This window comes from Lonchura striata, chromosome 9 (assembly GCF_050655825.1).
Source record: "Lonchura striata isolate lonStrDom1 chromosome 9, ASM5065582v1, whole genome shotgun sequence".
Classification (NCBI taxonomy): Eukaryota; Metazoa; Chordata; class Aves; order Passeriformes; family Estrildidae; genus Lonchura; species Lonchura striata.
Genome location: NC_140711.1, coordinates 9,520,504 through 9,780,000, shown reverse-complemented (window position 1 = coordinate 9,780,000; position 259,497 = coordinate 9,520,504). Strand labels below are relative to the sequence as shown.

At 42.4% G+C, this 259,497-nt stretch overlaps 1 protein-coding gene and 2 long non-coding RNA genes across 3 annotated transcripts; 2 read left to right on the top strand and 1 right to left on the bottom strand.

Moving 5' to 3' along the window:
* The first annotated feature begins 50,798 nt into the window (after window positions 1–50,798).
* Window positions 50,799–102,420, top strand: LOC146766631 (uncharacterized). The gene is made up of 2 exons (XR_014957305.1): window positions 50,799–63,447; window positions 76,465–102,420. It is a non-coding gene; the product is annotated as an uncharacterized LOC146766631 (long non-coding RNA).
* A 17,951-nt stretch (window positions 102,421–120,371) lies between these two features.
* Window positions 120,372–151,263, bottom strand: LOC116183976 (uncharacterized). Its single transcript, XR_014957302.1, has 3 exons — window positions 148,525–151,263; window positions 147,080–148,422; window positions 120,372–146,229 (listed from the first exon to the last, which is right to left on the bottom strand). It is a non-coding gene; the product is annotated as an uncharacterized LOC116183976 (long non-coding RNA).
* A 1,193-nt stretch (window positions 151,264–152,456) lies between these two features.
* On the top strand, window positions 152,457–257,000 carry EPHA4 (EPH receptor A4). The gene is made up of 18 exons (XM_021553675.3): window positions 152,457–152,616; window positions 153,515–153,582; window positions 157,922–158,585; window positions 193,527–193,682; window positions 208,629–208,967; window positions 228,984–229,108; window positions 230,271–230,430; window positions 231,482–231,593; window positions 236,690–236,748; window positions 237,504–237,617; window positions 237,796–237,981; window positions 241,841–241,902; window positions 243,029–243,238; window positions 245,703–245,852; window positions 248,200–248,393; window positions 251,208–251,363; window positions 251,646–252,520; window positions 254,717–257,000. The coding sequence occupies exons 1-17, from the start codon at window positions 152,526–152,528 to the stop codon at window positions 251,758–251,760; spliced, it is 2,961 nt and encodes a 986-aa protein (XP_021409350.2). The 5' UTR covers window positions 152,457–152,525; the 3' UTR covers window positions 251,761–252,520; window positions 254,717–257,000.
* The last annotated feature ends 2,497 nt before the right edge of the window (window positions 257,001–259,497 follow it).

Sequence of the window (259,497 nt, the reverse complement as noted above, 5' to 3'; positions counted from 1 at the left end):
TTTGCCTTGAGTCACTGAGGTGTCTCGGTGTGGGAGCAGAGTCAAACCTGCGTTGAGGTGGTGCTGTGGCTGCCCAGGCTCACTGTGAGGTGAAGACACTGGGTTTTACAGACAGTTCCAAATCTGATTTGGGAAGGACACTCTGTGAGGGGTTGTGTGCTCCTGATCTCCTAACACTGAGCTCCACAGTGACCTTGATGAACCAATGAGTTCCACAGGATTTTTTTTAGGGAAAAGGGAAAAAAATAAATCTGTTTGACATAATGCCAAGGCTATTTTTTTCCCCTCTAAATAAAATAGCTTTAAGTAAAGCTATATTAGTTTTATTTTCGGCAGAGCATTTTTACTGAAGAAGTCTTTGAAACTTTTTGATGCACAGAATCATTAGATAATCACATAAATAGCTTGGTCATGCAGTGTCATGTGGTTTTACTTATACAGAGAAGTTGTGTCGAAACCTCTTCAGTCTCTTCTTTCTCCTGTCTCTGTGGTATTTGCTGATTCACCCACACTGCTGTGTGCTGGGGAAGGAGTTCATTGCAGCGGGGTGGTTCTGTCAGAGCCTCACATGGCCCCTCTCAGGTTTGCTTAGGAGTGCTGATGCTGATGGACTGGGGGAGAGGGAGTGGAATCTGTCCTCAGCCTGGCAGGGCTCCTGCCTTCCACAGGAGCTCTCTAGGAAATGACAGGTCTTATTTTGTGGTCATTTGAAGAAAACTCCCCTGCTGAATGCTGAAATTTGGTTCCAGTCTTGGAGCTGTGAGCAAAATGGAAACTGCTTTGCCCCTAACTGTCCTCTCAAGTCACTTAAGTATTGAATTTTTTTAGCTCTTTTTAAATTTAATTTTTAGGAAAGGAGGGGAATAAGAAAAATGTGTTTTTCTAACTTTCAGCTGTATGCTTTGATCCTCTATCCTTCTGTGTGTACATTTGTTTCATTGCTGCAAGATCGGGATGTGGAGGATATTAGCCAGCTATTTTCTCCAGCTTCATATTGGTGTCAACTTGGATGCACGGCTCATCTGAAGAAAGTGAAAATAATTTAAATTTGGCACAGGGAGGTTACTCATAGCAACCAAGTTTAGGCCCTGAGCAGAGTGGGCTGGTGAGGGGCAAGGCTGCAGCTCTCACTTTTTTCTCTTTTGTAGTGGCTTTATAGGACAAACACACTAAATCCAAATTCTCATCTCTAGGTGGGTCCTAAACTTAAATATATCCCTCCTGGTAGACAGGTAGAGCTTTTCTTTCATAAATCTTTTTTTTTATAGCAGCATTTTAATCGTTATTTGTATTTAATATAATGCTTTAAAAATGATCTGTATCCTGCACCTGTGAAATGCTTTTAGCTGCTTTGTTATACACAGTTACTATACAGCCACATAGAAAGCTGTAAATCAATGAGTTTAATCAGAAAGGCAAACAAGCAATTCTGCATTAAAAGATTCTCAGGGAATACAGGTTTTTCAGCTGTTAATTCTTGAAATTGACTGCAGTGAAAATTAAATGGTCCCAATCTCAGAAGTGCTTATTTGAAGAACTGATGTGTTCATTGAAGTGTGTTTGGTGTTTTAAGCTTATTACAAAATGTAGCCAGAATGTTATGCCAGCTCTGAATTACAGCATTGTGCCATGCAGAAAACAGATTTCCTTTAGCTGAGGAGAACGAGCTGGACAGGATGAATGGGAGGCTTCACACAGGTATTACCCATGGTTTGTGTCTCACTGCCCAATTGCACTGGAACAAAGGATAAACATACCAGCACTTCTAATCATATTCTCAGACACTTTCAAGAGCAGTTTAAACAACAGATTTCTCTTCCAGTTGTGTGTTTGTCCTGATTTGTGATTAAAATTTATACACTCTGTAAAGGAGAGGTGTTTTGACTGGATGGGACTCTTGCCTCTTTGTGTGTGACCATGGGATTTCAGTTTTGTGCTTCCACAGTTCTACTGGTTAATTCTCTTTTCTCAGATTTGAGTTGCTTCAGGTCCTCTCCTGGAATGAAGAGATCTTGGCAAACACTGGTTATTTGTGCCAGAGGTTGTGTTGCTGTTTTGGCTTCCCTGTGCAGGTTTACATCTCTGTCCTCCATCCTGCTCAAGCCCTGAGCAGCCCTGGGAAAGCTCCACTGCCACCTCTTCTGTCAGCTGTGATGGTTGTCTTGATTATTCAGTTAATTAAGTGGATTTGATTATCCTGATTTCTTATTGTCACCTGATTACTTGCCAGACGTGCAAATCAAGAGACAATTGGGCCCATTTAGTTTGTTTTTTTTTTTTTTGTCTGATAAAACACTTTGATTTTTTGTCTCCTCTTTTGATTTAAACTTTGAAACTTTCTGTTGGAATGGACAATGTGCCCTCAGGAGAGATTCTCTGTCTTACTCTCTTATGCTGTATTTAGCAGAAATTTGGTCTTTTTTGGGTACATTTTTCTGAAATACTTGGTACTTTCCAGAGGGACAATAAACAGGATTATGTGTGCCAGACAGCATGAGGATTTGAAATCCAGAACACTTGTCATTTCAGTTAATGCAGTATGACTGAGGGAGGAATTTGATCTGTGAGTTTTAGTTTTGAATCTCTCAGTTCTGTTGCTGACCATTAAATTTGCATCAGCATAGACCAAAAATGCCATCCATTAGAAATACCTACTAGAGGAATAGTAAAAAAAAATTGAGTCCATGTCCATTACCATTTTAGTTGGGATCTCCCTCTTGCACACACTCACATCTATTGCAAATTAGTTTCCCTTTCCTGAAGTCAACATTGCATCCTCATTTCACACCATCTGAGGATCTGTTCATTGTTGTTTATTTTAAAAGACATTTCCTTCACTTCCATTGAGTTAATTATTTTGTACATGGAGTACTCTAAACTGTATGTGGCTTTTGTGAAAGGAAAGAAAAGGAAAATATTAGATATTGTTTATTTACTTCTGTTTTCCATAAATTCCAGCAAAAACAATTTATTTGCTTATTTAATTATTTTATTTTTAACCTGAATCTCAACTTTTCCTTCTTTCCTTCATCCCTAATTAATTTTTCAGTCAGAAAATAGGACACCTGTTAGCCAACTGTGAGCTGAATTTCTATAATTTACAGAAAGACTTGTCATAAAGTGTTTAAAGCTCTGGGTACTTGGGTACCACCCAGTGCAGAACAGATTAATTTCATGGTGTTTTTTCTGCATTTGCACAAATTAAAAATATGAGAATCTGTACTTTGTTTGTTTGAACTTCTTGAATTAAATTTCTTCAATTTGTTTTGAGCTTGGGTTTGTACAGTCAGCATTTTCAAAAGTCTCCAAATTCCAAGTTCAATGCCAGTTGGATGTACAGGCCTCTTTCTCTGCCTGTATCCCATTAGTTTCTGATGCAAAAGGATTAATTTCTGTAGCCATTGTTCCTCACCAGTTTTCTGCACTTGGATGTTGCCCTTGTTTGCATGTTTCAGACCTCGTGTTCCTATGTTACATGTTCTTGCTGGATGAAATGCTAATCTCTGGGACTTTACATTCATGTTCACTCCTAGCTCAAGCAGTGCTGGTGTTTCTTGTTGGAATTGGTGTTTGAAGAGACAGAGCTGTGGCTTCAGGGATCTCTCTTGGTTGTTTGGGGAAAACTGCTTTGATTACCAATTCCCAGTGATTCAGTCATGTAATGTAGTTCAACCATGCTTAAATTTAGCCAACCAGTCCAGATCTTTTGGGATTTTTCTTTTTACGTTCTTTTCTCCCCTTCCTTGGAAATGGATAGGGGTGTCCCTCCCCCTTGGCCCTTGTAGGATGTTGCCATTTAAAAAATACCTTTCAAACCTGCTGAAACATGGAAAACCCACAAATGGAAAAGTTTTGGGCCAGAAAGAATAGCTGTAACAATAGTTTGGTAACTCCAGAATTTACTGAATCACATCTCCCTCTAGGCTTTAGATGTTCCTGGATGGGGTCAGGCTCCCAATTGATGACTTTGCCTGTAGTGAATTTTGCCATTTATAAAATGTTTCCTTGCAGTTCCCAGGATCTTTTTACATGCAAGAAACTGTTCTGAGTTAAAGCATCTCTTCACTGCTGGCACTGCACAGGAGTTAACCTGATCATCATCTTGATGACTGAACTGCAGCTTTTGGGTTTTCCACAAAATTTTGCCATTGAGTGTGGTTTTGTTGATGGTGTGGGTTTTTTTCCTCCCTATTTGTTTTTTTTCCTACCTTGGTAAGTTTAGATGGGTCTTCTACTCTGCACTTAGCAGTTCAGTCAGAACTGCTCAGGTTAGGCTGAGGGTTAGTATTAACCCTCTTTGGTTAATGAAGTGAAATAGGAGCTTTCCTGAAGGCATTTATACTGAATTATATAAAAATTTATTTTAAGACTGGTGTATCAGCTTCTGGTGTATCTCTGCCCACTGACCAGGTAGGCTAACATTTATTTACTTCATTTTATCAAATTAATAGGAAGGAATTTTACATATGAAAGAGCAAGCAGTAGTATGTAACCCTTAGAAGAGCAGATTATTTTTGTCTGAGGTTTCTTCATGGTCATAATTTCTTTATATACTAAACTGAATAGGTCCAGCAATTAACTGGAGAATTAGCCTGGTTTTCTGTTCTGAGATGTGGATCATTGGTTTGCAGGCACTTAGTTCTTGATGGCTAACAGTGCACCTTTACTATAGGAGAACAGTTTACTAAATATCTAGTAGCTGTTACCTAGTTTCATGCCTCTTCATTCCACCATAATTTGACAAACTGCAGAATATTGTGAACTTATTACCTGTTTTGTTGAAATAGAACTGAGTCAATGGTGTGATCAAGGCCAAAAGAGGTAACAATCTGAACTGGCTGTTGTACCTGCTGGCATAAATCATGTGCATAGATCAGCCCTGGGGTGCCTAGACTAGAAAACAAGTTGGATATGATCTACATTTCATGAACAATTCTGTTCTGAAATTGGGAAGCAATTATTTTGTTCTTGCTGCCTGCTCTTTAAAAAAATCACTGTAATTACACTGCTGTCCTTGTATTAATAAAGAGTGCAAAGGTAGAGGCAAAGTAATACCTGGCTGGATTTTTCAGACACCAGAAATAGACAGTTTTCCTTTCCTGCATTTATTCCATAAAGGAGGGCTAAACTACAACAGTGTGGGTTTTTTTCCACAGACTGTGCCTAACTCACATGTACAACTTTTCCATTCTAGAACTAATTAGTTTTGGTTGAGTAACTCATCAACATTAAGTAACAATAAGAATCATATTTCCAGGAACACTTTCCTTGTTACAGAAAATTGGAATCAACTGTGGAAGTGTGGTTACTGAATCTACTTACTTTTTACAGAGTGTTTTTTTTTTAAAGACAGAGCTTCCTTCTGTAATACAAAGTCTTTAAAATACAGCTGATTGGGCAATTGGACTGTAGTTGTAAAATTTTAGTTGTAAAATTCTTTGAATGTAAAGTTTCATTGCTCTCTGATTTTAATAGAAAGATTTGCATAGTCTGAAAACCTCTCCTATATGAGGGACAGTTCTGCTAACAGAAAATTTTAAGAAAACTCTTCTCTGGAATATTTTAAGAAAATATAAGAGAAGTGTTTGCTCTGGGTGGAGCTCTGAAAATCCCTCCAGTTTCACACTTGCTGTGAGCCATGCAATCTGTTTAGTCCATTTGTGTTACACAGGACTGCAGCTGGTTTCAGTTACAAAAGTTTTGTTTACCCTGACTGGGCTTCAATCTTCAGTTTAGGGGCAGATTCTGCCACTGAAGAACCACTTATAGTGCCCCTCTCCCTGAAAATCAGCCTGGACTTTTTAATTCCCTAAGGTTCTGGCTAGTGTCTACCACCTGCTATTCCTTCTGTACCAGAGAGAAATTTCAGCCCTTCCCCTTTTGTGCCTATTTTCTCCTCACTCTTTGTGCCACAGGATGCATCTTCTGCTGGTTTTACCTCCCTGAAGGCTGCTTGCCTCAGTCTCCTCCTTGCCTCAGTTATTGCTGGCCTGTCTCTGAGCAGGATGCAAGGATGTATGCCTTGAGGTCTGATTTGGGCTGTTTTACTCTTGGGTAAATGATTTTTTCATATTCTCCCTTTTTGGTCTCTCTTGAGAATCTTCTGCTGCAGTTCTGCTTTGATTTCACACTCTGTCCATTTACAGTCAGGCAAGATTCCAGTAAAATAAATGGATTCTCCAATGCACTGTGGGACATGCTTCTTTTGAACGGTGTCATGTTCTTTGTGACTTGTTTTTTCATTACTCAGAATAGAGGGAGAAAGGTGAAGACCTTGGGCTTTTACATTTCTCAGTTGTCTCCTTGCTTTTCATTTTAACTTTCACTTCTTGTCCTTCATCATTATACCACCCAAATGTGCTTGGGTCAAAACTAAATGCTTCACCATTTCCCAGTTTTACATTCAGGCTTTGCAGCAGAATCCACAGTTCAGCACATCAACACCATGGCAAAGGAAAGCAGGTATTGAGGAACAAAAGAGCCTAATCACTTTTCCCCCCTTGCTTTGACTGTCTAATGTTGTTAGTTTACTTACCACTAGAATACACAAGTGAGAAGCTTATTGACCCACTGAGGCCTGCCCTTATTAACCCAGAAAAAATCTAATCAACCAATCCATCACCACTGTGAACTAACAAGTTCAATTGGTGGCTGCAGTTTCTGGTTTCTTTCACAAACATGGATCCAAGGCTCTTTGAACTGACCATTGGTGTTTACTTTCCTGGCTGAGTGTGCTCATTTGTTGCTGAACTCAGCTGTGTGATGGGTGGATAAATTTTTCTGATCCTTGCTACAGCCTCATGTTTAACTTTGTGCTGCCTTCTTTTTGGCACAACTTAATTCAAAGATTTGGGTGATACCAACTTGTCAACTTCCTCCAGTGCACGTGTACCACGTTGTTCACTGGGGCAGGGAAGCAGCACTCATTTCTGGAGCTGACTTTGGTACATGCAGCTATAAAACCTCTCTGGGGTTACCCTGACTTGACCAGACTCCTGAATCCACTTTCAGCGGGGCAATTGAGATCAGCTGCAGTGGTGGGCAGCACAGAAAAGGAGCACAGGGACTTTGTAGCAGCCCTTGTCTTGGGCTCTCTGTGCTAATCCAGCCAAATCAGGCTTGAACGTTGACATTTCTGCCTGAGCAGTCACCTGTGTTGTGCTCAACCCATCAGCCATAGTTCCAGGGAAGCTGCAGTTGAAAAAACCCTGTAATTTTTCCTGCTTTCCTCCTGTTCATTCCACAATGACCAACACCTTCCTTATTTACAGAGCCTGAAGGAATTGTGTTTACTGGGGGAGCTTGTGACACAATAGAGAGTGTTAAATCCCAAGGATGGTTTACAGTGGAGAGAAGGGTTGTGTAGCTTTAACTTTTACAGCTCTGCTTTCATGGGACTGTTTTTTTTCAGGAGAACAGGAATGTCATTAGCCTGAAGTTAATGTAATGCTAGCAGGTCCTGCTGCTCTGACTGGCTGCATGGATGCACTGTGGATCTCAGGCTGCATTGCAGCTGGAGTCGAGGGAATCTTGTTGGGCAGAGAGAAGAAATCATAATTAATCAAAAAGAAAAAAAAAAAGAAACAGGGCAAGAAAGAGCAAACGTAGCCAGCAGTTTTCCTGGGCACTGTAGGTTTCCAATACTGCCTAAGAACAGTCACACCTTATCTGTTCTCACATCTGGGCCAAACCTTTAGTTCACGTGGAAAGGGTACAGCTGCACAATGCCAAAGCAGCAAGTGAGGATCCAACTCCCCAGTTTTCCCTTTGCTGCTTACTGTGCATTGCACGTCATGTATTCCAGGCAATGTGTTTCCTATTTGCATAGCTGTTTATATTTTAAACAATCCTATCTCAGAACAACAATGTGTATTTGCTTTTTAAATATTTGTTTTGATATGTTTCCCAATTGCTGGTCCTGGCACATCAAACTCAATAGAATACACTCTGGTTTTGGGAAGACTAAATCAGCCAGTGATGTAATCTTTGTAACTGATGTCTCTCTTTGCTTCATGGCTTGACTAAGCTTGCTTTTTTTATTTTATCTCTCATAAATTCAACAACAAAGGATAGACAATAAAAGTTAGAGATTTCAGGCACTCCCTGTGTTTTAAACTTTTAAGAAAATCATCTAAGTGACTGAGCTGGGATATAAGTCAGTAAGAAACAGAGCTAAGACAACCACTAGGCTCAATGCCTGTCAGTCAGCAGAGATAAATGAATCTTTAATGTGGAAAGGGATTGTTGCTTTAAATTCACTGAGAATATTCTCCATGTTAGCAGGAATACCCCTTATCCTGGTGCTGCAAACCATGGCTGGCAGCCAGGGTACAGTGAGATGGGGAATGTGTCCTCAGTGCTGAATGACTGGTTTGAATTTGATGTTACTGTCCAGTGGCAGTCAAGCTTTGGTGCTGGCAGATCAGGGTGGTTATTCTGTATTGTTGCCACTGACTTTACAGCTGACACTTGCAAACCCTCTGGTGAGTCCTGACAGAAAAGCTGAAGGAGAATAGAAAGTCCCGTCCAAAGCAAAACCTTCAAGAAACTTCAAAGCTGTACTAGCAGGAAAATTATTATTTTTTTCTAATTACTTTTGTTAATTTGATCATTTTTGATAAATCAATTTAGGCAGCTCACTTTAATTAATTTTCAATCCCCTCCCACTGCTGGCACACTGTAGCATAGGGATCTTAGTATCAGTCAGGATCCATCTGAAGACAGCAAGATCTTCCTGACTATTGAACCATTTATTTAAGAACCACTTTACTATTGGAGATGTGGATTTAACCTTTTTCTTGTTTTAGAAAACACACCCAGATCAAGAGAGTGAAGGTAATAAAACATTTTCCTACTACAAATGTTATTTCCTTTGAAATACCACCTCATTCAATTTATTAATTTGTAATTGTTATGCCTATGCACACATGTGAGAAGCAGAACAGTCTTTTTTCCTGCAAGGAGAAAATACCATTTTTTTAGCAGCAAACAAATTCTCTGATGCTTTGAGTGGTATTTTGGCCTAGGATTTTATTGGAAAATGATGGAAAATAGCTAAAAATATTTAAGGAAAAACAACAGCAGACAAATAACACTCAACAATACAGCTTTTCTAATTATCTGGAATTGAAAAGAACAGATGTTAAAAAATAATTTTTTCCTTTATTCTTTCCCTTATAAACCCCCTAATTTCTAACTCTCTTCAAAAACCTAAGTGAAACAAAAGTAGTACTGAGGCCAGAAGTCAACCAAACCCATTCATTTAAATGTCCTAAGTTTAGTGGAAATGATGAGACACTGTGAAAGGAAACCTGAGTTGTGAGACACCATATTTGGGGTGGAGGAGCAGTAACTGGGTGCAGTGGCAGGGCAGGGGCTCTTTAGGGGTGTTTGAACACACTCTGAGTTGGTGTCATTGTCACACACCCAGCCTTCTGCTTTGTGCTGCTGGAAGCTCATTATGAAAAATGCAAGCCCTTTATGTTGCTTTGACCCCAGTAATGATCAAGGTAAACACTTTCAAAGTCATAGGTGAATGGCCACATGTGGCTTCTGTTGACTTTAGTGGAGCCTCTGCATGAGCTTCTGTGTTCAGTGTTTGGTTTGTCTGTGAGTATGGAATCTTGCCTGTTCTGCTTCATCATGGGCTCAGACCACAAAAAAATTTTGAAGTAGTGGCCTAAGAAAAAGCCACAGAAACGTATTACAGAGTTGCAACAATGTTCAAGGACAAGTACAGAGATGATATGACAGATGGAAATGAAAGCAGAAAAAGGAATGTGGTCTGGAGACCAAATATGTTTTGTAAATTTAGCCCACAATGGAAATTTTAAGTTCGAGCAATTGCACCAATCCCATCATCTGCAAAGTTGGTTAAAACTTTTGATATAATTCCAGTGGTATTTGTATCAAAAGGTTGATTTTAATCCTAGCAGCATTTTTCCATAATGAAGCAGAAAAAAAATACAGAAAATAAAATGAGCTTTATAGTTATGTTTGACATTTACAGAAAACCCCAGTGCAGATTTGCTGATCCTTGCCCTGGAAATCCATGGAGTCTGCGAGTTCTTGTTAAATAGGACCCACGACAGCTCACATTCTCTCCCCTGTGCCCCCCTTTTGTTGTTGCCAGCTTTGAAAACAAATTCCTGGGCTATGCGGTCAAAAATCTTTTGAGTAGCCCATATACCACAGGTGTAACTCAAGAATGACTTTAGTGTGCTTCCTAACCCTTCTCCATCTGCTCCTGGCACCTGATTTATTACAGCACACAGGTCAAACTTGTCTCTGCTGCTTGACTGGTCATAAACTCCTTTTTGTCTGAGGAAGAGGGGATAGGATTAGCACTCAATAAATCATAAAGTGAAAGAGGAGTAGGAGCACCAATATCACAGATTTCAGTCTGGCTTTGAAACCCCATGTTGGGCAGTAGGATCCACCAGCGTTTTGGCCAGAGGAATCTGAGGCCACCTTGGATCCTGAGCTTCCCTGAAGCTTGGTTAACCCCACTTGGGTGTGGATGCCCACCCCAGTGGTGCTCCCAGGACAGAGGGAGGAGAGGATGGTTGGAAGCTGCATCTCCCAAGGAGACCAGCTGCTGCTGCAGTGTGTTTAGATAGGGAGCTTGGCTTTGCCACAAATGGCCTGCAAGCTTCTGGTGACCCAAGCTGTCAACACTTCTCTGGGAATTCAGGATGGGATTTTGTGAAAAGCCCTGTAGGGGCCCAGCTCTGCTCCCCCGAAGATTGCTGGTGATACTTCTATTGATTTTTATTGGAAGTGCTGCTTCAGAGGCAGAAAAATCCTATTGTCTTTGTGGTTTTAGTGGACAAAATAGAGGTGTAAAATGCTGGTGTTTAGTCTCACATTTCCTTTTGCTTTGGTGTTCTGGTGAGTTGTTTATTTTCAACCTTTTCCTCACTGGAGGAGTAACTGGGAGTTTTTTCTCAAGCTGTCATGACACAAGCTGAATAAATAGAGCTGCAGAGAGCTTCATCCTGAGCCTGTTTTTTCACAGTGCTGAAGAAAACCGTAGACTTAGGATGAGATCCAAAGTGGAGGGAAGTAAATTAAAGCATTTTTGTTGTTTTCACTAAAATTTGGATTGGGATGGCTCTCATAAAAAGTGAAAAGCTTCCTATATAAAAGATTCCACCAAAATAATTAGTTTTGCTTAGTATCATACTTTCCTGTAGTGTAGTAAAAGCAGAAAATTATAGTCATATTTGAATGATGGAAAAGGGTCATGTCCAGCAATTAATTTTTCAGTCCATCCTCATTCCTAGTAAAGACTGGAAGAATTGCACTACACTTCAGTGTGAAGATTGAAAACTGAAGGGTGGGTAAGAGGACTGAGATGATGACACTTAGCAAGACTCTGAGATGTGACTGGATGCTATTGATTCTTCTTGTTGGACTGGATGGTTACATCAAGCTCCAATAGCTGAACTGACTGGCTGTATTCTTTAAAACAGACATAAACAACCCAAAACACAAGTTCTGATATGTGGCTGAAAAAGGATTTGATCTGTTTAATGCTCTTTTCTCTAAAGGTATTTAGTAGCATTTTCAGACAGATATTTTGTATCATGATAAATTGTACAGATGGGCAGGATTGCTCCTCAAGGCTGAAAAATGAGCTTGCAAATATCATCCTGTGGTTCTGTGTGCACTGAGGCTCTGCCCTGGGAGGCAGAAGAGCAAGCTCTCTTTCTGGTATTCTGGTAACCCTAGCAGAGCTTGAAACAGTTTGTTCCAAATCCTGGCTGTACTTGTGTCCAGTTTTTCTTCTGTTGATTTTGATGGTAAAACAGGAAACTGAATTTTGTCTTAATGGCTTATAGATGTGTTGAGTATTAACTGAAAGGGGGGAAGAAATTCACAAACAAATAATTATTTGTAATAGGCAATTCAGAGCTTTTCTGTTTTTAGGGGTTAAACCATTGAGGCTGATCTGCACCAGTGAGCTGCAGGGCATGAGAGTCTATGAAATAGCCCATGTTCTTCACTGATGCCTTGGAGTTGTGCTAAAGGCTTGCTCTCCTGTAAGCCTGGGTGCTTTGGGATTTTCTTGGTGTCTTACACACAGAACCAAGCCTGACGTAGACACTAACAAAATACCATCACCACTAAACCCTCTTGTAATGTCAGTTATGTTCTCTGTTTCCTCAAGTGGAACAGGCTCATTTTGTTCCACAACTGGAACGTAGACATTTTCTCCTCTGGCAAGAGAAATTGTGAAGGTACCAGAACTGAGTTGCTGTTAGATTGTAGTGTGAGCTTTCATCTAATGGAATTAGGATTCTTTGAAGCTGCTACAACACAATTGCAAGCTTTTGTATAAATTTAAATACAGGTGTAATTTAAATCAATATATGAGATCCCACTGGAAATGTGGTTTGGAAGTTCTGTTAAAATTCCCAAAGGAAGTGTCCCCATGGTCACTTTGCTACTTGCTGGAAATGATTAGCAGCTGCACCTCAAAAAAGTGGGGTGGGTACTCAAAGATCCTGTGGAAGGAAAGGCATAATGTATGAACCAATCAGGCTTTACAATTCACATGATGGAAAAATCTGTTTCACAGTAAATATCCATTTGGACAATATGGTCTAATTTTTCTAACACAGATACTGGTGAATTTTTTAAGTGATCAAAAATATGTATCATAAAAACTCCAAACCAACCAGAGTACTTGGATTAGTTCACTCTCCTGTTATACATAAAACTTCTGTGTACTTCCATGGCTGATGGGGAGTTAGCCCCTCAGAGAAGAGGAAAGGAAACTTTCAGAGGCATGGAGATGATGAATGTTTTAAATTTGAGTAGCTCTGCGAAAGGTATGCCAAGACAACTTTATAAACCATGTATTCAGGGGGATTGCAACATACTGTGAATTTAGATAATCTAGGGTAACCATGGATTACAATGCTAAATGTCTGGGAAAAGTGGAAAAAAGGCAGCAGGGGAAAAGAAAAAAAGCTGTGTTCTGACTAATCAGTCCATCAGCCGTTGCACTTGTGTGGTGTGCCATGCAGCCCTGCTCTTCCCAGGCAGACAGACTCTCACATGACATGAGATATGCCCAGGGTCATAAATCCTAGTAGTCACATTATACACCAAAACAAGAGATAAATGCATGTTTTATTTATCTTGCTGTAGCCTGGAGTTTACAGTTGTTCTGTCTTTTACTGCAGAGTGTCTCAATTCAGCCTTTCCCAGCCCCATCTCCCACATGACTGATTGGTACAGATTTAGAGCAGTAATGAATATCTTCTTAGGTAAATGATGAGATCTGTTCAGGCAGCCAGAGAAATTGTACACATACACCCATGGAATAAATGGGCTGGCATATAGATACCCTTGGCTATAAAGAAATATTAAATATATTTTTGCCCTCTTCCCTTTCACTGGGACACAAAAGCTCAGTGATATTTTTTTTTTTTTCTGAAGGATAGCAGTACTGTGGCTGAGTCAGGCCATGAACAATATCTGTGAAAGCTGCAGCCTTTTACTCACGCCAAAGGGAACTTGAAACAAGTCCACAGATACTATACAACTGTGTAATCACAGATGGTGCCCTGAAAAACCTTCTGTGCAGCTTCTCACTAAAGCCCTGTTGGAGTGACAAGAGCATGAGGTCTCAGTAGTTCTGCTTTTTGGTAGAATTATGAGGTACATTTATTCTCAGGCTGGAGTACAGCAAGTAACTTCTCTGTGCTGTGAAGCAGTAACACACGAGGTGCTTTTCTGCAGTAGCTGTGAGCAGCTTCATCAGCTTTCCCAATGGCTGTCCTGACTCCTTGTGGCCACTGAAGACACTTGTCATGCATAAATCAGTTTTTCAGACCACAGGGTTTTTTTCTGTTCTAAATGTTGTGTGGGTCAATGCTTGGTGTATTTAATTGAAATATGTCACTACTCATTCTTCAATTCTGTAGAAATTTCCCTCTGCCTGACTACAGGGCTCTGTGAGTTAGGGGGTGCCTCGTGGATCTTCATTAATTCTGAACTTCTGCTTGCTGTAAAAGCATTCAGGGTGAGGTAGAAAATGCTGTGAGTGTTCTTTACTGTTAGTCTTTCCTGTCCTGTGGTGAGGACACCTCCCACAGCTACAGTGGCTGCAGGTATAAAAGAATGAAGATGGAGAGAAACAGATTTTTTTTTCTGGAAAGCTCTGTGATAAAAGGATATAGTGAAAACCACTCAAGTTTTCCATCCTTGTCTCCATTTTGCGTTAGTTTTAATTTGTTGGCTTGTTTAGAAGGACTGAAACTTGACAGAAGGGAAATGATCTATGTAATGCTGACAAGAGTTTTCCCTTGCTTTATGGAATTAGTTTGTAGTGGTAAGTTGGGTTGTGGTTTTTTTTGGTTTTTTTTTTTTTTTTTTTTTTTTCTTTTGGTTCTTGTCTCTATAAAAATAAACAACAAAATATCCTGACTGATGCAGTTACCCAAATGTAGCGTCACTAGCAGGCACTGCTGAACAGTATTTGAAAAGTGTTAATGTAGCTACAGACAGACAATATCTGAGTACTTCCAGCATCTGAAAACTGCCCACACTTATTTGGATGTGCTTAGGACAACTTCTGGGAGGAGCTGGGAGCAAACAAAGGAGATCTTGCTGAGGTTCATTAAATTAAATCCTAGATGTAGCAATGTAGGAAGCTCAGCACTGTTTTGTTTCTACACTAGTGTGGGTGGCTTTTCCCTGATGCTGACTATTGTAACTGGTTCTGGATGAAATGTAACACTCAAAAACTGCTGAAGGTTGTAAGTGGCTTCTGTAGAGAATTTGCTCTTATCTTCACTCCCCAAGGTGCATTTACATAAAATGACAGTCTTTTAATATAAATTCACCTGTGACTTTCTCCTCCTTCCTCAGAAGCTGAATATAGCAATTCACAAAGTAGCAATATAGAATTCAACTAACATTTGACATTTTCCACTTTTCCTGGCTTTTACATGTGTGATTTGTAAACTAAATAGCAACCTCTGAGTTGTTATTTTTGTGCATGCTTTCTGAATGTGACATTTTAGTTGCCACAAGTGAATACTTTCCCACTTCTGCTGGATTCTGATGAGGTCCTGCTTCATAAGTATGAAAATATGAAAAATTATAATGAACACGGTGAAGTAAAAACTATCCCACTGGAAATTAATGCTTTAAATTTGCAGCTCAAAATTCAGCTTTTGCAAGAATCAAGTAAGTGCCTTGTACTTCTTTCTGTAACAAGGCAAAAGAAGTGCTGACTTTTACTCCCAAAGTGGTTTCTTTTTGTGATAGATCCTCTAAGTTATTGCTAGGAAAGTATAGGTGAGGGATCTATCATAAATACCTGTATTCTTTATGGAAGCACAAATTCTTCTTTTATTGTCATCTCTGTAGTCCTCTGGTGGACAAAGTTCTGGAAATAAATTGTTTACTGACTACAGAGTCCATAACTAGCCCCACTGAAGCACTTAGTAAAGAAGGTGTAGTATAGAATAGCCCAATATCCTCAATATGTCCTGGACACTTCAAATGTCTGTCTAGAATCAGATTAAAGTCTTGCTTAATAAGAAGTTTGCCCTTTTCTTTTGCTGGCTGCCATCCTGCCAGCTGCCAGCTCCCGTCAGCATGTTTTCACTCTGGCATCTCACATTGCAGGTGCTGGGGTGCCTCAGGCATGCTCTGTGTCCCAGGCAGTGCCCAGAGGGTGCTGAGCAAGGCAGGGGGTGCAGAATTGGCCCGTGGCTTCCCCAGCCCTGCAGCTGGCAGGGAGCCCCCAGGACACCCTGCACTGGCACTTGGCCTGCTTGAGGGGAGCACCAGCAATGCCCGTGCAGCTGTACTGCTCCTGGGTGAGATGGAGGACAGGGGGCTGGTGAGAACTCAAGGCCTTGATGCCCTAGGATTTAGCTGTTGTTTTTCAGATCCTTTAATGCTTTAGTGTGTGTGACTCTAAAGCTCCATAGCCTGTCAGCTACTGTTCTCCCACTTTATTCAGACAAAACTTTTCCTCTCTAGATAAGGGACTCAAGGACACCTCACTGTCTCAAGTCCTGAAAATTATAAATAAAGTGAGTTAGAGGGAAGCAAACTAGGGGTATATGACTTCATTGCCTGAAGCTGTAATGGGAGGATTAACCCCTCATATGTTAATATCTGTGTGAAAAACCTTTGACCATTGTCCATCTTGGGTATAGGCCCTTGGAGGCTTTGGAGTACCCAAGGTGAACCTAGTGAAGGCCTTTAATAAATACCTGCTTTTATTCTCTTAATCTTCTCTAGCTTCTGCTTCAGGTAGCCACTCCAAGGCATCAGCCTTCCTTATCCTATCTAAAGAAGGGGTGTAATTATCAGGAAATGAAAGGTTGGCAGCAATTCAAGTTTTACACTACATCTTCTATCTTCCCTATAAAAATCTAATGTCACAGAAACTTCTTTCAATGGCCTTTTGGGGAGAACTCAAAGACCCTTAATCAGGTATACAAGAAGTTACTTCTCACTAATTGTGTCTAAAAAATGGTGGAACTTTATTTTGTTTATACTGGCCAGTTTGAATAAGTCAGAATCTACCTTCTTCCATTAGACAGCAAAAACCTGAGGTGGGCAGGAATCACGGACAGGTAGAGGAACTCTCAGGAACTGCAGAAGGGCTAGGAAGAAAAAGAAGAATTGTACTAAGTGTGAATTTGTAGTATATGAATGTACCTTTGGGTTGCTTGCATTTGTCCATTTGGGTTTGAAAGAGTTTGAACCAAGGAGTTTCAGCCAACACCAGCAGATGCAGCTGGCAGAGGGACAGAGCTGCTCTTCCCTCCAGCCTGTGCCTCTTGTCCCTCTCTGCTCTCCTCCCCTGGCTCAGCCCTTCAGGCTCTGCAGGGGAAGGGGGAAGTGAGCTGGGTAAAAACCTTGTGGAGTTGCTGGTCCAGCTTCCCAAGCCTTTGTTTCCCAGGAACTGGGGGGTCGAGTTTGTGCCTGGTGGGGAGTAGGCAAGCCTTGTGTGACACACAAATCCTCAGGAGATCTGCCTGGCTCATTAAAGGGTGTGTGAAGGTGGCAATGAACAAAAGGAATATGTTAAAGCCTGCTCTGAAGAGTGGGAAGTAGAGTGGCAAATGGGATAAGCAATTGGCAGAGGAGTTTGAAGAAGGGGTTTGAAAAACAAGGAAGTTTGGGAGAAGCAAAAAGGAGTGGCACATACTTAGGGAAAAGAGGATTGTTCTTGCTGGAGCAGGTTTTGACGAAAGGAGGGAAGTCTGGCCAGGTCTGTGCCAGAAATCTGTGCCCTACAGAATACTCACCAAATCCTAGTAACTTCTCCATGGTGAGAAATGTCAATATAGGATTGTATATATTTTTTTAGACATAAATTAAAAAAACTAAGCTGTGTGCATGTGCTCAGGGGTTGAAATTTTGCAAGGCAGCAGGTAAATGAGGAATTTGCATGGAGAACCAAGGAAAGTGATGGAAACGGGATGTTTCAAATAAAAAAGCAGCCCATGTTTCTTTAGTTGTCCAAAGAGATGTCAGGTGCCATTTAATGTAACTATAGAATTGATTCAGGATGCCTGCAGTGCTAAATGTGTTGAACTGGTGAGGGGGACTTGAGTGGTCTCAGGCCTTGCTTCCTCATCCAGAGCCCTGGCTTAACTTTAAATTGGCCTTCCTTGTGTGGAAAGACATTTTCCTGACCTTCTTCACAGCTGCTGCTGTGAGTTGAAATGTGTGCCCCATCTCGGAGAGAATGTATTCCCTCTTACAAATAAGGCATGAGAAACTTGGGGGTGGAAATGTTGTTTAATAGAGACTAGATATGTTAAATGCTCAAGACCACAGTGCAGCACGTGTGGTGCCCTGGCTGGTGGTGCAGGAGCCACTCTCAGCTGCAGTTCTGAGCCTGCAGGGACACGGCTGGGGGGTCAAGCTGTACCACTACAGCAGCCACCCCGTCCTTCAGGAGAGTCACAATGGTCCCATTTTCTGCTATCAATCCTTTCCTTACACTGCTCTTCTTGCTGTTTCTGTTTATGCAATTAAGTGCCTTTTAAGACTGTGCTATAAGAAAATTTCTCCGAAACCAGATGTCCCATGTGAATGCAGGAATTAACACGCCTTGTTTCACATCACAAACTGAGACAAATAAGACAGTCCTTCCCCTCTGCTGGCAGGCCACTGTTCTTCCTTCCCAGAGGAGCTCTGATATCAGTGCTCTAAAGCTGGGCAGGTGTTGCTGTGTGCCCCTGGCAGTGCTGAGGCTGCCCAGGCTGTGGGGAGCCCTTTGGGGATCCCCCCTCAGCTGCTGTGCTTGGCACCTGCTTGAGACAGCCCTGGAAGAAGTGGGAATGTCACTGCCCCCAGCAGCAATGCTGCTCCTACTTTTCCTAGGCTTGGAGGACCTCTGCAAACCCTGAGAACAGCTTTTGCAAATGAGCCAGTCTCTAAATGCAGCTGGAAGGTGGTGGGGGAATGGGGTGGTCTTATTCTCTGAGTGTCTCCTTTGCACTGAAGGAAAGAAATGGGGTTGTATTCCTTGGTCTGACATTAATGATTCCCAGTGCCTTCACAGCTGAAAAGCTCTGAGTAGTGACAGAGATAAGGAAAATGGTGGTGAGGAAAATGAAAAATGTCCATTTTCTTGGGTAGGAAAATAAAACATGAAATATTTATTTGTGAAAAAATGCATTTTAAAAGGAAAAACATTGTTGTGTTTTGGAATAAGTTATATGCAAGTCTTGGTCTTTCTTTGCTTGTTACCTTGTGCAAGATGGTTGATTTGTTTATTTGACCATAGAAACTTTCTGTTGGGGATTTTTGTTTTCTGTGCTGACATGCAAAAATATCTTGCATCTAAATCTTCAACTGCTTTTGATGACTTGAGCTGCTGTTGTTCTTTGGAAGAACAGGTAGCATGAAATATGCAGGAGATGTTCAAATCATGCAGTTGGTCCTAAAGACTTTTGAGCATGCAAGTTGGATGTGCTACTGAATAACTGGATAACTACTGAAGTGTTAGCCTGTCTTTACACATAATTGTGTGCATTTGTGTCTTTAACTCACAGTAGTTTAATGTAAATATCCTAGACATAAAAGTGCCTTCAGTTTAAAAGACATTTCAGCTGCACTTTCTTTATTCTTTTGCAAATCTTTATCAGTCAAGGAGGAAAAATGCGTAGGAGACTGGCGTGCTCTGAGCTGTGCTGGACCCTGCAGACAGTGCAGAGTAGAGGGGCACAGACAGACAGGTCCATTAGGGTAACATAAGGGGTGAATCATTAAGGTCAGGGAACTAGTTATAAATAGCAGTGGCAGCAGAAGGTTATTTCTGTGAAGGACTTCAAAGTGAGGGCAAGAAATTTGAATGTGACGTTGAGCAAGTCAGTCAACAGCGAGTGACAGGAATGGAGCAGCGTGTCCTGCAGCCAAGAGATTGGAGCTGTATTTTTAACAACAGGAAGAGAAACTGTGGCACTTGATTATAAATTGTTAACTTGTTGAAAATGACATCATTAAAATCTGCTTAGGTTTGGGGTGTTCGTTTGTTGAGCAAGCAAGTAACTTCTCAGGTTTATAAAGTTTTAATTTTCTATAGGGCTCACGTACTCAGAGTTCTCCAAACGGATGGATGTTTAAAAAATGTTAAGATATTATTGTTAATTATGTTTGCTGGCCCTTTCTACGGCTTCAGTCCCACAAATGAATTCATTTGGGGAGGATTTGTCCCTCTTGTGACAAGTTCTATCATACACTAGATAATGACCTCCTGACAGGCAAATGGACCCCCCTCACTTTCTGAGACGGTAAGAAATGTTAAGAAATAGGCCTTCACATGAAGTCTGGAAAGCACTAAAGAAATATATCATTACAGAATAAATATTTAATAATTATTAAATATGGTGATGTAACAGATCCCTGTATGAAATTTCCCTAATACATATTGTAAAAGTGCATTAAGAACAGTATGATAATTGCAGCAATAATAAAATGTGAGGGGAGAAGACAGCATCAAACAGCACCATCTGCTGTTCCCACTTGGACTGCGAGGACTGCAGTAAGGTGGGGAATGTTTGTTCCCAAAGGGACATTCTCACAAAGTTGTTTTTATATGAAAACTTTCTTAGCAGTCCTGCTGACTTGCACAGAAATGTGGGAATGTCATAATTTTATTTTGGTAGTTTGTTAAAACTGTTTCTGTAAAGCCTGGAAAGCTTTGATTGTATCTGCTTATATGTGTCAGAAACTTGGTAATGGGAAGACCAGTATTTCCCTTCAGATAAATATACTGGAGTTAATATACATTCATTTGCATATTTTTAAAGCATACCTAAATTCATACTTGCTTTAGCCCACAAAACAAAGCATTAACACATACGATAAAATATACACAATGCATACAGTAATTAATACATACAATGAAAATTAGTTACAGTTTTCTTGTGGCAGTTTACACAGCCTGAAACAAATGTTCTGCACTGAGGCTTATTGTCTATAATTTTGGTAATATCCAGCATTTTAAACCATTGTAAATACATCCAATTAAATAGGACCTGGTTAATAAGAGATCAGTGGGAGAAGGGATTCCTTCAGCCCCCAGAATAGCAGCTTGTGCTATATAGAGGGAATATAAAGAAAAATGGGATATTAAATGGCACATAAGAATAGAAAAGTTTGCCACAAGAGCAGATAACTAAAAGTTGCATAAACTCCATTGCTACTCATGCTTGCATGAGTAGAGGATGAAGACGTGCAATGAAACAATAGCAATCTAGAAGTCAGGCTCCCAGCATTGAAGGAACAGACTCATTCCTGATCTCCTTGCTGGGATTCCAGCGAAGTTCCCAGAGCAGGGAGTAGGAGTGAGGCAGGGGTAGGGCCCACGGGCACCGGGCACCCTGCATGGGTGATGCACTTGGCTCAGAAACGGGCTGGAGCTGGGAGCCAAGGCTGGATTTGGGATGGGAGCTTTGCAAGCACAGGCTGTTTGCAGAGGAGTGCTGAGGCAGGGCTGGGGGCAGTGTGGAAACAGCACCCAAATGGCTCAGCCATGTGTGCACAATTCCTGGGGCAGGACCGGGCTGCCACGGCTCTTACCGTGCTCCCACTGAGCAGATGAGAGCTGCTGGAGGGCAAGGTGGTGCCACTGGCACCACATCCTGCTTGTGTCAGAAGAACAGTGTGGAAGCTGCCTGCAGCAAAGGCAAAGCTTGTTTGTATCTGTCTGCAGAAGACTCTGTGCACATCCCCTCAGTCTGGCTTACTAGAGAGAGAGAGGCTTGCGGGGAAGTGCAAAACTGGGTCAAAACTCCTCCAGACTGGTTAGACCATGGGATCTGGTTTTGATTGAGCTGCTATTCAAAAAGCACATTTACCCCAGATACTTATTTTATGGATGAGATGGTAGAGTATCTTGTTTTTAAAGACTGCACAAATGCATTTAATTGCTTTAAGATGTATTTACCACTACAGTGTGGTGATTTTCAGAGCAGACACATAACTTCAGGAAAATCCTCCAGTATATAATAATACTTAAATGAAACTAGAATGCCATTTAATAAGGCCATGCAGCTGTTCAAACAGCTCTGTTATCATCATCACTGTCTTGTGATGCTCTGGGTTCTCCTATGGCTTAATGAGGATGTAACATTATCAGAAGCACTGAACTGGCAGAGAGGATGAAGGGAAGTGGTAATTTGTGCCTTGTGCAGCTTGTTATTGGGGTGGTTATCACCTCAATTTGGTTCTAAACACCTTTGATTAGGGAGACCCATTGATTATGATTACTATTACTTGTTTTCAATACTGTGAAATTCAAAACAGAGCTTAAAGGTATGGCTTGGTGGCTTTATCACATTATTTATGTGATAAAGAGCTAATTCAGGATACTAGTGACAAATGACAGCTTTGTGATTTAGTGGTGAGAAAATACATAAAATACATTTTGTCCAGAATATATGGAATGGATTAATTGAAATATTTTAACTATTCTTTTTTCAATCAGACATGTGGGAGAAAACAAATTCTTTAATTCAATTTTTAGGGTCCTATTAATCTAGCTGGATGGCACATGAAATTTTGATTTTTGTTTCAAATGTAATACTTTGTTTGACCCTCAAAAATATTCTGCTAAGAGTGAGAAATGAGAGGGTTCATTTAAATGTAAAGATGGAACACTGGCAGTTTAGATTATCTTTAATTTTTCTGAAAATCTAATATTTGCACCACTCTAATGATGAGCTCTGACATAACCATGCCAGATTCTGTACATTGCTTTTCAAGGGGAATGAGTAGCTTCATTTAAGAGGACTATGTCCCTGTGAACAAGCTGGCCCTGAAACTTGAAGTTCACACATAATTTGCAGTAATGTGCTGTTAGAATAATTACGGAATCTCTTAAGTGTGTGCAAGAGGGGAAGAGCAGTAAACAAGTTCCTAGCATGTACTTTTACGAGCAGGTGGCTTAATCTTCCCTTAAATAGAGCAATAATTTCAGCATATTCTGGTGATTACAGATAATAGTTATTCAGGTAATATTAGCTTTTTCAGGTGTGGCATCTTGTTCTAGGTGTTGTAACCTGTCGTTTACTCCTTCAGCGTGTTCAAGTTTACTTAGTAATTGCTTTGCTGAAAAACAGATTATGTATTATTTAGCTGTCAGTTGTGTTGGAACAGTGCCAAATAACTCTGAAACAACTAAATATTAGCCAATAAACATCAGTGAGAACACTCATGCATGAAACAAGGATCTAACTTATTTTCTTGTTGGATGGTTATTATTGGAGAGAAGTTCTGAATCAGGTCTTTCTGCCTTTGCCTCATTGTCCAAGTAAGTCATCTGATGGGCTTGAAAATATTTAACTCTGAAACAGCAGACAGACATCCCTAGGCTGTCTCAAAAAGACCCTCAAGCAATTTGATGCAAGGGAAAACCCCAAAGAGCCCTCAGATCAGCAAGGTGCTATTAGGTTAAGTGCTCCTGCAATAGAATTTCACTGTAAGCTGTTACACTTCCATAAAACTGGTTGGAAAGAGCAAGTGGCCAGTGTTTGAATGAGTCTGACCAAACCCTGTTTAAGCTTCCCTTGGAGCAGTGGAACTGTCTGACCCCACCTTAACAACCAGCTGCTTGTATTACCTTATATTTTTGTATTAATGCAGCAAAGACAAACCCTTCTGGGGATAGTGGCCAGAACCAAGACTGCACATGTGCTCACACTTAGGAGAAAAGGTTCTCAGCCCAAATTTATTATGAGCTAATGAGGTTTAAATTTGGCTTAGCAGGAAATCTGGCATTTTATAGGTGTCAGTGTGTGTCTGTGACTAGCAAATCACCCAGGGTTTGGCATACCTCTGTTATTTATCAGCTCTTTGGGATGGGAGAATTCTGTCAATGCTGTGATATGTCTGGGCAACAAAGACAAGACCACAAAATAAATAAGTGGCAAGGTAAGAACTGGGAATAGGTGTCCAGTCTTAAAGCCTAATCCTGAGACTTCTGTAAACCTCAGAGGCTTTGGCTGTGTGCTTAGATTGAAGGCTCTCCTGCGAGGATAAGGCTATTTTGGGTGAAACAACTGAGCATCTGTCTTTGCAGGCTGTCTCTCTTCCTCTCCCCTGAAGTGTTCTTGCTCCCTGGAGGCCAGCTGGCAGCAGGGAGCCCAGGGCAGGACTCCTGTTTGCTCCAGCAGGTCCCTGCAGCCTCTTGTGAGCTTCACGTTGCAACAGCTTGAGGTCAGTGAGCTGAAAGCAGGAGTGGAAACTATTTGAAGAGTGTGCTTCCCACCCTTCCCTCCTGCTCTGCTCTGCCTGAAGCAAGTTGTTTGATTCCATATATATTATTTTCCCTGTTGGAAAATGACTCCCACTCAAAACAGGATTAGGGAGCTTGGCAAAGGGAGGGTGAATTTAATTATAGGACAAACCAACATTCCCTCCCCCAGGAGTCTTGGGCTTCACTTGTCACTTCTGGTGTTTATTCTCTATAAATGGTATCTCCTTGGCCTGTGTTCCTTTTCATCTGATAAGATGACATCTTTTTCACTGCTGCGTTGTTGCCCCGGTGTACAGATTTCAGATATTGCTGGATTAACATAGGCTGTCAGCAGAACAGTGACTGATGCTTTTAACTGTACTCAGATTACAGCATTAGGTTGAGATCCTGAGTTTAAACATTATGAAGCACTAAAGTATGGGGGAAGTCACTCCAGGCTTTTCCCATTTGATGAAGCAGGACAAAATCTCCATTCAGGCATAAGGAAGATTGAATAACTTTCTGCACATAAGCATTTTTCAAAGGAAAGAACCTACAGGAACAAAAGTCCTAAAGACTACTGAAACAAATCTGCATGTTATACAAAATACTTGACATTTTGGCCTTGCTCCTGTAACAGTTTTACATGCCCTTAGCATTGTGCACAGCAAAGTATACCAAAATCATCACAGAACAATGCATTATGTTACATTTGGTTATCTTAATAATCATATTAAGTCATGAAGAAAAAAGCACCAAGGATACAGGGCATCTTGTAGCTGACAGGGCTCCTCCTTGCTTTCAGGTAGCCTGGGCTAAAAGATACATTATCTTGGCTTTTTCTGATCTTAAATAGAAGACACCTGTGCAATACTTTTCATGCCATCTCTGCAAATAAGTTGTCTTCATGAAACAGATATGGTCTTGCCAGATTGCACAGCTTGATAGATCTTATCAGTACTGCCAGCCTTCAGTAAAGCTTTTCTTGATGTGTACCTACTACTGAAAAGTAGTCAAAGTTAACAGATGTCTGCCTGTATTACAAATTATTAAAAAAGGGAACACGGACAATGCATGACATATAAAGGGGTAAAAAAAGGCCTAGAAAAAAAATCAGAACAGGAATTTAAACATTTCCTGATGGACTTTGAATGGTTTTCCATGTCAGTGTACTGCCAGTGAGAGATCATGGTCTTAGCCATGCCCTGTAATAGTTTTGGTGCAAACCCCACCCGTTTAAGAAAGATCAGTCCCTGTGCCAATTGTAGAACTGAACTGGCCATGGAGCAGGAGAAGGGTGACCTGGGCATGAGCAGAGATCAGAGGGGATTCAGCTCTGGAGAAGAGCTTTGAGCCTGAGACACCTCCCGTGGTTCTCTTGTGTTGCTCTGGGCTGCCCAGGGCTGCCTGGAGTGATGCAGGACTCCTCATGAATACAGTGGAATTCAGCTAAGCTCTTGCTAACAGCTGACTGGGAACCAGAATTTCTGTCTACTGGTTTCATCCTGAATGAAAGCAAAAGGAATTATAACCAAAAGAAGTAATAGCTTTTCTAAAAATCCTTATCAGAATATTTGATAAGGTTTCTATGGTTAGTTCTTCTAACGCAAATTTTAAAAGTTACATGGTTCAATGTTGTAGGTGTGAAAAGACATTTCTTGTGGAATATTTTAATTTAATCAAATCTGCATTTTTTTCATTGGAGAAGCTATTGTGTATGATCTTTTTTGATCATTGTATACCGAGATATTTGAAAATGCTGTTGTAATTTAAGAAAATAAGACTTTGGATTAGTGGTGTTCTGGTTCAGAGTTTTTCCTAGCTAGCACCAAATATGCTGAGCAGGAAAAGAAAGAAAATGACAAAAGTAACTTTGTGGGTTCTTTTGTTTACATTAAAAAATCCAAACCAAACAATTCCACTCCAGAACACTTTAACAACAAGAAACTATTTTTTTCGCTATCTTCATTTGCCACAGGAGGACTTACAGTCCTTACAGGGTAATTTCCTATCAGCTGTGTTGGGTGCTTTGTGTTCTACAATTGTAGAATTAATTCAGAGTTTTATTTGAATTTGAAACTTGACTAATCTGCAAGTGTTTAACATTCCTGTTTCAATTAATGAGTACTTGAGACAACTTATTTTATTGAACCTAATTTTATTTCTTTCTTCCTTGTATCCCATTTTTATCTTCTGTTTGCATATTTCAAACCAAATAGCCATAGTTCTTCATATTTACACTGTAGTAAATGTTTTCTCACATAGTAATTACTGTAGAACTAAAATTATGCAAATTAGAAGGAAAGAAATATATTTCTTTGTGTGCTGGAGGATCAAAAATGTGGATGAGCTGAGCTTCATTAATTTTGTTACTAGAAAGGTATTGGAAACCCTGAATTAAAAAATGCTGCTCACTGGGACATGCAATGTACTTTTATGTATTTGAGAGGAGTTTGAATCTCATGTTATTGCTATTACTGGCTCATTGATACTGATCCTTCAAAGGCCATGTGGTACAAGCAGGGTTATAAGATGTCTTGAGGCTCCTGTGCTGGGCAATATAGATTGACTCATCAAAAATACACTGCCCTGGACAGAACACTGCCATTCAGAATAAAGGAAGAAATAGAAATAACAATGTGATGGGAGGGCAGAGGACCAAGGAATTACTGTTGCTCTCTAATGCCAAAGAGAGTCATCACCTTAAGTCCATATCTGATAAGTCTTTGATCAGAAGTGGCAGCCACTTATAGTTTGGCTATTGGAAAGATTTGCTTCTGACTTTGCTGCTGCCTGAATGTAGGTTATCCTATGGTCATGGTGATGAATTGTGAGCTCTGATCATGCCTCAAAAGCCAGTAAGTACTTTTATCAACACTGGGACTGTAAGTACCAAAGCATAAAACATTGTAAAAAGTACAATTTGAATACATATGTATAGCTGTAGTGTGCATTTTTATACCTTAGTTCAGGGATGTCATACAGGACATGTAAAAAATATCATTATCTGGGGAAAGAATATGTCTCTGCTATAAGTGTCTTTCCCTTCTGTGCCTTTTAAAGTGTCCTGAACTTTAAACTCGAATATTTGCTGAAGTTATTCTAAGTGCAATGAAGCTGCCATCAGATTTTAGCAGCAGAACTGGAGGTGTTTCACTCTGGTGACTCAGGGCTCCAGCAGATGAGTTGAAAGCCACGCTGCAGTGCTCAGGGGACAGGTTTTGTGTCACAGACTGCTGTCATGAGCAGCACTAATGGCTATCGTTTCTGGCCAGCCCTGCAGAAGTACAACACAACATTTTCCCTCCTGTCCCACAAAAGACCTTGTCAGAGATGTGTCCAAGCAGAGGGGTGGCTTTGGAGCAAACCTTGGGGATCTGCCAGTCCTGATGAATAGATAACCTGCAGGTAGGAAAGGAATTTGAGACTGCAGCGCTGCTAGTTCAGTGCAAAGCCTAAGCACTCCACAGGCATAAGTTTGGGCTTAGTGCAGACAGTCCTGAGAAGAGTTTCCACTGAAGACACTTTGGTCTAATTCCCAGTGTTGTTGTAAGTTCATTATAGTCTTTAACTCTTTTAAATTGAGGTTGTATGCTGTAAACAGACATGAACACTTCCTTACCAATTTCAAGTTCCCTCTGGAGCCATGTCTGGTTGTTTTGGACTTTTTTTTTTTTTTAGTACAGCAGTAATCCAAATAACCCAGATGAGAAAATAAAGTCTACAATAAAAACGTGTGAATCTCTGAAGGCTGGGTGCAAACTATCAACAGCTGGTATCCATAAAAAATACCATAATTATGCTATCTAGAAGATTTATGGTTCTGTCTGGTATGATCAGACAGCTGAATTTTTTTTCCTCTGTGGAGAGCACTGAATTCTTAGAATAAGGGTCAATTTTCTTCCAGAAAGCAGAGGTAGAAGCACTGTGCCTCTCTAAATATTCTGGAGAAAGGCTGCTCTCTAGTGTTCAGTGATGGGGGAACGCTGGAGCCAAGCACATTGCAGCAGGCAGGCAGAGCTCAGGTTTGACTTAGGCTGTTTGACTTGCAGAGGCAGCAACAATTTGATGAAGAACATTCAGGATATACTTCCTGAGAATCTGAGACGCTTTGCTATTTCTTGATTTTTTTTTTTTTTTTTGCCATGTGTGATGGTAATCCATCTCTGAATGATTAGCAAAACTCAAATCCTCCTGCCAGTCTCAACCAGTTGCTGGAATGTAATGGGTAGGTGTGGGCTATGCCAAGATTTTGATTTTCATTTTAAATAGGAGCAAGCAAAAAGAAAAACAAAAAAAATAATCACATCATTCCTGGAAGTGTTGACAGGGATTGTAAAGTCTGTGGGTGAGCAATTGTTTGCATCAAGGCACAGAGGCAGAGCTCCAGGGGAAGCAGAAGTTAAGCAATCCTAGCAGAAGGAAAGCTGTCACATTCAAAGACGTAAATACATTTTCACTTACTTTCTGCTTTGCCCTCTGCAGAACACGATTCTTCTTGGTCTAAGCATTTTACTGTTTTCTGCTATGTTGATGGCTATACATTGATATGAATAAACAAGTTAAGGATAAAAATGAGAAATATTTATTAAATAATAGCTTATAACTGGAACACAGGTTTGGGATCCCTATCCTCTTTCCCCTATCCTGCTGTGAGGCCAGGAGCATTTAGAGGCTCAAACAGAAATTAAGCTTAGTGGAGTGATAAATTGTGCACAAGGGTACATTTGCCTTGTGCTCAGTTCCAGTGCATGGTTCTGCTTCTGCCATGACTTCTCATTGCTAAGGAATTCCCATGCATGAACCAATCTGGTGGTGTCTCATAGCATACTCAGTGATGCTCCATGACACTACTGGATAAACTGAAGTAATTGCTGTGGCTTCTGCATCCTGGTACAGATACAGAATTGTAGAAAATGTGATTGGTAGCAGCAACTCATCCCTGTCTGATGTTGCCTGAACTGTAATGGAAAACCTCCAAGGACTGAAACTCCACAATCTCTTCTCTCTTGGTGATCTATTAATTATCCCCACCATTGAAAAGTTTTCCCTAATGGCTAACTGAAATCACCTTTGCTATACATTAAGCTTCCTACTGCCTGCACATGTAAAGATGGGTTTGTTCTCTCCCTTTTACCAGCAGTCTTTGCAGCAACCTATCTGGGAATATCTGAGACACTATCCCATGGGTGAGTGGGCTTTATCAAGCCAAACAGCCAGGATGAACAGTTCTGCTGATCAAGTCAGACAGTCAGGTTGATATGTCCCTCCCTAGAGTCCTGCTTGTGCAATTAGGGTAGTGTTTAAAACTTTCCTTATAGAGAAAATTGTGTGGTTTAATGGAAAAGACACACACTTTGTGACGGGCTGTGGTTTTTTCCCCTTTCCCCCCCTGTTTTTTCTTGGTTTTTTTTTTTTTTTTTTTTTTTTTTTTTTTTGTTTTAATCACATGTACCAAAATGGTAGAAGTGGCTAAAATGATCACTGGAACTCCTTACCTTGTGCCAAATTGAGCACTTGGAAAGCTGTGCTTATTGGAAGGGTGTTAGCTGAAAGAATAATGCTCTTCAGTCTGGGATGTTAGTGTGTAAGGTCAAGTAAATTACAGAGATTGGAGGTCTGAGGTGAAACTGTAAATGTGGGTGTGATTATGTCTGTAGAGGAGAATATAACAGTGGCATAATGTGGGTTCTCTGCTTGCTTTTTCTACCTCTGTTGAGGTCAGGATTGAAGGCACTTGAGATGGTGTTTTATGTTTGGACTTGGGTGTTTATTATTTCTTATCAGTGAAACAGCCTCACAGCTGTGAGTTCTGCAGTCTTCATTAACAAGGCACAAAATGTCCTACTATCTCTTGTTACAAGGTCTTTTAAAACTAAAGTACCCAATTAAGAAATGACACCTGGATTATTTTCCCTTTTAACCCAATAACTGATCCCTTGGGGCCTACAATGTGGACTTTTCTGTCCAATTCCAAAACATCACCCAAACCCATGAAGGTAAAGAACAACCCGCCTCTGCCCTAAAACCTCCATCTTGCATCATATTTATTTCTATATTCTAAAACCCCAAACTCTAAGTTTTCCACCCTGCGATATTGCACACTTTTAACCAACTCCACATCCGTAATCCCAGTGCTATTAATCAATTTTGGAAGTCTTCTCCACAGCCTCAGGTCAAATGCTCTCTTGAGTCTGTGCCTTTCAGCACAGAAAATTTAAAATTCTCAGCATCCAGGATTCCAATAGGATAACATTCAGGACAAGCCAAGGAAAGCTGCAAATTGATCTAGAAACAGATACGTTTGCTTTCAGCTCATTTGTTGTCTGGAACAGATTAAAACCAGCAAATCTCTTTTTGAGGAAACAGAACTGGTCAAACTGCAGCTTGGTTCAAGTGAAGCAAGGGATCCACGTGGAGCTAGTGGTGTATTCCTGGCTCCCAGCCACGCAGAGAGTTGAGGAATTGTTTTCTGATCATTTCAGTTGTTGCCCTGCAGGCTCTGATGGCATTAAGATGTGTGTAATTCAAAAATGCAAGTGTCTTGGAGAGAAGAATTCACAGGGAAAAGCTGTTTCCCACTGCTTCCCTCCCCGCTTAGAGTGGCGATGGATGTCGCTGGGAGTCAGCCAGGTGCAAAATCCCAGTCTGCAGAGCTGTGCAGGGACTGAATGCCTGCTGCTGCCTGACAGCTGGAAAAGCAGAAGGCAGCAAGGGCTGCTGAGGCTGGCTCTCCTACTGGAGGGAGCCTGAGGAGTTGGGACTTGTTGGGTAAGTAATGTAGGAGCAGAGCTCAGGGAGAGCACGCCAGAGCAGCTGCAGGGAGTATAGAGTATCTTTTCCAAAACAGAGCAAATCTTCTGCTGAAATGAGTTGACTAATAATTTCCCCCTGTCCTGGTTTCCCACACACACACAATCAGCTTTCTCTCGGAGTTTTCATGGCCTGGCTGATGTTGGTGCCATCCATCAGCAAGGCTGATTCTTCCTCTTTCTGCTCTTGGAGAATATAAATTTTCTGTTCACTTGCCTTCAGGAGGTGGAGGGTGAGTCTGATGCTCCTCAACCAGCCTAGTCCAGCTCAGACAGAGAAAAAAGAAGACCCTGACCCTGCTGGGATTGTGTGTGGCAGCTGGCAAAGCTGCTGTCATTGCTGACTTTGGAGGTAATTGGGTTTTCATACACAATTTCAATGATTCTTTAGAATCAGGGAAGCCACTGAGCAAAAATATGTCATATCAGAAGGAGCAAAAGACTGGCTTATCCTAAGTAGGTTATGTGATAATTTTCTTTTCCATTTCAAGGATGAAAGAGTTCGTGGAATTAGTGGATGGTGCCATTAGAATTTGCAGTTCTGTGTCTCAGTGAGTGTTTGGTGGGAATGTGCCAGGAGGAAAATGTTTACTTCTGCTGTAATTAGAAAAGCAATCTGCAAAAAGTCTGAAGATATCTGGCTTCAAATTAGTTCCAGACTCTTTTGCTGCCTCTTGAAACCATTATTTGTCCATGGAATAGAGTCCAAGCACTCTATTTGAGTCAACATGTGTCAGAAGTGTGGAAAAGAAGAAAACAATGCAGAAAGCATGGAAGGGGTGCATCAGGAATGTCTTGGCTTGCAGTCACTGGAACCTAGAAACTTTTGCAGCCCGTGGGGAAAAGTGTGGGCCAAAGGGGATTCACCACAGAATGAATATAGACTACAGGGAATTCTGTTTTCTTAGGTAAACTAGCAACCATATCTGCCAGATGCTGACTGGCCTTATTTTGTTACACTAGTGTGAAAAGGTAAATTCCACAGTAAGGATTTATGAAACGACTTGGAAGGATGTTCTAGGCAAGCTTATCAAGAGTCAGGGTATGGGTCTCTGCTGGGGAGCTGAGGTCAGTGGCTAGCACCACACCAGCATGGAATTTGAGAAGGAGTGTCTCTAAATACTGCTCTCTACATTGTGCAGGCTCTGCTGATACCTGATTGTGGTGAACTGTAAGAGAATTTTACCTAAATAAATCAAGACTGATCAACATGGTGATGTGTGTGTAACCCTATTTTTACCCTGTATTTAGATTGAGAAGTGGGGCACTTGCTCTCAGTTTGCTGTTATCTATACACAATAACCACATTTTCCCTCTATTTACGCAAAAAAATGTTCATCATTTAATCCAAAGGATAAAAATCTTGATTTATCTTGATCTAATTAAATCCTTCTGCAGATGTGGTCTGTGATAAATGGACTTGAGATAATACCTTAGTATCATCAGAGTAATTTGTGTTGTGAAGTAAAAACCACACTGAAATCCAGTTTAGCTTTAATTTGAAGGTACACACAGAATTTGAGCACTGTACAAGACTTGCATTCAGCCTGCCAATAAAGCATATATAATATTTTTGTCTGATCCTACTAAAGACTATTTGTTCATCTCCATAGCTAAACAAGGAACAAATGGCCATAATTAAAATTTAGTGTATAATTACTGAACAAATATGTATGAATAATGTTTCTTTCTGTTGCTTGTAGTTCTAAACATAATGCTTGTGATTACACAGGCCATCAGAGCTCTGCTTTGATATTTTTACTATATTTGATATTTTCTGTTTTAATCAAGCATAAAGGTCAATTGATTTAATTTCTGTTGACAGTGGAGCTATGGTTCAATTTGCTATTCAGTAAGATATTAAAACATGATAGCAATTAAAAGAGTACCTACATCAACAAAATTCCAGGTGAAGGACATAGTCTTGATTTTTTTCTTGTTCATTTTGATCATCTTACATAGTTAAATGCCAGTGCTTACATATTTAAATACACAGAAACGTTGCAATGGTTAATACTGCTGTGTTAATGAGAAGCAAGATGTAGATTAATTTCAGTTTTCTAAGCAATTGGAGTGAAAAAAACCTAAATTCTCCAGTGACTCAAATCTTGTAATTTGAAACATATTTATCTGGGAAATGTGTTATTGGCACATTTATATTAAATCTATGGTTATTTCAGACAGGCAAGTTCCTGGCTCAATTTATATTAGAAATTAAAGACCTATCAATGTTTACAATCTGGGGTATTTTTCTTCTATACTGGTTATTTTAAATTTCTTTTTAACCTGTATCATTATGGTGAGATCTTCTTTCTGTTTTTCCAAGTAAAATTTGGATTGCTTTAAATGGATTTAGAGTTAATATAATTTTTGAGAAGCAAAACCAATATGCACATTTTTAAGTTAGAAAAGATGTGAACACTGATGCAGCAAAGAGCTGCTCAAATATTTTTCTGCTGGATCAGGGTTTTTGGCTTAACTTCAGGAATCCTGATACATTTCTGCACTTCTGCAGCCTGAAAAATTGGAAAGGAAATTTATAGGAGTGAGCTCTGTGAACTAGCACTGTTGTGAAACAGACAATCTTGTTCTCCTGCCCTGGCTGGAATGATGGCTTCATACTTTTATTTCAGAAATTGGATTAAATAGAGGAAAGCAGAAGCACTATTGAGGGGTGCAGTACAAGAGAACGATCTTGTTAGGACACTCTGAAGACAACAAAAGTCTCTGCTGCATTGTTGTTTTGTCAGCTGTTAGATGGCAGGTCCAGGTGAGCACTTTATGCTGGAAAGATGTCTTTGCACAAATCAATATTTTCTCTGTTACTTGGAAGTACAATAAAAGGTATCTGGCTAGGGTTGTTTTCATAAAGGTTGTGGTAGTTTTTTAGTTCTTCTATTTAAGTTAATCTGATCCAATTCAAAAGGTTTTTTTGACTGTATCTACAATTAAGTTTTTACCTTATAGGCATTGCCTTCTGGAAATTGTAGTTTTTCAGTGCATGGAAGAAAATGGAGACTGATGACAAGAACTGCACTGATTTTTTTTAAGAGGAAAAGAGGAAGTTAACATTGGGAAACTAATGATTGGGAAGAAAATGTTTATTTATGGAACTTGAAGTTCAGGAGTCATGACAGTATAAGGTTAAGTCAGTTCATCAAAATGTCAACGAAATACATGGATTTAAGAAATGTCAATTGCTTGTTTTTCATGAAATATCAGAACACGACATTACTTCAAAATCAGGATATTCATGTTTTCTTGACAAGCAGGATTATACAACATGAAGAGAAAATGAACCTTTTGGTCTCCAATTTTGGCAACCCAGCAAGGTAGCAAAACCTTTAGCATGCCCATAGAATTGGAAATTCCAATTCATGACTGATTTTTGTAGCATTACGCAACAGTTGTCCACATGTATTTTACACATATGTAAAAGACTGCAGTGCAGCACAGAGCAAGCCACAATCCCAGGCCAACAGCTGCACAGAAAAGGTGGCTGGAAGTGCAGGAAGTCACAAGGAAGAGCCAGGTGTCATCAGTGGGGTTACTCCAGCAGGAGTTGCCCATGTGTCTGAATTTCCTGTTCAGAGGACATTTGCACCATCATCACTTCCATGAGTTTCTCTCACATGTAGCAGTGACCACGCCAGGACAAAACCATGTCTGAAGGACCAAGATCTCAGCATCTCTGCTGCAGCAACACTTTGAATTCCAGATGTTGTCCTTTTGGGTTCTGCTCTTCACAGCTGCTGCTGAGTCAGAAAGAGCAAGTAAAATGTACAATGCTTTCTGCACAGGGTTGGAGCAAGTCCTTGTCTAGGCAGGGCAGGTGAGACTTGTGCTCCAAGGATTGTTTAGTCTTATTAGTGTGGTTTTATGTAAGCTACATCAATATCCTTTGAGCAGAGTTATCTTGTTTCCATGTGGAGCGCTTAGGTGATTGTGTGCACTTGAGTTCTTTTTGCCTTTATCTGTTTGACAGGACAATATTGTCTCAAAGTTAGGGGATATCAATGAGGATTCTAACTATTTTTTCCTTTTTTCTTTCTTTTTCTCTCCTACCAATGACATTTAGCACTTAGCAGTCTCTCTCTGCCTTTGTCTCTCTATTGGTTAAGGGTATTTTAAAATTCTCCCCAAATAAGAGAATATTTAATATTTGTTAAATGCTTTGAGATCTTCAAAGAAGGATACGAGAAGAACTTGAAATTATAACATTTCAGTTTTAAAGGCAACCAGTGTTTTCTGTGCCCTACAAAGGGTTATTTGAAAAGCTGATGGCAGATGACTGCTGCTGCCTATGGGGAATGCACTCCACTAAGGTCTATAAATGGCTATTGAATGATAAAATGAATTTGCAGTGCAAGACTCCATGGGTACATATAGCAGATGCCTCCTGCCATGTTTCAGGTTGCCAGCCTAAGCTAGCTGGCACCTGCAGGAGATATTTGAACAGATACGAAAGAAAGGAAACTTTCAGAAGGCTTGTCTGCCTTTGCATCCATCTCTGTCAATGAAGATGCTGTATAGCAAAAATCTTGCAGTATCTGAGGAAAACTGGTAAGAAGTGATCCTTGCTCTTTAATTTTGGGAGAGGTTGGTAATGCCTGTCTTAGGAGGGTGGGTTCAGTGGAGGGCTCCCAATGGAGGGCTCAGTGTTTCACCCACCTGGAAGCCCTTGTAGGTGAAGCTGTGCCTGAAGGGCAGCACAGTCCCATCAGTCTGAGCTCACACCTCAGGCCCAGAATCTCTGGGTCACTCTTGTCTGCACAGCCAATGGGGAAGCTGCCAGAATGTAATTTTTGTGTTGCTTTCTTGCCTCTCGGAACGAGACCCGAGAGATGAAAGCATCGAAGAACATGTGCACTGAGGGCATTTAGTCCAGAGTGGTGATGTTGTGAGGGGAGCACCAGCCACTTTCACCTACTGATTCATTCCAAAATACTTGCTGATGTGGACTTGGCCTAGTGGTACTTAATCTGGACAAAATCTAGGACAGTTTGGGAAAGGGGATGTTGAGAAACTATTTTCTTGTAAGTGCTGTGTGAATGCAAAGGGTACCCAGGAAAGCATCCGAGGAGATGGTTATTTTTTCAGCCTTTCTCCTCTATGATGTCAGTTTTTCAGTAAACAAGATGCTGAGAAAATCACCTCTATTATTTATAGGGTGGTGGGTTTTCCACTGTGTGCTCTCACCAGCAATGGGTGATTTACAGATGGAGTGTATTCTGCTGTGGCTCTTCTCCTTTGTAAATGTCAAAGATAAAATGGCTTTTAAAATACTGGTTACTAAGTAGGTCACTATTTGTTTCAGGATTGTCATGTGTGGTACTTAAGACACTGATTTTCCTTTTGAAAATCTCCATTTTTCAGCATCGAAGACCTCAGCAATGCTGGTTTATATTGGGTCCTTTTTAAAAGCTGCATACTTCAGTGCTAAGGGGATTAGAGTTGAGCACACTTTAATGAACACCTGTGAAGAGAGTGAACCTGTTCAAAAGAATAGACATGTTGTGCTTCAAAGTAATCCACAGAGAAATATGGAGAGCCATTTAAAAAGAATACTGTGCATTTTAACTAACTAATCCAGTTAAAAGAATAAATTTTCAATGCACAGAAAGGCAAAATACAAGAGGGAGCAGAGGAGAAGGGCTGTGTTACACAGTTATATCTTTCCCTGCTACCTTTTTTGTTCATAATCCTAATAAAAGAATATTTTAAGCCACCTATCTGAAACAGATATTCAGGGTGCAATTTCTGTGGGGTTCCTCTGTGGCAATGGGATTATACACATTTAATGGGTGTCAGTTGTACCTTCTCTGTGCTTTTTAGCTAATAGTTGTTCTGATCCCTCAGGAAATGAGAAACTTTTGAGTGAGGATGTAATGATCACATTTGCTAAGGGAGAAGTAATAGAATTTTTGCTGACTGATAATTTTATCACCATTAATGCTTCCTTATGATGGGAATGAACATGTTGAAATATTCAACTGATGAAATGTTTTATGATAAAGACTGAGCCAGTCTTTTGCAGAACTGAATTTGTGACCTGGCAATGGCTTTAGAAGGTTCCCCAAGATGGCAACAGAGAAGTACTCAATGACTAGCAACAAATACTGAAGTGAAGGTCTTTAGCTACTTGTCAGAGTAGTATCTAGTGCTGAATGTCTTTTGTGTGAGTCACAAACAGAACCTCGTATGCTTGGGCAATGCTTCTGGAAAGGACCCATCTACTGTGGTAGGAAGACCAATAATAAGAGTTTGTTTTTCAAGATTTTTTGTTTTTAATTAGACGTCCTGTAACAGCTTTGTTCTTCAATCAGCCATTCATTTTTTCTGCTGATGCAGCAAAACTTTTCCTGGAGTGGGATTTCTTCCCAGATGTTTTGATTGAAATCATACATCATCTTGGCCTCCCCAAATAGATTTTTGTATGGAAGGTATTCTGTGTCCTCACGCATCACAAATATACACAGAGATCAAATCAATACAAGCATAAAAAAAAATTTTGCCCATTACAGCCCTTACTGTCTTAGCCTTGTGAAACACTTTGCAAACTTTAAGCCTTCTTTGAAGGGAGCACTGCTGCCTCTTTTTTAAATACAGGGAAAAGGAACTGAGACCTAAATAAATGAGATGGGCTGGAGTTGAATTTTGACCTTCCACTTCCACACAAGGCCAGGAGGACTGGAAATTCCTCTTTTGTATTTGAATGCACAGTAGCGGAGGGAACAATGTGCAGGAGCCTGACTGCCCAGCCACATCCCTGCCATTCCCTTTGTCCCTAGGGAAGGGCACAGAGCAAGAAGGCTCCTTGGGTTAGTGCTCCAGGGCTGTGAGTTTGCTCAAGTGCAGCTGTGAGCTTGAAAGAAGAGTTTTGAAGGTCTTTAGCCATTTTGCCTACAGGGTCTATTGCCTTTTAATGCTGCAGAGTGAAAACATTGATGCACCTCTTGAGTCTGGAGGCCTCGACGTGTCCTAGTATCCTTCTTAGAGGGGATTTCTGATGTGAGGACTAACTCATTAATAAGTGCATTTAGACCAATTTAAAGGTGGATTTTCTCTTATTGTCAGGTTTCTAAGCTGTTCTGATGAGACCCAGTTCACCAGACACAGAAACAAAAAAGAGTGTAATCAAAAAATGTGTAAAATAAAGGGAATAAAAGTTTCTTCTTAGATTGTGTGGAATCAGCTTAAAATAGGCCTAGAATAAGTAGGATTTAAGTGAAGTACAAAAGATCAAGCCTCAGAAAATTGTCTGGTAATTTTAAGAAATCTTCTTTGCTCCTTGTGCTGATAATGAGACTGTTCTGGAAACTCAGATCACTGCTGTTTTGGAACACACATTTCTTTATCTGTACAGCTGATCTTCCTCTCAGAAAATCACAGCTGAGCAACCTGCAGTGGTTTGTGACTACAAACCTGTAGTAGCTGGTGACTAAACATGTCCCCTGGAATAATAAAACTGATCTTAAAGGTAATGTGAGATTTCTTCTTGATAACTTCATTGATCCTTTGAAAAAAGGGGTAAAAACTCAGTTCTCCTACTAAATATGGGGGAAGAAATTGTTTTTCTGAGGTAAAGATTATCTTCTATTAGACACTGACTGGTTTTATTTAAAAAGACAAAAAAAAAAAAAGGAGTTATTTTTTAAAATTATGTAAATAACTTAGTCTTCCAAAAATGGGGAAGAGTGGACTTTGTAGTTACTGGGGAAGAAAATCACCAATAGGATTGAACTGCTTAAAGTCTTCTTTCCAGAAGAGGAAAAATTTTTTGCAGGATATTAGCAAGGGTTTGGTTTGTCCTGAACAATGCCAGGGCACAGGGATGGTCCTGCTTCATCTGCAGTTATCCCCTCATGTCCCCTGAGCTCAGTTGGTGTCCCGGGTGCCCTGGCCCTGCCCAGCTCTGGGGGTGCAGCCCATGGAAAGCACCCAGAGGCAGCACAGGAGGCCCTGGTGGGTCAGACAGCACAGCAGGGACGGGCATGCAGGGCCATCAGAAAATGAATTTGAATGTTGGTTGTGTGTTGCAGCAATTAATTGCTGCTGGTGAATGGCAGGGACAGGCTGATTAGCAGCTTCAGTAAGGGGGTTTAGCAAACTTCATCAGGATTGGGAGCTGTTTGTGCTTCGTTTGGAAGCAAAGAAGAGATTTGTGTACTCATTTATTCAAGAGTTTTTGTGCAAACTTGTGAGGTGGTGATGGCACTAGACTTCACGGACTGTGCACTTGGGGAGTGCAGCACATGAGGAGAGCAGCACGTGCTGCCTGTTGTGATCCTGTTGCAGAGAGGCTGCTCTGGAGAACACACAGGTAAAAATCCCAAAGGGTCCCTTGTTCCTCCTGCTGGAGGAGGTGTCATTCCTGTAAGGCTGCTTTGTGTTTCAGTCAGTGCTCTGACTACTAATTTTCCCAGTTAAAATAAAAATTTTCTTAATCAAAGTACTGTAAAATTCAATATATACTAATCAAATATTTTAAGACTTTAGCTAATGGGCATTACTTAATGGACAAATGGGGCCATTTGGCGTGGTTTCTGGGGCTGGTTTTGTTGCAGAAGGGTGCACAACAGCAATGGTGTTTTCTGGCTGCAGTTGGGAATATTTGGAATTGTTGCATGGTGGGGAGCGGGAGGTAAATGTCTTGAAAATTTTATTTACCCACATAATTTTGAACCGTGAAAACACGTACAGGGGAGAGAGGTGGGGAATAAGGAGAGGGGTTTTGAGCTGCTTTTCCTCTTCCTCCCGTGTTTAGGGGAAAAGCCTGAAACCCTCCGGGGGTAACGGAGGCGGGATGCCCGGAGAGAGGCCGGGAGGAGCCGGGGGACGCTCGGGGCTGCGCGGCCGCGGAGCGCGGGCAGGGGGCAGCGTCGGGCCGGGAACGGGGATCCGGGAACGGGGAGCCGGGCACGGGAATCCGGGCACGGGAATCCGGGCACGGGAATCCGGGCACGGGGAGCCGGGCACGGGGAGCCGGGCACGGGGAACCGGGCACGGGGAGCCGGGCACGGGGAGCCGGGCACGGGGAACCGGGCACGGGGAAACGGGAACGGGGTGCCGGGAACGGGAGCGACCCGCCAGAGCGCCGCTGCCTCTCCGCCCAACATCCTGCAAAAGGGGCACAATTAAATGCCTGCCAGCCGCTCCGGGGTTAGGGAGCACTGCTGGTGCTGGCAAATGCCCTGCTTCTGCGCCAGGAGCTTCCTCCTCAAGCACGGGTTCCTCTGTGCTCATTGCAATGTGGATTTGCTGAGGGCTGGGCTGCGGGTTTGGTGGGGTTTTTTTGGTCGGGGATGGCTGGAGGCTGTCGCCGGTCATGGCCCTGTGCTCTCAGCAGTGGGGATGTACCGGGATGTACCGGGATGTACCGGGATGTACCGGGATGTACCGGGATGTAGCGGGATGTACCGGGACGGGGCTCTCACACACCCTACAGGCGTGGTTCCGTCCCCTGCCGGGTGCCAGCCCGGGCTGGGTCCCTGCGCCCTTCCCGCAGCCGCGGGATGTGTCCCGGTTCAGCGCATCCCGCACGGCCGGGGCTGTGCTCTGCCGCTCCGTGCTCAGCGAGGCGCAGCTGCACCGTGGGAGCAAAAGGATTGCACCGCGACCCTTGCAGTGCTCCCGGGAGTGTTCTTGATATTGCAACTGGGCCTTATGCTGTTTGATTTTTTTTTTTTTTTTTTTTTTTTTTTTTTTTGGTAAGCTGGGCAACACTATCATGATACACTATCATGATTCAGTGTTGCTGTTCCAAATCAAGCATAAAAAAAAAAGGCAATGTAACTATTGTGGTTAACTTGTTAGAGTTGTAATTCTTACCAACCAGGAAATTTCAATAATCTACCTACATGTGTATCATGAAAAAAAGTCAACTAAAGCTCTGTTTGCTGTAGTTAAATTTTCTGACACTGCTATCCCCTTCTTATTTTTGCTGAGATAAGTGAAGCAAAGACACAATAGTGATTCTTGCCTTCACATATAACAGCATGGAGATTTTTTCAGTGCAAATTTCCAATACTTTTCAATTTACATAAGCATAATTATTTTTTAGGATTCTGCCACTGCTCAGTTTTGAGTTTCTTTATTTTTACTTTTAACTGTTATTAAAGAGTAAGGAGATTTTCCAGGCTGCTATAATTCTGTTAAAAATGTGAATTCTGTTAGAAATGAAGGCAGATTCTGCAGGAAGAAACTTTGATGTAATGCATATGTTGTGCCATACTTGGATTTAAAGGAGAGGACTTTGCTGTTTGTTAGTACAGCAAGTGTCTCACAGGTGACTGTTTTGCAAACATGATAAAGCTGATTTGTTATGTAAAACACAAAGTATTTTGCTGTTTGACTAGGCTGCTCAGAGTTTGTGAGACTTCATGCAGGTATTGAGGAGAATACATCCTGAAATATTGGTGTAAGGGGAATTATTTTACCTGTATGGGAAAATACAGACTCAAAGGAGGGAAGAGTGTGCTGTGTGAATCAGGCCGTACTCAGACAATAGGAGCTCCTACTGGGTAAAAGTAGAGAAAAAGCAATGTAGTCTTGCTGGTGTGGTGGCTTGGGCAGAAGCTCCCAGAGCATATTGTGCTGTTCCATCTCAGAAAGCTCAAATGAACTTTCAACTGGTTCTGTGGAATCACTGAGTATAGGAGTCCCACAGCAGAGTTTAGCCACAAGTCTTCAGCCTTAAACAGGTTTAGGTAAAAGTTTCCTTGCTCTTTCAATGTAAAGAGGAGCTCTGACCAAACCAGGATCTGGCTAAAACTGGTAGGGCAGGATCTGGGTCAATAATTATGTGTTTCAATTCAGCACCTAACTTGCAACCACTTCATAGTCTAGAAGAACTGGGAACTGACTTGGTGCAAATATGAGATCTTGGTATGCAGGGAATGGTGAAGAATGAAGGCTCCCCTCACTGATCATGTGTCTTGCAAAGCCCTGGTGTGCACCTAAGTACAGCAGCTGTGCCACCCTCAAATCTCAGACTTTATCCTGAGTTCTTTCAGGCTTAGGCATGGCAAAGTATTCGTGACCAGTGATGCTGCTTGATGAAAATGAAATTTTGTTTTTCTTTATCATTAGGTGCTGAATTTGTTCTTCTGGGCTTTATGGATGGCTTTATGGTGGCTTTAGCAGTAAAGTGTCCTCAGAAGTTGGAAAATTGCCTGTAATATTCAGGATTTTCTGTAGGATAAAGCAAAATTTCTGAAGTTACTTTGCAATCCAATGGCCTCAAAATGGTGTTAAGGAATTGGCTTGATGATAGTAATTGACTTTTTGTTTCATTAGATATCATTAATAACAGTGTTGTCAATAAATTCTGAAAAAAACACCTTGAGCAGAAGCAAAACAGATATTAGGAACAATTTGGTTGTAAATTGGATTTCCAGCTTTCATGGCTGAAGTTTAAGATATTCTATGCAATATATCTGGTTTCTAAGTTCCTGCCCACCTTTATTTTGCCCTGTCAATAAGATAAGCCTAAGCAAAATTATACTTGGAGCTCTCTGGGACAATGATTTTCCTGATACAGAATCATCAAGCCAGTTGCACAAAGACAGGAATACCTGGATTTTCTTTCTGCTAGTGAATCTAATCCCTAGATGCTCTGTTATCTGCATGAAGGAAAACAGCAAAAGTTTGTTGGTTTAACACCCAGGAGTCAGGTCTAACGGTGATGGGAGATGCAGTTTTACAGGTTAGATTTGCCTGTCATTTAGATTTGTTCAACTGACTTCAGTCCAGGTCTTTCCTCGTGATTTATCTCTGCTCACACCTAAACTTGGAAAAGGCTGAGCTGACCAGTGTGCACAAGCCAGTTAGGTGGAGAACCTTCATCTTCCCCAGGAGACCAGCACCACCACATCTGCTGCCTTCAGTGCTTGGCTCCCAGTGAGTGCTTCTTGTCAGCAGCAGAGCAGCTCTTTTGCTCTGTTAGTTAATGCTAATTTAGCTGACACATTTTTGATTTTTGGAAACTGAAAGTAAGCCTTTAGGTTGTTAATAGATGTTTTTGCAAACACAAGGAAAGACTGACATGCTTTTTAGCTAGAGGAATTGCACTGTAGTTTAAGAGGAGAATACTAGGGGAACATGATTCCACAAATGTATTGCACAACAATACACTAATTCTCTGTGTGTCTCCAGAGGCCTCAGCCCAAAGGTAGCTGAAATTCTATACCATAATTGCATTCTTTCAAAATTGCAGCTATAAGAGGCCATAGTTGTTTCCAGAGAAATGTTAAAAATGGGATGTGCATTCTTCTCTGCATACGTTGCATATGTTAGCATTCACTTATAGATTACTTCATTAACCTTTGCTCTTCAGAAGCCTTGGAAAGAAAAAATACTTGAAGGAAAAATAGATTGGGAGCGCAGGCTGAAGGGATTTCATCAAAGGTCAAAATCCAGTAAGTTAGCTCTCTCCCTGCCCCCCTCCATGGACTGCACAGCTTCTGCTCCTTCTGTCTCCACAAAGAAACAAATAAGTCCTGCAGGTGCTGTAGAAGCAGAGATTGTAGAAGCTTACTCCTTGTGTGTGGTTTTAACTATCTTATAATGCTCTTTCATGATTTGCTTATTCAGGGTTTTTCTTGTTCTTGAATGGAAGCTATAGTAACAACTGAAAAAGAAACAATACAAACCAAAAATCCAGATAAAAGGTACTTTTTATCCATTTTTTTGTTTTAAAGACAGCAGAATAATTACCTGACTGACTTGGGCCTGAGATGACTCTGGCATTGACATCTCTTCAATACACTTGGTTTTAGTTTAGCTGTAGCTGTTTTTCTTTTATTTATTTCTAATACCTATTTTTGGTGTCCACATGGTGACAATAATATACTGAATGTAGCTAAACTCACTCTATATTCTGGATTCAATTTTAAAAGTGACTTCTCATGGTCAAGTTATAAAGCTTTGAAATATGGGATCATAATAGAAATGCTGACAGTATCTTAACAGTGTCTGCAGTAGTGGGTGTTTCTCTAATATAAACAAATGGTGTTATTCGACTCTTTTTTCTCCCTCATGCTCCCTGCTTTCAATCAAAGGTGGTTTTATCACTCATTAGCTTCAAAACAATCATATTTTTCACATAACCCACAACAGGATTTGTTTGTTTTGTTTTCATCTTTGAATCTGGAGTGGAACAGGACAGACAGGAAAAATTTAGCTTATTATTTGTAGCTTATCCAGATGACTTCCCTGTTGTCTGCTGCTATTATGTACTTATGTTCAGTAAGTGTGTAAATAAACACTTTGAATCTAAGCCTTGAAGGAGACAATATTTAAGGAAAGTGTCATGACAGCATAATTATAAGGATGAACATTTTAAGATGTTGTGTTTCTAGTCTATTTTATTGATAGAAATTAAGCCTTTTTCCATAAAGGAAAAAGGAAAACCTCTGTAACTTGTTTAGCTGTTACCCAGGGAAAGGCTTACCCATGACATTAATTCAAAACCCTCTCTGTAAACCCATCTTTTGGGCTGCAGTTGCATGGAGAGATGAAGGCAGAGGGAGCATGTCCTCTTCTGTGTGGGTGACAAGGCTGGGGCTGCCCACAGGCTCCTGCAGGAAGATTGCTGGTACAAAGCAGTGCGAGGACAGAGGTGAGGCAGCAGCAGTGATGTACAGGCAGGCAAGGGAGGTGCCCGAGCTGCCTCCTTTGTGCCTTCTCCTGGCTGTGGAAATACCCCACGGGTGGAGGCTGCCCTGGTAACTGCAGGATGTTGTGCAGCTTCCTGTAAATACTGCGGTAATTGAAGCGTGTCTGCCTTCTCATCTGTGCTAGGTAGTATTTTCTCCTAGAAACCCTACCACACACTATTATTAACTGGCAGCAGTTGTGGGTTCCTTTTCTTCAGCTATTTCCTTTAGCTAAAAATGCAAAACTGTTCTGCCCTGAAGGGTTGTTTAGCAAGAGTTTTAATGAAATAATAGAAATGTTGCACTCTAGTGATTTCCCCCATGCAGGGAAATGTCACAGTCCGTTGGTCTTTCCCGGGGACTTTACATGAGATTACACCTATTTTCATTACTCTGCTCAAGTACAATATTGTTAAGTAAATATTTGCACAAAAATGTGGCCATCCTAAGGTGTGAGCAGTCCTGCAAGGTAAATAATTAAAGCATGTGCTCTCTCTGGTAGCAGAAACCAGTGCTTGATACAGGTTTGATCATTTCACATGTCCCTTTGCTAATCCATAACTGTCTTCTGCAATTATTTTCATCACGCAGCCAAGCAAAGATAAAAGGTAGAACGTGCCCCTCGCCTGCTCCCAGGGAAACTCCATTATCCTCCCAGGTTCACGTGGCTGCAGAAAAGCCAATCTGAGTGGGAAGAGGCAGCCCACAAGGACGAGCTCAGTGTGAGCAGAAAATGAAGTTGTTACCAGACAGCAAACTGCAGCCCTCGGTTCTTATGAATATTTGAATGAGTAACTAAAAACAGCTCGGTGGACCCTAAACAACTGTGACAGCTGAAACTGCCTGGGAAACCAGCAGTCTACAAGGACCACGATGAAAAGATCAGCAGTCACATTTCCATCTACACCACCAGTATATTGTAAAACATGAGCAGGTTCTTAATCCCCAAATATTGTTTAGAAAGAAAAATACCTTTTCCCCACTATGAATTTTCATAAGCAAGGTATATACTTAATCTGGCAAGAAATTTTTAATCCATTGAAGTCCAATGATTTCTAACAACCTACTCAAGGCAAGAGAATAGCCACATTTTTCAGACATTGAAATATTGATGCTGCTTATGCTTATAGAAAATTTGCCCTAGTGAATCTTTCATTAATATTTTTCAGCTAGTTCCATGTGGCAAGAAGGATGATGAGAACAGTTTCCCTGAAGCTAAAATGTTCTGAATAATCTGCACTAAAAAGAAAGGGTGAAAGAACCATAATAAGCCAACTAATGAAAGACTGGGGTTGTTTTGTAGCATTTGGAAATAAGTACAGGAGTTATTAAAAGAACAAAGCAGCTATATCTGTTTTCTTAAAAAAAAAAAAAAAGAAGAAAAGAGGGAAATGTCTATTACACTAAAGTGCAACTTGATGATGATTTTTTTGTTCCTTTTATTCTCATGTATTTTATAAAGCTGCTTGAAGATGTGTTTGGAATGACCTTGGTGGTACAGACCACAGTTAATGTCCTCTGCCATGCTCATTACATGAACATTCCTGACTCAGTTGTTTTTGCTGGGACTGCTTACACAGGAGGAGGCTCCAGAATTGGTTTGGTGTGTTGTCTAAGGTGGTGGCTTTACAGCAAAACTTTGAGGGTGACATCTTCCTCACATTTTTTATTGCTATTGCAAGTTTACACTGCAAATCTGACTTGAGAACCAGATGAATTGTTCAGATAAAATGTAACTGGCTTGCCGTAAATGAGTAACAAAGAAATAAGTCTGCTTTTAAAATAGTAAGATGAAGAGCCTTTTTAACAAAAACTGCACTTCCATCTGTCAATGGCACTTTGTCCTGGCACTTGTGCCATTTGGTAGCAATGACATTGGTTTCAGCACAGCATCTGCAGTGCTGGAACTCAGCCCTTTGAAAAATGGTGCAGTTCCCACCAAACCTGTTCTTATGCATTCACCAAGAATGATGGTGGAATAATTGGTCCTGTAGTGATAAAACACAGCTATTGACTGGCAGCTCTCTTGAACTCCTGCCCAGAACTCTGAGCTCAGGTTTTAGGGATCCACAGTTGAGCCATGTTTGTTAAAGGAGAGATGTCAGAGCAAGCTGGAAGGCTTAGGTCTGATTCTACCTATGTTAATATCTATCAAGTAGACTGAAGTTTCCCAGAATATGTGAAGTAAATAAAAATTCAGTGAGAATGAGTGAACTACAGAACTGAATTCCAAGTTCTCTGGACATTTCTGTTTCAAATTTTGCATTTGTTATGATTTTTTAATTTGATCCTTTTATTTTGATTACATCATGAAAACCTTACCTAGCTGTGATTAACTAGTGGGATTTAGTTTGCATTATGGCATAGTTACTTAATTTTATTCTATATTGCATATAGGTTCCTGTCTGTTCTTAGGCTTCTGACTCCATGGGGAATGTTGAAAAGAAATACAATTTTTCCTCAAGAGCTGAGGGGTTGGAAAGTTCTGGCTCAGTACAGAGGCAGCAAAGACCTGATGTGCCCAGTGAAGGATGGCAAAGCCAGAAGTGTGATGCCCCTGATGGTGTTCCCTGCCCTCTGCTTCCCACCACAGCGAGGAAGTCTGAGTCAACAGCCAGGGCTACTCTGGTTTGAGATACACGGATATAAGCTTTAAAAGATGACCAGGCATCACTGTTGCACCTTTTAAAGGTCCCATTAAAAGCAGCAGATTATTCAGTTAATCACCTCTGGATCACTTATTTTCTCAGTAGTTGTTCTGTCTCCATGGAGGACTGCACCTCCAAAGAGACTATTTTCTTGGTTCAGCCCCACTGTATCAGCTGTGATTCAAGTTAAAAAGTTCTTCAAAGGATTAGGGAAGATATATATTTATATATATATATATTCCTGGGTTTTATCTCCTCAACTATCTTTCAGCATCTCTTTTCCTTTAACCATATCAACCTGAGCAAAGCAGGTGGGGGCATGGTTGGCTTCCCATGCTTTGATGGATGAAGACTGAAGGGAACATCATCAAAGGCTCGTCCTATTTTCAGGTGCCCCAGTGAGATGAGGAGCTGTGGAATGAAAGTTTGTTGTGCTGTGCAGTGAAGAGGAGCTCTGTAGGGTGCTGTGTGGTTCTGAATGCTTTCTTGCCTCCTTGTTCAGGCACAGGAAAGGAGTCTTTCCTTCAGTGTTGCTCAGACCGGGTGTGAGACCTCACAAATCCAAAGCTTTCCTGAATTTCTTGTAAGGCAGCAGTGTGCTAAGCACACAAGTAAATGCTTGCAGCAAACAGGAAAGTATTTGAAGCAGTTTGCCTTGTTGTTTTGTTTTCCAGCATTTTGGACAGCAAAGGAAGTTCTTTAATCTTGATGTTCTCCCACTCTCACCTCTGCATTATTGGTACTCCATTTCCCACCAGGAGGTTGCAGGCAGGGCTGATCAGAGGCTGAGACTTCACAAGGTGTAGCAACAACAACAAATTGGTCCTTAAAAATAGTTTTTCTTTCTGTTTCATGTTTTTCTGGGAAAAGAACTCTTTATTTTTCATCCCTGCCCAGTAAATGGATACAGCAGAGTGAATCCAGTTGTTATGCACAGAGCTCTGAGCCTGCACCTAAGGAGAGTCTTGCTTCCCCCAGTGACTTTCATTTAGCCATGAAAGGGCAGCACCACTCCTCTCGGTGTCTCTGTGGCATTCTGCCGAATGAGAAGGGTCTGCTTGGGCTCACATTAGCGACCCCTTCACCCACAAAGGAAAAGTAAGGATTTGTATCCTGCTCTCCACTGGAGACATTTCAGCACTTATCACTGACTCTGGAAGTCATTTCCTCTGAGATTTTCTTGGCTTTGTACACACAAAGTAAGACCTGAGAATTGCTGTTCCCCCCCCAGGCCCCTCCACACAGTAGGAGACAATAGCCTATTTCCTTTGTTATTCTCTTAGTAGATTCTGGAAGGCTTTTTTGTCTGTTTTTATAGCCAACAGTTGGAAGCTTTTATTTTCTCTCCATGGTTCTTCACATGCAGTGGGGACTTCTGTTTTCATGATTCAATGATATGCTTGTCTATTTACTATGCTTGATTACATTTTGAGTGCATACTGATTTGGGGGGAGAGTTCTTAGGTTCGTGCTTTTAATTTCTATTTGAAGTAGCTATTTAAATAAGACAAAAATAAAATGGACTTTTTGAAATACTGGGGAAATGGAATTATGACATTCATAGAAGTCACTGAAGCAATGGGACTCTAATTGAATCAACTGATGGAATAAGATAAATCTAAACTATTTGCTTTTGACAGAATTTTAATTTTTAAAAATTATTTTCAAACAGAACAGCCAGAATTTTTTTTTAAAAATCATTTTATATCTATAAGGAATTTATTTTAAATAAAGACCATTTTCCACAGATATTCTTTGCATCTGCGGTTTTTGGGCATCTGTTCTGAATCCCCCGAGTCTTAATTGCAACAATCTTTGTAGACATTAAAAATAAGCTGTGCACAACATAAAAACCAAACTCATTCTGTGGAAAAGCCTGCTATGATTAACATTCTCAAGGAAATTTTGGATCCATACTGCCTTCTGAAGATTAAAGGGAATTGGATTTGTCCCTTTGAAAAGGAAATTGGGTCAGTGTCTTGAATGGCAGCTTTCTGGACTACTGAAAATATCATATTCTTTGTTATTTGGAATGCGAATTTAGGATACCTTTATTTTCTTCTCCATTGAAATTATTGCATGACAGTGCTACTGAAGACATTCAGGAGGGGAACTTATTCCATGAGAAGTTGTGTAGCAGTGGAAAGTGAATAACCTGAGGCAAAACAAGAAAGAAATCGGAACAAGCTCAGGTCAGGGATTGTTACTTTGGGGATTAATAGCTGAGAGCAGCGAGGCAGTAGTGAGGTAAAAGCAGGCTTAATACTTAAGAGCTGCAGTCAGAGCATACCAGAAGGACTTGTAGAAACATGGCAGTGCTGACATGTTCATCAGGTTTTTGCCAGGAATGATGGAAGTGTTTGTATAGGAATGGTGTGGAAATTTGTATTTGTATATAGACAAAGAAAAGCCCCAAACAACAAACTAGTTTCACAGTTGCCTTAAAAACGGATCCAGTTAAAATTATGTGGATCCTTAATGTCAGTGTGTTTAAATACCTTAGCTGGTTCTGGCAAACAAATCCAAGCCTGTTTCAATCACGTTTAGGTACATCTATGTTTACACAAGTTAACAACTTTGATTCCTAAGATTCTTAAATGGCTGGGCTAAGTGCATGCAATCCTGCTGCTAGAGCTGTGCTGTGTGAGAACTGCACATCTGTCTACTTCAGCTATAGAAATTACCCTTGATAACCTCAACTTCCTCTTCACCCGATACTCAAATGTGCCCCATCACACGCTAGGCTTCCTCAGGAATCTGATGTTGCAAAATGCTGTTTGTCTGCTTCTGCCCTGAGTGTGTTGAGAGCAGCTGCTTCCCTGGCTCTTGTCTGAGATCCATTTGGACCTGCCACAGCCTGGCGAGGCACCAGCAGGGCCAGCATGAGCTGCAGCCTTCTCCAGCCACAGAACTGCACCAGGGTCCTGTTTTTCTTGTCTTGCCTGCATGGTGTATTGAGCATGGTAAGAATGAAATGCTGTTCACAGAGTTTACAGAATGTCCTGATTTGGAAGGAACCCACAAGGATCAACAAGCCCAGCTCCTGGGTGGATGGCCCATACAGGGTTGAATCCATGACCTTGGCATTGTCAGTGCCATACTCTGATTTGTCTTCCCTTTAAGCATCTTCTAGTTGTAAGAAAAGTAGGTTTTTTCAGAAGCAGCAATTTAACTGGTGGCTTTATACAGAACCCTTGGATTGTCAGGGCTTGGGAGGTCTGGAGTGTAAGTTGTGAAGAATGTGGACTGGTAGCACTTCACACCAGGCATCGTGGCCCCAGCTGTGCAGTGTCCAGCACCCTGGAACATCCTGCTGGGAGCAGCAGCACAGCTACAGCAGATATTTATATCTGCCATGGAAGGGGCATGCCACAGTCAGGGAGCCAGAGAGAGAAATTCTGCCTGTCCAGTCTGTGCTCATCTGCAAGGACTGCCATTCTGGATCAAAGGGCTGAGTTTTCTCCCTTCAAAGACTTTTTCTTGTCATGGATAGTCAAACTTGATTTTATGTAAAAGGAGAAAACATATCAAAACAGGACATCTCAGCTCACAAATGTTAATAATGTCAATATTAGAAAAGAAACCTCTAAAATCAGGTTAGCCCCCTGACTGAAGAGTGATCCAGTACTCAGTATTGTGTATCCAGTGTTTGATTCTAATTTTCAATGTCTTCCTTTTAAGTGTGGATTTCTTATGTGGTGTGACTATGGAACTGCCATTTATCATACTTTTACTTCTTCAGCTCTAGTACCTTGCGAATATGAACTGCTGCTTTTGAAATTGTTCCCTTTTTATCATTGACTGTTCAGTGATTTATTTCTTACTAAGATTGCAGATCAGATGTTCTGTCTTTGAACATTAGCCTTCCATGGGAAGAAGGATGAAGGTGGGCAAATGACATCAGATTTAATTCTGCATATTCTCGCAGTGGCTGAGGCTTTCAGCAGCACTGCTGAGTACCTGCTGAAGCGGTGCTAAGCGCTGGATGTGTAATGGGAAGCCATCAAGCAGCTTGTTACAAGATGTTTGTTTGCATTCTACTCTAAGCAGCTGTAAATAAACACCTTGCAACAAGGCCATGGTTTTGACTGTAATTCAGGAAGGAAAAGAAGGAGGGGTTCAAGCTGCTTTCTTCAGGCTGCTTTTATGTTCCAGTCTGCCTAAGGTGGTGAATGCTGCATGTGCCTGTGAACAGACCAGAGCGTGCCTCTTGTTTCTTGTCCCTGCAGTTCCTTTCAGAAAGCCCAAGAGCCCCTCACTTTATTCTGAGGATGAGTAAGACACTTCACTCCTTTATTTTTTGAACCAAGGTTTCTTTTATGTGACCTGAACTGATATGAAAGAAGATTATTCTGAGGCCCTCCTGTTGCCAAGTCTTTGCCAAGCCTCATCTGTGTCTACTTGCAGGGCAGAGTTCTTGGCAACCAGCCCTATCAACTTGCTTCTTCCTCCTGCTGCTGGTGGAAAAGCCAAACACAATGGAATCAGATCACATTTTTCTTATCTTTTGATCACTTTGTAGCGCACGTTGGGTTTCTGCTTTGCCAGCATTGAAAATAATTAAGAGATGGTAATTCAGCCATGGTTAGTACTAGGTATAACTTATACCATAATGTTCATTCCCTTTTCTTTTCACTTAACTCCTATTCCCAGGGTAAGGAAAGTGACATTCATGAAAAAAGAAAAGTTAGGTCAAAACTACTCAATTTTCCAGCAGAGCAAAACTTGGCTGCACAAGTCCTGAAGGACAGGTGTCTACTTTCTAGAAAACAAATGATATATTGATTTCCCATTAAAAGAGAGCACTGACAGAAACTTTCCAAACAAAAGCCTTCTTTCAGCAGAGCATTTAAATACGGGAATGTTAAATTGTGCAGTGTTAAGAGGTCTGTTGGAAGAGCTCTTCAGTGCCTGCTTTGAATCCCTGTGCCAGCCTTGCCCTGGCCTCACCTGGGCTTTGCCCTGTGCTCGAGGTCATCTGCCACAGTGATAACATGGATTTGGTATCCCTGAGCAGACTGCTGAGATTCTGAATTTCTGAAGAGTGTCAGAGCCCACTGAGGGTTTGCTTTCCTTTCTCTCTTTATGTTTTTCTCCTTCTTCTGTCAGTCACGTACAGTGTGAACTTAAAGATTCATCTCAAGTTTTCCTTGATTTTGTGAGGACAGGGAAGAGGTTAAGTGAGGTACTTTCTTTTTTAAAGCCAATTTTATTTTACATTTTTTCTACTCTTGCATTGCAATTCTCATTTTCCCCAAATCCTGACTAAAAAATTCCTGGACAAGGGCAAAAATCAGTAGTTGCATTTTTAGATTCTCTAATTTGTCAGATGAGGAGCAGCAGCTTTTCTGATATGGATATTTTGATCTTGCTGTATGATTACTCTGCTTGTACCTTTGCATGCGTGCAGGCACCATTGTTACTACTGGTGCAAGTGGTGATAATTTAATTGTCCTGGAACACAAAACAGGGGGCTTCCTCCCCCCCCCCCCCCTTTTTTTTTTTTTTTTAATTTGCTATACTAGCAGTGTTTTCTCCCAGGATTTATTCAGCTCCCACTATCACTTCCCAAGTGACTATCCCCCTGTGTTCCACACAGGTGATCCCTGCTGTGGATGCCTTTCAGGATGAGAGGCTGGCTCTTGGCAGGAGCTGTTCCTGCTTGCCCCAGCATGGAAGAATGACAAGCTGAAATAGTGACTCATGGAGAAAATATCTTTCAAGTACAGGAAATGAGGAGACAAAATATCAATCTTTTCCAATCATATTTGTCAAGAGCTCTATGAAAGAGAGGGGAATGATAAACTTTCAGGTATTTCTAATTTGAAAAATACCTGTAGGACTTGCTCCAAGCAGATTGATTTTTTTTTTTTTTTGTTAAGATTCTCAGGAAGCTATAAAACACAGCAAAGTGATGGCAATAAGATCCCACCAGTTTCTTAAATAGATGAAAGGATGTTCAAAGTCTATTTGTTTAGCCAGTTTCTCTTTTCATCTTTGTTAATTGCTGAGAAGGATGAAGTAGCATTAGTATGCACAGCTTGTGAATTATAATCTTTAAAAGCAATCTTTTTTCTTTTTTCAAGCATAGATGTTAACCTTAATTCTGCTTTCCCACAGGTGCAGCATATGTATTTGCTGACATAAATTTAGGGCCATAATAATAAAAAAAAGACAAAGTAAATGAATAAGTGTGGAAATTGGTTTAACTGAAGGGTCCTGTTTTCAGATATTCATATTATATTTTGTTTTTTTGTTTAGGTCCCTTGTAATAATATATATAATAATGAAAATTGGGAGTGGTATTAGAGTTCATGTAATAGTTCATTCGGAAACAATCTTAGTATTAAGTTGTCCAATTCTTGTACTACTTTTTACTCTACTATGTGCAGTAATATATGAAAAACCTCTCTTTGATAATACAATTCAACTGTTGAGTTTTACATGGATATCTTAGAGTTCTTGTTTCTCATCTTCCAAGTTTATTCATGATAGCCCTAATATCTAAATCAAGACTGAGAGGAAAACTATTATATATATATATATATATATGTGTGTGTGTTTATGTTTAACATAATGGGCTATGTCTGCATCAGTGTGTTACCCAACAGCATGATATCCATTCTGTCCACATTGTTATAATGCTGTTTCCGGTGTCTGAATGAAAAATAATTGGTGAACTCAGGCTTGGTCATCTTCAGCAACTGGAATGCCATATGGCAGGTGACTGGTTTATCACTGCAATATTTTTGAACTCAATATCAGATAGCCAAGAAAAAAAAAAAGGTGTGAAATTTGCAGTTGGAAATGTGTCAGGCTTCTTAAAAGTAGTTTGACGTGTGTCTTTCCAATCCATAGAAGAATTTCTCTATGCTGGGTACAGCTCAGAAGGAGCTTGTTAGCAGCTGGTGTGTTTCAGTGTGTTCCCCCTCCAGTTTGGAAGCATCAGGGTGGCATTATCAAAACACAGATAATCCTAAAAAGAAGATAAAACAAGGAGGGGGAGAATGAACTCGGCTGTCATTACACACACAACTTTCTCAACCCCACTGAACCAAAAGCTGCCTGGAGCTGTAACGTTCTGCACGTGTCAAGGGCATATCAGTTTGGCTCTGGTACAAATAACACCTAAACCAGCAGAACAGTCGTGGGGGGAGGATTCTGCTCTCTGGCAAGCTGCTTTTTTGGCTTTGAGTGCCTTCCAATTTTTTTTTTTTTTAAGTGTCAATTAACCTTTGGTAGGTAGATTAGCAGGCATGTGGGATTCTTCTCCAACAAGGCTGAAGTAGTTTTTTTTTTTCCCCTCTCTGTACCTGAAGAGTCATATTATTTTGCACAGATCTTTTCCTTTCATCTTGTGGCCCCTCAAGAGCTGCTAAATATGCCTGTTTCCACCTTCCATTGGCAGTGTCTGCCTTCCCAGGTTTTCTGCTGCATACAGAAGAGCCAGTTTATAAAGATATAGAGCCCAGAGAGCATAAAGGAGCTGTGTCTGTCAGTTTGTCATGCTTTAAAGGATTGTGGGCACCCTGAAGGGAAGATTAGTGGAGGATTGTCCAAATTGTCAAGGTTCTGAATTCTTTTTTGGCAACCATTTTCTTGTGTCGGCTTAGAAAAGAAAAGGTCTGTTTATGGGGGGAAGGTACTGAACGAGCAGGAATGATGACATTCCCTCTGTTTAAGGGAATCTGATCACAGGCCAGTGCAGCCCACTTTCTCAATTCCAGATCTAAGTATCTGGCCTAGCCCATTGAGACCTAAAGAATTAACTCTGAGCATTTTGTGCTTGCCCAGAACCTGAAATCAAGGAACCTAAATATTCCATGTGTCTTCTTTCACTGGGCTGCCTGCTCCAGCTTTGATCAAAAAAATACTGAGTCTTTTTGTCTTCCATTAGAGACACCTTATTTTGTACTCCTGCTGTAAATTGCTCTATCTTGGTATTCTGAACTAATGTCTGTTCAGTTTCTGGTTCCCTCACTGTTCTTGTGTCCTCCCTGCAGCACAGTGATGCTGAGGTGTGCCAAGGTGCAAAATCCCTCTTGGTTGAGCAAAGCCACTGGTCAAATATGAAGGGATAGGGCCAGATCTCACTGCAACACACTACACATATGGTCAACACATGTACCATGAGTGCAGTGCTTTTGGGACATCTCATTTCAGCCTGTTCCCATGAACAATCTGTGCAGCACAGGCACAGAAAACCTGCTGCTCATGGACAGGCTCAGGTGCAGTGTGTGGGCTGTGTGCATGTCTGTACACTGCAGACATGGCTGAGCTCTCCAGCAGACCCTTATGTGTGCCAGATGCCCAAAAGTCCCACCCAAATGTCAGACTCAGGTTTTATTGGCTCAGAGTTTTCCCTTAGGAAAGCTGGCTCTGACAGGAAGGAGGTGGGGTGGTACTCATGGCTGTGCTGGACAGGGGTGATCTTTGGTGCACTTGTTTGCAAACCTGAAGCACAGATAAAGAGCAAAACTGCAAATTGTAGGAGCTTGACTGGAATGAGTAATTCTGAAAGAGTAGATCCTAGAAAAATAGTTTAGGGCTGAATTGCAGGACATTATTACAAGAAGTGGGTGTTTTGAAGGTCAGTACTGAAAAGTCACTGTCCCAGTAAGAGTTCTCTGAGCTGACAGCTTCTGAGCTTGTGCCCAACACAGCTACTACGTGTCCTATTCAAATTGCTGATTCATTTCAAGCATCATTTCTTGTTACACTGTAGGCAACAGGAGTGTAACCCAATTTACTGCTCACCATTGTTGTAACAGGGAAGTTAGTGATGCATAAACCTGGCTTTGGCCACCTGTGCAGGCAGGAATCTTTTTGTCTCCCTGGTCCCCTGATGGGATCAGCAGGGAGAGCTTGGCCTTCTCCCCATTGTACTTCCATGGTGGTCGTGTTTGCCCTAAATAAACTGGTGTGAGCCTATTCCCAGTCTGAGCTGGAAGAAGTTCAGGTAAAACATACAATATTGCTATGTGCAATGCCTGGAAGAAGTGGAAAAGCATTTGTTGAGGAAACTTGGGCCAACAAGATGAGCAGCCATGGGCTCTGCATTCAGGGCCAAGAATAAAGTTGATGAGCCTTTTATATACTTCCAGCAGCTTCAGTATTATCTCAGGTGCATTTAACAGTACAGCTGTAAATTACACTGAGAAGAAAATTCAGCCAAACAACCTGTTTTGTGGTTAATCTATTCAGGCTTTATTCTTCCAGGAAGTTATCTGTTGTTACTTTATGTACTTGCTGCCTGTGGGAGATGGTACCTCTGGGAATGTGTTTCTGGGTCACTGGATATTGCAAGGATGAACATGATTAGAGAGAGAACCAGCTACGTGTCTACAGTATCACTTGTTCCCCGTCTCAGCAGGTAATAAATAGTGTCACAAAGCACAGCAATAGTCAATATACCTACTAAACCATCTGTTCAGAGCTGCTCAAATGGACTTGGTTAAGCAATTATCCCCCAGGGGCTGTTTATATGTTAGAGTATCTGCATATCCTTTAGATCCTTAACCTTTAGACAGGTCCACATAGCGATGCCTTGATTTATTTTCTTTGTGTGCTCTTGACCTTCTCCTCGCAGATTTAACATTGCCCCACTCAAGAATGTAGGTCATGCTAGAAATGAATTTCTGTCCTTCCCAACTGCTGGTTTTATGTGTGAGTTTTTGTAATCTCTCCTATTAACCTATCAAACTCAGGCCTAATAATCCACTGAGGCTGGACAGGATTCATGCAATATAGGAACTGCACTTTTGGATAATACTATTCCAAATATGCTAGCTCTCCTGCCTTTTAATTTTCTATGCTCTTGCCTTTTTTTCTCTCAAGTCCTGAAAAGCCATAGAAATCATGTTTTTAGCAAATAAGCTTTCTCCTTAGGAGCTTTCACTCCCTGTATTTGAAACTGAGGGAAGAAATCTTATAGACTGGAATAAGACACTGCAAAAATAAAGTGGATTTTTGTATTGTCTCCTATTAAATAAATGCTGCAACTTTCAGTGGGTAAATTTAGCTGTGCTGGCAGTACCCAGATGCCCTACATCTCTAATGGAAATGCATCACACACTGCAGCTGCATTAGGTGGGCATAATGAGAAGTGGCCTGTGAGCTCCTGGCAGCCTCACATAGAGGATGCTGTGGCTTGGGAGAGGCATGAAGAATGGCTTCATCCACTGCTTTGGAAGTGCTGATCCCACAGTTCCCAGCTGAAGTGAATGCTGCCAGGCCCCTGTGGGAGCTGTGCCCCACTGCTGCCAGTGCTGTTTCTGTGTTTCTGTTCTTGGGGTAAAAGAACAGTGTTTTAGCCCCTCCACTGGGTGCTTCAACTTTTCACCCAGGGCAAAGGAAGATCATGCTGTCAGTAAGATGACCTGGCGTATCTCTGTGTGCTTTCAAATAACGTAAAACTGTTTGATGTACATTTTAAATGAGCCATGTGATTTATTTCTTAGGCTCTGAACTTGCTTTGTGGCTTCAACTTTTGAATCACAGTAGAGGCTTGATAGTCTTTAAAAACATATCTGTGGGCTGCTTAGAAAAACTGAATCTGTCGTGACATCCGTAAAGCAGTCAGGACTTTAATGGGCAGTCCCTGATGCAAAGCACTTTGTGCCTTTCAGCAGAGAGCTAAATGTGTTTTAAAAGGTATATAAAAAGAGAGGTTACAAAAAGCCTGACAGTGTGTCCTTCTGTGTTCATGAGGAAATTTCTAGTTCTGGGCCCGTGCTGCTGAAGGCAAATCTGAGGTCCTGGCCTACAGTGGATATGGATATGTCCCAGGGCTCTGTGCTCTGCTCTAGGGAGATGTTTCTAATATTTGCCCTGATTTTTGACTATGAAATGAAGGCTAATGATATTCTGGTCTCTACTCTTTTATCTGTACAATAAAAGGCACAACTCTTGTGTTACCTACTGAGGTCTGCCATGGCTGCAGAAGACAGCAGCCAGCTTCTGGAATTCTTAAAATGTAATGTTTTCTAACTAAATAGAGCTATGATTCATGAGCTGCTGTTCACTTCAGGCTTGTTCATGGAAAAGGAGATGGCTTAGTGCTGGCAGCTACCCCCATGGCTTGGTTCCTAGCTGATTTTTGTGATTTAACAAAGAATATCTCTATTCTAAGCAGGATGTTTTCTTCTCTGTTTTTCTTGCCTTTTTCTCAAGAACAAGTCTGTATGCTGGAGCAGAAAAAGATGGTATAACTCCAGCTTTGTTGCACAGAAACTTCACAGGATTACAGTCTAAGGAGAAAGTGTATTTATTATGGCATCTTTTTCATGAGTGGATGTCAGAGGAATGCACAAAGAAGGTCAACACCATTATCTGTTTTTCAGATGGAGAAACTGTCTCTGCACTTACTGCAAACAGGGAAGCTGTCTCGCCATACAGACGTTGCCTGGAACCTGCTCTGTAGCCCATAACTGAATTTAAACTTGCATGAGAATTTATTCTTTTCAATTGCACCTTTGGAGCCCATTTGACCTTTTTAAAGGATTATTTCTCCAACAGTAAATATGAAATATTATTGCGGAGATTTCTGCATCACTTTTATTAATTACTTTTGGTCTGTATTATTTGAAATGAAGGTCATTTAATTAAGCTGCTTAAATTTTTAAAATTGGCAGTATTTTCCTACCAGTGTCATAGTAGCCAGTGATCAGAAATAATACTGCAGTGAGGGCTATGCGTGTCCACTCTTTATGAATAATTTTTTCTCCTAGCACAGAAGTTTGCTTTGAAGAAAGGTAAGGATTAATTTTTCAGATTTATTTGAGCTCTAAATGTCCAGCAGCCTCAGTGGAGAAACCTTGTGGGGCAGACAAATGATGGGAAATTGCACACCAGGCTACCCCCTGCCCATGAAGTCATGCTGAAACATGAGGCTGATATGCTGCAAGCAGCTGGAGTGTTTCGGCTTTCAACCGGTGATTTTTACACATGACTTACTCAAAAACTGATGGCTTGTTTAGGGTTGGCTTAAGACAAAGCAGTTTAAATAGAGAGCTGGAGATGAGTAAGATTAAAAGTGTAATTTGATATAGGTATAGGTGTCGGGGTCAGCAATATTTAGCATTTAAAAGACAAGTTTTGGAAGGAAAATTAACTTTCCTGCTTCAAGATCCAGCCTATTCTTCGTTCCAAAGGTGGGACTCCCCTCAGTAGCTGCATGACCTTACTTTTGCCTGGCTTATACCTTCTCTTCTTGAAAATCTGCCTTTAACTTGGGAGAAAAAAAAAATTAGAAAACTGGAGAACCACTTGTGTGTCTTGTTTTTTCTGTGCTCGTTCAGGTGTGTGTGGAGGGAAGGAAAAGAAAAATGCATGTACATGTAAAATACACACAGTCAGTGTGTATTGGCCTTTGGAGCTTCATTGACCCTCTGAAAAAAGATCTTTATATTTTTTCCAGCTATAGTGAGCATACCAGTGTGTTAATACATCTCTTTCTGTACGTAGTTGTACAAGTGCCCCCTCTCTGGACTAGTAGCCAGAGTAAGGGAATCTCCAGGAGTAACTCCCCTCTCACTGAGGAGGAAACAGGAGCAGGGAATAAATCCAGCAACTGACACGGGGTTTCTGTGTTCTAGTAAGGGATTCAAACCATGAAAGATTTACAGTCATTAAGTTTGAATTTCAGTCCAAATCTCAGCAAATTTTATGCTGCATTTCTCTTCTGCCTGTTAAGGATAAACTATCAGTGTGTGCAACAGCAAGATCTCTGTCTGCTCCAAGCTGCTGAAGTAGTGACAGTGGCTCATCCTTGGCCAAACATCTCTGCTCCAGGCAGTGCTGTCTGCAGCTCGGGCTCCTGTTGCCTGCCTGTCTGCTGCCCCTTCGCCCCAGGAATGCCCTGGGAGCAGCTTTGGTTTCAAGAGTGGCTGCGAAGGAGCCTTCAGGAGGGCTGGGTCCCTTGGTGAGCAAAGTGCTGTGTCCTGCAGGAGACTCCTGCATCTGCTCCAAAGGCTGGCCAGCATCTCCCACTCGTGCTCCCCGGGAGTCTGCCAGATTAGATGTTTCTGTCCTGGCGTGTCTCTAAAATCATAATGACTTTTATTTAGCATTAATGTGGATGCCTTGAACGTTTCTATGGGACTTCCACTGTCAAGTCAGCATTAAAGTGCCATTAAAACAAAGTGTTACTGTAAGAAGCAGAACCTGCCAAACATTTCTCAGAAGAGCACAGTGCTTTACAAGATGAGTAAGCGCTCACTCCTCTCCATTTTCATGTGAAAGTCAGTGATAAGTCTTTTTATTGATTGGCCAAAACAATAGAGAAGGGACGTGTGAGAACTCTTGGCAAGACTTTTTATGACAAGTGGCAGATCAGTGGATGTTAATTTGCTCTTCATTGCACTGCAGTGTCCAAGATGAATTTTCACTGGTAATCAGGTGAACATGATGTGACACTGCACAGGAATACAGGGCACTTCCTATATTAAATTACCAAACAGTTCAGACTGAAATGGTGACTCCTGGTTATAAAATCACATTGCAAAACTCTTCTAACAATGTTTAAGCAAACTGTGTTTGATATTTCCATGTAGCATCTATATCTTTATTCTAAATTCCCTTTGAAAAGCAAAATTTACAGTGAGGCACAAGTTGCACTGAAAGCTCAGGGGTTAGACTCCTATGTCACTTAAGTGACTTCAGAAAGTTTTAGCTGAAAAGATCAAAATGACCAAAGAGTGCTCAGGTTTCCATAGGAATCTTCTGTATTCTGCATCACAGAACCTTATCCTGCAGAAGTGGTGTAATAAATCCTGAGATCACTTTACAGCCCTCCTCCACTCTGTGTAGACGATTTACAGCAGAAGTGGCCAAGTGCTAAAGACAGGAAAAAGTAAGGAATAACATCAGAGATCATGAAATTGACTGAATAAATAAATCCTGCTCTCATTGTTTGCAATCCTCATTTTGCAAGCTTTGAGTTTTAGTGAGGCAACACTTTCCAGCCTTCCTCTACATTGTTTTAAAATAAATATCCTACCCCATACCAGCTCTATGAAATATGTGACAGAAGCATGGGCTGACAACAAACAAGATGTGGAATTTTAATAAGAAGTGTTTCGGTGCAAAACATTGGGATTTGTCAGAATTATTTACTCTCAGTAAGAGACAGGAAATAATAAGATTTCTTAATTTGAAGCTGGAAATTTGAGAGGGGCTGGCTGCACAGAGACCTCTGAATGACCCAAGTGAGATGCTCTGGTAGAAGCTGGGACTGCTTTGCCCAGTTCAGGTTGGGAGTCTGAGCTCTGGATTTCCCTCATTCTGGCTTTTGGTTAATTTGGTTAATTGGTCTTTCTCTTTCCTGTTGGGGGAAAGGTTTGAAAGGACTCTGTTCTATCTGGTTGTGAGAAGGGAGTGTTTTGAAATCAGCTTTGTCAGACAGGAAATCCCTTTCCTCCCTACCTGTGTGCCTGATGCTCTTGCTCTCTGCTGAGGAGATACTTGGTAAGGGCTGGAGTGGGAATGTCAGACAAAAGAGCCTCTCATGATTTTGATGGCCCTGGAAACTTCATGTTTCCTATCCAAGGAAGAGTACTAAATGGGGTTCTTTTTTCATGCCACAACAGCATTCCCAAGAAAGATTCATGACTGGATTATGTTCTTAGGCATTATAAATCAGAGCTAATGGCAGAGAAAGGTTGATGGCTTGAAGTAAGTGGAAAAAATAAATTGGTCAATGCAAAGGCCTAGGGCTGAGAAGACATAAATATAAAATTTACACTTCCCTAGCCCTACCCTCAAAGTAAGTGTCAGACCTCCAATTCTTAAAACATCACTTAAACAAACAGGAAAAAGTCAGCTGTACATGATCTTTGCTCCACTGATGGGAAAGTTGAAATCTGGGACAATCCAAAACCTGTGTGAAGCTTTTGAAAAAGTATAATTTCTATGTTTCCTGAAAAACAGAGAGGTATGTAACGTGAAACATTAATTTTGAAACAGCATCAGGCTTCTTCAGGGGAGACATTAGAAGACATAAAAATCTTTGTCAATATCATATTAGAATGAAACATTAAAAAAAGAGAAAAGCTTATATTCAGTCTCATGGGGTTGGACTGTGAGAGATGAATGCCTCTATTTGGCCTTGATAATTGTTCTTTTATCCTTTGTGCAGTGTTGGTATGTTTTCACCCCCAGCCTGCTGCCTGTGTCCTTGTCTTCTCAACTGCCAGCTACCCTGGCTCAGTTCTCAGCTTTGTTCTCTTTATGACTCAATCACAGACTGTAAAATCTCTGCTGAGGCCATGATTCATCACCTGAATGCACTTTTTTAAAATAAAGTATCTTTTTGTGATATAAAAAAGATTAAAAAATGACTTTTCAAAGTAATTCCAGGGGCATTTCAGTCTAGATATCTTTCCTTTTTGTATGTTTTTTATTTCATTTAAAGCTATATAGCAGTATTTAAAAATATAGAGAATATGTAAACTGCTAATGATTATATAAGATGCAAAATAATATTCCCAGATGTAAATTTAAAAAAACAATAATTCCAAGTGGTGGTTGGCACCAGTCTGTGTTGCTGTTCAATGTCACGCTGCTTCTGATCCCATTTATATTGACAAGTGTTATAGCAACATCTCTGAAGGGAATTGAGCTATTCTGAGGTGCAATTGCCACAGGTGAGATGAGAGTTAGGATGGTGGTGCCGACAGGAATGTGTTTTATTTGCCTCATCTGTAATGGAAGTTGGGCTTGCTCTGTTCCTCTGCTCTTTTGGATGCCTTTAGAAGAATCTATTCTTTTGTTAGTGCCTGTGAATGAGAGGCTTGATTTTAGTGGGAGAAACATGATCTCCCTGCTAACAAATACAGATGGCAGAGGACAGATCCTCTGCTCCAGAGCAGCTTTCTTTTGGAGAATCTGATCTCTATGAATTAGAATGTGAATGTAAAAAAAAAAAAAAATTGATGATAGCCCTTCATTTGATGAACCCTGTTGTTTCTTTCCTGGTGGTACTCTTGGGGTGGTTTCCTTCCTGGCAACTGACAAAAACTATGGCTAGAATAAGAAGATTTTTAACATGTTTACTCACATGAGGTAACCTGTGGGCTTTGTACAGTCTTGCTTTTGACCAGTGAGAAGGTCTGTTAGTAATGACCCCATGAGCATTGTAAATCATCTGAGACACCCCATGAGAATGGACCTCCTGGAGCACAGGAGAGAGAAGCTGTGAGACAGCTCTAACCCGTTCAACGTGGACCAAAGCTGGGAGCCAGCCACCTGTGACTCTACTGTGGTACCTGCAGAGCAGTGCAGGAGCTGCTTACACAGGGATGCAGAGCAGGTCTGCTTTACTCCTGCCCCTTTGGACACTCATTTCCCCCACTTCCACTGTCTAAATGTATTGCATGGCTCAGCTCAAAAGCAATTCCTAAAATAATGCTTGTGGTAATGCTGGATTGAAAATACCTGTGTGTGTGGTGGGGGTGGTTGTACAAAGAGGAGCAGGGAGTACAGACACAGGTTTTTCTGATTCACAGGTTGCTTTTCTGACTATCCCACGGAGCTTCCCACGGGGGTGCTGCTCTTTGATTTCTTCAGCTGAGGAAGCTGCTTGGGAGTTCAATGAGGAAGGTGAGCTCAGTGTAGGAAGGTAAGAGAGAGAAAGAGATGAAATTCTGTTTGTGGAGCTTGAACCAGTGCATGCTTTCTCCTGCTCCAGTATGTTGCATATCTTTAGTAACTGGTAACTTTAGTAACTAGTATCTCTAGTAGCACTTTTTATTGCCCTAAGAATGCTTAGAGCTGCAGGTGCATGCCAGAGCTGCATTGGGTCCAGTGATCTGTGCACCCCTTTGAAAACTTGCAGCATTTTCACAATGGCCCTTTTGTCATTAATGGGACTTTTAGTGAGCTAAACTTACATAAATAGTCTTGCATTTTTTTTGTGGTCTTTCTGTTGATTTTCTTTTCTTATTTTTTTGGGAAAGTAATTTAAGGACAGTGACCTAAAGAGGCTGGAGTTTCTCTTGAAGCACTGAGTCTGTGGCACTAGTGTGGTAAATAATTAATGTAACATGAGGAGAATCCCCAGTTCTTCTAAACTATTCACACCCTGTGAAATCGGAATGCAGTACTGAAACTGTCAGCAATTGCTGGGTTCAGCACGTGTGCTTCACCTGCTGAGGTTGGTCCTTAAATGTTACCACTTCTGAATAGACTCTAAAAGAAAAGATACAGAATTGTGATAGCCTGACAGAGGCCTAGCAGTGTTCCGTGTGTGTATATATATATATGTATACAGGTATATTCATTCTGATTCTGAGTTCCATGGTTTGGAAAAGGGTTTGGAAAACCATTTTGCCACACTTGGGGAATGGTTTCTATTTCTGGCTCTTCTCCATTTCTATGTTGACCCTTGATAAGTCTGTTATACCTTTTGACTTGCCTATAAAAGGAGAAATTGTGGTTTTGCTTTTTATCAGGTACTCTGAGATCTAGGATTGAAAAGCCTTTGAGGAGTTTTCCTCCTGGGATTTTAAAATAAGCTTTTTCTTAAAAAAAAACTGCCTTCATGACGAACAAATGTTTCTTGTTTCTGCTGTTCTTTACTCTGACACCCCAGAATAGTATCACAAATATTTTGGTTCTTGAGTAATTCTGTTTGTGTGTTCTGTGTAACAATTTGTGTTCACAAAACTGTTGCTGGCAGGAGCAGGCTGGCCTGTCTTTGCAGGGATAGCGTGACAGCAAATTGTGCTCCCCTCTGCACGCCCTGACCCTGGCAGGCTGACATTTCAGAGAGGCATGTCCTGACACAGCATGCCCCAGTCAAGTGGAGCTGGGACTGTGAACTGACTGAGAAACTGTCTGAAAATCAAGGGGAACTGACACTTGTGCAAGCTTTTCATCTGCCGTGGAGCACCTGGAATCAATCTATCTTCCTTCCTCTCCTTCCTCTCCTTCCTCTCCTTCCTCTCCTTCCTCTCCTTCCTCTCCTTCCTCTCCTTCCTCTCCTTCCTCTCCTTCCTCTCCTTCCTCTCCTTCCTCTCCTTCCTCTCCTTCCTCTCCTTCCTCTCCTTCCTCTCCTTCCTCTCCTTCCTCTCCTTCCTCTCCTTCCTCTCCTTCCTCTCCTTCCTCTCCTTCCTCTCCTTCCTCTCCTTCCTCTCCTTCCTCTCCTTCCTCTCCTTCCTCTCCTTCCTCTCCTTCCTCTCCTTCCTCTCCTTCCTCTCCCTCCTTCACAGCCACAACATCACCAAGGCTCAGGGCAGGAGCAGCAGCAAGGCTGATGGGAGTCACAGGGCTTGGGACAGGGGCATGTTTGCTGTTTCCCTACTATTATTAATACTATCACAGTTGAAATTTTATTCTGCTCAGGGCTGATTTATTTATAGAATAAAACTAACTGTAAGCACTTGGCAGCTGTGATGGAGCCACTAAGCAGTCATCACTGTGGCACGAGCAGCCTGTTGTGATTGAGAGCATTTTCCTGGTGGCCCTAAAAAGTACTGAGCTGTTGTTATAATCCTCTGCTCTTTCCAGGTGCAGTCCTTTAAGAATTAATCTGCCAGGAATTACAGTAGCATTAGAGGGTGGGAATTAAATTACAATATTGATTATGCAGATGTATTTATACCCTGCACAAATCGAAAAGCAGCTGCAAGGCAACCTGGAGTGAACAGTTTGGCTGGCTGTTTACAAGGCTGCTGGGTGGTTGGAATGATTGATTGCCTTGCAGTAACCTTTCTGTGTTCCAGAGAGCATACACAGTGTACAGAGAAATCACTGTTCCCTTAGGGAGGACAGAGTTTGTAATGCAAATGTCAAATAATTTTTACATTGAAAACTAAGTAAAAGGCCACAACGATTTTTATTAGTAGCTTGTTTAATGAATTCACTGTCCTTTGAACCTAAACAATTCCAGTTTTAAACACAATCCCCCAAATTGGTATTTTATAATCTTTCTCTTCTAGATTTGGTGGTCTTAAAACTGTCGATTTTGATCCTGACTTGATCTCTATCAGACTAAAAAGTTTCCTGTGTAAGAAAAACAAACAAAAAGGATAATTAGATCTTTAAAATAAATTTGGTTTTTTTTGAGCTATTTACTGACCTAAAAACATACAATGGATTTACTATTTTACTGCTGGAAAACTGCCAAGGAGACAATGAACTACAAATGATATAGATTATATATCCCACTGTATAATTAGGACAGCAAACAGTCTACTGGAAAATATTTTACAGACTATATAATGGAAAGTTCACAACAGTCTAACAGAAACCAACTAATATGTCTTTTAATATAAATTCTACTAGATATTTAATTTAAGGTGGGAACACTGGTGCTTTACAGCCTATCAGTCTTTGTAACGGTTACACCTGCCTGCACAGCCTAATTTTGAAACTCTATTATTCAGAATTAACCTACTAGAAAAACTCAGCAGAGATATGTGGTTTTCTCTGTTTCCTTTGCTATGTGAGCAGGTCTTCTAGACACTGCCTTGGAACTTGTTCCGTCCTTCTTTTCTGTGACTTGTGATTACCAGTTTGTCATGAATTTTGATAATTATTTTTCTATTCTCTGATGAGGGAGCTGCCACAAGTTTTTGATTAAGATACTATTTAAGGAGGGCAGACAGAAATACACTCTTTAGATTTCCATGTGCATTCCTCTGTAGCATGTGTGGCACAGAATTTTTGTGGAAACATATCCCCAATGAAATAATTAGGAATGTTAATGCAGGCCAGGGTGGATGGAGCTCTGAGCAACCTGGTCTAGTGAAAGGTGTCTCTGCTATGGCAGGGACTTGGAACTGGGTGATCTTTAAAGTCCCTTCCAACCCAAACCATTCTGTGATTCTGCTGGTTTGACTGAGACAAGAAGCATGATCTTTGTGTGATATTTTATTTCAATGTTCCCATACAGTGTACCAGTTTTCACTTAAATGTGTGTTCCATTACTTACTCTGGAGTATCTGATTTTTGGTATCCTGAACTCTTATTTTTGTCTCAGGCCTTACCCCAAGGAATGTTGTTTGTTACAAGTTTCTACTCCCTGTTAGTTGTGGGTCTAGTTGCTCAATATTTTGTGAATAGTATTGATGGAATGAATTCTGCTTTCTCCTCTCTCTATGTGAGCTGGTGATACTGCAAATCCTTTTGAGTGTTAATGAGAACTTGACTTTGTGCAAAACTACAGCCCAGAAAGGGAACACACAGGAGATGTCATTTGTTTTCACTACTTTCTGTTTTATGGCCACATTTTGTGGCAGTACTCTGCTTGCTTTACTGGAAAAATGCAGCATGGAAAGAATGTGGGCTTTAATAAAAAGGGTTAAGGAAACCCTTATGGCCATGTTTCCTGATTCTTGGTAGTCACGAGACCTCTTTGCTTTCAATCCACATAGACACTCTAATGCATCTTGTATTTGTCATAACACGGAGATCGCTGGACTTGTTGGCTCCAAAGGTCTCATAAAAGTCTTTATATTAGCTTTAATTGTCAGGAGGGGGAAAAAGTGGCCTGAACAGACTGGAAAGTGGATTCTGGCTTGGTACAGCTGGCTCCAGCAAGAGGGCTCTGAATAGCCTCGGTGTTGCCTGGTGCCATTCCCTCCAGGCTGGTGGGACCAGGCTGCTGGGGCTGGCCAGGAGGAGCACCAGGGTACCAGGGTGCAGAGAGGCTGCTGCTCACCTGTGTCCTGAGCGGGGTACTGGGGGTTCTTACAGGGAAAAGATGGAAATTTCTGTGTGTCCTGAAGGGTGCTGCATCCATCACCCCAAGAGTCTCCTTCCTTCCCACTGAGCTTTCAAGCAATGTGTTAAAGATACAGCCTCTTTTCACACCGTCTGCATTGACCCAGCTGCAGGAAAAGTGTCTGCTGCAAAGTTTTGAAGCACTTTGTGACAGTCTGGGGAAAGCTGGCACCCATCCTGACCAGCCAGCCAGAGGGGTGGGTGGTGTTACTGCTTCTGACAGGGTCTTTCTAGTAAATGTTCTCTGGCCAGCCTGCTGATAGCATTGGAAAACTCTGAATAGGACACATAAAGTCAATTAAATGTAACATGTCTTTCAGGACTACTCAGAGATTAAATTTGCTTAAATAACACTGATGTTTTGGTTGTGTTACTTATAAAATCTAAAGAGAACTTGAAAAGACAAGGATTAAAAGGAATTATTTGTTTATTGGCAATTCCCAAAGCTACTTTGGCTTCACAAGATGGAAATGTATATACTCAGGAAAGCTTTAATACATATCTATACTGATAAAGTTATTTAAAAAAGCAGACTGTTAAATCTTACAGCTGCAGTGTATTGAAGTTTCTTGGATTTTCTTTCTTTTCAACCCCACTTGCAAGACTGCTTATACCATTGTCAAGGATCAAAAGGTAGGATGTTTCCTGGGCTTGTGGGACCCAGGAGAGCCCTGCTGTGTGCACCATCAGGTGGCTCCTCTGGCAGCTTCTTGCTCTGTTTTGTTGTCAGCTCCTAGGTGGAAGCAGGCAGCATTCCTGACAGGAGCAGCAGGCTCTCCTCTGGCCACGCAACATGGGGGATGAGTGTGGGGCCTTGGAAGTTGGGCTTGTGGTTGCTGTAAGAGGCTAAAAAAGAGAAAGTGAGACTTGGAAAGCACCACACACGTGGTTCTCTGCTACAGGCTGAAATTTCTAGCTGCTCCTTCCACATAATAAATGTGCAGCAGGGTGTGCTTAAACTGCATGGTGACTCAGGAAGGGACAGGATCTACTGAATTGATCTAAATGCTAGTTATTAGTTGTGTTTTACCCTGGTTAACTGTAAAAAAATCCTGAGAGAAGGGAAAAAGCATATTCTAGTGTAGAGAGAGAAAGAAAAAAGAAAAACATGGTTCATGAGTTGAATCAAAGTGAAGGAAGATGAATTGAAGATTGTAATTAGAAAGCAAAGGAGCAGGCAGGTTTTCCAACCTCAGTGGGAAAAGATGATTGACCTGAGCAGCAGGAGAAGAGAAGAGGAAATATTGCTGAAAGCTAAAATGCAGAAGCTATTACTTGAGACTGACCTCTGAAGGAGAGTGGGGGAGGAATTAAAAAAGTCCCAGACATGAAATGTGCAGTGCTCATGCTGGAGTCAGGTAAGCCAGAGAAACTACATTTGAAGGCTAGAGTACATGAAGCAAAAATTGCTAAGGTTATTACATACATGTTTCATGTTCTGTGCCAACATATATTTATAATGTTTGTATTTAATTTTTCATGTTTATCAGAGTTGTGAAAACACACTTTACAGTATTTTGTAAAGATGTTGAAGGTGCTACCTCCTCCTCCCATGCTTGCAGCTCCCATTCTTTGCTCAGTTAATCTGTGCAGGAGGAGCATTTGTTCAAGAAAAAACTTATTTTGGTCACCAGTTATTTCATTCCTCCAAAATACCTTTATAAGGTATATACACCAAATAAAGTTATGTTTTCTTGAAAGTATAGAATAAAGGGTCAGCTCTTGAGCCAGGGCAGCTGGGAATCATGCTATAAAATCACTTGGGACACATATGTCTTTCCTGAAAAGATGCCTGAAGTGCCCCTGGGAATCCTCAGAGCTCTCTGCAACCTGTGGTTTAGCAGAGTGAAATGGTGTGAGATTTCTGAAGAAGGAGGCTGAGTGGTTTAACCCACACCATCACAGCCCTGTACACGAGGCCAGAGGCTGAGTGCACACAGCTGCACAGGAGCTGGCTTCCAGTCCAGGGGAGACACAACTGCACCCTGGTCCTGGGCTGGGTGTTTGCCATGCACACAACCCTTGCCTTTCTCTCTATAGATTGTCCTTGTACCTAATCTTGACCATTTTTCAGCTTTTTTTTTTTTCTTCCCCTTTCTGATTATGAGATTCATTGACAGATTTCTATAATTTTACAAATATCAAAAGACTCTTCTGATTATTACTCATTTCTGGACTTTCTCTTGTTTCATATCACTTTTAGTCCTATTTCCTGTGCCCCTTCCTGTCCTAAACAAGATTTCTCTTACCTGAAAATACATCTCCTATAAACAGAACTGTGCATTTAGGTGTCTAATGAGGCACTTTCCAAAAATCCTAATTATGTGTAACAGTTTTGAGTATTGTTAATGACTGCCTTCTGCTGTGGAAAATTGGCCTCCTGAAAGACCATGTGAATATGTGAGTGTGTAAAATAATTACTTGTCATTCTGGGTTCTTTTTTTCAGATAGAAAATTAGGTTCTAGTAATTAGATCTTGATCACTGACATTGTAACAATGATGTCATTACCCCCACCCCCTCTTTTTTTTTTTTTTAAGTATGATCAAACAATTTAGTCCATGAAAATGTGGTGTATATTTATCCCAAGCATGTGTTCATCTAGGTAACAGTCGGACTGTGAAGCACATGGACGATTCAAGAGCATAATGGGCATACTTGCTTCCTCAGGCCATGGTATTTGGAGGCCTAATGATGCAAGAAATCCTACTAGCTCCTTATTAGGCACCAGTATACCTTTAAAAATCAAGCTGCTATTTAGTCCTTAAGGTTAGATTTTAGCCTGTCTCTTTCCCAAGATAACTCTGCCAGCTGCCTCTCTGCCAGCCCTGCTCTTGTACTGTGCCTTATGCCCCAGGACCTTCTGCTGCAGGACAGTTTTTCCTTTTGCAGATGGATGGCCTTGACCCCCATCCAGGATTAATTTTCATGTGGCAGATACATCATTACAAGTAAATAATTTTGGCTGCATTTAATGTGAGGAAAAAATAAAAGAGAGTTTAATAAGGAGCACGGGACCTCCAACCTCTGTGCAGGCCACCCTAGAACTGCTGGCCTAAAGGCTGCTGTGTGAGAACTGCACTGTTGTAATTCCAGCATAGGAAATTATCCTAAAACTAAGCAACAAAAATGTAACACCTGGAAATGACAATGGCTCCTTTTCCACACTATTTGTGGGTAGCAGGATGTGGTGCTTATACCCTCACAGCTCTCATCTGTCTGCAGAAAACATACAGCACAATCCCTGTGGCATTCCCCGTGGCTCCAGCTCAGCAAAGTAGCTCAGTGTGTCCTGAATTTAAAGTGTGGCTCCAGAAGGGCTGCTCATATGCTCAGTGTTATGCAAAGTATATGATTACCTTGTTAGGAGGAATAGAAAAATACTAATCTTGTAAGACTTCAGGCACAAATATATTTTTTTCACTTGCAACCTCTGTGTAACCAGCACTAGACCAAAGCCAGTTCAAACCCCTCCCATGGAGACCTTATCTTGTGCTGATTTGTTTGTTTTGCAAAGATGCAAGATGGTCTTTTTTAGTGTTAAATTTTTTTTTCCCCAGATAAAAATATTTGAGTCCTGAAGAGAAACTCCAAAGTAAGCAGCTATTATTTCCTCTTTGTCAAGGACCTGTTTTCTTCTATTTGTCGTTAACATTTGTCAGCTGGTAAATTATGCAGTTTTCTTTTGGCTCTGCTGTTTTTTAGCCAGCCATAATTATGCTAGCTGATTCCCGTGTAGACTTGTTTTCAGCTGCATTGCTTACATGCCTTTTTAATAGACTGTAATTTTTGTTAAGTAAGTTATGTCAGATTAACTACTTCCGATAAGATGCGGTATTATACTTGGGTTTTCTTTTTCTCCCAGCTGGATGCACAGAATATGTCGCTGCTGACTTGCTTTCTCCTGCCTCCCTCCAGCTAAATGGCAATATGCCACTGCAGCAAAACTTCTGTTTGAGGATTCATTGGCTTTTTTTGTTGGCTAGTAATGAGGCTTTGAGGTAGCTCGCTGCTCCTGATTAGCGACAGCGCGCACAAAGAAAGGAGTAGTGCAAACCAGTCATTAACTCATAGTGAAAGCCTCAGCATTTAACTTCATGAAGATGAGGAAAGACTCTGCTAAACCCTTTCCATTCAGATTGGGCTGGTTTGAGGGTGTTTGTGGGTGCCTGCCTTGGTTTTGGGTAAATAACCAGCTGAAGTGTCCATTATGCTCCTGTTCTTGCTCCGTGCTCTGGTCTCGCCCGTGAGTGGTGCCATGGTGAGGGCTGGGGCTGGCTGGAGGTGGGGATGGCCTTTGTCACTTGGCTTGTGGGTGCAGAGAGGGCAGGTCCCAGGGCAGCAGGGCTGGCTGAGATGCCCACACAAGCTCTGCCCCATCTCCTGCTGGCACAGGGTGTGCAGGGCCACCATGCCGGGCTCACATCTCCAGGGCTTGGGCTGTGCCCCCAGCTCGGTGCCCAGCTCTTGGCTGGGCTTTCCCTTCCCAAGCTGGCTGCAGCATCCTGGGGGGCTCTGGGTGTGCTGGCAGCTGTCGAAAGCAGCAAAGCTGTAGATCCAGGGGAGAAATCTCCTGCTATTCCCTTCTTTTGTTTTGCTGCTTGAAGAGAAAATGAAAGGTTGTGTGAATCTTCACAGGATGAAATAGAGAAATTTCAGAGAACTCTCTGCAAGAGCTTCAGCACAGTTTCTCAGCCTTGCTACAGAGCTACTTTATCTCACAGATTTCAGTTTCAGTCACGGTGTTAATAGCGTTACCAGGTTTTGTTGTTTTAATGCAGCACAGTGAATTATATTTCTGGGGTCTCATATGAAAGACGATTAGCTGCTGGAAGCTGTTTATTTGTCTTGCAGTTTCTTTAAAGAAGTAAATAAAATGTGAAAATAATGGTACAGCACATTGCAAATAATAGGCTATTTTCTGCCCTGGTTTCTTGATGGAATGGATGTCATTTAATCAAGTGTGAGGATGAGAGAAGGAATATTATAAGTTCTTTTAAATATGATTTGCCACCTGCCTGATTGTTCAGAAGTGTATGCATGCTTAATTAATCTAATTAGTCAATGCATATATAAGAAGCAAATTTACAGGCTTTCTGTCATCTTAAATAAAACATTTTTGTTTTCCTAGGATAAATAATTCATTATAGAGCTGAGTCTGTAATCCTGGAGAACTGGCTTCTTGTATAACAAAAAAAGCAGAATGATGATGTTTCTTCTTTTTTCTCTTTGGCTTGTCTTCAGTCAGGCACTGCATGGAAGGCAGGAGCAACATGCACACTGGAGGAACATAAATTTCCTTCCAAAAGATAAGCAGAGAGCCTACTAGCTTGGCCTCCATGAGCATTTTTGTGTGAGAGATAGTTCCTGCTCTGGCACAGAAGCACACTGCAATGTGTGCATAATTATCCCTGAAAGTGAAATAATTAACATGCTGAAAACCATGACAGAGTTCATAGAGCCTGGGTTTTTCTTCTTCGGAGGTTGGCCCACTAATTCCATGATCTGAGTGTGCTGTCAAGAAGCCAAGGGCCAGCAGCTGTATCCCTCTGGCAGGGACTGTGCTTCTCAAACACAGCACAGAGCAGAGAGGGGTAACATTTGGGTGCATGGACAACCTCAGACATCATCATCACCTGTGAGACAATATCCTCAAAGGAGGTCCTGAATGCCAAAGGCAGCAAAACCTCAAAGATTTTGTTTGTTGGTATGTCCCAGCCTGTGCACTTGTCTAAGTGCCCAAAACTTGGCAAAATGAGGGTGTCCATCACCATGAGATGCTGCCATCAGCAGATGTGCATCTTATTCTGTGAACTGGAGCTGTTTTCTTGTGGTGATTTCTTTCAGGGCCCATTATGGTACTAAAGAGACTTTCTGGGGATTTTCCTGATGTCTGCTGGGAGGAATGGGATAGGATTCGGTGTGAAGATTGAGAGCTGACCAGCTGATTATGTGTTTTAGAGTGGAATAAATTAAGTATTTTGGTTCAGGTTTTGAATTTTTTTTTTCTTAGTTGCTATGTAAGTAAAAATGCAAAGTTAGTTGACTACATGTTCTTTAATAATAACTGGTAAGGTTTGCCCTCTGAAAACACATACTGATGTTTTCTTCTGTGATTGTCAGGTGTAGTCCAGCTTCCCGGCCTCCAAATCCACAGGAAAGCCTTTGAACCTGATTATCTGTTGAAATACATGGCTTGATGTTGTCAGAGTTGGTGGAATTATTGGCTGTAATCACTGGCTGGAGCTGGAGGCCCGAGGCTGTGCCCTGGATGAATTTGCACTGCTGTAGTATTTACTGCTGGTTTCTACAGTATTTCTGACAACTCCTCAGCATGTTTGACCACTAGAGCAGAATCTGTGGTGGGAGAATATTTAAAGCCATTTATTTTTCTCCGTTTTCACATAGAGATTGGTGAAGAATTCCAGCAAAGCAAATTAGAATGAAACTGCATCACTGATGCATTAACACCATGAAGATTGGCGTAGCTCTAGCTAAAAGTGAAAAGCAGTGTTTTTCCAGGTGTCATGGCCCTGTCCTAGCAATCCTGTCTCATTCTTCTAAACAAACTCCTGAAAGGGAGATGATCAGAAAGGTGATTTGTTCCAGGGACTTGCCTGCTGTGCACTGGGCTCAGCCCCAGGGGCTGGCTAGTTTGTGCTGGTGTTGGAGGGTGGAAGGTGCTCCTGTGTGCTGTCTGTACAGTGGCACATCCCTTGCCTGCCTGGGGAAACCTGCCCTTCCCAGAACCACTGCAGCCTGTGTGAAAACAGCCCATTTGCCAGGCTTTCTGCAGGTTTGGGGCACAAGTCTTGCTGTCTTTCATGAGGATGTTTTGTTGGCTCCCCTTGGTGTCTGCAGAGGTCTCGTGAGTCCTGCCGTATCTGCAGGGGCAGATGGGCCCATGCAAAGGTGCTCAGGGCTGGCAGTGGGCACACTCCTGTTTTCTGCCTGGAAACTGAGGCAGAGGGGCTGGATTTCAGACCCATCAGTGTGGCAGCCACTGGCTGTGAGGCAGCTGGGGCTAGTGATGGGCTTGACAGGTCTGAGTCAGGTCCTGGGAGCAAGGGGCAGGGTCTGGGTGTTTCAGGATGGATTTCAGGGGGTCGCAGTGATTGCTAACCCCAAACAAGTACATGGAAGAGGACAGAGGGTGAATGGGGCTCTTGAGAGGCAGGACACACAGGTGCTTTTCTCAGTGCTGCCAGGAGGTGCCTCTCTCTACTTGGGATTTATGGCCCCTGAAGGAAATTGCCTTAGCCTTTTTTGCAGAAACTGCTCGGGCTCACTCCCTGTTTCTCTCCAAGAGTCATGTTGGTGCAATGGACCTTTTGCACAACAGCCCAGTGGCTAGAAAACTAGGAGGAGAGAGATGAATGTTTTTCTCTTGTCAGTAGGGAAAAGTCAGAACCTCATGTTTCAGAGGTTTGTGTGTTTTCCTGAGCCAGCCCAGGGCAACAGGGCTGTGCTTGGATTGCTATGTCCTGTGCCTCACAGGCGTCCTCTCACTCTCTGTGGGGATGCAATCCACCCCTTCCCATGCCCTGCTTTCCTCTGGAGAGAACCCAGGGTGCTGTGGAGCAGGGGTGAGTGCAGTGAGGGAGCTGAAGTGCATTTCAGCAGCTCTGGTGTGGGTCAGAGGAGCACACGAAGATCACCTCCAGTGCAGCCTTGGCTGAGTGCCCTGAACTCAAGAGTGCAGGAGACACTTAGTAAAGCACAGGCAAAAGGTGGCAATTGCTCTGTGCCCAGGGAATTTGGGATTTTCCTTTGGCAGGGGGCACACTGGTCCTTGTTTCATGGGGGCAGAAAACATCTTCTATATTTTCTTTAAAATTGCTTTATATAAGATGTGTTCAATGACTAGAACATCTTTGGCACCCTCTTCCTAGCTCTTCATCACTCCTCTACTGCTCAGCCAAGCCTTCAGGCCTAGAGAGGGGATTCCCAAGCTGCACATTCTATAATTTTCTAACTGCTCTAGTTGAGAGCAGCTTGAGTTTTATCATATGGAGTTTGTAGCAATGGTTGCTGAAGTTTTACAGGACAGCTGCATAGAGGCTGAAGACCAGTGTTTGTACCAGGCAGGTGTGGGTGGGAACTCCTTGAGCTGATATTGCTGGCTGGGCTGGCCTGTTGGGATCTAAGCTAGTGCTCTATTCACTTGTTTGCTTTTTGTTTTTCCATCCATATCTCTTGGTTCAACCCAGAGCTATGATAACTGCATTGCATTGCATTCCTTGGTTTATTGCTTTGTTTTCTGGTTTTGTTGTCTTTGGCATTTTATTTTAGGTCAAATTTTGGAGCCATTCTGTTTGGCAATGTCACATTCCATAAGGGTGATCTCTCTTTTACTGTTTCTGTATCCCCAGTGCTGAGTGCTTCCTGTGTGTCTGATCCCATTCACTGCATTTAACCTGATCAAAAATGCAAATAATGATAATTAGATGGTGAATAATGCTATTAAAGATGCAGTTCGGTGCATATTTCACTGATTGGGCCAAATCAGGAAGCTTTGCAATGTGTGCTGCCAGCTCTGCGAGTAAAACTGCTTATTACTTATCTCGGATTGTAATGCGCTATCAATTAATTACTCACAAATCTCTGGTGTCAGTTTGTGTGGGTTGCGAGGAGCGGTAAATCATTGACTTTCCGTGGCGCAGAGTTTGAGTTACGATGCCAGGCGGGCAAGGTTGGAAATTTGCAGTTTGCCCCGGTGGAAGGCAGGCCTTTGTCTGCAGCATCCCGCTGGCCAGGGCAGCGCTGTCCCTTGTCTGGCACAAGCTCTGGGCAGCCCTACCTGGAGGAGAAGGCCTGCCAGCCATGTGTCTGCTCGGCCCCTCTGAATAGCAGCAGATGCTGGAACTGAACAATGCCTCCCTCCCTCCCACAGGCCGCTCTGGGATCCGCGAACGCGGCGCGACTACAAAGCCCAAACCAAAAAAGCAGCCGTGACAATAAAGCGAGACGGAAGAGAAAACAGTGCCTGTGGTTTGGCAGGCAGCTGGAATGCAGAGCAGGATCGTGCTGCTCTGAGCATGGGCGCAAACCTAACTCTCAGGGCACTGATAAACTCTGATCTGCGTTTGTCCCCGGGAGACGCGACCATGGGGACAGAAACCATGCCTTAAACCACCAGCATTTTTAATTTTTGTATCTGATGTTAATTGTGTTGAGGCTCGTGGTAAGGCTTGATTTATGTTTTACAAGAATTGGAGGCACGAAGGGAATAACAATCTTCTCTTTCCCAGAGCTTAAAAGGAATTCTGTCACAGAACTGGACGGAAAAAACAGCAGGTCTCATGAGTATCAAGCTCTTACATTGATTCTTAAGTATTTTTATTAATCATTCAATGCTTTGAAAGCAAGCAATGGAAATTAAATAATTAACTTTCCTGTTCCAAGTATCAGTGTCATTTTTATGATGGGGACCTTGCTTGCTTTATGTAATTGTGGGATAACCAGTATGTGTCAGCAATCTTCCCACTGGAACTCAAGTGAAAACAAGGCTCTGTCATTTTAGCAAAAAGAGGAGGCTGCTGAAAAGACTCAATGGCATCATCTCACTGTTTTGCTTTGTCTCCACAGAAGCATCATGTTCTACTTGCCAGTTTTGAGTTAATCATCTCAGCTAAAAATGTTCTACGACTGTAGTAAAGGCTTTAATGTTCCTCTGCTGTGAGGAATGGCAGTAGATGGGTGAATCAAAGGGCGTTGTTGGGCCATTTGGGGTCTGATTTATCCAGCTGCCCCAGAGCTTGGGGCGCACTGAAGTTAGCAGCAGCCTCCTGGGCACGTGTGTGGTGACAGTGCTCAGCACCTCACTTGGCTGCCTGTGGCCTCAGGCTCCTGCCCTCACTGGAGTGCTGCAGTGCAAATCTCTCTCCCTCTTCAGCAATGATTACACTTTCTCTGTTCTCTAAACAGTGACCCTTGTGCTCCCACTGACTCTGCAGTGTCTGGCTTCTTTGCAAAGAGGGTCTGTCTACAGCTCTCTTTCCCTTTTCTACCTGCCTCTTCCAAGCAGGACTTATGAGCTCAGGTAGAGTTAGAGGGTGTCTGGTGTAACCCTTGTTTGACAGATCTCACGATGGTTACAGGGTCTGACAACAATTCTGCTCTGCCTTTAACAACATTCACACTAGGGAAAGGTCCAATGTCAACATGTGCCATTTCAGAATGTAAAAGATGTTCTGACTCCGAGTTCCCAAACCTAAAGTAATCTTTTTTTCTCAAAGTTCCATTCTAAGTAGAAAATTATATTCTTTCCCACAGGTCTGTCAGCTGGGCTCATGTGCAGCTGTGCTTTGTTGCATTTTAGCCATGCCCTTCCTAGGAATCAAAAAGAAGCTCCTCTAGTTTGCAAGGAAAAATCTTTAGAAACTACATCGGCATCAGCTGCAGAATGACTGTCTTTATCTGTTATTTGGAGCTCATCAAGCCTCATGTGTGCAGAGGACCCTGTAGCCTGACCTGCTGCTGGAGGCTCCAGTGTCTGCTGCTCTGTGTTTACCTTTGTAAGCATTTTTGGGCAATAATTTATTTTGCTGAGTTTTCCTGGCCAAACCATACATTTGTGCCCTGTGGCATTGGAGCACTGACATACAGACACTGTTGCAAATTACACACGAGGAGTTGAGGGCTTCAGAGCAGGAATGCTTTGACCTGAAGTAAATTTCTGTGGAGATGAAGTAAGAATATATAATAGCTGTGCATTTCTACTACAGAAATGTTTTGTTGATGTGGGCAGATGTGAATTGAGCCTCCTAATGAAATACTGTATTACAGTTTATTACCTTTGGAGAAGGACAAGCAGGGCTAAACCTTCAAATGTCTTTTCAGTTTATGTGCAGGTATTTTCAATGTTATCTGATCTATGAATAGAAAAAGAGAAAAAGGACTAATCAGGATAAAGACTGCTTAGCATATATGAAAGCTGATGTGCCTTTCAGATATGCCAGTCAAGAGGGAGTGCTTGCTAAAGAGCAGCAGTGATTATTACAAAATTTGTGTATGTAAGGGATTTTTTTGTCTATAACTACAAGGCAGTTGTTGCTACCTGCTAAGGGAATTTTCATCTGTTTCTGCCTTTCTCTGCAATCTCATCTCCTAGGACAATTATGTTTCATTGGGTAAATTCTCTGGGCAATCTGTGGCTGGTCCCACAGCCTTGGTACCATGTGCCACTGCCAGCAGCGAAGGATGGCCAGGTCCTACTCTCAGATGCAGCAGTGGTGCCAATTCCCAGCTCTGGCTGTGGGGCTCCTGCTCCAGGCTCTGCTGGGATGCAAGCCACGATGCAGTGCCCTGCCCATGGGGTGTAGTTCAGGCCCCACAGCTCGGGAAGCCCTCTGTGTGCTGCAGAAAATTTTGTCTTGTTCTCTTCAAGATTAGTATAGGGCAAAGCTGCTGCAGCCTCCTCAGATTAGAAACGGGAAATCAAACTGCTCTATCTGCACAAAAGAAAGGTGGGACTACTCACAGTGAGTCCAATACTGATTCAAATAATAGAGACTTTTATTAAAATGTAACTCTATCCACTCTGGTGCTATTAACTACAATAAAAATGTTTTATTTATTCTATCTGCAATATTTCCACTTTATGATACATCTGAGGAACTCTGATAGGTTCATTTATTTGTCATTTGAGCAGTGAAATATGAAGGAAGGGTTGGAATCTATAGTGTTATTATGTGGGAGTTATTTGTGCCTTGCGTTCAATATTGCAGATCATAATGACTCTTCTTTGGTTCCAGTCTTTCGTCTGGCATGAAGGTTGCTGAGCTTGGCAGTCATTTTCTGAATGAAAGAGGGGAAGGCAGGAGAGCTGCCATGTCATGCTTAATGTGGCCTTCATAATACCTGTGCTAAGCAGATGTTATGAAATAAATGTAAATGGGTAAGTTCAGGTGCACAGGAACCTTTATTTTAGTTTAATCTGTGCCATTCTGTAAGCTGGGCTCCTTGCTCAGGCACAGCTAGTTTAAACAGCTGACTCCTGGGGTCCAAACCAGTGTTAAGGCAGTGAGCAAAACTGTTACTGAATTCTCTCCCAGTAGGAAAAAAACCAAAACCCAGAACTAAATTTGCTAGATAAATTATTCAGTGTGAATCATTCCCTTAATTCTCATAATAAATGGTTTCCTACCCTTGGTTCTATTGACTAATTACTGTGTTTAATGTTTTTACTGGCTTTTGTTTTCTATGCAATTTAATTTTGCTGGGATGAGATAGTCTGGAAAAGTCCAAGTGAGGGAATGAAAGCTCTGTGTCTGTGCTGGTGCAGCTCCAGCTGAGAGCCAGGAATTCAGCCACAGATTTTGCTGCAGTTGTTCCCAGCTAGATCATTTGTAGCAATAGTAAGGCAGGAATTGGGTCCTGAGTAGTGTAGCCCCTCCTGGGGGTTCCTGTGTGGAGAAGACCATGCTCCTGTGCATCAGCTTGTACTGTTTTCTGCTCTTTGATTGTCCAGCTTCCCTGGGTTGCTGAAGCAGCTCAGAGCTGCAGCCCTGCTCCCTTTCTGCTTCTCTTTGAAGGCTCTGCCCCGCACACTGCATGTGTGCAGAGAACATTGTCCCTTGTGCTTCCAAGGGACCCCAGGCCCCTCTCTGCTGCTTCCAGTCACTGGCACACCTGTCCCAGGGACTACCCACATGGCTGGTCTGGAGCTGAAGAGGGAGATGGGGGAGTGTGGCCAGAGCAGCTTCTCACACGTTGCATAACCCCTGCTTCCCTGAACTCTTGTGAGAGTTTGAATTTGCTGGCTTTGGTGCTCACAGCAATACAGCGTTCTCAGCACAGGCAGGTTACCAGATTAAGGTAATTTAAAGTTATGGAAATACACTTCAGAATAGCAAGCAGTTTTGTGAAAATAACTTCAATTCTACTGACCTTTCATTATCAAAATTATCACCAGGATTGACACACCTAGGCAGCATTGAAATGCCCTAGTCAGGATGTTGGATATCTCCTCTGCTGTGCAGTCAGAGCAGAGCCCTGTCCCAGAGGCTGCAGCCAGGCATTTCTCTTGTGCAGTGTTAGAGGTCTTCAAGGAGAGATTGAGCACTGAACTGGGTGCCTATACTCAGGGTAACACTGGTGAATGAGCTAGAAAAGGAAACCTGAATTCCTTGAGTGTGAGCTCACCCTGACACTTGAACAGCTTAAGGTGATGCTACAGCACAGTTATTGCTGTTCCCCCAGGAAGCCATCAGGGTGATGGGTAGGAGAGGAGGTTGCTTCTTACAACTGCATTCAGTGTTGCTTTGGTGCCTATAGATACTGTACAAATGCATCTGTTAAAATGAGCACATGACATGACTGATAATTGTCCAATAATTAATATTAAAAAAGATTTCCTCCTTCTTTCTAAATGCTAATAATGCTGCATAACATCACAAGGAGCAGGGAAACTCTAACTGGTATTACTGAAAGAATACTGAATTTGAAGAATTTAAAGGAATGTGAAACTGGAAGTGCAGTTTAAATAAATCTTTTCAAGTGCTCTTCTCACAAAAGTACCTTTGACTTCTGCTGCACACAGATTATTTGCATGACCTGAGGAAAAGTCTGGAGATTATTTACTATCTAGGTTACAGAGTTCTGTTTGAGTTTCCAGCAACATGTGCCAAAATAAGGCAGATACAAAGTGAAATTGTGAGATTTTCTTTTTTCACTGAATAGAAGAAGCCTTTGTAGCTTGTTACAAGTCAACTCTAGCCCACCGCCTGGAATTTGATTAGCTTTTTTGATAATTTATCTTGTTTTGATTTTATGGAGTTTTGTCCTTTTATACAAACCTTCTGCAATTTGACGTTGTAATCCTCATTTCTCAACTGTGGTGTTTCCTTTCTCCCTCTCCTTCTCACTCTGTCTTTCAGTTTCTCTCTAAATAGTAACATGATAGAAGTTAATTTTTTTAATGCGTAAAACTTTATACATTTTTTTTGACATGTGGGCTGGCACTGAAGCTGCCCTTTTCCTACTGGAAGTGTTTGAGGATGGGTTCTGGAGGGCAAACAAACGCTTTTCCTGTGTGGTAAGGTCACTTTGAGTACCTGTGTCCAGTAGGGACTGGCCACCCTGAGCCCTGCTGCCATCTGAAGTGATGGCTCTGTCCTGGACAGAGCTGAGAGTCCCTGTCCTTGGTATTTTAGGCAGCAGGAGCTCTTTGGAAGACCTGAAGAGCTGTCCGTGCTCCCTGGGGTAAGAGTCTTGAATTCTCCATTGTTAGCAGGACTTCATTCCTGGCATAGTTTCCCATCCTCTGTGACCCAAAAAAGCTAAATCCCAGCAGCAGTGGTGATTTCAGGTCGGTTTGAATGGGCCTGTTTCCTGGGTGGATACTGCTTAACATCAGAATGGCAGCAGGGGTGAGCGCTTCCAGTGTCTGGTGTGCATGGGGGTAAAATGAACCCAATAATGGTTATTTAACACAAAAGGCATTGGAAGGCTCATCAGGTAGAGCACTTTTCAGCTGTTAGCAACAAGCTATTGGGATATATCCATGTAGTTAACTCCCAACATGTGAGAGCTGAGGCAAATTCTAACAGAATGGATTACTGGTTAATTATAATAATATGCAGAACAGTATTGCAAATAGTACACTAAATCAGAGCAGTTTTAAAAGCATGCTCTGGTATGTTTAAAAATCTTGAAAAGAGAGAAAAGCAGGGCAACCTCATGAGGATTTTCCTAACATCTTTTCACCGTCTTTCCCTTCTTGTCTCAGGCTTTATTTGCAGTGATTCATGAAAAAAGCCCTGAAGAGCTGACATTTGGGCTTTGGTCCTTGACACTTAAGTAAAACACTTTAAAGTGTAGCTTGGGATCTTTAGACTCCTTCCTTCCACTCGTTCTCTCAAACACTTTTGAAATAATAAAAAAAAGCTCCAGCGGATGTTGGTTTTCAGTTTTCCTTTCTTCCGACCTACTCTGTTCTCGGGGGTGCTTGTGGCGAGCGGATGGTTTCAAGGCTGCTGCCAGCCCGCTCGGAGCTCGCTCACCCGAGGGGCTCCGGGCTCTGGCAAACACTGCCACTCTGTTTGTTCAGCTTGACTACAAGGGCGGTGAGAACAGCTCTGGTACGGAGAGGGAAAAGCAGGAGCAAGGAGTTAATGTGGGGGAATGCACAGTGAAATTGCTGCGGCTTTTCCTCTGCCTATGAAACGAATAAAGATAGTGCTTCGTGCATACGCAGGGCTTTGTCCTCAAAGATCCCTACAAACATTGCCTAATCCCCTTCTGAAACAGCTGTGGAAGTGACTGAAAATAATTGAAAGCCACTGTGCTTCCTAGATGGGGAGGAAAAGCCTTGGAACCCATGAAGAGAGGCTGCTGTGCTGCTTCTGTGATGCAGCAGCTCCCAGGCTTTCCTTCAGCCCTTCTGTTTGTACCCGTGCTCAGTGGCAGATCCAAGGATGTGCACTGCACACAGCGTCAGGGCAAAGAGAAGGCTGTGCTTGATGATGTATGCACACACAGAAACCAAGATTATTGTAAATAATTAATAATAATAGACCATACCATGATCTTGGTTACTGTGATGTGACTCTATTACAACTCATTGGCTGCACTACATGCATTTCCCAATTAGCATATTTTTTGTTTCACCATTAAATAACATGATATGTTACAAGGGTCAATAATGTCTCATGCTGACAAAGTACTTTTCCAGCCCGTTTCATCTATAAGGTTGTGGGTAGTGAGTTTCAACATGTGCATACTTCAAAACCATTTGGGAGGCTGCATCTCAGCAGGAGCTCTGGGGAATAGCCCTTGATCCTAAGAGCATTAAACAAGAAATACACAAGGGGTAATTAGGTGGCAGCAGCTCAAGTTTGTATTAAACATCCTGCAGCTGTATCAACCAAATTCTCTTGTCTGTGTTGGCTACTGTAGATGTCCTAGCTCTTCACAACCCAGCTCTTTACTGGTCAGCTGTGGTTCTTGTGGAAATGGCAAGTGGTCCAGATGGCTCAGAGGTGTCCACCTCTGTCTTCTGCAGCCCAGCATGACTCAGGCTCCTCCAAGGGAGAAAGGATTTTTTTGCTTAGGATAACTCCTGAATTGCAACACCAAACAACTGTACCTGGAAAGAGAGAGGTGTCCTGTCTGCTATGGGAGTGAATGTTTTGTTAATTCCAAATCCACTTGGGCAGAACCCAGAACCCTATTCCCACTGATCTGTTTCTACTGAGAAAATAGCTTTTTGTTGTAGAGTCAAAGCATTAGTAAGTAAAAGTGAAGTCCCTGCAAAAGGCTGTGAAGCCATTCAGGGGTGAAATGACTAGTCCTATGTGAGGCAAAAAATGAAATATTCTTTGTCAACATTTCCAAAGCATTATTTCACATGAGATTGCTGAAAATAAGCATAAGAGAATTCAGCAATGTGAGGTCATCTGCTCATATGGTTGTCTGCAGTCATTACCTTTCCATCAAAGATGTGAGTCAAATGAACCTCAAAATAAAAACCAGAATAGACTATTCCAAATATTTTTAAACCAAATTCTGCTGTTTTCCCCTTTCTTTTTTTCTGGTGTGACTTTTCTTTTCCTACTCAGAAGTTTTGATCAGTTCATTTGATTGTTACAGATGAGACAAAGGTCTACATGGATTTTCCATTTGTAAATGAGCAGTACAAAGGAGAAGATATGACAGAAACTAACATCTCCATCTTACAATAAACAAAACAAGCCACTATACAATGGAGAGAATGACAGGAGCATGCTGTATGTGTCAAAATGAAATAGGACATCTGTGTAGTAAAAAGTGCTGCTAAGAAAGCCTTTCAAGTGTTTAATGAGGGAAAACAGATCGTTAAAGTATAGATTTGATTGTTGGAAAGAACAATGCCTACTGCTTTTGACAATGGCTCTTGGGCTGTTTATAATCAATACATTATCGCACAGCTCTTCCAGGCCCTTCTGCAGTTGTGTCAGTGCCTGAATCAGAAAGAAACTGAGCCTATTTATTGATTAACTGCTTTGTAGTGAAATCATCACCTATCAAACTCCAGCATCTAGAGGTCACCAGATAAATAACCTGCTTGGCTCTGCCTGGGCCTGTGTGCAGGAGTGAAACCAGGAAGGGGGGTCAGTGTTTGAGTTTCCAAAAACTGGGGAGGGCTCAGCCTCCTCAAGTTCACTGGCTGCAGTGCAGGTGCAGCAGCAGGGTGGTGTAGCTGGCAGTGAATGCAGGTAAGTCAAGTTTAGCCAGCTCCAATGTGGGCGGCAAAGTATTTACCAGCATCTTCAGGATCCCAGAGAACAAGGCTCTGTCTGAGCTGTGCATCCAGCTGAGTTCATGGGGGCCTTGCTGCCCAGCTCTGTGCCCAGCTGCCTCCAGCTGATTCTGCCTATGATGTGAGCATTTTTTCACTTTGAAGGAAATTCTTAATCCTTTTGAATGGGGCCTTTTGGCTAGTTTATTTTGTGGCATGGAATACATCTCTAGCTAATATCCCTCATTATGCTTCTCCTTAATTATTTGGTTTCCCAGTGGCTTAGTAATCTGACTCTAGAGACAAATCCTTGACTGAGATCACAGCTTAAATATCTAATGTTCTATGGGATCCAGAGATTAGCAGAACTGAATCCTAAATCCTCCAGGGTTGGAGAACGCCAGTGAAATTGGTGGGGAACTGCCAGTGTGTGGCTGAAACCACAGGGAACAGAAGTCAAATAATGGTGCATCCACTCCAGCCTCTCTCATCCCCAGGTCTTATTTGTTATCACAGGGTCACAGGGATTTGAAAATCAGAGCAAGGTTTGTTAGAACATCACCACAGGTCGCTTGCAGTGGCTGGAAAGGGTCTCCTGTTGTCATCAACAAAGCATTGGTACTGAGGAGGGGGAAGGAAGAGGCTCTTTCTTGCTCTGCTGTGTTGCTGTTCTCTCCTGTTTTCTGGCTGCTGGAACACCCTCATCTCAGGAGCTGTTACTGTTATTTGTCTGATGCAGAGTAGAGAATCACAACCAAATCGAAGGGAGGGTCCCAGGTTTTGATTGAATCCTAAACCAGACAGGTCCTATTATCCTTCTTTTTGTCTCTTATTCAAATGTGCCAGAATCATTATAGATTTTAATACAAGGGCACTGAAAATATGCAAATTTCTGTAGAATTTCAGGCTTCTGAGATTCCAATATTGCAAAACCAGCTAGTAGACTTCAACATCTTATCTTAGTACAATGCTACCTGCAAATGTGCTCACTGAAATATGCCTTTATTTTTACCCCCTAGAACAGTTTGAATTACAGTTTTATTATTCCAAATCTAGAATTTATTTTGTGTATACATATGGAGTCAATTTTTTTTCATCCTATCCTATTTGAGAGTCTGGGAAAAAAATTGTTTATAGATTTCAAGATTTTCATCACAGTAATTCTGAGAGTGGAACTCTGTCACCCTGCATTTATATGGAATACTTACAGACATGCACTCCACCTGCATACCTGCTAATCCAGTAAAGCCCTTGCTATGACTTTTGACATTTTAACTGTACCAAGTATTGCTGGGTTTAGTGGCCACTTGGGTCTCTCCAAATCCTGGTAGTACAGAGTTGTCCTTAGGTCAGTGCAGTGTGTGTGCAGCTTTGTCCCATATAAATGGCTTTGCATTGGAATTATTGTTACAGCATCACTATTGTTTTTGGGAGGGTAATGAGGTGCAAAAGAATGAAAAAAGACCCTCTCTTCCCCCTTTGTTATTAGTGTAAATTTTCACAGCTCGTTCTAGCAAATTTTGTTGCTGTCTTAAGATTTCCTCTTCAGCAAAAAGAGAATAAAGCATTAGGTACATCAAACAGTATTACCCTGAAGTGTTACCCTTTGCTCTTGTGATAAGGGCTTGCTGTTCCTACCTGTTTTAAGAAAATACCAGTGTTTGGTTCTTCAAACCTAATGAGTACCAGCTGGGACACATCTCTGCTTATGCAGAGTAAAGTAGCTTTAACCTTTGTACGGTGGTGATCACCCGAATTATTCAGCCTTGGTTATATTCTGCTGAGTGGCAGGATCTTGCCAAGCTGTGCATTGCTTATTTCTGCCCCATTTGTCGTTGCAGTGCAAGGATGTCTCAATAAACAACATCTGGAAAGTGACTTGAGAAGTTCCTTGTTAATCATTTATTGGTTATAGGCTGGAGAGCATTTGGTAAACAGGGACCGATGCCAATTACCTGAAAAGAATTTTGGTTTGTTCAGAAGATCTGAAGGGTGCTGTGATCATTAAATTCTTTCAGTCTCTGCTCTGGAAAAATATTAACCTTAGAGAGGCAGAGCTGTAAAGTGAGAAATTTTAACAATTGACAAATGTATGTGGCAGCCTCTTCACACACTTGTCTGCTGAATAAAATGTTTGCACTTTTTATCATTGGTATTGAAAGCCCAGTCTGTGGAGTTGTTTGCTCAGTCTCCAGAGAACAATCAGTTCAGATCAGTTATTTCCAATCCTGATATTGTACACTGCACACCACCTCAGAGACGTTACTGATGTCTAACAGGGGCATGGATAAGAATCAGAAATCTGGGCAACAGCCTGCAAAGGCTGTGATCAGTCTGTGTTAGGAGCATCCCTCTTTGGCTCCCCACAATAATGCAAATATTACATACTGTTTTTCATAGCAGTACGACATTGTTGTATGAATCTTAACTGTTTCTTAGAAAAAGCACCGATGCAAACACATTTCCACTGTGTCATAGCAGCTGCCTCTACGGCAGGGTGAACACCAGGTGAGCTGGAAAGCTCTTAAATAACTGTGGCAGAATGGCTTTGTTTTGGGGTCTGCTGTAGTCTGCTCACTGCTGGGAGCCTGTGTGTGCTGGAGCACAGACCTGCTGCAGCTTGCATGGCAACTGTCTCTATTTGCTTTCAAAACAGAGAAAATATTCAGAAAATATAAACAAAGTACACAACTCCTGCAGTTTTAATTTTCTGGAAGTGCAGACAGGATAGTCTGGGTGGTGGTGAATTCGTTTAAGCTCTCCAGATGAGCGGCTTTCCTAATGCGTGATTTTTATCACAAGGAATGCTCTGTCTCCCTTGGCCTTTCAGGACTACTGTAAAACAAATAGTCACTCAGAGTTAATTGATAACTTTCACCTTTTCTTAATCTTTGACCTTTACTCTTCTAATTTATACCTGTGTATAAATTAAAAATTTAGACCATCAATTCTGGTAGACTTGCTCTTGATTTATGCTAAGCTCAGACAGGTCACCATTGGTTCCTGAGAGCCTTCTTTCCTAAAACTGGTTGTGAGAAAAATATGATCAGCAGGGCCTGTTAGGGCATTGCTGGGCTTAACTGATTTACTGATTGCACAAAAACTGCATTAAATAAAATAAAATATTTAAAGATTATGGATATTTTGGTGATTTTAGTGTACTTATGAGGGCTCTGCAAGCCTTCACCATGGAACTATAACTGTACATTCAAAAATAGTACATTGATCTGTGTCTCTTAGAGATGTAATGAAGAAATGGGCTCAATAATTAATTTAAATGCCTTGTCAGTTCTTTCTCTTTTTAGAAATTATATTTAACATTTTGTGGATTCCCCACTGCTATAGCTGAGGTCTTCAAATTGCAGAAAAAGAAAAGAGGGAGGGTGGCTAAAATAGGGGTCTAAGATAGCCAATTTAGCATGGGGTTAGTCCAGCTTAATAACCAAGTAACACAATTAGGACTCTGTTATCCACACTTAGCTCTGCAGATCTCTCATTTTTCTACAATTAGAATGAAGTACAGAGCTATGTGGCTCTCTCACCTACATTATGCAAAGTCATTTTCCCCCTCTTCTATAATTATAGTGCACTGCTTAAGAGACTGCCAAGTGCTGAGAGCAGCTTCAGCTTACATGGTAGTGCTTCCCAGGAGGAGCACATGGACTTGGTTCCGAGTTGAAAGCAGGTTGTGGAGATGGGAAAGTGATTAGGTAATCAAGCATTATTTGAAAGTTTAGAAACTGAGAATTTTGAACACAGGACCTTTCTAGAAATAGCATGGGTTTTTCAAACAAGCTAAGGATTTTAAGTGAAACTGTAGAGATTCTATTGGTTTCTGAACTTAGCAGCAATTCAGGAGCTGATTTGGTAGTCAGACTTTCCTAATGTAGCACTATTCTAGCTGCTTTTATTTTTATAGTTTGCTTTAGTAATCTCCCAATAAATGATTTTGCAGTAAGTCTCCAGACAACAATTTAGCCAGATGTGCCAGATCTACTGTTCTAAGGAACAGAGTATGTTTTTAACAGTGGCAGTTAATCATCTGCCTTTCCCCTATGTTTCCACCAGCCTGGATATTCAAATGCTGCTTGTATGCACATTACTCTGTAGAGGAACTCGTGGCAGGTTTTGAGCCCAGTGCACACACTCACTTGGTGACTCTGCCTGGCAGGTGGCTGTAGTGAGGGGGACTTTGTCTCTTTGGCCTTCAGGTGCTCAGCATTTCTGGGACAGCTGTGAAGAACGGATGGAGAGCGCTGAAACATTCTTGTCAGAGAGCACTTATGGTCCTTCCTTTCAGGAGCAGCTTGTTTGCCTTTGGAAAGGCCCAAAAGGCACCAAAAGGCACTTATTTTCAAAGCATTCCTAGGAAAAGATATAACAATTCTGTGTTTTCTTCCTTACTCAAGTCAGAGTCTTCATCCCACAAAAACAAACAGATCGCCTGATGAGTTGCTTGCATTCAGCATTTGGCAAAGCTTGATCAGTTTGCCAAATGTTGGTGCCTCTTTTCATGCATGACCTAGCAAGGGAGATGGGTTTTTACTTATTTCAGGTGATTAGAACACATTATCCATTTTAGTTAATAAGCATTTGTAGTAAATCCCAAGATTTTCCATAGGAGATGTAGATCGTATTTTGATGTTTTTGACTAAAGTATTGGCTGCTTATAATAAAGTTTTGATCTACCTGCACTTCTCAGAGGGAGAGACCACCCTCAAAACGAGGGGAGTTTGTCTGCACAGTGAGTCCTTGGTGCCAGCCCTGGGAAAGGACACCTCTCTAAGGGACACCACTGCTCGCCAAGGGAAAGGGGTTCAGCTAATGGTGGGGTGGAAAGCTTTGGCTTTGGACCCTGCTTGATTCTTCCAGCTGAGGGGAAGATGTTCAGAAGGCAAATATTCTCTTCTGTGTCTCAGGGCAAATCCTGAGGAAGGCAGAGGTGAGGTGTGGGTGTGGGCTTTTTAATAAAATCTGGGAGAAGAGAGGCTGGACTGACAGACCCCACGGGGCATCACCTCCTTGGCAGGCCCTGCCTGGAGCAGGCAGGAGTTGCCTGTGTGCTGCAGTCAGGCTGTGTGTGAGCAAAAGCAGCTCAGTGATTCAGGAGAACCTTGCCCTGATGTGTGACACGGGAGGTGAGAACAGAGCAGGGTAAGGTTTGGCAGAGCTGTGTGCTCAGGGGTGCTCCTGTTTCTGGCTGCAGACAAAATAGATGATGGGGCTTCTTCTGTGTGCCTTTATTTGTGAGTCCTCACACAAGCAAGAAATGTGTTTATACAGAAAGCTTTCTCAAGTCTCTGAAAGTCACTTCTACAATGAAAAATCTTCAAGTGAGGTGCAGCTAAACAAGATGTGTGTGTCTGTGACAGTGACCGAGCTACCTCCCAGGCAGAGCGAGGCTGCTGATTGAGATTTCACAGGGCTGTGTGGCTTGCAACAGCTGCAGAACTGCTTTATGCAGGCAGTGGGTGCTCCCTGTAGGAATTCAAGCCCCTTTCCTACTGTATTACCTACTCCAGTGACCTGTACAGTTGAAGCACTAAGTGCTATATTGATAATCAAGACTAAAGATCATTATTGGCAGGCCGCAAACAGAACCCCCCATGTCCTGGGCATAGCACATCCTGTGAGCCTGCTCCAGCTGCACCAGCTTCCCGAGGAACAAAGATCAATCAAATACCTGCCTTGATTCTGTTCAAAGTATTCTAAGGCAGTTCCAGTGTTTTTCTGTTTCCTAACTCAGGCTCTCCATGCATGCTATCCTTCTGCCTCTACCAGAAAAAGGAAGAATTATATCCTCTGTAAATGTTCTATTTTTCCAGAGTCCAGGGGAACTGTAGTAAATTGGAACAACTAAGAGTATGTCCAAAACCTTAATGTGTAATCAAGTAGTGGTAGTAATTTAGTCATAGTCATCTCAGAGAGCATAAACCTTCCTGGCATCATCGTATTTGGGGTAACTTCAGTATCTACAAAATTTGGGATTCTGGAAATGGCTGAAGCCCTGCTGCATTAGGGAGATGGGGATATCAAAGTCTTTATCTCTTACTTTTGGGTAAAGCCTCACAAAACCAAATGTGTTTCTTCCCCTCTGGGTCTAAACTTACCAGTAGCTCTGAAGATTTCCAGTGTCTGATTCTGGTGCCACTGTCACAAGAGGTGGTGCTGATGAAGGAAGGGAGGTGAGGTCTCATTCTGTTCAGAGCTCTCCACAGGCTGTAGGCTGATGGGAAGCAGCCCACAGGCACAGCCCGTGCTTCAGAGAAACTGGTCTCAACCCATAGGAACTGCCCTGAGCTGAAGCCAAGAGTGTTGTGGCAAATTCACATGGGAAGAACTGAGAGCAGTCTTTTTCACAAGCAGGAATCTGAAGATAAATAAAGTTTACGTTTGCCCTTCTTCACTGCAACATGAGCCATCAAACAGAAAAGTGACAGTTTCTCCATTATTCCTGGGCAAATGTACTGGTCTGTCAGTGTTATCATGTTGGAAAATAATATCCAGTAGTGCTTTCTTATAAAGGAGTCAGTCATCAGAGTAAATGCAAGGAGTGCACCAGGCTCTGAGCACTGTGCTGAGTTTAACCAATGTAGGCAGGTACTGGAGGTGTGAAATTGAAAAAGTCACAAATGCTTCCTGCCTTATTCTTTCTAGACAGGTTTCTTGTACTTATTTAAAGGCCAGGAGTCCCAAATGACAGTGTTACCACCTTTATTACTTTCTCTCTAATGAGATTTTTCAGATTTGTGGCAAAGCCACATCCCATGACACAAATGAGATGGCAGCATTTGCTGCATTGCTCAGTGTGCCTGCCAGGGAAGGGGCAGCTGTAGCTCTTGCCAGTCTGTATTTCTCCATCTTTCTTTGATGCATTGTAAACTTTTCTAATGTAAATTTTGTCACAGGGATACTGTCCTTTCTGAAGGGGAAAAATTCAGCCTTGCAAAACTGTTATATCAGTCAGGCCTTGGGAAGAGGGAAGTTTGCTCAGAACTGTGTTTCCTAGCAGGCTGAGGAGTACACTGGGTGCTCTTTGCTTGCAAAAAAATATCCATTAAAAAAGTAAGGAAACCTACTCTCTTTGGTCAGTACTTATATCAGACTGCCCTTAAGGGCTTTATTTAATTTATGTATTACTAAACTTCACTTACAACTTAATAGAGTACAGTTGCATACACCTGCAGCCTTTGGTACCACTATTTCTACTTTAAAAAAAATTTAACCTGTGAGTCAAGTGAAGCCAACTTGAGCTTACTTCTATGAAGGACAATAAAGTTATGTGGGCGTGGTGACCATTTAATATTTTTGGAGGTATTTAGCACAGGATAGAATGGCAACTTGAAATAGTAGAGCCAGGAAAAACATAAATTTGATAGGCCAAATTTCTTTTTCCTGTCAGAGATGTGTATTTTAGCAATCAATAGTGACTTGTACAAAGCTGGACTGCGTAATTTATATATGAAATCTATTTTATATTTTTGCATTTTTACATGGCAGATTTTCCTGTGAAATATCCAGATGGATGGTGGTTTATTTTCCTTGTGACTCTGTGTATCTCAAGTGTGCATGTTTCTCACTCTAGGAAATGCTGCTGCATTAATAAACCCATAATGAGTTTTATCTCCTGACATTTTTCTAGGCAACAGGACTCAGTCTTGTTGTTTTCCAAGATACTTTTCACTACTGTCACCTGCACCACCCTTGTGATGAAAGTGTGAGAAATCACATTGCCTACGAGCTGAGTTACGGGGCTGTTGAAGGCAGCATGGTCCAAGTGAGCAGTGCAAAAGAAATGTGCCAGTCCAACAACCCTGAATAAACTTGGCCTGTAAAGCAGACAAACAATAAAAGTGGGAGGGGAGTAGAGTAAAATAATTTATAAGTGAAAATCCTGATGGCAGTATGATGAAAAATTTGTCTTTTTTTTTCTTGTGTGTGTAAGACACGAGGCGGACTGATACAGATTTTGGAGGGAACACTACCTCTGCTTTCTGGGCTCTTGTAGAGGTGATGTGGGGAAAGAAGAGTAGTGTTGCACCCCACAAGTTGGAAATGTGAGCAGAGCTGGTTTCCCTTCCCTTTCTCAGCTAGGAACAGGCCCCTCCAGAAGTGAATTGCTGCATCACACGTTCCTCCTGCTCTCCAGCTTCCCTCGCTGGCCCAAGGGTTGGTGCCTCCCACGCTGCTCCCTCTGGATGGGAACTCAAAATGTCCCTCAGACATTTTTGGATGTTCCGGGTCCAGGTCAGAAGCATTTGAGACCCTGGCAGGCAGCTGGAAACAGCTGTGATTTTGGGACTTACCAACCTTGCAGGAAGAACAAGAAGTCATAAAAGTTTAGATATTATAGTAGAAGTAGCTACAAAGTAGAGGGAAGAATTTTTTAGTGCTGTACAGGGGGGGTTTAACACCTGTACAGGGGGGTTTCTGGTGTGTACATGAGTTCAGAGGTTTTAAGATGGAGGAATGTAGGCTGGTCCTGTTCTTCCTCTTTCTTCTTCCTTACTTCCATATTCTTGATGATGCTGCCACTTATGGATTGGTTTAGAATGGAAAAGCACCATTTAATATAGGTAATAGGCATTGGGGAAAACTGTAATCATGTAACATGTAATGTACCATATAAAAGAGAGCAGCAGCCCTGAGCAGGGAGAGAAGAAGCAGTCGGGAGTCAGAGAGGGTGTCAGGGTGTGTGTGTGCCTCTGCCTGAGCTGTGAGCAAACCACAGCAGCCAGAGAAGAAAATCTTTTAGATAACTTGCAATAAACAACCATGAGACCATGCAACAAGAGACTGCTGAGACTTTCTTTGGAAGCTCGGGTTGGAGGAGAAGTTTTTCCACCACACTGAGCCACCCCTGACCTAGGGTGGTCTTTGACACCCCTGGGTGCATCCCTGGGGGCCCTGAGTGCTGCTGGGCTGTGCCTGAGCCCTGACCCAGCTTCCTCTGGACTTCTCAGGTCCTGCACTGCCTTGGAGCTGCTGCAGGAGGAAATTATCAGTGACTGCTTAATTGGTGCTGTAAAGGCATGAGTGAGTCTTTTAGTGTCCATGAAATCAAGTCAAGTGCCACGAGAGGAACATTTGTTTTTAACAGCCTCTTGGCTGGGGAGATGTCTTGCATTGATCTCGTGCTGTTGAACTGCCAGAGCTTTATTCCAGCACAGTTGTCAGTGATGAACTGGTGGTAAGGAGTGGTTGGAGGGCTGAAAGGCTGCAGCTCTCCAATGTTAATCTCACCACAGAGAGAAAGGATGACTCCAGCACACATAAATATAGGAAAAGTATGATCTGAAAACAAGGTCCTATTGCTTGAAAGGCTGCTCTCTGAGACTCACTCTAGCAAGGTCCTGGTAGAGGAATCTTGTAGGGTGCCACACTGTACTCCTCTAAGCTGAGCAGGGAATCTTTCACAAGAAAGATGAAAAGTTAAAAAAATAGATTCCATGACTGAAAGAAGAGCAGATAATTGCTATTTGTCTCTCTGAGCTTTTGTGGGCAGATATTGAATAGAAAATGGTTCATATAATTGTATTTTTGGGAGTCTAGTTGCAGCCAAAGATTTATAGGAGTTTTTTCCCTGCTCTTTTCTATTTTAAAAAAGGGACTATCACCAAGTGTCACCCTGAAGAATTGGACCCACTGCAGTATTTTGTTACATATCAGAAAACGACGTGCAAGGCTGGTACACTATTAAGCAACAACGGCGGAGATGCCACTCTCAACCTCATTATTCAAGCCTCTCTTTAGTTCAATTATACACCTCTACAGCTAAGGAAGATAGATGAAGGTCATTTGGGAGCTGTAAACCACAATGCATTGAATGCAGAACTATGTTCTTAAGCTGATTTACACCTTGTTCTCCAGTGTTGTACAGCATGGGGCTTCGATTGAAATGCAGAGGCAGTGATGGAAAAGCTTTTTTCCTCTTCTTAGCTCCAGATCCACTGCCTGTAATTATTGTCTTGATTAGATGGTGAGAGACAACAGCTTCTGCTTCCATACCTGGGTGGCAACAAACCCCAAAATCTTGGGACTTGGGCAAAGAACCACCAGGGATGCACAATGGTGTTTGCATCTGCAGTAAGTTAATTCTGGGTTGTGTGTATTGGTCCAACAAGGAAGAAAATCAGTAATTGAGGGAAGCAATTTGCTTTTCTAGGAGAGACAAAGAGCTGCCATCTTGTACTGATTTACCTCCCATATATCTCAGCAGGAGGAATGGCAGGTACATTGAAGAAAGTTAATTAAACACTGCAAATGCACACAAAAAAGAGAACTCTTCCATGCTAATGACAAAGCATTGTAGGCTTCACTCACAGGAAACTGAGATATTTTAAAAATAACATAGTCTGAGGTGTGCTGTACAAAATCTTTCTGGGACCAGATCCTGAAGCAGTGAATTTGTGGGTGCTGGTGCTGCCAAACTTCTGGGTCCTTAGTAAGGCCTCAGGGGGAGACCAGCTTGGCTTCTCTGGCACTGTGGTAAAAAAAACAAACTTTGGTAAAAAATGTGAATCAGTCTCACTGTCCCTAAACATTGTTGCAGACCTTGTGCAATGCAAACACCTTGCTTTGTAGGCTGAGGTTAAATTGCACATCAGTACTTTCACCCATCAGTGGATGCAGATGCAGCTCTGAGGATTAGATCTAACTAAATATCACCTGCAGTTCCAGGGCTGTCTTGAGAAATATTTTGTCAGTCTAAGCTAGCTGAAGAGGGGAAGATAGGCAATAAAACCAAAATGATTTGAATTCTTTTATCAAATGCAGTTTACTGAACATCCTGCATCTCTAGCAGCTCATATTTATATAGAAATAAATTCTGACAATACTCATGCTTTTGTCCATTTAATAGAGAGAACAGGAATCAGCACAGAGCCACAAGTAGTTTTGACAGAGAAATACAGATTATTTTAGCAATACTGTATTTCTACCCAGGGACCAGAGTTTGCTTTATTAGCATTTCCTCTCTTTTTATACAAGGTAGAAGATTAAGCACCATGAATGCATATTTGTTTACAATATTTCAGCTGGAGATACTATTTTTTATATTTTTATTTGCTGGAAATAACCACAGGAGACTTTTCAACATTAATATTTTATGAAAAGATTTTTGCTTTAAATATTTAAACTTTTAATCATATTTATAGATACATGTTTAATTTTTAGAATTAATCCTTTCAAGTTAAAATCATATTACGATTTCATGTTGCAGCTCTGTAAAAATCTAATTCTGTCCACAGATGCGTGCATGTGATGCCCATTCATGTCATAGTACCTTTACCTGAAGGCCAGCATTTCCTCTGTGTTGTTTGCCAGAGTTTTTATTATTTGCAGCACTTGGTATCCTTAAGAAGAGAGCCTCCTGTCTGTGTGCATGTCAGGTTTTCCCTGCTGAGTTTGGCCTGGGAACAAATATGCATCTCCCACTTCTAGAATGGCCCCATACATCATTAGCTCTAATTGTACATGAAGCCACTCCTGCCTCGTTAAAAATCAATGAGAGCACCAAAAGGGCCTGAGGTTGTTGAAAATTGGGAACTCTAAGAGTCCATCAGGGATAAATGTAATGATAATACATCCAAAGACAATAAAATGGCAATTATATATAAATTGCTTCTAACTTAATTATAGATATTCTACACAAAAATCTGGAATCCCCTTTTCTCACAGGAGAAATCCTGTATTAGTCAATAAGACTGTGGTGTAAAAACAAAGTGGGACTTGGCTGGGATGCACGTGACTGCAATTTGCAGACTTTATCTGAGATTCTGCATTGATTCTTTCCTGCACTGAAGATTTGTGCTGCACTGTTTATAATCCTTAATCTTCCATCAAGTATCTTTGTAAGGGGGAAAAGAAGTCTCTGAACTAGTCCCTGACCTCAAAATACTTTTGCCATGGAGACACTGGACATGCTGGATGTGCTTCCCAGCAATCATTACAAATGTAATTACCTGAATTGTTAAAATGAAAGTTCTTTAGTATGAATCCAAAGCTTTTGATACTAGCATTTAATAAAAACTTTGGGCAGAAATTCCCTCACATAAATTGAAGGTTGTTCCCTGATAGGTTTTCATTAAGACAAATAACAATTTAGTTGCTGACTTATTTTCCCCCCTTGGTTGTACTGATACAATTCTTTGCAGTGCTGCCTGGTAAATCAGATTAGGGAACGATCTGGATTAAAAATCACATCAAAAGGGCTCTAAAACCAGTGGTGGTATGGCAGCTGAGAGAATGTTTGGGAATGCCTGGGGAAGGATGAGCAGGAAAGCTCCTTATGCCAGGACAGATGCTGGCACCTTTTAACCTGGACCTGAATATCAGCTGACCCCATGCCAGAGCAGGCAGTGGCACTGCACTCTGATTGTGAGGGTGGGAGCTGCCCGCATGCTGCAGGCTGATAATGACTGATTTTCTTTCAGTCTTCTCCCCCCATGACTAATTAGTAATTGTACTCATGGGGCAAAATTAATAATTTTGAATAATCCTGGCTTTTTAATTATTTTCCTTCTTCTGGAAGGAAATTTTGAATCTAACATTCTGAAATGCTTTTCTGAGGCTGTGCTGGCATCCTGCACATTTCCTTGGAAAGGGCAAGGCATGGCTGTGCTCCAAAAACAGGGGAGCAGAGAGGAAGAGATGTAACCACTCTAGGATGCATGTTCTGTGCCCTGTGTGCAGAAATTGCCTGCAGAGAGCACTTCAGGGTCCATTTTATCTGCAGGAGTTGGCTCATAGTCCAGGTTCTTCCTTCAGGGGAACTTTGGACACCTGGAGGTGTTGCTCTCCCTCAGGTGATGCTGGATAAGATGACAAGCCATAATTTCAGGGGTTGAAAAGCAAGATATAATTGAAATTTCCAACTCTTCTTCAAACCAGGGATTGACTTAGCCTTTTCCATGTAATCTTCCATTTCCTCCCGTCTCCCCCTCCCTTTTTTTTAAACACCATGAAACCCAGCAATGTCAGCTCCAGAAATGATTGCCTTCCTGTAGAGAGGGCACTGAGTGCATTGTAGAACTGGCAAGCAATGATTTCTAGAAACCATGCTGGTTCCCACAGCAGCACATGTGCAGTGCTTGCACCTTCCTTCTGCATCTTTCTTACAAATACAGTGTGGACAGGACAAATTGTGTGTCTCGCCTTCAGCTCTTTTTCCTCCTACAAAAATCCTTGGGGTTTTCAGTTGAGAAGGGCCCAAGGACTGAAATCACCCTGCTGGTTTATTGGAACCCGTGGCAGACATGAGAACTCTCTCCACTTGTACATTTGGACCTTGGAAAGGCTGTGCTTGCCACGATGGGGGCACCCACCAGCTCTTAGCTGGAACCTTCTGAGCAGAGGATGTGGCAGGCTCAGCTCATTCCGAGAAGTATTGGAAATAACAATCTCCTGCATGTGTCCAAGTGCTTAAACAGAATACTTGGGGGTTTGTTTCAGTTTTTTTCAGGCAATAATCTTCTTCAGCAGCAACATCTGATAGCTTTACAAAAAATCAGAATGAAGTACTTGAGCAGATTACCCAGGCAAGCTCTCAATTAGCTGAGGCATCTTGACCTATGAATCTGAATAAAAGGTGCTGAGCTTATTGTTGTGACCTTTCTAACAAGCATGAAACTGCTGTGGGTAGAGGAGTCCCTGAAATAGCCATAATGTGGGGCAGTAATTCTGAAAGAAGATTACACCTACCCAGTTTTCTTTTTTACTCTCTGTATGCTGCAAGAGGGTTTATGAGCTTTGGTTAATGATCCCAGCTGTTCCCAAGGAACTCTGATGCAGATAGGCTGGGACTGAGAAATGTAACACAAACAAGGAGTAGCTCTGTGTATCTGTATCTTTTCTTAATCAAGCTGACTGTAAGGCATTGCATGGGTACACAGTGTGCACATCATTGAAATGCAGGGCTTTGTAGGCACTAACCAATCAGCAATGATATATCATATCAGAGAGATATATTATTAAGCAAAGATATCACTGCAAACTTTGTCTGTAATCAATAGTACGAGAAGTCAAGCTGAGGGACCTGCCTTTCTTAGTCTTCTTGGGTCTTATAATAGAAATTTAAATGCTCTACATAGTTTGGTACTCCATTTATTTTTTGGAAGGTGTTGAGCTGATCCTTCCAGAGCCACAGTATGCTCTCAAACAGCTACTCTGTCCTAGTAAGGGTCTGTTAATTTGAATGTGTAGACCTCCTTCCATGCCCCTCCATCCTAAACAGCCTACTTTATTCAGAATTCTTGCTGCTGCCTGACATATTTTAATGTGAGATGGATTTAGACTAATACATTCCTGGTTTTTGGATTCTTCCTGTCTTGGCCAGAGCCAGATTTCTTAGAAATGACAGACTACCATGACACAGATTTATTAATGTCCTTGTGTACAGCCAGAACCAGGGTTGTTTTTCCGCATGTCCTGGTCCTGGTTCCTGATTCCCCTTTGCACTAACCATGAGGTTTGAGCATCAAAAGGTGTGATTCTACCCCCAAGGGCCCTGATAGCAGGACCCTGCTCCATCCTGCATGTCTTCTAACACCAGGAGCTGCAGCATCTCCTCTGTGCAGTGCCACCGTCTGTGGGAGGGAATGAAGCTTTCTGAGCGTGTCAGGCTGGGCTTGCACTGCTCTCCCATGAGACACGAGCTCCTTGAGTCCTGCAGGTCCTCTGACAATGATACCACCTCTCCTCTGACCTTATGCTTATTTTAAAAAATAAAGGCACTACAGATACATTTTGCAAGGTTGTCATTCCTTAGATCTGCTCTGAACATGGCAAATGGAAGGGGCAGGCACTTTCCAAAGGACAGGCATGCTGTGTCTGCCTGCAGATCTTCATCCATGCTCAGGTTGGGTGACTTTTGAATAAATGCAGAAGTAAAATGCAGAGAGAGGTATCACTTGCAGGCATAAGGAAAAAATGTACTACATTTACCTGCTCCTGCGCTGAAGTGTTTGTTGAAATATTTAGAAGAAATGCAGGTGGAAGGGAGCTCTGGAACTCATCTAGTCTGGTCCCCTGCCCAAGGCAGGACTGTCAAAAGGTCCTGAGGGTAAGTGCATATAACCCACAGATCACAGAACAAGTTTCCACAGTCTTTGCTGGACCTTTTCCAACCCCAGCTGTCAGGGCCATCCTGTTACCTGTGCACAAACAAATGGGTGGAGTGGGGAATTCACAGCTCTGGAGGATAAGCTGTATATAACACAGGAAAGGAAAAGCCTTGACTGAGTTATGTGGGAACACACAATTGCAGTAGCATATAGTCTGGGTGCTTTTAATACAGTCATAGGTTTGAAGCCAGAGGGGACCATTAAAATTGCCTGTTCTGACCCTCTTCGTGATGATACAGGGGCATTGAATAGTCCTAATGCTGGAATAAGAGTCTGCTTAGCACTACGTTTCTATAACAATTTCTAACTATTATAACATTTTTCTGAGATATTCTCTAACCCCTAAATTACTCTTTTTCATATAAGTCTGTCTGTCAATCTGTTCTTTACTCCTCTGACAGCTCGTCCCCACCTTCCAGTGTCTTGGGTGCCTTTTTTTCTGCTGTCAAACTCAGGCTAATTCATTTTCAGTTCCCTTAAGAGACCTGTCTGAGCACTGAAAGATCTGGACGCTTGCTATTTCATTAGCCCTCATTATTTTTTTCAGTTAATGGTTAGCTGGCAGCATTGGTTTTGATTTTTTTTTTTTTTTTTGTAATAGGAATGAAGCAGGTTTGTGTTTTATAGTCCTTTCTCATCAGTCTCTGGGAGTAAAATATATCTGCCTACAGAGATATTACTCTTTCCCTGAACGCAAGCTTTATTGTTGTTTGCATCACTTTCAGTTATGCACAATTTTAGTGGGTAAAGTAGATGAAGTTGGAGTGCATGCAGCTGTGCAGGATGCTGGCAAATCCTGCCAGAGATGCTCCCACCCTTTCCCTTCCCTTCTTTGTGACAGGACCGTCATTTTCTCAAGGCACTGAAAGGGAACTTACTGGCAGAGACAGAGAAACGGCACTTGGTTTTCCCATAATGCCGAACGTTTGCTGAGACTGTAAAGATGCAACAGAGCTTTTAGGGGTAACATGATTAATTTTGCTGCTCTGGAAGAAGGCACAGAGAGTTATCGACTTCCAAGTGTCATTGTTCAAGCGGGCTCTGCAGCCAGCCGGCGCTGAGCCGCGCTTTTCCAGCAGGGACGTGGGAGTTGCATGCTTCCCTGATTACCCTCGGCTGATGTTATTAATTAATCAAGCACAAGCTCATTACAATGACTGAAGAATGACTCATAAACTGTCATATCAGCTTTTTAAATTTTTATTTTATTTTGTGGAGGAGAGATGAAAGAGATATAAAAAATATAACAGTAGCAGTTGACAATATTTTCCCAAAGACAGCAGGTTCACAGGGAAGGAAAGAAAATATGCGGGTCATTAGCCTGAAGTTTTCAAAATGAATAGGGGTGTTAGATTCCCACGTTTCCTCAGCAGCTTTGGCAATCTCGGCTCATGCAAAATCTATCAGGAAATCAGCTAAGTATAACTTAATTCAGAAGAGGCTTAATCATCCTGTTGAATTTACCTGCATAAAATTATGTATGCAGGGTGACTTGTAGTAGCTGATCCAGCAAGAAACAGAACTTTGGAGCCTGGGATTTGATGAGGACTAGTAATAGCCCTTGCCTTGAGTAGCAGTTGCATGTGAGCAGCCCCTCTCAGATTAAGTGTCACTTGTGATCACTTTAGCAATAATCTGTGTGGTTATCTGTAAAAAAAATGTATTTTATTTTTCCAACATGGCCAATCTCAGAATTGATATGAATTCCACGTTTTTCATTCCTTCTCTTATTATTTATTCTCTGCTGATCTACCGTGGACAAACCTCTTCCATAACTGAGTTTACATGGAATGTCAAACTTATGCAATTAATGTTATTTACAATTGGTCTCGGCACTGATGGGGGAAACGGCAAGGAATTTGTACTTAACAGAGAAAGGAGGAGATGGAGAAAGGATTATGAGTAGTAGTGTTTGGTAATGAGGTTAGTGTCATAAAAGAGTTATCCAGAATTAGCAGCAGGAGCAGCATTTGCTTTCCTGTTTTTCCCAGAAATGGTTCTGCTAATAAAACAAGCACAGATGTGAAATGGTTTTATAGCTCATCCTTAAGTATCCTCGTGCAGTGTCTGAAACCTAATCATTACAATGTTTTGCATGAAAGCCAGAAAGTGAGCAAGTCATTATGTTGCTACGTGTTGACATGGCTCCTCGGTATCTCCTCCTGAAATAAATACAGCCTCTCTGTAGATTTGCTATAATTGGATTCTACTGCACAGTAATATGTAAATTATAAACTTCAATTACCAGTGTATAAAAATAGAAAGTCATGTAAATGTCTTAGGGAAAAGTGTTTGAGCAACTACGAATATTTAGGATAACCAAAATGTGTGCTATTTTGTTACAATTGTCATTACCCTGAATCTTTAGGGTGTTTTTGTTTGGTTTTTACTTCTTATTTTGCAGTTCCTGTTTGGTTCAGCTGTGGCAGTGAGCTATATTTCACCTGTGTGGTCCCTTACAGCTGACTGAAGGTGTGTTGGCTTTTCAGTCTGTCTGTGGTACTTTGATAGCTTTAAAAAAAGAGGTAAAAAGATGTTTTAATTTGTGGTGTTTTCACTTGCTGTTAGAACACTGTTATAATCTGAGTGTTTAGCTTGCCTGTTACTGCTCCTGCATGGTCTGTGGCGAGTTCAGCAGCTGGTGAGTGTGGCTTTCAAAGGTATGAGAGCACGGAGGCTCTTGTGGCTGCTCCCGAAAGGGGTGCTGGTAAGTGAGGCAGATCACAGGACACTTATGCTGACTTTTCCCAGAGGGGACACTCCACAGGTGGGTGCCCCCAGCAGAGCAGACTTGTCACACGATAAGGATGGGGAATTAGGGGGCTGGTTCTCCTGGAGGTGACATTTCATAGGCAGAGTTTCACCGCAGGGCCGTGGCGATGGCGCTCGCTGCTCGTGCCAGTGACAGACCTTAGCAGGGAGCAGCTGGGAACAAAACCTGCAGCAGCTGGACTGGATCGAGTGATGGAGCCTCATGCACAAGGCATGAGATTGGACTTGCTGATGTCATTTGCCAAGTACAGTTGTTTAGAGGCAGCCAGCAGGAAAATGGGAAAGGGGTGAGTTCATCAGTGCCAGCTGCATTAATAGAACAAAAGAAGCAGTCTTTGCCCCTTCATTATTTTATTTTATTTTATCAGTGAAGCTCACTTGCCTTGATTCCTTAAATAAGCCTAAATTCCATTTTCATCTTTTGCATCAGCTCAGCTCTGTTTTCCTCAGACCTTTCTGTTCCAAACTTCTCTTCCTGAAACCAGCTATTGTAGGCACACAGTTTGTGGTGATTGGGATGGGGCTGTAGGATCCTCATCCCCAGTGGGCTCAGCTGTGAGCAGCAGGTGAGCAGCACTGACAGCAATGAGCCATGGAGTGCCCAGGGGCACTGAGCAACCACCAAAGGGAGCAGAGAGCACACAGGGGCACTGCATGTAAGATGAAGGGTATAAAAGAGGAGAACATGTAGCAATGAAGAAGAAAAGTCTTTGTGGCATTGCTCAGTGTGGTGTTTCTGTCTGTCTCGACTGCAACAAGCTACCTGTAGAAACAAGTTCCGTCTCCATTGCACTGATGCTGCATTAGCATGCAGGATTCAAACAGCTGGGCTGGGAGCTCATGGCTCAAGCTGAGCTTTACAACTGGTGTCTATCACCATTTTCTGGAGAGTTCATTCCATTATAATCAAATTACATTTACTTTGGTGATGTGGGTAACACCAAGCCTTCTGTGGTATAGGTTATTCTACATGGATATGTCTCAGAAAGTCAAATTTTATTTTCTTACCCATCTAGAGGATTTCGGTAACAAAGAGAACAAGAAGGAAATTTAAATATCTTCTACCTACTCCTTAATTCTTAATTGTTATTTTTGTCTTACTGCAGTTTAATGCTATGCCAAAGAAATCCAGCATTCTCTTTCTGTAGAAAATGTGTGAATTCAGCTGTTGTCCTTTGTTCCCCTCATATTCTGTGTATAGGTCCAAAGAAAGAAAGAAACATTAAAGAAACATTACGGCCTTGAAAGGTCGTAATTTTTATTGACTTCTACTGTAATATTGGTGTTTAGTTCTTGAAGATTCTATGTAGCCTATGAGCCTAAACAAACTTATGTTACCATAGGAGCAATGAAAGTTCAAGTAACTTTAACAAACTACTGTATTTCTCCACTGTTCATTAATGTTAGATGATAGTGAAATTTGCACTTTGGGATGATTGAGTACAATACCTAAAATCCCATGACGAGGCAGGCCTTGCATCATCCGTAAGGAAACAGACCAGGAAAGCTTGCTTAAAAGCATACTGATTTCAATATACGTTTCTACTAAAGTGAAAGAATGAAAAACCTGCTGTTCACTTCAGCAGGGCTTATAGGTATGGCTAAAGAGGAATGCTTTTATTGTTAAGAACTGCATTTCCAGTACTAAAAAAATAGAAAGAATTGGCTATGCAGTGCTGGAAAAATCCCTTCACTTCTCTCCAGCTAGACCTGAGCCTATAATGCAACAGGAGACTATCACGATCTTTTTCATTCACTGAGACCACTATATTTTTTCTTGACAGAGCAATTACTACTTAATCTCATTAGGATAGATGGTAATGGAGCCTAGTTGTAAAATATCCCTTTGTATTTTTTCTTCTATTTTGTTTTGAATATATTGCTTTGATTTTTATCACATTTATGTGCACATTAAGGCACAATAATTCATTGTTAAAGTCAATCTGCAATCAATGTCGTTTTCTGTATTTTGTTTACCCAGATTAGAGGTTTGATCCTGCTCGTTGACTTCAATAAGTGCTTGACTTACCCTCTCCCCCCTCTTTTTTGGTTCTCCATTCTACAAAGAAGTTTGTCCTTGGCCCTGGCTGGGTGCACAATGCACAGGGCCTGTGATACAGACTCTCATGTGCTCTGAGGGAAGACTGGTGATGTTTACTCGTGCTGGGCAGGGCACAGTGTCACCCTGTCAAGTCTCCCTGGCTTCCAGTAAAGGATAAATGGAGGGCAGGGCCTGGGAGAGCATGGAAGAAGTGTAGGGAGGAGGAGGACGACAGAAAATAGCTAGCTTTCTTAAAATGTTTAAGAAAACGTAAACATTTAAGAAAACTTAAAACTTTCTTAAAGTGTTTAAGAAAGAGACAAAGCCATGGCATCCCAGGGATAAGGCTTTTTCACACCAAGAGCTGGGACTGGGCTCTCCTGTGGGCATGGAAACCTGCAGGGCTTCTCTGAGCTCTCCTCTTTCACCCAAAGCTCTTGGGACAGGGGTTGCTAGATATGGGGAAATTCAGTCAATGAAGACAGCTGGAGGGAGGAAAAAGGAATGTTCTTAGTGCTTCAAGAGATAGTCTAGAAGGATGAAAGCAGTCCTTTCTGACCTTCAAATTTGTCACTTCTTTCCCAGTGGTGTCAGTATCGAGCAATTTTGTTTGCATTCATTGGAAACCTTCCTCCCCAGTGATGGGATATTTGTGCTCTCCACTCTTTCCTGTGATTTTGGCACTTGTCATGTATCCCCTTCCTTAAGTTACAAATAAGTAGTTTTTTCTCCTATTAACTGCATTCCTGTTCTGGTGAACAAGAAACTTAAGGTAATATTAAGCAAAGAAAGAAACTAATTTCCCTATCTCTCCAACTTGACTCAAGCTATCAGTTACCCTAGAGTAAAGTGGAGATTAATCTACCCCATGTGTACTTGCAGTATTTAACAATAACAGTCTGCTTGTCTTATCAGTCTCCCTGTGGAAGTTTTGATCACAGAGCTGAAGGAAGAATAAGCCTGTGTTTATTCTTGCTGAGGATCTTGACGTTTGGCAGAGTGTTTGCCTTGCTGGTTCTGTGCCAAAGCATTACAGGCTCCATTGGCTGTGCAAAGGTGGGGGAAGACAAGGAAGAGAAAGCCCCCATTAGGGAGTGCTGGGAGAAAAACCTGCAGAGGTCACAGAGCAGTTTTGCTGCCTAGATTTAGTTGAGGGAAGTGGCATAGGCAAAGTGGCATAGGCAAAGTAGGTCCCTGCCTGCCACAGGGACCATCCCAACTTAGCCAGGCTGTGATGTTTTCAGTAATTGAAATATGTTACTTTTGCTGTTCTTGTTTTTCTGTAACGCCAGACTGTTTTCTGATGCTCCAGGTGAGATCACATCCTCCCCCCATGTATTTCAGTGTGAGGAGTATCCAGTTAGCTTGATTCTTGCCAATCTGCCCATGCCAAAAAGAAATGTTCTCCCTTGGCTGATCTGAAAAGTCTAAATTGTCTCCATCATTTAATCCTGCCTTAAGAAATGTGCTGTACACAGGAGTTCAGCTGGACAACTCAGTAGATTAGTGGCACTTAGGAAAGAACATGCTTCATAGAGAGTTTTTGTTTAATAAATGATAGTGAAGAGTGTCCTGGAGTGTTGTAACTGCTAATGTTGCACTTCCTCTGCCACTGCCCTAATTTAATTTCCTAGAAAAGTACATTTTGAACATTTCAAGACACTAAAAGTGCCTGATGAATGCAGGTATGTGGAGTTTATAAATTCATCCTGGACCATGAAATATTATTTCACATAAAAACCAATTAATAACCTTTGGAGAACATTCTCAATTCAGGTGTATGACCAAAAGTCTGGTGCCAGCCTGTCAGTAGTTAGTGTGATTTTGCACCCATAAATTGAAACGAATCCCCCACTTCTCTTCTGTACCAGTTCTGTGGTGAAGACAATCTCCTCCCTGTGGCTCACCTGTGCAGCACCTTGTCCCCAGGCTGGGAAGTGAGGGGAGCAGTGCAGACCTGCAGCTCCTGGAGCTCATGGCACCCAAGTCATCTGATGAGAAGGGGAACAGGCTGAGCAGTAGAGATGCTGTCTCCTGCTTTGTCATTTCCAGGAAGGAACTCTTGTATGACAGCTCGAGGCACAGTATGCAAAGTTTAGTTTTTAGCAGGGAAGAATAAGGATAAAGAACACCTTCTAAAATTAAAATATTATTGTACATAGTTACTTGATTTCTGACAGTACATTTCTAGCCCTTTTTTTAATTAATCCTTATTCAACATTACAAATACATCACTTTCATTTCAAGCTATAGTTATTTTGCTAAGTTCTACTTTTCCCCTCTATTGATTTTATTCCTGTCTAAAACCTCTTTCTGTCATTCTGTAATAGAATAAAAATGGTCTAAATCAAGCGCTTTATCCAATCGATGACTCTTCATACTTGACCAAGAATCTCTGTGCCAGAAATAACATTCCACAGTCTGGAAGTGATAAGGATGAAAAGGTCCATTACAACATATTAATCATCGTTCCTCCATTTTTCTTTAGGCAGGACAAGTTCCTTTGCTGTTTATTCTGTGACTTGTGATGAGTATCTCTGGAGCTGGCTTTACAACAGCAATGACCTTAAGCTCTACATGATTTCTTTATTTTTTTAACTGTATAAATAAATAAAATAACTTTATTTTTTTATGCTGTGCCATAAGATATGCCCATTGGTTTGCATAATTCACATGTGCAGTTCCAGGACTGGACACAGCCCTGACTGCAGGGAGGGAGGTTGGTCATTTTCTATGCCTGGCCTAGAAGAGCAGGTGTGGTAAGTGGATGGTGAAATCAAATTCCAGCCATGTGTGGAAATGCTTGGCTGGGAGACATTGCCTGTGCAGTGAGAGAAGGCAGGAGGTGAGCTCTGGGGTGGAGCAGAGGCTGTTAAAATCCATCTTCCTCTGCTTGTTTCAGGAGAAGGGAAAAAGGCAGAAAGGGTTAGGGGTCTAGGGGTGGTGAGAGCTTATCAAAGGAACACAGTCCAGCTGCTTCTGTATCAGACAGGAGAAGCAAAACTTGTGCTTGATTTGGAGTAGGGTTGCTGATGCTATAAATGCCAGAGACACAGTAGAAGAAAGTCTTTTAATTTCAAGTTGGGTGTTCATATCCTGCCTTGCTGCTCTGAACCTTCTCTGTCACATCTGTGCTAACTAGGACCTGCAGCACCAAGTGCTTGTTTGCAGTGGCCAGGCTGATTGTCACAAACACTGCTGTAGCATTTCTCAGCTCAGGAATAGATCTAAGAAAATACTTCAGAGTGGCTGCACTGCCTTGGGCTTCCTGACAGTGCATGGGGAAAGCACAGGGAGGTTTCAGAGCGTCAAACAAGGCAAGATGTTGAGCCTGGTTGTATAAACAAGGCAGCAGGAAAATGGAAAAGAGACAGTAATTTTCAGTCATTTTCTTCAGCTGTAGAGAGATTCTGTGCAATGTATTATCTAGAGCTTGCAAATGTCTCCTGAAGGTAGGGACTCCTCAGATAGCCAAGCAGGGCTCTCCCCTTTCCACTCCTCACTTCTATAAAATCAATCAGAAGAAGAAAAGGAAGAGTGATGCTGCTCACTCTTCAGTGGTTTAACCATGATCAATTCTTTCTTCTGCCAGAATAAATTCATCCACACATCTTCTGGAAGGGTTCCCTGTAGACAGTTGTGGAGAAAGGTATGGTGTCATGAAGACAAGAAATTGATACCAGGAAATCAGGCTAGACAAGGAACTGCAGCTGTGATCTGGTGTGGATTATGCAGAGTGAGATCTCTGCTCTCTGGATTTTCTCAGTCACTCTGATGCAGTGAACTCCATTATTTTTCTCTTAGATTCAGTTTTACAGGGAACAAAGGATGAGCACTCCCATTTCCTATCTCAATCTTATGTGTTTGGGATACATTCAGAAGTATTACCCTGGCCCTGGAGGAAGAACATTTACACAGGATTAGGGATTTCCCTGCAGAGGAGAGATATATGTTGGAATTGCCTCAGTCAAAAGAAAATCTGCAGCTGAGACAAGGCTGTGGTAGAGGCACTTAGCCACATCTGTCCTCAATGTAACTACCATCAAGATTACATTTTATTCATTTGACCACAGACTTTCAGGACAGAAATTCTGGCACCACCTGAAATAGAATTTTGGTATTTGAGCTTTATTCAGGAACTGGCTCATGATCAGTGCAGAGATGATGTGTCTTGCAATCAAAACTGGATCTTTAGAAAGAGTGTTTTGCTGCATGTGCTGAGTGGAGGCTTTGACCCACAGTTATTTTTTAGCATGCAGAACCTGGCACCTAATTCAGATGTTCATGCTCTTGCTCTTTCTCCCTGAAATAGTTGGACAGCTTACACTACTTCCTTTTTACAGCAGTACTTACAAAGCAGGTAAAATTGAACATTATATGGAGTGTAACAGATCAATAATTAGAGCTACTTTACATAATCTCAGCCCATGAGCACAACTGTTGGGAATTTCTCATTAGAAGTTTGTGGAATGTTCTTAATTTCTTTTGCTTAATGTTACCTGTTTCTTGATGTTTCTGCACAGACTTGTTGAGATATATATATTTTTTTTTTGGTGTGTATTCTGCCAATGTGCATCCCCATTTCTTGTCCATTTAGTTAATCAGAAGTTTTGCAATGATTCATGCAGCCCTCAAAATCATAGTGAGAAATATTTTCTAGGGTTTGTAATCTTAAAATGAGACTTTTTTTTAAAAAAAAGCTATCATTCTTGATACTGAATCACATGTTGTGAAGTAGGGATACACAAAGTGGTGGCATGTCTATTATTCATGTCAGATCTATTTTGTAAGGAAGGTTATTGTGAGAAAATGCAAATCAAACTTCCATAAGAGGTTATAACAAAGATAGATCACAGGTGACATTGGTTTCTGTAGAAACTATAGGCAGATAAAACCAAACAAATTAGTAGGAATGTTTCTTTTCTGGTATTGTTGTCAGAAGGATCAGATAAGTTATTTACTCGTTGCCTTACCAAAAAAGGAACACGGAGAAAATGTCATCAGGAAATATTTTGGACCCTAGATCACGTCCAAGTGTTTCTGTAATCCTAGGAGGAAGGAAGCAGCAATATTGTCAGTTTAAAATCGTGACTTGCTAAAATCAAACATCGATGCTTGGATTCCTCAATGCTGCTTGTGCAGAGCGGGATCTTTTGGGAGCCCTCAACCAGAACCAAGGCTGTGCTGGAGGCCGGTGCTGGCCAAAGGCAGAATGGTGTCCCTGGGCAGGTGCTGCCATGCAGAGGCTGGCACCGTGCCGTGCCACCCTGGGCTGGCGCTGCAGCAGCCCTGCCCTGGCTCTTCTCCAGGGAGACACGCAAAGCACAGCCTGCCCAGGCCCAGGAGGGCAGCTGGGCTGCTGCTGGGAGAGCTGCTGTGCACATCAGCTGCCTGGCCTCCGAGCATCTCCCTCCAGCCCAGGGCTGCTCTGGGAGCGCCCTGCCCCAGGCTCCGGCGGCACCAGGGGCTGCCCGTGGCGCTTGATGCTGCCGACAATTTCTCCTCCACATCACTCTTGGTTATCAGTTCTCCTGTGACTGGAGGGTCCAGGTTTTGTGAAGGATGTTTCTTCGCACATAGTGTAACAGATATCAAATTGACCTAAGGGTTATTTCCTCTAAATTTCCTTTGGGTTCTGTTTTCGTCGGCTGGCTGAAACCAGGTTATTTCAAATGAAATTAGCCTGCCATAAATCTTCTTTTGCCTCCTTTTCTGCCACAGGCTCTTGCTTCAATGTCCATGGTCTTAGATGCTCTAAAATATATTTATTTTATGATAGATCTTAAGCTGATCATCACAAGAGTGCAAATTTCGATGTTTGATGCATTTCCTGGTATGAATAACACCAGAAGTTGCACCCTGCCCCCAAGGATGTTTGCCATCTTGCTTCTCTTTTGTTTTGAGCAGTAATTTTAGCATGTCTTTGTCACTATCCAATTTTGATATTCTTTCTGAAGTAATTCAGAAGTTTTAAAATACAATGGCTTTTAAATGAGCCAGCCACCCAAGAGTTAAATGAAGATATTACAGCTATTGCTGTATAGGTTGTAAGTGCTTGGTTTTCATCAAAGCCTTAAAGGTTAGCCTATTCAAGGGGTCACCTTTTATATTGGGTATCAATTATCAAGGATTAACACAAAATTACGTTTTAATTGTACAGTATGAAGGAAAGTTGGATTAGTTTAAAAGAGGTAATAAAAGGAAATTTATGTCCCAAACTGAGTACCAGAGCGGGATTGGATGACTAGAGAATGCTTAGTGTTTTCTCTAGGAAAAGTGAGGAGGTGAAGGCAGAGAGGGCAGACAGGCACTCTGCTGGCTGATAACCCTCCCAGCCAGTACAGCTGTGCTGGGGTATCGTGCTTGGGTGTTGGGAGATGACACTGCCATAAGATTTCACTTAAGGCAAGCCCCACAAAGATTAAAGCCACTTAGGGAAAGGCCAGCTAGGCAGCTTTGCTTCCATTTTCAGCTGGGAGCCAAGCTCACTCTTCACTTGCATTCCCAGCAATTTGGGGCTTGACTGAGATTGAGTTTGACAGTAAAAGAGATAAAACTTATCATTTGGTGTCATGATTCAGTACATAGCCCAGAAGATAAATGGCTCATTTCAGAGGTTGATAAAAATGTATTTGTTCGTTTGCCATTATATGATCCGTTATATTTGTGAGCAATCTTACAACTGAAGGAACATCCATTAGCTCAAAACAGCTGTGTGCTGTCTGTAGAGTTAAAAGGAATTAAAGCTCAGTTGTGTTTAGAAAACATCTGTATTTTCAGATTGTAGCCAGAGCTTGATGAAGCACCATTAGATACTTGGGTGGCCAGAAGAGCAGTCAGTGCTGACATGGACACCCAGGATAATGTCAAGTTAAATTCCTCCAGGAAATTACTCCGTGTGTGCCAGTGCCTGACCAGTGCCCAGCCCCACAGGCTGTGAGAGCAGCTAAAGGAGCCTTCAAGGAGCCCAGCTGTAATCCAGGGGGATCCCTGCTGGAGCAGGGCTCTGCCTGTGCATTTGGTACCCAGCCCTTTTGGGAAAAATGACAAAAAGCCCATGTGAATATGCAGAGATTATAGGAGGACTGATCTCTGTGAGTGAGAGTTCAGCAATCTTAATGGGGTTATGTTACAAATATCAAACCCTTGAAGCCTGATTTTAAACCAATGGGAGAATATTCCTTCCAGCAGCAGGGCTGGAGTAAATGATAACTCTTCTGCCAAGGAGCTCTGGGCCAATGTCTTCATCTTTTATGCATTCCCTTTCTTCTTTTGCAATTTCCTTTGTTGCCTTCCTTTGGCCAGTCTTGCCTTTACATGGGAGGGACTGACTCCTGTGCTGTTTTCCACAGCTGTCAGAATGGGGAACAAGCTGTTCTCTCCTGTTTTCTTAGCAGTGGACTCACTTTAGCATCCTTTGCACAGATTCTGTACCAGGACCCAGAATTGTTCTGCTAAATCTTGCTGTGAGCAGGGCTAAGCATGGCCTCGAGGTTTCTTTGGAGGAAGAGACATTGCACACTTATAGGAACCAGTTTAAACCATTGAGGGATTTATCACCAGCAAGGCATTGTCTTTAGGTCTGCAGGTGCAAAAGTGGTCTTAAAACCAAAATGAATCTTGGCATGCTTTACACAGGTCCCACAACAACATGCAATTCCTTCAACAAAAAGTTAAACTTCAGCTCCCAGTTCAGAAACACAATTAAGGCAGTGCTTCAGTTCTTTTCTGATTCATGTTTCACCTTACATTTTCTTCCCCTTTCCAATGTACTTGCCCTAATAACTTGATGGGAAGATGTTTCACAGGATATATTTTTGTACCTGAAAATAACTTTCCTGTAGCCTGTGAGATGAAATATGATTTATTACCCTTGTACGGAGAAGATTTTTCTAAATGTTCTTAATGAAATTATTATTACATATGTAAATCCTTGAAACAAAATGAGATGACAAATGAGTGGAGATTTTATTTGTTCCTCAGAAAATAAATAAAAAAAAAGTCAATGAGCACATTATTTATCAGTTCCAGATCTTTGTATTTATACAGGACTTCTCATCATGAGCTGCATTAATTATCCTTTCAAATACTGTCCTCTAAGTCAGGGAGTACTGTATTTTCTCTTAGAAGAAATCTGCTGAGAATTCACGTGGTTTCAGCCATTTCTTGAGACAATACATATTTTTGCTCATTTTAAATATCCCTTCCATAGCACAGAAGAATGTTTGATTTGTTTTCTTTGGTTTATTTGCAAGTCAGTACTGTTTTCTCTTTCTGATGATGCTTTCGTAATTAGATTTTTGTCTTCTTCCTCTCCCCCTGATTTTTTCATAACCAACTCCCAAACATGCAGAATTAATTATTAGCAACATTATCCTCCTTTTCCTTTCATTGTCAGCTTTCTGAGCTAAGAAGTAAATCTCTTGTCTTGTTAATAATATAAACTTTTTTACAGGCATGATAATAAATAGTTTAAATTTTCCTGTACATAAGCCTCAGAATGATGCAGTGTTGTTTTCCCATGATGAATTTGGACACTGGCAGCATGCAAAGGAGGGAACACAGGGAATGTGATGCCTGTGGTCTGCAGCACCCCTGGTGCAGCTGTGCCCAGCTCTGGTTGGGTGAGGACCCCTCCTTTCTGGGCTGTTCTTTGGCAAAAGCCCCCTCAGCACTCCCCCTTTTCCCTTAAAGCTTTCTGATGCCTTTTCTCCTTTCACACCTTATGCTACCTCTTTTTGATACAAAACAGGGGTGGCAGAACTGAGGAAAGATTGACCTTTTGTTCATCTGCACTTCTCCTGGATGATTTTCAACCTATTTTTGGATGAAGAAGAATTTTTTGCCTACTTGGAAATATCTCTGTTTCAAAACTGAAGAAAATATTTCTGACCCATCTCTGAATGTTCAAATTAATTTCCAGCAGTTCTTAACTTTTCTGTCTGTCCCAGATTTATCCAGGTAATTGTCTAGATCTGTAATAAGCTCCTTATTTAATGAAAAGGAGATTTTTTTGCTAGTGGGAGTGAGGCAGATCATCTGCTGCAAACTTATTTTTTTGTTTGGTTTTTGTTCTACTTACACCAGTCTGCTGATCCCTGGTGGTTATTCTGTAATATTTGGTACGCAATACATTTGTTCCTTTCTCACCTGTGGCTGTTGGGGAGGGATCTACCTTTCCCAGGCACTTGACGATGCAAAGAACAACGTTGTGAGGTTTTTTAGGGATCAGCCCCACCTAAATAATACCTAGCAGTGATCTGCCTGTTTTATTAGCTGTGAGCAGTGACTTTGTGTTACCTACCCTTTATGAAAGATGGACAAAAGACAGATAAAGATTTCATCAACAAAAAAAACCCCATTCTTCCTGTGAAATGTTTATCTGTTATATTGCTTTTGTATCCTGCCAGATAAGAGTTAAGTCCCTGCAACACTGTTCACCTCCAGTACCTTTCTAGAAAATCAGAACAAGACTTGTTTTGTGTACAGCATCAATTAACCCAGGCAAAAAGCTACTGTCATTGATTGAATCTTGCTTACTGAGTTAAGGTAAAGTACAGCTTTCCCTGAGAAAACACCTATAAAATACCCTGTGCTGTCAGATGGGGAAAAGGCAGATCAGGGTTCAGTCTGTCCATGTGCATCAGCTAATATCCCAGTGACTTTTTATAATAGTGGCAGGTAATTATTCAAAGCAAAAACAGGTTCAGGAACATTTTCCTCACAGAAGGTAAAAATCCTCAATAAAAATTAGTATAGAGTAAGGAATTTTTCAGTCATCCAGTCTGGACTCAGCTACTTATTTAATTTACAGCTGTGACTGATTGTCCTGGATTTTATTCGTACCTCCTTCTCCTCCTTTTTAAAATTAAAAGAAGAGTTTAATGACATTCATAATTGCTACTTATCATATTGTTATTTCCTCCAGAATACAGTAAATTTCGGAGATACGGTTCAGTCCCAGTCTGTTACTGTGGCTGATATAATTTCTGTCATTTGTTTCTACAGCTGTACAATGTGGATTTGTGACAAAAGGTTCAATCTATTTTGATAGTGTAGAGATTAAAAAAAAAAATGGTTATTGTGGTTTTATTTCTGAAAAGAAAGCAATAATGGTTTTCCCTGCCTCCAAAACAGAGAACATAGATTCCATGCTTCAATAAAAATATGCAAGACCCCTTTTCCTTAATTATTGTCTAGAAAAACAAAAATAAATGAAAAAGTATTTCACTCAGGAGCTCAGGGATATTTGCCACGGATCTGTTAACCACATCCTGCAGGGAGGTCACAGCCACCTGCCTGCTGCTGTGTGCACCTCACAATTTTGGCAGCAACTGAAAACAGGGAAACCCCCAGACAGGGTGATTTGCATTCTCCAAGCCTCTCCCATCCTTTCCTTACTCTGACCTCATTTCAGCAATTTGGTTTCCTCTGCAATACTATTGATTGTAGAGCCATTGATCAGAACTGATCGATAATTGGCAGCCTGGGTTTTAGTACATGCTGCAAGTTTTAGAGAAGCAAATTCTGAGGTTCTCAAATAGAAGAAAATTATTTCAGAAAAGTCCCACCTACCCTCAGGCAGACCTTGGTTTCCATACAATGTCCACCTCAGTGCCTCTGCTTGGCTGCCAGCCTCCAACTCCTGCAGAATTCCATGGAAACTGCAGATGGAACTTTCAGAAGCACATCCTTAAAAGAGACTTGGAGGGGAAAGTGCTTTCTCCTCTACCTCCCCTGTTCCTATCACTTGTAAATGGTGTACAAAAAGGTCTGAAAAGATGGAGCAGGAAAATCTTCAAACTTAAGCCTCCTGGGTCATCTTTTTATATCTTCAAATAAGGTCAGCAGCAGAGACATTGGAAGGCCTTTCTTTTTGTTATGCTGTTTTAATGGGAAGTGTATAAACTGGCACTGATCTCTTCACATTAGGGTTTATTGCCTTGTGATGCTGGAGATATTTTTAAGTGCTAAAGGTCTGCTCAAGCGCTCAGTAAATAAACGCAGTAATAGATTTGGCTTATGTCAAGAAGAGATGAACCAAACAGATTGGGCCATAATAGGCAACTTTTTCATGACAATATTGAGTATTGCAGGAACAATGGGGTTTGTCAATGTCCTTTGAACTCTATGAGAGTGAGTTGCATGTGGTCTTATTTTAAGGATGGGGAAAATTGGATCAGGTCTAAGAGTGGCTTTCTAAATTCTCCTCTTGGCTCTGCTGTCATCTGCAGTAGATGCTGCTAAGGCAGATCAATGTTTCTGTTGATGTAAAGTAATCTTGCCATTGGAAGAAGTCTAATTTAGATGCAGCCTAATTAAATTTGTTCTGTTTGGACATGCTGTTTAATCTGGTGTTGAAAACCAAATCTTAGAACAGCTTTTCTTGACTGTACCGACAATTACCCAAGTTAAGTGGTTGTACCTTTTGGGACAGCGTGTTCACATCCTTGTGGCAGGTTTATATTTGTTTTATTTAGGTGCTATGTCAAGTCAGGGCTTATGTGATAACCACTCAGGCAGACAAATTAGCTGTTTCTGTTCTAATTAATCTCAAGTAACTTTTATTGGACGCCTTCAGGAGTATTACTAATGAACATATTCAAGATAGATTACTTATAAACAAATACTTATGTCTTTATCCCTAAACCATCATTTAAGTCTGAAAATATTGTCACACGATTTCAGAAAGTTGTGTTCTATCCAGTGTAAATGTAATGATTACATTACCATCACATTCACAAGCTGTCAGCTGTCAGATTTTACTGGTAAATATATTGAAGTAAATAGAGAAGCAGCATTGCAATTTCTTATGTTAATAGGGTTCTGTAGCTATTAAAACAGTCTAAATACATAATAAATAAATAAAACTCAACTTTATGTAAAATGCTGACATGAGACATGATTTGTTTGCCTCTCCAGCAGTTTGTGGCACTAATGGAAGCATTAGCTTGGGACACTCCACCAGTGGGTCTGAGATTAATTCTCCCCTTTTGTGTTAACACTGGCAGGGCCTCTGCCAGCTCAGGGGAGTCTGCTGGCTCTCAGAACTTCAGAATATTTTGGGTGCAATTTGCCTTTGCTGACCTCTTGGAGGGGGTAGATTTCTCTCTTGCCAAGTTTCCTGGGGGAGATGGGAAAGCTTACATTGCAGAAACAAGCAGGGAAAATGCAGTTTTGTGTTTTTCTGGTGGAGTGGAGGGGAAAGTTGGGCTGGCAAGGTGCTGGGATGAGCATAACACTGGGTTCTTTTTCTCAGTGTGTAAGGAAAATGGCCCATCCTTCCCCCCCCAGGTGACTCTTTCCTTGCTACAGAGCTGGGAATAACACTGAAGTGAACAGTAAAATATCAAGTGCCCATCTTACAGTGTGTCATATCATTTTTCCCTGACATCCCATAACTTTTTTCTACATCTTTTTGTTCTGAGCCAAATGTCACAACTTAATGCATGAATAAGTGAGGATGGTTCTCACCACTTTCATGATATGTTGCAAAATATACACAGGTGGTGCTTTAAAGGCTGCCATTTGCCTCAATAACTAAATACCATTTGCATTTTACTGGCTTCTCTGTGTGTCAGATCCCACACCTGTTCCAGACTGAATTTAATAGGCATTATACCAGAGCCTATATTATATTTCTTTCCAGTGGTAAATAGGTCAGTATTTCAAGACAGAAATCTATTAGAGAGAAAGTGTTCTGTCTGAGAGGAAATACGGCATGTATGAAGTTAAATTAAAAATAAATTGGGCAATAATCAGTCAAAAATTATAGAAGTGCTGGAGAAATCAGTCCAAACAGGAGAAGTAAAAAAAATGCAAAGAAAGCCCAACTTCGAACTCTCATGTATCAAATTCCTGTTTCCATAAAACCTGTAAGTATGTGCTTAACTTAGATATATGACTTGCCCAGCTGTAATCAAAACACATATGCTTGAAGTTATAGGTGTTGTTATGTACCTTGCTGATCTGTAGCTGAAGGGGTCAAGCTTTGTAAGTATCTCTGGAAAACACAGCTCTGATTACATGCAAAACAATCCACTTATGTTCACAATATTTGTTCCAGTGAATATTCCTTAAAATACAGCGAGTTTGGCCATGATTAGAGACATTGTGACAGTAGATGTTGTGACTCTTAATGAACAATAGTGAGAATTGTTTAAGGGTTATTCTGAATGCATATGTGATCCAAAGGATAGTGGCTTTGGGGAGAGGTGATTTTTAATATTCCTGTCAACACCAGGTGCTGGTCTAAGAAAAACTCTCTTCTTTCAAGGCATTATAACCTATCTGGAAGGATTGCTGGTGGTTTTCAGCTTGCTGTACTCGAGTAAGGTGCTAGGAGTGGCTCCAGTGCAGATTTGAGCATTCCCTGCCTAAAGCCATCCGTCAGCATTCACAGGCATTTCGACTTGTGCCTCTGAACCCCATCTAAGGGCTCAGAATCAGTCTGAATGAGTGTTTGTGATGTTTACAGTTTACATTAAGCAGCTTTTAGAAAGGAAGAAAAGCTTTTACTTTACAAATTAATCGCTCTGTATATATTATTAGGATGTACTAATAGGGGCTAGTGTACACAACAAAAACAGAATAAAAACACATCAGCTCTCTTTGTCAGGCAAATCAGAATCTTTAAGAGTTGCATATACACAAATTAAATTAAGGAATTTATAATGCTATTAGGTGGCCTTTACAAGCTTTAAATTTATGGAGCAGGGTTTAGGCTTCCCCATTTCCAGTTGTCAGTGGTGTCTGTGCACACTGAGAGCTGTAATGAAGAGAATTAGAGACCAATTCAGCACACAACTAGAAAAATGAGCTACCAGGAGCTTGAAGGAAAAAGTGCTTGTGCTTGTGTATCCAGAATTTATTACAGACACCTGCCATTTAGGTGTTTAGATTTCCAGCTGTCCTGTTTGGGACAAGCAGTTGTTTGGCTCTGGTTCCAGTGGGAGATGGAGCATAGGCAGCAGCAGGAGGGCTTGTGCTGCAGCAGCCCTGAAGGGCTACAGAGAGCCCTCCAAACTTCTCTTCCTCCATAAGATGTTTGTCTGATTTGTCATGTTTTCATTTTCAAAGACTCACTTTCCCCCAGCTGTTTTGGAGAGAGAAAAGGTGCAGCCTGAGCTGGGTTCCTGCTCAGTACAGGCAGAGGGGTCAAGAGAGCTCACACCCTCCCCAGCAAAACCCTGGGGTGGAGTCAGGGGCTCTGTCCAAACTGTGCTGTCCTGAAGCAGCTTGTACAGCTTGTGCTGAGGGAATCTTATTTTGGCATGCCTGCTTTCCTGTCACAAGGCACAGGTTCCCCCAGAATGTGTGTTGGGTGGTGTGGATGTTTGTATGACCAGAGACCCTTTAAAAATCAGTGTCAGAATCCAATAGAAAGGGACTGGTCACAGGGTGACCATAGAAAAATACTGAAAACCTTTGAACAGAGGTGGAGTGCTCTGCACCGGCCCTTCAGTCCCACCAAAAGATTTATAACAGATGTCCAGAAGAGTTCTTGGGAACATCTGAGCCACAGCACTCCATCCTTCATAGCTTTCCTCAAGGCATAATAAGCCAGTATATTTGTTCAGATAGAAAAGTGGAAACAATGTGACTTTCACTCAGATGTCTGCTCTTTGTTCTTCAGCACTAAAAAAGTATATTTCAGAAATGTGCAGTATTTTCTGCAGGAAGTTGATTCTCGATTAAAATAACAGTATTTATAAAGAAAAGGTGATGAGAGTGCTCTCACAGTATAACATTTTGACTTTTCCTTCCTCAGCCATTAGGAGGAATACAAATATTCATCTGGGACCATTGAAAAATACCATTTCTAGAAATAAAATTACTCCATCTCAGTTGCCTGAACCAACATCTTAAGTGCTGAAGTGCATTTATGCCTACTACATGAGGAAGGGTGTTTTATAGCCTAGAAAAAAAAAACATTAAAAATTACCACTGTAGAGTTAAACTAAGCTTTTCCCCATTTTGCTGTAGTAGGAGGCAGCACACAACTGTGCTGCCCCAAAGCAGACCTAAGAGGTGCCTCGTGCTGGAGTAAAATCAGGGCTATGTGAAAATTGTGGCCATTTTCATCACCCAGGGGCAGTGATGTTTTAACAGATGGGTTCCTGCTACTGGATGCTGTTGATGGCAGGTGGAGTTTCCTTGTGCTCTGTGTCAGCCCCCTTGGACTCACTGAGTGACCCTTTGCTGCTGAGCTGTGGGGGGAGGTCCCAGCCCTCCCTTTCTTGCTGACATTGGTGCCATTGGCCACAGCACAACCCTCACCATCACCTTTCTGGCCATGATAAATTAAGGAAGAAAAGCACCTACACAAATAAAAACTATGTGGTGCTGAGCTGTTATTCCTGAGTAGATCATTTGCCAACCCAGCCCACATCTGGCCAGAGGTCTGAGGGTGCCTGGGCTCTGCTTTCCAGCGGGCTTGAGCAGTTTCCATTGCTTCTGGGGGCAGCTGCAGCACGGATGTGCCAGTCCCTGCTCCCAGGAGTTTCCCTCAGAAATATCCCAGTGAGGCACAAAGCACACAGAGTGCACATCAGTCCCAGCTGCACCCTGCCTGCTGCTGCTCCTTCCACAGCTGCTCTCTGCAGCCTCTCTCAGAAGGTTTCTGCTCTCACCTGGCTGCAGGGGAGTGCCAGCCTCTCGTACACCACCTGCAGCTCTTGGTAGTTGGTCTTCCTGAGGAGACATGTAGAGAGTTTTCAGAGAGTGGAAAGGAATTCTCTCCTTCCCAGAGTGTTTGGGGTTGGGAAAAGTGCTGCTCTGTGCACAGCAGCAATTCCAGCTACCTTTGCTGTCCACGGGCCATGTTGCTGTGGAAGGTGCAGTGCCAATTATGCCATTGAGAACCCACCCTCCCATGCGGCTCCTGCCTCTGTGGTGTCTCTGGGAGACACCTCTTGGCAAAGGCAGGATGTGCTGCGTTCCTGAGTCTGCCAGTGTGCCTCCCTGCGTGCACCCCTCAGGCCATCCCTGGGGAGTCAGTGTATGCAAGTCACTGCTCAGACACGGGCATTTTCCAATCCATATTTAAGCAGATTCAAAAACAGGCTTTTTGGCAAGTAGGCACACCTGTGACTTCTGTTGGCTTTGAAAGAATGAATTCATGATGTTCCTTAAAGTTGGATGAGTCTTTGATTCTTTTGGCAAGCATTTTAAGTCTAATATTTTAAAACATTTTTCATGTCATTATCATGGCCATATAATAGGAAAACTATGGGGTGAAAGCTGAATAATGGACTTCCAGCCATGTATTGCTTTATTCAGGAGTGTTACTGAGCCTGTGCATAGCTGTCCTGCCTTCCAAAAGAGCAAATTGTGTAAGTATGCTTAAAAAAGAAGCTAAAACTAATGTGTTTTCCTTTGCAATTTTGGATTTTGGTGACTTCCATTTTCCAAATGAAGTCCTTTCTGAATCTTCCACCTGCAGATTATGGTGTAAATTTTCCATGAGTGTAACAATTGTTTGGCCTGCTGCTTGTGTGTAGTGATCATTTGTTGTTGATGTCATCAAGTGTACCAAACATCTTCAGATACTTATCACCTGTTCTCACAAATGCTCTCAGAATTTGGAGATGTCAAAATCCTTTTGGGTGTTTACCTACTCTTATATTTATGAGGCTTTTCAAGAAACACCCAACATTTCTGATGTGTTTGTTTGCTTTTAACAGGTACCTATTTTCTAAACATTGGCTGTTGTACCATGAAGGATTGGCATGGTTCTCATAGCGATTAAGTCATATTTTTCCAACTGAGATGAATTGTCTACATTTCTGCATCAGAGTGGAAAGCAATATAAAGATAAGCCCTTTTAGATTGGCTGTTGTAGAGTCAGAATAGTGGAATGTGGAGGGGTGTTTACCCCAAGAGCTGAGGATTTTTGGAGAGCCTCAGTGGCACTCAGAGCCTGCCCAGCTCTGTGGGTTGTGCTCTAATGTGCTTCCCTGCCCCAGCCATGGATTTGGCCTTGGGATTTGTGTTTGAGTTGTGTGCTGAGGGAATGTGCAGGGATGTGGGCATTGTTCTGTTGGCATGGAAGTTACCTAGACTTATGTATATTTACTTTACTGAACCTATGGGATGAAGTATTTGAAACTGTTAATTTATAATGAGACATAAATTCGCTAACATGGTAAAGAACTTACTGAAAATGATGGACAACTTGTATTAGAATTCCCCTACTAATGCAGTGCAACACTCATTTATTATTATTATATGTCCAAAAGTGCTTTTGGCACAGTTTTGACACACTTTGCTAACAGACATCCAGTCCAAATTTATTGCCAAAGGTAGATCCCCATAGGAATGGCAAGCTATCCACACTGTTTCTGTACTGTCAGATACCACGCTCTGCCAGCTATCCAAACAACTGCAGGCAGGGGGCCAGGGAAAACATATTATAACATATTATAAAACTCTATTTTGACTTGCACCTTTGTTAAGAAAACAGAAGACTGAATTTTAAAGTAATAATAATAGAAGAAATGCTTTTGAATTGGAGACCTAGTAATCTGAAGGTAATTCAGTGACCCATCAGACTAATCACATATAAAATTCTGCAGTCAGTGCAGGGACGTGAAATGCAAACTCCTACACCTCACCATTAATTTATTCTTTCATTTATGATTTAATATTGAGAAATGATGAAATATGTCATCCATAATGGGAGAATTGGATGAAGTGATTTTCCAGTAATTAAAAAAATGTACGGAATCTGGGTCAGTTTTCCAACAAAATCGCCAACATAAATTGATTCAGAGAGAGACTAATCCATGAAACATATGATTCAAGTTCACTATCTGATTTCTGAAATGCTCTAGTACCTGAGGATCTTGTTTTCATTATCTAGGCAGGTGGAAAGTGATCCAAATTAATTTTAAAATGAGAGAGGCGCATTGCAGTCTCCCCAAGATGGAAAGCATGCTGGACATGATTGAAGAGAGTGTCAAATCTTCAGGAAGTTCAGTGTGTAGGGAAGGGAAAAGCATGTTAAATCTCTTCTCTGCCCCTTCCCTTGAAGGAATTTTGAGTTGCTGTGGTGTTCCCTGCCTCTCTCCAGTAGTGACAGGCCAACTGCTGCAGCCATGCAGTTGGTTTGCTTGAAGCCAACAGAAATATTTTTCTAAGTAACAAGAGTGGTCTCTAGCTGCACTAATTGCACTCATTTTTTTTCTCTATTCATCCAAAAGGCTGCCCACTGATTTCAGTGAGCATTAGATGTAGATTTTATAGCTTGTTTCTTTTTTTACTATGGTAAATCCTCCTGGTTTCTGAGATGCTTTTCTGGCAGAAGGTCTGCAAGATCATCCAGACTGTAAGCAACTCCCTAGTAGGATATTTAAAGTTTGGTGTTTCTTTGGTTTGGGTTTTGAGGTGGTTTTTTTTTTTTTTTTTTTTTTTTTGTCTTTTCTTTGTGGGAAAAAGAACTATAATGTTATTTGAAGCCAGACATTTCCCCTGTTCCACTGTCAGCAATTTTAGCAAAGTAGATTGTGAGACTTTGTTTTTTAAAATTAGCATCTCTGTATTCCTATTTCATTAGAAGAATTACAGATTTGTAATAAAGGATTTGAAATCACCCTAATTTAATGGAAGCTCTTTCTAATATGCATGATAGAACTACTACATGACTAATCAAATATATTAGTGCACAGAAGGGAGATTGCACAGCCTTATTTGTCTTTTTGTCCATGTTTTATATTGGCTATATTATACTATTTTTTCCATTTTCCCTTTACCTTTCTTCTGAACTTCAACTGAACAAATTCACTTAGGGTTCATTATAAGATGGTCCAGGAGTAGATTACATAGTGCTTAATGGATTGTATTTCTGCAAGACCATTTAAAATGCATTTATTAGTGGGCTTAGGTTTATAGAAAATTAATACAAATATAAAAAGATTTGTAACATTATATATGATTCTGTGTTCCATAATTTTATGTTTTGTGTGAAGGTCCACCATCTTTGTAGACCATGAAACTGATATGTAAGTGAAACAATTGCTGCTTTCTATAGAGCTTTCATGTTGTACTGTTTGCTCAAGATGTTTTAAAAATCAAGAAGTCTTATAAAAGTTAATTAGGTCTTTAAAAAAGTGAAGTGTAATCAAAGAGTTTTCATGGCTGGATTTCAGTGCTAGACTACTGCATGATTAAGAGTCACTCTTCTAATTTAGCTATTAGACAATCATTAGCCTGACTACTACGTATTGACTGCTGCACTTAGCTCTCCAATCATACTACAGGAGGGGAAAAAATATAACAGCAGAAAGGAATAATTTACTGATGACAGCTCTGCTTAACAGTTCTCAGAGCTGTTTTGGTTATTAAAACATTTTCCCTTTCACAGTAAATGCTCACCTTGGCATTTGGGGATGTAAAAGCCTGTGGGTTGTTAGAGCAGACTGTGACTGGGGCCGGGTTTCATGCTCTGGATGAGGCCAAATGCTCCCTTTGTATCTCGGGCTCTGAAGTGGCTCCAAAGTCAGGCTGTATTTTTATAGGAGGAGAAGGCAGAGTTTTATTCTGCTTCTGAGACCCAGAAAGCTTGAAAGCCATACTTTAGAAACATTTCCCAGCTCCTACTGAAATCCCTCTATGTAACAGCTTCCTACTTGGAAAGCAGGACTGATGTTAATTTGGTCTGTCTGGTCCTGTTAGGCTGCAAACCCTGGCACAGGGTGTCTGTAACCTTAAGGTTGAGCAGCCTGGCACAAGGGGGACCTGATTCCAGCTGGAGCCTCTGAGGACAACAGCAGTAATATGAAGTAAAATGTAATATGAAGGCAAAAAGGAATTTTTGACTTTTCCAAAAACCTGTTGCCTTCAGGTTTGCTTTCAGCCACAGTGGGGTGGCACAGCCAGCCTGCTCTCCCGAGCTCTGGATGCAGGGAGCAGTTTCCCTCATGCCCTTCCTTCCCAGGGACTCCTCTTCTGCCTGAGCCTTCCAAACATCTTCTCCCAGCTGGGGAAGGCCACCTGCACTGCACAGGAGCCTGCTGACAGGAAGGAGGCAGAAATCTCTCCCAAGCCTCCTCCTCCACGCTGCTCCGAGCTCATCAAAGCCCTCCCTTACCTGGGACTCCAAGGCACAGGCAGGGGCTGGCAGGGAAGCTGGGTTCTTCCTGGGGCTAGGGCAGAACTGGGCAGAGCTCTGCTGTCTTTGACTCTCTTATAACATTTGTGCAAATGAACCTTAACTGGGCCCAGTGATGGACAGCACAAACCCTGTCTCTTGTCAGTGCAAGAAATGGGTTCCAGTGAAATCTAATCAATGCCTTAATTTAATTTGGGGCAAGTTTCTCCCTTCTGAGTTTGTTTTGTCCTGATCAGGCTGTTTGAAGATGAAGCCCTTGGAACAGGGCTCTGTATCACCTGTCTCAGGGCTGATAGCTGCTGCTAACAGCCAATACTTCCATTCTTCCTCAGCCTGGCCCCGTGACCACCCTTTGTGCAGGCTGTTTGTGCTGAAATGGAGCTCATCATACCTAGGATGAGCACAGAAAGCTTTATCATCCACTGCTTCTGTGAGGCTTGTTCTGTGACTGCACTCAGCAGCACAGTGAATATCATCCATAGTAAGTAGCTAATTTAGCATCTCCTTTCTGAAAATGTGGTAGTGATGAATAATCAGCAAAGATTTAAGTGATCAAGAACTTAGATACTTTTTGAAAGGCTGAAAGATGAAGCTGAGATCTTCTTTTACAATATTCTGTGTGTACTATATAACGCTAAGTGCCTATACAGCAACTTATGATAAAAAGATAACATGAGCATTGTTGTAACTTAACCCCATGTAATGCATTTTTATTCTCTCTGCCACTAATCTTAAATTATTTTCCTTATCAGTATGATTGACTGATCCTGATTGATGAACCTTTTATCATTAGAGGATTCCTTTTTGTTTTATAATTTCCTAATTAGCTTTGAATCCTGCTACTCCTCTCTGTAAAGAACTGATGTCTGCCAGACGTAACTGCCCACAGAAATGCAGAGCCCTTTGAATCTTGCCTCACAAAACTTTCTTTTCCATATCAAGAGACATATGTGCCACAATAAAGCTAAATGGCTTCTGTTAGGAAAATGAAAAGCATAGAAATACTTGTCCAGATAAAACACCAACCTGCCAAAGCCTCCCTGGCATGTACAAGCCAGCCTGGGCTGCTGCTGCTGAATGTGTTCTGCTGGTTTGTGGGGATGAACTACAGCTGTAGGGACCCTGGTGAGCATCATCCCACCATGGTTTTCCTAGGAACTGAGTTCTGAGCCTCAGGTTGTGGGTGGGAGCTGCTGGCTGCTACTGGTGCCTATTTTTACTTCTCAATCCCAAAGTATCTCAGTTCTTTCCACTTCTACTTCCCTTCAGCTTCCTTCCTCACGCCAGGGGCTTTTCCCCTTTGGTGGGCAGTTTGCAGCTTCAGGAGGGCTGCAGAAAGCAGAAGTGGTGGCTGCTCAGAGGCTGTGCCATGGTTAGAGGTGGCTGGTGGACCAGAGCCCTGCCAGGGGCTGGGGACAGCTGAGCCAGCGCTGGGCTCCTCTGGCCATGCCACCAATTAGGGCTGCTCCTGGAACAGGGAGCTGACCTGCATGAGACTAGAAAATAGGACCAGTCGTGGTTTTCTGAGGCTTTCAGCTGTATAAAGGGTTTAGATCAGCTTTGGAAAGTTTGTGAGCTCAAGCTTTTGTGGGGCACGAATCTTTTTTCTACTCACGTCAATGTGTTTTGGATCAGGCCCCTGGTTGGGATAGGCTGACGTCTTTGATATATTAGCCTGTTGCTGATTAAATGTATATTTCACTTTTTAATTTTCACTTTTTGGGGTAGCCATCACTCTAATGGAGACCCATTTAGTCATTGCTATAGATCAAAACCCAAGCTTACTCTGTGCTGCTATGGATTTTCCATGGAGCTACCCATAAGAGCCTTGCAGTTATTAAATCCTTTGTTTTGCTGCCAATTAAAGATGGGTAAACATCAGTCAAGGAAGGGTGGGTTGGTTTTTTTTTGGCTTGTTAATTAATCAGTGAGCCCCTTCTCTCCTTCCTCTATGCTTTCCCTGTCCTTTCTGTGCTTTATTTTATATCTGTCCTGGTTTCTTTCTAATAGTAGCAGGCAGCTGTACAGCGTGGACTTCAGTGCTTTAGCAGCACAACTCTGTGCCTGATCAGTCACAGCCTGGGCAATTAGAACAATCCCTGGTACGCATGTCCAAACAGGAGAGTGAACAGTCCCTATTTCATTTTATTTTATTTTATTTTATTTTGCAGCGCTGCTTTGAACACAGCACACACAATGTCCTTTCACATTAAGAAGTGAGTTATGTTTCCTTGATGACTCACTTTCTTATTAGGTTACATTTGGTATAACTGTTTAGGGCTACTTCTAATTATTCATATAATATTGTCTTATGTATGGATGGCCCATTTTCCACTAATTTCTCAACCCTGTTTTTCTTTCTCTAATGGCATATGACCAGCTCCTAACGTAAAAAGAAAGAAAGGAGGGTGAATAAAAGGATAGGGGAAGAAAAAGAACTCTGCTGTACAACTGAAACGGGTAATTATGCTCCTCTAAGCACATCGCTAGAGCCCAGCTGGCACAATTAAAGAAATAGCTGATCAGTTCCAGTTATTGATTCTGCTAACATGTTTGTTCACGGTTGCTTCTTGTCTAATTAGTTTTTTCTGCTTTCTTAGTCTGAAAGCATACCTTTTCAGTCAAATCTGTTTTCAGGCATCAGATAGCAATGCTTTATTTAGACCACTTGCTAGCCATTTATTTTAATGCAACAGTACTTCTGTTCACTTTTTTTTAACCCTCTGTGGGGCTGGTTCTTTGGGACGGTGTTGAATTTCCCGGAGCATTTTGAGATAGTCTAAAATTTAAGATGAGACTTCATAATGGTGCAATGAACAGATCTGAAAGTAGGGGTTAAGGGATCTCTTGGGTGCATCTAAAAACATTTAGATACCTCTTGCAGGTTGCAAGAAGTTTCTAGCTGTACTTGGCAATTAGAGAAGAATAAATGCTAAGGCCCCATGCTTGCATTCTAACTGTGTGGATTGGCAATTTTAACTACCCAGAGACTCTTCTGTTTACCTGAATCTGGTCTTTTTTTGCTCTTTTGAAAAAACAGATCCTATGTAGAAAACAGTACTTTGACAAAATGGCCCTTCTTCACAAAATGGGGACTGGACAAAGCAAAGGGGAGTGGGAACTTGGTGAGAACCAGGTTTTGTCATTTCTGAAGTGCAAATATATAGCTATAAAATGCTTTTTATTTCAAATATGAATTTTACATAAAAGTGAAGAGAATTGATATATCAAACAAATAATTATTTCCCTCCTGTAGTATTGAATCAAGTAAAAACATTTAGAAATGTAGCTTTTTGCCCTCAGACCTGCAGCAACAACAAAAAAGAAGAAATCTTGGACTGTTTTACAGGACATCAAACCTATTTTTTAACCAGCTCTAGTTCTGATGTTCCATTGTGCTGCCGAGCAGCTCTCACACTGCACCTCAAACACAAATGCATTTTAGGGCTGGATAAAGCTTTATATATTTTAATGAACAGTAAATAGATCATTGTGGTCTGAATAACTTTTATATTTAAAACCACCAAACAGGAAAGAATATCCTGCAGTCTCCATGACACAGTGTATGTGTCTGCACACATGAATGAGCACAATAGTCTAAAATGGATAGCAGTAGTCTGACAGATTTAAAGGTGCAGAACATAGGAAAGATGTCATAATTCTCTAACTGAAAAGTGTTGTTCAGGCAGTGTTTCCTTCATAAGAGAGAATTGATTACTGCTTTAATTTGAAGAATTGCACTATCTGATCTGAGAGAATAAAAATTCCTTTTGTGTCTGTTTGAATCATGCTGTTCTTAAGATTTCTTTTTGGGTTATTAGAACTGTACAAATACAGATTGATTTTAACTGCTTTCAGCGCCCAGAGATATGTATATATCTTAGATATTGCAGTAGTCCTTGTCTTCGTGATTGACATAATTCTTTCCTGATTTCCTATTTTCCACTAAGAGGGGAAGACAAAAAGTATTTAAGCAGTTAAGAGGAAAAAACTGTACCTTACCTACCTGGTTATCATTCCAGGAGCACACACCACAAATATCCAAAAGTTTTTGACAAATCTTGGCTCCATCACTTCTTTCCTGGCTGAAATATTCTGTGCAGCTTAATCCCAGCTCTTGTCCCAGCCTCGCTCCCTCTGCTCCCTGGGACTTGTGCCTTCCCTGGTACCTAAAGCCACCTTGCAGGTCTCTTCCTGCAGCTCCATGGCTATCCCCAGGCAGAGGGCTGGGGAAGGGAGGGGGGAAGAGGTGTTAATGTAACCTGGCCAGGTGCTGGAAGAGCCTAGGGAGGTGCTGGTGAGGGACCTGGGGGATGGGGACTGGTGGTGTTTGGTCTGCCCAGGGTGCAGGTGACACACGGAGAGGCCAGGAACAGCCCCCCAGTTAAACAAGGGATTTGGGAAGCTGAGGTTCAGCTCCCAGCCTGTCCTAGGCTGCCTGGGGGACTTCGAGCAGGTAACCCTATTTCACTGTGCCTTGGTTTGCTGTCCTTAAAACACAGAAAGTAGAGCAAATGTGCTTTCCACTGCCCGAGGGGCTTTGTGGGGATGGAAGCTTTGGGGTGCAGGGATGTAGGGGCAGGATAGCTCGGGGAGCCAGGGAAGAGGGGCTGCCTTTGGCAGGGGGCTCTGGCAGTGCCGGGCTGTGGCTGTGCGTGGTGCTCAGCCAGACATGGGGCTGTCTGACCTGCCTTTATTGAGCCTGCAGCTCATTGTGGTGAAGCTTTCTCCTCTGCCTACCATAAAAAAGAGATGTAAATTGGAAGGGTACAGCACTTCTCATAAAAACTCTGTGCATTTATATTTAAACACTGAAGTCACACCACTCCCTATTGAAAAGCCCTCGGCTCCATTGTTGCACATGACTAGCCCAGAAAGAGGCCATTATATTCAGCAAAAATGTATTTTCCTTGCTCATTTTCCTGGAAACAAAACCTCCTGAGCTCTGGTGGCACAAGCCTCACCAAATGGTATTGATAAAGAGGGAGAAATTGCACATGGCACCGAGTCACCGGCTCCATCTGAGAGGGAAGGAAAAAAGCTCTGAAATATGGCAGCAGATGCCTGGGAGATTGCCTTTGTGGCAAAGCAGAACAGTTTACCAATAAAGCTCTCTCTGGCTGTTATAGTTGTGTTCAATAGCAATGACAGCTGTCAAGGAGCTCAGGGACTTGCTGGGATGCCTTCAACATTTTAATCACTCCAGCAAAGGCACGGAAAACCCGTTTGTGTTTGGAGCATTGTTATCGTCGTATGATGTTTAAAAAGAATTGGTAATTATTATTTACCTGAAAATGAGAAGGAGCTTTTAATTGTTGCAATACAGCTCTGTTTCTGTAAACAGAAAGGACAAGTCCTCTCTCATTTTAATTTTGAGCAGTTAATTGGTGAAATACATAGCCCTTTTTAGTATCACACTCTCAATCTTCAGATGATGAACTATTTTTCCCTGTGAAGCTCAAGTGACAGATTTTAATATTCCATTAACTTTACAGTTTTACTATAACATCGCATCTTGAGACACTGGGGCACTTTGATTCAAACTGCAGGAAATTAATTTTCTCTCTTTTATTATACCACCAGTAACTACCTTAAAAAAAGAAACTTTAAAACTCCTGGTGACATGAGTATAATATGTAAAAATGACAGGAAGAATTATGAATTTTATTTCCATAAGACAAGGAAAAGGGGGGTTGTAATTATAGTGCTGAACCATTGTATTCAATCTGAAATTAAGATACTTTTCTAAGGCATGAAATTCACATAGTCAAGAAATGATCATGATGGAAATCTTTGCAGTTGAAAGGTATTAACAGTTGTTAACCCCTTTCCTTGCAGCCAAAATGTTTTGACTGAATATCTCTGCAAAAGAGGGGAGAGAAATCACAAAATTTGGTGTTGGAAGCACTGAATTTTTGATCTTGTCTAAAATGACCACAACTCTTCCTGAGAAGGAAAAAAAATATAGCTGCTTGACTTGAATTGTAACTCCCATGTGAATGAGAGTTCAGTTTCTTGGTAATATTCTAGTATGGCAAATGTCTGAAAATATGTTGAAACACTTGGTAGGTATGGCTGTGTCTTAGCTTTTGTTTTATAGGTAAATATAGAATATATCTATATGAATGTAAAATATTGCTTCATCTATATTAAGCAGGAATATATATTTTAATGTAAGAGTATTTATATTCATTGAATACAGGCAAAAAATGGTTAAAATACTTTCAACTGGAATAGCACATTGTTCTTCACATATCAAAAAAGTAACAGTAAAAATTAAAATGTGTTTTATTCAATTTCCCCAGACAGCAGAAATGCTATGAAGTCAAGGGTCTTCCTGGCAGTTTTCCAGGCTGCTGGTCACTTATCCCTGCTGCCACACTCCAATCTCTGTCCCTGCCAAGCCACCCCCATCCCCTGTCCCCGTGCTGGGAATTCCAGCGGCGCGGCCCAGCATGGCTGCAGTGGGTGCTGCCCCACAGCTGGGCTCATTTTCTCACTGCGGGACTTGCTCTGACTGCCTTGTCCAATCCCCCCTCCAGCCTGCCTTGCTGGAGCTGCCAAAGGCAGATTAAAGAAGGATTTAGGCTCAGCCTAAAGCGGGGACCCTGCGCTGCTCATCCTGGGGTTAGGATGCTTTGGGCGGCCGCACCCCAAGCTGGCACCTGCCTGTGGTGCCTCTGGCTGCCCCAAAGCCCAGGGGCTGCAGAAAGGTGAGGGGAGCTGGTGTGCAGTGGGGGATGCTGTGGCCCAGCTGCTCAGGAGAGATGTGGGTCTGAGGCTGGGTGGAGAGCAGGGACCACACGGGATGAGCAGGGGTAGGACAGACCTGCACTGGGGTGGTGCAGAGCTGCCTGAGGAAAGGTCAGCAAATACCTGCTGGGAACAGCATCCTGCTTTGGGGCAGGGGTCTCTTGATTTATCCTATTCATCAGTGATGAAAATAGCACAAGATGTTTGGATTTAGGGAAACCAGTCTGGATGAGAAAAGGAAAAGTTTCTGAAATGCAGTCATGTAACCCACATTACTGGGATCGTGGAAGAACATGTATGGGAGGATTTAAAATGTCTTGGTTCTTTTTGCTTTTTAATTTCAGCTCAAACACAGATTTCCAGGCTCCCATGCCATAGAATTATTTTTAAAATGGGATTACACGCATCAAGGTTTCTTTCCATTTACCTTAAATTTACACAGAAAGGACTTTCCCATGGAACATTGTTGGGTTGCACAAGGTTGGGATGTCTGCACATCATCAAAGACAGCAAGTGCCATAACTGTTGCACAATTTGTGGCTCAAGTTGAGAAGGCACTTCAGTTGCTGTGGGAGGGATCTTGCTAGCAGAGAGGTTTTGGTTGCAAAGTATTTACTGGTTCTGCTTTAAAATGAGAGTAGCTTGGGGAAATGCTCATCCAGAATAACAAAATGAAATTTCTGATGTGTTTTTGGAAGGCAGGAGACAATATGAGCTTAGCTTCTGAGGAGATTCTAAAGAAACATTTGCTGTGTCTGCTGGAATTAAGGCAAATAAAGCCTAAATAATTTGAAGGTTCTCTCTTCCCTTTCTCAAAATAGTAATATCCTGATAATGTTGTGTCCTTTTAGGGTTATCCTAATGAAAAGTTTGTTCACCATCTTAATTGCTCATACGTTCTGTGACTGCTAATCCATTGGATTAGGGATGACCTGGGAGTTAAAGCTTCTGTCTGCTATTTTCACACAGCTTTTAGCAACAAATCCCTGCACCTTTATACCCATGGGTGAAGGATTAGTCATGTGGAGAGGAACCTGTGCAAAGTAAGCAATGTGACACTAATATTCCCTGCTGAGATAACAACTCCACTTTCACAACAGGATGAAGGGAGAGGTAATTGAGATCTCAGAGAAATTAGTTACACACACGTTGCAGGCAGTGACTCAGGCACTAGGAGCCCTATGCTGCCATAACATGGTAGCTGTAGTATACCTCCCATGTGTTTCACAGGGAGACAATCAGGGAGAAGCTCAGTGCTATATACTGGATGAACATACTGGCTGCTTGAGAATTCTCTGAGGTCTGGCAGATAAATGTAGGCATTTAGAAACACCTTGCCCTATGAAGCCTTCTGCCCCCAGTCTACATGCTTCCCATAGCTCGAGAAATTCTAGCATCGATGTCTTGATTAATTGATATAAATTCTCAGATAGAAACTGTCATTCACCCTTAACCAGCCTGCTAGCCTTCTGTGATGATTCTGTATGTATAACTGATATGAAATGTTGTCTGTGAGGTGATAAAGGAGAGCAGAGGATTCTTCCATGGCTGTGTCACAACATAGATCTGCTGTCAGGTCTCTGCTGTTTCAGCCAAGCCAGCACAGAGGAGGGGAATTATAAATGCAACTGTTTCAGAGTAAAGAGCTGGTTTTAAGTTTTGGCTGAATTTGGGGTTTGAGATGGTTGTTTTAAGTAGCTCTGACCTATCCATGCATATGCTTTCGTAACTGGCGATTCAGCTACTCTTTCAGCTTAATCCCCATGAAATGCTGTAGTCAATTCAGGTCATTTTACTATGGTAATTTGGAGCCCTGGAAATGTTACTCCTCTGTTCTGCTTTGATAACTAGTGAAGAACCAGCTTTAGTGCAACAGTATTGCATTTTTACTCTCAACCATAAGTCCAGATGCTGTTGACTTTAAGTGCCAGAGCTGTCGCATGCTTGTGCACCCACTGAGGAGCTCCTTGCTCAGCACCAGAGCCACCACTGTGCAGGATGCTAGCACAGCTATGCTTTCACTATTTAAGTATTAACAATACAAGCACCTGAAAAGATACAAGTATTTTTTGCTTCCTTTATTTGTAAATGCCTGTTATGGGTCAAGTCTGCTGCAAAGGTGCTTTGGAGACCGAAGCTTCCAGCACTGACACAGCTGCAGAGCCTGGCCAGGCAGTGAGGGCTGGGACAGCGTGTCCCTGCTCCACATGAGGATTCTGCCAGGCTGTCCCCTGCCACGCTGTCCCCTGTCACTTGCCTGTTGCCATGGAGAGCAGATTTGGCCCTGCACACTCATGACTCCCGTGTGGCTCTTCTCTGCCAGGGTAATCTGCTGTCACTGTGGTCATCACAATAACTAGCTTTTATTTTTTTTTTTTTTAATATACTCTTCTCTGTACCACATCTTGTTTTCAGCTGCCTAGATACACTCTTGGTGTCAGCAGCACGATGTGATGCTGCTCGTTTAAACTGGGAGACAAAACCCTGATGTGCTCTGCTCACAAAATTGCTCGGCGCTCCTGTATATTCTGCAAGGTTACTTAGGATACATACAGCACTGCTTCACCTTTTGTCTTTAAAGTGATGTAGGATGAATATCTTTCAAATGGAAAGGCAGGCAACTGGAAAAAAGGGGGAAAAACAAGTAACAAGATCAAAGACATAAATAGAACAAAATATGCACAAGAGATCTCATCTGAGATCAAAGATGTGAACGTAATTACCATGAATAAGACGTGCAGAGCTCACCAGAACAGAATGGTTTGTGTGCCTGGAGAATTCTGCAGAAATAAACCATTCTGTGGGAAATCAAGTACTCCACAGAGTGACAAAAGGACATTTATTCTGCACTGGAGGGGGAATAGCAGAAAACCCACCATTACAGCAGGGTTGCTCATTGCTGCCTGACCCTGTGCAGGGCTACAGCCATCGTAGTAGCTCAAAAGAAATCTCTGAACCTTTTATGTTAAAAGATTCTGATCTGGGGCAAAAAAAACCCCAAAGCCCAGCTCTTTAACCCTGGGAGGTGTGTTGTTCTTAGGCAGACATTTTCAAGGGCAAATGTAGTGATTGTGTTACGAGTGCAGTTGGAACAAGAACAATTGTTTCTGTTAAGCTTAACACATAGAGGAATTGTGCAGAGCATAAATCATTTTTTTCACTAACCCTGTTTGGTCAGGGATTGTGATTGCATTTTTGATTTTTATGGCTGTTATGTACACGTGTCCACGGGCCCTAACAGAAAATCCTTAGAAATGCAATAAATAAATAAGAGAAATCTAGAAGAGAGTGTAAGAAAAGTTACAGTGACTGAGCTGAAATTGCAAACTACTGATTCTTCTTTATGAGCTATATGCTGGTCATAGATAGATGAACATTGTTTGATTTTTAGTGGAGTTACTAAATAAATGCCACTAAAAATAGAAAAGAAAAAAATAAATCTTTCTTCTTTTACTGATAACACAGATCTGGCCACTGATCACTCCTTCCTGTGTTTCCAGGTAAGATGTGCCTTTGCCATGAATATCTCAGGCCTGATGAGAGCATGGAAACTCAGAAGGTGTTAGGAGTGAATTTTGGTTTGGTTTTATTTTTACCTCTCTCTTTCAGTTGACATGAAACAGAACTTCAGGCAGAGGTCTACATATCAGGCTTATATTCACTGGGGAGAGAAGTCAAAAAGCAAATCCTGTATTCTGAGCCTACTGTCAAGGCTTATTTTCACAGAAACTTTATTAGAACAGTGTTTAGAACATAGATGATTTCAACAGTAGCCTAGTCCATCTTTATACAGAAATACCTCCTGCAGGGAGCCTGGAAAGCATGTGCAGTGTCTAGAAATGAGTATTGCCACTCCATTCTTCTGACTGCTTTGTTTTTGGGAAGAGCCCACTGCTGTCCATGGGTTCTGCTGTCTGTGACTTTGAGTCAAACAGTGGAAGCAGAACCATTGTCTGTGTCAGATCTCATGTGGATCTGTGAGCTGTACAGCCTGGGATGGAGATCCTGCTTTTCCATGGCAATGGAATCTCTGTCTGCATTGCAAAATCCCCATCAGCACTTATGGTGTGGTACTGTGCCAGCTGATGCCTTCAAAGGATCATTTCTGTACAAGGCTCATTTCCTCCTCCCATGCAAAAAACAATAAATGTAAAACTCTATAGTTTTCATCAGGCAAAAAAATTTTGAAAAATGTACAGCTTCTCCTATTTTCTTTGGAAGAATAGACCCAATTCTTCCTTCAGTCATATCCCCAAGTTCTTTATGAAACAGAGGTGTAGAGATTGAGTTGAGAGAATGTTCTGTCCTTTTGCAGGGGATGTTACTTCACAAAAAGAACTGTCTCTGTCTTTAGGCCAAAATGATGTATGATGTATTATCTTAAGATCATCAGTTACTGTCAGATTGGAAACTGAGGAGAGTTTATTTTGTGCTGTTCATGATTGTTTCTGTTCTCCTGCAAGTCTTTGCTTTGACTTCAGTTCTCTCAGGAATCTGTAAACTTACTCATAATATGAATTTCTATGTTTTTGTTTGTTTGTTTTGTTTTGCTTGGAGGTGTTTCTAGCATTCATATGCTTTCAAAAGAACAAGTATGCCCATGGTTGTGGGGAGCCTGTGGTAGGTGATTCTGCTTGAGAAAGAGGTTGGATAAAATGACTTCCACAAATCCCTGCCAGTCTGTGGCTCTCTATTTGTAACTCCTCAGTCTCTTCATTTGGATTCAGGTGATAGAGCAGTAGAAACCTCTGTCCTGTTTTATTCTATAAACATTACCCATTTTACAAAACAGGCTCCCCACAGCAATGGTGCTCACAACATTTGTAAGTGTTTTAATCCAGTATATTCAGTTATTTCCTTTAGATAACACTATGGATTTTGGCTCAACTTAGTGCTTAAATGCCAAAGGCAGGCACATGAATAATCTCGAGGAAGTCAGGAGAGGTGCTTTTATACTCAATACTTAAGCTTAAGTGCTTGGCTGCGTTAAAGCCATCCTGATTTTCACGAAAACAGTACTGAGAAAAGCACATAGTTTGTGCAGCAGAGAGATGGGTGCATGTGAATCTGTACCTTTTACACAGCCTTTGAAAGTCTGATGCTTAGCTGATTGATGCAGAGTTATCTTTAAAAACATAATTTACTGCTTAGCAATGAAGTAAACTGGACAAAGACCGTCTTGCCCAATGACCAAATAGGGGTTTTTTTGCTTTTTTTTTTTTTTTTTTGACTGAGCTGTCTAACCTATTTTCTGGGCCGATATAGACAGAAGAGAAGCTCTCCTCACCATCACCTCACCCTGCTATGCAGGTATTCCATCAGTTCAAATAATTTTTTCTTACCTGAGAGCTGCTGTAGCTCATGGCAGCTGTGGGCAGCCATCAGGGGATCACAAAGCAGCTTAAAGGCAGTCTGGCAAAAGAAAGCCATAGATAAGCTCTCAACTCTCCAAATATATATACATTTTTTTATTATTCATTGCACCCAGATTATACTGAACATATCTAAATGCTAAGACTAAGATTACTGTGCCCCAAAGCAGTAAGTAAAAACATGTTATGGGACACTGTGAGTTTGTCCTGCTCCTGCAAAGGCAGCCAGGACAGGGATCACTCACCACTGTCAGAGCACATGGGCTCATCTGCCCTCTTTCAGAAACATATTCACCATCTTTCCTTGAGTCTAAAAAGTTCTACACATCCACAGCATTTGGGTAAACTAAACCAATGAGAGCTGGGTTTCAGTAAGGATCAATACTGGTCAGGCCCTTGTGGGTGGCTGTCTCTGCTGCACGGGACTTCCTGTTGGAACTGGCTGTGTCAAAATATTTTGATCAGCCCTCTCCCTAAAATTAAATCCTTCCTTGCATTCCAGCAATGAAAAGTGTTTTACAGCAGGTGTTAAGATAATGCAAACCTTAGTTTAAATGGGACTCAGACCTGGAGTGTGTGTATCGAAGACTATTTGAATTACATTTCAGCACTGTTTATGGGTTCTCAGGAGTTGCAGAGCCTGTTAAAAATGAAATAAAGCTTATGGAAAGGGGCTTATGTTTTCTGCTGTGCTGAAAAAGAACTAAAGAGGAAAACATATTTGTGCCTGTTCAAAGGCTGCCCAAGGACAGCTTTCATTCTTTGTGACCCAGTTACATTAAATGCTTTCACAGGAACTCCTTAGATACTTATTTAAAAAAAAAAAAAAGTAAAAAGGAAAACACAGATCAGTGCTTCTGATCTTCACTCTGAGGATACATCCAGGCTTGGAGCCATTGACAGCTATCTTGCATCCCTTGTTACCTGTACAAAAATTAAACAAAGCAAGAGATGAGCAGCACTGGGTGAAAAATTAACTGTGTCCATGGAACTATTAAATGCCACAGTTTAAGATCATTTTGTTTTAAGAAAAAGTGCAATTAGTCATAACTTTGGCCGGGACAAGCTGACCTATTGCTCTTACCCTCTTTCTCTGGTATTTTTCCCCAGCCTTTTAGCATGATGTGAGTCCTTTGAATATTTTGTCTGGTATGACCAGATCTCCCCAGTGCAGCTGAAAGTTTTCACTGGCTTTTGACAGAAGGTAGGAAATTCTGCATTGTACATACAGTGATGGTGTTGCTTGTCAGACAGGAGCCCAATTCCTTCTGAAACTGATGGGCTTCAGTGTACCCTGTGGCTTGAATCCTGACCATGAGGATACAGGAACTGATCCCTTTGCAGATATTGTTGATAAATGAAATGTGTTGTAGACTTTGTTACATCCTACCTAAACCCCAAATTAGTCTGTGCTTTGAGTGACAAAAAGCAAAGCTTTTTCTGCTACTTCTTGGTATTGCATCTGACTAATGGTGTTTGGTGCTATTTGAGGAACTTGAAGCTGGAAGGATTTCTTGGGAGTTGTGGTCTATCCCTTTCTATGTGCCAGGGCTTCTGGGAGTGAAAGAGAGTACACAGAGCTCCAGAGAGCACTGGGCAGCAGTACTGCATGTACACAGTGACAGAAAAAGCCTTCTGTGGAAGCGTGAAGTTCTTTTGGACATCTTCAGTCAGTGACTGAAGTAGTTGGAAATATCTTCTTTTTGGTGGTGTTGCTTTCTAATGAAGGAGAAAATACGAACTAATGAAGTCTGTTGTAGTTGCTTGCTGTGATTTAAAGAAGTTGAGACATTTACTATACACTATACCAATTCCCCTGACACTGTGCCCGATTAGATTTGCCAAAATCAAAAAGATTTTTAAAAAATCAATGTTTTCTTGATACACTGGATTCTTCTGTTTTTCCATCATATGAATATTGAGTCATTGATATTTTATGTGTCACACAGAGTGGTTGAGATATCAGAGAAAACGAATGATTTGCATAAGCATCCCAGGGGCATTTTTGGCTTCCCGGCATGCAGAAGCTTTAGCCTGTTGTCTTTACACAGAGTCTGCTGTAATGCTGCATGCCAGAGATGATAATTCACTTTGTGAAACATGATCAGAAGAACCTTTATGGAGGTGTGACAGATGCAGCTGTAGCCGTCACTTGAAGCTCTTTTCCATAACCTTAAAAATACGTCTCCTTCTGATTTTCGTTCTTGATGACTTTTTTAGGTATTGTTGAGTTGCAGCTGTCATGGGAAATGAAATTCCTAAGAGAGCAAGGAAATAAAAAGGTTAAAGTGCCCCCAGCCACAGTTTCAGGACTTAATTGGACACTAGCTGCTCGACTATGAGCATTCCCCCAAAGAATGGTGGAGTCATCGCAGGCTTCAAACAATGGAGATGCGTGGGTTGATGCCATCTGCAGCCTAGGGCTGGTGGAACAAAAAGATGTTTGAAGAAGAGGGAAATTCTCAGAGATATGGTAGAATGGGGCTGATCTGAGAGTAATCAATCATTAGGGTGACATAAATCACAGCACACAAGAGCCCGCAGCCAGGAGATGTCAAACACCGCCCGCAGCGCATCAGTCTCTCCGGCATCGTCACTTTTGTGTGTGGTGCCACTGCTCTTTTGCGGGCCATCAGTTCTGTGGGGCGATGAAACCCAGGAATGCCGGGCTGGCCCTTGCTGGCTAATGCAGCTTTATGATTGCGCACGCTAACGTGCGCTTGGGGCGCGTTCATGCCGTGACCCGAGCCCGCGGTCGATTGTGAGCTGGGTGCCAAACCTGCCAGATGTTGCCCGGTCTCATAATTACGTTAGCTCTGTTGCTCCAGTGCAGCAGCACCAAAACAATACCAGCCAATCTGGGGCACAAAGAGAGGCTGCAGCTCTCATGTGGTCATCTGGGCCACGCTTGACATTTTTGCCTAAAGCTCTCAGATGTTAAACTTAATTTCTCTTCCTTGATTATAAGCAAAATGATCTGTGCGCAATATTAAAAAAACATTTATCAGCTGGAAAGCAGCAAAAGGCATGGCATAAACTCATATAAATGTTAATGAAAGGCAGACAAAATTGAGCAATAGTATTGTATTCTTTAAGATTTTATACACTATTTTACTTGAGAGACTCTAAGAGAGGAGGTCAGGACAGGATTGAAGGATAAGCAAAAATAATATTGTTTGAAATTTACACCAACTCTTCTTATTGTTTAAAACATAAATTTTTAAGTTGTTTAAGTCCTGTTAAATAGGAAATCCTGTTAAATGGAACAAGCATAATCCTCCTTTAACTTATTCTGATATTGATAATCAGATCAATCTAAATCATAAATTCCATTATTTCAATAGAAAGGCTTCATCTTTCTACTGTTGCCCATAAAAAAACTCATGAGTTTTTGGCTTCCTATCTCCTTCCAAGAAACTGTAAAAAGTGGTAAAACAAAGACTGTGGTGGTTGTCTGATGAGGTCTATTCCTCTGAGTCAGGGCGATGCTATTTGGATGGTCTACAGGGTAGTCTGAACACAAGGCTCCAGGTCCCAATACAAAAATAATTGAATGCGTAGGACTCAAATTACCCTTCCCTTTGTCATATTGATATTTAATTTGCTAATGTGGAGCTGAAATACAGCAAGGGTGTTTTCATCCCATTTTTGTCAGCCCCCAGCTCACCAGTGGGCACGCTGCCCCTTTCCTTCATCTGCCTTCCAGCCTGCAGAGCTCCAAGAGCCGTGCTGGGGTTGTTCAGGACTGCTGCTGTACATGGGAGCAGTAGGGCTCTGCACAGCCCACTGTAATTTTTACAAATAAATATGGTGAGTACTCATCAGCAGCAACTCTTAAATTAAAATATTTTCCTTCCCTCTCAATTGTAAGCTACAACACATATCTCAGACTAGGCACAAGGAAAATTGTAGCACAGGACAGGAACTATCAGCTAAAAAGATTTTCTAAACAATACAAGTTGGCCTCAGAGTGCCCCTACTAATATTCTCCATCTTGCAGTATTTTCATTTTGACTAAGAATGTAAAATCATGCCACATATAAGAGACATTTTATTTCCTGTACTACTGCAGTTTTTTAGCATAATGGCCCATGTAGATCAGTGAGCAAATATTACATCCTAAAGTTTCAAATAATTGCCATCTTTATGTTTCATATCTGATCTTTAATAAATGTTATTTTACATAGTGCAATTAGACTTCAGGATGTAAAACTCAGAGTAATCCAGAACCTTTTTGCAGAGCTGGGTATTTTCAGGGTGCACTGACATCTAGATTCTGATCTAACTAATGGCACAAATCTGAAGCAATTTCCTAGAAATCAGTACAATTACATCAGCACAATCCCCATAAAACTAGGATGAGAGTCAGACCTTTATTTCTTTTCCAGCCTGCTCCAGAGATATAGTATTTTCCATTTAGTCAACTGAGGAGAACTGTAAAGGTATAGAAAGAAATGATAGAACTAAATTTTACTATTTAACATATGGGAAACTTGGTTATTATTTTACCATAAGCTTATGCAGGAAAAAGAGTGTGCTGCAGTAAAATGGAAAAAATTCACCTCAGGTGTTGTATCATGAAATCCAAGGAAGTGACATCAAAGATTAAACCTGGCCCATTTACTTTTAATCTGTTTTGTTTAAGTATCAGATTTTATGTCTGGAGATTTTCTCTACTCTGTGAATTTTATTCCTTTTTGTAAGCATAAAACTAAATGAGGATCAAAAAGAATTTATTTTGTCGCCTCAATGCCAACGTAAGACCCTCATGCTGGCCCCTGAAATTCTGACAGTTTTGGGTGTCAGGTACAGAGCAGCTGCACAGTGGGGTCAGTGTGCACAGCAGGGTGGGGCAGGGGGGTTTAGCCAAGCAGGGGACAGTTGTTTTGCCCTGGCTCTCCACTGCCAGAGCAGCCTTTTTGTTCCAGGGACAATTGTCTGCACTACCTGGGCACACTGAGGCAGGTGGAATTTGTGTGGGACACGGTGTCTCTTGGTCACTGCTCAGCCTGGGGAGGAGAATTGGGAGTGCCAGCGCTGGCTGGGCAGGCAGGGCTGCCCTGGTGTCTCCTCACAGCCCATGAAGGCACAGCCTGCTGCCAGCTCTGCTGCCTTCCTGGCCTGAGGATTGTTCCCTCGAATTCATTTCACTGGCTCATGAGAGTGACACAAGACGCTTGGGAAACTACAGAAAAACTTCCAGACTCTTATGGGAGAAAGAACTAAAGGGACACAAAAGGCCTTGTTTTGGTGAGTGGGAGCCAAAGGGGAGAGCACATCAGGGGTAGGGGAGCTGGGGACAGTGACTCTGGGCTGAGCCATCGCCTGCAGGCACGAGGGTGCTCTGGAAGTCCATGGAGCTCTCCTTTGGGGCTCTCTGCCTTGGAGCATTTACCTGGACTTCCAGGAGCTGGACAAGTTCAGAGGAGTATGGAAAGTTTAGTACAAGTAAGATGTATATCTGTCATACTAAATTTTGTTCCCAGTTCAAAACTGAAAACTTTTTAACTGGAACTGATGAAGTTTCTTTTCATGGATTATTTAAGCGGTACAAGATGTTGTTAATGCTGAGTTTCTTCCATGTTATTTGGGAAAGTATGTCTGATTATGTAAATTAAAAGTTGCTGCTTAAAAATATTTTGCTTAAGAGATTGCAAAGGCAACACAGTAAGTGAATTAAGATCAGAGTCTTGCTCAAGTGAGAAGATTGCATAAGTAACCGCATGTGTTATTGAAAAATACATACTGTTTACAGCGTATTCTTGCAAGATCCTTAAATATTTCACTTTGAGGTTTGTTTGATATAAAATATTGCATTTGTTCAAGCTGTCTCACAGGCTGGGACCTAAGCTGATTTGCAGCTACATGCAGATTAAAACCACTGTGCTGTCCCACTGCAATTTTGGATTTAATTTGGTTAGTTTCCGTCTTTTTAAGAGAAACAAGAGAGTTTTCAAACCAACAGGCATTGACTGCTTACCTAATTAAAAATGTATCCATCTGCTGGTGGCTGACTTGTTATTCAAAGCATGCAGATCTAAGTAGGTTGATTTATTTATGAAGACCTTATGACACTGAGAGATATGCACTCAAAAACATGCAAAAATAAATGTGGTTGCAGATGGGTAGACACACACAGATCTTTATGGGGTTCTAAATAACAGATAGAGAGAATTTGGAAAATGTGCTTTAAAGGGAAGATCCTTTTATGTTGCTTTCACATGTTTAACATTTAGAGCTCAAATAACAGAGCAGCCAGAGAACATGTTGTGAGATAACTCTAGTCTAAATATCCTATAGTGCCTTTTAAGTTGCGGAAATTTTTTTTTCTGAAAGCTTAGTGTGAGTGATAGACTCTGAAGCAGATGCATTTTAAGCAATGTTTTATTTAGAGAACACTTTAAAGGGAATTTTAATTAAAGGAAAAAAAAAAAATCATTAGCACTTACAAACACCATGCATTGGAATCAGGCTAAATACTGTCTTATATTTGATTTCATTGGTACACTGATAAATATCTCCCAAATCAAGTTTCTGTGCGCAAGCTTTGGAAACCTCACGTTCCAATGTGTTAATTCTCAAGGCTATAAATATTGCTGCAATCCTCAGGTAAATTTTATTCATCAGTTTATGAGCTCTAGGAGCTTCCCAGTGTGATGAAGCCATCAGGTGTTTCCACACGGGGTGTGGAGCTGCTGGCGTCACTTCACGCCATCCCCGGTGCCATTGCTCTGCACTGACACAAAGGGAGTGGTGCCCAGAGCTCTCTCCAGGAGGCTCTGTGTGTAGGTGGTCTGCATCTGCCACCTGAGAAATTTGAGCAGAATGGAGAACGCTGTGTCTGGGACAGCTCTAGAGTAGCTTTATGGCCTCTGGTTCTGTTTACAGCATGGTTTCTAGTGGGTCCTTTTGGTTTTGCCTTCCATCCACGTGCTTGGCAGCATGTTTATCCAGGTTTTGCACATTTGCGTGCCTGTTTGTGTTCATTGGTAAAAAAAGTATCAAAAACAGACTGAAAATATTTCTTTACAGACCACCTTATCATGCTGCTGTCCTCTTAAATTGAAACTGTCTTGCACTAGATGATAAAGTTGCTTTCAGAAGAAATGTATTTCTTACCAAACCATGCATTGATAATTGTGCTCAGCTTCACAAAAAGATAATTCTCTAATCCCAAGGTCAGTTTAAGCTGCCTCCCCAGTATACACACTTTCAGATTCCCTTTGAATTGCTTTTTATTTCCATGTCAAGACAAACATGTGAGTTTTCTAGTGCCAACAAAATATAGAAACATGGTCTGTATGTAGATTAGCTAAGGAGGATATTAGACTGAGTTGCCTTTTGGTAGGAAGACATCCTGGCATTTCTTTGAAAAACTAGAGATGTTTGAATAATCCTTATACTAACAGATGTCACCGCTGGGAATCTGTTTTACTTTTACAGCTCTTTGTTTGAGTATCTTTCTGGCATTTTTTGATATTTTGGAATGGGGTGTGGATGTGAGTGAAACTCAAACAAATCTATATTTTCTTTTACTTGATTTCTCCCAAATATATATTTTGATGAAAGTTTCACATAGTAATCAAGGGAAGAAAACCCATAAATTTTGCTATGGGTGTTCGTTTTGTGCAGAAGGGAGAGGACAAAAAAAACCCAACCAAGAATCCTTTCCTTTTGTTTCACACACGCTGCAAATGACTGTTTGCTGTTTTCCTGGTCCTGTGCAAGCCCTGGAAATGGGGGACAAGGGATCACAATGGGTCAAGGCAAATAGTTAGTCACACTCTCTCTTAGAATTGAACCCATTGTTCAAGCAAGGCAAGCAAGTTTTCCACTACTAATTTTGGTCTGCATTGGAAACCGTGGCCAGTGTGGTTGTGTGAATAAGGATTAGTAATGGTGAGTGGGCACGGGAGGTAGCTGAAGGGGTGGCATTTTTGTGCCTGTAAAAGCTGTAGTGGTTGCACATTTCTCCCCAAACTTAATATTTTTGCTATTTACCTCAGAATACTGCAGGATGACTTCACTGGGAAAAAAATATCACCGGAAATATCAACGGCATACGTGTCAGGAATGTCTTACAATTGACTGTCTCAGTAAAACACCAATGAGTAATTTTTAATGGAAATCTGGCCTTAAGGTAGAATTCAGGGAGATGTGTCCCTTCTCCTTACTGTTACCGATCTGCTTACAAGAAAATACGTTCAGGGTCTGGGTCTGACTTCCATTAAGGGAATGAGATAGCTACTGCTGAAGGAAAACACAGAGGGAAATGGGACACACAAAGAGTGTTTGCAGCTGGAGAAATATTGTTTGTGGTGCCTTTGGTGTAGGAAATAGGAGGAACTAATTTACATGTCAGAAATCTAAAAATTCTTAAAATTAGTTTCATGCCTGTGAAATGTGTAATGCAGGTATAAGACCTGTGAACACCTTTTGTCCTAATGCAACAGTGATGTTCAGTTCCTTGAGAGTGGATTTGAGGTCTGGTTGTGCTAAAAGCTGTACAAGAATATCTCAGTGCATGACAAGACCCAGCAGATGGGTATAAATAAAAAGAGAACAAGGAAATACTCTGGCAGCATTGCCCAGCACAACAACCTTATTCTCTGAACTCTTCCAATATCAGTGGCAGCACTGAGAAAAATAATGGCTGCCACTTTTCTAAGAAATGTGAGCGATGTTTTGAGTTTTTTTCCCATTGTCCTTGCAGTTTTTCACCTCTGTGCCTACTATTTTGCTTAAATTAAGTTAATCCAGAATTTGCAGTATTCTGCTACAAAATCAGTGCAAATAGTGAACTAGAGCACATACACTCCTTCCAATTAGTGGTTCCCTAAAATAGGACAAGTAGTTTCTTAGGTAATAAACAACCATTCTTTTGTATTTACACGTAATCTAAAATCAGGACAGAAAAACACAGGCAGTGCTTCAGATCCAGAGTAAGCTCACCATTACTTAAAGGCTGGCCAACCTCTAGACCACAAGCTCCACACTTCCTTATGGATGTTACCACAAGAAACTGCACATCTCCATTTTCTTGGCAGCAATGGCACAACAGGCACTGGATCCTTACAAATCTCTCTGACTTTATGTTCATTTAGCATCACAGTTTTAACGTGGGCAATCACATACATCCAGCTTCAAATGTGTTGCTGGCAGTGGCTGTTTCAGGAGGTCTGTGCAGAACTTGGAGCAGAGCTCTTCTCCCAGAGGTAAACTCACAAAATTAATCTTTCTCCTGTCCTGTGAATGTATCAGTCATGCCTGCATGCATAGAAAAAAAGTGTACTAATAGTTTCCACTTTTTGGAACAAAAAGCAACGATTTTTTTATTTAATTGTAAAGAAGAACAAGGAGTTTGCCCTACTATTAAAAATAGCACACATTAAAAAAGAAGGAGGAGTTGGTATTTTTTCTTATTTTACACAGTTTTTTCCTATATGGTTGTCAATATTTTGTTCATAATAATGGGTGGACCATCTCAGATAGGAGGGTTTAATCTGAGTTAATTAGAATTTACACTCTATTAGAAGTGCCAGAAAGCTTCAGTGCTCTGTAGGGAACCTGTCTCTGATGTAGTTTGATTGGTACCATCATTGCATAAATAATCTCTGAAAAGATTGCTGTCTCTAACACAGAATAAAAATGAGTAAGAGCTCTGACACTCTATTCTTTTGACAGTTTTACAAAAAAAGACAATCCAAAGATTTTTGCACAAAAATTATCTTTGTTTATACTGAACTTTTACTGGTGCAATTAAAGTAATGATTTATTTTTTTAGTAATACCTCTAGTAAATTATGGCAGGAAACCTAAAATTCCAGGATGAAAAAAATCTGGGAAACACTTCATTTTAATTTATATTAATTTTAGATTTATTCTGTTTTCACATGAAGGGCCCAATTCTGCCAACATATTGAAGCTTAGTAGCTGAGCTGCTGGTAAAATTCATCTTTATTTTAGAACAGGACAGACTCTGGTTCAGAATCTTAAACCGCGACCCTATTCCTGAAAGACAAAATCCAAGTCTGCCTGCCTGATTGTTTTTCCCAGTGCAGAAAAATGTGTGGGTGCTTTTAGGGAAGCCTGGATGCAGTTTGTAGTTTCAGCTTTACCTTTGCAGTTCAGCTAAGGCTCCCCTGAAGCTGCTGCAGGCGGATTCCCCACGCTTTCTGGCAGAGGCTCTTTGGCTGATGTTTGTTTCCTTATTAATGGCACACGGAGCCCTTGGGACGAGGCTGTCCCTGCGTGTCCCCTCTGGCTGGTGGCCCTGGCCCTGCCAGAGCCCTCCTGCCACCAGCACCGCTCCTGCACCGGGCCAACATCACCACCCTGCCAAATTTTAATTTCTGGAAGCTGACGCCGCTCCCAAATGATCCTGAGTAAGAAGCGCAGCTGCTGAGGACAGGCAGTACAAAAAGGGAGATATTCGAAAGCAGTTTGTAATAATTAAGGTGCCTGTTAACCTCCACAGCTTTAAATAACCTCGCAGTGGAACGTGGGCAGGCACATTCCTCTCCAGGTTGCCAAGCATCTGTGCACTGCAAACAACCGGCAGCCTTATACAGTTATTTGCTCTGGTTTATTGGTCACACTTTCACAGGAAAATCCTGCAGGTCTCTGCCTGCCCCAGCCTTGCTGAGGGTGAGAGCTGCAGTGAGCTAAGCCAACAGCTCTGCTGCAGAAGTGAGAGCCTGCATTGCTTACATTTGATCTGCTCATTCACTGAAAAGCTGTAATACCTGTTCTGACATTTTGGTGCACTTATTTATCTGCTTCATCTTTACTGATTTTACCTTTTGCCAATACCCTTTTAGGTTTATTTGTTTTAGGAAACATAATCTGCGTTGTAAACACTCCTGGATTTGTAAATAGCTTTGCTGATAGGATTCCTTTTCACGGACCTGGTAATGGCATATTATACATTTTAGACTAACTATGAGATTTGAATTTGAGTTGTGTTGCCAGGACCAATGTAATAAAAGATACTCTTTCATTGTGATTAAAATCCTGTTACATTTCACTTACGCTTCTCTAGTTTCCCTTAGCACTGCTGCTTAGAAAAGGCAAAAAATCTATGCATCTGTCTGTCTGCATATTGTCAAGTCATGCCGTGTGCCTACTCTGAATAAAGCCACTGTCACAGGTCCTGTAATCAACATCAAGGCAGTAATGAATAGGAAAATCTTGTGATGATGATGACGATTAACAATAGGAAATGTAAATAATCTACAGTGCCTAAAGCTCACTTTTTTCTTGCAGAGTGGATTTGCAAGTGAGCTATAAACCTGATCCTTTTCTTATTGAGGTCAGCAGCAAAACTCCTGCTAATCCCAGCTGAAACAAAATCATTCTGCCAGCTAAATGTTTATAGAAATGTATATTACCTTCATGGAGATGTTCTCCCACTACAGCTTTTTGTATTACAGCCTCCAACTTCATCTAAAGCAGACATGACCTGAGGAATGAAATATTACAGATATCAAATAAAAGCTGTTATTCTGAAATAGCTAGCAATAAATTTTGTCAAGTAATCTACTGGCAAATGTTTAATACTCACAGATCCAAAAGAATCAGTAAATCCAGGGAGGGAAAGGCTGGGCACATCTGAGCACTTGTACTGGGAAGGAGCCGGCAGTGACTGACTGGTGCCAAGCCTGATAAAGGTGCACCTTTGGGGCATTATTTCCTTTGACAATGAGACTCTGTGTGAGTCTTACACTTCCTGGGGTTATTTTACACTCTTTTGCAAATACCCAAGTAGTGTGGAAGTCGTGTGGGAGTGGAGTAAAGAGGATTGAATTTTTGTAGGAAAAGGCTTTTCAGAGGAGACGGATGAATTTTTCCTGCAGGCTGTGGAATTGCATACTAAAGGAAGCGTTTGTGCTTTCTTATTTTTCCTTTTTTTTTTTTTTTTTTTTTTTCTTCCCCCCTTCTAAATGTAGTGCTGGGCCTCAGGAGGCCCATGAACACACAGAGCTTCCTACTGAGGTTGTCACTTGACTGACAGCAAAAAGCTTCTGGGGAGATGGACGAGCATGAGTAGGTGGACAGAGAAAAATGGAGAATGAAAAGATAAAGTAAAAATAGAACCGAATGTTCATCCAAAATCACAGCCCTTTCAGGGGCTTAATGTAACTTACAAATGTTGTGTTTATGATTGGAAAAAACATAAAGCATCTCTGTATGTATAAGCATACATGTGTTTGAGACATTTGATATCCATTCAGTGTTCTGCTAGAAATTATATTTACTACAGAGATACATCCAAGACAACGCCCTTGTGTCAGTGCCCAATTATTTATACACTAATATATTCCCTCAGTGATATAAAATACGAGGAGAACAAATATTGACTGAGTAGGAAATACAATATTTCAGTCCTTACATTTCAAGACAATTTACAGTTTCTCAGAGAGTCTGTGTTTGTGTGTCCATGTGCCTGTTTGTCTGTACCACTCGAGTCCTGATCTCTAAATAATTCGGCTGGGGCTGACCTCTCTGCAGCAGACAGGATCAAACAATTAACACACTGTCATAATTATTACAATGTCTGCTGCAAGTGAATACAATTTCACCAAGGAACTGAGACAAGTACAAGCTCTGAGACAAATACCAGAGATGCTGGCTGTGCTTTATTGAGCTGCATTAAATTGAGCGTTTAAATGGTGTAAACTTGATGATGGTGCAAACATGATTAGTTCCCATCAAAGCCAAATCACTCCTGATAGTGAGTTACAGTAACATAAGTTGTCAGGTTGGCAGCAGTGCAGGCTGCTCAGGTAATAGGCATTTAAGACAAATATAACAGCTCCAACAGCTGTAACAAAATTTTAAGGAATAAATTTTGATGTCATATACTTTGTTGAAGGGTGGAGTTGTTGGCTGAAGCCGAGAACAGGATTTAGTCCAAGTATCAATGACATCTGTTAAAACCAAGCTGGGCTTTTAGGATTCGTTGAAATGACACAAAGTAAGGAAATTGTGATTATTTTGGCAAGACTTCTTAAAAAAACCCCCCACACTGGAGCCAAAATATAGTAGCTTTGGTAGGATTGCAAACATTTTATTTTATGACATTTGCAGGCCTTTTTTACATTGTCTGTGTTTATTTGACTTTTTAAAGAAAGTTGCATTAAAGTTGCATTAAAATTCAGAAAATTTTTTAAGGTTTCAAAACATTTTATATATTTTTAATGACGACTGACTCTTCTGGCATTGACACAAAAACAACTTTAATTAAAACAAGAAGACATTTTGATACTCCACCATTCCCATAAAGTTTATCCTGCCTAGTAGTAGATCTGTCAGAGGCATCAAAGATGTGAAGAGAACATTCAGATAGTTTTAATTGAAGACTGCCTATATTTCTGTGTAAATAAAAAAAATGGCACTAAACCTTTTCTTCCTTCTCATTAGGCCAAGAATTCTTGAAGATAATTAAAGTCAGGAAGTACAAGTTTTAACAGTTGCATTGACTGGGCTACACTGTTTTCTAACTCCCATTATCCAAGCAGCCGCTTAAAAGATTTATTTTCTATGGAAAGAGAAAAGCACGCCAGCTATCTTGGGAGGGTTATCTTTAAGGCTCTGCCAGTGGGAGCTCCAAAAGAAATGTTCAAGGCTAAAGAAAACAATCTGAGCCTCAGAAATAGGAACCTCATTGTAAATACTGTGTCACCAAACCTTCTTAACAGCAGTTTTAAGAGCCAAAAAATGCATCCTCCCAAGATCTTGACCTGAAATTAAACCAGGTGAAAGACACTCTATCTTTTAAGCAAGAAGTGTCAGTAAGGCCGTATTTGTATTATATTTCAGAGATATGTGGATGTGGGGAAACGTAGAGTGATTTAAAGAGAAAACAGCAGATTCTGAGCAGGCGTGTTTCCCGATGCACAGAATTGTTACTCAAACTTTAAGTCGCATTCTAAATATTTTTTTAGCTAATCGAGCCCGTAAAGGGCTTCTGTACGGAAGCTCCAGCTAACTCTGGCAAGGATTCGTTTTCGCCTAGACGGAGGAAGAATCCTCGGAGAGTCTGGGTGCGACTGCTCGACCCGGGCTGCTGGCACGCAGCCGGGGGAAGGCGCCGCGTCCCGCACGGAGCGAGGGGAGTGCCGGGCGTGCCGAGAGGGCGCCGCGGGACCGGGGAGCTGCGGGACAAGGGGGCTGCTACCGCTCCGACTCTGCGGGAAACTGAGGCAGCGCCGCCGCCGAGCGCCGCGGCGGGAGCGCGGAGGACGCGGGAGGGAGGCGCCGCTTCTGGAGCTCCCCGAGGCTCCGGCAGCGGCACCGAGAGCGGCCGACGGACGGAGCGGCACGGGCGGGCAGCGGCGGCGCCGCTGGGTTTGCCCCGGTCCCGCAGCGCTGTCCCGGCAGGCGGCTGGGACGGCCGGACAGACAGACAGGTCCGGGGGCTGCTCCGTGAGTACGGACTGTTCAAGGAGGATGCTCAGCCTGCTGTCGCCGCCTGACACACCCAAGGCTTAGCGGGCTTCTAAAAACTAGGATTTTGTTGTCGAGGCGCATCTGGAGTATTTTTTAGGAAGTCGGGTGTTCGGAGCGTTCAAAGCAAAGCGCGGCTGCGGCTGCCGCGCGGGTTCGCGGGGACAGCCTAAGGGCATCAGCCAACGCAGGTGTGCCGGGCACGGCTCGGGTGCACGCGTCCCGTGTGCGGCTGCGGACGAGCGGGATGTGCACGGGCTTGTGCGTCCCGATGGATCCCAGCGTTCAGAGGGAATCGCTCCGAACCCGGCTTTCCCACCAGCCCGCCCCGCCCAGCCGCTGCCCCGGTGCATAAAAGCGTGAACGATTGGCACCTTCGCGGGGAGCGCCGGGGCCTGGCCTCTGCCGCTCACAAGGGAAGCGCCGCTGAGAGCGGCCGCGCGCACTGCCCATCCCTGCACGTCCCAGTTCGTCCCTGCCCATCCCTGCCCATCCCTGCACATCCCAGTTCGTCCCTGCCCATCCCTGTCCATCCCTGTCCATCTCTGCCCGTCCCGGTCCGTCCCTGCCCGGGCCCGGGGAGCCGCTGCCGCGGCAGCCGCTGCTCCCGCCAGGTGGCGCTGTTGCTCAACGGTGGCGCCGGGCCGGGCAGGGCGGGCGGGGCGGCGGCAGCTCCCGGGACGCTCCCGGGACGCTCCCGGGACGCGGGGCCGCGGCGGGCTCGGCGCGGGGCAGGTCCGTGTGCGCTCCGCGGCCGCGGCTCCCCCGCCGCTCTGCCTCGCCTAACTTTGTCTTTTCGCCTTTTCCGTCATCTCTCGGAGTTCGGACACTGTTACGGTCGGAGAGCCCCGCGGAGCGCCCGCCGCTGGCGGTCGCCGCCCGCTCGGGGCAGCGCTGCCCACTCGGCCCCGCCGGAGCGCCCCGCAGCGCCCGGCCCGGCTCCCCGCGCCCGCGGGGCGGGGCGGGGCGCGCGGCGCGGCGCGGCGCGGGCGGCGATTGGCGGCGGCGGGTGACGGACGGGCCGGCCCCGCCCCCTTGGCAATGTCTAGCGCGCGCCGCGCGCCCCATGTAGGCAGTTATTCCGCTGGGATAGCGCGGCCGGAGCGCGGCGGCGGCATGGCCGGGGTCCCGATCTGCGCCCTCCTCCCGCTCCTCGTCGGCGTCTGCGGCGCCGTCACCGGCTCTCGGGTCTATCCCGCCAACGAAGGTGAGGCTCGCCGGCGGCCGGGCTGCGCGTTCTCCCGGCGGGGTGCCGGGGCGAAGTTCGGTGTCCCCGGGCGGGCAGCGGTGCTGTCCCGTCCCCTCCCCGCCCGGCCGCTCGCTCGCCGCCGGGACGGCGCCTGCCCCGCGCTGCCCCGGCCGCTCGCTGCCCGTCCGGCGGCCGCGGAGCTGCCGGAGCGGCGCGGCCGGGGCCGCCCGCGGAGCCGGCACAGGTGTCGCGGGGCGGAGCGGGGCGGCCGCCGCCTGCCCCGCGCGTCCCCCGCGCCGCCGCTGCCCCGGCCGGGCCGAGGCGCAGCGCTCCCGCCAGCGGCGCCGGGGCGGCCCGGGATCGGAGGGCGGCTCATGGAACCGGTTCTCCCGGGAGCGCTCGGCGGCTCCGCGCCGTTCCCCGCGGCCCGGTCCGGCCCGTTCTGCGGGACGGTCCGGCGGCGGCTCTGCGGGAGAAGCCCGCGGCCGTCCCGCGCCGTGGGCGTGCGGCGCCGGTCGCCCCGGGAGCCCGGCCCGACCTCTCGGTGCCTCGCCGGGGTCTGGGGAAGTGCCGGCTTGGAGCCCGTGGCTGCCGTGCGGGCGCGCTGTCCCGGGCGCTGCGGAGCCGGGACGCTCCGAGGGGCGCTCCGGCGTCTCTCGCAGGTGTGCCGGCACTCCGCCGCTCCCCTCCGCGCCCCGGAGCGGCTCCGGTGCGCCGGGAAACCAGCATGCCATTCCTCAGTGAGAGTTTCGAAGTGTTTCTAAGATATTGGCGCGTTCGGAAATAACATTTCATTTCAAGTGGAAGGTGGATGCGATGTGCGCCGCGCATATGGAAACGTTCAGGTAAACCATTTATTTTAGTATTGCCTTTTGGCAGCTGGAATTTAATCTCTTTTATTTGTACCTTTCTGCAGTTACCTTGCTGGATTCCAGATCAGTTCAGGGAGAACTGGGGTGGATAGCAAGTCCCCTGGAAGGAGGGGTAAGTTTTAAACCGCTATCTGATCAAAAGGGTAAAAGGGGTGATTAGTAACTTTCAGAGAGTCCTAATGGCTCGATTATTGTTGATTGTGGTGAGGAGGTCAGATTTCTTCCCTGGCTTACCAAGTGAATTACTCTTTGTTGGAGAAACTCTATACTCCCTTTGGATAGTTCTGTCATGGAATAAGTGGAAACCAAAAGGGCAGAAAAGAGGTTTCAGAATTAAGAGATTGGTTGAGGCATAGGTTTAGATGCCTATTTAAAACTGAAATACCAACAAGAAATATGATCTGCCGACTGAATTGGCATTCTTGACTGCTATTATTTTATCTGTGGACTGTCTCGGCCGGGAGATGTTCAGGGCAATTGCTGTTCTATTTCTGGATGAAGGAGTAAGGATCAATATACACGATAGACCTTTTGTTGTGATGGGACAGTTGTCCTGTTTCGGGGTGTAAACATCCTATGTTTTGGTTTTTGAATGGATAAACTGCAGCTCCTAGTGCTTGACTGTGATTCCTTCGAGTTTCTTTTTATGTACTTTTTACAATTATTGTATTGAACAGAAGGCTGCTCGAATGCACTGCCCAGTGGTGATGTGATGATGTTAAGAGGTTCATTGCTGCGCTTAGAGTCCCTTTGCTTAGAGAGCTGCACACAAGGTAGCTTTAATTTCTGGTTTAGCTCTGTACTGTTGGATGCTCCTTGCTGCTTCCTCATCTATGCCCTGACCTACAGGGTGCCCAGTGCCTCTCTGGGAAACTCCTTCGGATGTTGGACTTTGGAATTGCTGGGATCTGGAGGAGACTGTACTTCATGGGACTTTCTTTTAATAAGCAATTAGAAAGACTTTTGCTTTCTTTATATGAACAATTTAAGCAAAAATGCCAGCAATGCACACTAAGCATGAATGTAAAAAAAAAAAAAAAAAAAATCCCAAATCCTTTTAATATTAAAGGAGTAAAAGCAGCTTGGAATCCTTAAGCAGAAGTAACTAAGTCACAGTGTTTGAAAAAGGAAAATGCTGAAAGATCAGGACCTGTGCACAACAAAGCACTGGATTCTTCAAGAACCTACAAATTTACTTTTTTTTTTGTGTGCGTTCCCGCTCGTAATTAGAAGAAGCAGAGCTAAGGAAACAGCAGTGAGCGGAAGGAATCTGAGCCTGCGTTGGCTGGTGATGCATTATGCATAAGCTCTGAATAACCATAACATGGGAGAATGGGGGATTGTTTTGCTCCCCCATTGTTCCGGGTGAACTTGACTACAGTCCTGGCTTGTGCTCCGCCTGAGCACACTGTGCTGTCCCTGAAACTTGGTTTTCCAGAGAGTGGGGAAGTGATTGGCAGGCCTCTGGCAGCGCCCACGGTGCACATTCAGCGCTGATTGCAGGCAATTGCCCTCATCTTGTGACAGCGTGGAAAGGTACAGCTCTATCTCGGGGAGAGCCGGGCTTCCTTGTTAATCCCACACCCTGGAAATGTCAGTTAATGAGACGGGTCTTGCGGATGCCTTTCCAAGGAATAGCTACACTGTATATTAAAACAGAACCTAAAATACAAGTTTTAATAAGTCGGCAGTGGAATCAATGATCAGAGGACAGCTGTGTATTATTAATGGCTGTTGGATTGCCCCTTTCTCCACGTGCTTGTTTCTGAAAGCGCCATGCAAGCTTGAGAAGGAAAAATGTGTGCTCTTATTGTGGACGTGACTCGTTTCACTAAACCTACATATGTGTGTTCTATTTTTAAACCTGTAGTGAAAAATTTAAGAGTACATGGTCTGTTTCTGAGATATAGTGCTTGGAAAGCATTTACTTTACTTCATATGCTGCAGATTTATTTCAAGCAGCAGAAACAAACTCCTTTATCTTCCTGGGAAGAATTTGTCCTTCAGTGTTTTTCTTTAACTGTATATACTTTTTTGTCTGTTTGAAAAGGTATTTTTCTACATCTGAACCACACTGTTCCTGGAGTGTGAGGGTCATGTGGATAAGAAGGGCTGGAGATAAAGATCTAGTCATTTAGCAGAATAGTAGCCCCAGAAGAATTAATGAATTGCATTTTAAATGTAATTAATGATTTACTCTTGCATTTCACAGTTGAAAAGCAGGTTTTGCGCCCAGAATGTTTTAATCTGCATCATTAAACTGTGGGAAGAGCTGAATTATAAAATTTAATTTCAGCTTGAAAGCAAAAAGTTACAGCTTTGACCACATATTTAGAGTCACAAGTCATTTACAGTGGCTGGACATTTTGGGCTGTAGTTATTTTGAGCTCTGTCAGAAAGATGCGCTTGGGTTTGTTTTGTATTTTTGTTAATGGAATAAGAAGCCCAGCTCTGTACATTTGTGTGTTGGTCAGCAGATGGGTGTGTTGAGAACACGATCCAAAAACTTGCTGAATTCAGTTGCTGCGTGTCTGTTGACCTCAGCGGTCTCGCTATTGAATCCTCGAGCAGCATCCTCCATTGTGTAAATGCACTAAAGGAAATCCCATCAACAAGTATTATTTCCCTCTGCTTCTTCCTTTCTCTCTTGTTGGTATTGGTAGCATAGGCAATCTGAAGATAAGTAGAATGGAAAGTGATGGATCATAAAGACAACATTGTAACAGTACACTAGCTCTGTGGTGCTCTAAATTAAACAAGTCTGTCTTCTTACTAGCAACATGTTACACTTTACATTGATAGATGACTTTTTAAGATTTATTTCTTCCTTTTCTCTGGAAATGAGTGACATGCTGAGTATTGATTTTCCCCCCTCCTTCATTTTAATTTGCAGTTATTTTATTTGCTGCCTAAAGATATTATTCTTTCTGCTCCTAGTGACTCATGGTGCTAACTGCTGTCATTCTATAAACGGATTCAGCTAAGCTGAAAGCTTTTTAAGTAAAAATCACTTGCATAAGAGCAGTCCTTGTGAGAAGAATGCGGGATATTATATGAGAAGCCCCTTCATCTTAAGAAGGCTTCTGTTTATCAAAGCTATGGCTTCAGTAGTTCTGAAAAGCACCTTCTGAAAAGTCTCTTTAAAGTTATTACTGTTTTCTAAGGATAATTTTATATGCTTCATTGTATTGCTTGCAAACCTAGTCAGCATATCATTATCTAATATTGTTATAGGGAAGGATAAATTGAATAATAAAAATTGAAGTGCTATGGTTTTGCTGGTTTTATTTCCTGGAGGAATTTATTTTCTTAATGCCCCTACTTTCCCTTCTCTCCCTGCCAGTAGAACACTGTGATCAGCTTTCTTCTGTCTGTGATAATACTTTGACCAATTTTTTTCAGAACTGTTGAGGATGTATGCTTTCCTTTCCTGAATTCATTGTGCTGAATTTCTGTATGTCCTCCTTTCATACCCACCTTGGATTACACGTGTTGTTGTTGTTTCATAATCATGTTGCCTGGTTGGCACTTCTGAAGATGCCCGAACTTGATTTGAGGGGTGTAACAATTCTGAAGAATGCTGCTAGCCTGATCTTTCAGCATTTTCCCTCTCTGCTAACCCTTTTGGGATTTTGAGAATATCAGTTTAGCTGCTCCCTGACATTTCCTCCAGGAAAAATATGTGTAGTATTACTTCTTTTTTACCTTCCCACTAGTAAGAAACTCTGTTTGGATAACAAAGTATGGTGATGTTCCTGGTAGACTGATGATGTTGTCTCTTTACCTGTTTTTCCTTCTCTAAGAGCTACCTAAGTCAAGAACCCAGTTCTTTGTAGACAGCTATTTCTGCCCAGCTCCAAAGCAGAATTCACTGAGTCTGTCTGGGACATTGGTAGCCTAGGAAAGCAGTTAGCAGCTTAGAGAAATAATGAAGGATGGCTCAAGAGTTTTGAAAATAAGTGGTAGTGATGCCTGAAGTGTGGATGTCACTTTCTGTGTGATAAAGTCGTGCTGTGTCACCTGTTGGAAATTCCCAGGTGCAAGGCAGAGTCCATGAGATATCTGCTGCAGAGAGAACCCTGCAGGTCAGTGCTGCTCTGTGGGTCTGTGAAGTTCTGTGTGTAGCCCTGCTCCAGGCAGTGGTCTGTAGACTGAACTGTACTGCAAATAAACCTAGTCAGTCGAGGTAGCATTCTTGGATTGGTTCAGAGGGCCCTTAAAACACATGCTTGTTCCTCAAGGCATGAGGAATTTGGAATTTGTTTCTCCTGAACAGATGCTTCCTTTAATGTCCAAATAGTTGAAGTCCTGGCTACAGCTTGGTCTGCTGGGTTTTTTTTTGGTCTGTTTGTTTGTTTCCATGTAATGGAACAAGTGCATATTGTTTGTTGTGAAGCTCTGTTGTTCCTTTTAATACTGATGTATTTTTCTTCCCCTTTTCCTCCCTGCAGTGGGAGGAAGTGAGCATCATGGATGAGAAGAACACTCCTATCCGCACCTATCAAGTCTGCAACGTGATGGAGCCCAGTCAGAATAATTGGTTACGAACTGATTGGATTCCCCGAGAGGGGGCTCAGAGGGTTTATATTGAAATCAAGTTCACACTAAGAGACTGCAACAGCCTGCCGGGTGTCATGGGAACTTGCAAAGAGACTTTCAACCTTTATTACTATGAATCAAACAACGATAAAGAGCGTTTTATTCGCGAGAGCCAGTTTGCCAAGATCGACACCATTGCTGCTGATGAGAGCTTCACCCAGGTGGACATTGGTGACAGGATCATGAAGCTGAATACAGAGATCCGGGATGTGGGACCACTCAGCAAGAAGGGGTTTTATTTGGCTTTCCAGGACGTCGGTGCCTGCATCGCTTTGGTCTCTGTCCGTGTGTTCTACAAGAAGTGCCCGCTGACGGTTCGGAACCTGGCGCAGTTTCCAGACACCATTACTGGGGCTGACACCTCCTCTCTGGTGGAGGTTCGTGGCTCCTGTGTCAACAACTCGGAAGAGAAGGATGTGCCAAAAATGTACTGTGGGGCAGATGGAGAATGGCTGGTGCCCATTGGCAACTGCTTGTGCAATGCTGGCTATGAGGAGCGCAACGGAGAATGCCAAGGTAGGACGAGCCATATTGTACTGTTCATTAGGGCTTAGTGGAATGCATAATTGAATCAGAGATGAGAGTAAATGGACTAAAGCCAGTGATTAGCAGCCCTGTGGGATGTGGTGGGACAGAGGGGTTTAATGAAGAAGTCCAATAGCTCCAGGTGGCAAGACTAAGAATTATATAATGCAAAACAAATGATACTGCTGTAACAGGCAGAAGGTGAAACACATTTTCTAGCAGATGCCTAAATTTGATTTGGCTTGTGAGAGTCACCAAAATGTGGATGACTGCAAAGCAGTGCAGTTGAGCTACCATTGTTTGAAGAGACAAATCATTCAAGGGAACTTTGTTAAACACAGGAAATTCTGGCAAAGTTGACTTTGGATAATGCAGTAGGTTAAGAACCAGTCTGGGAGGCAGGACAGGAGTTTTAGCTGGATTACTTTCCCACTTTAGGAAGTGGAAATCTTTGGTGTTTTACTTGTCACAAATTTTTAGTACTAAATACCCTTTGATATTTGACACTGCTGCCTTTGTTAAATATTTTCATTTCTCAGAGAGTCTCTATTGTCAGTTAAATAATAGAGGTGCTAGGATACTCTTAGAAATGCTAAAAGTCTCCACCCCACCCTCCCACACACACACACCATCCTGTGTGCTGCAGAATTAGGGATTAAAGTTTGTATAAAAGACAGATTCGCTTAAAAGAAACCTCAATACCTATAGTCTCTTTGCCTCCCTTTTCTGGATAGAGAAGCTGTAGAAGGTTAGGGAAGGAGAGAAGACAGTTTATAAATAAAATATCTTTAGCCTCTGCTTTGAAAGTCTTGCTCATGTAAGCATAAATTAAGATCAAACTTAAATGGTTTCTTGCACAGGTCAGTGAGCTTAATTTTGCTGGGTGCTGAATTGAAGGTGCTTGGCTCCTTCAGGGATTTGGAGCCATGTTTTTAGAAAAGGTTCTTTGGAGTCAGTTGCCTCATCTTGGTGTGTTTTTTACTAGAGCATTTTTATCATCTTGAGACTGAGAACAAGTTAGTAAAGCAAGTAACTGGCTGCTTTTGTGATGGACTCCTGAGAGAATGAGGTCTTTTGAATGTCCTACTTGATTTCTTTTAAATGGTAATTTACAGTTAATATGAAGTTCATTATTATGCACTGAAATGATGTTTTGGTAGGAAAGAACTGCTATGTGTGAACTTCAGCCTTAATTTCCTGAGTTTTTGCTCTATGACCTAATGTGGCATAGTGGCAACAAAACTGCCATGAGCTGAAATTACAGAGGACTGAAGGATGAGCTGCACAATGACAGGGCATCTTGGGGGTAAAATACTGTTTTTTCTTGTTGGTTTTTCCATCCTGTGAGATGGAATCTCAAAAGCCTGTTTGTCACAAAGTGTGTGAGGCTGTGGCTGTGGTGCTGCCTGGGTGCTGGGAGCCATTGGTGGCTGGGGAGAAGCTGTTAGTCTCTCACAGCTCAGTAACCTCTGAGCAAAACTTCCTGACACCTTATCAGGCTGGGTTGAGAGGAGGAAGTGAAGTGAGGAAGCATTTATTGGTTTATTGCACAGAGATGATTCCACCTTCTCCCAAAGCCTATTAGGTCAATACTGGGGTCATTCTGACTGACACAGATCATCCGTTTTTCATGTCAGCGGCCCAGATGTGGTGAGCTGATTGTCCAACAAATCTTGTGTTGTTTGGGGGAAATCTCTTGAGGTTTTGCTGATGGGCAGTGGTTATAGTGGCATGCTTTTTTAATTCATTTTTGTAGTGTTGGACTAAACCTTGGGGGATGACTGTCAGCTTACCTAAAGGCTCTAAAGCTGCATATGGGGGTGTTTGGGCTCAGGAAACCCAATTCTCCATTTCTCAATTAAAAGGGAGATCAGGTGATGTCGTATTGACAGAGGTGTTAGAAATGTTCTGTCTCTTGGGCTCTCCAGAGTGAAGTTGGCCTGTGCTAGTCATTTTGAGAGTGTTTGAGCCAGCACATAATTGAAAGTGCTAAACCCATTTCATCAGCTGTTACTTGTGGTTTCCTTTTCTCACATTTGCCATTCTCCAGCCAGAACAGTTAACTGAGAAGCTCCTGATGAATTCATGAAGCTCACCAGAACTGTGCAGCTTCTCTCCAGTTTCCAGTGAGGCTGTTAAAGCAGTTTGGCCTTTGACACTACTGAATGAGGTTTCCTCTTTTCTTTCCCCTCTTAACTTAATCGTTTAGCTAATGTTCTGCTCTGACAGGTTTTTGGAGGGGAGGAGGATGAAGTGAGGAGGATTCCTGTGGTTTTGATATAGAGGACTGGGGGCAGGGGAAGAGACACTGAGTTTGGGAAAGGCTGTGAAAGGATGCTGGTCTGGGATGGGAGCTGGTGAGCAGGTTCCACCTCAATTGTTTTTCAATAGGTTGACTGTGGCAGGACAAATACAACGAAAGGTCAGAGGTTGTCCGTTTCCTCATCCATCTTCCCCTGTGATCCTAGGGTCAGAGTGAGGATTGATTAAGATCTTAAATGTTTAACAAAAGCTCAGTGGGCAGGAATAGTTTGGGCCAGCGGACAGGGACTTTGCACTTGTTGGGAGATCCCCAGTCTGTGTTGGAGCTCCTTGTCCTCTCCTGGGACCTGCTCCCTACCACACCCTGCTGGGACAAGACCAGCTGGCCCTTGGGTTGTCCTGCAAGCTGCTTCAAGTTCACTCGCCCTCCCAATTTTTAAATAACACGTTTTCCTTGAGATTCTTTTGCCTAATTTCTGATGTGTGTGTGGGAAGCATAATGGAAAGCCTTTTCACATATAAAGTTCTTGTAGTGGGAGTTAATGACTTTCTGACCTCAAATGGAATTTTTAAAAAATTGTGTCGGTGGTATGGAGGTGTTTGAATATGATGACAAAAAGCTGTCCTTTCTCTGACTGCTTTTTTATTTTCCCCAGTTGACTTTATTGATGATGATTCTCACTGAACATCCATAAGTGTATGTGTATGTATATATGCAAAAACCTGGGACAGGAAGGAAAAGGAGCTAAGTACTAAATCCATATTTATTTGGGAAGCTTCACAGATGTGTCTTGGGAGAAGTTCCGCAAAATTGGTCCTGATATGTAAAAATTTTAGGTGAGCTCTGGTTTTTTGTTTGCAAATGAACTTGTAGCTGTGAATTAGACGCCAAAAAATTCCAATTTGCTGTTTCAACCACTGTTTATTCTCTCTCAAATGTTCTGTGTTGGTGGCTATCCATTTAGGAGAATATAAATGTGGAATATCGTTGATGGATGATGACTATCCCAAACAGTGTCACATCTCAAGGCTAAGGCAATTAGTGCTTTAGGGCAAAGCTGAGACATAAAGTAATTTTAAACTTCACTTGTACACATCATTGTTATGTAAATTGTTTTGTTACACATTAATAAAATGTGGTTTGGATTTAGTTATGATTTCCTTATGATAAAACACGTATCTTTCTGACTCAAAGGAGGAGGGGGAAAACAAGCAGGAAGGGAGAAAAGACAGATTAAAGAAGCAATAGACTGTAGCCATCTGTGATGATTTTGATGCTGTGAAATTACAAATCTCAATTTTAGACCTGCCATTTAGTATAAATATGTGAGACAGTTGTGATTTTTACTGTGATATTGTAAAGGTTATGAGAGCCAACAGCTTTGTCTTCATCTACACTTGCTTTTTCCGAGTTGTGAATTGGCCAATTGGCAGAAAATCCAGTGTCATTTAAAATATGGCTCAGTCCTAGTTTCATATCACTGCTGTTTTTAGAATTTTCCTTGGAACTTTGATAAGAGCATCCCTAAGAAGTAATAATTTGAATGATAAGATTCTTTTAATCTTGGAGGCTTTGAAGAGTGGCTGTGATCATTGAAAGCAGCAGTTCAGTTTACATCAGAAGTGTTCAGTCTAATTATATGTCTTTCTGTGATAAGATTCTTGGATGGTGGGTTTTTTAAGGGTGGGGAAGTAATGTAATTTGTGTGTACTTTCCCATTTTAGTAATAACTTTTTTGTCAAAATAGCACTGATGTACAGTCTGTCTGCACAAAAGGGTGATCAGAAGGGTGACTAAGACTGTGCAGATTTGAGATTTCAGGAGGATTTTTTTCAGGTTGATTATTTTTGGCAGGGGAAAAAATGCACAGACTCAACATGTTACGTTTTGAAAGGAGCTGAGAAGACGGAAGCTACAGGCGGGGCCTGGGAGCGATGCTGAAACACAGTCTGTCTGAACCAAATTTAGTTGGTTCTCTTCTCTGCTGATTTGTGTCTGGTTATGTCATAGTCTCATGTAGCTCAATAGATCTTCCAAGGGTTACTCCCTCTGTGATTTTCTTGTACCACCTGGTGCAATTCAAAATCTGCATTTAAATGTCATTGCAGGAACTCTTATTGCTTTTCTTTTGCCTGGCCTCCTCAGAAGTCAAGTTACAGTTGTCAAAAAATTGTCCTTTCACTTGTTGCTTGGAGAAAGGCTGCAATTGCTTCCTTTTGAATTTCTGACAAGACTTCTGCTACTATTGCACACGGGAGCAATATCTGGTCCTTATCCTCTGTGTGGTGAAAAACACAGTCCTCAGAATCAAAGCCAGATGAGCTTTGTGGTGGTAATGAATTTCATGGTAGGTCTGGGTAGTCTTTTGTGGGACTTCCAGCCCATCTTCTGGTTTGTGTGTTCTTTTAGGATAAAAAAAAAAAGGCAACCCAAAATTCCAGACAACTCATCCTGTGTGTGATGAGTTCAGTGTTTAAATCTTGGCTGGGTAAGGATTATTATCTATCTAATAATATGCTCCACTGAGCTTGGTCTTTATTGTGCTTGTGAGTAGTGATTAAAGAAATGCTCAGCAGTACTCTAAGGTCTTTTGAGACTGCATCAAAAAGCCCCCCAAACTTGTGAGATAAATATCTTATCTGGTTTCCTCCCTTTATGTGACATCCTTTTCGCATGCTGCAGGGAGCAGGTGAGGTCACATAGTTTTGTGAATCAGAGACAATTAACACTCCCATGACTAAACGGCCATTATATGAATATTCAGAGCCTGCTTCACCTCCCTGGGAAGCAAAGACATTGGTTCCCTTCTCCTTCCTTCTGCTAGAGACTGGGGAAGCTCTTCCTGTGAATGGGGATTGGCAGCTGTTGCTGCTTTGCCTTTTGCATGCAGCAAATTCCTCATTTACATCATTTGTATACACCCTCATGCAAAGTAGCACACCCATTTCCCCATTTCACAAAGGAGATAAGAGCTTCCTTTGGAAACCACAGCCAGAATCTTCTTCTGTTTATGCAGAGCTCAAAAGATTTGGATTTTATGCAAATGACTTCTAGTTTGATTTTTTTAATTTTTTTGATCTCTTTGTTTAAGAGAGAGTGATATTTGCTCAGTGGGCTCCTTGTGTCTTGACCATGGCTGGCTGTCGCTCTCGGTGCCATGAGCAGCTCCCTTCCAGCTGGTGTGGGGCAGTGCTGTGTCCCATGGCCACCTCCAAAACCATGGCTGGGTGTGGAAGTGCCTCTCCTCATGCCTGGAGGGGCTGCAGGCCCTTGGGTGTCATCTCCTCCAGATGTTCACCAGTGGTCACCGAGCTCCTCTGTAGCTGCAGCCTGGCTGGGGGGCAGCGAGGTTGGGAGGTGGGATCCCCTCTGGGCTGTAAGAGTGCACTTAAGGCATGAAAAAGCAGCATTACATTCTGACATTTCCTATGCTTTGGGCCAAGTACCTGCTCAGGCCTGGGCTCCTGCTCTTCCCTTCGCTGCCTGAGCTGGTCTTGGCCCCTGGTTACAGTGTGGTGAAAAGGGGCTCCCAGCACTCGGGTAAGTAAACATGCAGAAATGCTCTGCTGTCTTTATTTATTGAATGAAAATAATCTGTGAGAAAAGTTCTGCTTTCTTAAGCCTCATGATTATACGAGAACCCATATTTTATTTTATTTTTGGTTTTAGTGGCTTTCTTTTCTTTTTAACTTTTCTTTATTTCAACTTTACTTGAAATTGCCTTTGGCTTGAAATAAAGCTGAGGCTCATTAAATGCTCCCAAAACACAGGCTTGTTCAGAATGGATTTGTTGAAAGGTTTATTGATATAAGTTAGAACACATGCTGCATGAATGTACTGTATTTCTTTAAAGGACTGGTTTTCATTTTGTGTCTTTATAAATCAGTGGTATGAAATTGGGACCCCAATCGTGTTGGAGCTACATCCTATAAGGGAAAAATATGGTTGTGGGGGGTTTTCATTTTTGTTGGATGTCCAATTAGTGTTTAACTTGAAGGTAATTTCACAGGGGTAGTAAACTGCGCAGTGTGAAACCTGGTGGCATAATTAAATGGAGGAAAGGCTCTTTAAAACAACAAAGGAACGTGCAAAAACTTTTCTTTTGTCCTAACAGTCACCCAGAAGGGGAGGTCATGCTGTTCAAAGTACAATATGGATGGGCTATTAAGGTTTGGAGGAAAAAAAAGGCCAAAAAAAAGCTATACTATACAGTTGGTATTTGCTTTGGCCCATTTAGCCATGGATGCCTAGGAAAAAAAAACACTTGCTGGTCTGCTTTTTATACTTCCCTTAGATGGGTGGGTTTAAATCTCACTAACATTGAGCTGATCTGTACAAACCCACTGCAAGAGGTGTGCTGGGAAACAGGCTTTGTATTCACTGGGGGCCTGGTGCTGCACAGCTCAGGCTGGGACAGGCAGCAGTTTCAGCAGCCTGGGCAGGAGGAGGAGGAGGAGGAAGGATGCTCCTGTGCTGCAGCAGCCAGAGGATGGAGGGATGAGCCTGGGTAACTTTCCCAGGGGCACACAGGATGTCTGTGACTGAGAAAAGACCAGAGTGAATGCTGAATGTAGTGTCTTAGCTGCAGATAGCTTCTGCCCCTCCTCACTTTTTAAAAGTTTTTGCTCACCTTTTCCTAATGAGGGACCATCATACACATCCTTAAAACATCATTTGAGCTGAGGCAATCAATACCTATTGCTTCTGCTTGTGTATGTGAAAGCTTTGTACAGCCACACTACAAAGCTGCAGTACAGTGTCTTAATTACCCAGATAATCCTGTTTGCTTGTATTTTTAAACTATGGAGCGCTGGGTAATTATTCAATTCTTAATAGAAGGCAAATGGCAATGTAAACAATAATTAGGATGTTAGACTAATGTGCTTCAAAGCAAATTGGATTTTTTTTCATACCGTTCAGCATGAAGTCCCATAAAGCTGACAATTTAGTGGCAAGGAAGCAAGTTCCATTTTGCTTGTATTTTCTGGTGTTATCTCCTCATGCCTTGTTTCTGTGAATGAGTTTGCTGTGATGCTGCTGCCTGCTGCAGAGCAAAGGTCAGGCTGACAGTCAGCTCTCCCTGTTTGCCTGTTCTCTCCTGCAGCTCTTTGTCCTGCAGCCAGGGGTTAGGGGTCAGCAGCATCCCGAATTCCCTCCTTTGCCAGGGCATGTGAGTGTGGAGGGGCACAGCTGGTGCTGCTGGTGTAGCTGGCACTGGGCTCAGTGGATTGGGGCTGTCCCAGGGCAGGATCCAGAGAGGAAACAGGCTGAATTTGGTGACTTAAGCTCTTCCTACATTTGGAATTAAGACAGATTTCAAGGGAAAGTCAAGATTTTGGCTCTTTAATCTTTAAAACTACAGCTTGTTATCTCCCTTAGCTTGGCAACCACTCCTGGTTTTCATAGTTCCTATTGGGATTTCCTAGGAGCATGATGGAAGCCACAAACACTGATGCAAAACACTGAACTGATTTCTATTATGCCTGCAAAACTTGTGCAATGTGACATATTTCAGTACTTGCTTAGATCGTTAATTAAACCCTGCCATTTTATCCATCCCTTACTTTGAGTTTGGCCCGTGTCTGAAAGGCGAGTGTTGGTAGCAAAGGCGTCAGTCAATAACTCTGCTGCTTCCCGAAATACTTCAATAACGTCTCTGTCACACCGAGGGTTTTGTCTGGCCTTCACTGTGTGCTCCCGGCTGCCTGAAGGGACTGAACAATTGCCTTTATTTTCCCCATTATCAATGCTAAGAAAGGCCAAAATGTTCTCCAGTGTTGATGCTGAATTACAGAAATTGAATTACAGAAATTTAATTTTAAATACATTTTATTCTTCTCCTAAGAAGTGCGTGTGCGGGGGAATCAATGGAACACTTCCAGAGGTTATGGCTGAATATTTTTGCTACAAATACAAGCTATCTTTATATTAAAGTGTGCACTTAGAGGGTGTGGATTTTCTTATTTTAAATCCCAGAGGGTTTTTGCCAGGCCACATTTTAATAACCCTAATTAGCAAGTCTGTCTTTCCATACATCAAACATCTCTGTCTGGGGAGCTGAAGAATACCTGCGAGTGCTTCTGTGAATTTGGGGCTTGAATTCATTTGTTTTCAGTTTAAGTTTTTCTGCTGCTGAAAAAGACATCGCTGCTTTGAAAACAGTTTCCTTTTGAAGTGTCCAGCCTGGCAATGACTAAGCAGCCACTGGGCAAATTAGCATGTTAAAAGGAGCGGATCAATACTTTCTCTTCCCCTGGTCTCTGCTGGGCTGGGTGCTGGCAGCCCTTGCTGGGGTCTGGCCAGCTGCACCCCAGCATTTCAGGGGAGCCATCAATAGTGGTGTGGGTTGTGTCAACCTGGGGCTGCTTGGTCTGGTGCCCAGGCTCTTTCAAGGATGCCGATTTGAAAATGGATTTGAGGGAATTGATAGCTTTGGGAAGATCAGACAGCTTGTGTAATCATAAACAGGATTAGAAGGAAAGTGGAGGGAGAAATAGGAGATCAATGGTGGGGCACAAGTTGGCTGAACTGATGCTGGAGTTTTGTTGTACTTAGCTGCTGTGTGTAGAAGATTTCTTTGGGCTTTTTGAAGAGACAAGTAAACACCAATTAAAAAGAGGGAGTGTGGGCAGTCCCTGGTGTTTCACAGAAATGCTTGGAGGCAGTGGCTGCTGGATAAGGGTAGCAGGAGATGCTGGGATGCAGCTGTGCTTGCCAGCAAACTCAGGAGGTGGTTCTGGCTTCCCGGTGTGCACCCAGCCCAGGTGCCCGCACACCTGCGGGAGCTGCCCCGGCTCTCTCCTGGTTTGGCTTTCTTTGCCAGACTCCTGCTCACTGACACTGCCCAGGGGCTGTTCCCTGAGGAGGGACACCCCTGCCTTGGCAGTGGGGGAGCACTAAAGGTTCCTCCTCTGTTAAGACAATGAACAGATGATGGCAGTAATCAAAATGGCTCTAGAGCTGTTCTGAAATGGAGAATGTTTCTTGAGAGGCATCCTGTGGTCTCATTTACCAAAAATACCAGAAGATAGCAGAGTTCTTTTGCTGTTTCTTTTTAGTGGCTTCAGCATTTGCATCTTGCACATCTGCCAGCCTTCCCTTAATCTCTGAAGTACCCTAACACAGTTATTAGGTTGACACATTTTGTCCACTTGTAATTAGCTCGTGGATGTCCTCGTTTATTTTTGTGGTGATCAGTAGTGTCCAGGGTAGAGCTAATAAGACAGCTGAAATGAGGACCAGGTCCCTGTGTGCACTTCACCTGCTCATTAATCAAGGACTCTGCAGTTAATGAGCATAATTTCCAGGTAATATTTAATCTTAGAGTAGCAATAGTTACACTTAATGTGAAAGAACTTCTTTTGTGGTTTGTTGCTGAAGTCATTCCCATGGCACGTTAGAAACCTCTGCTACTCCCAGGTGCAGTTCTGTCAGGCTGGCCCAAATTTGGACTTCTGCCGAAAATCCATACAAGGTGAAAATACTGGATCTAAGTATTTAGGCTGGACATGACATCTCGGTGGGTGCTGAGTGCAACACATGTGCCTACAGACGTGGCTGATAAGGTAGAGTTTTGTCATGCTTTGAGGTTCAAAGGCCTCTCTACGTGGGGAAAAAAGTTGAAAGCAATCAGCTAAAGGGGTGTAGTCAGCATATATAACTGAAGGTGCATCACTAATTACCGCAAGACTGTTTCCATCCTTTTCATCTGAATCTACCCCTGTGCAGATCCTTTATCCATTTAGTTGATTCACCTTAAAGTTCTCAGTGGTTCTTTGAAGATGTGCTCTTGGTGCCCAGTTTTAATGTGCCCAGAATTAATGCACTTGGTAACCTTGAATTCAACACACCCAATAGCTTGGGAAAGTGAGCTCAAAGGGTTGTGGGCACTGTGAAAGCACCCATTTGTAGCTTTAGGATTCTTTAATTTGGGAGAGCAAAATCCACCTACAGTCACAGCAGCAGAAGGGAAAGGAGCACAGCTTTGCCAAGGAGGGAGGCTGGCCAGCTCCAGAAAGGGGCAGGAGCCCTTGTCCACTGTGGAGGAGCAGTGCTGGCTGTGACAGAGGCTGGAGGTGCCCTGTGGGTTGGTCCAGCACTGCAGGGACCTGCCCATGTCTTACAGGAGTGGAGCAGTCCCAAGAGCAGTATGTGGCCCTATTATCTCATCTCCTTCCCATTAGGCTGTGCTCAGGCGGTGACTGTGCAGAGCTGGTGTTTTTATTCTCACTGTAATTGGGGTATGAGAGCGTGCAAAAGGAGATCTCCACCCTCTTTCCTGTTTGGCTGGGCATTGGTTTGCCTGTCTGTGAAATCAGAGGACCCTGCTGCTCTGACTTGTATTGAGTTTTTAGCAGCTCCCAGCTCACTGTGGGGATATGGGGGGCAGGAGTTCTGCCTACTGTATTCCTCTGCTTCTGTAAAGGTTGCCACTAACTCCTCTTTCTTGTGGCTGTGTGTTTAGCAAGCCTTTTGCAGTAATGCTGATTTGACCTCTCTATACACCTGTATTAAAGTTTGAGTCAAAAATGTAGCATAGCAAAGGAGAGACATTTTTCCGTGGGATTGTTGAGCTCTTTGAGAATGCTGAATGACAAAGTTAACTCTTGTGCAAACATTGCATTTTATTTGACTTTGTAGTTTGCCCTTTGAAATACAAACATATTTGTGTCAATCAGCAAGTCTCCTTTCCGGAGTTCTGGTTGACCCTGTGGAAAGAAATGTGACTGTGCAATTATTAAAGGTGAGGCCTTCCCTTTAACAAATGCTGAGTAATTGCTATTCACTCCTTTCTGTGCCTGTGCCATAAATGACGGTGAACTGCCCTTCAGCCTGGCTAAATAACAAGGAAGATACTTGTTTGGAAGGAATAATGCTTCAGAAATTTGCAATGTGTCAGAAGTATTGTGTCACAGGGACTTGTACGTAGGAAAATTGTCTGTCTCAGCTTAGAGTGCAAGAACCTTAGCTGGGCTTTAAAATGCAATTAGGTCAAATACTTTATCTATGTCACTCAAAACTAGTAGGGGTTGTCAGAGTATAGAAGAGGGCAGAACTTGCCCATTATAAAAAAGTATGTAGTGTATATGGAGTGTGATACTCTGACAATTTACCTACAACTCTTTGTGATTAAAAGGATAAAAGTTCCTCCTCTCCAGTGTGTTGGCAGGAATTGGGAATTTCCAAGGATTATTTCCACAGTCTGGAGGCTTGGCCCTGTTTGATGCCACTGCTCCAATTGATTTTGTCCAGGGAAGTTGTCAGCCAGATAGTGAAGCTATGGATGAGTTGTGTCAATGAAAATTAGACCTTATTACTATTTTTGGAAAATAGCCCCTGTTCTCTGCCAGGTATTTTCTTCTTACTGCTTTTTTAATGTAAAAACCTTCAGAAGAGATATAAGTATGGCATAAATTCAAGTTTATTAATCATTACTGATGCTTTATACTGATGCTTTATTGAGATGGCCCAGTGCTGATTTGACCTGTGTCTTCTTTCTGTATTAGGTTCTAATTTCTATGTCTTCAGTCAGTCTGTCTGTGTTTCTCAAAAAAAATTGTTTATTGCCCTGAGTTTAGCATCATGAGGCTTGCAGGCAGGCTTTCAATAACAAATAAGTTCTTATGGTAAGGTAAGGGGAGATAAATTTTTGAGAGCACTTCTCAAAATGATTTTTCAGAAAGTAGTAGATTCTGTTTTACCTATTCACATCAACAAGCTTATTTTGGCCTTACTCCAGAAGGAAATAATTGAAACACTATGCATTGGCTTTCTAAGTAGTCCAGAGCTTGACTGATGGATTTGTAGCCCCTAAGCAGGCTTAAGAGACTAAGGCATCCCTTCTGCCGATGTTAGGGCTTACTGTCCAGTTCACTTTTAGTAGTTCAAAGGTTGGAATTGCTTAAAATTGAAGATATCTTGAAATGTCTCACCTTTATTTTTTTAACCAGAGGTGCACAGAATTTGGCTGTAAAGATGGAGCTGATAAACAGGGCAAGAAAAAATGGGTTTAAATTGCAAAACCAAAAGATTAGGCTAGACCCAAGGGGAAAAAAAAAATTACTGAGATCTGTTGTGCCAGTGCAGATTGCTCAGGAATGTGGGGGAATCTCAGTATCAGAGGAATTTCAGAATAAGTTAGACATCCAGTAGCATGATTTAACTACTTGTTATCCTCTGTGGGGCTGGGAATAGGCTGACTGGGAACATCCCTACCCGTGTCTCTTGTGATAAGTGCTCTTGTACAGTTGTTATGGATCACTGTTGTCTTACAGGTGAAAAGCAGCTCTTGAGGTCTGACCTAGAAAGACAGATTTGATCATGCTGTCTCCTGGCTTCTTTCCCTCAAGAGAAACTTTTTCAGTCTGAAGAGGTCTCTTGGCTGCCAGAGCTCTTGCTGTGCTGTTCAGCTTTCCAGTTTGACTGGCTACTTCCAGCTAAACAGAACCTTCTTGAGGTGTCTTGGATAACCCTCACTGTTGGTTTAGTCCTTCACGGAGCCAGAGGGACCCTGGACAGGCCCTGGCTTTTCCAGTGAATTGTGGCCCTACATATGAGATTCATAGCTTCATTTTCCTGGCCTTGGTATCCCCCTGGGCACCTGAGCCATGGCAGTGATGGAGAATGTCAGGGGTGCTGTGGGATAGCCATGAGGAGCTCTGCCTGGCTCACCTGGAAAGAGGAGCACAAGTGCTGCTGCCTGGCTGCTTGCCCTGGCCCTGTTGCAGCAGCACTGCTCTCCTTGCTCCGGAGCCTCCTGGGCACACAGCCCAGAGGAGATGTGTGCAGCACAGGTGCTGCTGCTCTCCTTGCTTTGTGCGTCTGTGCTGGACTTTGGCTGAATTTTGCATTCCCTCCTGTGCACCTGAGATACTTGGCAGATGTATCTCAGCCTGCTGAAAGATGCTCCCCTTATGCCAAAGGAAGCCTTCTCTTTGAATCCAGGTTGGTTTTAATGTGGACCACATGTGCTCATGTAAAAGTTGAATAAATAAGTAACTCCTGAGGAGCTATTGTCTGCTCAGGTGCAGTCCTATATCTGTTAGGATGTGGAGAAGGGATATTAAAATTGTTTACGAGGTCAGAGCTATAGTGAGCCTTGCACCACCTTTGAGTTATGATATCATTACCTGAGCTGCAGGAACCTAGAAATAAAACCTTTTACAGTGAAATGTGAGGAGTGTTTATGATTTTGAAGTATAGAGAGGCAGAAAAATGTGCATTATGTCCTAGTACCTTTTTTTGTTTGCTTGGTTTTTTTTTTTTTGGTGGTTGTTTTGGTTTTTTGTTTTGGGTTTTTGTTTGTTTTGTTTTATTGCAGGGTTTTGTTTTTGCTTTCTGGTGACACATATAGAAGAGATACAGCATTTGCTAATGTTGGTGGTAGAGAAATGCTCTTCTTAGTAGTTAATTTCTTTTTTAGGTCACACTAGGAAAAATGCTTCTTCCTAAAAGGAATAAATTATTCAAGTTTATGTAAATAAACATGCTATTATTTATCTACCTGGTACCTGCACTATTGCAAGTCCAATCACTTGTTTTCATTTTCCACGCTGTGCTTCCTGTCCTTTCTGTGAACAGGTTGTTTTCTGCCCTGGAGAAGGAGCCATTATTACATTCATGCCATATGAAAAGTTGTACCTAAAACACTGAGGGAATAGAACAGAGGTTGCTGAAGGAACATTGATTAAGCTGATTATCCCAAAAAAGATGACAGCAGCTAGCAGCTTACATCTTTTATGAGACCCACTAGCTGTTTTTCAAGGACTGAAAGCAGTAGATTCTATATAGGTAGTGATCTATCAAAACGTATGTTGACAGTTTTTGTATTGTCCTGCCTAGATACTTGTCTCATAAATTACTTGGGTGGAATTAAATAACACTATTATGAAGTTATGTATCTGCAGAGCAAGAAAGAAATTAAAAGCCATGAACAAGAGAGAAGAAAGTGTAGATGTAAAAACTGAGTGAATGTGGGCTATCAAACAGAAAGCTGTGCTGTGGACAGCAGGAGAGGCAGCAGAGATTGTCCTGGGACAAACTGAGACAACTGCCATGCAGTTAACCAGATTTAGCAGAGTTAACTCTCAGTTTCTTTAGAAAGTGGATTTTGTGGTCTTGCTGGTCTGCTGTTATGTCAGTGACTTGCATCAAAACTTCCTCAAGTCAGAACATCTGTTGCGGCCAATGGAAAGATTCCTCTTGACTTTAATGTGCTTTGGATCAGGCCCAAAATGCAAATAGTTTTTCTCTCATCCTTTGAAGTCTTTAACATTTCATGGGCTCCCTTATGTTATTGGTAATTTGCACCAGAGGTATTTTGCATGCAAATGAAATTTTGGCAGTAACAATGACTGCATTGGTGAATATGCATGTAGGTGTATCAGTAAAGCAAATTTTACTTTTCAGTGTATCAAACTAAAAATTTCTTTGTAACAGTGAGTTGTTCACAGTATCTATAGCTGCAATCAAATGTATTGACAAATGCATGTAAAAGACTGTATAAAACTGTCAAAGTACATTTTGATGCATCTGTATAGAGCCAATTGATTTTTCCTTTTTTTGTGGCTTGTGCAGGCTAATACATGTTTTCTATATGAAACTGGCATTTGTCACTAACTTCATAAAGCACTGTGGATGTCATAAATTTGAATACTGTAATTGAACCTGAATTTACTGTGGATTTATTTAGCAGATCAAAGAGTAGCTTCAACCTACAACACTAATTTTGTTTGCTAGTATAAACTCCTGAGCTTAGGGAAGTGCCAGAGAAAGACTATTCCTTTGAATTATGTGAATGTGAGCAAATCATTTGGTTTCTAGATTTTAATAAAATTGGAAATATATTTTTAAGCTGAGGGCTCATGTTGATTTTAGTATAAACATTCTGAAGTTTCTTAGAGTCATAAAGACCATTGTAGTGTTCTCATGGGTGAGTGCAATACCAGTGCAATAAAATATGACAAGTTTACAGTGCCCCTGTTAACCTTATATGAGGAGCTTGCTTTCTCATGTGAGGTGGGTGCTCTGCTCCCCAGTACCGGTCGAGCAAACCTTGTCTGAAAAACACTGAGCCCTAATGAGGGCAGCATCTTCTTCTCATGGGTTGTCACCTGTCCTGCCCACTGGGCTGCTCTTCCCCTTTTAAAATTCATCCTTTCTTCCTCATCTGCCTGGTTTCATCTGGTCCTGAGCCAGGCAGTTCTGCCTGAGCCCGGCTTTGCAGAGCAGGGCTGCTGAGCCTGGCCCCTGGGCTCAGCCCTCCCTGCAGCAGCCAGCCCTGCCTGTCCTGCCCAGGCTGCCTGCACTTCAAGGGCACCGCCAGCCAGTGCCTCCGAGGAGAAAGGGAAAAACAATTTGTGTTTCTAATTGCTCTGAGATATGATTATGAGCATCTTTCCCCAGAAAAAAAAAAAAATGTCTGCTAAATAGAGTATTGCAGGAAGGGCTTGTCAGTGCTGTTGCTGTTGGGAGATTAACATGTATGACTGGAAATGTAAAGAGTTAGTCACTCTTTTTGTACCCCAGGCTGTTATTTAATGCTCTTGCTGGGAATGCCATTGCAACAGGGAGGGATTAGCAGGAAATTAAGGGCTGGGGTCAACAGTGACGTTTCCCAAGTGGAGAGAAAGGATGTGTCACCTGGCAGTGCCCAGAGTCCTCGCCTGAACTGCAGCGATGGTGCCCACGGCAGGGCTTGGCTGTGGGAGCTTCTGTTTCACTGCATCTTTTTGTGTAAGAAAGAAGCACATAAATAATCAAAACCCAAATGAGGTATTTTGTAGAATTCTAGGTGATTACCCAGCTCATAAAAACACCAGTTGCCAAAAATACTTGTCAGTGGAAAGCCTTTAAAGGAAAGAAGGATCCTTCTGGTCCACTGTTTAATTTTGCATTGATTTAACCAAGCTTCATTTTGAAAAAGAGGAAAGGCAATGTGAGGGTGCCTTAAGGAAGCATAAAAGGAGGTAGCATTGCAAGTCACAGCATGTCTCTGGTGGCTTTACTGGGACAAGGTAACTCTGGCAAGCTGGTGTACTTAAACTGAGAAGGACAGCAGGGGCTGGGCTAGCACTAGTTCTGGTCCAGGTGATACTGATGGGAAGGGCAGGAGGAGGGGGCTGAGGACCAGGCTTTGCTGGAGAGCAGATGTGGAGGTGCTGTGGAGCCAAGCCTTCCCACGGCGCTGCTCCCAGCCCGAGGCACCAGAGCCTTGCTGCCTCAGCCCCTGCAGTCCCAAGGGTAGGAGGAGAGGGCTCAGCAGGCTCTGTGGCCCTGGGCAGCCTGTGCCAGCCAGCACACAGCAGAAGCAGCCCCAGGCTGCCCTGTTCACTCCTGGAGCTCCTTGAGCAATCTCCTGCTTCAGAGGGCCCCGCTCTGGTGCCTCCAGTTCCCTGTCCTGCAGGGAACCTGAGCTCCACTTTCCCTCCTCAGCCTTCCGCAGGGCACAGCCTCAGGAGTGGCTTAGGGACAGCAGGAGGGAGGGGTGCAGTGGCATCTATTCAAATCCTCGCTGCTTTGAGCTCCTCTGCTCCAACCCAGGCTGGGGAGGTTCATGCTTCATGAGCCATTCCATTTGTTTAAACATGCTGCTTATATTTTCTGCAGGCAGGCGGTGCCCCAAGATATTATGTAGTATGGACTCTAATATAATGAATTTGAAGGTTAACTTTGATATGAGCTGCATAAGCAGAGACTAGGAGTTGCTTCATTCCTGGCAGAGGCTTGGTGATAGATACTGGCAGGGGATATCTAGTTAATTTTTGAACTATCTTACTCCATCCAAAGTTAAAAGCTGATCCCAAACTGCTGATGACATCTGCCATCTAAAACTAGGTGGTTAAATCTCAACCCATCAGCTTTGGTGGTTCAGGGCCACTGCTCAAGCTGTACTGTGACAACCAAGCATGCTTGAAATTCACCTCACAAATGTGCTGTTGTGTTCCTGATTCACTGCCACCCCCCTAAAGAGTCAGCAAGTGACAGTGGCTGCAGTGAGAGCTGGGCTCTGTCTGAATTAGCATTCCAGAATAAGTGTGAGGTATTGCCCAATTAATATACTCTGCATTACCTAAGACCATGAACAGCCTCTTTTGTGAGGACCAAAGTTGTCTTTATAAAGAAATAATACAAAGATGTGTTTAAATATGCATGGAATGTGTGTTGGTTATTTGAAACACTAAAAAAGCCTTATTATTTGGAAGACCAAGGCCAGTTGTTTCATTATATTGAGTCTTAGAACATCTTTGAAACTTTTCAGCTGGGTGCAAGTCTAGAATTAGAATGTTCTCTTAAGGCTAAATCACATCAAGTTGTAAGCAGTATTCTATTGGCAGTGCAGAGGGCAGGATGGAAAGAGGAGGGTTGTCCACCCAGTAATGAGACAGGTTTAAAATGCAGAAATTAGGGGTTTACATGGTGTTTGTTCCCTTCTACAGTTTGGGATGGGGATTGTTTGGTTAGTTAATTTTTTTTTTTTTTAAGCCCACTGGAGAATCATTCCAGGCTTGTTTCCACTGCTAGGAGGGATGTGCTTTGCCTTTAGGATGTGAGTGCCAGTGCCCACTTAATTGTCTTTAAAGGGTGGGATGGATAAAGCAGCACACAGCGTGCAGGCCGTGCAGTGCTGATAGCTGGCCTCTGGCGAGCCAGACTCGGGCATCCTGTGGTGCACAGATCTGGTTTCTTGTGAGGCTTCTCAGCGCACAGCCCTTGGCTCTGCTTCTCCTGCCTTACAACTATTCTATCACTGAAACCCCACTGATAGAGGAGGAGAATTTCAATTTGCTGTTTAATTTTATGGTGATAGAGGAGACTCAGACCATGCATTATGAGGGTGGTTTTATGAGAGCAGTGATCAGGCTGTTGAGTCATTACATCTACTTTACTCTTTGGATTTTAATTGCTTTATGGAGCTTGTTAATTTTTGTTTCATTTGCTTGTAACTTATGAGAGGTAGTTGTCTTTATCAAAAACTTCCACCAGCTTTTTCATCACTAATTCTCTATGGTACCACAGTTCTTAGAAACTCGCAGGCAGTATTTTATCCCACGTGGATGTTACATTGTGGCTTCAAAAACACCATTGTGTTTTATTTTGGCTTGTTTTCCTCTCTCAGTTACTAGGAACAGCTATAACACTCAGAACAGTGTGAGTAATAATAAGAACTTCTTAAATATCAACTAATGTGGAAGATAAAACTACCAAGGCGATATATTTGTAAGTGCAAGCAGTAGTAAAGCCATATGAGAAGTCATTATCTCCACATTTTTTTAAATCATTTGTTGAGATGTATGTTGCTGTTTATTTAAAATACCCTTAGTACAAAGCTCCTGGGAATACTGGTTAGAATGTGGTATGCAAGTCTCTGTGTACAGGGGTTTCCATGGGCAGCTGTTCTTTGACCTTGCCCTACATGAGGAGTTTCAGGCTTTCATTTCTGGATTACTGACCATTATCTCTCAGTATCATACATTCACCTTTCTCAAAATGCAATGGCAAATCACATTGCATTAATGGAAAATGCCGTGGCCTAGAAAGCAGCTTTTACTGCTGACAGAATGGGCTGATGAAATCTGGGCTGGTAAGGTATGCTATTTTTGACTGTGAAAAGTAGCATTTTCTGAAGGTTTGCTGAATGCAGTAATGTGATTTCGTGTTCCTCTTTGTTAGCTATCTCTAGCTGCTGGTGATGGTAATGGATGTTAATGTTCAACATTTAATCAGCTAAGGTATGTGGCTGTCTGCTTTTCTTTCTCAAAATTTGCAAGGATTGTTATCAGTTCCGTGTGTTTTCTAAGTCAAAAGCAGCTTAGAGAAGATGAACAGAGGTCTGCTAAATCCATTTTAGAAGCCCATGAGTACAAATGAATGATTATGTGAAAAAAATTGTCTTCTCTCTGAAGAGGTGCTTGCAATAACTGTTGGCTTGCACTGTCTTCCTCCAACCTTGCCATGACCATTTAGTGAGGTCTGATTCAGATTAATTCCCACAATCTCTAGGTTTTATTCCCTGCTGACATTGGAATATTTGGATGTCTGTTCAGACACAGTTTACTCTCTAATTAGCACATCAAGTGCTCTCTTTTACTTATATATATATATATATTTTTTTTTTTTAATTTTTTTTTTTTTCTTTTTTTGAAGACCACAACCTCTTGTCCCAGTCTGGGCAGGTGAAATTTCAGGAGCACTTCATCATGGCTCAAGCATCCGGACACGCCTTTCTGATTGTCATTCATATCCGCCTGCCAGTGCCTCTGGCATTTGCTGAGTTCACGTTTCCATGTGATTTACTGCAGAACATTTTGTTTAGCAAGTCTCTAACACACACTGGCAGGGAAGTCCCCCTCAAGAAGCTGCACTAATGATAGCCTTCATTGTTTTCTTCAGGTAGACGCTAAAAAAATCAATCTGTTGGTACTTGCGCTTTAGACTTTGCACTTATGGAGAATTCTTGAAACTTGGAAACTTTGACCTTGAATCTGTGAGTGCTCTGAATTGCAAATGCTCTTTGTCATGGGCTCTGCGTAACAAGGCGGAGGAGCTCTGGGGCAGCCCTGTGCTCCCCGGTTGCAGAATTTCCAGTGCAATTGGGTTATGAGTCAGCAGCAGCTCTCTGTGTGTTCAGGTAACCACTGAGCTGTCTGGATGCTGAGGCTGCTCCTTGACAATATTTCTGGGAAACCTTTTAATATCCCAGAGCAGCTGCTCTGTCTGTTGGCCTTGGCTTCTTTGGTGCATGCCTGAATAAAGTCACTAAGTGTTTTCAATACTAAAATCCACTTAATGTTGGCAAAAGTGATTCATATGGGTCTTATAAAAGATTCCTTATCTCCCATGATGGGTTGGGTACAACTGCAAAAATAGCCCTAAGTGTCTCATTCACAAAGCGTAAGCAAATACATAAGAATAAAATACAGCAAAAATCCCCTTCTCCTCTCTTCCCCCAGTTGGTTGCTGATCTCATGTATTTGGGGCTCTGCCTGGCACAGTGCAGATTTACTGATCCATTAGTGGCTGCTGTTTGGCTGCACCTCCACATAGGAAAATTATGTCTAGAAAATAAACTTGGCACATCAGACACGCCATAACTAAATCATTGCAGCCAGCACATTTCCTCCTGTTCTGCTTAACTGCCTCAAGTTTTGATTATGTACAAATTTAATGGTTTGGTTCTGCTAGAAAATCTGGGGTTTGTTTATTTAAATTTATATTTCTTAATGAATGCATGCAAGAGAAAGTGCTAAGTAATTACAAGTGAGGAACATGGAAAACTGCTACGCTGAGCTGAACATTAGTTTTGGAAAGTACAGGCTCTCCTATGGTTTTTTAATAGTCTAGTAAAAATGTTGGTAAAAAAGTGACAAAGTGCTTGCAAATTCAAGCAGATGGTGGTCCCTGAAGGACTCCTTGCTGGAGCAACCTAACAAATCTTCTGGGAACTCAGTTTTGATGGTTAAAGGCAGAGTGCAAGTAACCCTTCTGTGCTTGGCCATAGGTGGACATTAGGGCTGCTCTAGAGGATTATCCATCTGTAGTTGTAAGGTGCTTCACTGTGTAAAACTCGGCAGTCAGAGGAAGACAATGAAATTTTGCAAGGTATTTCTATTTCCAGAAGACCCTACTGGTAGTTGACAGAGGCAGAGAGAAAAAGGGAAAAAAAAAAATCCATTTCTGCCTCAGCTGTTCTGTCTTGGCTGAAGGTGGGAGTGGAGGCTACTCTGTGTGACTTTGAGATCTCTTGAAAAATGAGAAATATATGCTGAAAAAAGATTGTCCTGCATACCCAAGCAAATTTGTTTAACTTCTGTAAGATCACCATGTCAAGATCATTTTAAAACCTCGCTCTCCTAAGCTATCTTAGATACAATTGGGATGTTGGTGATAGCATTTTGTTAATTGTTGAGGCAGAATTAAGTCTTGATATGGTTTAGTGAGAGCAGATAAAGTAGTGCTCATAAGAGCTAGGAGCTGATAGCTTATCGGACCAGGAAGAGCGTGAGGTGAGCAGGGCGGGCGTGAGTCATGCGCCAGCTCCAGCCTTGCCACCACACTTCTGTGCTGGAGTAAATTTTTGTGGCCTGGACTGAAGTCAGTGGTGCTTTTGGACATTTCTAAATAGCTCCATGGTTACCACAATTAATGTCTTTATTATCTTGCACTAATTTACGTATTGTGTAGATATTTGAATAAATAGCACTATCGTGTCAACCATGGGGGCCTCTGAGCCCAAATGGAATCTTATTGTTGAGTTTATTTGCCAGTAGTTTTGTTGGAGACAGATGCTTTTCCAGATTAAGAAGCAAAACTGTGTTTTGTCACTTTCTTCTAATTAGCAGCTGTGTGACATCCGGCAGGAATTGGAAAGCAAGCTTTCCTTCTTGTGTGTCACCGTTGCTGGAGTGAAGGCTCTGTGGGCTGGGCTGTGTGCTGACCTCTGTCCCAGCCTGGGGACTGTGTGTGCCCTCTGGGTACCTGCTCTGGTGACCAGGGCTGCAGGAGGCTCGGGACAACGTGACAAAGCCCCACTGGGGATGGGATTGGCATCCTGGGATCTGTATGGAGAGAGGGAAGAGCAGTAGTTGGTATTAACCCAGTCACTTGAGAAGTCTTCCTTTGCTTTAGCAGCTGGCTCAGCTGTGGGTTTGTTCCTCATGCTGGAGCTGGTCTTGAAACTGTGTTATCAAGCCATGGTTGGTGCCTTCTGCAGTGCCCAGAGTGTGAGCTCCATCTCCCACAGGAGCAACAGGCACCTCCACCATGTAGGCTTTCAGCCACTGTGGCTTTGCTCTGGTGCAGGTGGATTCACACTCCAGATGCTTCCTCTGGAGCAAGTCAGAGGGCCCTGCCATCCTTTTGTAATTCATCATTTCTCCTGCTCACTGGTGTGTTTGCTGAGAACCTCCCTGGAGCTGCCTGGCAAGTACTAAGCTGGGACAGAAGAGACCTATCACAGCTATTTTTGGTCATGCCTGACATTGGCTTCTTTTCCCCAGGACTTTATTTAATTTATCTTCTCATAAAAAGGGAGACTTTCTGCAGGACCCTTGAAGAGTTCTTAAAGCATTCATTAAATGTCTGCCTCTGTAAAAAGCCCTATTTTAAAGTTTTACCAGGTGATATGTTCATTGCATTACTGGGCCAAATCCTCTACTCCTGGAGCAGCAGCTGTGTTGTAAATCTCTGGGTTGCCTGGTCCTGGAAGATGGCTGGGCAGAGCTCTGATTTTAAGATATGAAAGATCTTATGAATTCAGGATAGTAGAGGATTTAAAAGCTGAGTCCTGCTGAAGTTGTATTTCTTCTTGTCCAGAACCCCCAGCAGCCCCTTATAAAACTGGTCTTTGGCTGTTCTTTTTCTGAACCTCTTGCTTGCTGGGGCTGTGATAGCAGGTCCTCCAAACCAGCCTCTGCACATCAAGTGCCTTTCCTTCAGTCTGCAGGGATGTGCAAGGATGGCTTGGGGGAGACATCTGCTCTGTGCAGAGCAAGTGCTGGTGAACCAGAGTGGTGGAAAGCATTCTGAATGCACCTGAATGGGGTCAGGAGTGAGAGCTGCTTTCCTTCTCCTTCTGCATTGGTGCAGTGCTGCTCCTGGGCATATCCTTCAGAATGTCATGAAGCACAGCTTCACAGGGCTTCTGCTGTGCTGCTGTTTCTGTTGGTGACCTAACAGACTCTGCTTCAGTGCTATTTTCTCCTGAGGTAATTCCCTGTCTTGCTTTTATTTATTGGTGATAAAAGACTATCACAGATAAATAGGCACGTTCTCACTTGACTTGATAACTTACATGGCATTGCTGAAGGTGATTTGCAATTTATACATGGAAAGGATTTGCTGATCTCATTAATAACTTTCCAAACATCTAGATAAACACGCTATTGCTCTGAATCAAATGAGCATGAAACAGCCAAGGTATTCACCTGCAAGGGCTTCTGGCACTCTGCTCTTTCCCAGACAACAGAAGTTTGACAAAAGAATGTGGGAACTGCCAAAACGCGTTTCTCCTCACAGCCACCCAATCACCCTAAGGTGGGAGATTTCAGCTATTCTTGCTAAATTATTCTTCTCTATTGGAAGGCTTGTTGACAGGAGAAGATTCCCAGCTCTTTGATTTTTAAATTGGGGCTGTATTTCACATGTCTGAGACTGCAGCCCATGCAGGCATTTTGCTGCATCCTCTTGAATGTCCTACCAAAGCCTGAGATGCAAAAGAGCAGGTAAACAGTCTCTACAAGCTTCCTCCATCAAGGCTGTAAAAGGAGAGTTGAGGCAGCCCTGGGTATTCCCTGCTGAGCAAGGCTGTTGCCATGATTTGTTTCATCAGAAATAATCACCTCCTCTTGTTTTATAGGCATCTTGTTATCTGGAGATCTCCAAGTGCTCTATTGCTTAATTAAACCTCACAACAGCTTTTAGTGTATGTATTGTGAATCTTATTGCCACTTCCTAAGTGGATAAACTGAGGCAGGGATATTGAAGCATACACTGTGGATGTCTGTGTAATTACCCTTTCAATTTAGGGGACTCAAAGGAGCAGCCCTGCTTTCTCTCCCTCTGCTCCCTGCTTCTTTCATGCTGTTAACTCCTGTGAGAGGGTTATCCATAGCACAGGCATCTTCCATGATCTGTAGAGAGATGAGCTGGAAGTTAGCAGAATGTGAGGCCAGACCAGCTTGGAGGAAAATGAATGTTTTTTCCTCTCTAAGACACACTGCTGTGTCCGTGAATGGCAGAGCCAAGTCAGGCAAGCTGTTCCCAGCCTCTGTGGCAGAGCCAGCAGTTAGAGCTGTCTTGGTCTCCTGTGTAGCTGTGGGACTGCCCCTCACTGAGAAGCTTCAGGCTGTAAGGGAGAACAAGTGCTGGTGAATAGCTTCCAGATGGCTCCTGGCATGTTTGGGGGTTTGTAGGTTAGCTCAGTGAGGGGCAAATCTCCTTCCCTGAAGTGCTCAGAAGTGGTCTGGACACAATCCTGAGTAACGTGCTCTACAGAACCCTGCTTGAGCTGAGAGGTTGGAGAACCTTCAGTGGTCCCTTCCAACCTTATCCATTCTGTGAAACTTCAGCTTGGTTTTCATATCTAGGAGAGAGTTGGGGGAGAAAAAAGGCATCTAGGGAAATCCTGGGTGGTTTAATTCTTCCTTTTACAGAACCTCTTCAGTAGGGAATGCCACGTTTAAACAAGGGTGCAGCTGCATGTGCCTCAAGTCCAACACTCCTGAAAAGGTTGGATCTGTGTAGAACAGAGAAACATGCAGCTTGAGCAGATTTAGGGAGAAAAGGACAAACCACTGAGCTGCTGTTTTCCTCTTGCTGAAGTTGAGCTTTGTGCTAAATTTTGCATTGGTAATGAACTAAAAGTGCTCATGTGCTCCATATAGCAAAGGGCAAAGAAGAGAGAAGCAACTCATCAGTGTATGACCCTCTCTAAAGTGTCGTGGGTAATCAAGTGTGAAGTACTTAATGGATCAGGATTTGCATGCCACTAGTTTGATTGATGTACTACTTAGTAGAGGTTTGATAGTTTTTTACAGTGGGGTTGATGGGAGTCTCTCAGAAGCAAAGGTATTTAAAAGATGTGTAGATGTGGCACCTAGGGACATGGCTTGGTGGTGGACTTGGCAGCGCAGAGTTAGTAGTTGGACTCTTTTTTCCCTAACTAAATGACTCTGTAAGCACCTTGTCTATTTTCTTTAGCGCTGGAGAGAGCCAAAGCAGTGGTTTTTTGAAGTCATTGTGTTCCCTGCGTCTTTGTTAAACAGTCAAAAATAGTGCAGAGTTGTTATCTTGCATAGACCCGGATCTCACCAGAACTGTCTATATTTAGGCATCTTCCAAAACCTTTGTGTCAAGCAATTCTCTGGGGAGACCAAAATAGCTTTTTTTTCCCCCCTCGTTGTTTATATATAATGTTGTACAGCCATCTAGAGAGGATGTGATGATTAAACCATATTAAGACATCTTGCTGTAGCTCTGGAGATAGGAGGTTTAATTGTGTTCCAGGCTGCTCACAGTTAAAGCAAGAACAAAAAAAGCCCAGAAAAACACTGTAGTTTTTAGTTTGCTGGCATGATGTGGCTCCATCACACTCATGATACAAGTTCAAACAGTAGCAGAAAACATTACAGCTATGCCGGGTTCTGCTGTAGAGTGAAATTCCGCTTGCATAAAAGAGACAGCATTAAGGGATTTAAGGGCAGGATCAATCCTCAAATTCTTAACAATAGGCAATTTGTTAAGGGGTATTAATGTAATAATTATTTCAGCTAACTTGCAATGTCTCAATAACCTGTATAAGATACAAGGACCTTTAAAATAACGGGGAATATCGTGTTAAGTGCTTATATTCCGAGTACAATCTTTGCAAAGTCCAGGACCCTGAGCTGATGCTTGTGTTAGGACCAAATAGACATTTTAAACAGTAATGTCAGAACTCTGTGGTGGGCCTTTCTGTCTTGAAGTACTCAAGCTGATGCTGTGCTCTATCATAGGCTTATCTAACTTTGGAGGTTTAATTGCCTTTCTACGGAGCTGTTAAGATTTAGGAGAAGAGAGATAATCCCAGGCTGGCTGGACAGTGCTTTTGAGATACAGATCTCTGTTCTCATCAGTGCTTTTACACCACTGGGGAGAGAAGCTTGTAAGCAGGTCTCCTGACAAGAGGATTAGGGCTTGTTAATGTGGAGATTCAGGCCAATTAATCAGCTTTCACTGGAGTATATCATAAAATTTCAGTAGGGATTTTCTTTCTCCCTGTAAAATGTAGTTGCTAAAGAACAAAAATCACAATTTTCTGTTCTGTTTTTTTATAAAAAAAACCCCCACCTTATTATCTTAGGTTTGCTTGAAAATGTGTCAGTTTTGTGATTCTCCTTGTGCTGCTTCTGTTTGAAGGAATCCATCAACTTGTTTTTCTAATTGACTAATTATTTGAAACTGATTAGTTGACTCATCCCTTAATTCTCACAGCTTGTGTATAAAGGTGATTAAACTTTCAAAGTTAGATGAAGTCTGTGATAGAGCAGAGTGACAGCCTGAGCACTCTGAAGAGCAAAACATCTGAACTCGTGGCTCAGAGCAGTGTTTTAAAGATGCTCTTAGCACACTCAGGGTGTGCTGGGCTGCTCTCTGCTCCCACAAAGGACACGGCTGCTCCGGCGCTTTATCATACCACGGCATCTGTCCATTGTTGAAATAATTTTTAAAAGTAAAAATGCAAACAGTGACCTGCCAAGTCCCCAGTTCAGCAGCACATTCCTCTTCCTCAGCGCACTTAAATGTGAAGTTGTGTGTGCTTTTAGTGCTCTGCTGCCTGGAAGGAAGGGCCACATCCCTGTGCCACTGTGCAGGCACAGTGTCCCCAGTGCTTCCTGCTGGTGGCCCTCAGCAGCTTCGCTTGCCACTGCCAGTCCTAGCAAATATCTTCCTGTAGAGAGCAGAGCAGGTTGGGATTTTCTCTCCTCGTGGAAAGTGCTGACTTCTTGCTGAGAAACGGTGTTCGTTGTTGTTTTTTTGGTTTGTTTTTTTTTTTTTTTTTTTTTTTTGTGGTTATTTTCAGTCACAATTTTTTTCACCTAGTCCTTGAATTTTTAGCTTTCTATTTTTATTTTAATTGCAGACAAAAACCCAGTGCAGCAAGTGTTCTGTCCAGGGGCTGATTTTCCTTGGTGAGATTTTCCAGCTGTTCCCCCCTCTGGTGCAGGGCTGGAAGCTTTGTGTGCTTGCAGGGTTGCCAGAGCTGACGTGAGATCAGGGTGCTGTCAAAGACCAGGAGTGAGCATGATGTGGGAAATGTCAGTCTTATCCCCAGCTATTCCCTCCAACTACCACAGCTATAGCAGAGAAGAGGGTTGCATCAGTAAGGTATTATTATTATTAATACATAGAAATGTGAGATTTTCGAATTTGTATATTTCTAAGAAGAGGTTTTTATAGCAGTTATGATCTGTCAGCTATGGAGCAAGGATAAAAATAATTCTTAATAATTTTTAAGAATAAAAGCTAATTTTTCATTTTTTGACTTTTCTACGTATGTACCTATTAAACTTAATATATGAATTGCATATGTTGAATTTTTTAGTTTATGATTTTGACTATCTAGTTTCTTTAGAAAAAGGAGGCTGATGAAGCAGACTTAAGCTTTCGAAATGATTGCATTACCAGCATAATTACGTTTCTTTTGCATGAGGTACAAGTTGATTTGTAATATTTCTGTAGAAGACAAGCAAAGTGTTTCTCTGTGTGAAACACAGAACTGATGCTGCTTAGGAGTGGCACTCCCAACCCACAAACCCTGTCCGTGCAGAGAGGATTTGGCAGTGTGGCCGTGCCAGCGGTGCCGTGGGTCTGTGCCCATGGTGTGCAGTGCCCAAGTGCATGGCAAAAACATCTGGCAATTGGCTCTGAAGGCTGTGCAAAGAAAATGATGCCCAGGTGAACAGGACCTCCTTGGCTGGGATTAATAGGCCATTCTGGTTCTTGTGTCATACACCTGGGAGTTTTGTTAGTGCCTGTAGTTCTCTCTTGAACAGATTGCTGTGTCACATGTCCAGTCCTGTTGTGCTTGTGCACTTTGCTGAACTGGATACTTTAGTTTTCATGGTTTGTTTTCCTGGATTTCACGTATATTAAAAAAAAAAATGAAAGCTCTGGAATTCAGGTCAGAAGATTTTGGCTTGTTCAGGAGTTTTATCAGGAGGGCAGTGAAGAAGCTAACATGGGCTGGTGGGTTTTAAAGGACAAGCTGCTGCAAGCACATGCACAGCAGCTGCAGAAGGTAAAGGGGATGTTGCAGGAGGCCAAGGTGGATGGGCAGGGAGCCCTTGGCACAGCTCAGACACACAGGAGAAGCACCCAGGAGGATTCTGGCATCTAGCCATTGCCTAAAGATGCAGATGAGGTGTTGGGAAAGCCAAGGCTTGGCTGGAGTTTGTCTGGTGTGGGATATGAAGGACGCCAAAGGACATCTGCTCCTGCAGGCACAATAGGTAAGGCTGAGGAAAACACGGTCCCAGTGCTCAGCAGGGGAGGAGACCTAGTGACCAAGGACATGGCAGAGGCACTGGATGCCTTTTTGCCTTGGCTCTCACTGGCAGTGTTGGCTGCTGGCCCTCCAGGTCCACCAGAGTCTGTCAAAGTGAAGTATTCCAAGAGAGGACTGAGTACAGAGGAACTTAAGTGAAGTGGACCTGATGGGATGTGCCTGGTGGTGCAGCAGGATTTGGCTGATATCAGTGCACTGCCATTCCCTGCTGTCTTTAACAGGCTGTGGCAATGGGCACTTTGCAGTTAGCATGAGTGCCTCATCCCTTTCCCTCCTGAGGATTCAGTGAGACTTTGGATGGTGATGGTGGCTTGTTTCCACACCAAAGATCGATCTTGCTCCTCACTTCTTGAACTGAAGTAGGCAACTGACTTTCTAGTCTCCCATGAGCCAAATAAAAATCTGGCCACCTGCCAGCGAGGCTGATCATCATGTCTCCATGGTTGCACAATCAGACAAGGTACTCATAGATTTACCAAAGATGTTTGTTTGAGTCCTGCTGTGACAGGCATCATGGGATCAGTCCCTAGCCTTTAATCAGCAAACCACAGCACTAGTGGCCGACCTGTAGCCAAGGAACCTATACTGGGGAAAAAATATCCAAAGATATTTAATTTTTCGTTTATGATTGTTCAGATTGGGTGTGTGAAATGCTCCTCCACTTGGTTTATGCTGCAGTTTTGCAAAGGAGGTCTGAGTGCTTAACCTGCTAGGGTATCTGCATGTACAGGTCCAGTGGCTTGGATACTCAGAGTTTGGATTTCAAATCATACTATATTAATGTTTCAAGGTCCCTTTATTTCTGTTTTTAACTTCCTGAGTTTTTACCCAATCATGGAGTAAAAGTGCTCTGCAGTCAAACAGTCTAGACTCTTCCCCAGTGGGATTTTTGTGTTTCCTTGTGCCACTCATGCATCGAAAATACATGCTTAGTGTGTAGAAATACTGGTTTTCTCATCAGAGATACGAGCTAAAGATGGGGAGCTCCTTTCTATGTGTAGCAATAGTACAGTCATTATTAACAGGAGGCAAAGATCTTACAATGTGAACATCAAAGGAACCTGACGTTATTTGGAAAGAGCATTTGGTATATCACATCACATTCTACAACTTGACTTTTAAGAAATGCTTAAGAGAAAGCTTTTTTTTTTTTTTCCCCTGCTCGCCTTCTGAGGATCTTTATTTATTACCCTCAGGGGCATTACAGTGAGTAATTAGATTGGACCAGGAGAATGACTTAATTTTACAAGAAACTCATTAATTCTTCCTATTTCAAATCTTCTCATTTCACCCCAAACCAAATTATGCTTGTAGTGGCAATGATCTGGAAAGGCTTTGTCTTGTAGGTATCAGGGGGGCTACTGGGACTGCTGGGGTATTCATGTCGGGGAGACAAGGGTGACTCCCTTTCTTTGACTTTTAGGTCAAAAGACCTGGTTGCTGGGACAGCTTGACAATTAGAAAACCCTGATGAGCATTTGGAAGTAAAACAGCTGTACAATAACAGAGGGGTTCATGGTGCAGGGCAGAAAGCTCATCAAAAGAGACTATCCAAACAATTGAGTTCTATAATTAACACACAGAAATCTGTTCAGAAATGGTAATAACAATAAAAGTAAGCTAAGAAAATGCTGCCTGCTTTTGTGGCAGATGTAGTTTTGTTATGATGTGAGAGAGAAAACCCATCCTCTTAAAGACTAAGAACAACATTCAAGGGGAAAAGTAAAAGTAACTTTTTGTTCCTAAGGGTGCAGTTAAAATGTGAGCTCAAAATATTTCCAGAGAGAAAAGCTGTAGTAAAAGTAACCAGTGATGAAACACATCAAATGTGCTATCAAAGTATTTTTTCAACTCTTTAAACACAAATTTCTTTTCTCACTGAAATGTATAAACGTGACATTGAAATATCTCTTACTAAGTTATTTGCCTTGTCCTTCATTTCACCAAGAGTACTATTTTGGAGTCTTTATCTTTAAAGTTGGCTACAATCATTGACTTCAAAGTGGTTTTCCCTCTTCTGTTGTGTGCAGAGAGAGATTTGATTCAAAATTGCTTCTCAAGGAATTTTGAAGTTTTCTTGAGTATGTAGCTAACATATTTTTCTGCTTCAAGAAAGGGAGCTGGAATGCATAGCTTCTGACAATTGAGCTGATTGCACAGGTTTTAGCAGGATTGCTTGCTTGTCTATGATAATAAATGTTCTTGGGGGTACAGAGGGTTCCTTTTGGGCAGGACGGTGAAGCAGGAGCATGGTTTGGTTGTGGTCCTGTCCTGTTTGGGGGCCCTTTCCCTGTGTGGAGGGCTCAGCCTTTGGCTCAGGGATCTCCTGGCCATGGCTCTGCAGCCAGTGCTGCTGGCCAGGGCAGGACCTCATCCCACGGGCTTCTGTGAATGGGCACTTCACAACATCTCTGTCACATTTGCTTCTAACGTCAGCTTAGTGACTTAACTAGATTCACTTAAATAAAAACACGTTTCTGGGCTTGGCTTTCTCTCTAGTCACTTTATGAGGTCCTAATCAGAAATGAGTATTTTCATGGTTACAATCCTCTTCAGCAGAGGCTGAGGCTTCAAGCAGGATTTCTTCTGGCCTTGGTCCCTGGTGTCCAGGGCTGTGCCAGAGCTCCTGCCCAGCAGTTCCCAGCTTGGGGCTTCCCCATCCCATCACTGCTCAGATCCCAGCCAGGCTCAGGGGTGTCTCCCAGCTCAGCCTCCAGGCACTGCCAGAGCCTCTGCCTGGAGCTCCCTGAGATGTTTTAAATGTGCACTGCATTTCTAATGCTTTAGGAACTTGTCAGCAAAGAGGTTGGGATTATTTCTTTATCCAACCCTTTGCAAACAGTGCACAATTTTAAATTTATTTTTAAAGGGCTATTAGGTGTGCCAAGCCTTTTCCAAACTTGGAAAGAATTATTGCCAGTTCCACAAGGATAAAGGAACAATTTAAGAGCAAGTATTGGGGGATTTTTTTTTTAAAGAACTCTAAATTTGAAAGAATAATTTTCCTAAACATTTCCCCTGCCCCCAATAAAAAAGCCCAAGAACATAGCTTATTTAAAAGTAGTTAAAACCAATTTAATACATGTATTTTGTTGTAGCGGTGTTTAAAAAGATTGTGATTAGAGCCCCATCCACAATGAGTTTTAAATTCTGAAATTGCTGTCTGAAATTTGTTAGTAGAAAATTCAGCACTTGGAGAGACCAAGCAAGCAGACTTTGCAGCCCACACATGTATTCTTTATCTTTTTTTGAGGAATCTTTAAGTCTGAAAATCAGGTTTTAATGTGAAAACTGAGTTGGAAAAACAGCTTGAGAAAATTTACATCTAGATTTGACTGAAGTTCCATAATTCTTCAGAGCAATTTTTGCAATTTTGACATGCATCACTCTGATATATTTGGAAAAAAGAAGGAAAAAGGCATGTAATAATGACCAGCAATGTTTGCCAGATCTTGCTATAAGAGGAATAGAAATCAAATAGATTTTAATATTAAAACTCAGAGATATCAACATGATTATTTCAAGATGATGTCTATTTAAATTAATGTGATTTGTTCTGAGGAAAAACTGTGAACTGAAAATATTTTTGTTTGAGAATTTCCCTTGAATGTGGTGCAGCTGATTGTAACCGTGTTACACTTGGGGGTGACCTGAATGTGAGAAAAACTTTTTTCTCCTTTAAAAAACAAAAAGAAACCTCACAGAAAGAACTAATTAAGGCAAAGCTAAGAAATTGAACTCAAAGTTTGCATTGCACATGTGAACTAATCTTTTTACAAAGGCATCTTTCGAAAACTGTGTAAGAACCCCATTCATGCTGGGTCTCACCCAGCAAATCCTTCCTAGAAAAGCAGCTGCGTGAAGATTTGTCATGAGCAAGCAATAAAGACTTCCAGGGAATGAGTTCTATACAGGCTTCTTGTTTGCCTACTAAATCATTACCCTTCAAAAAAAAGTCCATCTGTAGTTGTAATAGGTGTGTCAGCAGCACTTCATGCTAAGAACAGCTTTTACAGGATTAGGTTCGAGTTTTTAAGTGGCGCTACCATGGAGCTCTTGGGGGCAAAGAACTCCTGGTTTAATGCAGCACGTTCTCTAATGCCTTTTTATGTCTGTTGTGAAATGTGGTGAATCTCTGAGCACACAAAAATGAAAAAAACGGTCTTCAGGAGTAGTTGATTTTTGAAGCAAAATGGCTGTGTGTGCTTTAGGAGCAGCCAGTGTGTTTGGAGAGCTTTCTTCAGGTCTTGAAATATTAATGAACTTGGCATAATATAGTAGAAAACAAAATACAGTGCATGAAATGAGGGGGGAAAAAATCCTTGAGTTACGGAGTGTTGACCTTGCAGTACCCACTGAATACATCTATTCCCTTTTAAACCATGGAGTATGAAAAGACAGGGAGGAATGGTCACAAAAATCTTTACCTACAACATTTTCTTGTCTGTCTAGAAGCATGTTATAGCCCAAATAGGATTTTCAGCCTTGAGCTAGATTGTTGAATAGGTAAGTATTTTAATACCCCAAAAATTCTAAAGATAGCTCACTGTTTAATGATTTCTGTGGATTATGATATTCATATTAAGAGTAATATTAGATTTTACCTGTTTAATGTTAAAATGGTGAATAATATAAATAATTTTGTCAGCTTGGTTTCCTCTTATATTCTGTTTTTTAATGCCTTGTCTTTATATGTGACAGTAAGATCCTTCCCATGGGTGTCTCTCATACGCAGATTTAGGCATATTTCTCATCTGAGCTGTGACAATGAAAACCAGGAGTAATGTCTAAGACCAGCATCTGCCACTTCACTGCTGCTGTTGTTAAACCCAGGACACACAGTGATACAGCAACTTGCTCACCAGATGGTGCAAATAATATATATATATTAAAAAGAAGGGTTATTTTCCTTGTTTGTTTGTTTTGTTGGGCAATTCCCACCCCAGGAAGAATAAACTGTTTTTCAGATGTTGTCTTTGCATTCTGCTGGTGCCTGACTGGTGGGCCAGAGGTAGTGGGTTTGCATTTGCGTTCAGGGACAAAAAAAAAACAAAACAAAAAAAAAAAAAAAAAAAAAACAAACAAACAAAAAAACCACAAAAAAAAACCCCAAAAAAAAAAAAAAAAAAAAAACCCAAACAAACAAAAAACCACCAACAAAAAAAAAAAAAACAAAACCAAAAAGAAACAACAAAAAAATAATTGTTCCTGATATGTGAGTTTGGGTTTAACCCCTGCAATTCTCCCTACCAGAGCTGGAGCTGCTGATTTTAATGGGAACCCCAAGGCTGTTTGAAGCATGGCCAAAACACACCTTGCAAGTGGAACCTTATCTAATACCACGATGCATGTGAGCTGTGGAAGCGTAAATCTCAGTCACTTGAGCAATGTTTTCCCAAGGCCCTCTGGTCCTGTGGCAGCCCCAGCCAGTGACACCGGGCTGATCTCCCAGTGCTCCCACAGATGGCTTGTGGCACATCGTAAAGTCAGGACTTGTTAAGGACATTTCATAAATAGCTTTGGCTAATAAGAATGAAGTAACTTGCTCTTTTATAAATGTGTTACTAATATCCCTCTCCATTTCCCACCGGAGGGCTTCATAAGAGAAGCAGGGAAAGAGTGAGGGAAGGTTGAAACAGTAAGAGTGAGCCCTGTCTATGCAGGGGCTTATGCCCTCCCAACAGGAGCCTGTGTGTAGCAGGGGAACCCTAAAGGTAGTGTAGGTGATAAATGACAAGATGTGGGAGTGAGTCACATGGTAAATACTGGGAACAGCCTTTCTTTTTTACTGATTTGCATGCCTGGGAATTTTCTCTCTTCTCTGCAGTGCTAAAAGCCAGTGCTGGTGATGGTGGGCTTTTTTCTCTAGCCAAGGGAGAAATTTCTAGGATGACATACCTGTTAGCCACCATGAAAATGTGTTATTAATGATGCTAATGAGTTTTTTCCAAGTGGTGTAAAAGAAGCCTTTTGTGTAAGTCCTGCTTTTATGAAGCTGATGTCACCGAAAGCTTGGCAAATGCATGTGGGCCTGGGTAGCAGGGGTGCAGTTACTGCTGTGCCCCAGCTTTGAGCAGGGGAGAGCCTTGCTGATCTCCTCCCTTGGGGAGAAAGAGCCAAATGAATTCTGCCTTGCCAGGAGGGAGATGTGCCATTTCCGGGCATGTTGAGTTCCTGTCCCACTCCCTCTTAAAAATTGGCAGTGTCTGACTGTCAGCTGCCATTCCTTAAGTGGTCATAGAATAAACCAATTGCACCCTTTTTGTCGTGCTCTGTGTGTGTGGGGTGCAGGTGGACATGGGTTAAGCCACATGCAACTCCACAGTAAGCTCAAAGAGGCTGCTGATTTTCTGGCAGTGTCAACAGAAGAGTATAATTTTTTTTTTTTTTTTGCCATCTCTAAGCCAGCTTTTGAAATGGCTCCTTGTTGGAATTAGAAATCAGTATCCCCTGACGTAGGACTACTCATTAAGAGTGTGATGATTGTTAATTCTTCACCTGGGGCTAAGAGGACATCATTAGATCTCTTTGAAATGTCTCCTGCCTTGATTTTGAATGAGTAAGCTAGCAATTTGTGCTCATAGCCCGGGCCAGTAACACTCTCCCTTCCTGTTCCTCCATGTAGCTTGCAAAATCGGATACTACAAGGCTCTCTCGACAGATGCTGCCTGTGCCAAATGCCCGCCCCACAGCTACTCCATCTGGGAAGGCTCCACGTCCTGCACCTGCGACCGCGGCTTCTTCCGAGCCGAAAACGACGCTGCCTCCATGCCCTGCACTCGTAAGTTGGTCTTTGCACAGTCTCCTGCCCCTTTTATCACCCAGTTCTTCTCTGTGTCTCTAAAAATCATTCTGCTCCTGACAGCAGCATTCAGTAGCTCCTGTGGCCCTGTGCAGATGCAGCTTGCATTGTGGTCCCAGTGTTAGTTCTCAGCCCCCAGTTCCTAATGGTGGCACGGTTGTGCTGACCCTTTGAGTTTGCAGTATAAATAAATCAGGAGACACAGATACAAAAGAGGGACTTGCACACCTTAGTAACACAGGTAGAAGTAAATTGCAGGCCTCAGTTCCAGTCTAAGCACCTGGCTAGTGGAGCACATCACCTTTCATATCATTAAATATGAATATTTGTAGAAATAGTGAAAACTTTCCTTGTAATTGTATGACCTCAGGTAAACAGGTAATATTTATAGTCCCATTATATTTCTAATTTGCTTGAAATATAGCTGGTGACCCTTAGGAACCTAAGTGTTCATCTGAAAGGGGTGGTAATAATAAATTGTAAACTTTAATCAAACAACCAGCCAATGCATGGTTTATTTTATCCTGTGTAGGTAAATACATCATGTGCAACAAATGGAATTTGCTTTAGTTCCACCAAAATGCCTTTCTCAGGGAGAAGGAGAGTTGCACTGAGCACAGTCACAGGGCTGCTGGATAAACTCTTTGTCCTATGCACTGGTTAATGGCTCATGCAGTCGAAGACCTGAGATTCCAGGCATGTCCTGCTGTTAAATTGTGATCATCTAGTTCTTTGGTTTTCACTTTCTCAGGAGCAGAGCAGTTCGAAACAATAAGTGAAAGGGCTGTATTTTACCAGGGGGATATCCATGTGTGGCATTCCCTGAAAGCTATTGGAAGTGTTTCCAGATTTTTGGAGTTCAGCTATATATTTATGTAGAGAGTGTATATATGTGTGTGAGTGAGGAAAGGCTTAGATATTTATTTTGTAACGTTTTAATATATTGAGAATTAATTTTGTGATAGATGACTCACATTTATTTAAACCTTAATTTCTCCCTTACAAGGCAGAAACAGAGCATGTCCGTAACTAAGTTAGCACTCATCCCTTCCCCACACCCCCTCGATTCCAGCTGTTCTCCAGTGATTTCCTTCTTTTCAGCAGTGAGTTTTGCTGGGTGGTGGTTGAGGAGGCCAGGACACAGCCAAGAGCAGCTGCTTTTGCTTAGTAGGAAGCAGAGTGGTGCATATATCCCTTGCCAAGTATTGACTGGGAATGGAGTCTAACTGTATTGTGAAACCTTGTCTAAATGGGCAAGAAAATGCTTTCTGTAATATAATTTACACTACCAGATCTAAAACGTGACCAGTTTGATAGGAAAAATGTCTTTCTGCAACAACAAAACTATTGTTTGGAATGTAGACCCTAAATAACATTATACCAACAAAAGATTTTCAAAGCCCTTGTCCTTGTGAATGATATCTTGACCAAATTGAAATCAAATTAGTAATCAACTGGTTGAATTTAAATAGGCACGTGCAGTTAGGGAAGTATGAGGAGAGAGCAAAACATTTCCAGATGGAGAAACTGTAAGCAAATGATATGTATGTTTGCTGGTATTGCAAAATGTACCCCTGCAAGCTTAGTCCTTTTTTGTCAAGTCTTGGGCCTGCTGCGGCAGTCTTCCCCATTCCTGTCTTGGCAGGTCAGACAAAGCTGAGGTTCCTGATCTTGGTCTTTTACCCCAAAAATACAGGGAGGAAAGGAGAAAAGGCAAAGGCTGTGGTGCTGACCTCAGCCTTCATCTCTGCACAGCCCAGGAGGGCTCTGCAGGCAGAGGCAAGCCAGCAGCACAGTCCTTGCTCTTGGAAAACAGGCTTGTCTCTGGAGGCCCTGTTTCATAGCTTTGGATTTTCCTGCAGCTGAAGGGCTCCTTTGTGAGAGGCAGGTGCAGGATGGCCCAGGAGCTGTCTCTGAGCTGGCCTGTGGGGCAGCCGTGCTCCCCAGCCCTGCTGTGCCCCTCTCTGGGCTCCTCTTGGCCACGCTCCCCTCTGAGCATCCTCCTGCCCATCTGGGACAAGTGACAGCATCCAGGGGGCCTCTGCTGAAGGAAACCCTTCAGAAGAAGGTCCCTGTTTGTCTGACTTCTCTGACAAGATGTGGAGACAGAAGGGAGCATAAACATCAAAGGTGCTTTCAGGTGGATTCAGACTGTAATCAGTTCTTACCAGTTGGTTAAACCAGGTGACAAACCCAATTCCCTTGTGCTGACAGCCATAATAATCAGGCACCTTCTTTGTTCATTATGCTCTCTTTAACTCTGGTATTCTCATTCAGGCCTGCATTTAGTAATCGCTCAGTGTGACGGCACACTAATGAAGAAATAAAACAGTATCTGAGATCCATTCTTCTAGCAAAAAGATAGACTCTGCTCCACTGGCTTGTAAAATCAGGTTTCTGTTCACTTGGAGAACTATTAGACCAGGTGAATAAAAGTAACATTGGATAATTTGGAAAGAACACCTGGAATGGACTGTGGATTGATCCCTTCTTTATTATTCCTAAACACTTTTTAAGATGAAGAACTCCAACCTTCTTAAGATGTGTTTTTGTAAAGCTTTGACCCTTGGCTATTGATTTCCTTTAGTAGTAAACTGGCTGGCCTTGTCATTTATCTTGCCTTCTAGGTCGGGGGAGGAAGATTGTTAGGCCTTTCCATTAGCCTGATTGTGCTAGTGGATGAAAGGGAATAACAGAATTCCCCTTCCTTTTCCTTTCTTGCAATTAAGTAACAAAAGCAGCAGCTACTTCCTGTTGTGCTGGCCGGGAGATGTGCTCCAGAGTTTTACCCTTCTATAACACTACTGTCTGACATTGCCACCCTTGCTGAGCTGTAAAAACTGTGTCTAACCTCAGGTAAGCCAGGCATCAGGCTCCTAAGCAAGTTACTCAAACTCTGGTTTTAGTAGTCTGCTCTATTTCAGCTCTGCTAGAGTGAGCGATTGCAAGGTTTGTGCTAGCGAGAGCAGAACGTGGTAGTGGGGTGCAGAGATCGGGCGGTGGCTGTGCCAGAGGCCAGGCAGAGACCCTGGCATGCACGTGTGTACTGGTGCATCTTTGCCCTCAAACTTGCCCCTGGGGGTAATCTTCATCATCCATGTGTCTGCCACCACCGAGGGGCAGAGCCAGCCTGGATCTGCCGCTTTGGCCAAACTCGGGAATTCAGACTTTGAGCTCTGAAGCACAGTGGGCTTGTCAGCTGTGTGCTTGGGCATGGAGATGGGATGATTGACTTGTATAATACACCTGAGCCCAAACCACCTTTCCCTTTTGGAAGCACTGCAAAAGTAATGTCAAGGCAACTCTATAGGCCTTCATTATATTTCAGTATTTGCAGAGAGGAAGGGTCTTTCATAAGGTTAGCAATGTAATGGAGAATAAATTGCCTTACCCACACATGAATCCATGAGGCAGGAAAACAAATCAGTCTCAATCACGGCCCTTGTCCTTGAATTCCCTTCTCTGTAAGGAGATATCCTGTGAATTGCAGCCTGGTGCAGGCAGGTGCAGTTCCAACCCAAATTAATGTGTGTTGCTCCTGCGTCCCCTCCATTAATGAGCTGGATTCTCTGACGCTTAACAAACAATGCTCACATTATGACTGAGAATGGGACGGTTTTGTCTTGTTTATGTTGTCTGTTAATTCAAATTATTAATGATTTTTAATGAGCCATTTACAAAAGAGAGATTACCATCATGGACTGTCCAGCTTGAAATCTGCCTCAGTAAGTGACCCTGAATAATTCAGTCAGTTGTGTCACCCAAACAGGGACTGTGGATTGATTGATTGATATTTTGTCATGGCCTGAAATATTTCAAAAACGGTTGCATTTAAGGCAGTTTATACCAGAGAAGCTTGGAGATAATAAGAACAGATGTAGTGAGACGCAAGAGAAGAGTGCCTGCTTTAAAAGGACCTTCCAGTCTAGGTTATCAAGAAACTGAATAGCCTGACTTCAAACAGCAAACATCACTTACTTGTCTTTACATTCCCCTCTTCTAATTGAATTTAGTGCACTGCTGTATTTCCTTCAGAAAGTATATTGTTTTTAAATTACCATTTCAGTGCTATTACTCAAGGCTCCTGCTTCTAATGCTTTCTGACAGTTATCAGCATAATGAACCATAATGAAATGATGAGCAATCTACAGTGGAAACTCAATGTGAATTCCACTAGAGCTCTGTGACTGTGTTGTTAAAATTTGAACGCACATTAAAATAACACTGTCCTTATTTGTTTCCAAGGTCAAGTCTTTAAAAAAGGTTTGAAAGGTCTAAACACTTCAATTTTGTTAATGTTGCAGTCTAATACATACCTTTAACTCAATCTTGTGTTACTTTTAACATATCTCAGAGATAAATATTTGACTTGCATTTTCAAAAAAGAGTGAATTTACCTACCTAATAACTGTGGCTGCAAATGAGTAATTATGTAGGAGCTGATTATTTGAGCACATGTTTATAATGATTACTTAGACTATAAACAATATAAATAAGCAAATGTGCTCTTTTTCCTTCAACTGAACTTGTTCCTTTTCTAAGTTTCTAGTCAGATATGGATTATTGCCATTGTGGCTGCTAGGAAAAAGGAAAGCACACCACACAGTTGTGCTGGCTACTTCATCATAGGTGGCTTTGTGCTGGCTTTGCCACACTTCCACACTTGTGCTGGCACTACTGCAGTCCTCTGCTGTTGGAGCCTGTTCCCTGTAGTATGAAGTATATGGCAGTAGAGCTTCTGATCTTCAGAATTTAAATTTATGACATAATAACTCTTCCACATCTTGATATATATATATATCTGCACCTTCAGTAAATGATTTTGCTCTCAAAACATCCTATGATCTTGTTCATTATGTACATAGTGCATCAGAATTCCTTGTAAGCTGTAGTATAGCAGTTACAAGAGCAGAGGGAACAGTGGGTAGGCTGTAAGGAGAGAATGATTTTTCTTCTCGGCGTAGGCTGGGAAAATGGACCATCCATCGCTGCATTGCTGCCAGACTGAGAGAAAGGGATTGTGAGTGATGGGAATCTCAAAGGAGAAAGCTGTCTCCCCTTGTGTGTGATGGGCTGAAGGAATTGAATAAGAAGGGGAGTGGTTATGGCTTGAAGAGAAGAGACAGGGTAATTTGACAGTGTGTGTTTATAATCAGTAGACTTGAAATCATCACTCCTTTAAATACATCAACTGTTTATTAGCTGTCTTCTGATTTTCTGGCCAGAGCCTTAAATTAACAGAGACATTTACTCAATTAAATGGGGGCTTTGATTTGGTTAGTCAGGACCCAGTTCTGTAGAGTTGTTGAAGTAAATTAGAGGGCAAACAGCATAAGAAATTCGGCAGTTGGGCCAATTACAGAACAGCTTATTTTTCTGGTTGGATTTCTTTCCTGTCAGACTGTCAGATAACTTTCTGGTTTCTGCAGTGGAATTCTTTTTATCTCGAAAGAGTTAGTGAACACAGGTGGTATTGTCTGCAGCACAGTGCATTAGAGGAGATGTGATAACATGGCTTAGCATACGTGACAATGCAAAATGTTCTTATATGGCAGTTCTTGGAAGAGAAGCCAAGAGCCCAAAGGAGTGGTACCTACAAGCATCAGTTTCCCCACACCTCTGCCAGTGGTAACTGGACCTCTTTGCATAGCTTCTTTAGCCTCTTTAGGAGAGGAGCTATTAATTGGATTGTTCTCTGGGTGAAAGGAACAAAGCCTATTGTGAAGCTGGTAACTGGGTTACTTCTGGCAAGTAAATAGGAAATCATACATTCCAGTGAAATGGGCATTTTGTCACTGGCACTGGTCCAGCATCCCTGGCTTGGCAGAACTCCTGCTGAAGTCAAAGGAATCTTGCCCAAGTAAATAAATGAAGAATTGTTTACCAAATCATTTGCCTTATTATAACCCAGTTGTAAAGCTAACTATGCACAGAGAGGGGAGAGGGTGGAAATGGAGCAGATTACTGGTATTTTAAGTGACTGCTGCATCTTGTGGACTGTTTGCTTTGGTCTCACCGGTTGTAAAACACATAATCTATGATGATAAATGGTCAGGAATAGCCAGGCAGGCAAGAAGTGAGGGCTGTCTGAGCTGCCTTTGCTTGTGTAAATTAGCCCACAACAACAGGAGACCAGTCCACAACTGCTGAAAGAAGCAATTAGTGGCAGCAACATGGACAACTGTCTCAGGAAAGTGTGGGCTTTCTTGCAAGCTTAAATGTACAGGACTCAGGTTATTTACTGTATGTTAGAACTTTTCTTTCAGATGGTTAAAGATCAACAACAAAGGCATATCTGAAGGGCATCAGAGCTCATATGCTGAAGGATCATTGAGTACAGGTTCAGTAATGCCTTACGAATTGGAAAGAGGAGGCCAAAGTGCTTCCTCTTGAACACTGTGCCTGGCACGGCTTTGCCAGACTTTTTTTAGTCAGTAAACTTAAGGTGTTTAAAGACATTGATTATTTAATAATTACTTCCTTTGCATCCTCTCTGAAAATAGTAAACTCTCTATTTCACTCTCAGCCCTGCCCCCAGGGAGATGATTCTAGGATCATGATCAAATTAAAAAGCATTGATTAGAGTTGTTAAAGGCCGTCCATGCAGAACCATCATGGTGAGGCCTTGCTGAGGAGCAGCAGTGTGACCCTGTGGGTGAGGCTGGCAACAGGACCAGCAGCCTAGCAGAGCCCTAGTGCTGCCTCTCTGTGCCTGAGCCAGCCCTTTCAAAGGCACCTGATGTACTCCCACTGCCATTTCTCTGCTCTCTGCAGATACGCTCCAAAGAGCTTTGGAAAGTGTTCATTGTATGGATTCTTTTTTTTTTTGTACACCTCTTTATTTGGTCTCTTTATCCTCGCTGTGTTACACACAAAAGCTGGCTCTCAGATCTTGTACAGCAGATGTGCTAAACTTTTCCCTGCTTCTAATAGAGCATTTCTAGTCAGGTTTTCTTGCTATTAGGCAGTCGGATGCTTGCTCCCAGGTGCCTGCTGCTCCTTTAAGTTATCAAAGACTTTGCTGCTCCTCTGTAGTGCAGCCAAGGCCAAGCTGCCGATTCAAAACAGGCTGGTTCATCCTGGGCTCCTTTTAAACCACCGTGCATCATAGCAACCTTCCCTGTTGTATGAATCTTGTTTATTATGTAGCAAATTAGCTCAAGATTTCTGAATGCCCTGAGTTCCCTTTGAAATCGGGGCAGATGAAGAGGGTCAGCATCTCTGGAGCAGGCTCGTGAAGAGGATCCTTTTGTCAGCCCTGGTCCAAAGCCCATTGAGGCTTGCTGGTCTGCCTGATTGACTCTGATTAGCAAACACCCAAAGCTGCCACACAGCTGCATTTAACAGTATTTTTGCAGGGCTTTCACAGTCTTAGGGTGAAGTTAGAAAGCTTCAGACTGTAGCAGGTTATTATATTATTTTTAATATGGTATTTTAATATTTTTTTGTTTGTTAAAATAATTTTGAATCTTTATCAAGCTAAGATCTGCTTTTTCTGCCTCAAAAAAGACGTGATATTTTCTTCAAGGAGAGTGAAGGAATGGTTAAAGAAGATTAAAGTCTTTTCTACATGCTTGAGGTTTTCTGATGTCTGGTGGGAATTGCCAATGAAGCTTCCTTCTGATTTCACACTGTCAGGCAAACGCAGGCTGAATGCAGTGTGACAACCCACTTGAAAATAATTATCCACTGCCCTGGCTGCAGAGACATCCGTTACTTGCTGGAGAAATGTGCGTTTACACACGTGCCCAAGCAGTGGAGTAAATTATTTTTTAAATCATTTTCTCATTCCAGGGCTCAAAAGTTTCATCCTGCTAGTTACTTAGTCGCATATATATCTTTAGAAAACATTTTTCTTTTAAAGGAGCCACATTTTAAATGCACTAATCTGGTGACTGACAGGATGCTCCTAACAAAGGCTTGCCTTCTTGAGGGTATATGTTTGAAATATCTCCATTAGCACTTCCATGGAGAGTGTGCTTTTCAGTTTGCATTTTTAATAGATCTCCTCCCACAGCCAGATCTTTCAAGGTAATAAATCTTAACTATAGCAGAGGCTAGTAGTAAATAGATGTGGTTACAATCCTAATACTGATAGTATCAGTTCAGTCCTTAATGGGTAATGTTGCTGCCAGAATAATTCACTACCACTGTTGGTGGCTGAAGACTAAGCTGGCATAAAAAAAGGAGCTTCTGAAGGAGCCCTCTGCCAGGCTGTGACAGAAACGTGCAGACAGGCAGCTATTTGTGGCTAAGAGAGCTTTATTTTGGGTGCCACCAGAGTGGGTTTCTTGGAAGTGCTAAATTCAATTTAAAGGAATTAAATGTCAGAACCCTGTGCTGAAGTGCTTTTTGGTTTGTTTTGTGATGATTTTGTTTTTCAACATAAAAAAACAGTATTAAAGGTTACTTGTATCTGATAAAATTGGCCAAACCAAAGTCCTCAACTTTATCTTCAGTCTTGTGGCCATGGGACCTCTGAAAAAAGGAAAGAGGAATTTTTTTACTCGTGTCTACCTTTGGTGAACAAAAGTTCTTTGCCCAAAATTTGGAGCTGCTAGTTGTCTAGAAGTGGGATTCTGGATTCCTGTCAATCTGGGGCAGCAGAGAACCAAGGTGCAAGGTCTTTCTTATTTCTTCTCATTTTATGGGACAGCAAGGTCATTTGGGAGCTGTTTTGCTGGGAATCATTTCTTTCTCATCTCCGTTCTCTGTGCTTTAATTCACGCCTCATAACCATACACTGTTGCTGAACTAAATTAACTGGTTTAGTGAAGACAGTATTCTTGATGTCAAACAAGTCTGTCTGGTCTCCTTGTAGAAAACTGTAATTGAATTTACCACATACACCCACAGAGACTTTTAGAGAAACACCTTGCTGGGCACATCAGTAATAAAAAAGGAAGACGTAAAACCAGGGATATTAAAATCTCTGTCATAACCATTTAAATACAGTTCCCCAGCACAGTGCACTTACAAGTCTGCCTTCAGATCCCAGGGTTAGTTTTCAGGAATATTTTTTGGCTGTGTGGATCTGTTTGGTTTGCAGCTGTAGGGAGGAAGAGAGGACTGACTTGGTTGGAGTCTTCCTGCACAACCAACCAGCCCTGTCTTCCTGGAGCCCCTCCAGCTTCAGGAGCCCAGCTACAGCGTGTCCTCTTCATGGCTTTGTATGGGTTTGTGGTGTGTGGCATTAGTCAGGGGAGGGGCTCTCTCCTCCCCACTTGTTTTTTTGTAGTGGTGCTGCACTTGCAGTCCTGCTTTTAGACCCTGTCCTTGGGCACGCTGCAGTCCTGGGGTGCTTTCCCTGTGCTGTGCATGAAGGGCTGGGCATGCTATCCCTCAGGGCAGCAGGAATATTCACTCAGTTGTAGCTAATCCCCTTTGTGCTATCTTTCTTTGAAATCATTCATTGCATTGGGGTAGACATTCTTTCTCCTTGGCAGAATGACTTTGCCAGATTTGTGAGGCTGAGCCTCCTACATTTGTGCTGCTATCCTTTGGGGACAGGAAGAAAGGGGCTTTGGAATAACAGTTGGATGGCATCCAAACAACAGTCAAACAACCTGTTGATGTTTGACTCAACTATCTCTGATGCCCCTTAGTTTTTAGAGCAGCTGATTTAAACAGAGAATACTGTACTCCTTGCAAATAAACAGCTTACTGAGGTGTTATGTCCAGTGTTAGTGTGCAGGCTGGTTTACTTCCCAGCAGTGTCCCCTTGCCATCTGCACCCCACAGATGCTACTTCAGTCCTGGAGAGCAAGTTCCTTACTGGGTTTTCACTGCAGAAGCTGCCTGTGAGTCACTGCAGCACTTGGACCAGGCTTGATCCCTGGTGTGCATCATCAAAGCTCCTTAAGTGTGCCCACAGAGACCTGTAAGCCACAGACAGCTGCACACAGGGATCTCCTGTGGTCTGGAAGAAAGGAAGGAGACAGTCAGGTGTTGGTTTGTGCCCTTGTCATGGTTATCACCAGGTCTTTGTCAGTTGTACAGGTGCATGTGGGAGGCTTCTGACTGGAGAGAAACTTAAGTGTAGGAAGGGAGGGAGAGAAGTGTTGATAAAGGAAAAGTTAAAATACTGCCTGAAGTTGTAGAAAGAATGCTAAAATACATCAGGCCTTTTCATACAAGTAGTGTTTATGCCATTAATGCCTTAAAAACTCATTTCTGTGAATGTTTGTTTGACATAGCATGCATTGTTCTTAAGACAGACAGGTCTCTCTATCTGTGGATGAAAGACAGATTGCTGTTATGGCTATAGCCTATTGCAGCAAGACAAAGCCAAACAATCTGCATTGCCCAATATATTTAAGGAAATCTAATAGGAGGCTAAGGAAGATAGTAAGAAGATTAGCTTGATGAAGATTATTTGTTGCTAAACAGACTCTTCAGTGTTTCCCTCAGCCCTGACACACACAATGAACTGCTCCACCCAGGGCCTTCCCATTTGCTTCATGGCTCACTTGATTTTGATGGGTTTATTGTGAAGCAAGATTTATGGAGCCCCAGGAAGGAATAAAATTGAAAACTTCCGTTCCCTGTGTTCCCACAGAGGAGCCCCCCATCCGTTCAGGGTGCTGGTTAAAGGGGCTGGAGAGGGATCCGGCTTTCAGGTCCCATGATCAAACCATGTCCCCTTTGCAGTCATTGACTTGAGAAGACTGAGTGGCTCTGCACATCCATCTCTCAGATTCTGTTGTCCTGTGCAGGGAAAACAACACCTGCCTTCCTAACATCATAAAATGAATTTTAAAATTAATTCGTTTTCAGAATTAAAATGTTTAGATTTAATTTTGATTTCCTGTAGGAGCTGTCACATTTTCAAACTGTTCCAGGCAGTGTGGCAGTATTAGCTCTGTTCCTCCACAGTGCCAAATAGCCCATGCAGTAGCAAGCTTCCATTGGCAGTAGATTGATGAAAAATGTTGTAGATTGTGGGATTTGTGACAAAATTACAGATGGTGGTGGTGATTCAGAAGCACAGGTCCTTGCCTCCTCTCTCATCTGCCCTGTAGCTAGATTTTTCTGCCAGAGGACACAGGTTTGTGTGAGGGTGATGGTCGGGCTGTCAGGATGCTGTTCCCTGTGGGATCCTGCTAGCTGGGTTCACCCAGGTACTATCCTGGCCCTTGCAGCCTGCCCTGGCCCTGAAAGGGTTTGTCTCATCTGTGGGCAGCGGCTCTGTTGTCAGAAACAAAGCAAATCCTGATCACCATTGAAGGAGCGGATACGCCCTGTGTTTCAACATCTGAAACCAGGCCCATCAATCTGAAGCTATTCCCCGCTCCCTGTGCCAACAGCTCCATTGATGACTACGCTCCAGGAAGAAAAGAAATTGCTTTTCCCCTCACTGTAATGTCAGCCCACCATTTGGAGACTCCCCCGCATCTTCCTTTTCAGGCTGGAGGTGGTGCAGTCATCTCTGTGACCTGCAAGCATCTGCTTCCCTGGTTTTCCGCTTCGTCGCATCTCTGTTTAGACACTGCAATGCCCTGTCCCACATACTAATTACTGACTTTTTGCTTCTGAGGAGCTTGATTCATTCTGGCACATTTTCCCATGTGAAACTGGACTTAGAGCCTTGGAAAATATCTTAATGGGCATCGGACTAAGTCTGAGTTTAACCCCAAACTGGCTGCTGTATCTGAGCTAAGAGGGACATCTTTCAGATGGCAGCTGTGGCAGTATGAACCCTCTCCCCATAGAGGTCTTTGCTTCAGGAATACCCCTGTGACATGGGGATATTCTTGGCCCTGGCAGAGCTGGTGCTGCCTGGGGAAGGAGGTGTTTGCACTGGCACCGCCTCATCTCGGCTCTCCTGGCCTCGCTGTGCGTGGCTGCAACGTGTGAACACTCTGTAAGAACACACCTTTTGCTTTTCCTCGCTTTCAGACTCTTGATGTTTCCCATAGGAGCAGTTTCTGTTCAGGGCTTGCTGCTGCCAGGTCCTGACCAGTCTCTGGGAGGACACACAGCCTCAGCTTCCAGAATCTCTGGCTGCTGCTCTGGCCAGGGCAGACCTTCCCTGTACAGTGTGCACCTGGTCTTGCAGCCTGTGGAGGCTGCTCTTCCCCCTGGAGGCTTGTGTTGGTTTTCCCGTTCCCTTGACAGTGCAGAGGGACAGGTGTTGTTACCTTGTGCACCTGCCTGCCCTGAAGAGAGCCCAGGTGCGAGGCAGTCTGGGGAAGTCCGGGGTGGAGAGAGTTTGTTTCAGTCCCTGCTCAGCAGTTCCTGTGCTGCCACTTGAGCTGACGATTTCAGGAGTGTCTTCCATCTCATTGCACTCAGAGTTTATTTTTGAAAAGGAAGCTTGTGTATTTGCAGGCTAAGCAGAGACCACTTTCTTGTATCCAGGTGATCTGGCAAAGCCAGCTTTTGGGGGAAGGAGGGATGGTTGGTTATGGGACAGAGGCGTTGGGCTGGGACTTGGGACAGTTTTGACCACTGCCCAGATGTGCAAAGCATGTTTTGTGTGCCCTTGTCTCACCACATCTCTCTCTGCCTCCATTTCCACATGATGAATAGAGATTAAAACCAGTTTCTTTCCTTTTTCTTTCTCGTCTGGTTTTTGGATCAGGAGCCGTCTCTTACTGTGTTCAGTAACTGATCTTTGAGTAAAAGGGATTTGTCCTTAGGAGTCCAAAATGCTGCCAGTGCATAAATAAAAGCCATGAATGGCAGCCTGGTGGTGCAGCGTGCAGGAGGGCTCCCTGGCTCAGGGGCTGGCCCAGCTCTCTCTTCTTGCAGTAATTTTACCTGTCAACACCGATTAACTCAGAGACTGTTTCAAAAGTTTGGCATGAAGGGAGGACTTCCCTCCTTTCAAAAGAAATATATTAATTTTGTATTTTTGAAGTAAACACAGACAAACCATCCTTGCTTAGCTACTCCTGCAACAGAGACCTTTCATTTAGGTACTGAAGACCCATTTGACCTCTGTGTCATTTAAGACTTTTCCTACCCTGCCTCTCTAAAAATAAGAGTCCTGTCTCCTGTTGAGCATGTGTTACATCCTGGTGGCTTCAAGCACAGACCCAAAGAGGTGATGTAGCCCTCAAAACCTTGTCCTATGTAGCCTGCTCAGGCCTCAGGCTTCCTTTGAGATGAACCTGATAAATTGAGGAGGGAGCCACAATTAATCTTCCCCATAGTCATCCCTTAACAGCTTAACCTTTCTGCTGTTACACTTGATGAGTCACTTCGTAATTTCAGTAGAATTTCACATTTTCAATGTATTTGGTTCCTGTCTTACCATGATGACTGTTTTTGTACCTTTGGCATATGAGAGATTATGACTTACTTATTTATACGCTTAATGGAACTGTTGGTGCTGGCTGATTCTTTTTGGCCAGTTTCGTAGTTTCATAATGTTTGACAAATTTGACAGAACTTTCTCCTTTCCTTCCTTTTCTACAAGGAGATCTAGTTGAACTTCTTTTGAATTGCAGCCATCAAATGTATTTTGATGAAATCTAAGAAGCTTTCATGAGCTTTCCTGTGCCTTGAATTTGTGACTTTACAAAATTATTTCCAGTATTTTTCTGCTAATAATATTTGTATGTAGCGCTCTGACTAGCAGTAAGGACAGCTGTTTTTACTGTGTTCCAGTTTGGGTGATACATTTTGCAATCTTCATTCTCATTCTGTTGCACTTCTGTTTGATGCAGTGCTTATCTACAGCCCTATGCCAAAGCATTGTGTGTGTCAGAGTAGCTGTGTGCTCTGCCCCAAGCAGGCTGCCTGGTGATGGTCAGGGAGGCTTTTTGGGATGAATAAAATACCCATCTCTTTCATGGCTTCACTCTGAATCATCTGCCTTAAATTTAAGGGTACAAAAAGTGTGTCTCAACAGTATTGAAATCAGATTAAGAGTTGCAGGATTAGCTCTTCTGCAATTTCAGTGTGCCTGTGGGTTTGGGGCCTGTGGGGATTTAAGCACATAAATAGGATTTGTGCCCGTGCGTTGGTCGGCGCAGGGCAAGGCTGGCCACGGCACCTCTGGGGAGGTGCAGGAGGGGCTCTGCCCAGCCTGCCCAGGGAGGTCCTGCCCAGCCTGCCTGGCTCTGTGCTCTAATCCCATGGTCCCTGTGTTGGAACCAGCTGGGAGCTCTCTGGAAGAGTGGTTATGAAGTCTCCCATCCCTGTGGTGGAAAAGCTGACCTTGTGTCTCAAATCCAATCTTATTGCCAAGCTCTTGTTTCTGACCAGGTTTTTTTTTATCAGCCCTTCCTTCAGATGCTTGCCATATTTTCCTCTTCAGTTCTTTTACTTTCTCCAGCACTCCTCTGTTGTAAACTTTATTTTCCATCCTTCAAAGCCTTAGTTCTATGTCTGGCTTCCTATTCAAATCTCCATCCTGCATGCTGAAGTGTCATGTTCAAGTCCCTGCTTGATGGGCTTCAGTGTTCACTGAATGTGATTTGACATCAACTTGTCTGGAAAATATTGCACTTACATTTTTCAGAAAAGGATACCATGAGATATTTCTATAATAATTTCAATGAGAGTCTGCCTGTTGGTAATGGGGGACTTTGAAAATCTCAAGTGAAGCAGAAGTTTGTGTATTTGATGCTTTGCTTAGGAGATAATGGAAAAAAAAATGAGTATAAGATATATAAATTTAACATTTTTCATAACAAGTGAAAAGGAAAAAGTCCCACTCCCGTTTAATTGTAATACTGAACTTTCAGGCTCAGTAGAGCTGGAAAATACTGTTAGTTTGTCAGATAAAGAGATCAGAGGTGACTTACCAGTTAATTATTTTGCCTTCATTTTGAACATAGGGAAGTAAAATTCCGCTTGGTCTCTGCTGTCCTTAAATGGGAGTTGCACAGCGTCTGGGACCCTTAACTCCAATGTCACTATGTAAACTATGCTTTCTTTCCCTTAACTAAAAACACGTGGACTTTGTCTTTTTAGGCCCTCCATCTGCTCCCCAGCACCTGATTTCCAATGTCAACGAGACCTCGGTGAACCTGGAGTGGAGCCCTCCCCAGAACAAAGGTGGCCGGGAGGACATCTCCTACAACGTGGTGTGCAAGAGGTGCGGGGCCGGCGAGCCCAGCCGCTGCCGCTCCTGTGGCAGTGGGGTGCACTTCAGCCCCCAGCAGAACGGCCTGAAATCCACCAAAGTCTCCATCACCGACCTCCTGGCACACACCAACTACACCTTTGAAGTCTGGGCGGTGAATGGAGTGTCCAAGCAAAACCCCAGCCAGGACCAGGCGGTGTCAGTCACTGTGACAACTAACCAAGCAGGTAGGAACATAAACAGCAGTTCCCTTCCCATCTCTGCTGCCTGTTTTGTAGGAAAGCTGTGATTTCCATTACGTTTAGCATTAGCAAATGAATGCGAGCAGCCCTAAGATGTGTAACTGGGTCAAACCCTTATTTTCTGGTGATTTATATGGATAGTTGAAATGCTTCAGAGGCAGGGAGAGCAGGAGGGTTTGGGTGCCGTGTCTGGAGCAGGCTGTGCTGCAGCACACGCACAGGCAGGACACTGGGAGGCATTCTGCACAACAGCACAGCTGCCTTGATCCCCCCTGGCCACCAGCAGCTCTGCTTCATGCCGGGGACACCCTGTACAGGGACACAAGGATGTCCTTGGTGTCTGCAGAGGGCAAAATACGTGCCTGGGGAGCACAGAGCTGTGCTCCTGGCCCCCTTGAAAAAGTGCTGCGTAAGATTCAATGAGCGGAACGAGTGGGCGCCTGCTCGCCTGCCTGCTCGCTCTCCTCTCCTGGAAAGTCAATTAGATTCTGTCCCCTTGTTAAATAAATACCTCCTTAACCTGCTGCTGACAATGTTTCGATTGATCAGAGCTGGCATTGCTGTGGAAATCCTATATGAGCTTTCAACTTCATGCTGACCGATTTCTGCGTTTCATTCATCTGGGAGAGTGAAATTCTATTTCTGTGTATACGAGATTATTTCAGATACCCTGGGTAGCTCTGCTTTTTTGGTACCCCATGCTTGACCTAGTAAGGGCAAAGGCTGCAGCAGCAGATTGCCATTTCGTTTTGATGCTAATTTGTTTGATCTTTTCCTTTAATTCCATGAAAAGATTTCTTTTTTCAGAAATGAAAAAGAAAAGCCAGCTCGGGTTTAACGCACAGGGTTCCAGTTGAATTTTTAATTTAATGCACAAAATTATATACATTTGAATATGACACTCTTCTAAATGCAAATGAGATATCCAGACTGTCAGACTGGCTACAAGACCGTCAAACCTGTTATCTGATGGCTCAGAGTGCTGATTGCCTTCAGGTCCCACAGATGTTGCAGGCTTTCAGCACCTCGGAGCGTAGCTTACAGGGTATCATTTATTACCAGGCTTACGGTGTATGAGACAATATTAATATTGCATATTTTGATAGGACCAGACCATATAAATATTTTGAATTCTGTTTCCTAGTAAGTGTGTGTGAAAAACAGGTAGGCATAATCTAAATCTGAAAATTTTAGCTGTAGTCCAGGACATGTCAGTATTACCACTGAGAGATACATTCAATTTTGCAGTGACAGTTACAAGCGAAATTGTCAAGTCCATGCTGAAGTGCCTTTGAAAATCTGGTCCAGAGTTTTTTGTTCTTCATATACAGTTGACAGCATCCCTTTTAAATTATGATTCAAAAATTCAAACCACCACTTTGCCTAGTGAAAGGAAGACTAATAGAGAGCAGGGGCTATTAGGGAGTCTTGGGAGAAAGCCGTGGGAGAGTGCTGTCATACGCTATAGGAAAAGAGAAGGTTGAGAACAGCAGCAGGGACAGTGTTTTTGTGCTCTGAATGCCTAGCAAAGAGAGTATTTCTGACTGATTTTGGCATGTGTAAGGATTAGTGGATGCATATATGCATGAATAAGCGAGCAGGATCCATCTACCGTGTGAAAATTCTACCATCTTATGCTTTTATATGCAAACCAAAATCTGATTGAATATGCAAATAAGAATTGATTTTGTTTATTATCCATGAGTAGTATTCTTCCCATGAGGAAATTTGTATTTTTGCCAACATTTCCCATTTCAAAACATGCCCAGTTTATCAAATGCGTCAGAGGGATGGAGAAAATTATACCGGTATAAATGAAAATTAACTCCAAGGTGCAGTGTTCTCCTGTTCTTCATACTACTTTGTGGTTTCTGCTGCATAGACGATCTAAATAGAAATGTGTGGCCTAAACCTACAGATCCCAGCTGAGATAAATAGCCTTACATATGCAAATTGTCCCATTGATTTTGGTGAAACTGCTTGCTTGAGTAAAGGTTTGTAACGTTAGACCCTTGGGTTTTACAAGTACTCATCTGTTTAATCATTGTAAATGTGTGTCTGGGGTGCATTAAAATCCTTGTGCCACTAATTTTCTTTCACTATATTTCATTATAAAGAAATCATGTCATCATGGTGCACTGCCACAGGCTTGGTTTTCATCTTGCACCTTTCTTACACTAATGTAAAGCTGCCTTGGTTTCTTTAAGGCAATTCTAAATTCAGATTAGAGCAAATCTCCTCCCTTAATAGCACTTCTTTCTTGTTTTACTAATAAAAATGAAGCCACCAACACCAAATATTTGTAAATTACTTCATTGTTGTATTCTCTATGCTTGTGCTTCCCAACACTTGATAGGGAAAAAAAATGTTGTCAATATGGGGAGGTTTTTTTAGTTCTTTACATATGAGCAGTGCTTTTGGGTTGGCTTCTGGAGAATTTGCTAGAACTCTTTGCAAGAGGTGCACCTCTGAGGTAAATTCAGTAAAAATTATAAGTATTCAAGAGACAAAGGAATTCTTCCTCATAACAACTTGACCTTCCAAATATGCACCTGTGTAATCTGAAGAAAATAGACAGAAATTTTCCAAGCAGTTTTTGATGTGAGGATCAGGACTCCGGGTGTCTGTGTGTTTGCCTGCCGTGGTGCCAGCCCCTGTGGAAGGTGTGCATTTGGAGACAGGCAGAAAACAAGGAGAAATCACTTGTGGTGTATTCAGCACAAAGTTGATGGAATGCATTGCAGGGACATGAAAGGTGCAGTTGAAAAGCACAGGTGGGTTTTTGTTTGCTTTTGTCGTTTTACTCCTGAGATAATGAAATGAGGCAGTTTACGTTCCACTCTTCGTTTAGAAACTCTTTTCAGTTTCCAGTACTATAGAAAAGTGTTTAAATGAGAATAAGATTTGCCATTCAAAGTAGGATCAAAAATCGTTTGAAAAAGTATTTTTTCTGCTTCTTTGGAAAAGGTATTGGTTTTTATAGCTTGCTTTTTTTTCCCCAAAAATAGCTAAATTTCAGGCTTTGAAGCAAGTAAAAAATTCTATCTTCTAGTGAAATACATTGTGACATTTTAAGAATTTTGAATTAATTCAGCTCATTGTTCTGCATGTTTAGGATTTTTTTTTTTGAGTTGGGAGCCATTATTCTTTTCCCATATGAGATTAAAATTAGAGAACTCAAGGATGGAACACTGAACTGCTGAAATTTGGAGCCAATGTCCTTGGCACAATGAGTACTGCAAGTGCTGATATTGCAGGTCTCACCACTGACAGTGGTGGCTTTTGGGCTTTCACTTTTCAGTGAAATGAAATCAGCACTTTGTCCATCTTTAAAAAACTGTGAAATGATTTGTGGAAGAGGTGCAGGCCAGCAATTCTCATGTGATGCTGCTAGGAGAAGCTTATTTCAATAAGGAACTCTATCAGACTGTTGACTGAGTAGCTCAGAAATCTCTGGGCTTCTTGGTTGTTTTTCTTTTTTTTTTTTTTGCTAAGGTTAATGCTACAAAGCTGTTCAAAATTAAAAGTAAAGCTCTCAATAAAGAGATTTTGTTCACAGCATGCAGGATGCTTGTGTGGTTTTCTTTTGAAGATGCGCTGAACAGTTTATGTTTTTATTAAGGGTGCAACAGCTGAGCTGTTTGTCTCCAGCCTGAGAGGCAGGCTCCCTGCTCAGTCCCCCGTGTGCCTGTCCGAGGGGCACTGCCACAGGGACAAGGTTTTTGCATGGATGCTGAAGGCATTCATAAGGCAGGGGAGTGGTGTAGGGGGCAGAGCCTACACAGGCTTAAAGGAGATTTAAAATCCAAACTTATTTTCCTACTTGCTTGGCTCCCTTTGTTTTGTTTACATTTTATGAGGGATGGGTGTCCTGCTCACTCTTTTGCTTGTTGGAGTTAAAGCAGTTGATATTTCTGAATAAACAAACTGCCTGGTGATTTGCTACCTTGTTAGGTTACCTTGGGCTCTGTGTTTCCTTAAGTGGATTGGCAGAGCTAGATGGATGAAGGATGTGCCAATTAGGATGAAAATACAGCATATATAAATAAACTTACTACTTCTCCTGTTGCTTCAGCCTGGATTTTTCAAGCTGCCTGTGCTCAGAATCAAGAAATTATCTTTCTGGAGAATACCTCAGGCTCTCTGTCCTGGTTATTCCTGCTGCTGCTGCTGTGACTGCTCTGCCCAGCCCCTCTGTGTGTGCAGTGCCCCTCTCCTGGCCTGTGCAGCTGCGTGTTCCCTGTCCCAGGGCTGTCCCATCCCTGGCAGAGCAGGGAGCTGGCAGTGCTGCAGTCCTTGCCCCTCTCCCGAGTGCTCCCCTGCTCCTGCACTGGAGCTCAGAGCCCTGCAGTGCTTCCGTGTCCTTTCCAGGCAGGAGCTGAAATGGGTCACGGTGCCACCAGGATTTCAGCACTCCCAAGAAGTTCCATGGGAATTGAGTATTCTTCTGGGACAGGCTGCAGTTGTGGTGAACCCAAAATACTGACTTTCAGTGCAGGGAAGGGAAATGTCAGCTGTTACTCAGTTTTATTTAGCCTTTAGGTTTGTTTGTTGTTTATGTTCTTAATTCCTTTACTAAAAGGGAAAAAAAACCCAAATCTGAAAGATCCAAATCCATTGGGGATGATGGTATTTTAAGTCAGAAAGGGCAAGGCAAGGGTAGGGGGAAAAGAATTGGGAGATATGACTTGTAAGTTCTACTGGACTTTTTGGTAGGGGAATAGATATTCCCATTTTGCATTTTGGTGGGTCTTCTTTGAAAGCCCACATTTCCTTTCAAATGCTGATTAGCATTCCTCACGTGTTGTAGAGAACAGCACAGAAAATGCATATAAGGTCTTACATTATGCCAGTGTGGTTTAGCCTGTGCTGAGCTACATTTATAGTCAGTAGAAGTTCATGGACATACATTGCCCTTGGTCAGTGTGCACCCCTCATGTCAAAAAAATAATAGTTGCTCAGGCAGATCAAAAGCAATGCATGCCAAGGCCAGGAAAGCTAAGGATTTTAGTATTTTCTTTTTAATGCACTATTTTCCTGGATATTTAGAACTTGCCTATAAAGAATTGCTCTGTAGTGAAACATCAAAAGACATTGTTAAGTATATTTCAGTCACAGAGCTTTCTTTAGGTGTCAGCATGAACACCCTTAAACTACTACTGGTAAATAAAATTAACTGTTACTCTGAAGGTTGATCAATCCATCTGATTCTCTAAGCTCCCTTGTGTTCTCTGAGGATAATCCTGGTTTCAATGCAAGTGATAGCAAATAATTTCTGTTTGCTGAGAGTGAACATAACATTTTTTGATTTTGTGTATGGTGATATTTATGTGCATATTAAGAATCTTATCGATAGGGAGGTGCTGAAGGAAGTTAATTTTGATTTTAAAAATCGCAAGGTCTGTAGTCATTCAGACTGCTAGTTTTATGCTCAGCTCTTGAAAAAATGTTCCTTTTTTAATGCAGTCCTGGTGAAGAGCTGTTTATTGTTGTGTTGAAACATAATTTTTGAAGGGCTGTATAACCCCAAGGAAGACTTCATCTCCAAATAGCCAGCAAAGGAGCTCTGTGAATGTGAAGGCAGAATTCATCATGCACTGGTGTCAAAGTTTCACAGACCCTATGAAATAGTGTAAGCTGGCAAAATAAGTCATTTTCTGTGGCACCCCTTCCCTAGTGCCTGGAGAGGCTGTGGGGATGCTCACACAGGCCAGCTCCCCTCCACGGTGGCTGGGCTCTGCCGGGTTCCCGGGGGGATGTGGGGATGGGGCTGTGCTGTGGGCTTTTGTGGAGGGAACCATTAAGGTGCTGGGCCAAGCTGTTCCCCAGGAGTCTCTGGACCTTTGAGGGTGTTGAGGTGACGTCCAGCTCGATGGCTCACCTGGGACAGGTGCAGGAGGGTGAGTGAGTTTGTGTCACTGCCCAAGCAGAGTGAGTGGTACTCCAGATGCTGGGCACAGCTGGTCTGCCTGTAGCCTTCACAGGCATCCAAGAGTCAATTCAATTTTTTATTTTTATTCTATGTGCTTGCTACCAGCACAGTCCCACCCTTTCCAGTTACTTGTTCCCCACAGCCAAAGGATACAAATAGCCTGTTCCAGCAGTCCTTTTTCAGGCACACAAACCCGTGAGGAAACTCATGCACGTATCTGGGTGTGTATAAACAGTCACAGCACCCTGGCCACCCAGTTCCCAACCAGCCTGATTTAAAATAATCTCTTGGCAAACATCTGGATGCGTGCCAGCTGTCCAGAGCATGGGAAGTGTGTGTGATTCTACCGACTGCATTCTTTTTTCTGTACAATGTTAGGGTAATGGGAAAAGGGAGCTGCTAAGGGGTGTTCTTACTTTGCTTTAAGGTGTTTGTACTAAGGATGATAGATCAGCAGTCTCCTTATTCCCCAAATGGGGCTGTGTCAAGCCTGAATTCACTAGGAAAGAAAACTGAAACTAGTAAGCAAGAACTTGGAAAAGGGGTGATCTTTGAGCATTGACACTCTGTGAATTCTTACAGCATCTTGCAGAATTCCAGGGTAATGATGCAATTTTCTCATTTCAAATCTAAATCAGTGGCGTTTCTAAGCTTCATGTTTTTCTGCTAGGCGTGAGCAGCAATCCCCCCTGCACATTGTTCAAGCAGGAGGGTTGGGACAAGCTGCCTGCTGTTGTTGGGTTTTATCTGCCCTGATCAGTGAGGTGACCTGCCAGGACGTGCAGGACAGCCTTTTCTTTACCTGCCTTTTCTTCCCCTGCTTTGGCTTTCAAAGGGTCTTGTGTTTTGGCTTTGGACATCTGAAGATTTACATTGAATGAGTAACTGCGAAAAATTCTGAAGCAAACCAAATGGTGTATTTTGGTAAACCACAGATCTTCAATGCAGTGGGAGATCCAGAAAAAGAAGTGATCCTAGTGCTAGAAATTTGGGAATTGTGTGGAACTGAACAGTGGGGAATATTTTTGAATGGGCAAATTTCAGCATTGAGCATGAGATTTTTCAGAGACTTGAAGATGTCATGTGTTGACTGCTTCAGTTTCTTCTGCTGCACGTTTAATTACGTGTATAAGTTTAAGTGTCTGAGTAAGGAGCTTCTCCAAGCTGGCAGATGCAAGTGGGAGTTTCTTCTCAACAACTCCATGTTCTCGCAAAGGCTTTAACTGATGGTCTGTAATAAATGTGTAGTTATAGGCATACGTGCTCCTGTCTTAAAAACAAAACTGGGAAAACTATTGTTGAGAAGGATTAAATTATTATTTTAAGGTAACTGCAGCATTCCACAAAGAAATAATAATTAAAATAACAACTGCCTGCTTTCTGGCAAAGCTGTCTGCACCACCCATTTCCATGAATTTGTATTCAAGGTGGGGGATACAAGTCTTGGTTGGAAGGAAAAAAAAAAAAGTGCTTTCTAAAGATCCTTAGTAAATAACCAGCTTCAGGGTTCAGTGAACAGCTTAGACAAGCTGCATGTCAGATAGAGCCAAGATGTAATTGCAGCATTTAAATAAAAGTTTGGTCACATTTTTTTAAAAGATCTCGTGGTTTTCTATGGAAAATGGAATTTAGTTCCACATCCTCCTAGGAAAGAGATGCTTAATTTCAGCATTGGGTAGTGTTGATCATATTTAAGTTGTATAAATTTATTTCAAGGAGGCATAAAAGTCTGGTCTCAGTGATGTTGGTACAGATGAATAGTTACCAAACTGACAGAGATGGAGATGCTGCCCTGCAGCTTTTATTTGCCCTGGACTATTTAACTGTGTGCTCACTTTCCCTGACATTTCCCATTCATGGAGCTTGATGATCGGTGTGAGCACTTCCCTTAAACAACTGCCACAGAAATATTTTCATGTGGAAGGAGAATTTGCCCAAGAATGTTTGTGGCTACTAAATGTTTAGATGGGCTTCTAAATTCTCTAGTTGTTTTTGCAGCTGACTAAATAAATTGGAAAGCTGCCAGAGAGACGGCAGAGTCCAGTCGGTAGTTCAGCAACAATAAAAGGCTTTGGAGAACTTTATCAAAGCTTCCATTAACCCCCTGCTGATGTCCTCAAACAGGATTTTTTTGAGAGAGTAGAAACACAAAAGCTAGGCTGCACAACTGCCCCTGTGTGTCCATTCACAGTTTTTAAATCCACACAGTTACTAATTAAAATGCCATGCAGAGTAGCACAAATAAACTTCACTAGTCCCTGAAGCCCAAAAGTTTCTGCATTGGCTCATAGTTTGGAGGGCAAGATGCTGAGCTGACCCCAAAGGGTGGGTGAAGCAGCCCATTCTGGTTCAGATATTCTGTCCTTGTGAAATGTGTGTCAAGTCCATCCATATGCATGAAATCCCACTCCCAGGATGCCCTCCCAAGGCAGCCCGTTATATTTTATTTATGTGTTGCATAGCACTGCGCTAAACCGTGAGGGCTAAATAGAGCTGTGGCATGCCTGCTGGCTCCCTATAATCATGTTTGCCAGCTTCTGGTGGACATCAAAATGCTGAGCACACGAGTGAATACTGCCTCTTTCATTGAGAAATGTCACTTCAGATTTAGCCCCACGTGTGAACTGGTGTGCAGGGAGCGCTTTATTTCCATGGCAGGGCTCCAGTGGGCTTCCCCTCCCAAACAAAGTGGGCAAATGCATAGCCTCTCTCTGCATCCCCTTGAAGGATTTCATGGCATCTCCTTAGATTAAGGTAATCTGTCTTCATTACTAAATTCAAGAACCAGAGCCCCAGAACTTCAAGTGCGCTCTGAGAATGGATTCAGGGTCTCTGAAAATTGTGGTTTGGAAACTGCTGATAAAAGTTGACGGTGGTTTTGTATTTACTTTTTCAAATGCAGTCAAAAGAGGTGTGGGAAGCTCAAGCATTTGTATTTTATTCCTGTGGTCATTTGTATTTCAAACCATCCCTTATGGAAAAATCCTACTGTTAATTTAAATGAAATGATAGCTTTTGTCTCAGCCTTCTGAACTGTTCCTGCAGAGTTTATTAGGACTTTTATCCCTGCTATCGAATTCTATCATCTAGTCTTAAAAAGACAATTGACTGATTCTGATTTTTTTTTATTAAATTCTTCTACTGCTCCATAAAATATCTTTGGTTTTGTCTGTATTAAAATCCATTGAAAGTATCCATGGATTATTACAGTCAGAAAAACCCTTAAACTGTAATATGCTTTGGATATAAATGTCTTCCAATTCCACAGATTACCAAAGGCTAAAAGGAAAGCACTGAAATGTTTAATTATCTTTTTATTATTTTTAATTTTCTATGTTGCTGTTAAGTGGTCTTATCGAGAGATCATAGAACCAGGCAGTTTTGACTGAGCAAAATAGGAAAGTATAGTGGGCTGGAAGAGGTGTCTCGTATATGAATTGAGTTTTGTGTGCTGTCCCATTTATTTTAGCAAACAAATCAAGGCATGATCTGGAGACAACCCGCTACAAGGGCTCCCTGGGAAGATTGTGCTTGTCTCGGTAACAGACTGCATTCTTTAAATCTGTCCTCTGAATCAGCCCCAATTTATCTTTCCAGCATAAAAGGGAATGCAGATGGAGTAGCCACAGCCTCCCCAATAGTTTATCAGGATGTTGTGCATGCACATCAATAAGGCAGAAAGTGACTGGAATTTGTAAGTGCCCGAGTGTTAAATCCCGTGTGTTTGCAGGGCGCGGGGCGCTCGGGGCTGGGGGAGCTGTGGGGGTTCGTGGGCTCTCTGTGGCACTGCACACAGGGGTGCACACCCAGTGGTGCCTGTGCAAGAGCTCAGGCAGTGGCATCCTATCTGCTGGACATGGGACTGGAAGCCAAGGTTCAAACTCGGAATACAGACCAGTCTGTTTGACTGTTTTCGTGGGCTTTCATTTCCCCAGACTTCTGCTCAGTACTCTTCCAGGACATAAATCTGGCTGGTCTTTGTACAGGTCAACATCCTCATAACCTCACAAGGTTATTTTTTTTTTTTTAAATCGTTATTTATTTATTTTTAGGATTGAAATTTTTCAGACTTCGTAATGGCACTTGCATTGCACAGGAAGCCAATTATTCTTTGGAGTGTTTTACACTGAGGCAATCACCTTTAATATTTAATTGCTGATTCCACTTGGGATTTTTCCAATTGACACAATTTTAAAACAAATAATGCTCTGGTTTTCAGTATCCAGCATAAAACCAAAATAATGAAACCCCTTTATAAGTTTAATTATGTGCCACCTATGATGTAATTGACTACTGACATCATGAACTAAGATTTTAATTTTAAGGTTTATGTGTTTCAGGAAGCTTAGGACTCTTCCCCAGTTTGTACCTCATCACTTTTTTTTTTTTTTTTAATGAATGGCAAACAGAGGTAATTTTGCTTTTTGTAGCAATGCTGTGTGCAGAGTTTTTTCTCTCTCATTGGGTCTATTAATGATTTTTAATTTCCTGAACAAATCTGCCCGTTGTGAGTGAAGGAAAGGGGGTTTAATTCAGTACCAGTGACAGGACCTGGTGGGAGAGCTCCAAGTGTGAGTTAAGTGTGCTGTGGTCTGATTCTCTGTGGTACTTTCCAAAAGCACAGAGTATCTTTGTTCCCTGGAGAAGAGACACTTTGGTGGGGGACGATGGCGGAGTGTTTTGCAGCATCCTGCAAGAAAGAGGATCTTCAAGTGCTGTCAGAGCAGTGTCCTTCACAAAGTGCTACTAACCTGAGCCCAGAAAACCCAAACCTTGATTCAGTCCCAAGCATCTCAACAGCACAGAGACAGAGATGCTATCATGTCAAATCCATCTGACCTTTGTGCAGAAGGTACTTCACTGGAGTTCCAACTGAATGCTCTGAATATCAACTATAATTAAAATGTATGGCTTATTCAGCTGTAATGTAAATACATAAATGCAAACTTTCAGCACCAGCCTCTTCTGTGTGATGGAGCTGAAACTAAATATGGCTGAAGTTCCTTACCTTTGGTGGCTTTGAAACAATTTATGCTCTCAAGTGTTAAGATGAGAATTGTGATTTTTATTGTTGAGTGAGTCCTGGGTATGGATTCGGTTGGGTGCTGCAGGCTCAGGAGGGCATGGCTTAAACCCAGCCTGCAGTGGCTGTTGTAGCTGTGGATCACAGTGCAAGTAAAATGTCTATAATTTTATTAGTTTTTCTTCCCCCAAGAATCTTGCCATTTCTGACTTGAGATGATTGATCTGAGAAACCCAAATGGCAAAGTCTAAGTTTCTGCTATTACTGAAGCACTTCAGAAGCCAGGATGAGGCAATGTGGCCAAATCTATTTATTAAAATAGTGAATGCTGCTTTAGCAGAATGAGTCATGCCATTTATTTATTTATTTATTTTGTTTACAAGATACTTCAGTATTTCCAAGGTATCTAAGTGGCAAACAGGGCAGAGGCTTCTCTTTGTCTGGATTTTAGAAAGGCTTTTAAGCAGCACTTTTTACAAAATCTAATATTCTTAATGCTGAAGGTAAGTGACAAAGGACATTATTTAGCACGTGTATATGCATCATCTAGACATCCATGTCTCAAGTAAACAAAAAGTAACTGTGTGAGAACCAGGGAGAGCAACATTAGGAGATGTGTTGCCTTGGGTGCCAAATGGCACATTTGCCCCATAATGGATTGAGCTTTTTGGCATAACTGCGGGGCAGCCACATGCTCAGGTGACTTGATGGTAAGTATGAGAAAGGATCAGGGAGCAGAAATGAGGCTTTCTCTTAATAGATATACAGACATGTCCTATGCCCTGTGAGACAAAGGGTTGTCCCTTTGGGCTATTACAACACCAGGGTCAGTGTTTTTTATGTTTTATGGATTATTGAAACACTGTTGTAAGAGGTTTAAAAGCTGTGCACAACAAGTGATTTGCAGGGCACAGATGCAGTAAGTTATTTCATTGGTTCTGTACAGTTTAGGAACAGCTCTTCCCCTCCTGTGTGTTGACTCATGGCATGTATGCAAACCTGTCTTAACTGTGGGCAGGAGGATGGCAAAATGAAGGAGGAGTAGATGAATGTCTGTGTGACTTGAGGGGCTTAGGGAATGGGATAAGGGTCTCATTTTGGTGTTTCTTTAAGGGTAGCTTTGATTTCCTGGTGGAAGGGGCTGGGGAGGAGTGGAGTTTGTTTAGAAAAGGCAGCTCAGCAGATCCTTCTCCTGTGCAGCAGTGCAAGGGTGAAAGACGGGCTATTTCTGGGCAGGAATTAACTCTGGTGGCTACTTCTGGCTTCCTGCAAGGAACAGCAGGGCATGTGGGTGAGGCTGAGCTGCCCTGAGGGGAAGATGCTAAGGGGAGCATTTTGTTCCAGACTACTTATTTTGAACTGTTGGGGAATGCTCAATTTCCAGCATTATTATCTGCTTTAGTAACTAGGGGTTAGGGTCTCTACTCCCTCCTTTCTGCTCCCCCAGAGCCACTGTCCTCAGGGGTGCTGTACATTGTGTCACACCATCATTTCTGGTGGTCTGTGCTTGCTTGGACCAGCATCTGAGCAGTAAGAGGATGATTACAGCACGTCCTTCCCACAAGTGTCCCACCCAAATTCTGGTCCTGGGGTCCTAGCTCTGGCCCACAGCAGTCTCTTTTTGTCTGGACTGCCTGGTCCATTTTTTCTCCTTCTCTCAAGCCAATATAATGCAGTGGAGCATCAGTGTTGGCTTCTTTAGGCTACAGAATTTATTGCTGTTTATACTGGGTCAGAGTCCAAGCTCAAGTAGAGGGAAGAGTAACTGCATCGTGACTTGCTTTGTGACCAGGGGCTCCAAACCTGCTTGGGTCAGACAGCTGCTGACTAATTCCCCATCTTAACAAATTACTTATAGCTCTAGAGTTTCTAGAGCAACTCACAGCTCAAAGTATGTTCACCCTTCCAGGTTAATCATTCTAGCATATAGAAATGTTTCGGTGCTGGGGTTTTTAAGTGGTTGTGATGTTCAGATAGATTTTTATAAATTGCCTTCCAATTGAAAGGCTTGTTTTCCTGTTTGTTTTAAACTGGCATTCATACATACAGGAAATACACATTATTCTGCCATGTTTCTGTTGGCAACTATTAAGTTATCCTTGTCAGAACATGCCAACAGGATTTCTTAGCAAGCTAGCAGAAAGAAAACAAGCAGTTTTCAGATGAAACAGACCCCATGCTTGAGTTGTAATACAAATCTCTTGCTAAATGCTATTTAGATTCTATAATCTTTTGGTTTAAGGCAATCTTTGAGATTGTAGGTTGCAGATTCAGATCTTTGGAGTAATTCCAGACCTGCATTGCATAAGCTGACATCATTATTTGGCCTTCAAAATTGGAGGAGCCAGTACCTGAAAATAATGTATTGCTGTCAAGAGCTGGTCCTCTGATCTCCAGAACAAGCCATCTCCTTGGGCTTGCAAAATCTTCTTATCCTCCCCTCACTTCTGATGTAAACCACAGGGAACTCTGGTCACATCTCAATTCCTGTAATAGTTTTGATCTAAATTAGAGCAGTTCTGGTATGTTGAAGTAGTCTGTGCTAAAAGTGACACAGAACTGGATGTGCAGCCCAGAAAATACACAGGCTCTTTGTGGATCCTCAGCAGCCACTGCTAGTCGCCAAGAAATGAAGCTGGACTTAGGTGGTAAAAGTACAGCACTCTAATAATCCTCAACTACTACTATTTGTTGCTGCTGAGAGCCTGGGTTTTCCTTCAAGCTTTTGATTTGATGCAAGTCAGAGCCAGCTTTTGTGGTTTGGCAAGATTTGCAGCAAAGGTTCTTTTGGGAGAGGCAAGAAATGAAAACTTTAAAACAGAGGAAATGTTTAAAACATAATAATACTGTGTTAACAGTCTTTAAAAATCTCATTTTCTAGCCCCTTTCTTTATGAGCATGTCATTACAAACAACTGATGTGAGCTGGTCCTTAGGTTTGAGAGCCTGTCATTTGTTTTTCTCGGAGGTCTGTGACTGGGCTGCAGAGCCTGGAGAGCAAGGGAAGATCCCTTGTGCCTGTTATTTTGGGATGAAGGTGTCCTGTGAGAATATCCTGTGGCCAAGCTGGTGCAGTTTCTAGCAAGAAGGAGGGGAAGTTCAGCTCAGCAGCGTTAGGGCTGCTTAAAGGGACTGGGAGAAGGAGGCCAAGCTCAGCTGTCACACTGCGGGATTTTCTGTGTGGGTGGATGACCTCGGGCGCTTTACTCCACGGGTGGGGATTTCAAGTCTTTGCTTTAAAGGCTGAAAGCGTGGAAATGCTGCCCTGAATCCTGGCGTGTCTTTCTCTCCAGCCTGGAGGTGTTCCTCGCCAGCCGTCATTCCTGGGGGAAGGAGAGGCAGACGGTGGGAAGACAGAGAACTCGGGAATGTCTTGGGAAGCTTCCAATGGCTTGGTTGAGCAATCGGGCCTCTAGATCCTTGTCCAAGTCCTAACCTGGTCCAATCATCGCTAGTACGAATGTTTGCTCCACTTTTACAGAGGGAATAATGAAAAAAGCCCCAAATATGCATGTGGTTAGTTTTTAAAGTGCAGAGGCAGCCCACAGACTCTGGCAGGTCTCCGGGAGAAGGCGTAGCTGTCATGCTGACAGTGAGGAATGGGAATGCCAGACTCCAGCTTGGCTCTTCAGATGTGCACAGACATCTAATCTGGGAGGGACATCGCCTCACACATGTGCAGGAGCCTTTCCTGTGCTTATCCTGATGGACATACATGCCTTGTACATATGCTCTGCATGTGTTTGGAACTGTGGTCATGCTAAAATATTTTCTGGTCCTGGTGAGGCCACATCTGGAGTGCTGTGTCCAGTTCTGGGATCCCCAGTACAAAAATGAAAAGGAGTGACTGGAGAGAGTCGAGTGGATGCCACAAAGATGAGGAGAGGTCTGGAGCATCTCTCTTGCAAGGAGAGATTGCGGGATCTGGGCCTGGTTAGTCTGGAGGAGACTGAGGAGATCTCGTGAATGCGTACAAACATCTCCAAGGGGTGCTGAGAGGATGGTGCCAGGCTCCTTTCAGTGGTGCCCAGTGATGGGACAAGGAGCAAAGGCCATGAACTGAAACATAAGCAGTTCCTCAGCGTGAGGAAGAGCAGCACTGGAACAATCGCCCAGGGGGGTCATGCAGTCTCCCCTTCTGGAGACACTCCAAACACATTTGGATTAATTTCCATGTAACCTGCCCAGGTGACCCTGCCTTGGCAGGGGATTGGACTGGATGATCGCCAGAGGTCCCTTCAACCCTAACAATTCTGTGATTCTGTGAAAGAGAGCTGCCTTCTTTTTAATTTATTCTGGTAAATATGTTTTAGGTTTATGTAACTAAAGAGGGTTGGACATTTCTCTCTTACCTCCATTTGAAGTCAGTGTGACAGCTAGTCAGCTGAGATGCCTCTTACATGAATAAAATTATCAGAATCTGGCCCAGAGTATGGGCCTTTAGAAATTATTAAAACTGTATTTGATTCTTTGTTCTGTGTATCGTTTTGCTGCTGTGAGATTATTTACTAATATAATTTACAAAATCTCATGTAAACGCCCACAGTGTTATAAGGCAAATAGTCAAAGAGAAAACCTGAAATATACCAGGTTCCCTTAAATATGTTGGGTCCTAATCAAGAGAAGATTTTTGAATGAAAGACCTTTTATTTTCTTGCTTTGATTTCTAAGAGGACTTTTCTTCAGTGTTAGATTCTCAGAAATATTTTCTTTTTAGTAATTAATAATGGAGCAGGCTTTTAGTATCTGCCCTGGAAGGTAAAAAACCCTTAATCACAGTAACATCATTAGTGCTTTCAAGCATTTAATTTTGATGCTTGACAAAGCGCATAGCCATTGATAAGAACAAATAACTGTTGTGTGCAATTGAGGGAATAAAGAAAAGCATGAAAACCCCTAAGCTTCAAGTAATTAAATTTAAATATGTTATTTGAATTTAGCTGAGATAATGTACAAACTGTGGGTATATTTTTCAGTCAGTGAAAGACCCCTTGAGTAAACACGGTCCATTTAAATTCAAATCATGGGGAGTGGAAAGTAAACCCCGCTGTGGGTAAGAAGGCATCTTCAATAAAACACTGGGCATTGTGTATCTTTGATATCTGAGTACTCATGTGCCGTAGTTTTATAAAGGGCTGTTTTCACTCATGGATGCCTACATGCCAGAGACTTTATTGCATCTATTTATTTCCTGTTTTTTTCCTCTTTCCATTCCCCCCCACCCCTCCTAATTCGAACCAGTAATGAAAAACTGACACTCTGCCTCTGCCATCCTTTAAAGTGCCTCAAAACTGCTACAATTCAGCACTCGCTAGCCTTGGGACATGGCTTTATGGCATTTGGGTGAAGTTTTTGTAGTACATCTGTGCTCTTTCTCTCTCTGTAGGCCACAAGCTCAGAACTGAGGTAATAAAACTACTAGTAGGTGTTTAATGGCAGGTTATTGAGGAAGTAGATGAAAGAAAATTGCAACATTCACATCAGTAGGGAGTGGGGTTTTTAAGGCAGAGGAACTGCTGAGCTTTGAACTCAGGAAAGTTACACTTGGTGCTTTTGTTCAAGGGGAGACCCCTTTTTAGACACCAAAATACCTCATTTTGTGAAATGGGCTGTTCTGGTAGAATTGGTGCTTGGTATGTGCAGTCTGTGCACGTGTGGCAGAAAGCTGGCTGTTGTAAGCAGTGATGATTGAGAAACAAGTCATTGCTTACTGCTCCTTTCCAAACATAAAGGAGCAGGGTGGAGGAAAGTGCAAAAGGTGAAAGAAAAAGTGATCTCCTGCTCCCTGCCATAAGTTTCATGGGATCTTACTGTGAACACCTTAATTGTGAACGTTATTCTTTTTAGTCAAACTGTCCTCAATGTGTTTTATGTAGGAATGTGTGCATCTAATGAACAGCTAGCCCACGCACACAGAAGAGAGTATTCTCTCTTTTATTCTACTTGTAATCAAAGCATCATTTTACAACCTGTTACATGTTTATCTTCACATCATCCCTAAGAGGCAATTTGAAGGCAAAAGGCAGAAGAACAAAGAATGTAAATATTTTGCACAAGCTCACTCAGGAGGCTGTGTCTGCTGCCTGGAGTGCCATGTTGAGCTGGCAGTACTGACACCTTTTTTGTCCTGTACAGAGAATTTTTTATTGACCAGACTCCTAGGCCCTTTGGTAATAACATGTGCAAGGAGAAACTGTTGATCTTCCAGGAGTCCAGTTTTTCAGGTCAGATGGTGTATCCTGAAAAACAAGGGGGGAAAAGTAAACCTGATTTTTAGGGCTACTTGCAGAAATAAAAGGGAATTGGTAACAGGATTGTATCCATGCAGTGGGATAACTGTAGTACCCTCTGGGTGCTGGGTCCAGCTCCTCAAGGACCTCAGAATTTCAGCTCAATATCCTATTGCATAGACCACTGTAGGTCTGTGCTGCAGGGATGTCATTCCTGAAGATCTTCTTGCAGTTCTGTAGTTGGACTTTGGCATTCTTAGGATTTCTGTTTAGCTATGGAGAGGCAGGATGTGCAGCCAAAACAAAGTCAGGAACAAATGGCTCATCTGCAGAATCCAGGACAAAAGAGGATACTAAAAGTTAAATAGGATGAATTTGTATATAAAGGGCAGGAAAAAAAAAAAGGTCCATTCTTAAAAGTGTAAGGAGTAACAAAGGAATTAATGTACAAGTCCTTTTTGTGTCCTGGATGACAGGAGCATGTTGCTTATTCCAGTATGGTGTAGTGCCTAAGATCAGCTGTCCATTTTTTGGGGGAAGTGAGAACGCACTTGTTAAGCTGTATAAAGCTGAGAGTCTTTCACTAGAAGACTTAGTTAATATAAATTCTTCTGCTGCAAATAGCCATTTTACAATAGAGAAGAAATGTGTTTTCATACAGCATTTACCTGCCCAATATTGAAGGACTCACTAAATTCCAATATAGATGCCTGCTGAAATGAAATGGGAAACCAAGGAGGTTAAAGAGAGGATAAAGGAAAGAAAGTGAATTTTCTCCCTACAGTTCTTGAGGTCAGACCAGCATAAGTGATGGATTCTCAGTAAAAAGAATTGCTTGTCTGCCCTGCATGAGGCAGCAATTAACTGAGCAGATTTCTCTCCGCTTGGTTTATCAGTAATGGCGTGTGCGTGTGTGTTTTAGGGTAACAAATCTGATTTCTAATTTATAGCTGAGCAGTATTCTTATTGCAGAGGGAATTAAGAAAAAGGTTTGATTCTCTCTTGAGGAAGTGCCAGGTTATTAAGCAGGTTTGCAGTCATGCCACAGATATAATTCAATGGACCACACCTGGATCCTCCCTGTTGGCTGTGTGTTTATAGTCTCCTCTGTCATTCAGTATTTGCCTTTGCCTGTGAGAGACAGACAAGGAAAAAAGAGATAAAGGTTTTGGAGGCATTTCTAACAGAGATGCCAAACTGTCAAATAGTAAATCGGGAAGCAGCTCCCTGATGGTTTCACATCAAGAGGAGACACCCTTTTGTGACTGCAGCATCTACCGGTTATTTTCACTTCCATCAGAACTGTCTGATATGGTCAAGTAGGTTTGAGGCTTTCAACATTCAATTTTCCTTTCATTTATAGTGACTGTTTTATTTATTTGCCTTTCTTGGTAGTTTTCAAGGATATCTGTTTCGAGGATACTTTTAACTTTATAACATTTTCATGGATCATCATCCCAAAGTTTAAGGTAGAAAAAGAAACAAAAAGAAAGGGAAGTGGGGGAAAAAGAGCAGCTACAGCATCAGAGGACAAAGGAAGAAATATATTCAATTTAGGAAGACCTCTAATCTCTGGTTATACAGGACAGCTTTGTTAGATAAGATTAAAAATTTCATGAATGTCCCTTTTTATCCCTGGAGACTCCACCATTTATACCAGCTATTGTCAGCATCAAAAGAGCTTGATAACAGCTGGCTAGAGATGTGACCACACAGCAACACAACAGCAAGAAAGGGGCAGCCGGGTTCATAAATCTTCCGAAAACCCGTTCCCCAGCACAGCCATGAATCTGCAGCTATCAGGGGCAAAGGAGAAGGTATTGTCCTCCAGCCAGTCAGAAACCTGAACTTCAGCATTAGCAGGGGCTCTTTAGACAGTGCACGGTGCACAAAGAGATGTTTTCCTTTATCTTCTTCATTGCAGCCTTTATTACTGACACAGATACAGTTTAAAGGGTCTTGGAGTTTAGCTTGTTGCTAGGTAGAGTTTTTCCAAAAATGCTGCAGCCCTTACCCTTGGTGGTGCAATCCTGCTCTTTCTATTCATGGCATCAGTGCTGCACCACATGGGACAGGGTCAGGAGATGCCGTTTTGGCACACAGTGGACCAGTCTCTGGTATGTTTTGGCTGGAAAGGAGCTACCAAAGCGAGAATCTGGCCCTTGGCCATTTTCCAGGGACTGCCCATAGATTTAGGCATAAAGCAGGGCAAGTTATGAGGCACAAATTGGCTCAGACTGTTGAAATACAAGTTTCCTGGTTTTAGTGGGAGTGTCCAAATTCATACGTATTCAGCTTTACTCTGGCCTTACTAAATTCAGTGGCAATATTTTCTCAGCTTTAGAGAAAACTAGATAGGAATCTTAGGAACTTCATAGATCTTTTAAAGTAAATAGCTAATGGAATAACATCAGTTAATTTTAGGAGATGGAAGAAGAGAGCAACTGTGGGCCAAAATGTCACAGTACAAAAATTAGAGATCCTTTTAGTACCATGATCTCTTACGAAGGTTTTTACTTGGGCAGCATGAACATTGCAGTGCTTAGACAACTGTGTTGTTACTTCAAAACCCACCTATCTACCTATCTGCCCAGCATACAAACCCAATCTTTCTTAGAGATGATTATATGTAATTTTGGTAGAAAAAACAGGAAACATCTTTAATGTTTCTAATTTCCCCTCACCCCCACCCCCCAAGAAAAACATGATTTCTGAAATTGCTGATGTTGTGAAAGCTACAACTAAAAATACATGTTCCTCATTAAAACAAAATTATTGCTTATAATGTTTTGTTTGTCTTTTTTTTTCTCCTGGCAGCTCCATCTCCAATTGCATTGATCCAGGCTAAGGAGATAACAAGGCACAGTGTTGCCTTGGCTTGGCTGGAACCTGACAGGCCAAATGGAGTCATCCTGGAGTATGAGGTCAAATACTATGAAAAGGTACTGCTCAAAAATGGACAAGCAAGGAGTTCCCTTTGGACTTGGGTGCAGCTTTTTTACTTCATTCCATTGTGGTTTATGTCCAGATAGGATTCCATCATTTGAAAGCAAATGGATTCAGTTTAGTAAAATCCAATTAAGGATTTCATGCACTTGAATAGTTGCTTGAAAGAGTAAGACTCATAGGCTGTTCCAGCTGTACAGTATGAGTTTATTCTGTTATTTCTTTCCTACCTAGAAACTGAACTTTTATAGCAATCACATTTATAATGAGATTCAATAGTGTTCAGCAGAAGTGAGACATTAACTTTACTTCATAGACAGAAGTATAATAATGAAGTATATAACAGAGTCATAATAATAAGATCTGTTTGCCGACAGCTTCTGCTTAGAGTGATAGTGTGGACTGGCTGGCTTTTAATAGAGAATAAGGAGAGAAAATTAGATTCTTCATACTTCCCAAGTTAGAGGGAGATGCTATTCCTTCAAATAACTTCTCAAGTAGGGAATTATGAAAAGAGCTATTTTCTTTGAAGGCTCTCTGCAAAAATGAACAATTACCTGCTCTTGCTTGTGTGTGCTGTCTCTTGCATGCACACGAATGCTTCTAATTTTTTTTATGAAAAAAATCACTTACTTGCTTTCCACATACATTAAAAGGCATCTGATTTGCAGGGAAGCTAGATTATTACATTTTCTGATAGATTTTCTAGCCAAAAATAGAGCGATTTTTAATAAGGGACTTTCTGGAAGATGTTTTCTAAGTCTTTTATTTTAAAAAATATTTTTATCATTTTTTTAATATGGCTTCTGGCTGGTAGGAGGAAAAAGTGCTAGCATGTGTGAGTAAAATGTGCTTGTTCATCAAGAGGATCCTATTTGAATACTTGGCTGTTTTCCAAAGGTTTTCATTGTGTTACTTCTTAAATAATCAGTGATATATGAGCATCACACATACTGCCTCATCCTCCTTTTTTGGCTTGCTCAGAGCCCCATGCAGCACTCAGTGCTAGGGGGATTGAGCAAGGCCAGCAGCAGGAGCCCTCAGGATGTATTTTGAGAATTCCATTGCTGTTACTCATCTTTCATGAGGCAGTTTTGGCAAGGCTCTGGGGTTCCAGGTTCAGTTTCACTCCATCACCGCTGTGCTCTGCGTTGGCAGGACCAGAACGAGCGCAGCTATCGCATCGTGAAAACGGCCTCCAGGAACACGGACATCAAAGGCCTCAACCCCCTGACCTCCTACGTGTTCCACGTGCGCGCCAGGACAGCAGCAGGCTACGGAGACTTCAGCGGGCCCTTCGAGTTCACCACTAACACAGGTAGTGAATGGCATTCCCACCCAGCTCTGCTTCTCCTGCAGCACAGTGCAGACACAACTGGGCTGTGTGCGGGGGGTTCCCGTTGGATGCTCGGACTGTGGTGTGTGTGCCCTGAGAAAATGTTCCTCTGTGGCCACGTGGCTGTTGGTGATGCCGTGGTGCTGGCCTATACCTATGTGGATGTGCTGTATTGTGGATTCCAGCAGTGACAGTGCTTCACTGTGGCATAAGGAAACAGGCACCCCATCAACGCTTGGAAGCCGTTGATGCTTGAGAGATTTTGTTTTCTGAAAAGTAGACGTTTGCACGTTTCTGGAATATCTTATTTCAAGGAGAATAGAACCCTGTTACTCCCCTTTACAAGCTATTGACACAGATTTGTTAGGTGTCCTACATCAGCTCCCATACTTGCACTTTTCTTTAGACAGTTAGATAAAGACAAGAATGTTCAAACTATGTTGTCAGTAAGGCTTTTCACTTTGCTCAAGGAAACATGCAGATTTAGCCCTCAAAATGTTTGCTTTTCAGTGGCAGAAAGGCACTGTGACCAAACCTATTTTATTTTGGACATCGAGGTCTCCTTAAATCAAGTTAAGGTCATGCCAGTTAGTGGCAATATCATTCAGGATGTTAACAACTGAAAACAATCCATCAGGACAAGAGCAGACATTTTAAAATTACTTACTTTCCTACTGTCAGTTGTGGAGTGATCATCTAGCCCCTTGAAAGAAAAATGAGGAGGAAAGAAATGTGGAAAGCAATTAGAAAGGCAAAAAAATTAGTCATTATACCCTCTGAGCAGCATTGGAGGGGAGAAGGAGAGGGAGTTCTTGTTTCTGGTGAACTGAAATTCCCCAAATCATTATCAAACATCATGTCTTTAGCTCATTAGCAGTTGGAAAAATTGTGTCAAATGACTATATAATAAAGGCCTGAAAGTAGATGTGAATGCTACTCTAAACTGCGTTCATAAGCCAGAAGGCTCATTGAGTGCTACCTAGGTTGATTTTTTGAGGTTGTCTGACACAAATGCTCCCTTTTCTGTTTTCAGTTCCTTCCCCCATCATTGGCGATGGTACCAATCCCACAGTGCTGCTTGTTTCAGTGGCTGGCAGTGTTGTTCTTGTGGTCATTCTCATTGCAGCCTTTGTCATCAGCAGGAGGTAAGAACTTAAGCTTCTCTCTCCCTCTCTCTCTTTCATCAGGGAGCTTTTTGTCTCCTCCAAACAAAGCTAAATTCTTTGATTAGCATCATAAACAGTACATTTGCATTACAAGCCTTCTCCCGTGTAGCTTTGATCTTCTCGACATTAGTACCAAGCAGCATGTGATGTAATGGCAATAGTTCCAGCTCTATTTGCCCTTCAAATGCAAAGCTGATTCCAATAACTGGCATTGAGAAGCAAGCCAGCTAGAGATTTGTGGTTAGTGTAATTTGAAGATAAGTTTAATGGTATGGGTACAGTAGATTTTCTTGGGCTGACTCCTGACAGACAGGGAATAAACAACGGCAGTTTTGTTAACTAAGCCATCAGACTGCTGTCCTGGTGATTTTTGTGTTAGTCTGAGTCTGTACTAGTCCTTCCTGTGTGAGGGGATGTGACTGTAAAATGGAAGCTACAGCCATTCAGCATCAGAAGCAGTAACACAGCAGAACTGGATGGATGGGTATTTCATCGATGCAGCACCATAATCTTCTACCAAGTGCTTGTTCATTCTCCCAGATTCAACCCAGGCATCAGGAATAATCCTGTGAGTGGGAGGACAGTGTACCAGAAACACAGTGTGAGTGTTTCTGTCTTCATCTTTGTGTTCAATCTCATTTAAAAGGATCAGCATGATCTTGCTTCAGAGTAATTTTGAGATAAAACTGCTTGTATCATTACTGCATTTGAAGCCTGGGATCTGAGGGATGCACATTTTGTCAATCTCTGATGGTCAGTTTAATGGCATCAGCTGAAAATGCACTCAAACTCCTCTTCATTTGCTCTTTAAATTGTCCTGGGGAGCAGTTAAGTGACTATGATTGTGATATCTGGAAAGTAGACATGCATTGTGATCGCTTTCTGTGGGTGTTCAACTCAAAGCCTCCATGCTGGCAAGAGGAAAGAAGAGCAGAACATATGAAAATGTGGTGTGGAGAAACAGGTTTATTAAAAGCCATTGCAACAGAAAATAGCATCACTGAGCTTGATGACTTAATCTCCTCTCCGCTTTTATTGATCATGTTATTATTTAAGGTAGGATTGATAGCAGGATACATTGGATTTCTAATTATGAGTCTCCACCTTGGAGAATTGAGCCTGTCGAGCTGCTTTTGAGATGATTCCTTCCCCTTCTCCCCCTATAAAAAAAAGTATCTTCCCAAGGCTGATAAACACTCCTTGGTGATTGGCCCTCAATGGATCACTCTTTAGAAAATGAACTGTCAACCCCTTGCCCTGGTATTGATTCTCGTTAGGATCGGCCATAAAGCTGTCAGAGGAGAGGCTGCCTGGAGCCAGGTACTGCCAGACCTGCTGGGCTCAGCCAGGGCTGCTCAGGGCTGTCTGCTCACTTACCTCTGCCCACCAGTGTGCAGGCACACAAAGGCAGAGCAGGTGGGCAGCAGGGACAAAAGCCAGGTCCAGGCACTGGTGGCAATGGAGATAAAAGCATCCTGGTGGCCATGGGTTTGGGGATGTCCTGTGGTCTCTCTCAGAGAGGCCGTGGAAGGGGAAAGACAGAGCAAGATGAATGAAATACTAGGACAGTGAAACTACTCTGTGCATACTAATGCATGGTGCCTTGCTAATTAATAGCCCTTAATACACAGCTCTCCAGTAGCTGGAAGTAGCTCTCAATAAACAGAATCTACTTTAACATTCACTGTTACTGTAATGATTTTAACCATTATCAAAATGTCATTTAGAGGTGTGGACTTTGGGGATATTTCATGATGTTCCTATGCCAGCAGAAGTTAATAGTAAAATAATTATACTTTGTTCCAAAATTTTTTCTGATGAGAAAAAGCTTTTCTGTCCAGAGAGTCCCCGTGAGAAGGTTTTGTAATCTAACCATGACCTAAAAGTCCTATTTGTACAATCAAAACTGTGCTTTGGCCTGCAGACACGGCCTCTCTGCATCCATGAGCCAGTGTGGGAACAGGGCATATGCTCTGGGTGCCCACTTTTGAACACTGGGTTATTACTGATAATTTAGTCTCACGCTTTTTGCAAGACATTGTTCAAATCCCAAAATTCATCTTTACAGCAGAATTAGTCGAAGGACTTTGCCTTCAGGCAGCTCAAGCTGTTTGGCTCTGTCCTGCTATGTGAGAACCAATCTGCCTAATGTTCCTTTAAACTTCCCGAGGTTTGGATGGGGGCATCCATGGAGCAGCAGGCAGGACATGTCCTGGGTGGTCCTAAACCCTGCTCTGAAGGAATGCTGAGGGAAATTGCAACGTCTCAAAATGAGTTGTAAGTGTAAAACAGAGAGAGACACCTAAAAGGGCTTGTGTGTAGTAAGATGGTCTGACCAAATCCTCTGGTCACCTGAAAGTTTCTCTCTGAAATTCGTCCAGCTGATGGGTTGGTTTATGTTGGGTTCTGCTCTGACACATTTGCCCACCTTTTTCCAGGGGTGTTGCTCTGCCAGCCTGTGCCTAAGCCCCCCAACCCCTCTTTGTGTGGAGAGGAGGAGGTGGGAGCAGGGGCATGGCAACCAGGTCCTGCTGTTCCACCTCAGTGCCTGCTAATTCCCCCCGCTGTTAACTCCTCTTCATCACCAGCCCCACCTGGAGCTCTGCCTGTCTCTGACCCCTGCAGTTCCTGAAAGCTTCTGTGTTCTTTTCCTGAATGCCGGCTACTTAATCACCGCGGCCCAAATCCCCGTAATTAGGGGATTCAGATCTGTGACAAAGGCTCCCTTCTGCCACTCAGGTGAGCTGCCCCAGAGGCAGCCCCAGCCCTGTGCCCCGTGGCTGCTCTCCAGGACAATGACACACAGCAGTGTCCTGCCCAGAGCCAGGCAGCAGAGGTCAACAGGTGACACGGTGAGAGGTGGAAGTAGGTAGTTAGTTTAGAAGGTATTATTTAAATTTAATAAGCTACAATTACATTGCTTGAACAGTAATCCCTTTGTTTCCCTTTGCTTTTTGCCATCTTTGAGTTTTAGTGAGGGAAGGTTATTTTTTAATCTGTTGTGAGGGTGCTTGTACTTTTTAAAAATAAGATAAAGAGAATTTTTTTCATACTTAAAATGCTTTCATGCAAAGTCTGTTTGCATTTTGTATTTCCCATCTGTGCCTGAACATTAATAAAATAAATTTGAAGGATCCTGATTAAAATGCAGAATCTTCTTTTTCCCTTTTTTTCTTTCTTCTGAGAGAAGTTGTATAATATCTGAAACCATCTCTGCAGTTCCCTTAGCTGGCCTGATCTTTTGTGGACTTAGGTGAGATTTATGCTGGCTCTTCCTTCTTATACAGATCAGTAGCTGGGAACTACCTCATCCCATTATTTCCCTCAGCTCTGTTACCAGTGCTTTAAGTGCTGGGGCAAATAATCTGTTTAAATGGATGTTTGGGTCCAGTGTGGGTTTTAATAATGCTCTTCTTGGAGCCATTTGTGTTTCTGTTACTTGTGTCAAGAGAAGAAGCTCCCACTAGTTTATGGTTGGTGTGTGCCTGGTTTTTTTGTCTGAGCACAAGTCCTGTCAGTGTTGGGAGCTGTGACATTTGATTCAAAGATCAGGTTGTTGTCACACGTCAAACAGGACTTTTTCCTTCTGTTTAATGGTTAATTTCTATTTTTTCCTGGCATAGTGTGTTGTATGACCCAGCACGAGGACTGCAAAGGGAAAGGCTGGAATGGCCTCCCAGCTGACAGCAATGGGAAGCTGCCATTCCCCACAGGGCAGGTGCAGAGTGGGAAGTGAGATGCTTTTTGCTAAGGGGCAGAGAGGTTTTGCTGACAGGAGAGGTATGGTAAGACTCAGGGAGATGTGCTGCAAGTGAGGCTCTCAGTTATGTCTTCTCTTCCTGTTACCTGCAAGTTTTTTGACCCCTTTTAACTCACATCTTCTAGGTTTTTGTTGTACCTGCTCCCATTTTCCTCTTCTCCTTATTCCCCATTTTCAGCCTATTAATTACCCCAGTGTCACCCCAGTGTCCCTGGCAGGCCTGGTTGTCCCCTGCCCCACTCCAGGCAGCTGCTGCACATTTCTGGCTGTGCCATTCTCCCCTCCCGTTCTCCAGGCTTGGTTTCTCCTTCTGCCTTCCATCTTATCTCCACTCCAGCCACTTGCCAATCAGCTCTCCTGGGTCTGGCTGGGAAACCTGGATTTCCCAGGAGCAGGCAAACTGAGAGTAAGCAACAGTAAGCCCTTCTCTCCATTAGTGTCTGCTCTGTGCTTGGTTCTGAACACTGAAGGATGGGTGGGTAAAAGCCCAAATCATTTCTCTGCACCTACGTACTACTGGATGCTGGCCAACTTCAAATTCCTACACATTTGGCTGAGCAGACTCCTAAATATTCTCCCTAATGGACTAACTTCTTGTATTAGCTTTTTGTAGTGCTCCTTGTCCATTGGAGCTGAAAGCTGAACTAATTAAATACATAACTGGATTACAATATCACAGGTGTAGGTGTAGAAGTAGTAATCTATGGAATTAACATACTCTATGTTATTGCCTCCAGCCCAGAGAGTTAGTAGAGGAATTCTGCCATCAGGAGTTCTTCAGCCACTTCAATTAAGCAAGAATAAGCAAAATCCTTAGGGTCTTAATTTTTGATGGTCAGGGTTGGTGGTTTTTCTTTTTTTTTTCTGCTGAGATCCTGATTTCTGTGTTAAGAGACTTGTTTCCAGTTTTAAATTTGCAGTTAAATAAGTGTATTGATGTTGGCATTTGCCTAATGATGTTTGAAAATCAATATACCAAAACATCTCCATTGTAGCATTTCAATCCCTGTGTGGTAGGAGGAAAAAGCAATTTGCCCCCTCATTTGCAAAAGTAAGTTTGAAGGAAAAGTAGCCGAAGCACAAACTTTTTTTTTTCATTCTTTAAATGCCGAGGTACAAATAGATTTGTGTTTCCTTTGATGCTCTGTTGATGCCAGTAACACGTAGGGGAGTGTGAAGATCCTCCTGCCCTGGCTGTGTGTTGTGTCATGGCTGTGGCAGGTGCCAGCAGCTCAAGTCTCTGCAGGTCAGGACAATGAGCTTGTTCCAGAGGGAGATCCTTCTTTTGCACTCATGCTGTGTTTTGTTCTGACAGGCGCAGTAAGTACAGCAAGGCAAAGCAAGAGGCAGATGAGGAGAAACACTTGAACCAAGGTAAAAGGCCCTGGTGCTTGGGGGTTTTGGTTTGGGTTGTAAAACATGGCTCATGTTCTGGTGCAAGGGAAATAAGGGATTGCATTCCTCTTGAAGTGAATAGGTTTCTGTTTTCCTCTCTTGCAAACATCCTGCTTTGAAATTCATTTACTGCAGTAACAGGGAAAATAGAAGTGTCTGGGTAAAATGTTTTAAGAGTACAGAGAAGAGAAGAGTTTATCAAGTTTTTCCATTGTTCTTGCCATTGAAAGATAGCTGTTTTCAGCCACTTGCTTTCTAGGCAGGATTTTTCCCCACAACACTCTCTTAAAGCAGTTGCTGAATGGGCCAGAGGCAATCCTGCAGGAAAGGGAATGTGAACTTTGCTGCCTTTTTTCCAGCACTTAATCCTACTGTTACTTTCATGTACCAAACCCGGGACCTGGCTCCCACAGGCAAAAGGGATGTATTTTAGTCTTACAGGTCCCTGACAGGTTATGCTAGTGATGGCAGTGATTTGTGAAGCTCCTTAATTGGCAAAACCCTGATTCCTTACATCAATATTGGGAAATATTAAATGTTTACACTTTAAAATATTGCACTGGGGGGAAAAAATACTTAAGTCCTTCCTTCCTTATCACTCATTCCTGGCTTACAGTACATTTTTATTGTACACTCTCTTTGCTGTTGTATATCATTAAGGCTTCAGTCTCATATGTTCTGTGTTCAGCAGCATGTAGATCAGTGACTTCAAATAAAACATTTCTGCCTTGCAGGTGTTAGAACATATGTGGATCCTTTTACATATGAGGATCCAAACCAAGCTGTGAGGGAATTTGCCAAAGAAATTGATGCCTCCTGCATAAAGATTGAAAAAGTTATTGGTGTGGGTAAGTGCCAGAACTTTTGCATTTTTTTCTGTAAATACTTTTAAATTTGCTTTTAGGGAATGTGTGATCCTATGATTTTTGTATGACACTTCTCCCAAATGTACTGACATAACAGTTTGACAACAAAGTGCATGCTTCAGGCTCATGACCATGGATTTCTTGTGCCTTTTTCTTTAAGGGGAGTTTGGTGAAGTCTGCAGTGGACGTCTCAAAGTGCCAGGAAAAAGAGAGATCTGTGTTGCTATCAAGACTCTAAAAGCTGGTTACACTGATAAACAAAGGAGAGACTTTCTGAGTGAGGCCAGCATCATGGGACAATTTGACCACCCCAATATCATCCACTTGGAAGGTGTAGTTACTAAATGTAAGTAGGTCATTTTCATGACAAGTCCAATTTAGAAGTCACTGAGAAATTAAGTCTGTGTGGTGTGTGCTGGCTTATTTTTTTCCCTTCTTACCCTCTTTCCCGTAAAATGACAGATGGAACAGATCCACTGATAGCTAATAGGAGGAAATCAGTGCAGGACAAGTCATTAATCTTGTTGTCAGCTATAAATGGGTTTACGGTTTCAACTGATATTCTATCTGTAGGCAGCTTGTACAAGATTTTGTAGAGGGAATTAATACTGCAGGGGTTGCTTTTTTTTTTTCATCCCTTCTTGCTATGCCAAGCAGGCATCTTTCACATCTTTGCTAGACTGAGATGATTGTTACAGGATAGGCAAAAGCAGATGGTGAGCGAAGAATTCAAAATGATGGGGGAAAAATACCAAAACAAAACTACACAGTCATATGTTTAAAGTACAAAGCACAGATGTAAGGAGCAAGCCTTTGAAATGAAGCAAGCTATTTTAGTGTGAAACTTGCTTATTTATTTTCTCTGATTTACAGGTGTGCTAATTTCACTCTGCAGAATTTACCTGGACAATCTTTTTGACTGCTTTGTTTGGGTTTTTTAAAGTCTGACTGTGCTTTAGAGAGTGACAGTTCTTGCTGGGTGCTGTCTGTAGGCTGGAGCTGAAAATGCACCTGTGAGACACCAGTGCTTGGGTGTGAGCTGATAAGGTGCCACTGCCATGGTGTAGGTATGGTCTCTGCTCCAGCTGCCCGGGGTAGCATGGTGGCAAAGCCTGGCTCTGATTGCTGATCCTGAGAGGCTCTTTGGGTGTAGGGGCTCATGCTCAGGCTAGCATAGAAAGCAGGCAGTGATCTTGTGAGCTGTTCTCAGAGTGGACTTTGTGAAGCTCACCTTCTGCAGCACGAGGAACATGAATGGCAGGGTATTAATAGTGGGAGCAATTACAATTTGAGATGGATGAAATGTTAAAAAGTAAAATATCACTAGAAGAATAAAGTACCTCTAATAAAAGGTTATCAAAACCATCAGTTCCACTGTAAATTTCTGTCCCGCTTGAATATCAGTGAGAGCTGATACTTACTCTGCTATTTTTGTTTCTGGAAATATTACCCCTGCTCATTTGTGTTGCTGTCTCCTGGTCTGCCTTCTCTCAACAGTTGAAAATGGCTCATACAGTGTGTGGCAGTTTGCTTTCAAAGGCAAAGAGCAGTTTGGACTAATTTTGGCCATCCTTTACTGAGAGCCTCCCTCAAAACTAAAATTAAAATACAGTACTCTGTTTAAATTTGGAAGGTCTGAGTGTCTCTCTCGGTGATTGTAATAACAAAGGGAGGAGGGCTATGATCAGGCCAGGGTGTGTGCCTCAGACAGTGATGCTTTTAGCACCTTCATAAAAGAAAGACAACAGGGGAATCTTTGTGTTGAAATCCCACTGAGGCTGGAAGCCCCTGAGCTGCTACAGCTCCAGCACTTATAAATGACCGCAGGCATTTGCATAATGCACTTGTCAGTGAATTAAAATGATTGGGAATTTTCACCGAGGAGGTGGCAGTGTGACCTGGCAGTGCCCCGTTCCCAGCTCCCAGTAAGTGATGCTTATGGCTCTGTTACTGCAGGCTGCACTCCTGGGGAAACAGGGCTACTTAACAACACATTTATCTCCATTTCTCCATAGGTCTTCTGAATGCTGTGATAAATGGATGCATTTAATAAACTGAAAATTAAAATGTGAGATAAATAGTGGTATAGATGGGGGTTGAGAGAGGCAGCAAAAAACCATGAATAAATTATTGGCTGATAGTCAAGTACTTTAATAATTGACTCACTGATGGTAACTTCTCCCTCCTCTTTCTATCCCCCCTCCCCTGCTAAAGAAGTGCCTGAGTAATGAAATTACATGTTAATGCACTGAAAGAGTCTTCCTTTTTTCCCTTCTACGTTGACATAGTATCTTTTGATTGAAGAAGGTTAATTAATACTCATTTAGCTGTATTTGTTCAGTGGAAGGGTGGCCATCACAGTTGCAAAGCATAAATGAAACTGCCATATGCAGATTTGGTTGAAGTTTTTCCTCTTTCTACCAAAGAATGCTTTCAAAGGTGAATTAGAGAGATTATGATGTTTTATCACATCCTTTTACTTAAGGATATGCTCAGCCAAGGTCACTCAGCCCTTCTTCCAGAGCAGTTTGCTTTATGCAATACCATTGCTTCTCTGCAACATTCTGTAATGGCATTTCACAGGCATGCTAGCTTGCATAGGACCAAACCAGTAATAATTTGGATACCAGCAGGGAAGGGAAGTAAAGCAGGAGTAGTGAAAGGCACGTAAAGGATAGGTTGGGACCGGAAAGGTGAAATAAGTAATGATGAGTGAAATATGTTACATAGATGTTGGCCTAAGTGAAATGTGGTAAAATGTTCCTACAGTCAGTCCCTGTTGCATATGGTTTTCTAATTAAAAAAGGTTACTTCAGAACCAGAAATCCCTGACAAATGAAGAGAAAAGAATCTTGGTGAAAGATGCACTGAGGTAGAAACTATTAGGGGAACTTTAAACATTGCAACATTTCATGGAAGGGTAATTTTTAGAGATGGTTGTTCTGGAGCAGATCCTTGCTGGTGACAGAACCAAGGAAAAATTAAGTAGTTGTGATACCTCCCATGCGAATATGCAATTGAGCTATTTACAGTCTGGGTGACCTGGTCTTTGAAGCCTTCTTTCCCTATAATGTTCCCTTATTCAGACCTGCTCCGGGAAGTAAAAGCTGGGTTTCTTGGGACACCATCTTTTATTTAGGAAGAAAACTATAGTTCCTGTAGGTAAAGCATAAGAGAGAGGAAGGTTTGCCATGCCAGACAACACTGATTGTCAGGTGCTCATCTTGGTGCTGGGTTTTTGCCATTCAGCCTTTGATGAGTTACTTCTCTACTTCTGCCATTGCTCTTTTGAGATCTTATCAGACCTATTTCTACAAATACCTGTATGTTAAATATGCAGTAGGATTTAACTCCCTGAAATAATTAGTGTTCCTTGTATGCACCTAAGTGTTCTCAGTTTCAGACACTGTATAATCTTTATAAAACTCTTAAAGGCAACACCAAGCATTATTTGTGTATTTGCTGTTGTTTTAGGCAGGAGAGTGCCTAGAAAGCATCCCCCTGTCAGTAACATTGCATTTCTACTCGGGTTGCCCAGCTTGGCCCCTGTTGCAGCATGGGGAGCTGGGTGCTGCTGAGCTCTGTGCCCCATGTGTGACACAGGGCACTGAATCATTTTGCCTCTGGCTGACTTCAGGAGGCAAATGGCTTTGGCTCATTTATAAATAATGAGGGAAACACAAAATAAAAACTCAAGACAGAGAAGGTTGAAAGGAATAGCCTGCATTTTTCATTCTTGAATCCAGTTGTCTTGGAATACCTTGTAGCTCCTGGCAGCTTCCAGCTTGCCTAAAGCATTAATCTTTCAAAAAAGACTGAAAGACCAAAGCATTCACAAATATCATTTTCTGCTCTGCGAGCAATTTATTATACTAAAGATTTTTCTCAGGTTTGGACAGATCTTTGTTTCTTAGTTCTCAATTATCAATTCACATATTCCTTGGAGAACAGGAGCCACTTTAGTTAAAGACCTTGTCAATGAGTCAACCGAAGGGTTAATCTTCCAAATGAGCCCATTAAATGTTTCTGTCCTGTAATATTTCATCTCTTGCTCCCCACAGCTGAGGCATAAGCTTGGTGCGTTTCAAATTAAATTAGATTGTGTAAACCAGGTGTCTTGGCAGCAAAATCATGTGCAAGCCATTTTTATCCCATTAACATTGGTGTTCATCAAGGAATTGTGTTTTTCTTTCTGCACACTCTAGGTAAACCAGTAATGATCATAACTGAGTACATGGAGAATGGCTCCTTGGATGCCTTCCTCAGGGTAGGTGATTTCTTCAAAAGTTAAGGAGATTTTATACTGGGAACATCTTTCCTTTTTTTCCCTTTTCTTTCCTTTTCTTTCCTTTTCTTTCCTTTTCTTTCCTTTTCTTTCCTTTTCTTTCCTTTTCTTTCCTTTTCTTTCCTTTTCTTTCCTTTTCTTTCCTTTTCTTTCCTTTTTTTCTTTCCTCTTCTTTCCTTTTCTTTCCTTTTCTTTCCTTTTTTTCTTTCCTTTTCTTTCCTTTTCTTTCCTTTTCTTTCCTTTTCTTTCCTTTTCTTTCCTTTTTTTCTTTCCTCTTCTTTCCTTTTCTTTCCTTTTCTTTCCTTTTTTTCTTTCCTTTTCTTTCCTTTTCTTTCCTTTTCTTTCCTTTTCTTTCCTTTTCTTTCCTTTTCTTTCCTTTTCTTTCCTTTTCTTTCCTTTTCTTTCCTTTTCTTTCCTTTCCTTTCCTTTCCTTTCCTTTCCTTTCCTTTCCTTTCCTTTTCTTCCCTTTTCTTCCCTTTTCTTCCCTTTTCTTCCCTTTTCTTCCCTTTCCTTCCCTTTCCTTCCCTTTCCTTCCCTTTCCTTCCCTTTCCTTCCCTTTCCTTCCCTTTCCTTCCCTTTCCTTCCCTTTCCTTCCCTTTCCTTCCTCTTCCTTCCTTTTCCTTGCTTTCCTTTCCTTTTCTTTCCTTTTCTCCTTTCAATACTAAAATTTGCACAGTTTTAAAGAAATTATGTTTGTATTTGGGAAATTCTTTTTTCTGGTGTTGCTTCTATCAAAAACCAGAATAAATATAAAGTGGAAGAATATAAAATAAATTAATTTTTAAAACAGCAGGATCTTAAATAATCCATGTTTAATGTGAACAGTTCTGACTTGCACCGTTTTTGAAAGCGTTGCAGTGCTGTAGAATCATTAAAATCAGATTCATTGCAAACAGGATACTGCATCACTGAAAGCTGTGACAGAACCTCTGGGTTTTTGCTTTACTGGTGAATTATAGACACTAGTGAGGAGAACGAGGAAATAACATTGCATTTTATTTGAGAGAAGATGGGAATCCGCAGCTCTGCTCTTTGCCAATTTCAGCAGTGGCAATAATGTAGCTTTTAAGCTTAATGCTCTGTGATTTTCTCCTTTCCCCATGCGCAGAAGAACGATGGCAGATTCACAGTCATCCAGCTGGTGGGGATGCTGCGTGGCATTGGCTCAGGGATGAAGTACCTGTCTGACATGAGCTACGTGCACCGGGACCTCGCTGCTCGCAACATTCTGGTCAACAGCAACCTGGTCTGCAAAGTGTCTGACTTCGGCATGTCCCGCGTCCTGGAGGACGACCCTGAGGCAGCCTACACCACACGGGTAAGGAGGGAAGGAAAACGGCCATGCTGTTGTGCCTGCATGTTGGTTTTGTCTGACTGTGTGGGAGGTGTCAGTGGTTTGTTTTAAAATAGTCTCAGTCACAAGTGAAAACCTCAGTCACAACCTAAAAGTAAACATTGGCCCAGGCTCCATAGCTCCTATAAATTGATGTGCTGTTGCTGCTACAGCAGTGGCCACAGCAGTATTTCTTTTCTGCATACCCATGGGAATATCCATGTATTCCTCTTGTTCCTTCATCATGGTACAGCACGTGACAGGAATATGATGCAAGAAATTAGAGCCTGGACTTCTGTTCCAGATACCTACAAACATGGTTTCCACATGGCTGTTTGATACAGCAGGTGTAGACACACCACAAAAAAATAAAAAAGATTCATCCACTTTTTCCCATCAAAAAGCCAGTCATAAATTTGACCTAAGTGATTTGGACTGGGAGAAGTGTTAGGCCTGCATTTCCATTTTTTGCTTCTTTCCCATTTTATCTATATTTCATCCCGCTGTTAGGTAATTTTGCTAAAGCTATTTTAATATGCTGCTAATGCAAGTATTCTGGCCACAAAACAACATCCCAGCCATTACCAACCTTTGTACCAATACCTCTGATATCAACACACACGTAAAGAGAAAAATGTCGGTTTATCAAGTCTCCTTCTTTAATTGCTTATTTTCTTCGTTTTTAAATATCTGCCATTCTCCATCTGTTCTCCCTAGTGTTGAGTTTGTTTGCAGCACTCAGATCTTGCTGTTTAATCCCAACACTCATCCTTTAATGGATTCACAGCTCATTACAGGGAATGATAGACTCCTGTAGTAATAAATGCTGGCCAGCCTTGGTATCTCTCACTCATAAGGGTGGCAAGTGGAAGAAGCAGAAGCAGAGGTCTGAAAAGCTGTATTCAGGGAAATCAGGGTTTAGACAAGCACACAAGGGCAAGACAGAAATGACTGAAAAGCTTCTCTTTGAATTCAGCAAGTGAAGATGTGGTATTGTTGACTCTCAGGAGTAAACTAGAGGGAGTCAATGACATTTGCTTTACAGTCATTGTCTTCATTTGGTATCAGTAATGAAGGATCAGGGATATTTGGATTAACTCCACTGTGCTCAATCAGCTAAATATAAAGAGCTTATTGACAATTTTCAGAGTGACAACCATGTATAAGCAATGTTGATGCATCTGTGTCTGAAAGCAGGAATAAAGCTTTTGCATAACCAGCGAGGCTGCAATAGAATGCAATTTTTTAAAGCAACAATTTTAAGAAAATGTTGTGTTCTGTTCCTGTTAGTAACTCATTATAAGTGAGAGCATCTTGTAGTCACCAAGGCACATATTGCCACAACCTGATTCACAAAGGGCCTGATGCAAAGGCCGAAGCAGTCAGAGGAAAGACCCCTTTTGATTTCCCTTGGCTTTGGAACCAGTCCATATTAAACACTTGAGAGATATAGTAGAACAATATACTATTAAGTATGCACACACTGCACTCAGTTATGGATAAAAGCTATCTAGGAGATGTCTGGGAAAAAAATAAACTTAATCAAAGAAGCATAAAAGCAAATGAAAAAAAAAATACAAAAACTTTTTTTCAGTTTAAGTCATTTCCCAGATGGAACTGCAGGAAACCAAAAGCTCAATTAAAAACACCTTGCATATTAGCATAAACAAAAGGAGAAATCTCTGGCCTGGGATCACTCAGCTAAGGCAAAATCAGATAAACAGGATGGAGTGAGTTCCTTTTTAAGCAGTGTAGGACCTCAAATCAGATGGCCAAGTGTTTCTATTTGTTTTAAAAAAAGTATTGTAAGAAGAGGCAGATTTCTCCAACAGGTATCAAAAGAAACCTTTTACCCTGGTTTGGTGTTGAACTCCTCCGCCAGGGTCTGGGAGCCCAGAGGCTTGCTTGCCTTCTCACATCTCTGGCAGGAGTTGGGATATTGCCCATGGGAAACACCACTGTATTCATAAATCTTCTCAGTTTATCCTCTCTTTATTTTACCTTTTTGAAAAGCAAAATGTTTATAATCCCATTTTTCTGAAACAGGCCAAACAGGTCAGACAGGCAAGCAAGGAAATAGTAATTAACAGCATGTACTTATTTGTTTTGTCAACTAAATCTCTAATATATACTTTGTAAAACCCCTGGCTTGTTCTCAGGCTTCAGCATAGCCCTAAGCAGAGATCTCTTGGAGGGCTGATAAAAATGCATTTAACAATTTACTGGTTCTCCTCCTCGTGACTAAAGCAAACAGATGGGCAGCATTGCCTCCTGGTTGGATCTGACAGCTTTATGGCAAGTAGGAGAGAAAGTGGATGAGATTTTCAGAAGGGTTCTGGAGCTGTACACAGAAAACCATTTTGTACTTTGAATACGTAGAACGGTGTCAGCCACACACACAGCAGTGCGTCAGGGACTCACCAGCCTGTGGTTCTCTCCTTGGTGGCAGGGGGGCAAGATCCCCATCAGGTGGACAGCTCCCGAGGCCATCGCCTACCGCAAGTTCACCTCGGCCAGCGACGTCTGGAGCTACGGCATCGTCATGTGGGAGGTGATGTCCTACGGGGAGAGGCCCTACTGGGACATGTCCAACCAAGATGTGAGTGTCCTCCTCAGCTTCCCTGCCTTTCCCCTCCCCGTGGCTTCATCGTCATCCTTAGATGCCTGCTGATGTGTTTCTGTGGCAATTGCTATATAGCTATAAGATGTTTGTTCCAGGCTTTTAAAAGGATGCTATGGGTGGTAGGCTCCTGTTTTCTGAGGGAACCCCTCTGGAACTAAAGTTCCTTGAGTACTTCAAGCTTTGTCTAAGCTCATGGAATAGGCGACTTTTAAGTTCAGGTCTATACCTTGTGCATGGGGTTTATTTGGTTTGGACTTTTAAATGCAAAAAACATAGCAATTAAAGAAAAATGGAGGAAAGGGAAACTAATATATGTAAACTGTCAAATCGTAATACTGTCAAGAGAAGGAGGATTTGAATTGGGTTTACTGAATGTCTTTAAGAGAAAAACTTGAATTTGATTTGGCTTCCTATTGGTAGTTAATTCTTGAAGCTCCACTATACTTATAACTCTTCTAGGTGATTTTATTTCTTGTAGGATATCTAAATCAACGCATAGGAAATCCAATTCTGATCATTAGTCAGAGCATCCTTGTGACAATGGCATAGATGCCCCCTGAGGGCATTAAAATCAGCTTTTGTAAATGACCATTCTTAAATTATGCATGTCCTGTTTAACCGTACCATCTGGACTACTTCAGTGTGTTCCAAGAGGGACTGTGCACAATGGCTGCTGTTCCAGAAGAGTATTTAATAATAATGCTAATAAGAGCTTTTGCTAATAGAATTTTTATTAAATGAAAAAAAAAAAAATCCCAGTGAAAATGAGACCTAGATTATCCATAATTCTTTTCCCAGGGGATTTACAAGCAAGTAAGGGAAGAAGAAAATGGTAATCTAAATATACAGCCATGGGAGTGGTTAAGGCATTTTACAAGTCATCTGCTTTCTTCTGTAGAGCTGAACATTTTCAAAGAGTGTCTAGATGTGGATGGCATTTAATCTAAATGGGGGATATAACTTTAATTTCCTTCTGATGTGAAATGTCTCTTCTGGCACCCAATCTTGCCTTCCTTTTGCTAACAGGAAGTCATCAAGACTTAGCAAGAAAATAAAACACCAGATGTGTCTCGGTTATATCAGGCATGTCTGCACAGCGCGGTGGAGCTCACTGCAACAAACAAATGCTTTTATTAGAGCTGTTTATGTTGGGCTGGTGTTCACTGTGACTGCACTGCTAGGCCACGTTGAAAAGCTGGCTTGAACAAGACAGGGAAAGCCAATATTACTGTCTGTGCACACTCTTTACAGTCCATAGCACAGACATGCTTTTTTTTCTTCCTTAATGATGGCAAGAGCAGTGCTTCTCACAACAAAGCAGAAGTGGATTTCAAATTATACTCAGTGTGTTGAATCAAGAGAAATCAAAAGGATCTTCATATTTTCTGGAGGAGTGAGAGCCACTTTATTTGTGGTCACTGAATAGCTGCTAATAATGCTAGCATATCCCTCACCTTGTCCTCCCAGTGGATTTTAGCCACTAATTGGACAAGTCCAGAAGGAGAGAATTTAGTGCAACTCAGTCTCTGAGCACTCCTGGTCTCTAGTCTCATGGTGAGTCCTGCCAGCAGTGTCATATTGATTAATTCAGATCTGAAGGCTCCTGGGTCATGTCCTTGTCATGTCAGAATTGAGTTCTGGTTGTGTCCCATTCTCCTGAGAGAGCTAAGAAGCCATTAGAGCTTCTGGAGTGCTTTTTAGAGGGTTTGAAGTGATTTCAGTCTGAGTTTCTCTGGGTTCTGTTAAATATGAAATACATACTTAAGATGTATTGGACTTTGTAAAGCTGCACAAAAAGGTTCCCATCTCTGCATTTCTTGGCTCAGAGCATACAGCAGTGAGAGAACAGGTTCTCTGCAAGGCCTCTTTTACTGACAAGAGATGAACTAGCCTGGGAGGGCAGGGGTGAGGGAGTGATCTGCTGTATCTTAAAAATGCTGGGGAAAATACAGTCTCAACATACTGCACCCAAAACTGACTGATAGTAAAGACTTGCTCTAGAGCTGTTACTTCTCCAGCTCTCTATCCAATGAGGCTAGTTGCTTATTTCTAACCAGGGCTCTTCTGACATCCCATGTGCTTTTTTTGTGACAAATTGCCCTGCTGTATCTGATGTCTGCTCTGGCTACACTTTTAGTTTTGAGTTGCTGAGGAGAAATGACAGTTCTGAGACCACCAGCTGTCTGAGTCCGAGTGCAATTTTCCATGTTGTATCACTTAACTGGGGATTTGTCACCTTAGTCTGGATGGCCCTAGGACAAACACTGGTGGACTGAGCCGTGTCTGATGTTCTCCAGTGTCTTCCTAATTGTGGCGTTTGCAGGTGATCAAAGCCATCGAGGAAGGGTACCGGCTGCCCCCGCCCATGGACTGCCCCATCGCCCTCCACCAGCTGATGCTGGACTGCTGGCAGAAGGAGCGCAGCGACCGGCCCAAATTTGGGCAGATCGTCAACATGCTGGACAAGCTCATCCGCAACCCCAACAGCCTGAAGAGGACAGGCAGCGAGAGCTCCAGGTCAGCTGTGCTCTGGGACGTACCAGGGAGTGCAGGGGAGGTGACAGGTGGCACGGGAGTGCAGGCGGCACGGGAATGCAGGCGGCACGGGAGGGAAGGTGGCACAGGAAGGAAGGTGGCACAGGAGGGCAGGTGGCACAGGAGTGCAGGTAGCACAGGAGTGCAGGTGGCACAGGAGTGCAGGTGGCACAGGAGTGCAGGCGGCACGGGAGGGAAGGCGGCACAGGAAGGAAGGTGGCACAGGAAGGAAGGTGGCACAGGAGGGCAGGTAGCACAGGAGTGCAGGTGGCACAGGAAGGAAGGTGGCACAGGAGTGCAGGTAGCACAGGAGTGCAGGTGGCACAGGAAGGAAGGTGGCACAGGAGGGCAGGTAGCACAGGAGTGCAGGTGGCACAGGAAGGAAGGTGGCACAGGAGGGCAGGTAGCACAGGAGTGCAGGTGGCACAGGAGTGCAGGTGGCACAGGAGGGTAGGCATGCAGCTCCCAGGGCCAGCCTGCACAGCAGCCGCTGCTCTGCGTGGGTGAGTGCAGGACTCCGCTGGCTCCGTGTGGCCCCCGGGGCACCCAGGCTCACCAGCCCTGCCAGGAGGAAAGGGGAGTGAGCAGAGCTGCTGCTGGATCACATCAACGCTGAGCGAGTTTCCAGCACAGCCTTAAGCATGTCCTGATCCAGGCAAGCTCTGCTGAAAAGCAAAGTTTGCTGCTTCTTTCCCCTTCTCCCCCCACTGAAAGGGCTTGAGTGGGTAGGGTCACCTTAATCAGTGCAGCTAACAGGAGTGATGTGGTTTTCTGCAGGAAAAGCACATCATCAAGTTTTAAAAACCCTAGATTTGTGTAGGATTTGTAAATGAGCATTACAGCATTACAGCCAACGCCTCACAGGCATTGGGAAGGTGTGGATTAATTTTTATGTGAATTTGAATTTAATTTTGTGGAAAGCCAGTTTCATGTCTCCACCGATCCCGCATTACATTTGTTTTGTTTGCTAAGCATGGTATACTTGGTACATGCAAGAGAAGTGCAGCAGAAAGGAAAACTCCCAGTTGTAGGATAAAACCAAAATAGCTTTGTTGGGACAGATCAGCAGTTTGTGTAAGCTGGTGAAACACTGCTGAAGTAATAGGAGCTTTACTGATCTCTACCAGCTTTGGTCCATTTTGTCCAAATGTCTCTGCTGTGTCAGGTAGATTTGCTTACAGCAAATATGGGAAAAAAGTTTAAAAGAAACAAGGAAGGTAATAGAAAAATGTTTTTTAGTAGGAGGAAAGGTACAAATATATGCATTAGACAATGCAAAATTAAGTTTCTTGAATCAGTGGGGGAGTAACAGAGATTCTGTCTCAGCCTCGACGGAGCAACATCCTTTTTTAAGCGTCTGTGTCCCTCTGTGAGTCTTGCTTACAATGTATGTCACCAGAAGAGGGATCATTAACCCTGTGAGGCCACTATTGCCACCTCTTCCAGATTGCCCTAATTGCACTGGGAGCCTGGCAAAAATGTATCCTCCCTCAAGACATAAATAATTTAAGTGGTGAGAATCACAGTATGATCTGCTGTGATCATTTGGTTGAAGAATCACAGTATGAAACCTTCCATTTTGCTTTCTTTTCAATGCACAGGTGCTCTTTGAAAATATATAGGTTTTCCAGTAGTTAATAACCTGTTCAAGGTCATTCTCTGTGTGTGTGTATGTAAGTTAACAGCCCATTCAAGGTCATTTCACGTTCATGGCTGTTTATAAATATTTTTATTTTCTTCTGAATAGGAATTTCAAATATGCATATAACATTATTAATATATTACTTTATACTTAAAGCATAATTATATATAAATAAGTTAAGTCATTGGTCTTGTGTTAGATAATGCAGTAAAAGAGTTGAACCAAGTATTGCCAGCATGTACTCAATGCCTCAGGCAAGACCTAACCATGCACACCTAGTCTTTGATGATGCGCATTTTCAAATAAATTGCTAAATGATAGTTTTTTTATTAGATAGATAACAGTAATTTATAGTGCTTTAATGAAACTGTGACTTATGATATACATGAAATAGTAAATGCAGTATTAATAAGAGAAGAAAATGTAAAAATAATTATTGGCAAAACTGTGCAAGGCAAAATAAGAAGCACATTCCACAGTGCAAACAAAGATCAAAGCTTGTGTGATTCCCGCCACTCCTGGCACACACTCGGTCAGGAATGGATTGATTAAAGAGGGGATTAACTCCCTGCTGTCCTGAGTTTGATTGAATGCACTGAGCAGACCTGGCTGGAAACAGGAGTTATCTGAACCTGCCCAGAGTTTTACCCTCCAAACCAGTCTGGCAGGGTGTGAGCTCCCAGTTCTTTGCACATACTTCAGCAGTGTTTCTATAGCTGCTGAGCTGAAATCTGACACCTGCAGGGTTGGCAAGGTCTGGCATTGCTGCCCATGAGACACAGACCCAGCAGGCCAAAAGCCTTCCAGCATTGCCATCTTCTTTGTTTTGGGGAGTAAAAGCATTTTTTATGAACTTGGTTGTATCTGAGATGGAAGTCATAAGCTGTATTGTGGTTCAAATTAGATCTCAAACTAAAAATAGAAACCTGAGGTCAAATTAATTCTTAGCAAATATTGGCCCATTACTTTGCATCTTGTTTGGTTTCCTGCATTGATCTGAGTTGATGTGCAGAGCCACCAGTTTCCTTGGGCACAGCCTCTTGCCCTTGCTTTCCCTCATCATTGAGGTTAATCGCTGCAGAGACCAAACTTGGGTTTGTGGTTTGTGATCCAGCTGACACCATTTCTCTGTCCTTTCACTGTTTGGCATCCAGACCTAGCACAGCCCTGCTGGATCCCAGCTCCCCTGAGTTCTCGGCGGTTGTTTCTGTCAGTGACTGGCTCCAAGCCATGAAAATGGAGCGATACAAGGATAACTTCACAGCTGCTGGCTATACCACCCTAGAGGCTGTGGTGCATATGAACCAGGAGTAAGTACTCAGAGATATAACAAAAAAACTGGTAAATCTGGATTTAATCAGCCTCTCTTGCTTTGTGCTGCATATCATTACAGTCATTAAAGGAATGGAATGCCTTTCATTTGGATGGAGGATAACTTTAAAATGCCTCCACAATGCCTGCACTTATTTAATTAAACATTTCTGTACATCTGCTTTTGCTAATGCTGCTTGCGGTTGACTCTTAATATTCTTCTCTGCACCAGCATCTGATCCCCTGTTCTCAGCCCCTCGTTCTTCTCTTGCCTTCCTCAGGGACCTGGCCAGGATTGGGATCACAGCCCTGGCGCACCAGAACAAGATCCTGAGCAGCGTCCAAGCGATGCGCACCCAAATGCAACAGATGCACGGCAGGATGGTTCCCGTCTGAGCCAGCACTGAATAAACTCAAAACTCTTGAAATTAGTTTACCTCATCCATGCACTTTAATTGAAGAACTGCACTTTTTTTACTTCGTCTCCTTGCCCGTCGAAATAAAGATCTGCAGCATTGCTTGATGTACAGATTGGGAACCCGAGTGTGTCTGTTGGGAGGGGGCCTCCAGAAATGACAAGCCGTCATTTGAAACCAGACCTGGAGCAAATGGTTTCTTGGAACATACTTCTCTGTTGATCAATGATATGTAAAATACATGTATCTATATAAATATAAAGTCACATTCAAGTTTTGATGCTATGTTTGCTGCCAGATACTGTGCTTAAAAAACAACAGCGTTACTTTCCTTCTCCCTGTGACCTGTAGGATTACAACCATAGTGTTTTATTTGTGGGTGAAACCACCGTTGTGTATCTTTCACTGGAATGAAGAATCTGCCCTAGGATATTCCTTGCAGACTTGATGCATCAATAACACCTTGCAAAAACCTCAGTGAGAATATCACGTGGCTAATCAGTGCCTGCCAATTAATGATCTACCCGTTCGTGGGCTTGAGACATGAAGTGACCCACCCTGTGGATTACTGGGCAAAACTGGACTTCTGGGGAGGTTCTTGGCTGTTGTGCCATGCTGAAGCCTACCACTGAAAGACTTTTGTGACCATCTTGCCAGTAGTCAGCTGTGACAATCGTGGCTGTGGAGCTTTCAGACTTCTTTTCTCTTTCAAGAAACTTACTCCCTTTGCCTCATGGAAGGTCAGTGGAAGTACTGTGTCCAACGTATTCATGGTGCTTTATTTTGTAAGCTGTGCCAGGATTTCATCACTGTTGGGGGAAAATAAAGAAACTGCTGTGGTATGTGTTATTTAGGGTTCTTAATTGGTTTGTAAGAATCTGTGCTGGTTTCCCAGACTAATTGCTGAGCCTTTCCCATTGTTTGCTCTATTTGATGGTAGTGAAAATTGCACTATCTCAAATTGCTCCCAAGGTGTTGCCTGGTAGGGTGTGCAGACAAGGTGTAGAAGTGTCTTAGGGTTCAGCTCAATGCTGAGAGCTTGGCCTCATTTCACACTGAGAGCAGTAGGGATGCCCTTATGTTGTGGTTGGAAAAACTCAACATAAATAGATGCCACAGTGTAAAGTACAAATACTCATAAATGCATCAAGAAGAACCAAAGACTTTTCCTGCATTCTTATGAGCAGCAGTAAAAACAGTATTTGGATTTTAGAAAGATGTGTTTCAGTTGTGGTGTCAGTGGTTTTATAGGAAGGGGAGCAGAAAAAAATGGGATAGAGCATGCTGCCTTGCAGGTTTTGTGCAGCATGGGTGTCAGGCAGGGTAACAGCTCGTGCACAATGATCCTGTTGGATCAGTTGTGGGAACCAAAATCTACTTTGAAAACCAGCCCTGTGGGGTGAGTATCTGGGATTATCAGGGCAGCTGTGGGTGTGTGAAAGCCAGGTGCAGACTGCACAGCTGGGGCCTGGCACCCCTCTGCAGGTATGGCCAAGGAGAGGGAGCATGGAAAAGCTGTCCTCTGCCTTCTCTAGGGAATAGATGGAAGTTGAGTGACTGAAAGTGTGCCCTGGCTTGCTATGGCAATGTGGTTGTCCTCAGCAGGTCACACAGGATAAAACTTTATCCAGTAAAGCTCTGAACACACTGAGGCTTGAATTTATTTGTCATTAAGCTTTTATGACTCTTTTTGAACAGAGTATGTAAGTTAGATTCCTTTAAAGTCCTTCTGAGGACCAAAGTGATGAGATGACCTTAGAAAAACGATGGGCCACTTGCTCTTTGCTGAGCAGGAGGTGGATTTTCCTGATATGTCCTTTAGAACTGACATTGCATTTCAGCTGTGCCAGGCACAATGTCAGAGAGGTGAGATTTGTCGTTTAATGGCACTAAGACTAGTTCTTTAGTCTATAATATTTTGGTCCTACTCCACACCTGACAGCAAATTCAGAAATGATTTAGTGGCTTTATAGGTCAAACTTTCTTAATAATTGAGTTTATCCTAAATCCAAAACAGTTCACTCAGTTGGACAAATCACACATACTGTATTGTCACTCACATCGCTTCTTTTGTCACTTTTAACAATAACTTGCTGATTTTAACCACTGACTTTCCCTCACTCCCAACTCTCTCAGAGAACAACTTGTTCTGAATATGAGATGCTAAATTTGGATCCTGTCAAGTCATGACAGCTCAGTATAAACTGTTCTTCAGTATTACTTATAAAAGCTTTTCCATTTCAAGAAATTTAAGATTTCTTTAAAAAAAATCTACTTAAACCAGCATGTTTTAATGTCACTTTGCCAGGCAACATAAGAAGTAGTTACTCATTTTAAAGACCTGACATTTGTACTTTCAGCAGGAAAAATTCTTCTGCCTCTCCAGTGCAGAGATACTGGAAGTTTCCTTGCTGTGAATCTGTTGCGTTCTGTTGAGATCATCTTTTTTATCTAAAACCAAAATACACCCAATTTTCTGGCCAGTTTGTTAAATTGCTGTCTTGGAGTCTAGTAGTGGTAATTCAAAACAGTGCAATATTTTCCACACAAAATGGAAAACTGTGTCCCTATAGAATGAAAACTGTGAAGGCAGCTCAGATGCTGGGTTTTCAGCACTGCCACTGGTGGTTGTGTTTCCTGTGAAATAAAATATGGCCAATGAGGGGCATCCACTGGAACGTGATTTTAGCTTGAAGAGAGCAGATGGAGGGAAAAAAAAGGTGGCCCATGTAAGTATAGGTAGAAAGATAGAATGGCTGATTGCATGTCTGTATGTAAGGTACACCATGGAAGCAAGATTTTGAAATAGGGAAGGAGGAAGGACAGGAGAGGCAAAGGGTTCCCACCTTTTGAGCGCTGCCATTTGGGCAGGTCTGGGCTGTCTATCTTGGTGCATGTGGTTTAATGCATTTAATTTGGGTTCTCTTTTTGTGCAGGGAGATGGATTTTGCTTTCACAGCCTCGTAGCCCGTCCTGTTGATCACATTGACCATGGAGGAACACAGACTAGACATGAAGCCTTCTGGACCCACAGTTGCGTCTTCCATGGCACTGATTCTGGAAAACACATGCTGAACAGTCATCGGTCCCCAAAGAGAGTGTGACTTTTACTGTCTCTTTTTTTGTTCCTGGGCCACCCACTCCGTTGTTTTTCTCCACTGAGCGATAACTGACTCGTTAAGACTCAGCACCCAGTTGTCACTTGAGGAATGTACTGTATCAAAGCCCTGCAGACATCTGGATTTTGTTTTTCCTCCTCTTCTGCTTTCTCTGCTTACCTTTGGTTTTATTTATATATTTTGTTGTCTCTCCTCATTCCCCTGGCTGTCACCGCTGCATCCCGGACGAATGAAGGTGACAGAGCACTACACATCTTACCATGGACGCCAGGCCAGGTGCCACAGCAAAGAGCCCAGTTCCTGTGAGCTGCCTGTGTGCATTGCTGAAGTGACATTTTACACTAAAGGTGCCATTGCAGTGATATAAATATATTTTTTTTCCTTGAATGGATAATGGATTATTATCTCCTCCGAAAGGTGCGTACGTGTGCTCGTGTGCGTGTGTTGGCGTGCAAGTCACCTCATGTGTAGAGCTGCCTGTGAATGTGCCCCAAACACCTCTGTCCTGTGAGACCAGGCCGATAGCTCATGTCTGAAATGATAGCAAGAACACACACATTAAGAAAGTGTTGAAATTTCTGTATCTGTAAGTGTATTTTTTATCTGCCACACTAACGTTGTTGAGTAGTTCTGCAGCCTGAAACAGGGGCAGTTTCAAGTTAGTTTTGGAGTAATGAATGCAGGATCTAAAGGGTGCTAAAGGTTCTTGTTAAGTGTTTATTTGTACTAGTGCCCTGCTGATGACCAAGAATGACCAGTTTCTCAGTGGCAAGGTGGTGGAGGCAACACCTGCATCTCTCTATCCACTGGTAATCCTGAACTGAATTCTTACATAGCCTTTTTTATCTGCAAAAATAGGATTTTAAAGACATGTTGAATGCTAGCAAATACATGCAGTTCTTCCATTCACAGAAGCACCTCGCTCTGTGTGCAGCGTAATAATCAGAACACTTCCCTCGTTCCCAGCACAGATAAGGAACAAAAATGCAACAGGACCTGTAAAGTTAACAGTTAGCAAGAGTTGTGCACTGTGTCCTGTTCCTTGTACAGCTGAAGAGCAGTTGAAGAGCAGTAGAAGACACTCTTTGCTCCGTGGCCAGGAGCAGTGCTGCAGCATGCTGCTACTGCCTAGGAGAGCTTGCTGTGTTTGGAGACCTCACCCTGGTGCGGCGTGGGCAGCTGGAGTGGAGCTGAGTGCCTGCACCCAGGGACAGGCGCCTGGCAGGGGCAGGTGGCCGTGCTGCCCCGGGGGCTCTCGGGCACATGCGGGGCAGTCTGGACCTGCAGCCCTGCCCAGAGCTGTGACCTGGTGTCCCGAGGTGGCTCCTGTTCCCTCTTTCCCCGTTGCTGACCCTCCGTGGTAATTGCTCTGCTCTGAAGGAGGAGCAGCAGCAGGCTGGCAGGGAAGCGAGGGAGGCATGGCAGGGCACCAGGACGTGCCAGCTGTGCCATGGGCTGGGCCACCACAGGCTGCCCCAGACACTGCTGCCCTCGGGGACAGGCCACCACCGCTTGTCCCCCACGACGAGTGTGTTCAATTGTCCTGTTCACACACCAATGGTTGATGTTTGTCTGGGTTTCTTGCTGTGCTAATTTTGTGATGGATCTTATGTATTAAAAATATATATGTATAAAATACAAAAAAAAAAAAAAAAAGCTGGTAAGTAACCAGTAAATGGGACTTAAAAAGCAGTATTTTTCTTTTATGTGACATTTTCATAACCAGAAAAAAAAATCTGAAATACTAATCAGACAAATAAAAAGAGAGTGCATTTATTTTTTTGTATCACTGCAAGTATGTTGGAATATGCAAGGACTGTGTAAATTAGAATGTATGAGGCATATTATAATTTAGTTCATACTGAAAAAATCTAACAGCATTTCTTGGTTCGTGCATTTGAACGATCTCTGGGTTAGATATATAGATTTTTCTATTTTGTTTTAATTTGTAATTTTTTTCTCCCTCCGTGAATTTTAGGTACACATAACTTATGTCATTTATTTATGGTCTTTTATACCTAGTTTGTAAAATTGTAAAATAGCAAACAATGCAAACATTTGCATTTGAAAATAATAAAGTAGTTGCTGTACAAACCTGAAATGGACTATTTCAAATTATTGCATGTTGTTTTTAATTTAAAGTTTATCCACAACAGATACAGATAGAGAATTCAGAATAACAATCCTGGTGTTTGCCCCAGAGGGATTTATTCTCTTCAGCAGATTTCAGATTTCCTTGCTGCTGTCCTGAGCCGTGGTGTGGGAAGGGTGCTGCAGCCAGGCTGCTCGGTAATAATATCAGTGATCCTTCCTTGGAGACCAGCTGCTGTCCATGGGCACTGTGCCTGAGAAAAACCTGCAGGGCCATCATTTTTCATGCTCATGACTGGGCTTGGCTGGGGACGGTGTCCCTCCGCTGCTCCCCAGCTGGACCTTGCCAAAGGTGAGATGTCCCTGGCAGAGCTCCTGCAGCTACCAGGCTGTCCTTCGGGCCAGGCTGTCTCCTCTCCTTGCAGCCGTGGCCCTGCTGCTGCGTTGCTGCCCACATTGCTCTGCTCGGGGCTGTGCCCGTGCCAGTGGGCTCGTGGTGAAGACTCGTGGAAAGGTGTCAGGAGCAGCAGCAAATGGAGAGGGACCGCACCCAGGGTCCTCATAAAACAGGAAAGCCGGACAGGACGAGCATAGGTCGAACCAATATGGTTAAAGCTACGTTCTCCGTTTATATATAGTTTACAGTTAACAAAGGCACTCTCATTGGCAAACTAGCATTGTTTGTCTTTGCCTTAAGGTGGTCAGATAAGAAATCATCCTCTAGAAACTTTTTACTCCAATGTTTTAATTTACTTCCAAGTATATGGATTTTACTGAAAGATTTCCTGGCTAAAAATACATTTTTTTTCTCTCCCAGCCCCTCCTTCTTTCCACATATTTATACAGCATCATGAGACAACTGAATCTATTTCCACCTAAAGCCTATATATTTGCATTTCATTCATGGTGAATGTCCCTGTCCTTGAGCTGAGCATGGAGTAGTGCAAAAAACAGATGTGGGGGCCACTGTAGACATGTCAGGAAAAGCAAAATGTTTTTTGACACTTGCAAAGCAAAAGAAAAAAAAGGCTTTTAATGCTCTAAATCAGCAACATGATTAAAACTAGAGCTGGGTTTGAGGCCTTGACCTCAGTTATTTTACCCTTCCCTTGCAGGGAAGTACCCTTGGGCCATTGACTGATCCTCTATTGAATGGGTTACAGACCCCTGACATACCTTATTTCTGGCAGTGGCCCTGAACATAATTCTTTGTTTATAGGAGACTCTGAGAAAATGATATGAACATGTAGACCTTTAAAAGTAGGCAGTAGACATGTAGGCTTTTAAAACCTAAAGCATTTCATTCCAATCAGTTTAATAAAATGTATTCTCCATGGCTGAATGGAGAGAGTAGCCACAGGAATATGCTTTGTTAACTTACTTTCATACAAATGTATTTATATATATATGGATCAATTATGTCCCAGTAAGCTGCTGTGGATTACTAGCCTTTAACCAGACCAACAAGAGATGATATAAATCCTTGTTTTTATAGTTCTTTGAACTTACTTATTACTCTCTTATATAAAATCTTGCAATTAATTAAATGGGCTGAGGCATTTTGAGACATTCATTTTTTGAAGAGTACTTTTAAAATGAAAAAAAACCCCACTGGACAGCAGAACAAAGCCATCATGATGAACCCAGCTCCCCTCCCATTTCTGACAAGGTAACCAGCCTCCCCCAGGGTCAATAAGCATTTATAGGTGCAGGTAGCTGCCTACTGCCAATTTTTAATGATGCTGCTTGGCAAAGGGACGCAGCAGCTCAGGTAATGAACTCCCACTTCCCACTTGGGTTTTCAGCCTTGCACTAAGCATCCTGCTGATGAAATTACCTAAACTCCACTCTAATCATCTTGGGGAGGGACTTTTCAGAAGCCAACCATCACAGCAAGAAGCCACGTGAGCTCAGAGGGGCTGGAGAGCTGTGGGGGGACCTGCTGTGCTGCCCTGGTGCCTCCCGTGCCCTGGAGCCTGCTGCAATCCATGTCCTGAGCCAGCCTCGGAGAGAGCTGCCTCTTCTTCTGCCTCCCCTGCCCTGTGCCAGCCCTTCCCTGCCACGACAATGTCACTGGGATGGTGAAACCGTGCTGCCTCCTCCCCTCCAGCCACCGAGGTGTGACAGGGCCTGAGCAGGTCCAAGGTGGCCCAGGGACCCCAGGAGATGCCCTGGAGGGCTGGGATGAGATCCTTCACTCAGGAACATCAGCAGTGTTTGGGCTGTTCAGCAGCTGAGGCTGGACAAATCCCATGCTCTGGAAATGCAGGTAGCAGGAGGGGAGTGGGCATTGGAGGTGCCAGTTTTCAGCAGGTTTAAATCCAAAAGCCCTTTAAGGATTCTGGCCTCAAGTTTTCAGAATGCTGTGGAGGCCTGTGCCTTCTCAATGCCATGTGCCAGTGGAGTTGCCTGCAAACTCAACATGTAAGAATTGAGCACAGGAGCCCCCAGGGAGAGCCTGGTTCATCTGCTGGGCACATTAACCTGTCTGAGACCTTACCCAGCCA

What these genes read in the sequence shown, in the direction of transcription:
- EPHA4 (XM_021553675.3), top strand. Translation starts at nt 152,526, where the DNA reads ATGGCCGGGGTCCCGATCTGCGCCCTCCTCCCGCTCCTCGTCGGCGTC. An exon ending in GGTCTATCCCGCCAACGAAG is followed by an intron (nt 152,617 to 153,514) that starts GTGAGGCTCGCC and finishes ACCTTTCTGCAG; the next exon opens with TTACCTTGCTGGATTCCAGA. An exon ending in GGAGAAACACTTGAACCAAG is followed by an intron (nt 236,749 to 237,503) that starts GTAAAAGGCCCT and finishes TCTGCCTTGCAG; the next exon opens with GTGTTAGAACATATGTGGAT.